Source organism: Triplophysa rosa, linkage group LG9, assembly GCF_024868665.1.
Source record: "Triplophysa rosa linkage group LG9, Trosa_1v2, whole genome shotgun sequence".
NCBI classification, from domain to species: Eukaryota; Metazoa; Chordata; class Actinopteri; order Cypriniformes; family Nemacheilidae; genus Triplophysa; species Triplophysa rosa.
Window position 1 is genome coordinate 18738643 of NC_079898.1, and position 282232 is coordinate 19020874.

At 38.9% G+C, this 282232-nt stretch overlaps 12 protein-coding genes and 2 long non-coding RNA genes across 23 annotated transcripts; 6 read left to right on the forward strand and 8 right to left on the reverse strand.

The window, feature by feature from the left end:
• Positions 1-2706: 2706 nt before the first annotated feature.
• Positions 2707-16355, forward strand: six6a (SIX homeobox 6a). Its single transcript, XM_057342196.1, has 4 exons — positions 2707-2876; positions 4178-4491; positions 14274-14946; positions 15747-16355. Exons 2-4 carry the CDS (start codon positions 4461-4463, stop codon positions 15910-15912), a joined length of 870 nt encoding a protein of 289 aa, XP_057198179.1. The 5' UTR covers positions 2707-2876; positions 4178-4460; the 3' UTR covers positions 15913-16355.
• A 6863-nt stretch (positions 16356-23218) lies between these two features.
• six1a (SIX homeobox 1a) lies at positions 23219-25552 on the reverse strand. The gene is made up of 2 exons (XM_057342669.1): positions 24641-25552; positions 23219-23858 (listed from the first exon to the last, which is right to left on the reverse strand). Exons 1-2 carry the CDS (start codon positions 25198-25200, stop codon positions 23567-23569), a joined length of 852 nt encoding a protein of 283 aa, XP_057198652.1. The 5' UTR covers positions 25201-25552; the 3' UTR covers positions 23219-23566.
• Positions 25553-30537: 4985 nt separating this feature from the next.
• On the reverse strand, positions 30538-37649 carry six4a (SIX homeobox 4a). The gene is made up of 3 exons (XM_057342668.1): positions 36423-37649; positions 33579-34216; positions 30538-33452 (listed from the first exon to the last, which is right to left on the reverse strand). Exons 1-3 carry the CDS (start codon positions 37193-37195, stop codon positions 32944-32946), a joined length of 1920 nt encoding a protein of 639 aa, XP_057198651.1. The 5' UTR covers positions 37196-37649; the 3' UTR covers positions 30538-32943.
• Positions 37650-37904: 255 nt separating this feature from the next.
• mnat1 (MNAT1 component of CDK activating kinase) lies at positions 37905-53997 on the forward strand. Its single transcript, XM_057342788.1, has 8 exons — positions 37905-38111; positions 39883-40035; positions 40125-40198; positions 40324-40427; positions 41340-41480; positions 41957-42088; positions 48066-48187; positions 53886-53997. Exons 1-8 carry the CDS (start codon positions 38023-38025, stop codon positions 53995-53997), a joined length of 927 nt encoding a protein of 308 aa, XP_057198771.1. The 5' UTR covers positions 37905-38022.
• A 359-nt stretch (positions 53998-54356) lies between these two features.
• trmt5 (tRNA methyltransferase 5) lies at positions 54357-56787 on the reverse strand. Of its 2 annotated transcripts, none has more exons than XM_057342787.1 (5): positions 56725-56787; positions 56086-56450; positions 55595-55719; positions 54859-55504; positions 54357-54470 (listed from the first exon to the last, which is right to left on the reverse strand). In XM_057342787.1, the coding sequence occupies exons 1-5, from the start codon at positions 56742-56744 to the stop codon at positions 54415-54417; spliced, it is 1212 nt and encodes a 403-aa protein (XP_057198770.1). In that variant the 5' UTR covers positions 56745-56787; the 3' UTR covers positions 54357-54414. The 2 variants fall into 2 exon arrangements, with proteins under 2 accessions (XP_057198770.1, XP_057198768.1); XM_057342785.1 differs by having other exon boundaries at positions 55810-56450.
• A 55-nt stretch (positions 56788-56842) lies between these two features.
• Positions 56843-64107, forward strand: slc38a6 (solute carrier family 38 member 6). Of its 3 annotated transcripts, none has more exons than XM_057342708.1 (16): positions 56843-57098; positions 57969-58099; positions 58413-58486; positions 58631-58683; positions 58838-58877; positions 59717-59795; positions 60742-60824; positions 60911-60969; positions 61038-61097; positions 61914-61964; positions 62113-62192; positions 62273-62373; positions 62727-62851; positions 62940-63084; positions 63160-63254; positions 63387-64107. In XM_057342708.1, exons 1-16 carry the CDS (start codon positions 57009-57011, stop codon positions 63468-63470), a joined length of 1350 nt encoding a protein of 449 aa, XP_057198691.1. In that variant the 5' UTR covers positions 56843-57008; the 3' UTR covers positions 63471-64107. The 3 variants fall into 3 exon arrangements, with proteins under 3 accessions (XP_057198691.1, XP_057198693.1, XP_057198692.1); XM_057342710.1 differs by having other exon boundaries at positions 62940-63080; XM_057342709.1 differs by having other exon boundaries at positions 57978-58099.
• A 3379-nt stretch (positions 64108-67486) lies between these two features.
• Positions 67487-90703, forward strand: prkcha (protein kinase C, eta, a). Its single transcript, XM_057342878.1, has 14 exons — positions 67487-68174; positions 79212-79275; positions 79907-80060; positions 80570-80604; positions 80728-80810; positions 83368-83497; positions 83589-83722; positions 83968-84102; positions 84384-84557; positions 86023-86177; positions 87468-87606; positions 87874-88062; positions 89313-89459; positions 89546-90703. Exons 1-14 carry the CDS (start codon positions 67824-67826, stop codon positions 89792-89794), a joined length of 2139 nt encoding a protein of 712 aa, XP_057198861.1. The 5' UTR covers positions 67487-67823; the 3' UTR covers positions 89795-90703.
• A 4012-nt stretch (positions 90704-94715) lies between these two features.
• On the forward strand, positions 94716-108248 carry hif1aa (hypoxia inducible factor 1 subunit alpha a). 2 transcript variants are annotated; one of them, XM_057342383.1, is made up of 13 exons: positions 94716-94941; positions 102275-102468; positions 102633-102778; positions 103512-103596; positions 103701-103813; positions 103934-104133; positions 104487-104593; positions 104699-104846; positions 104952-105220; positions 105340-105626; positions 106287-106510; positions 106635-106734; positions 106921-108248. In XM_057342383.1, exons 1-13 carry the CDS (start codon positions 94913-94915, stop codon positions 107077-107079), a joined length of 2061 nt encoding a protein of 686 aa, XP_057198366.1. In that variant the 5' UTR covers positions 94716-94912; the 3' UTR covers positions 107080-108248. The 2 variants fall into 2 exon arrangements, with proteins under 2 accessions (XP_057198366.1, XP_057198368.1); XM_057342385.1 differs by having other exon boundaries at positions 102278-102468.
• Positions 108249-111360: 3112 nt separating this feature from the next.
• On the reverse strand, positions 111361-112617 carry LOC130559766 (uncharacterized). Its single transcript, XR_008963614.1, has 3 exons — positions 112568-112617; positions 112381-112433; positions 111361-112043 (listed from the first exon to the last, which is right to left on the reverse strand). It is a non-coding gene; the product is annotated as an uncharacterized LOC130559766 (long non-coding RNA).
• Positions 112618-117234: 4617 nt separating this feature from the next.
• Positions 117235-119301, reverse strand: LOC130559493 (uncharacterized). Its single transcript, XR_008963583.1, has 3 exons — positions 119183-119301; positions 118810-118860; positions 117235-118692 (listed from the first exon to the last, which is right to left on the reverse strand). It is a non-coding gene; the product is annotated as an uncharacterized LOC130559493 (long non-coding RNA).
• A 350-nt stretch (positions 119302-119651) lies between these two features.
• On the reverse strand, positions 119652-134348 carry sertad4 (SERTA domain containing 4). Of its 4 annotated transcripts, none has more exons than XM_057342887.1 (4): positions 133650-134348; positions 123230-123399; positions 122978-123105; positions 119652-122587 (listed from the first exon to the last, which is right to left on the reverse strand). In XM_057342887.1, exons 2-4 carry the CDS (start codon positions 123381-123383, stop codon positions 121841-121843), a joined length of 1029 nt encoding a protein of 342 aa, XP_057198870.1. In that variant the 5' UTR covers positions 123384-123399; positions 133650-134348; the 3' UTR covers positions 119652-121840. The 4 variants fall into 4 exon arrangements, with proteins under 4 accessions (XP_057198870.1, XP_057198868.1, XP_057198867.1 ...); XM_057342885.1 differs by lacking the exon at positions 133650-134348 and adding an exon at positions 131397-131595; XM_057342884.1 differs by lacking the exon at positions 133650-134348 and adding an exon at positions 130957-131593.
• Positions 134349-136014: 1666 nt separating this feature from the next.
• On the reverse strand, positions 136015-172837 carry syt14a (synaptotagmin XIVa). 2 transcript variants are annotated; one of them, XM_057342464.1, is made up of 9 exons: positions 172783-172837; positions 161511-161558; positions 154547-154699; positions 148239-148463; positions 144747-145018; positions 143532-143981; positions 142981-143170; positions 141901-141957; positions 136015-140383 (listed from the first exon to the last, which is right to left on the reverse strand). In XM_057342464.1, exons 1-9 carry the CDS (start codon positions 172793-172795, stop codon positions 140070-140072), a joined length of 1722 nt encoding a protein of 573 aa, XP_057198447.1. In that variant the 5' UTR covers positions 172796-172837; the 3' UTR covers positions 136015-140069. The 2 variants fall into 2 exon arrangements, with proteins under 2 accessions (XP_057198447.1, XP_057198446.1); XM_057342463.1 differs by lacking the exon at positions 172783-172837 and adding an exon at positions 172638-172668.
• Positions 172838-177007: 4170 nt separating this feature from the next.
• Positions 177008-183577, reverse strand: utp25 (UTP25 small subunit processor component). The gene is made up of 13 exons (XM_057342940.1): positions 183427-183577; positions 183277-183316; positions 182823-182997; positions 182218-182478; positions 181724-181812; positions 181398-181596; positions 181082-181275; positions 180061-180277; positions 179729-179931; positions 179384-179566; positions 179081-179190; positions 178493-178738; positions 177008-178396 (listed from the first exon to the last, which is right to left on the reverse strand). Exons 1-13 carry the CDS (start codon positions 183525-183527, stop codon positions 178138-178140), a joined length of 2277 nt encoding a protein of 758 aa, XP_057198923.1. The 5' UTR covers positions 183528-183577; the 3' UTR covers positions 177008-178137.
• Positions 183578-268929: 85352 nt separating this feature from the next.
• osr1 (odd-skipped related transcription factor 1) lies at positions 268930-275258 on the forward strand. 2 transcript variants are annotated; one of them, XM_057343037.1, is made up of 3 exons: positions 268930-269182; positions 272858-273570; positions 274265-275258. In XM_057343037.1, exons 2-3 carry the CDS (start codon positions 272909-272911, stop codon positions 274395-274397), a joined length of 795 nt encoding a protein of 264 aa, XP_057199020.1. In that variant the 5' UTR covers positions 268930-269182; positions 272858-272908; the 3' UTR covers positions 274398-275258. The 2 variants fall into 2 exon arrangements, with proteins under 2 accessions (XP_057199020.1, XP_057199021.1); XM_057343038.1 differs by having other exon boundaries at positions 272861-273570.
• The last annotated feature ends 6974 nt before the right edge of the window (positions 275259-282232 follow it).

Consider the following 282232-nt stretch of genomic DNA (forward strand, 5'->3'; position numbering starts at 1 on the left):
ATACATTTTTGAACTGAATGGCTTGTCTTTAATGACTTTCTTTCATGTGTTAACAAGACTTATGTTTTAATATTTTTTATATTAAATTAAATTAAAAACAGGAGTCATGTAGTGGTGAGACTTCTTGTCTGCAAAAAACTGGGGTCTGTAGCTGACATTCTTTCAATCTGTTGACAACACTGAGAGAACACACAAACTATTCTTGTACTTTCCACAGTGTGTTTCAATGTCTTTTTTTTGCTCATTTAATAGTTTATTTTGTTAAATTGCCAGGTGGGGGCAGTGTTTCTTGGATTGAATGAACACAGTAAAAAAATCATTCTGTTTAGAACGGAGTAGACTTGTTAACATTTACAAAACATGTTTTTATTTAGTGTCAAGTATAAATTCAAAAAATTCTAAAAGACCATTGATGTAGACATCAAGAGTGAAAAATTAGAATTAAATAAATCGGAACCTGTACTAAAAACTTCAAGCTATTTAAGGTGGCTTTATTGTTTTTCTGTTTTTATTTTTTGCAGCTGCACAGACTAGCACAAAACATTTCAGCCAGCCAATAGCAGACAGATGGTATTGAGTGTACTATTACACTCATCTGTGCATTTCTCATATTATCTTTTCTCTTCGGTTATTCTCTTTTCAATTGCATGCAGTTGTGACTCTCACTGTTATTCTCAGTCATTGTAAAGCACTGCTGTCTGGAACAGTGTTGGTAAATGAGCGATTTTTCATTTATTGTTTTGAGCTTCCAGCAGTTTATTAACCCAACTGTGTTCCTCTATAGACATTTTTTGGGGTGACTGACCAAAAGATGCACGAGAGAGAACTTGTATATTTCTCTCTCAACCAATGTCCATGTGCTGCGATTGCTAAGTTTGTATTGCAACCCTTGGCATGCATCATTTTGCTCTTTTTAAAATGTTCTGAACTTCTTTTTGTCTACAGACACTTGTTTTGTTCTTTTCCTCCAGGATCCAGACATCCTTTTCTTCAGAGGTTTCAGCTAGATACTGCACAAGCCCCCTTCTCCTTTCCTCCTACTATCCTATTACTACTGTTCCCATGTGTTTTGACTTTGGATGCCTTTAGATTTGTTTTTTAGTATTTATATTAATGATAGGAGCTTTCTAAAATGAGCATCCTGTTAGTTAGCACATGCACATTTAGTTTTTAATGTAGTTTATAATATAAGCTTGCTTTAATCTCAATCACATCATGATAATATTCCATTTCTAAATATTAGACCCAGTATATCGACTCATTGTGAGTGGATATTTACGTTAGCATGAATCCATACTTTTCTCACTGAATGCTGTATATCTCTCGGCATGTACATTTTAAATAATTGTTCACAACCAGGAAATACTGAGTCCTCATGTAAAGCAAATTTGTTCAAACTTTCCTTATATTCTTTTTCTATATGAAGCGTGGAACAGCCATTTGATTGCATTTTGTGATGCAATAATCGTCCAAAATACAAGGGAACAAGACCATTGCTTTCTGTTGTGTGGTTGTGATAAGAGCATGAGACCACAGAGATGATGTGAAACCTGTGAAGGGACCAGTCAACAGTAAAAGTATCTTCCTGTAGAGTCAGTGGAAAGAGAGCTTTTCATCGGTGCTGATGGTACCGATTACCTTAGAAGGGATTCAGTTACCACATTGGCCTCAGATGGGTCCAGCTGTGTGATTTTGGTTCATGTCCTTTTTAAGCTCAATGGAGGAATTCACTAAGAATAACCTGCGTCAGTTGATGTCATTATTTCTAAAATAAGCATCCAATTCAGGTAATGGCACACACAAGGCCAAACTGTTTGCTGAATGGTGATTCTTAAGCTTCTGAGCTCTAGGATGATCAGGATGTAGCTGGCTTTACACTGTTTTACTTGGACTGTACGGCACCTGTCATCCAGACTCCCAAATTGGCTGTTTAAAATGACAAAAGGTCACCTGTCCACATCAAATGTCTTCCCAGCAAAGTGCTATTTCAATGCAGATAGTATTGATACAGATTTTTGCACTGGCGCAGCTGTTTAGTGAATTCGTCCAAAGTGCAGGATCGCCCTGTTCTAATTATCCAACGTAAATGACAAAAAGTCACATTCATTTTTATAGTTTATGTAAGAAAACTGTTTAAACATTTCATGTCAGCTGTTCGGACAGCTTTCCCTTCCCTGTATGGTGCTTAATATTAAATAAAAAGAATAAATAAACATTACTAAACTGCATTTTTATAGTATTTTCTTAAGATAAAATGTTCTTTACATTGGTCTCATTATAATAAATTGGTTCAATCAAAAATATTTAATAATAATCAAAACAGAATCATCCGTCTGACATTTGAAGAGTCTTAAAAAGGTTTTTCATGTTGAAAAATCTAACTCACGCCAAGTTGTGTTCTCAGTAAAGGTCACTATGGTGTGTTACTGACACCCTTAGGTGTGACTTTTCATTTCATGTCAGACACATATATCACTTCTCAGTTGCAGATCACGTTGACGTCTGATAGCTTTAGAGAAAAGTGTCTCGCTCGCATGTAAAAAATACAGGATTTGAAAAGCGAATTCTGTCAGACTGTGTGTTATTAAATAAGTTTTTATAGATTGTGTAAAACATATTGCTCTTGCTTTATTCATTATGCTGTACTTTCTGTGAGAAACTGTGTGTTTTTCTGCCTCTTTCTCTCTTTGTTGAACAGGTGCCACTTTGAGCCCTAACAATAGTGCTTTAAGTTTGTCGTTCAATTGCTCAGTGGGAAGTTTTCTGCTTCCGTTTGCCATTTGGAAGACAGGATGAGGACGAGGAAGAAGAGAGAGAGAGCCTATGTGGCACATCACCCTGGTTGCTTTGCTGTTAAAGAAGAGTTGGGCTTTTTGGTAAATATGTAAATGATGCACTGTGAAGACATCCTGCCTGTCACAATTCTTAAGGAACATAAAGACGTGATTCAGAAAATAACTGTCAAAGGAAATAAAAACAAGGAAAAGAAACATGTCGAGGTTAAGCAGGCATTGTATGTTGTGTAAAACTGTGGCTGCATGGAGCCAACATTTTCCTTCAGAATGTGGACAACATTAGCTACTGAAAATGACCACCAGAATTAATTATCATTTGCTTCATATCAAATTTGAAAACATATCACCCTTTTCCAAAAATAATTAGTTCTCTCACAACTTTAAATTAACCCTTTCACTTTACCAGAAGATTATTATTAATTAATCATTTAATTCAGCTCTTCCTTTTTCGAAAGTTGCATAGCAACCAACAGAAAACAAAGTTTGTCCTCTGTTCATCAGATATAACATTTAATTGTAGTGATATTAAAAATCCTAATCATTTTCAGTTCAAAACACAGATTTATTTAGTTAATATTGATATCAATTAGCAATATTGTATAGTTTGATTTGCCCTTTAATGTGTCTGCACAAAATGTGCTAATTGAAAAAGAAACCCATTATAAGTTAGTAAAGGCTTGCAAAATTAATGTATTCCTTAACCAGGGCCGTTAAAAAAATGTCTAGGTCTTTTTCTGTAGATGAAGGACATACATTCATTAAAGTCACGTTATTCTATTACTTGTATTGTTAATGTAGCCTACATACGTTGATAAATTTAATTTCAAAGTGTACTTTTAGCCCCCGAATATGCCGGATGCCTCTTTTGAAGCTATTTCTCATAGCTTTGTTATTTTTAATCGACAAGGAATGACTGTAAATCGACATTTTATAGCAATTATTAGGAGTCATGACATTTGTCAGGATGGAAAGACTAAGGACAGCCTATTTAAGAATACAACCAATTTAGTATTTTGGTTAATTTTCTTTGTTTAATTTTATTTACAGTGCCTCAGTTTGACAAAGATGTTTAATTCAACACAATTGTAGCCTACAATTGTTTCCCTTCATAAATTCGATCACGTACCTACGTCAATAAAATTACCTTTTAAAATCTATAATTATTAATTGTATACATTTAGAATACAGTTGTCGTCCTCTTTAAGCATAGCCTATGTGTTACAACGGCAACACGACTCTACCAAAAACATCAGTGTTTTAGGATTTTCACATGACAACATAAAACATATCTTATGTATTTCTTGCTAATTGTAGTCTATAAAACATGATGTAAGTAAGATGCGTTTTATGTTGGCATGTAAACATTGTCGACTTTTTTTCAGCGGCACACTGGCTCCATTCTGGAGTTTCCGTGCGCGGCTGGTTCGAGTGGCCCGCTATTGTCCCACATCGGGTCGGATGGAGTAAGCACTAGGCCTACTTTGGGTGGTCCGACAGGCCCCCTCAGTCCACAATAGCTTCGTGCCCAATTATGACGAGGACGTTTTTGTACTTGAAGGTTGTTGATTTACGGCTTGCAGTTCAACTGCCTCCAGTTATCATTCTGAGTGCATCCAAGGTGAAGGGCGCAGCCGTGCGCATGCAAATAGGCCTACATTCTGTAGGATGAAGAGTGCAAATCCGTTTTGTTGTTCAGGTAAGAAATTACTATTTTTTAAAATATAGCCTACATAAAAAATTAACTGTTATAATAAACTGTGGTTTCTTAGCAAAAGAAAACTTTCATTTCAAGAAGCCCGTCATGTCTGCGTTATGATAGCTATACAGTTAAAATGTTAATGGTGTGTCAACGTGAAATAAATGTTTCAAAACTGTAACAAGGCTGATTTAGACTTAATTCAAGTCATTGAAACCTGGCTATTTTCTATTATTTAAAATTCGTTAGTCTGTTAAGCTTGGATCATTGAATTTGTATAATAATATCACTATTATTATAGCTAGATTATAGATAAAATATATTACTTGTTCTTTTGAAATGTATATTTGCTCACATTTAAAATTCTCTGTGTTTGTTTGCAAAAGTTGTAGTTCTTGGCCCGTTTAGGCGGTAAGATTAAATATATATATATATATATATTTGCAAAATCCTAATTTCTATTTGTAGTTCAATTTTAGATTTTCTTTGTTGGCTGTAGCCATCCACATTTTACAACAGTTTGAAATAAAACAAAAACAGCATCTTTCAAACATTAGCAGAGATTTCGCTGGAAATGAATGTAGACTGTTTTTGTGATGAATTGTAATGATGCGTTTTCTGCCGTCATTAAACCATTTTTAATTCATTTGCGTTGCCTAAACATAATTGTTGTCAACTTTTCCACTAATACATTTACAATTTTTATTTGGATTATTAAAGTATGAAAATCGTAATAGTTTTACAGTACCTTGACGTTTAAAGGTATTTGTTAAAATTCATATCTGTCTGTTTAACCATGAAACATAGCCTAAGTCGTCTGCACCTTTCTCTTTAATTAAGGTTCTTATAAGAACATTTTCTTTCTTACTTTTTATAGTCTAAAGAACGTTTTGTGAACCAGAAAGGTTCTTTGGATGCTTTTGAATTCTTTCTCATTGTTTCAAAACAGATTATTTGTTTGTTTAAAATCTACAGCCAGAGTAATAGCAATATGTCTATAACAGTCATTGAGACACAGTTAAGACTCGCTCACCACACTGTCATTTAGCTTTGCTGCACTGGGTGGCCTTCACCTCTGAAATGTTCCTTTCATCACACTGTATGAGTTCCCTGTTTTGTAGTTCCCTGATATGTATCTGCGTGGGTCACTGCTCAAAATGACAGCAAATCTAAAATGAAAGCTTATTCTGAAGCAAACAGTTATCGATAGCAGCCACAAAGAAGACCTGTAAGTCAGAAAGGTTAGGGCTAACAGACAGTCAGTCATTATTGCAGAGATCTACTTTTTTCCATATGGATTTTTTTCAAATGTGTTCTGAGACAGTAAAGGCCACAGACATGCAACATTGACCCTGTTATCTGTAAAGAGAGAAAGCGTAGGATCTCTATATCCTCAGCCCTTTCAACACACTCAAAAAAATTATACTTTTAACCAACTTAATTCAATTATGGACAGTGGTTCCACATAACAGAAATATGTTATCTCTACTCAAATACGTAATGTATGAATAACTAAACTGAATTGAGTAAACTTAAGCAACCATGTCCAAATAATGTCCAAATAACTTGAATCAATTAAATTCATCCTACTAAAAGTATTTAAGTGATAACATGTTTCCATTATGTGGAACCACTGTCCATAATTGGATAAAGTTAGTTTAAGGTAAGATATTTTCTGATGTACAATATCTGTTATTTTTAACACACACTAAAAATGCTAAATATAGCTCTTATTGTTATGAGTTAGCCAGAAGTTGGTTTTGTTTCACTCATGGCATGCCCCAAGTACCTGTAGTTGCTTTTTTTTATTAAAGCAACTTAAAATCTGTTTGGCAGGTCCTCAACCCATGCACATGCTCTACACTTTACCACAATGGTAACCCCCCAAAAACATTAATTTACCAGAAACTTTTTTAAATACAAACATAAAAGAGAATTAAACATGAACAAATATCCCCGTTTCATCATTTTGATAAAAGATGCATAAAATAACATTTTGTTGCAACTTTTACTCTCCCTATTCAAGCCAAAACATAACTGTTTGAAGTCTGTTCAACAAAATGCAACTGTGTTTAAACATGTTAAAACAAAACGAATTGTTTAAATAAATATTTTTTGGAGTGCAGAACTAAACGGGACTCATTTTGAAGAGACTTTTTTTCTAAGTGCGGCTGTTACTGTAATATATGAATTGAAATGTGCTTAAAATACACTGCGCTGTCTCTTTTGTTCTGCGTCGTCAACTGAAAGCATTGACTGTTCTCTTTACCTGTCTACATGGGCACATTGTTCAAGTTATACATCTTGTGATCCCATCGCTATCCCATGTGGTCTGCTGAGTTTCAGATGTGAATGAGCAGCAACCTTCACGTGCATAGAAATATGTTTTAACTTTTCTTCCATCCGATATCAGGGTGTGCTTATATTTTGTCATTCTTCACAAAGTTGTCAAACACTTAAGCAAGAAAAGCATCGTGCGCACAAGGAAACTACCTCACAATGCTGTTCACCTCTGTGCACGGAGTGCAGGTGGGGGGTTAGGCTGAGAGAGACACGAAAGTGAAAGAGTCTGTGACCCTTAACAAGCTCCAAATAGAAAAAGAACATCATTTTCATTAGGCTGCCAAACAATAGGAGAGGCCCCTGTGTTTTTGGGGAGGTCTTCTCTGTTTGTGTGTGTGTTTTCTTAGGATATGCCTCGTCTGTGAGTGTGTGTATGTGTGTGATTGTGAGAGACTGTGTGTGACTGTCCTCTTTCCTGACTGCTTTGTCTGAGTTGGTATTGTGTATTTCTCACAGAAAGGACTTCCTGGTCAATAGGGAGTAGAGTACTGTGAACTCAACAGCCCCCCCAAGCATACACTCAGACACCCCTCTCAGCAAGCTGGGGAGCTGAGAGAGACACTGCAGGATGGACTTGTTGCTAGGTGACTGACAGGCAAGTGCTCAAGTCAGGGTCTGTTTTAAAAGCTAAAACCTCTCTTTCAAAAATGTTTGACTGAGAGGTCAGAAAATGTGCTTGGCTAAATCAATGTAAAGAACAATTAAAATATCTCTTAGAAAGCGGGCTGATATAAATATTTGTTACCATTCTTTCTTCTGAGGATTTCTGTATTGTTAAATATTACTGAATCCATTTGCCATATATTTTTGTTACTGTATATATTTTTAGACTGCATAATTGACCTTTTTCTCAAGCAAAAAACAGCTCTCATGTTACTTAGTGGTCTCTTTCTTCTCACAAGATAAAATCTGGGTTTCTGGGTTCTGATCACCCTGCCTATAGGTTTATTTTGCTGTCTCACGAAAATGTTATTTTACTAGTCACTCTCATTGACAGTATTAAGGGATAGTTCCGTCAAAAAAACTGTACTCGTTTGTGGTTGAAAATGCTGTATGTGACTCTTTCTTCTGGGGAACAGAAAAGAATATATTGGGGGGTTACCAGCATTTTTCAAATTATTGTTTTTGTATTCTGTAGAAGAAAGAAATTCATAGAGGTTTGGAATGACATGAGGGAGATTAAATGATGAAATCATTTTCTGAACTATCCCTTTAGGTTTGTCGTAGCAAGCTTGTAAAATCTGGATTTTTGGGTCATTTTTGATATTATGATACTGATATTGTAAGATATCATTGTTTGCCTTGGATTTGCAACCACATGTGAGTAACAAAGGTCTCTTTCTTTTGTTCTTTTATTCTTTCTTTCTTACTTTCTTTTTTTCTTGTAGTCTCTTTCTGTCTTTCGCTATTTTTTTATTTAGTCTGTTCCGCTAGTTTTGACTACTTTTTTCAATCCAAATATGTGACCCTGGACCACAAAACCAGTCACAAAGGTCAATTTGTAAAAATTGAGATTTATGCATCATCTGAAAGCTGAATAAATAAGCTTTCCATTGATGGATGCTTTGTTAGGACAATATTTGTTTAGGCCGTTTTTGTTCGCAATTTTGCTGCATCCACTCAGAAAAAAAGTGGTTTTGATAAAAAAAAGTTTTGATATATTTCCGGTAGGAAATTTGCAAAATATCTTCATGGAACATGATCTTTACTTAATATCGTAATGATTTTTTGCATAAAATAAAATTGATAATTTTGACCCATATAATGTTTTGTTGGCTACTGCAAATATACCCATGTGACTTATGACTGGTTTTGTGGTCCAGGGTCATGTGTGTGCGTGTGTGCAAGGAGTGTAATGGCAGTGACAAGTGATTGCTGAACTTTAAAAGAACCTTATAACAGATGGCTTTGTCTGCTAGCTGATTGGCTAAAAGGATTAACTTGTATATCTTTACGTGGATAAACTGTCTTGGACAAACCCACTCAACTACAGACCACCTCTTTCTCTATCTTTCTGTACACTAGAGATGCTGAGAGTGAACAGAGGGCCAGAGAAAAGCTAAACCCAGAACATTCCTCTATAGCTGAGGGCTTAAGGCTTGATCTCAGATTTATGAGTCGCTCACTGCAAGAGTATCACAGCACAGCGCATTCAGTCACATGACACATTTACTCATAATTGTGTGTGTGTGAAGTGAGATGAGTCTCCACTGTCACTGGTTGTCAGACTCAATGCTGAAGAAACCACACACACTGTTTTTTTTTAAAGATGACCTGTTTCTCGATGTCACTTTTCTTTGTCACTAGTGAGTGAATCAACTGCCTTAAGACATCCAATATGTGATTCCCTCAACACACATACAGTTTCTAGATTTTCTCATAAAAATGAAAAGTGTCAGATTGGCATTTGACATATGCCCTGAATACACAAATAACGGCCAGCCGCAAACATCTTACTGACACACACATTACTGACCTTGTCATCCATGCACACGCTCCTGCTCTCTTTCTGAAGCCGTAACTAAATTCATTCAGCAACTTTTATCCTCTATTAGGAGGCAGAGATTATTTCTCTGAAATGTGCAGCTCCAGCAGACATCCATATGTTATGCTGCCCTGTTTAAAGAAAATTGTGTAACCATCATACAATTACCTATCCACATGCAAGTTTTTTTTACGTTTTGTCTGTCTTGAATCTGATTTCCACTTTGGTTGCCTTTAGGATTTCCTATGGGTTTCAGTCAAAATTAAAAACTACCATTTTACAAACCTATTAGAATGTTTTGTAGAATATAGTAGTTATTCTGAACAAACATTTATTCTTGATATTGTAGCTAATGGCATGATGTAATTTAGATGAGATTGTAAGCTGCTTCTAGACAACGATTGCATTGACTTTAATGGGGTTTTACAAATTATAATCAATTAATGTTAATGTAAATAATAATCCTTGAAGGCAAAGCATAGTCAGTTATATGTGAGGAACACATAGGTCACCAGTAAGTCGTACCACAGTTTTGACTGATTTGTGGTGATCAGAACAGGGGTAAGTGGAGCTTCTCCGGTCCTGGTGTGTCTCGTTGCTAGGTAACAGTTAATGTAGACCAAAATGGCTCATTTGTGTCTGGGATAGACTAGATATTGCATTCTCAGGTTTAAAGCTAAGGGTTTTGTTTGTTGTTTGATTGTAATACGAATGAAAATGCTAATCAACATGATCATTGAAATTCTCCATCACATCTTTACCTCGTTCATGCAAAGAATTCATTCACAAACAACAGTTCATTGCATTGCAATTGTCTATCATTAAGAAATTTTACAGCATATTTAAATCCGTAAAATACTAAAACCTTTGAATGCACATTGTAACAGTCGAAATATAGTAGCGAACTTAAAAAAATTAAAGATAGGAAAGGGATGTTGCTTATTCATGTCCTGCTGTTGGATAACAGAGAGAGACAGAGAGCGAGAGATTGATAATCCAGAAGGGTCAGAGGATAAGAGGTCTTCTCTGTTACCACAAATCCCAGATTACATCTAAACGGGACAATGCCGTGGCTGGACACCGATCTGTCAGGACAGACCCACACGCACAGAGGTCTTTAACTCATCTGGTGTGTCCGCGTACTGAAGCAAATACAGATTTTATTTAACCGAATCTCTCATTCATTTGCTATTATCTGGGCCAGTGAAGTATTAGTAAGCCACTCCAGCTCTGACAGACATGATATCTTAATTAGAACGTAAATCCCGGGCCTATAGGATTGCTTCTGCTTTAACTGAGATCTTCTCAGATGAGAGGAGAACCAAGGACCCACTGTAGCTTTGCAGAGAAACTGATGTCATTTCTCAAATCATTGAGTATTGTGAGTTTGTGTGAGTGCACTTGTTTGACTAGTACTGCAGATACTTTTTTCAATCCTCTTTTATAGTGGAAATTGTCAGTTGTGATAGACTCTCACTGGTCTAAATCTAGCATACGGTTGAAAATGATGTATACGTATTTGCTGCCTACGATCTTCATACCAACACTTGTATTTGTGGCCTCTCCACTGAAATAACAATGAGAGTTTACACACCGGTGAAATTGTCTGATGTAGTTTGTTAAATAATTTGTCGTAAAAAGAATGTGCGGATCATCATGGCAGATTTGTTTGTGTTGTAACAGAGAGCAAGTAGAAAACAGAACTCTTTGTATGAGTGTCACTCCTTATTTTTCCTCTCTCGCTCTCTGTCATTCAGGGATAGCGGTGTCAGGCATTGCATTATGTGTGTAATCCTTATTATTCAGTTTGTGCACGCTCCATCTCTGACTTGCTCTTTGCCATATACATGGAGCAGGATGTCATTTTGTCAGTGAGGTTAAAGAACGCAAGCAACTGTGAGAAATGGAACAAATGATTCTTCACATTTTATTTGCCAGATTGCCGATTTGATTTGATAGCCTTAATTGCTTAATTTGGTTTAGAGCACATACTTTTGTTGTTGAGAACTATTTTGTTAAATAACAGAAGATATTTTTATAAGTAGCCTTATGGAATTGTTGGGCATAAATTAAAATCTTCAGATTGTTGCTGTATGGCAATATGGAATCACAATTTCTGGTCATATATTTCTGTTAATCCTAAATTTGTTAAATATGTCCATCAGGAAATGTGGAATCTGTTGTACAAGCACCCCACATACCCGGTACCTTCTAAAGTCATTATTTATTGACCATAGTCAAGTGATCTAGTGGAAGATATTCCATATGTTGAGATTAAGATGAATATAACTTTGAAATATTTAAGTACAGCTCTAAATAGTTCAAAGCTGCTTCTCACCCATTGGTGTGAACCATAATCAACCCAAGGCACCGTTGGCCTATATACAGTGAAGGAAATAATTATTTGATCCCCTGCTGATTTTGTAAGTTTGCCTGCTAACAAAGAAATGAAGGGTCTATCATTTTTATGGTGGGTTTATTTTAACTGATAGAGACGGAATATAAAAAAATCAGGGGAAAAATGTTATATAAATGTTATAAATTGATTTGCATTTCAGTCAGTGAAATAAGTATTTGATCCCTGAGAAAAAATAACTTTGTACTTGGTGGAGAAACCCTTGTTGGCAAGCACAGAGGTCAGACATTTCTGATAGTTGGTCACCAGGTTTGCACATTTGTCAGGATACATTTAGTCCACTCCTCTGTCAATCTTTAAGGTTTCTTGGCTGTCGCTCAGCAAATTGGAGTTTTAGCCTCCTACACAGATTTTCTATAGGACTAGGGTCTAGAGCAGTGGTTCTCAACTCTGGCCCGCGAGATCCATTTTCTTGCAGAGTTTAGCCCCAACTCTGATACAACACCTGAGGAGGCATTACAGTGACTTCAGGAACAGACGTGTTCAACTTAATGCTGGGCTGGCTAGGACATTTAATGTGCTTCTCCTTAAGCCACTCTTTGGTTGTCTTGGCAATATGTTTTGGGTCTTTGTCATGTTAAAGGCACATGCACGACCCATCTTCAGTGATCTAGTTAAAGGCACATGCACGACCCATCTTCAGTGATCTAGTTAAAGGGAGGAGGTTCTCGTCCAAGATTTTACGGTACCCTCAATGGCCCCTCAATGCGGTGAAGTCATCCTGTACCCGTAGCAGAGATTAAAAGCCCTAAAGCAGAATGTTTCCAACACTGGGCTTCTCTGTAGGGATGGCGTTCTTGGGGTCAATGTCAGCATTTCTCTCCCTCCAAAAACAGGAGTCAATTTTGGTCTCACAGCAGTGCCAGCACTTTCGCCAAAGCCTTTTCTGAATCATTTTGATGTTCGTTGTCAAACTTCAGACGAGCCAGGCGGGCCTTCTTGAGGAGGAGGACCTTGCGGGTGCTTCAGGATTTCAATCTATTGTGGCATAGCATGTTACCAATGGTTTGCTTGCTAACTGGGGTCCCAACTGTCTTGAAATCATTAACAGGCTTCTTCCGTGTAGTTCTGGGCTGATCTTTAACCTTTCTCATGATCATCTTTACCCCATTGGGGAAATCTTGCAGGGAGCTCCAGACCAAGGGCAATTGATAGTTATTTTGTATTTCTTCTATTTCCAAATAATCGCACCAACAGTTGTCTCCTTCTCACCAAGCTTCTGTCTGTAGCCTATTCAAGGTTTGTGCAGGTCTACAATCTTGTCCCTGACATCATTTGAAACCTATTTGGTCTGGACCATGGTGGTGGAGAGGTTGAAATGGAAGATACAGATTCTGTTGGCAGGCATCTTTTATATGAAGTGAAAGTGAAGTGATACATATACATGTTATATACATAACAAGCTGATTTAGGAGTACTTTCTTAATGTGACAGGACTAATCTGCGGTCCATATAGGCACATAACCAATATGTGTAGCCAGAATTCTTGCTATTTGGTAGGGGATCGAATACTTATTTCACTGACTGAAATTCAAATCAATTTATAACCTTTTTATAACATTTTCCCCCTGATTTTTTAATGTTCTGTCTCTATCAGTTAAAATAAACCATAAAAATGATAGACCCTTTATTTCTTTGTAAGCAGGCAAACTTACAAAATCAGCAGGGGATCAAATATTTCCCTCACTGTAAGTAAAAAGGACTTTCTTTGAGGGTTATTTTGAGTGCTGTAAAGCTATTGTTAGATTATTAGATTAATTGTACACTTTGTATGAACAATTGATTTATATTATTGTATGTATATTTAGATTTTGCATTGTGAAAATGCAGTTATTTTTTAATGTACACAATATTCTGCGTGTGACAAATCATGGCATCAAATAAATAAAGAAAAAGAAGTCCAAAGAGGCTTCCATTGTGATGCAAAAACTGGCAACTGGTGGTTTGTTTTTGTTGATTAAATGTGTCTGAAAATAATTTCAAGCTTTTCCGTCAGAAGGAATTTTACCTCTGTGGCAGACTTAATCTATACTTTCAACCATCTGCACATTTATCTGGAACCAAATAAAGTGTGTTTGATACTCAATGAGAGAGAGAGAGAGAGATTTTATAGACGACTCGGATGGAATTGCTTACATATTTCCACCAAATGACAACACTACGTTCAATGTGTCTGAGCAGAGCAAACGTAAAGGTCAGAATGACGCTTTCGCTGAAAGGCGCTGTTGCGCGCTGGGTGGTGCTGAAATCCAGTTCAGCTTCACGCGTGATTGGCAAACCTGACAGTGATTGACGTGTGTCCATGGCAACCACGCAGCCAATCTGACAAGTCCGATAGAATATCGACAGCAGGGGCTAAATGTTCTTTTATTTTTTCCCTCAGAAAACACTTTGGCGCCTGTTTTTATGCTCACACGCAAACAAAGAATAGATTTTGCCGTTCCGGCTTCACGAGCCTGCCGCATGGCATCGCTCCTAAGCTTATTTTTTCAAACAGCTGTTAACTTTTGGCATTTTCTGTTTGTCTGGATTCTGCAGAGACACTGAACAAAAATAAGGGCGAGACAGACGAGCAGCAACACCAAACGGCAGGAGCGAAGAAGAGCGAGATTAGAGTCCGGAAGGATAGACAAGTCTCCATGTTCCAGCTGCCTATTCTGAATTTCAGCCCCCAGCAGGTTGCGGGGGTCTGCGAGACGCTAGAGGAAAGCGGCGACGTAGAGAGGCTCGGGCGCTTCCTCTGGTCGCTCCCGGTGGCGCCGTCCGCCTGTGAAGTCCTCGGGAAGAACGAGTCCGTCCTGCGCGCGCGCGCTGTCGTGGCCTTTCACGCCGCCAACTTCCGTGACCTCTACCACATATTAGAAAACCACAAATTTACCAAAGACTCACACGCGAAGCTGCAAGCTCTCTGGCTCGAGGCGCATTACCAGGAAGCCGAGAAACTCCGCGGACGTCCGTTAGGACCCGTGGACAAGTATCGTGTCCGAAAGAAGTTTCCACTGCCTAGGACGATATGGGACGGCGAGCAGAAAACTCACTGTTTTAAGGAGAGGACACGGCATCTTTTGAGAGAGTGGTACCTGCAGGACCCTTACCCGAACCCCAACAAAAAGAGAGAGCTGGCGCAAGCGACTGGACTCACACCCACACAAGTGGGCAATTGGTTTAAAAATCGGAGGCAGAGAGACCGGGCGGCAGCGGCCAAGAACAGGTATATAGACCCTTTATCAACATGTGCAGTACGGTAAAAATGATCCGCAATTGCCCGTGTTTATGACGCTTTTTATCACCTGCCCCATTGGGTACATATGAACGGCTGAGAATAAATTAAAAGATTAGGAATAAATATCCTTGCGTAAATATTGAAAAAAGTATATTTTCTCTGGACCAGTACACTTCAAAACAAAAATCCTGGCGTCTCATAGCCTATCTGTCATTGTCATATCATTAGTCAAATGGTTAAATTGTGTAACTCGTGGTTTGCTTTTTTATACTGCAACTTGTTTGTCTAGAATATTTTTGGGGTTAAGTGTTGCCCTGTACAGTGTTTAGAAAAACCTAAATTTGTGTCTAAAATATTTGGTTTTATTGAAGTAAAAAAAATAATATGACCGCATCACTTTGATTAGGTTCCATAAACTAAACTTATTTTTAAGTGTTAGTATATCATTTTTCAAAGAGCAAAAATAATATTTAAAACTAGCCATATATATAAAAATACACACCTCACATATTCATTTGAGGCAATTCCTGCCCGAAAACCTTATACTACCAAAACATTTCGTATAGAAGATTCGTTTGTCTTTGAATGGTGTGAGGGGATGCCTACTAATAAATATCGTTTGACTTCAGTTGAATTGGATAAAAGCAATACTTTCTAACTGCTATTACAATTATTCTGCGTAACAAAAGGCACGGCATTTCTTTTTTATAATCTTGTTCAAGTTTTGTCTCCATGACTGTCGATACCAACGAAAATACATTTTACAACTGTTTTCTTCGTCCCTGAAGGCTACAGCAGCAGGTTCTGTCTGGTGTCTCGATCAGATCTCTGGGGGACGATGACACCACAGGAGACCGACTGGAACCCGCCTCAAGCCCAGAGGTCAGTCTTTCGAGCAAGGCCGCCCCCTCCGCCATCGCTATCACCTCCAGCGACAGTGAATGTGACATCTAACCTGACAAGCTTCAAAAGAGCAAACAGGAGAATTGTAAGACTGAGGCAATCTAAAAACAACAAACTCCAGTGCCTGTAACCGGCCCAAGGAGAGCACAGAGCCTAAAATGTGAAGGATTGAAGGGGAGCGCGGATATTGCATTCGTTGACGTGATCAGCAAAAAGGCGCATGCTTCTCACGACAACAGCCAAAGGGATCTTTTGGGGGGGGGGTATCGAAGGGCCGAACTTACTATTGTATTTGTGTGTACTTCATTATGAAAAAACTAAATACTGTTTTTATGTTCACTTGTCTTTTACAGTGTTTATTTACATATTTAAAATGTCATTGGTCCATTATTTGTGATTATCTTTTTTACTAGAATTTTTGTTGTGCGTCAGTACTGCGCGTTGTGAAAGTTCTTGAAAACAGTTAACCGTGATTAAAAAGAATAAAATCACTGTTGAGCTATAAGCAATGATTGCAAATTCATAACGGTAATTTATTTTCCTGTGAGTAAATTTGAGTTAACGTGTCTAGGATAATGGACAAATCGATCTGAGAAAAAATATGCAATTTGTTATTTCATGTGAACGATTAACGTGGCCCATTGTTTGCCCGAAAGTGAACGCATGAAAAGTGTGAACATAACATATTCCACAACAGATTTGGAACAGACGGGGATCAAATATGTTGGATGTTTTAATGCCTCCCTGCGAGCTCAATCTCTTACACACACGAGCGCAGTAATTGGCTTCTTGTTGTGTAATGCGCTTTGACAGCAGGGTCAGCGAAAGGCCGAGGCGCTTTCCCGGATGTCAGCACAAACTAAGCCGTTACGTGGTGTTTCTTTCAGATTTGTGGAGGTTTCCCTGCATGTATACACACTGAGCGGATAAAAAGATATAGCCTGTAATGGCCCAACCAAGTTTTCGTAAAGACGGCTTGGCAGTAGCTGAAAATATACGTGATTTTGTTGGTTAACTTTCTATTGCTTTATTGTTTATTATAATAGGGCATCAATTGAATATGTAAGCAATTTCATGTTATTGTCTTTTGGGGTGCAATTTAATTTAAACGTGGTAAGCCTTTATCCAAACTATCATTTCGATTTTTAATCGTTATTTAACAATGATATTAACAATGTGATTTAAAATAATGTGATGTATTTACCCGTTCTTATTACGCATAAGCGTTTTTATTCGTAATTTCACAACCATAGAAATAATTTCTGTCAAGGATAAAGCATAAAGACAGAATTAAATCATCATATATTTTATTGATCGTTTAAATGTTTTTCGCATTTAGAGTGAGAATGGATTTCCATAGATATTCTTAAAGTAAGTTCATACAGTTTGATTCATGTTCTTGGTGTTTAAACATACTCAAGGTGATTGTGTCGTAAATGATTGAATTAGCAAGCGCAAAAACACAGCGTCTGTTTCCCAACTGCCTGAAGAGTTCACGGTGTGCACCTGGGTTTAACCCACGCCTTTCATTGACGTTCCCTATAAAAAGCACAAGCTGTATTTTCAATCTTCTTTCAATCTAAACAACAGTGGGGCCAAACTAAGTGTTCCTAGCAAGAAAAAGGAGAAAAGGGGGAGCCTAAGTAAGGGAGGGGAGAGGAGTACAGCTTTATTTACACACTGGATACAGAATGGTGGAAAATTTCCGTTTCTTTTGAGCTCTGGGGAGTGCAGGGTGGGACGATGAAAAGTCTTTTTAGCAGTCAATAAGGTTGTCAAACTGGTCAACGGTAATCAGCGCTAATGACGAGCTGGAGAGCGCCGAGCTAACAAAGAAGCACCCGCCTTCTCCTCCTCAAAGCCTCAGCTTGAAAACTCTGTGCTGGGGTTGCCAGAGGTACAGAAATCTCAATTTCTTTTAATTAGTTTGTAACTTTCTTCGTCATTTATTTCAGCAGTTTGCTGTTTAAAAGTATGGTCATTATAAAAATGAAACAATATTAAAATGTGTAAATCAAAGTGCGTAATAGCGCAAGATTCTTTACAACAAAGGAAACGTTATTTAAGAAAAAACGACTTTTATTATACACTAAAAATAAAATAAAAAATCTGGGCTGTCTTCAAATTTAAAAGAGTGGTGTAATTATCAAGTAATTTTCAAGTTGTGGTTGAGTATGGTTTAATAATATGGTATGGTTAATAAGCCTTTACGTTAACTATGCCTCCCAGTTGGGCTACAGCAACAAATATTACCCAATGTTTACTTGAATCTGTTAGTTTGTTTACATATATGTATTAAGAAAGTAGCACGCTTTGTCAATTATGTATTTTGTTTTTTGTGGTCTAAAATGCCATTTCTACAAGCAAACACGGTATCTAAACTGTATACGAAACAATTTTAAATGTTTTTAATATACGTTTTGAATGAGTCTAGGATGCCTTTGCATTTTGCGCTTGTTTATTTATTTATTTATTTATTCATGGTTCCCACCGGATTATCGAATACTGTCCATGTTTCTTTGTTTGCGACCTCTGGTGGTCAAATATGGCGTGGCACGAACCACAGATCATAGTTTTACACTGAACAGATACTCCGCTCATCCTCTTTATGAAAAAACATACCACACAACGAAACATCATACGTCTGAGTACTACTTAATTGAAAATTTATATTTGTTTGATCCTCCCATGTTTGTTTCCGAACATCTGCAATTTATATTTAATAAGCACTTTTATTTAAAACAATTTACACATTGCAGATTTTGAGAAGTACAACAATGCGTTCACAAATACATTAAAACAAAAAAGTGTAAAGTTTCATAGTTCATTTTCAATGGTTTAAAAAGTGTGTGATTTGTGATTGTGTGAAGTGCAGAGGAGTTAGGTCTAAGCATTACTTTAAGTAGGACTCTGGAGTTTAACAGGTCTTTACACCATAAGGGTATACAAACAGACTAAATTGTAAGTAGAATTTTTCAATTTTATACAGTAGTCTGTACGACGTTGTTTGAAACATCGGGATGTAAATTTACATTCAGCCAATATTCAGCACCCTGGACAGCTACAGAACACAGCACAGTTAATTAATTTCCTTAATAATAGATAGCGAATCAATTCGCAGTTAATCAAAACCTTAAAGACAACTAAAGAGATTGTTATTTAATTGCAGAACACAATTTTGAGGTTCACAAATAAAAACTGGAGCCCTTACTGGCTGTGCTGCAGAAATGCACACTCTAAATAGGTTTGTGCAACATGCGCTTCATGTGGTAACATATTTTGCTTTTATCAGAGTCAAAAGTAATTCTTAATGTGCATTTGACAACATTAGGTAACAGCCGTGAAAGTCATTTTAAATGTCTGACCAGGTGCTTAAACAACTGAACATTTTCACTTAAACATTACACTGTAGAATAAATGTCTTGCTGTCTGTTTCCGCTTTGATCTTGCAGACGTTGGCACGATCATGTGCATAAAAATAACCTCAGCAAAGAAACTAATCTGTATTTAAATCCAGTGTCAATTGTCGAGACTCTGTTATTAAAAAAAACGACATTTGTTTTGACAAGTGGTTGTCGTCACTTGCAGTCAGAAAAATTACAGCAGTCGAGAGAGATCGAGAACTGGTAGGAGAGGAATTATTAAAGTTATTGAAAAGCGATAGGCAGCAAGCAATTGTGCGCGATTTGAAGCTTGACAGCTTCTCAATAATCTCCATCCATTACTCTTCATTTAAGCAAGTCTGGTACAATCCTTGTGAAGCAACATGGAGTAACGAGTCTTTCCTATTTAGGTAAAAGAACACAATAGTGGCAACTCTATAGCCCCTTCTGGGATTTGAACCTCCTTTGGATTACCAGTTTAACTCTTGACACGTTTCAGTTAAATTTGGGCATGTTGCCACACTCAGACAATCAGGTATTCTGCCTCATTTCAGATTTCAACTCAGTTCAGGACTCAATACGCAAATGAAACGGCTCCTGGTTGTATAACAGCTATTATGTCGAGATTTGTGGACGGTGTTTTTATTTCAAGCATTATTATGATGCAATCCCTCTCGCAGTCGCTAGAGGGAGACAATTACCTTGCAAATTTTTATCAATGAGTCACTTCCGGGTAAATTGTTTCACTCTCTTGTGTTCCTAATCTTTTGCGTGTTGTAAGTACAGCGTTAATACAGCGTTAAATGTTTTACACCACTTTTTGATACTCTTGTTTTTCTGAGTTGTTGTGTAAAAGTCTGATCATAGCTGATTCGCAGTAAGGATTTTGAATTCAGATTTGGATTCAGACACCGGTTGTAATTCCATCTTCTTACATGACAAATACATTTAGTTTAATTTGACCTGCCTGAAACCTGCTTTTGTAGTTTAATGAGTAAATCTACGCCCCATTTTTTCAATAATATTATTGGACATTATTGAATTATTGAAGAATATATTTTTAAACGTATAATTTAAATGTTTTATTCTTAACACACATTTAAATTAATGGAATTCTTAGATAGCTTTGTTTTGGCCATCCGCAGTTTTTAGAACGTCAGGCATTAGAATATCATTATTGTGATACCTCATATTACCACGAGAGGGAGGAATTTGCAAGGGTGTACTGCTGATCCTACCACCTAAATAATAATGAGATGATGGGTATCATGATTACAAAGAAAACAGTTGTTTTAAACCCACAACGATGTGTTATTTAAATGTTCATACTTTCCTTTACAAGGAGAACAACGCAGTCTTTAATTGTTGTTTAAGTGTAGATGCATTGTACTTGGTTACATGAACTTAGTTGGTCATTATTTACCACATATTATTGTTAGTGGTATAAAAAGGTAAAAGAGAGAAGAAAAATAAAAGAGGGTACAATGCCTGCTGGGATACCGTTTGTAAATCTGTAGTCTGTGTGGTTCTCCTGCTGATATCTAAAATTTACCACAATTCCATAGTCACTGTGAATCTAGAATGTTTTGATTTAGACAGAACTTCTTATTCAATGCCATGCAATAGATAAGACTATGAAATGAGGGTGTGTGTCTATTGTATAGAGTGTGTCCAATGTTTTAGGCTATATCACACTGACCTCATTGTCATAATTATACCCCACATGAGAATGACTCCCAAAGAAAAACAGAAAGCTATCCTATTTCTGTTTTCATTTCCTGAGTTTTTTCTTTAATGGAGCCATCTAGAGTTTTATCCTGTTTTCTCTTTCCTTCTCCAGGGGGGGAAATTTTGGCTTTATACTTCCATGCAATTTTACATTCAGAGCAATAATGCAGACATATGTTTCTACACATTAGCTCTTCCAATTTGCTTATTTCTTAGTTGTGTTCTTTATGGGGCGGATATCTGCTATAATTTCATAAAACTCATTTCGAAAGTAATCTATCACCCATATCCCTTTACCACAAACACATGTTAGTCTTTGTCGGGGGTGGACAGTTGAAGTATATTGTCAGGTCATGTTGTATTGGTAATAGAATCCCCCTCTTCTGGCTCTCATGATAGTTCCTTTAAAAGCTCTTTAAAAAAACTGAATGAGCAGCCCACGCTACTGTCACATACTGATTTGCCAAACCAGCAAAGTATTTCAGTATTTCAAAAAAGTACATTTTCTTTTTGAATAAAACACTGGGAGTGGGAGCAATAGCCATAACGATGGATTTTAAAGGTAGTTCACCCAAAAATATAAATTCTGTCATAATTTACTCACCTTCATGTAATTTCACACCTTTATAAATAACCTTGTTCTGATGAACACAAAGAAAGATATTTGGAACAATGTTAGTGATTTTCAGTTCTGGAACATCACTGACTATAATAGTAGGAACAATTAAATGATAGTCAAAGGTGCCCCAGAACTGTTTGTTTTCCAAAATTCTTCAAAATATCTAATTTTGTGTTCAACAGAACAAAACACATGCAATATTTTTTTCTACTATGGTAGTGACTGAATGATGTCACAGAACAGAACATTTCTAACATTCTTCCAAATATCTTTTTTTTTTCAAGCAGAACAAAGAAATTTGTACAGGTTTGAAACACATTGAGGGTGAGTAAATGATGACAGAATTTCATGATTTCTGAGTCGGGTTGTAAGTTTGCATGGAGATAAGGGTTACCCCACTTGACCCATATGTTGTGCACAATAAGGCGTTAGAATTTGCGCGTTAAGGACATTTTCGTTAATTGACTTTAGCGGCAGGACTAAGGTTTTCAAAAATCAGAAAAGTATCTCATTTAACACCCGTTTGAAATCCCGGGAACTGGTCAGACAAAGAACGTTTAAAAAAATAGGCCGTTTGGCGTTTTCCTGATAAACTTTTGTTAGGCTATTTGGATTTCTCGGTTTCTTTGCTTAAACGTTTAAATAAAGATTTTGTTGAATAAAGGTGTAACCTATGTTCTTTATTTTGGTCTATAGCCTATATTCCTTCATAAATATTTAATGAAATGCCAAACATTTTCATACAGACTGACTGAAAGGAAATTCCTGGTGTGCACCACCCTTAGGATGGATGTGGAAGGGTGTCCGCTTCATTCCTGCAATCAAGCCCTTCTACACCCGGAGAATGGTTCTCATTAGTGCCCGGAAACCTTCTGCGCTCTCTCTTCACAACCAGTTTCGGTGACAAGGCGATCGAGGTAAGTGAGACAGAACGAGTTGTGGTAGGGCGGAGAATATGGAAATTTGGATATATTTCCCTACGTGGTCGAATTTCATTTTGTTTAAATAATCTGGAAGTACAACCGTTCATCAAATCATCCGGTTTAGTTTCTTATGCTTGGTCTGTTTTAGTCTTCATTAAAAAAACATAACATTTAAAAAAAAGTTCACAATTGCTTGTGTTCAGCTGACACGAGTAAAAACAGTTTGGAAAAAGTATTTTGAATTGGGTTTGAGAGGACCGTCTGGGGCACATGTTTTAACTTGTGGTGGCCCAGAACTATACAATTTATTGACAGTCTTGGGATATACTGGAAGAGGTTTTTTATCAAAAAGCTACAAGAAGAGTGATTAAGTGTGTTTGTTGACTTTTTACATTGAACAAAAGATATACTTTTCTTGTAGTCTGGCGCCTCTTGGTCGTCTCTTTGGCGGCCAATTTTTCTTGTTGACGTTTTAAACGTTCTCATTTTTCACGCGCTCATGACATGCCCTCTTCTGACGTGTCACGCGGATTGACATATTTTTATCTTCCATTTTGCTTTATTTACTTTTACGAATTTTTTTTAATAGAATTTCAAGTCACAGAAATTTTCACTGTTTTAGTGTATTGTAACCTGATTTAAAAATACTTAGGCCTATCAACAATTTGTAACACTGAACAAAACAAAACTGATATTGGAAGCCATTTTTATTAAACCTCATTCTTGAGGTTCTCATTCGTGCTTTCCCAAACAGAAAAAAACATCTATAAATTAATCTTTGCGTAGCACAATATAAATTATTCATTTTTATCCAGTATCCAGCAATACTCTGAATATGTTTAAATGATGGCCTTGTTGGTTTCACACCTTTACTTGTCCAGTAAACTCTTTTTTTTCCCAAAAGAAGCTCTTTTAATTTTCCCCGCCGTGCTAAATTCGATTCAGCAAACGTCCTCTGCGTCATGAATATGATATGGAATAATGCAGTAAATATGGGTTATTTGTGTTTTTTACTTTTCCAGTCTTGTCGTTCAAAATGTGAATGAGACATCCTAGGATCCTAAATCCACAAGGCTGGATGTCAGAGATCCCAATAGCGAATCCTGGATCTGGTGCGGATGTCCTTGCATATTGTGTATCGGATGCTGTGCTCCGAGGCCGGGCATTGGGTATGGATTAGCCCCAGTATTGCTCATGTTCCCCTGCAGCACAAGCACGGGGTTATGCTCGGGGCTCTGCGGCGGAGAAAACTCATCCTCCGAGCTGGACATGAGCGACTTTACTCCGTCGAGCGGGGAACGCTGGTTCTTATTACCGCCAATGCCGTTGTTCTCACTGTTTTCTCTGTTGGGTGAATATAACATATTTTACAATTTCATATTCATACAGTTAGGCTATTTAAAATAGCAAAGTGATTAACTTTGTCATGATGTTATGATAGGCTAAGGCTATAATATAAAAAAACTTAAAATGATTTCATTAGCTGACAGAAAAAGTGACAGTGCGTACACCGTTAAAAATCTCACCCTCTAAAAATTTAGAGAGAATAAAAATAACAACCCGTGAACCTTCTTTTCTCTTTTCTGAGAAACCGTGTGCGTGGCAAGATAATGTTATAATATTTGTGTGGATTCTATTTTTTCCACTGTATCACACTCTCCTGTTTTGTAAGGACGAGTTTAATTTTTTTATGTATATGTCAATATGACGGAAAATAAAATCACACACTCAGAATCTGTTACTAAATGACACTAATGTAGGCCTAAATCCTAAAAATCGTGTCACTGTAACAATCTGTCCAAAATAATTGTTTTCAGTTTCGTTCGTTACTGCAAAAATAGAAATGCAAAATTACACTAACGATTAATTTATAATAAAATAAATAAATAAAATATATTAAGAAATAAAAATACACATTTGTAAATACCGTATAACATTAACGTTTATTAGATTCGTGCATTTAGCCAAACTATGAGGGGATATTTTTTTATCAAATCTTTAAATATTGCGAATATATTTTTTGTCTCTAAGACTGTCTTCTATAAAGAATTGGTTTTACTTTTAAGCACTTTAAAAAAACTGTCACAAATATAAGTTTGACAGCGAGATTTTTAACTGGATCTCACCTTTCTTTCGCCTCGGCTGCTCGGTCTCTCTGCCTCCTGTTTTTAAACCAGTTGCTGACTTGTGTGGTGGTCAATCCCGTTGCATCCGAAAGCTCCCTCTTCTCCCGTGGAGATGGATAGGGATTGTGAGTATACCATTCACGCAGCACGCCCCGAGACTTCTCTTTGAAGCAGTAACTGGTCTCCTCACCGTCCCAGATCGTACGCGGCAAAGGAAATTTCCTGCGCACACGGTATTTTCCCACAGCTCCGAGCGGGCGGCCTCGCAACTTTTCCGCCTCCACATAGTGCGCCTTAAGCCACAGCTGCTGAAGTTTAGGATGGTTATGTGCGGAGAACTGGTGGCTTTCGAGGATCTTGTAGAGATCACGGAAGTTTCCCCGGTGGAAGGCCACCACGGCCTTCGCTTTAAGTACGGATTCGTTCTTGTGGAGGTGGTCGCAGGCTGGCAGGGACCAGAGGAAACGTCCGAGCCTCTCCAGATTCCCACCCTGCTGCAGCACCTCGCAGACGCATGCGACCTGCTCCTGCGTAAAGCCAAAGGAGGGCAAGATTGACATGATGCCCCGATCCGATCCACCACGTAATTTCCCCTAATCCAAGGCTCAGTGCGCGTGCCCCAGCACAAAACGTCCCGTGTCACTTTCAAATCTCCCCTTTACCGGGATCAATATCCAGGATCTGTTAATGAAGTTCAAATATTGGTAACCGTCTGTTGTCTGGATTTTTAGCTCTACTGTCACTCTCCCAAGAGCTACACGTGAGCTTCGGTCGTGGATTGTCCGTGTAGATATATGACAGAGGAACCCAGCACAGCGTCATTCCGTGATTAACTAGCCCCGGTCTGTTCAGGAACCGGCCAGCAGAGCAGAACTGCATCTACAGATCCGTTCCGTTTCCTCCCCGGAGGGCGGACGTCAAGGCCTGAAACTGGAGACCCTGAAAACAGACACGCACGGGCGCGCGCGCACATACTCACACTGTTGCTGATAGGCCCCTAATAAATTATTAAATTACCACAGAAGCCTACACGTGCACCTCCGCAACCTTGCATGTGGAATCTAAATGGCCTCAAATATTTTCTAAACAGTTTTAACACGTCGTTTGATTTCAGTTGAATGACACTATATTTAATATAATATAGCTGTTCCATATTATTCCACAGTATTATATTTATATTTACATTTCAAAATGATTTTTTTAAATTGTATTGACTTTTTAATAACAAACAGTTTATCTTCTAAACTGCAAAATTTGAATATGATGAGATCTTTGAAGGACAACCTGTTTCGTCATACACACACACAGATAGATAGATAGATAGATAGATAGATAGATAGATAGATAGATAGATAGATAGATAGATAGATAGATAGATAGATAGACAGACAGATTTTTTTTAGATAAATAGTATATTTTATACCCATCTAGTTTTTAACTTCGTAAAAGGTTGATCTGTGTGAAACCTTGTGGTTTGTCTGAAACACTAAACCGATCCATTAGCGAATAACTTGAGCTCTCTCCCGGTCGCAGCTCTTTATCTCTCAAGATATCTGTAACACTACACCAGGACATCCAGCTGGACCTGCCTGAGGTTATTTTACTTTGTGGAAAAATATTCCCCTAATTTATTACTATAAAGTTCTAGGACAGTGTGGGGATTAAGGACTGAAAATATCAAAATGCTAATTATTATCAGTGTAATCTTTCATTGGTCCCTGAACACCTGTAAAAACAATCATCATGTTTAGTTAAACAGGGAGCGTTTGTGTGCCCCCTCCCTTTCTCTTAATGGTTTATTAATGTCATTGAACAGACATACTCAGCATTACATGCAAGCGTTACACAAATTTATTAGAATTTAAATATTCGAACAGAATGTTCTATCAGAATTAATATAATCTGAGGGCATTTCTATTGGCTGGTTTTATGTCAATGCTGTTTATTAGACAGGGTTAAAATAACTGTTTAAATATCAACATCGACATAAATGTAAAAAATGCGTTGCTTGTTTTACTCATATTTCACTCACCGATTTGATTTTGAAATGCTAACATTATATTTACAATAGCTTTTTTAGGCTACACTTAACGTAAGTGTAGGCTACGTTATTTCAGGTCTATTTCTAACCAATTAGTTCAGACTTTTATTGTAAAAAATCTCCAGCCCATATTTTGCGCATTTTGCAGAAGCCTTTCTCTTCTGTCCCGAGACGTCAACAGGGGCTGCTCAGGTTACGGTAGTATGTCAATGCACCCCTCCATCCTCCATCAGATCCTGTACCAGCCCCCCAGTCACAGCGACATGCCCGCTCTCAGATCATGATCATTTCAAGATGTCTCATGGAAGGAGAGAAGGGCGCGCATACTTGCCCCAACGTCACCAATAATCCCACTGTGATGAGAACACACAAACGTCATCATGGTTTATGTTCAGTAGCCCGTGTGCCACCACCGTGAAGGTGTAAACTGTTTTTTCGCCTTTGAATGTGTGTTTATGAGTTTTCGGTATGGTGTAAATTAAAGCCTGAGCAGAGGAGAATCCACCGCTAATTAGTCGTAGTTGCAGCCGTTGGTGAAATAACAACAAAAATACTCAAGCAGGCTATACTCAAATAGGCCTATGACAGTTTGCCATACATACATACATGATATTGGAGCTTTAAACCGAATTTTAATATCGTTCAATACATATATGAATTTAGGAAAGATACGCAGCATTCAAGATTGTAAAGAGAATTTGGTCGCTCTGATTGGGCCCTACCTTGTAAGAAGCTATTATTTTATGTTATACACCTATTATTGAGACATAAGAAACAGAAATGAAATATATTTGGCTATTGTTTAATAAAAAATACTTTTAAAAGTAGACCATGGGTTAGTCTTGGCCTAATGGTTAGAGACTCGGATTTGTGACCCAAACGTTGTCGGTTCGGACCTCAGTACCAGCAGGGATTGTAGTTAGTCACTGACTAGCAATAATTTAGGACCAATCAGTCTTACTTTTCAGATTTCAATTAGACCGATATACATTTTTATATAACTGACTTTAAGAAGTAATGACCAGTCTTGAATAAAAATAATTAGATGAGTAACTTGTAAGACTAGACTAAGTAGTTTATGCAACTGGCCCCAGGAAAAGGGCGCCAGTCCTCGAGATTGCCACAAATGTTATTTTTGCATGACACGCCCTTCTGACTTTTTTAATTTCTGTACTTTATTTTTGCATTTCACTCTTTTTCTGATGTAAGGCAATGCAAATGTGGGCTTTTTAAGGTTTCAACTCAGAAGCTGGCAACACTGATGCCCGGTTTCAAAAACAAGGCTTAAGTCTAGTCCCAGACTAAAGTGCAAGTGTGAGTTGTCTTAAAGGTACAGTGCGGGATGTTTTGTATGATCTATTAACAGAAATGCAATATAACATACAAAACTGTGTCTTTAGATGTGTATAAAAACCTTACGCAATGAAAAGTTATGTTTTTATTACCTTAGAATAAACCAGTTGTATCTACATATAGGGAGTGGGCCTATCTACATGGAATTTGTTATGTTGCGCAGCCATGTTTTGTACAGTAAGCTCTAACGGACAAACAGCTCTACAGAGCGCGTTTCGTATATGTTGGTCTTCGTGTGTGTTTTTAGACACAGCTTGCGTCATCACTGAGTTGGAGACGCACAAAGTAGTAAGTCGTAGTACGGAGAGGAGGAGGAGTAGTCGTCGTCTAGCTGAAGCAATTGATTGTTCTGTCTTAGAAGTTTTGATAAAATGGAGGACCATGCGTATTGTGCACAAGCGCCGACAGAGCGTGAATCTCCGTCGTCAAAGAAGCGCAAACGTGATGCTGCCAGACGAATTAGAGACAAACGGCGGCAGAAATCCAGGATAAACATCGGTGTATCTATTACCAGATGGAAGGCACTGTTGAAAGACAAATGTTTTCAAGGCGACGCCGAAGTTGCCTGTTTTCTGCTAGACTGGTAAGATAATTCAACATTTTCAATGTTTCCACTTTTTCAATGTTTACCAAACAACTGTTTTGTTGAAACGGTAACGTTAGCATTTTATACCAATGGCCATATAACCTCCGAATAATAATGTTTTTCCGTCCCTGCGGTACGTACTCCGGTTGTTCCTGACTTTACAAAGGGGGAGACAAACGTCTACTAACTTACACCTAACTGCCTATGTCGCTGTCAGATCAAACGCTTTGAACAGCGTTGCTATTTATGATTAGCTAACTTTAGTTACTTCACTACTCTCAGCGTGTACTAGATAGCACGCAAGAAATATATTGTATTGTAACAGTAACTTTCGCAATAGAATACATGTTAAATGATTAATTACGTTAATATATTGCCTTACCTGCTTGTATCACTGCTATCCGCTGTCTCTGTAGACGACATCTTTTTTTACTGTTGCGGCCTCCGTCGTAATTCGAAAGGGAGGGGTGGGCAAATGACTCGGAGATTCGTTGCAAAACTATAATACAAAGCTAGTGGCCGCTGATTTTCAAGAACTGCGCCTTTAACTAAAAATAACTTGCACTGACATATCTTAAAGGAATAGTTCAAAATGAAAAAGTGAAAATGTTGTCATTATTAACACACCCTCTTGTCATTTCAAACCTGTATAACTTTCTTTCTTCTGCAGAACATAAAAGAAGATATTTTGGAAAATGTTGAACAGAAAACCCCATTGACTTGCATTGGTATTGTGTACAATAAAAGTCAATGGGGACCAACGGCTTTTGGTTACCAACATTTTTTTTAAATGTCGTCCTTTGTGTTTTGCAGAAACAAGAAAATGACAAAGGTTTGAAATAACAATTTGGTGAGTAAATGATGACAGAATTTTCATTTTGAAGGTGAACTACTCTTTTAAAATATACCAGTGTCATTGCTTTGTCTCAAGATGCACACAGTAATGTTTTGACTAAGGCATTTTTATATCATCTGCTTATAGCCTACTAATTTAACTAAGGTTTAAACTAAGCCCTGTCTGTGAAACCGGGTCCAATTATAGAAGAGTAGAAAGAGAATGAGCCGTTAAATTAATAAAAAATAAAAAAAGGATAATATCTTACATTCTGAAAAAATGGAGTGTGTGTGTGGCCTGTTGAAAGTAACTAAAAGAACAGTTGCTGTAGGTCTTTCGTTCTCTGTGGTCCAATTTCATTAGGGGGCATGGATTACCCTGGGCCGTGTGTGGGTGTGTGCGTGTGTTTTTGCTTTATTGAAATTCTAAATGAGAACATACCATACACTACACGTTTATATTAAGCTATTTACAGACCAGTGTTTATTTTGTGTATTTCTTAAAAACATTTAAGACAAATCCACCTGCAACAAAACAAATAATAGTCTAAATTAGACAAAAGCGGTTTATTTCTGTTTACGTGCTTCAAGAAAAATACTTCTAACTTGTAACTGCTTCTGTACCTCTCTCTCGCTCTCTCTCTCTCTCAGCAGGCATACCGCAGAAATTGTGTAAGGCTGGAGAGGTCAAAGTGCAGTAAAGATAAATGACAGAATGACAGCCTCATATCCCAAAGGCAAAGTGAGTGTGATGTCAAAAAATCATAAGGAGGCTTATGATTCTACTTGAATCTCTGCTTTGTACTCTACAAAGTAAGCTATACTAGTATAGACCATTAAAGAAATATGATTCAAAATCCAGATACACAGGTATGTGCATTTTCCTGTCAGCACACATATCTGGCAATGTACATTTACACATGCACACTTACACAAAGCTGGTTATTTACCGTCAGTACCTCACCAGTAAATTTCTCTCTCACAGGTATGAAGCACAGCTGAGGAACCGAGGCACGGAGCTGCGTGTGCCCTTTCACCTCTCATTAGTGGGGGTGTGGGGTGGGGTTCAGGTTACAAATCCAGCTCTGTTTGCTATTCAGGGTTAAACCCCCCCTTCCTTTGAAAACCCTCAGAGGTGAGAGGTCATCGTTTTTAATAAGGCTCAGTTTGAGGGCTTCATATTTTTTTATTATAGGTTCTCTTTGCGTCCCAGTTCTTGCACAGTGTGAGGTATGTGTGACATTTAAGTGCGGTTTCAATCACAAACTTTTTCTTTGCATGTTGTAAAAAAAGTGATGTGGACAGGATTTTGCAGGCTCAGATCAACTCACAGAAAAACAGGAGGTACAAGCACGTCTCTCGCTTCATCATTCATCACCGGATTCATTGTTCGAGCTGGTTACCTGATACCTGGCCATCTCCCATGGCAACAGGGTCACCTGGGCTGTTTGGGAACAGGTGACAATGCTCCTGTTTCAATCACACAATCTGCTCCAATTATCTCTTTCTCTGTTCTTTTATAGTACATGCCTCTCTCCTTATAACTAAAATGCTGGAATATGCTCTACAGAGTCTTCTGTTCCTTCAATATGCCAAAAGCTCATGATGTTTAACAATCAGCTAGACAGTCTGGCATCAACAATTATGTGGCTGGCTAGGCAGTGGTTTTGTGGCATCAAACTGTTTTGATGTGTTTGAAAGACACGCAAGGCCTGTCTGTACACATTTACAAATCAGAAAGAATTTCTCTGCCTGTCTGTTTCTCTGCCTCTTTCTGGACCCCCTAACAGGAGACGACAGGGCCTCCAGAAATCGCCCTCCTGTTTATTTGAATTTAGGAGTCTGAGACAAGAGCAGCTTGCTAACAAGCTCCAGACCACCAGGCATGTGCAAACGATCACCATTGATTTTCCAGCACCCGGTCTGGCCTTTCTGTATCAGGTCTCCCCTCTCTTCCCCTCCCTGACTACTAAAATCTTTATATTTGCGTGTTTCCTGTCCACTGGAATATTTAACATCCCTTATAGACATAAGAGTAGAACACAAACAAAATAAAGTGAAAACCAAGCACACTTTTAAGAGTTTCTCACAGTCATGAATAAAGTGACTCAGGTGAGGCTACATGTATTAAATATAAATATTTAATCACACACTTTTGTGCTTTTTTTTTTAGAAAAATACATGTTTTTTTCAACTTTACACATTTTGTTCATGCTAAAATAATAGTCACACGAGGCCGTTTAGTGTTTTTGATCATGTACAACTCTACATTAGTTAATTTCACACATCCTTTTAATTTAAAGACATGTTTGCAGTTTATGATGCCAGACAGCATTGCTGTCTCTGTGGCTGCATAGATGTTGTCATGGAGTTAAATACTGCAAATATCACTCCAGCAAAAAAGAGTGCATTTAAGGTTGCACACATAACAACCTTAAAACTCACATATGCACACACAAACACTCTTGTATAAATATTTTCCCCCATTTACAACTGCCATATATATTTTGGGGTTTAAAATATAAACGAATAACTTGATTGTCTTTATTGCTACTATTGCTTTAAATTGACATTTCATTTGTTAGCAGTTTTTTGCTCGTGTGAATTGCTGGTTCACTGTAAAAACCAGATGGTGAGTTTATCACCACAGTTACTGTGGTGGAGCGATACATAACAGTCGGTTCTCTGGTTATATGTCAGCCCTACTGGAAATGTCTTTCGATCATATTTGAAAACCAGAACTAACTAAACTGTTGTATAATGCATGTCTCTGACCTGTGTACATCAAATAACCTAAAATTTTATTTAAAATAATGTAATTGTATTAGTACTGATTTGTGTATTGTGTTTCTGTAACGGCTTCCTATTGTGCATAATTAAATGTTACAGTCTGCGTAAAAAAATCTGTTTGTGCGTGAGTGTTTGTGTGAGAATGTGACCTTTAACGGTCAGATGACACTGCAGAGCTGTAGAACATGGATTTCACATGACCAGACGCCCACCTGTCTGCTAAACTCAACTCTTCTTGGCAGAAACTAGCAGGTGACACCCATAAAATACACATATGTCCACACTCCCCACAGTGAGAGCGAGAGAGAGAGGAAGAGACAGAAAGAAAATGACATCTCTCTGACTTTGATGCTACATTTAGTATCTGTAGTTCCAAAATTCACGTTAACACTTTAAAAAAAATCTAGAGCATGGAGAGATATGAAGAAATGCATATGGAGTATTGTACACAACTAGAGTAGATCTTAAAAGGCTACCTCTGTGTAGAGAGAAAAAGAAAAAGAAACACTTTGGAAAAATGTTTCCTCCAAATTTGACTTTGCATAGATCATCCAAACCAAACTGGTTAAATCTGGCGACTGGCTCACCAAAATAATTTAATACTTATATTAAAAACAAAACATTCATAGGCTGAAACCATCAAACTCGATCAACGTTCAAAAATTGTGTAAAAGAACATTTTACCTCCTAGTAACAAGTTCATAGGTCATTCATCTCTTCTTCTATATGAACTGTCTTTAATTTAGTCAGTTGTTTTTCCCCTTCTTCCTCCATTGCTCCTACCATCTCGCCTGTGACCTTCTCCCTCTCTGATCCCGCATACAGGAAGTCTCCATTTAGGCTCGAGGTCACATGACCTCTGAACTCACCGGTAATGTCTGTTTGGGCGAGTAAGGGTGTGCTCACTGTGAGAGTGGTGTACTCTTGCTGGGTCGTTGTCACGGTGGTGTTAAGTGAGGTGGGGGAACTGTGGGTGGGGTCAGAGGTGTTCGTGTATCCCAGGTGACCAGTCTGCTCCAGGTGAAGCACGGGATGATAAATGTACCCGTCAGCGCTCTCCAGCGGTTCCTTCTTTACAGCGGACAGTGTGTGTGCGGCAGCCAGGTCGTAGAGTGCTGGGCTGGGTTCGAGGGAGGTCAGTCGCAGCCTATGGTGCTCCTGGAGGTGGCACAGAGATGTTGAAGCAGAAGGGCTGAGAGTGCCATCACCTGATGACAAAAGAGAAAATAAAGCTCTTTAATTCTCATAACACACACACACAACAGACTGCGGCCCTCTGATTTAGCTCAAAGGAACGATGTCCTCCTTAACAGTGTCACATCAGGCTGACTCACCTTGTGTAATTGATGATGGTGATGATGGAAGTTGCAAAGGAGGAAGTACCAGCTTATCTGAAACCACCCCCATGCTGTAACCGTCGAGCTGCAAAGCTCCATCAGATGCCGCAGCACTAAACGCCAAGCTAATCGATGCATCCCTATCCCGGGCTGACACGTCCGGGCTCGCATTCTCCACTTTCACCTCTGCTTCCATCCCATTTATGCTGCAGTGAAATGAGGGGTATGCCGAAGCAGCATCTGTCTCCCCTGACGACAATGTTACTCCTTTATCCTGCTCTGCACTGTTCATCTCCACACCTGCAGCAGACCTGCAAGCCAGAGGCTGGAGTCCAACATTCATGCCACTGAAGAGCACATGTCCTGTGGAAGACAGGAAGGCTGGGGTGCCGTTGTGGTAAATGGAGGTGGGTGTGTTCACAGAGACTTCGTTAAAGATGACGGCAGGTGGGGAGATGGAGTTCCTGCTGTCTCCAACCTGCTGGATGATGACCCCGGCCTCCAGAGCTCCAGAGCAGAGAGGCACTGATGCATTACCCATGGTCCCATCGGCACAGGTCGACATCGGACACGGGGACAAAGACTCCTGACCTTTACTGCTCTCATCCTCTGTACTGTGATTTCCATCTGACTCACTAAGAGAGAGAGAGATGGATTATTATTAACTGATTCATTATAACATTATTTTTTTGTTCATCATAACGCATGAAATCTCATACTTACAATTTACTCAAAGGAATAGTTCACCCAAAATTCCCCTAATTTACTCACCCTCATGCCAACACAAAGGTTTTTAAATACTTTATATACATATATACTGTAGGTCCCAAAATGTTAGTAAAAGTGACTGCCAGCTTTTATAAAGGTCGTCTGAAACTAAATGAAAACATTAACATTTTAAATGTGTAGCCATATTTCAATTAAGCGCTTGAATATGTTTGTTTTGGTTTCAATTTCGACAAATATTATCAAAATATAGTTTTCTCACACAAACCTAATGTTTCAGAAAACATTTGTCACAAAAGTTGTTTGGATTACATCATCATTAATGATATTGTTTAAGGTGAAGCATCATCATATTAACTGATTTATTTTTAAGTTATGTTAAGTGACAAATGATTTTATACAGAAAAGAAAGTCATATCCAGGATGACATGAGAATATTATGAGAGAATTCTCATGTTTAGGTTAACTATTCCTTCCCTTTATTTCTTATTTCTTTTTCTTATTTTGCATCACTTCTTTTATTCTAGTATTATAGTAAATAATATTGTCTTAATAATTAATCATTGGAATTGTATGTTTTTTAAATAAACACATTGTTAAACGTTAATCCTCATCAAATCCATTCAGATTTACCAGTTACCAAAAATTAAATAAAAAACATAAATTTACATAAAATTAAAAGCATGTTTTCAAGCCTTTTTCTTCATCATTTGTTCCAAGGGGGTAATGCCCAATTTGTAATTATTCATAAAATGTGAAAAGTTTGGTTAACAAAGGACTCGTTAAAAAAACCTTTCATGTACGTGCGTTCAGGATGATGCAGCTGTATTAAGATAGAGACGGGTGTGCGCAGAGACAAATGGTGAGTGTCCACTAAACACCGCGGGACCCCCCAGATCACAGGCTTAATTTGTGTCAACAGTAATCCTGTCTTTACTACTGACTCTTTCCAGGCACGCACACACCATTTGGCGCAATAAGTCCTATGGAGACACAAACTCGCAATCACAGCGTGATTTAACAAATGGTCAGCTTTATTTCCGAAGTGTCCTCAGCCAAACGGGAACGGGTCACAAGTAACCTCATGAGGTTACATTTACCTGGTATTTTAGAGTCAGTACAGTCCGCATTCCATCCAGTGATGAGGATCAGCTGTGACGATATTTCACAGTAACTTCAGCTGTTCAAACATAAATTCGTGTAGTTGAGAGGGAGAAAAGAGCGCGCATCATGAATGACTGGAGCAGCTGCGCGACTCTGACAGGACTTTACAACTCCAGTGTGTCTAAACAATGTCATCTTAATAAAGACTCAGCAAAATGTTATCATTTAGTTGTTGTTTTTTGTGGAAAAGTGTCATTATGTGTGGGAGCTGACACGACACAACAACGTTGTGACATCAGCTTCAGAAAAAGCAATGTGTGACATCAGCTTTCTGTGAATGGAAAGTTGTATATGTATGTGTGTTTGAGGGAGGTCACCTCCGCCAGGTGTGCCTGAGCTTTGTTCGCAAAAGAGAAACGCATTAAAGTAAATCCTGTATGCCCAGTGTGTGTGTGTGTTTTTAAGTGTGTGTTAAAAGAGAGTGCTGAAGAGGAGGTTTTCCTATTCCCTCAAGCTAAAAGAAATGTAAATAGTTCAGAGTGATTTATATGGCGAGACAAACCTTACGCGTCAATGGAGCCCAAGCACTCACTCAAAATAATCACACACACAAATATATAGGAGGTAGTGACTCACGCGATACATCTATACACACATTTTATCCGTTGAAAGTTGGCTTTTAAAATAGATTTAAGAGTGTTTTTTGTATAATGTAAGGTCATTAGGCAAAAACAAATATGCAATGCATAATGATCGAAAGGGCACAATTTCTAAAAAAAAAAAAAAACGTTTAAAATGGTCATCAAATTTATTTAGAACCAATGTGCTAGCAGACAGACGAAGAAGCTGCCAGGTTGTAAATATCCGCGTCACGCAGCCAGTATGTGTCTACCTCAAAAGATCTGAGAGTAAAACATGATCTTAAAAGTTACACATTATTTCATTCTTAATGTATTCATTTATCTTCGTCAAACAAAATGAATGTTCTGTTAACTTGAAAACTTTGCTCACCTCTTGCACTGCGCCTCGGAGGGGTTTCTGTCTCTCTGCCTCCTGTTTTTGAACCAGTTGCTGACCTGTGTCAGGGAAAGTCCCGTGATCTTGGCCAGATTCCTCTTCTCGGCTGGGGACGGGTACCGGTTCTGCTTATACAGGTCCTTCAGCGCGTTCCTGGAGCGCTCTTTGAAGCAGTACACCGTCTCCTCTCCATCCCAGATGGTCCGGGGCAGGGGATACTTCCGTCGCAGGCGGTATTTATCCACTGCGCCCAGCGGTCTACCGCGGGCCTTCTCCGCCTCTGTGTACCGGGCTTTGTACCATAAATCCTGCAGGGCAGAGTGGCACGAAGGGTTGAAGCTGTGGCTCTCCAAGATGCTGTAAAGCTCCTGGTAGCGCGCCTGATGGAAAGCCACCAGCGCCTGGGCGCGGAGGATACTCTCGTTACCGCGCAGTAAGTCGCTCTGTGGCAGAGACCACAGAAACCGGGAGAGCCGATCCACGTTGCCTCCTTGCTGAAGCGCCTCACAAACACAAGCAACCTGCTCCGGTGAGAAAGCCAAAGAGGTAGGAGCTGCTGTGGGTGAACCGTGCGCGGTCAAAGAGTCCATACTGGGCATTTTGCGCTCCGATGGAGTGGGCTGCTGCTGCCCCAAAAGCATCACAGTGGAAGCCGGAGTGTCTAGAGTCAGGAGTTTGACTTGCTCCTGACCGAGAGGTTCCGTGCACTTCACATTTTCCTTTTTGATGTCGCCTGCCACTGTCACTTCACTAGAGGAAACAGACATTGTTTTTTTTCTTCACCCCAGATTCCTTTAGTCTATTACCCCGCCTCGCTTTTGCCAAAGCTGATCAGGTTACCCGTGCGCCATGCGAGTGATATCGGGTGTCTCTGTAAGTGGATAGCTTTCGCCTTTCGCTCCTCTGTGTGTGACTTCTTAGCCCGAGTTTGGGGGTGACACACGATTGGCTAAGCGAAGATTCAGAGGGGGCGGGGCGACCGCAGCTAAAATTCATCTGTCACTCAAGCGTGACGCTTTCCCGCGGCTCACCTGCGCTAGGTGAGCCCACATTCGAGTCTTTTGTGAGCTGCTGTATGTTTACTCTGAGCTCAACAGATTTAGACTGCTCATTGAGGTACTTCAAACGACACAAAAAATATTGAAAACGACAAGCCCTACCCTTCAGCTGTTCTTCTGCCCTGTAGCTGTAGCTGTGTAAAGACCTTACAAAATGTAGCGTATGTGCACTTTATGACGTAAATGTTAACATAAATTATGGCTGTTGCAGTACAGCATACTTAATATATAGGCCTATAATACATCTTTTTTTAAAATAATAATAATAATATGCATTCAAATGGATTTTTTAAATAAATAAATTCTATATAAAATTCATATAAATGATTAAATAAATCTTTATGATTCTTGTTTTTCAAAGAGCCCTGGCTGGCTCAAATTGGGATAGGAATAGGAACGATATTTTACACATATGTGTTTCCTTCAGGACACTTTTGAATGTAGCACCGCGGCGTACAAAGCATGCAAAAGTGTCAAAGCCGAACCCTGGGTTTGATTATTGTTTATTAAGACGAACTCTTACAATATTAATAATAATGGATGATCAAGGATGCCCGAGATGCAAGACGACCAAATACAGGAATCCATCTCTGAAGCTAATGGTTAATGTGTGTGGACACACGCTGTAAGTAAATTCGATCTCGTTTTTTAAAACTCCTCTTAATACTAAATTCACGTGTTTAAACCAGTGAGTAAGTTACAGAAAGCAGGTGTTTTTATGACATGTACATCAATCACTACAGTTAACCTCTTCGTATGTGATAAGTTTGTCACACAAGTTACAAAAAAACGTTACCATGGTAATTTAACTATATTTTCGCAGATGATCATAAAAGTCTTACCACAGTTATTGTCGCTACTATAAGACCAGAATAAAGCATTATGTGAACTCTTTCAAACGCTTTTTGTGTCATGTTACTGTATCATTAATACCATTGTTGTCATGGTTAATTTTGTAAGAACAAACACAGGCAGCCTCATGGGCCCATACTATAGCTTTTCATTTAGTGCACGTGAGCAGTCTGATCTGTCTTTTCAAAAGTTTAATAGACAGGTGTGTGTCTGGAAGATGTCTTATGTCATCCAGACGTAGAGAAATGCACAGAGAGATTGTACCATGTGGAGCTCATGGGTATAAAGTCATGTAACTCCTTGTTCTCTAGTCGCCCTTGACTTGCAGAGAATGTAAGGACACACACAGGGGCCTGCAGTGCTGACCTGGGACCATATGAATATATTACACACCGATGACACACAGCTGGAGAAAGTCCAACACACATCGCCCAGTCACTCTATTAGAGCTTACCTTTATGCAAAAAAAATTGATAGCGGCCTATGATTAAATACAGTTGATGGAATGGGAGGAAGACGTGTGTGAGAGAAAGAGAGAGACCTTTAAATCTTGATGCTGAGTGTGTCCCTGTGACCTGCGGAACTGAAGAGAGGACACAAGTAAGTGTGTGTGTAAGATAGTTGATGAGAAGAAAACAGGTAGCTATTTGTGTGCGTGTCTGAAATGCAGGGGTTTGCAGATTTGGTGTGTGTGTGTGTGTGTGTGAGATGGCGTAAGTTTTGCTGATTTAGAGGAGTGTAGTAACCTTTCAGCATGCTGACAAACACAGATCGGGGTTGGAGAGCAAGCTGGATGTGTCTAGCATCTGTTTACCTGAGAATCTGTGTGCCTGCATGTGAGGTTTTTATGTGTAATGTAATGTAACACACGTTGTGTTTGTTCAGGTCATGGGTCAGGGAGAACTGTTGTTTATCCTCTAAAGTTGAGATCTAAAAGTGTAAGAAATCATGATTAGGTATGTTATTTTTCAAATGTTTCAGAAAAAATGTATTTACAATTTTCATTAAACGTTAAAACACAAACTGTTTACAGGAAATAATTGATTCCATTTTTTAAAGGAAGAATTGAAAACAAACAGAAAGCTGCTCAGTGGAAAATGAAATGCTGTTTATTGTATTTTAGTTAGAAACATGCATAAACCCCACGCTAGACTGAATATTGCTCTCAGTGACGCACACCCACACACATGCACATAGTATTTTGTCAGCCCTTAATGTTCATGTCTGGTTTGCTTCAAACCTGAGCTCCCGTCATCACCCCACTATGATTGAATAAAACCACCACACACCCACACACACATCAGACCTCTGTTATATCCATTAGTCTAACTTATTTGCTCCGTTTGGAAAGTTTCTGGATCCAAATTTCACTCTCTGAAGCAGAGAGATGATTGAAATGTGAGTTTGCATGGAATGGCTTCTGAAGGTTTTTCCAGGAGATTTCACATTTCATTACTATTTATTTTGACTCGTACTCTTTACGCAGAACTTCTGCCAGTATGAATAGTCCAGCAGTAACACATGCGTGTGAATGTGTGTTTCAGGTGTGAGAGCTGTGTGGACATGCTGTTTGTTCGTGGCTCAGGTAACTGTGTGCAGTGTAACACCCCTCTCAGAAAGAGTAATTTCCGTGTGCAGCTTTTTGAAGATCCAGCCATCGATAAAGAGGTGGAGATCCGCAAGAAGGTTCTTAAAATGTATGTGAGTGTATTACCATGTGTGCATCCAAAGAAGTGCTCTATATAAATATGTTTTGAAACATGTTTTTGTCTTCTTCATTTATCAGTTATAATAAGAGGGAATTCGATTTTCCAGCTCTGAAAGAATATAATGACTACCTAGAGCAAGTGGAAGACATTGGTGAGATACTTTGATCAATTTATTTATTTATGACTATTTTTTTTAAAGATTTTTAAGAAGATTTTTTTCAGTTGCTAACAGAGTTTTTATCTTTGTCTATGTGTGTGTTATATGTGTGTATCCAGTGTACAACATGACTAATAACGTAGATGTTGAAAAGACAAAGCAGATGATGGAGCAGTACCAGCGAGTGAACCGGGATGTTATACAGAGAAACAAAGTCAAACTGGTGAGTGTGTGTGTGTGTGTTCCTGGTCTGTCTGGGCAGTTTTGATTGGGCAAATACCTGATTTGACATGTGATATCCTCGTTCAAGAGGAAATAGATTGTAGCACCAATCAGGTTGACATTTTGTAGGAGTCATGACTCGTGACCTGACGGTCAGTACATGTGCTTCAGACACGTTGAACCTACTGCATTGTGATTGTCTTCCCTTGGGTGATGTGGTGTAGTGGTTAAAGCTTACACCGGGTCTACACGAGACGTGGCGCGATGCGACAAAAGACAAAACGCACTCATCCGTTTTGCTATTTCTCCCGTGACTCCAGTAGCCTATTTCAGTTTCTCCAGTGAACGCAATTGCGAACGGACCGACGGAGACCGCGAACAGCCCTGGGAACCCCGAAACCCTGTGGGTCTCCTGGATTTTAAATGTTGAAGGAGGGTCTTCTTGCTTTTGGCACCTTGGCTAGAAAATCAGTGCATACTATCCTGTTATCAAGCTGTGTCAATGCCACACTCTCTCTTTATATTCTGTCTTTGTGATCCGCACTTTGTTTCTCATACAGTACTTTGTGCTGCGAGACGAAGTGGACTCAAAACACCTCTCAAAATGCTTGCTACGGATGCGAAAAACGCAGAAAATCGAGCCCGGTACGAATTCATTTATGACGGATTAAATTATTGGAGGCAGTGTGTCAATGTGATTGACACAACGTGAGGTCGTATTTATTTTTTAACATGCGCAAATTTTGGACGCAAATTTTGTGCAATTACCTTTAGGCCTCAGAATCCTGTCCTATTCTGTTCTACTCTACTCTATTCTCTATTCTAATCGTGTGTTACACCGAAGAAGCTTGTTTAATAGGCAGCATCTTCAAGAATGCAGGTGAATAATCATCATTCCATCTCTCTTTGTTAGACGCGTGAGCAGGAGGAGTTGGAGGAGTTGTTGTTGCTGGAGCAGCAGAATATAGAGCAGAGGAGACTGGAGACCCTTCAGGAGGAACAGAGACAACTACAGGCCAAGAGGAAAAACAAACAGGCCCTGCTGGATGAACTGGTAAACAAAAACATGAAAATATCAGAGTTTGGTTGACTGGTTGATATCCTACCCTGATAGCGCACACACATCTGGGAGACGTCTATTTGATGTCTGCATTTACATCAGCAAGACGTTTTTTTATTGTTCGCTCATCTGTAATTACAATGAGATGTCTCCTGTCAGATGTCATAAAGACACCTAGATGTCTGTAAGATGTTTATGATTTCGAATGTATGTAAAGCTGCTCTTTCCAAGACGTTTATCAGATGTTTTTACACAGCAGATGTTTTCCAGGTATCCAGATATTTAGCAGACATCTTACAGATGTACCTGAGCTATCTGAGTAGTTTGTTTGTTATTCCAACTGAATCTGACTGTACATAAATCTGTAGAGAAATTACAGTGTGAAAAAATCTGATCTTGTTGGTTGTGTGACCCCAAAACATCCTGTAGTCTTATATCCTGATCTGAATGTTGTGTGTGTGTGCGTACAGGAGAGCTCTCAGTTACCTGCGGCCTTGCTCTTGGCTCAACATAAAGATCGAGCCTCTCAACTGGAGACTCAGATAGAAAAACAGAAGCAGAATGTCAAACCGACAAACATCTTCTCTACTGGAATACTGATGGTGAGCGAACGTCACATGTACACACACACAGAATCATCTCATCTGTTTATGGACGTTGGAACCGTTTTATGTGATAATAATGTACTCAGTGCACACAGACGCTCATGTTTGTATTAGCCAGTGTTTGAATATGTGGTGGGAGTTTGTGCATGTCTGTGTTTATATAATTTTTTAGTGTGTGTGTGTGTGTTGCAAAACAGGCATAACTGGTTTGTTCTTAAAAAACCCTTCAGCGGTCACTTTAAAGGACACAGACCTGAATCAACATGTCGTGAATGTGCTGCAAAAGAGGAAGTGTGTGTGCGCCATTTGAGAGTAAAAACAGGGAAAGAAGCACATAACGTGTACACCTGTTTAAGGAATTGTGTGTGTGTTTGGCACAGTGAGGATAGCACTTGTTACAAGAAGTATTTGTTAGGTTGGATTCCTTAACTCTATTCCAATGTAAGAGTTATATTTAACACACACACAGCTAAGCAATGTGTGTGTCAGTGTGGCTTTTATAAAACTAGTAGAAGAGTATGTTGAGTCCTGAGTATGTTACAGGGCATTGAAAGGACACAGGCTCTCACACTTGTTACTTGAGATCACTCAGTGCCAGCTGGAGGGACCACAAAACCCACATTAATCCTGTATGTGTGTTCACTAGTGTTACACGGTAAATTCAGGTCCTGAATGAGTGGCTATAATTTGGTTGGTTCATTTAAGCGTATTTTGTTGTGGCTGGAAATATGAATGTGTGAGGGTTTTTGCTTTTGCTTGAATACAGGAGAAGGGTGTGTGTGTGTGTGATGATTTTAAAATGTGCTGATCTGAGGTGTGTGTGAAGGTCAGCCGAGGTGCTGATAGACAGTTTATATTTGTTGACCTTGGAGAGTCCTGAAGACCTGTATAGTCAGAGTCCCGACACTCTTTCCCGCGTGAACAATTTTGTCATTCTCTCACTATCTTGATTTAACAGAAAATGTCTTTTTCTGGGTTTTTGTTGGTTTGTCTAGGGAATGTTTAGCAATGCTTACCAACAAAATAATGTTAGCTGATGCCGTCTAAGGCCGTGTTCACACTTGACTTCTTTTTTGAAGCTGCTAGCGTCTGTTTTACATTATAATCCTATGGAGTAAACCGTGTTTTCAAAAAAAGTTCTAAGAGCCTTTTAAACGCCAGCACCAGCGTCTTTGTCTGCAGCTCAGAGCGTCTTTTGAGGTTGAAAAAAGTTCTACTTTTCTGAAAAAAAACGTCCTACGTCAAGCATGTTTTTCACAGCTAACCAATGACAGAGACCTGTCGTTTCCATAATAACATGCGAGGAACGTGATTGGTCGAGAAGGCTCAAGTTTTGTATAAATGTAAGTTTAATTTTCACTTTCAATAACTTTTCATTGCATTTCTAGCGAGAAATTAGTATTGTAGTTTTTAAATATGTGATTGGTTATTGCAAAGACGCTCTCTGTTTATAATTCAAATAGAATTCCGTTACGTTGCCTATAAAGCCTGTCTCTCTAAGCCTTCGTGCATAAATGCTATCTTTGAACATTGTCGGCTGCTATTTGTAACCACAACGCTGCGCAATTGTCAACTTTTTCTTGTCAAAAAAGAAGTCAAATGTGAACACGGCCTTATATCTTTCTTTATGTGTCCCTACTTAAAGGGGTCCTATTTTGCCTGTTTTTTGAAAGTCTTTATTATGTTTATGATGTGCTAAACAATAGGTGTTCATGTTTCGAATTTCAAAAAATTCTTTATATATTACATATTTCACCTGCGTTTTACACTGTCATCTCAATTTTCAAAAAACAGGCTGTTCAGATCCTGGTTCTATGAAGTCCCTCCTTCCAAAACGGTCTGATTGGTCAAGCTGAGCCAGTCTTTTGTGATTGGTCTGCCGCTTAGAGTTTGTGTTGCATGTCCCTTCCATTACCCTATCCTTGTTCCAGGGGACAGGGTCAATGTAAATTTTGGGATTCATGATGTCACTAACCCAGAAAAGCTTGTTGTAGTCCCTACGAGCCGTTCATTATAGTCTTCAACAAGGGATTTCTGTTGAAGAAAATATCTTTCTTTTCTGTGAACTTTGAGCGATGTGTCTTGGCAGATGTTGTTTATGCACAAACATCTATACTACTCACTAATTAAATTTAAAGAAGTGAAATTCCGTCAGACCTCCACTTTAAACTGAATATGAGAATATAGCCAGTTATAATTTATTTTTTACATATCACTGCAGTCCTTCTGAAACATTGTATCTCCATAATTCATAAGTCATTATTATTAGTGATCCTTTTGTTTGTCACTGGGTTTGCGTATATTTAACCAATGAAAAATATTAAAAAGTGCCCTTGTGAACTTCAATAACAAAGTATTAATCATTTAAAAAGTACAGTGTTTTTTTCCATTTCCTGAAAAACAGCAAATTAGGATATCCGAGGAAGAACGGCAATGATATAGAAGTCTTAAAGCTATAGTACTATATTAAGTATATATTATTTAAGTATCTTTACTCAAAAAAATGATTTAAAGTTTAATATTAACAAATCCATTTTTTAATATTAATAAATCCAGTATTTATTAAATGTAGTGGAGTAAAAACTATGATATACTGTATGTGTTATAATGTCCTAAAGTAAAGTAAAATTCTTCAAAATAAAAAACACTCTGATAATGTATAGATATTTGTACTTAAATATGTACTCCAGAGTAAAAATATTTAAGTACTGTCCACCTCTGATTCTTATTAGCTGGATGCTGGCAAGAAGTGAGATGAATACACCTTAGAAATTAAACTCGTTGTTTGACGGTTTGGTGAGAAAAAAATGATCGGTGTGGAAAAGGAACAAATACATGAGCCTTTGCATTGTAGAGAGCCATAACTTTTGTGCGCCAGGTGAAATGTAGTGTGGTTCCAAAGACAGCAGTTCTAAATACAGAACCAGGGGAGACGGTTTATTTTAAATATGTAAAATTTAAGTCCATGTCGTAAAAAGATGTTTACTATGTGTTAATGTTAAACATATGGAACGATTCGCTGGCCAGGCGGGGGTGAGGTTAAACTGGCGGACGTAATGATTGTCGAACCGCAGCAGATATGATTGATTTGAACACAAGGCCCGTTAAACAGTGTGTAACTGCTTGGAGTGTAACTCTGAACGCACAGAGAACCATAGGGGAGGGAGGGGGTTCAGCTTAGGGATTTCCTTCCTTCTCCACCCCCGCGCTGTAATGAAGATGGATCGAACTGGCAGCTCTGTTTCGGGGCGCTGGAGAGGGAGTATGTATCTATAGTTCTATAGTCAGTCAACATGCACAGAATCAGCAGCATTTCTCTGTACACTCACAACAACTTAAACTGATGTCAAGAGCAAGATGTTTGTATGCGAGTTGGTAAAGATGGAGCAGTGGTTTATGATCTAGTGTGTGTATTTGTATGTGCATAGGCTGCTGGTTTTCCACTGGTTTTAGGATGTTGACAGGATAATCTCTGGAATATATAAAGAATGTTGTGTGTGAGATAGTTTGGGGTTGTTCATCTTGAAAGAGAGAATTGAGGTACTTTAAATTATTTAAAACTTTCACGTGTACATAAACGGTTGCTTAAATTGAATTGGAAATTGTTTCTGTGCGTTTGTAGGATTATAAATCTGCATCCATACAGGTACTTGCAAATAAACAACAGTAAAAAATAGTTTGATCGTAATATTATTTGGGACTACAACATACTTTCCTTCAACGTTTATAAAAACAATATTTTGACCCCCACAGATGAGCTACATAAATGAAATATGTTTATCTTGAATGCAAGTTGCTTTGGAAAAAAGTGTCTGTCAAATGTATAAATGTAAATTAAATGAAAAGCGTGTACATACAAAATGCATTAAACTACAGTATATTTCAAGTTTTTGGGGACAGGTAAACTGTGACAGTTTCCGAAACTGTTGTTATGCTGTGAAAGACACAATGACCAGGACTCAAATGTGCAAACTGTCAAATAATTCAGTTTTCTGATACTAACAAAATATTGGTGATGTAAAATACAGTTTCATGGCCAGTAAATTTCCTATTCCTCCACCGTTGCAAAAATGTAATTTTGGACCCTAGTTTTATCAGATTGGGTTGTTCTATTGCCGTCAGTTAACAGATTATAAAACGTCTCTTTCAAACACGTCTATTTTTCATTCTGTCTGTTTTGTATCTTCTTAGTTTTCCACTTTTTATTGCAGTTTTGGACTTTATTCTTCTTTGCTGTTTTGTTGCCATTTAAATGCATACAGTACAGTACAGTAGGCCAAAGTAAAGACAATGTCTCCCATGGAAATTCCCACCACACACACACACACACACACACACACAACACACACACACACACACACACACACACACACNATATGTGAAGATGTTATTGATGTTTGTGTTTAATTCTCCTCTGGTGAAATCTTGACAGATTTATTGTGTTCATCTGTTATTTACATCTGTATCTTCAAACAGCCATTGCAGTAGTTTACTGTAAAACACCTACAGTAACTAGCTGGCAACACTGTTGCCAATGTATGACTGTAGAAATGGCAGGTGAGGGCTAACAGTGTATGTGAAATGAGGACATGACTGCAGCTGGCCATGAGGCCCAAACCAGCATGTCCAGTGCAAAAAGGATTTGACTTTTTAATTTTGCTTAACATTATTTTATTTATCCGTTATATTGAAGACACCTTTTTGAAGAATGTTGGCTTACTTATGAGCACTTGAGTTTAAATGAGACTTGGGTGTTTGTAATGACGTAGGTTATGGTGTCGACCATGATTTGTTGCAATTTTGAGGTGTTCAGTCTTATTATGATTTAAGAAAATAAATGCGATTGCTCTCCTCACAAATCGACTGTTTCTTGTTTTTCACTGACGTGTCTCTTAAGTGTTGAGGACTAGTGCTGCTTTGAGCCTATACATTCAGTATGAGTAAAATACTCAAGTACTGTTAAAATCAGATACTCTAAGACTTTTACTGAAGTCGTTTTGGAATTGGTGACTTGTAACTTGTAATGGAGTAATTTTCACTGCAAGGTATCTGTACTTTTACTTAAGTATGGTTTTCAGGTACTCTTTACACCTCTGGTGTGTGTTGCCTTTGTATGTGTGTTGGCAGCAAGCGGTGTTGTCATACGTCTTTAGATCCCCTGCTTGGATCTGGAGGGGTTTGTGTGTTGGCGCTCATGCATCTGTGTGTGTGACTTGATCTCAATGTCTGTGCGTGTTGTTTAAGGCCCAATCCCAATTCTATTCCTTACCCCTACACTTTCGCCTACCCCTCCGTTTGGCGCGTTCACGTGAAGGGGTAGGGATGTTGGAGGGGAAGGGCCAGATAGCCCCAAATGTAAGTAATTTGTGCCATTAATAAGGATTTTTATGACAATTTTTCATTTTATGTATGTTACATGCAATCTTGTGTTTAACGTTTGCAAAAAAAATCGCTAAAGTTTGCTAGCAGACAACACTGATTGCACGATATTAGAAAATATATTTTTATGTCATATACCCGGTGCATCGGCGCATGTCCTCTGACGTAATGTTGTAAGGTATGATGACGTATACCAGTGTAGTAGTGGTGTCCCATTTCTTAGTGGAAATTTGTAACCCTTCCCCAGTCCCCTTGCCACTTTTTTCAAGGGGCGAGGGGTAGGCGAAGGGGTAGAAAATAGAATTGGGATCGGGCCTAAATGAGGTCATCCGCATTAATTGTTCTGTTTAAACTCACAGTGAGTGTATGTTACATATGCCCACTTCATTTGTGCTCAATGACACAAAACTGACAGTTATTTACAAATATATCAGCAACATTATGAGAATTGCTTTTTTTATTTTCATCTATTGAGAAACACAGACAAATGCAGACAAACCGATGTATTCAATTGGGATAATAAACATGAGTGAAGTGATGGAGGTACAATGCAGATCTCTCACTGTCTCTCTGTCTTTCTTTCTCATTGTCTCAGGGTCAGACGGTGTCTTTGGCTCCTGTGACTCATGTGGAAGAGGTGTTGTACGTCTATCAGCCTATTCACATCGATACATACGGCCCCCCCATTCCAGAACTGGAACAGCTGGGCCGACTGGGGTAAGAAACACTAAAAACTTAAATTTAAAGCTATTGGATGACAAAACTATATTTTGCAAACAAAGCATAACATGGAATTTCAAATTTGATCCAGATAGAAATAGTCTAAAACTGTGAATATTCTATTAGAAGAAACCACATACATTACATGCGTGTGTTGTCCGTAGTTTTTAGAAAGGGAAGCATGGGAGTATCATCTCTTTACCCTCTGCCCTGATGGTGAGTGTGTGTTTGACAGAGATAAATGACCTTTTATTTAGACAAATAAACCACATCTCCCATGGTGCCCTGCTCCCAGGGTAAACAGGAAGTTTGCTGACACATGTGCTATGCTTGCAGTTTCATGCTTTACTCTTAAAGAAATAGTTCACCCCAAAATGAAAATTCTCATGCTCACTGTCTAGGATCACTAGACAGTGATCCTAGACAGCCCTAGTTGATCCAAACCTGTTTAAATGTCTTTATTTGGTTAAACACAGAGAATGATATTTGGATGAACCAAACCTAACAGTTCTTGGAACCCCATTCACTACCATAGTAGGAACAATTACAATTGTAGTCAAAAGTGTCCCAGAACATTCTTCAAAATATCTTCTTTTGTGTTCAACAGAACAATCATAGTCGATGAGGGTTCAAGAACTGTTTGGTTATAAGCATTCTTTCAAATACCTTTCCCTGTGTTCATCAGAACAAAGAAATTTATACAGATTTGAAACAACTCGAAGGTGACTAAATGATGACAGAATTTATATTTTTGGGTGAACTATCCCTTTAAACTTGAATTTCTCCGTAAGACACACAAACACACATGCACGGATCTTTGAAGATCTGAGAAGATTGAATCTTTATTAACAAAATATTGACATTAAATTAGAAGCATAACATGGTCTGGCCTTTTGAGGCTTATTTTTGCCAATTTGCGCTAGATTATAGCATTTCTGGCCTCTCAAGAATAAGACAAACCTGTACACATGCACAAAATTATAGATTTTTGTCAATAATTATAGATTTGAACTTGTACTACACACACTCAAACATACTTATGCATGTTTTTCAGTGTTTTTATATACAGCTAATTGTCATTGTGATAGACTCGAGTGTAAATATCACCCTAACTGAAAACATTGCATGTTTCAAATTATTTTCTATAGTTTTATTTTATTTAGCATGCTTTTGGAGATAGATGCCGCCAGATATGTACACACACACACGTACACTGAAATATTTAGCATTCTTATGATGTGGTTTGGGTTGAAAAGCAGAGTATAGGAGGAGAAAAGCAATTGGGTTATGAAAAGAAAGGACGGGGTGGATCTCTGTCTCTTTGTTTTTTCTCCTTCATTCTGGAATCTTTTTTCTCTTCTGTATTTTTCATCAAAGAGTTTGACCAGCTTCAGTCTTTTGAACTGGAGAGCTACAGTGTGCGGAAGAGTCTCTAAGTGTTTGTGTGTATTTGTGTATGTGAGGTTGACAGAGAGATTGATTGTTTTTTGCTATTTGTCTTAGTGTGTTTTGACAGTGAGTTAGTGGAGATTTATGTTGGAACAGTTTGTGTTTTTGGAGGGTCGTGTATATATTCACTTCCTTCTCGCCCTTGGGGCCAACCTCTCTCTCTCTCTCTCTCTCTCGCACGCACGCGCTCTCTCTCTGTCGCTCTCTCACACTGTTCTGTACCTGAATAAATACAGATTGGGTGGGGCATTTTATTAAAGACAGCTGTGTGTGTGTGTGTGTCTTGAAAGGAGGTGATTGGGTTGAAATGTTCTCTTTTCCACATAGAACCGTCTGTGTGTGCACAGTTGTGTGTGTTTGTGAGGGAGATATGTATGAATAGAGAACTTCTCTGTTTGTTTTCCCACTTTTTGGGAGATCAGTACATAAATGTCTCCCTATGCCCCCAACCCTCCCCCCGTTTACACTTTTCACTGTTGGACTGTACAAGTCCTTTGATGAATTACTCATCTTACCATCAAACATGTTCAAGAAACACATTTAGTCCGTGTTGAGTGATCTATGAGTTTAAAGACATGTTTTCGAAGTGTTGGGAAATTAAAGAAGCATTAGCTTTGGACAGGACACAGCTTGTGTGTGTCTGTGTTTATATTTTAACTTGATGCTTTGTTTTGAATAAAGTCAAATGCAGTGTATCGGAGAGTGAGAGAGATTTCCCACAACCTAAGCCTGATGATTTTAATTTGCTTTCAAAATGTTTTATCACCATAACATTTTGAGTGAAAATTGAAGAAGAATCTTATAGTCTTTGGTATTCACTGGCTATTTGGCTTAGTCTCTCGTTTTTGCTTTAATGGCATGAAATGCTTGTTAATGCATCTTATACTTTCTTTTTTGGGAATGTTTTAAAGAGCACTTTGCATATTTCAAAGGAATCAGAAACTCTTATTTTTTGTAAAAGGACAATAGCTCGTGTCACAGATTTGCTTACATTTGGTTCGAGATCTGACAAATGTGTTCTTCATTTCATGTTTGAACGTTTATCGTTTTTATTCATTTATTTTGTGTCTGGTGGCATGATCGCTCTTTATTAGCATTATAAACACTGAGGTCATTTATTGCATCATTGTAGGTTTAGTCTTTTCCTTTAGGTTTCTCTCATTCTTGTTTGGGGGCTGTTGCCGAGGGCTCATTTTTCATAACTGTGGCAATGTTTAGGCTACAATGTCTAGAAAAACACACTTTGCCATACAGGAAGTCATTCTGTGCCAGGCAGGAAGTAATCCATCAGCAGGTCAGTTGAGGGAGTGTGAGTGTGGAAAGGGTCAGTAGCTTTATTGTGTTTTTCACCATAAATCTGGTGGGTAATTATTTAAAACATACTTTATCAAAGCAATTCAAGTGATTTTTCTAGTTGCCTATAATATAATTGTTTTCAGTTATTAAGTGTAGAAATGACAAAGTCCATAATGTTAGCAAAGAGATTATTGTTTTTAAACAACATAGGCTGACTTTGAGATGGAGGGATAAAGGGATACACACACACCACAACGATGAGGATAAAAATGGATACACACACCCCACTAACGATGGAGGGATAAAGGGATACACACACACACACTAACATAATGCATCTAACTCTCTTTCTTCTCTCTCTCCTCTCTATCCCTTCTTCTCTCTCTCTCTCTCTCTCTCTCTCTCTCTCTCTCTCTCTCTCTCTCTCTCTTCTCTCTCTCTCTCCTCTCTCTCTCTCTCTCTCTCTCTCTCTCTCTCTCTCTCCTCTCTCTCTCTCTCTCTCTCTCTCTCGCTCTCTCTCTCTCTCTCTCTCGCTCTCTCTCGCTCTCTCTCTCGCTCTCTCTCTCTCAATGGTAATGGTGAATGTTTTTAAAACTGCATTTTGATTCGAAGGGTTAGGGTTAAATTTGCATATGCAAACAAGCTTAAAACAAAGTTTCTGGTCTGGGCATCATGAATACATTTGGCTTGCAAATAGTTCTGTTCACTGTTTCTGTGCGTAGAAGAGTTTTAAAACGTACCTTCGTGGTGCGTAATGGAAAATGAATGGACATACTAAACTTCACACACAGCCCCCGGTGAGTGTTTCGGTTTGCCTCATTCAGACTGCACGTGTCCGTGGTGTTGTCGTTTCCCTTGACAAAAGAAGTCACACAAGCGATGTGATAAACCTCAGCCTCTTCATACACTACAGACACACGCTGCCTCTATAAACAGCAGTATATCTGTGGACCAGTAGGTTTTAATGATGCATTATGTCCTGGTGGAACCCAGGTTGCCTCATGCATAGATGAGTTTGCTCCTTGACCTCTGATGAGAATATTTGTGTCATGGATGAGTTGTAGTTTGATATATATGTGTGTGACATAGCAATGCAGGCAACCAGATCTGCTTGTGGAATCTGTGTGTGTGTGTGCGCGTGCGTGCGTGCGTGTGTGAGAGAGAGAGAGAGAGAGAGAGACTGACAGTTAGCACTGACCCTGTTAAAATGACAGATTGTTCAACAGCTGCCCGTGTATCACTTGTGAGTCTCTTTAGCTTTCATCCTAAGGATTTTTAAATTAAAACCTTCAAATTTTAATATACAGCTGCGGAAAAAATTAAGAGACTATTTCAGAGACAGTTTTTTCAGATTTTAAAATGATCTATTTATAGGGGTGTATTTACGTAAAATTATCATTTTTGTTTCATTCTGTGAACTATTAACGATATTTGAACCGAATTTCAAATAAATTATTGTTTCTACTTGCAGAAAAACAGGTCAAAATAACAGTAAAGATGCACTGTATTTTTTCAGACCTGAAATACTGCAAAGAAAACAAGTTCATATTCACTTTTAAGCAACACTTTTAACAGTAATATTTGTACATATTTAGGAAAAGAAAAACCTGGATTTTCTCACAGTTTTAATGCGTCTTTCACATTGCTGTTGGATCACTCCTGATGTTTGATTTTGTTGAAATTCAACAGACACTGGACTGAATTGGCCACAATATATCTAGAAATGCTGATTTCAAATGAAAATTGTGAGTGATCTCATAATTTTTTCCGCAGCTGTATAGTATCAGACACTTACAGGCAGTATTTACATGCAATGTATGTACATGTTTAAGATTTGTAAATTTAGTTATTGATAATTAATGCTCTTTGACAGTGATTCATCTATGGAATTGCATATGTGTAAGTGTGTGGTTTATGGATTAATGATTCAGAAGTGAAGCAGCATACTCCGTGCATTAGCTCATGGTCCAGCGCTACGTCAATGTCTGTTTGTTCAGAAAGTGTGCGAAGCTGAGAGCAGTTTAATTGTTTCTGATTATACCTGATACCCTCTTTCCTCTCCTTCTCTTTCTCGCTCTCTCTCCGTTCCCCTCTTTTCACAGTAGCATCAGTTTACATGTAATTCTCAGATTTCTCTTGATGAATGGCTGCTGTGGACTCCGGCTGCTTAAGATTTTTTTTAAATGACACCTCTGGGTGCTGTGGGATCTCACAAGGATTAGGTTATTACAGTGACGGCTTTACATTACATTTTTATATATAAAGACAAAATAAATTATTACACACAGTTATTGACATTTTTGTTTAATAATGCAATGGATTTTTTTATTGAGTATAAATTGCGTAATATCGTGTGTATATGTATTTCCATATATACACTGTCGGTCAAAAGTTTTCGATCACTTTAAGTTCTAATTCATATTTTTTCAAAATTTGAGAAAAACAGTAAGCTCATCAAAACTGTGGAACAGCAGAAAGGAAACTATGAGGATTATGTTGTGACATAAAAAAAATCTAAATACTAAAATAAAAGTTATATATTAGCATCTTCAATGTAGTCATCTTTTGCCTAAAATTTGCAGAAATGTTCTCTTGGGATTGATTTTATCATGCCTCTTCTTGGGGTTTCACCTTAAGATGTTTTTAAACAATTTAAAGGAGTTCCCATCTATTCTGATCTTATTGGTTGCTCTTTTTTTCTTTAGTCAAAGTCATCCATTTCAAATAAATTTCTTATATAAAAAAAGTATATTAGTTTATAATGAAAAAAAATCATGCACACTTATATTTTTTGAGATTTTAAATCAAATCATTGTACATGCCATGGTAATACAGGACAGCTGAGTTGCTCCCTCTAGAGGATTAAACGCATCACACTTGCACACCAGTGATTTATTCCCAAGATTCTCAGTGGTCTGTTATTCTCTAACTGTCCTCTTTCTGCCTACAGGTATTTGAATCATGTGCGCACAGCTTCTCTACAGGATCAGGCTGGTGGTTATACATCAGGATTGGCCTGCCATCGTGCTGTCCAGGATGCATTCAGTGGCCTGTTTTTATGATATTGCTAAACTACAATCCCTTCTGGTCTGCTGTTCATCAGTCTCTGTTTATCTGAAGACACTTATTCAAGAGGAGAGAGACAGGTGGTGAATGGATGCACAAGGATTATGGGACTTTTGAATATGACTGAATTCAGAATACACTGGCTCCAGGGGTTTACGCTGAGGAGTAATGTGAACGAGCTTTAATAGTTGTAAATATATTTTTGTTGATAATTTGTCATATTTTTGTAATGCTGTTTCATTTAAATAAATGGAAAAAAAACATTTTCCTTGTGTCAGTGTTTGTTTTTGTCTCTTACAGAAATGAAATGCATCAATACATAGCATCACCCACAAGGCATGATAGTTTATTTAAAATTAAGAAATAAAAGAAAAAAACAAAACATTACAATGTTAGAGAAACAATTTGTTTCTTTAGTCTGTCTGTTCTTCACACTTCTGTTTCTTAGGACACGGTTCCTCTGAGCTGTCTAGAAAGGAAGAAAGACAAACATTTCAGATGTCTAGTACATCACATATACTATCGAGTTTCCCCCATTGTGACCTGACTGCCTGTCCATTGAATGTGTGGTGTCGGTAATTAATAGAGTTAATCCAAAATGGAAAATTGTCAACTACTCATCCTCATGTCGCCTAAAATGCGTTTTTTCCATGGAGAGGTATGGCAGAAGAAAATATTTTCAGTGATTAATGTCTTAATTTTGGCTTGTTCCTCACACAAAGCTGATGTATGACTTCAGTAGATGTGGAATATAGTAAATCTCTTCGTGTGAAGTCATATGAAATGTAATAAATAATAGAAGAGGTTTCATTTCAAAATGTATTACCAAATGACATGTCAAAATGTGGGTCTCTTACCTCTGTCTTCCGTATGCTGTCTGTACAGAACTTTTTTAGGTAGAGTGAAACTCGCACACATCATCTCCTTATTAGGTGACACGTTCCTCACCATGTGCACAGAACATTGGCCTTGAAGCGAAGTCTTCAAACTGGCTTCTGCCCGCACCACTATATCCCTCTGGGGGTCATCTTCTTTGGAGAACCCGTAGCAATGCACTTGAGGCAGGTTATCCTGGCAGGAAAGGCTTTGGTCTGGTTCCAACAGATCTCTGAAAGCATCCAGGAATTCCAGTGCCAGCGCAGGAAGATTCATCACCACATGAAGTTTTTGTGAGCCCTTCATTAGAGCAGGCAGGCGCTCCTTTACTGGTCCTCGGATGAAGTCTCGGCCATCCATATTAAAAGAAGTGATCTTCTTGTCAACCTTGTTGAGTTTACCATTGTGCTGGAGCCAGCGGAAAGATTCTGGGTTTAAGTCATTAGCGAGGATGTTGCAGCCTCGACGGGCAGCTGGGATCGCAAATGGACCGACCCCGGCAAAAACGTCAATTACGATATCGCCACGTTGAAGGAAAGACACTATGCGCTCATGTTCCGTGCCGAGTCGAGGGTTCCAGTAAACTCGAGAGAAATCAAACTCGTAAAACATGCCATTCTCGCGTACCTGAGAGAGATAAATCCAAATGTTAATAAAGATTATACATACACATTATTTTTGATAATTTTGTTGACTCTTTGTGTCAAGTGAGCTCACCTTTGCCACCATGTTATCCTCTCCTGCCAAAACCTCCATCTGGAAGTTCCTGTAGGTGGAGTCTATGGTGTTGGTCTTGTTGACCACGCAGGTAATGCCAGGGTTCTTATCCATGATTACCTGACCTGAAAGAAAACAATCCAAAGTTCATAAACAAACACAAAGGTTTATATTTTATTATTTACTCCCTTCTTATGTCCCTCTTTTACTATTACCAATCAGCTTTCTAAAGGGAATTTGATGGTCTCTCAGGTTCATGTGAGCGATGTGTCCCACTCTGCTAAATCCCGATGTCACATCCTGTCCCTCAGGAAGTACAGCTCGCAATATCTCATCACTCTTAAGATTCTCATAGGTGAGTTTCAGTTCATATCTCTGGATCTCCTGAGGAACCCCAAATGCTTTTAAAGCTGCTGCCTCCTCACTGCCAAATGAATCTGTTGATGTTATGCTGCTTGGATCTAACAGCACTAGCCGATGCTCACACTTACTGCTTCCATCTTTATTATTTTCTTCCAGAACACGTTTAATTCCAGGCCTCTGTAGCACCACTTTCTTCAGACTCTTCACTACTTTGTTGAGGACATTGGTTGGGACACGTAGGGCAGGAACGTTGACCGTCTGGGTAAAAGCAGCTTTGTCAAGTTCTGTCATGCCCCGGACTGCAGGTGGGTGGTTGTAGAGCCCCAGATCTGTTAATATCGGAGGTTGGTCTGTCATGACTCTGTGAAAACTGACAAGAGTTGACAAATGGAGGGAGTTTCTCACAATCTGGTTCAAATTCTCAGTATGGCAAATAACATGAGAAGAGATGCAACTTTGATGTTTCTGCCCCAGTAACAACAGTCTGTAGGTTCTGTGAAGGAGAATGTATGATGAAAAAAGAAGGCATACACAGAAAGGTGCATAAACTTTAATAGATACACACCAGTACACAATTCATTAACTTTACCACGAATTCAATTTAAATCAGAAGACTGTTAACTACATTTAAAAAACTGCAGGCAAATCTACGAGCCATTTAGCCGTACAACGTAAGAACGTATTATTCCTAAACGATTACCTAAAACATAAGCGCAAGTTTTACACGATAAGTAAAATATTTACAAATGAACACTGTCACAAATTACCTTCTCCAGAAAACTGCCATGCGTTACGCGTTTACTTCATTTCTATGCGACGAGCTCTGCGAGATGTGATTGGTTGGCGGTACCTGTGACGCTTCAATAAGGGGACAAGGGACGGATTTCTTTGATCACGTGAACGGGATGTTGTTGTTTGTGTAGAAACATTGAAGCCGGTGGAATGAGAGCGTATAATTCCGGGCACATATCCTGACGGCCCTGTTAATATATATGAGAGAGGGTCGAAGACTTTCTGCGAAGGGGAGTGAAAAGACAGTAAAAGTTGGAAAATGGGGAAAAACGGAGCAAACCGCAGCGTCCAGGCGGAGAGCGAGTATGAACCCATCGGTGGTGAAGAGAGCAGACCGCTGTTAGCGCAGGTAAAACTACACGTCAAAGACACACAAATGGACACATGCGATTACTCGCATTATAAAGTAAAATAAGTAAAAAAGTATGAATAAAAATTATAAAGCGCATTAGAGAAGTTAACGTTCTGTATGTGTTGTACCCGCATACATACTGCGGCAACACTAACGTTACAATCAAAGAACAAAAAAATAGAAAATCAGATTAAAGCAGTTCGGACAAATTTAATTGAAAAGTCGATTTCAAATATGATTATTAAAGCCAACATGAAAAAGTGTAATAGTTTATGACTGTATTTCCTGACTTTAGAAGCTAAACTGTTACACGTGACAGTTGACAGTATTCTAAATATAAAGCTGCACCCTAATACGTTAAATAGAAATGTGTGTACTTTCTGTATTTCACTTGACATAATGCTGCCTCAGGCGTTTGTAGTCACGTTGACATCATCACATGCTGATCTCATGCAATTTTATTGCTTCATAGAGGTTTTGCTTCCTTATGCCATTCATTTAGCACATTTTGTCTTTTCATTCTTTCAGTCTAGGATGCTGGTGCTGTTTTTGCCTTAACATTCTGAACCAGACTTCCCTTAATAATGAAGTCCAGCATTACAGATGATCACTTTTGATATTTACATTGCTCACGTGTAGGTTATACGTGTGGATAGTAAATATTTAAATTACATTTACGCATTTGGCAGACGCTTTTATCCAAAGCGACTTACATTGCATTATACTACACATTTGTTTCTAAGTATGTGCAATCCCTGGGATTGAACCCATGACCTTGGCTTTGCTAGAGCTATGCTCTAACCACTGAGCTACAGGAAAGCGAAAGTAACAGAAAATTATTCTGTGTGATATTTATCTGCTTTACAGGATGTTCAGGATGTTCAGGTTAGAGGTGCTTCCTTTGCATCATCTGCCTTTAATCTGATGAACGCCATCATGGGGAGTGGCATCCTGGGTCTCGCATATGTCATGGCCAATACGGGTATCGTTGGGTTCAGGTACACACTGACACGATGTTAAAGGGTTCAATAAACATGAAGACAGAACATTGACAGAGCTAGTGGCATATTGTTAATTACAGTAGAAAATACAAATGCATTCAAAAATCTGTGCCATAAATCTATTAATGATTTTTCAATAGAAATAAGTGGTCAGTTTCTTTTTAAAGCTTCATTTACAATGCATTTGGAAGTCGGTTTTATCCAAAGCATGGTTAACATCTTGTATTTAACCCAGAACATTCTTTTAGGCTTGTAGCGTTGAAATCACACAGATCATGTTTTCTCAACCCCGCATGACTGTTTTTCACAGTGTTCTTTTGCTGGTGGTGTCCAGTTTGGCTGCTTACTCGATCCATCTCCTGCTGCTCCTTTGTGACAAAACAGGTATGACCCCTTCATTACCCTACTCCTATTTACTTTGGATACTGTGTTACCATAAGTGCTAAATACTGTTTTAAAGAATGTGGAATTGTGGGTCATTTCTAACACTCATTTCTTATATTTGCAAAATATTTATGTTTGTGTTAGGCATCAACTCATATGAAGTTCTTGGAGAGAAAGCCTTTAACAGACCTGGCAAGGTCAGTTAATATCACAGATCTAATGCCCTGTATGTCCAAACAAGATTAATATGAACAGTTTATTTGATAATGAATACCTCTAGGAATTTGTCTTCATACTGTCACTCCTGTTAAACATGATTTTATATATTTTAGATATATTTTTCTTCCCCAGATCTTGGTGGCCTGTACTATTCTGATCCAGAATATTGGAGGTGAGATTTAGATTTTTTTGTGTTTAATTGTTATGTAGTAAAATTCACATTAGCTATAATGTTCATTTTATTAATTAATTTGTTATTGGTATTAATGCATATTTTCTATTATCTGGTAATAATGGCACATATACGTATAGTGTGCGTGCGTGTGTGTGTGTGTGCGTGAGTAGGAGAAAGGATGTGGAGTTAATAAAGTTGCACAAGTTATCACGATGCAGTTTCTGCCTGTCTCATGATCATCTCATCTGTCTGTCTCAGCTTGAGTCTTTCTTTGTTGGCAAATCCCATAAATCTTTGTTTCTATTGCTAAAGCATTTAGAGAAGCTGGTTCGCTGCAACAATACCTGTGGTATTAAATGAATAATCTCTCTTTTTCTCTTCTTTCTATCTGTCTTTCTCTCCACACTGCTGGCTGTATGAACTGTAGTGAGTATTATATATGTTGTGTGTTCAATAGCAGTAAAACAGGACCCGTCTCATTAATATACTTAAAAGTCAACTTTGTACAGGACTGCATATATAATAAGTACGCAGTTGTATGTGCTTTTTTGTATGAGAACAAGTGTTTTGGCTGCATCATGTCATCACCTATGTGTTAATTATATGTAAACTGATGTATGTGTGACTATGTCTCTTGTGGCTATAGGGCATATTGGTGTTAGTTCAGTGTGCATATGGTGACCTCAACACTATTCTCTTTGTTATATTGGCTGTATTGCCTGTTGGTTTTGTCAGAGTGGATTGATTTGTGTGATTGTGTCAGAATGTCTATTGTGTGGACACAGATTTTGCGTAACTTGCATGTGTAATGTTCTCTCTGTTTTTCTCGTTTTTAGCCATGTCCACCTACTTGTTCATCTTGAAGTCAGAAATGCCTGCCGCCATCACCAGCTTCATGAGCACAGAGCCTTCTGGGTAAATAATGCACGTTGACCTTACCGCATTGTAACATCTCATCATAACTATGTTATATATATACTGTATATATGTCCCTTTAAATGAGAGACTGTCATACAACATACACGATGGATGAATCTATGACCTATTTTGCTGGAAAAAAGGAGGAGGCGAGCTACAAAAACAGAAATAGGGAACATTCTCTTTTCTCTGCCTTTAAGAAACTTTCTGAACGAGAGAAAAGCGAAAGTATTCCAGGGTAAAGAATGTAACAGTCATTATTTTATTAGCCGCTGTGCTGAGTTGTGGTTCGCCTGTACCCTGTCCTCGCACAGCTGTTTTGCATTACAGGTCTGCTGGCGTAAACCTCACATACATGTTCCGCCCAATGAGAGTCATGCCTGCCCAGAATCCCCTTCACCAGCACAATTACTGCGACCAGACACACACACACAAACATCGCAACTGAGAGCAGAAAAAATCACAACCCCGCCGCAGTATAAACGCTAAAGTTTAGCCATTTACCGTAAACTAACATTTTTCTTTCAGTCAAGCCATTTATCTTCATTTCTGCAAGTGGATCAACTGGGCTGTCTAGTACCTCCCTGTTCCTGAGAGAAGAACCACAGGAGACCAGCTCTTGATCACACACAGACGCATGCACGCCAACCTGTTAAAGATTCAGATTATAAATGGAGGAAAAGCCACCGTGATTCAAACTGTTTGTGAAGAGCTAGAAAGAGAATCAGAGGATTCTCATTCAATGCATTTGGCATTGAATGTGGGGATTTCCAGCACGGTAGTGTTTAAGGGGTAGATAAGGGAACTATGTGACTGTGCACGAATGCGTACGTGGATTTAAACACCACATGAAATCTCTTGTCCAAAATGTCTGTTCAACTTTTCCCTTAAAAAACAGCCAAAACAGCATTTACTTTTCGTCTTATTTCTTCTTGCAATCTAGAAAGTGGTATGAGGATGGAGTTACACTGTTGATTTTAATCACCATTTTTGTGGTCTTGCCATTGGCTCTACTACCAAAGATTGGTGAGTGTAATGTTGTTTTTAGGTGTGTGTTATTCTCTGTGTGTCTCTGGTATATTTGTAAGCATTGGTGTCTTTTTCCTTCTCAGTTTTCCTGGGATACACTAGCAGTCTTGCATTCCTCTTTATGTTGTTTTTTACTGTAGTGGTAAGTCCCTCTCTCTGTTTCTCTCTCTTTCTGTCACTCTCATGTTCATGTTTTGTTATCTCTCACAGGTGGTGATAAAAAAATGGTCCATTCCCTGCCCGCTGCCAGTCAACTCCACTGTGAGCCTGGTAAAGACCATATACACCTTCACACAGCTGGGCGGCATGTCTAAACACAGATTTATATCCAAGACATCTAGAAATAGAGTAAAGCTCATCTGGAACTTTCACATAATGTGGTCATCTTGCATTTATGTACTGGCCCATGGATGTTATAATGTATTAATCTTTGACAATTCAGAGAGATACTCCATTTGATTGTGCAGATTGATTGGATCCAGCACTCCGGAAACAAGATGTAGATAAGTCTTAATAAGGGAAGTGACCCTGACCCCCTTTAGCCAGAGGTCAATGCTTTTTTTTAACCGAGATGTGCTGGTATTGAGGGATTTCCAGTTCCGGAGTGTTTAAGAACTTCATCCCATGATATAGTGAACATTACGTAAATGTGACCCTGCCTGTAAATGTCCAACTACAGTATTTTTTTGTGATTTATTGTTTTCTACATACATTTATTTAATACACATGCTGTGAAAATATATCATTGATATCTGTAGTATTGACTGAATAAGGACTGAAATCAATGTTTGGGAAGCCAACCTCCGTTTTTTTGTGTGTTCAAAATAAAAACATGTAATGTCAATAAAACAATTTATTTCAGTATTATAAATCTTATTTTAAATTTATCACATATATTAACAGCGCTAAGCCCATATTAGCGCTGTATAGTCTTATAGTCTGTATAGTACTTTAATGCTCTAAATCTTATAATAACATTGAGACTTTAGCCTGAATTTCACAATACAGGGTCACAAATATTCTATTCTGTCTAACTTTTATTCCTGATCCTGTTTTTGTGCCAATTAATTTTTTTTCTGTCCCTAGAGCTTAAATACCTCTGATTGCACCCCACAGCTGTTTGTGATCTCTAGTAAGGTAAGTATATTTCACTGAGAAAGGAGAGATGTTTTGATTGAAAGACCGCCCTACAGGACTATTAGAAACACAAATGTTAGTTGTAATATGATATGATAACCGTACACACAGCAGGAGGGTGAGAAATGATTGTGTCTGTGCGTTGCAGAGTGCTTATGCCATCCCTACAATGGCTTTCTCCTTCCTGTGCCATACTGCGGTTCTACCCATTTACTGCGAGTTACACAGGTCAGTTTATTCACTTTTTTTCCCTGTATATTAAACACAGTTTTCGTACTGTTTTCTTACTGTATGTATGTGGGTTTTAGGCCGACTAAACGGAGAATGCAGAATGTGGCAAATGTCAGCATCTTTCTTAGTTTCGTGCTTTACCTGATCTCTGCACTTTTTGGCTACCTCACTTTCTATGGTAGGAACGTTGCACATAAAAGCTACATTAAAAAGGCAAAGCATAAGTTTAAAAATGAATGAATCCAAAGACCTAGATTTTAAAAAAAGACATGCTAATAGGCGTATTATTTTTGTAAGAATGTAGTATTTATACTGTACGTACTAGGCATATTTTCTGTACACATAACATTTTTGGAAGACCTGAGTCTTTCGTTTGCCATAATGTTAAGTACACAACAGATATAATGTCCCAGAATGCAATGGGCTTGCCCTGCTCCTACATTTTTCTTGTCAAAATGTAACCACATGTAAGATGATCTCCAATGAAATCTGAAAATGGCCTAAATAAATGTCTTGATCTCTTATTCACAGCCCGTGTGAACTCAGAGTTGCTGCTAGGATACGATACCTACCTACCACGGGATGTTTTGGTGATGTCAGTGCGTCTTGCAATCCTATTGGCTGTTCTGCTCACTGTGCCTCTAATTCACTACCCAGTAAGTTTATCACAAGGCTTTAAAAAAACGTGGTTCTGAATTTTTCCAATGCTCAGCTCAACACAGGCTGTCTGTCTCTTTCTCATAGGCACGTAAGTCGGTGTTGATGTTATTCAGAGGAGAGAGAGAGTTCTCTTGGCTCTCTCACTGTCTTTCCTGTTTTTTCATCCTTACTCTTGTGCTGCTGCTCGCCATCTTCGTCCCTGACATCAGGAATGTCTTCGGTGTGGTGGGTGAGTGCGTGTCCATTCTTTGCATACTTCACTTTGAAATTCAGAACTTTAACAAGTGTGTCTGTGTGTTTTCAGGTTCAACGACCTCCACATGTTTGTTGTTTGTGTATCCAGGAATGTTTTATTTGAGAATCAGCTCTGAACCAATCAAATCTTTCAATTCAGCAGGGGTATGTAAATTCCTTTGCGCTGCTAATGCAAGATCTACCAGCTGAGCTACATGAACACCTGAATGTTCATTTCTTTACCTAAGCACCATTACCAAGATTCCACACCTTCTTTATCTCTCTCTCTTTTTCTAGGCTGTTTCTCTGTTGGTGATTGGCCTGGTTGTTGGTGTTCTGAGTCTGTGTGTCATCATCGTCTCCTGGGTTCAAGGTTCCTGACTTGTGACTTCATCATTGTGCGCCACATTTTATGAGCAATAGATTCAACACATCCTGGCTTGAAGAGGCATCTTATTTTATAGGTTGCACTCCAGTCGAGACTTTGTACAGTATCAAACTCTGCTTGAAGACGACTCAGCGAGGGAATCTTATTGAAATGAGATGACTATTAAAAGCACTTAAATACTTAATAGAGACAGAGACACAATTCAATGGTTTATGTGAAAATGTCCAGCAGAGCACTGAAATGCCTCATAATGGATGTGTTTGTGAGCCTAAAAAAAAAAAAAAAAACGATTAGACCAAAGAATTAAAGAATTGAATTGCTGCTGCTAACCTAATATGCAGAATATCCCATTTGCACAAATGTTCGTCTATGGATCTGAATATGTTGCATTGAAAAACATTTGAGAAGTTTGCCACTGCATTTACATCTTATAGAAGTATTCTTGTCCATTCCATTTTTTTTACAATTTCCGTGTAACATTCCAAAGACTTTCTGCGATATACATTTAGAAAGCATTTTTCTTGGATTGTTTTGATCAAGAACACTCATGTGATGTTTTTTTTAACATTGCTACACTAATTATCACAGTGGTGTATTTTTATATCAAATTAAATAAATAAAAGGATGAAACTATTAGATCTGGTTCTTCATTTGATTTTTTGGTCTTATTACATCATGTGTTGGGACATCTGGAAAAGAAGAGTGTGTGATGCATGTTTAGTCTAACAGATCCAGGTTTTTGTGTTTTTACGGTTTTATGTGCAAGTAAGAATGATAGGCGGGCTGATTTTTCTTCATTGATTTGGACAGAGGGCTCTCTGTATGTCAGATAATGGAAAACAAATGCTCTGTGTTATGAGTGTGTATATGTGTGAGTGTGTGTGCGTGTGTGTGTGTGTGTGCGTAGTCTTTGACCTTTGCTCTCTCCTGCTGTTTCTAATACGCTGCATTAGCTTGAGAGACCGCCCAAAGTAATGCAGTTCATAACACGTACACACATACACACTCTTAAATACTTGGTTAAATGTGGTAGTTGTTTTATCCCTGAACTGTGCAACTGAAACCGGCACCCATTCACTTCTATTGTATGGACACAAAACCAATGCAAACAAATGGGTGCCAGTTAACAACATTCTTCAAAATATCTTCTTTTGCGTTCTGCAGAAGAAATAAAGTCATACAGGTTTGAAATGACAAGACGGTGAGTAAATGATGACATCATTTTTGGGTCACTTTAAGGCTTCATTTTAAACCTAAAACTGGAATAACTTAATATTTGCAATGCACTTGAGATTTACCGATTTACTTCAAAATGTTTGTGGGTGAGTAAGGGGAAAAGTGAGAGATGAGAAAATATTTTAAAAGTCATGCTTGGGAATTCTGGGTGAACTTGGATGAGATTGCCCTGGGGAAAATGCCTTTAAAACAACATTTCACACCGAGTTTAAATGAGAGGAAAATTAGATACACTGCCTTTGGGCAACAGGTTTGAATTAATGATTCTGTCTCTTTCTGGCCTCATTTCAGTCCTGATTTCAGATTACTTTACCTTCTACAGTCCATTCACACACACTCTTTCCAGCAGAAACATCTGCTGACTGTTATCCGCCGCCTACAGGAGGTGTTTTTGCCGTATGCCTTTCTGATTTCTTTTCATTCTGATTGGTTCTTCCATGGTAACATCTGCTTTTCTCTCTTTCTTTCTTCCTGCACCTCTGTTCTTCTTTCTCCTCAATCGATTTTCATGCTCCATCAGTATCATGCTCGCTGTGTCACAGACGTTTAGTAAATCATTGTGAAGACTCAGTTAAGAGGAGTGAGGTCTGCATTAAACACACACAATCCAGGGTCTTCCTCAGAAGGAGAAAATCAGAAATATCATCCTGGGTCCTGTAAAGTGGGCCTCTAAAGTATAGCCGACATATCAGCCCCAGAGAAAGAGGGGCAGACCCCAAATATTTTATCCCAGGCCCCTTGGAATTAATAGTGACAGCCCTGACATAATCACACACACTCTCTTACCTCATTTTGCTCTTTCTTTATCTGCCTCCTAAAACGTGTAATTTTGTTCTTATGACTGATTTGAACTGAGTCCACATCACATCTGGAGTTCATTTGACCCACACACACACACACTCTCTCACCCTGCCCTGTGTCACACACTTTCGCCTTGGCTTTTAAACCCGTCTGTTCTGTCCTCTCTGCTGTCTCCCCCGTCACTCTTTTTTCAGTTCAGCTCCCTAAACACTCACTCCATCAATCACTCTCTCCTTTTACTCTAAATTTTGTTTTTCTTTTTTATGTTCTCTTACCGCAGCTGTTGCCATACCAGTCAGTACACACACACTTATGGCCTTTCACCCATAAATACCGCACCCCCATCTCAACAGGGCACACACCCTGTCATGGTGAAGCAACGGTTCTTTAAGCGTTATGGTGTGTTTGTGAAAATGGGAGATTTGGGAGCAGTTTCAAATTCCCTGCTATGTGCGAGATTACGAGAGCTGGATGAGATTCACTGGACGTTTTAGGATTTGCTGGGTTTGCACACATGCTTTTGTGTGAATTTGGGTGAATTTTTATGGTGATGTGACCGGGCACAAAAACACTAGAGAGCCATTATAAACATGAAATGCACATTTGTTCTGTGCTGACAACCAAAGACTGATATCAATAAAAACTCGCTAGAAATGGCTAGTTTTGCTCCCTATGAAAGACAACATGTTCTGCGTGCACAGTGGCCCAAATTTAAACTCACTTACAATGCTCTCTAGTGGAAAGGGCAGTTCTTTAAAGAAGACTCAATAGGGGGTTAAATTATGAACACTAATAAAGGTGATTTTTTTCTGAATATGCAGTTTGAATGCTGTTTTAAACTCTAGAGAGGTACATATGTGATGAGATATAAAGTTATGACAAAACTGCACTAAATGTTTGCATTTGTAAAATACAGAAGGCCTTAAGTAAAGTTAAAAAGTTAAACCTTTAGTAAAGTGAAGCATGACTGCCCCCTGCTGGAATTTCTTGGTGTTATCCATAAAAGTCAACACCACTGGAGAGGATCTACAAAGTCTTCATTACAACACTACCATAAACTCTTATCTCTGTTTCATCACTCACCCCTGTCCTGTCAGGACACTTACAGCAGACATGAGTGTTTGGAGAATTAATTTTGAATTCACACCAGCTGGGAAAGCAATAGAGAGAGGCCAGAGGTCACTTCTGACACCTTCTGAGCCTTTCATCCCTTGGCTTTATGGATCGTACAGAAATAGTACAGAAAGTGTTTGCAGTGTGAGATTAAACACACAGTATATAAATGCATGTATAGGCACAATTTCTATGTGTGTACAAAATGAATTCAAGCACTAGTTATTTCAAGATATTATGGCAAAAGATAATGGGAAATGAATCCCATGTAATTTATATCTATTTACTAAACCCCCTTACATAATACATAATAATACAAGTAATTTTTAGCTTTAATAACAATTTATTACATTATAATTTTGTTAATATTATTTGTGAATTTTAAAAATGGATCATTCTTGTCAACATGAATAAAAACATTCTGCCGACAGGTGGCGCTGTTGCTAACATATTCCCAATTCAAACCACCACGGGTTCAATTCAACGTGGTGCACATGTTTGTTTGTTTGTTTGTTTGCTTGACAAACTGCGGCTTCTGTAACGCTCTGGAAATCAGTTTGTGAGATTGAACTATCATAGATTTATATGCAGAGACCAATGTATGATCTTACATTATGTTCAAGTCCAAACTCCAAGACTTTTGAATGGATTGTGAAAACAGTATGAGAGTGCATCTAGAAGAAACACTCAAAGCCGATCTCTACTCCTTAACAGTTAAAACAGATGTAGTTTTCAGAGAACTAGAGACAATCTTTATATTTTAAGATCGTGCCCCTCGGGGTAAAAGCGCATTGAGGCGAAAACTCCTCCACTTCCCCATTCTGCGCACTCGCTTCACTTCTTCCGCAAAGCAGGTGTTTAAAAACATCGCCTTTTTTATTTCTGCACTACAAGGGCCTGTCCACCACGTCCGCCTATCGCCTCTGTTGGGTTAGTTTTAGTTTTTCACAAACAGAAGGGCCGGTCTCTTACGGGAGCATCTGCGTGTCATCCTGCCCTACAACACCTGCGGTGAAGCGCAGAACGAAAGCGACTGAACAAAGCGCGACTCTCGGCGTAATAATAATAATAATATTATACGGGTGATTTATACTGTACGTTCGTTTTATAGACACGGATATCTTTTGCATGTACGCTTTTAAACTTTCTCCATCGATACAATGTTAGATTGATAACGCACGACTTCAAAAGACACAATGAAGTTTAACGGGTATCTGAAGTTGCGCATCGGCGAGGCGGTGGACCTAAAACCCACGACCACCTCAATGCGCCATGCCGTGATGTTCAACAAGGCGAGCCAGACTCTGGACCCGTACATCGTGGTGAAAGTGGACGAGTATAAGATCGGACAGACGCACACCAAGCAGAAAACCAACATGCCCACTTATAACGAGGAGTTCTCCGTTAACGTGAACGACGGAAAGCACGTAGAGTTGGCCGTTTTTCATGACGCACCGATCGGGTATGATGACTTCGTGGCTAATTGCACCATCCAGTTTGATGATCTGATGAAGAACACAAACACAGAGGAGTCTTTTGAAGGATGGGTGAGGAAAGTTTGTTTGTGATGTATATGTATTTCCCATCTTTTTTCCCCCACGCTTACATTGGGTTATGACAAAAATGGCATCTTTACCCAAGCTTGTGAGAACTGCTTTCGGTTGGTGTAGATTTGACCCAATAGGCCTACCAAATATGATTTGCTCTGATATGTCAGATGGAAATGTTTGTTAATATGCATCTGGTTGCATGTGTGTTTGCAGAAGTCTTGCATGTTGAGATCAGACACATAATAGAAATGGTCTAACAGTGAGTAAGACAAACACTTTAGTGTTCATATTCAGCTGCATACCAAACACTTTAATTGTCTTGTTTCTTTCCTTTGCATTGCATTGCATTCTGTTGTTTTGCATTTCGTTTCATGGGGTTGAGCATTTCCTCCAAGTGTGACCAGAAGAACTGCAGTAAACGAATGTGTTATCATTTCAACTATGTGGCTTCACACTTACACCCACGACCGTGTCCAGCAGTGCATCGCTCACTGGTCGAGAATCAGGTCTTGACTCAAGACACACATGAAACACTAGATATAGTGAAGCTGATGCACAGAGTCAGTGTTATAGGCAGAGGAAGTTGGGGCTTTAGTGCAATGTCAGTCATTAGAGCCTGGACATAGAGTTTGAGTTTTAAAGTGATAGTCTGTCATCAAACCTGTATGACTTTCTTCCACAGAACACAAAAGAAGATGTTTTCACTTCTATTGTATGGACACAAACCGATGCAAGTGAATGGGTGCTGGCTCTATTCGGTTACCAACTTTCAATAAAATATATTTTGTGTTCTGTGGAAGAAAGTAAGTCAAACAGGTTTGAAATGTCAATCGGGTGAATGATGACACATTTTCATTTTAATTTCTCTCTTTATTTGGAGAGGGGTGGCAGCTCGGACCAGCTGGTGGCTTTAGTATCCTCTGTGGTCTGCAGAACGCAATTTCTCTGCCTACACCCTGGGTGTTCGAAATAAACTTATCAGTGAACAGGAAATAATTGACGTTTTGTTTTCTCTTTATGGAGGCGTATGCTTTTAAACCATGTAAAGTAGATGTGTCTCATCTGTTTGTCTCAAATTTTTTAATTAACTGATCTTAATTAAGAATTTATTTCTCTTTAGCCTTGAAATGTATCAACATCAAGCCGTTTTTTCTATATATATTGTGTATATACACAATTCTAGGCTTAGAAAAAATGAGGGGTAATTTTTCTTTATTTTTAATGTTATAGGGATATGTTTGGTTCTCTTTTGCTGTGAGTTCTCTGTAATCTGAGCCTACTTATCTATCTAAATGGGGACATTCCATAGACTTCTATTGTTTTTGTACACAGCAGGTAATAAACATTCTGAGAAATGATCTGCATTTTTCAGATAGAAAACTAGTTGTGTTTTTTATAAATAAGGATGTCCCCAAAAGGTGTTTTTCTCAGATTTGTCAGGTTTTCCTCATTTTTGGGTACAAACTAAAACACATTGCTGCATTGATCTGGATGGCTGTGCAGAACAGTAAAACTTGTGTTGTCATTAGGGTTGGGTATCGTTTTAATTTTAGCGTTTCCGATTCTGCTTATCGAATCCGGTTCTTATCGATTCTCTGTTCCGATTCCAATATTTTTTGGGGAGAGAAAAAAATAGCAAATACTTGAAGAAAAAAGTATTTACCTTTTATTCTTGCCATATTTAGGCTAAACTAACCAGTAGGCTAACTGTTAACTGTGACTATTCGTCAAATAATAAGAGACACTTCCATTAAGGAATAACCAGAAGCAATTACAAACCAAAACTATTTAACACAAAAATACAACATAAGAAGTGTTTAAATGAATTTTTAATTGAATCATTCATTCAAGAGTCGTTCAAAACGGTAGATCGTCCATTATCTGAACAATTATTTGTGAATAAAACTCTGAATTAATTCATTTTTAAAAAGTGATTGAATGAATAATTCAAATTAATATAATTTAAATAAACTAGAACATGTTGTCTTGTAGCTTCCCGAATGTATTTAGATGTGATCACTATTTAAAAAAATAAAGTAACTTAAACAAAACCAGGGTTTTGCCTGGCTCAAAATGAGGCGGAGGTGGTGCCAACCTGATCTTGTACACACACACATGCACACACGCACGCACACACACGCACACACACACACACACACACACACACACACACACACACACACACACACACGCACACGCACGCACGCACGCACGCACGCACGCACGTACGCACGCACGCACACACACACACACACACACACGTGTAGGCCTGCTGTACCTTGGCTTAACCAAACACTTTACATATTAAACGACAAACGTTCTAAAAATTAGATGAAAATGACAATTATGAAGTTATATAAAATATTACTGTACAGTAAAACGCTGATTCAACGAACCATCTGCACAGCTGATTGTCTTTTCATCTTTATCTGTATTTTGTACCTGAGTGTGAGACGCTGCTAATATTAGCTATTTCTGGGGTGTTGTAGTAGGAGGACTCAATGCTGGGAGACTTAAACACGGTGCATTCCTTCAGATTAATGCCGTGTTGAAGCAATATTTCGTCATATTAGAGGTACGTCCTCCCTTGCACGTAGGGATGGGTATCGTTAAGATTTTAACGGTATTACTACTCTTATCGATACTGCTTATCGGTCCGGTACTTTAACGGTTTTCTTATCGGAACTTTTGGATATTTTTTTTAAATAAAAATTAAGACCAAAAATAAAGAATTTATGAATAGAATAACACTGCTTTATTTTCTGCAATGTAAAATAAATTGTATTCAGTGCGGACCAGCAGTATTAAAAGATGTGGGTTGGTTCATCATAACCGCCCGCAACAAATTTCTTTTTGAAATATTTAAATGTGTATTTTAATTGACAGATTTTTATGTTTGTCCTATGTACTGTATGTAAGTAAAGCGACAAATTATTAGGCTCTCAATGTTATCAAATAGGCCTATTATTTGGGCTGATTTATTTATTATTATAAAAACGAGTAGAAAATGTGTTGTGTCACATCATTTAATCCAACAGAAATTATACACACACAAATATATATATATATAGTTTGCGCGCATGTCTCATCTGTTTTGGAAGACTGCGTATGGCGTTATTTTAATGACAAATGTCGCGAGCACATTATTACAAGGCGAGAGTGCATTCATGTAATACGAGCGCGAGAATCTCGCCGCTCTCACGCCGATTTCCTTTACTCATGCACAAAACTGGACGCGCGCTCCCAATTATACGCTGCTCTCTTATGAATGTTCTCTGCTGTCGCTCAGTGAGTGTGTGCGCACTCAAAATGCCTGCCGTGTGTTCGCACTCAAAATGCCTGCCGTGCGTTCGCGCATCCTTTGGTACTCTTGCTCTCGAGAGTTCCTCCTGTGTTTTCTGGGATTATAGGATGTCAAAAGTAGTCAACCAATCTGGTATAGGCTTCCACGGTGGGCCAATGAAAATGCGACCTCTCACATGACCTCTCACGGGCCGGGTCGTCGCCGCTACCTCGAGGAATGGGTGGGCCCACCAGCAGCTCGCTGGTGGCAGTGAGCCTCGACCCGAAGAGTCCATGAGCAATGTTTCTGTGAATCCTCAAGACATGCTCCGGCGTTCCGCACAGTGCGCTGTGCGCGCAATCGGGCTCACAGAAGGCAGCCTCAGCATGTAGGCAGCCTCAGCATTCGCTTTTAGACAGAATGCATCTTTTGTTTTGACACTTTCATTTTTGCAATTTTACGTGTTTAATACATGCATGGGCAATTTATAGCACACCAAAGACACAGAAAAACACGTATTCGCGCCATATGACCCCTTTAAATGGGATCGAACTACAGGACCCATTAAACATATGGCACGAATACGTGTTTTTCTGTGTCTTTGGTGTGTTAACTGGGGGTCAGTCGGGCACATGTCAGATGAAACGGTCTATATGAGGTAATTCAAACCATAGATATAAATAACTAGATGCCACATAGCATGTGTTTCTATGGGCCGCTATACGTAGGTCGTCCGCCATATTGGAACGGTGTGAGCCTGTCCGTTAACACTCAAAATCAATCTGACTGTGTATGATTATGAAAACATATTTATTGTTGTGTAAATTCAAACATTATGGCCCGGTTTCACAGACCAGGCTTAGTTTAAGCCAGCTATGCCTTAGTTAAATTAGGACATTTAAGTCGCTTTTATTAAAATGCCTTAGATAAAAACATTACTTGTGTGCATCTTGAGACAAAACAATGGCACTGACATATTTTAAGACATGTCAGGGCAATTTATTTTCAGTTAAGACAGCTCAAACTTTCAAGGGGACTAGCCTTAAGCCTTGTCTGTGTTACCGGGCATATATCTGCTACACTAACGCAACAAAAGGTGTCCCATTTTTGGGGATTTTAAATTCCCGTGGTTTTCACAGCCATGGCTGCGCAGCGCAGTGTTGGGGCATTCTAGTCAACTGTGAGTGATGTCAGTAGACCGTTCCAAGATGGCGGACACATCTACGTGCCTGGAGCGCTTTGATGTGGCATCATTCTAGTTATATATATCTATGATAAAAACAACATTATATTTAAACAATTATATATTTATGCATTATAAAAAATTATACAAAAGTAGAAAAATGTTAATATAGTTGCAGTCAACATCAAAATAGACCATATTTATTTTGTTAGCATACATTAATAGTTTTGTGTGAAATGTCCATTTCTGAATGAAACACCTTACTTTTAGATCCAATCAATTAGTGGTAAAACAAGCCACATCCTCTATTTTTTGTCTAATATTTAATTCACTTCTGGTTCATGCAGACATTAAAAGTTGTGTGGAGGGAAATGCTCTTGCCTCTTAAAATGTCATTTAATGTAAACTTCCCATCTGCTTCTAAAAATAAATTTTGAGGTTGTTGAAGTTGAATGGACTTTAAAAATAGTCCTTTTCATTGCGTTTGCAGTTGCAGGTCACACAAGTGCTAATTAATTATACGCCGCCCCCGTTTTGTCTGGGCTCTGGGTGTTTGTGCAAAGTTTCAGTCTCTTACGTGTAAAGCCTGAGGCTTTTGGGATTGATGGTATGTAGTGAAACTGAACTTTTGCATGTGTGTGTTTGTATAAGCTTGATTCCTATATGGGAACTGCCTCCAGGAATCCAGCAGTTTCTGTTCTGTTTTAGCTTCCATCAGTGAAGCTAACATCAAAAGTGTGCAAATGCGAGTAAAGGCAGTTTGGGTGTGTAGTGTGTTTAGACATTACAAAAAAACTGACCAGTTAAAAATGAAAGCTGGCTTAAAGAACAGCACCACCACGTGTTTGCTCGTGTGAGAAAAAAATAGAAGCATAAAATATTTAAGGAACCATTTAAATGCATATTCTAAAAATGGCTTCCCCTTTATTTCTGCATTACAGCTGAGATTCTTAACCTTGGTATCACCACTGATGCCGATAACGCTCAATAGAGTTATAGGGTCTAGATACCTGCACAGTAGATGCATTATAGACAATAGACATATGCTTGTATTTAATATTACTATATATTGCAATGCAGTACTGACCATTCTGTTCACATGGACATTTTTTAAATTCTTTGTGAATAATTATCTTATCTGAATTGTTTCGATTTTTTAGAAAGCGCCACTTTTCCGTCAACAGATTAGGCACTAAGTAAAAAAAATGTCATTATAAATAAAAACTGAGATACTAGAACATAATAAATACATGGAACTTTTTTCAATTATGCATAACTTCTGACACAAATTAAAAACTTACTGTGAATATGATATTTATAGTAAGACAAGTAAGCATGTTACATTAACATTAATCTGCACTAAAATATGCCAGCTCAAGATATATATTATTTCTAGATACTGTTTAAAAAATGTTAAGCTAAATGTTTATTAGTATTCTCTACCATTGTTTTTTTTACATTTGATTTGGTTTGAAACAGTTTGTAGTTCCATTTATTTAAAAAAGTTTAAAGTGAAAAACACGTATTCATTCAGTGATTCTGTGATTTGATTAATTGTACCCCGAGTTTGGGATAATTTGTGTGAATGGTTATTATCTTACACTATTTCATAAAGTTAATTTTGTAGTTATAACCATAAGAACGCTAAACCATAAATGATTTAAAGTGGCCAATGTAAAATATTGATGCTAATGTGGTTCTTAATTGACTGAACACTTATTTGATTAATATAACCCTTATACACACTTTTACCCCCTCCCATAGACGTCCATTTTAAGTAAGCAGCTTCGTGGCTTAATACCGAAACAACATCAATCAATCAATCAAATTATTTATGAAGCACAAATTAAAACAACTTACGTAGACCAAAGTGCTGTACAAAAGTCAAAAATTTAAAATGACATCAACATTAAAATAAACAGACAATAAGAAAAAAATGAATAAAGATCATCGTGGTGATCACGTAACACCAAACGCACGAGAGAAAAAGGTTTTTTAGCGGCTTTTAAACTGTGTCACTGTGGCGGAAGCTTTAACAGTTGCAGGTAAATTATTCCAAAGCTTTGGGCCGGTGACAGAGAAAGCTCTGGAACTTCGAATCTGAAGCAGGAGGGTCGCCTGAGATCTAAGTGATCTGGCAGGAGTGTGTACGATAATTAGGTCAGAGAGGTATTGCGGGGCAATATTATTAACTGCTTTGAAAACAAAAAGCAACATTTTCGGTAACCAATGCAGTGAATGGAATATAGGTGTGATATGTGAGCCCGTTTGCCCATTGTGCCTGTGAGCAAACGGGCAGTCGCGTTTTGGACCAGCTGAAATCGGTGTATAGCAGAAGCCGTTAACCCTAAGCAAAGTGAATTACAATGCACTCAATGCATGGAGTGCTGCCTACGTATTTCCGGTAAAATCTCAGGGGGCGGGAAAGCTTCCAGGTTGTATTCACCCATAGCAAATGTGCTTTACCAGCGCTCGTTTTGGGGGGAATTAACGTGTAATATAGATAAGTGAAATACATCGTATTGTTAAAATACTATATATTAAATACGTAACGGTGCTATAATACAAAACTTTAATTTAGTCATGACCTGCAGCGTTTAAATACACACGTGACTGTGGTTCCTTCAGGCATGGCTGTGTCCCGTTTTATGAAGCTTCACAGAGATTTAATAATGTTCCGAGCATGGATTTACTTTATTACACGTAAGGATTTAAACCTTAACTGGTACTACAATTTGTTGTCATCACGTTAAGAGTGCAGATGTGATTGAGCCACAGCACGTCAGCTACTGAAGATCAAATGGTCTATTGGTGAAACGCTAGCGTTAGCTAATGCTAAAGAATAAACGTAACACTGTGGATACATAAATTTGGTTTTATTGGTACAAATTGTAATGTAAATAAAAATAACGTAAATATATACGTAGACATTAATGTACTGTACATATTTGTTTCTGTACGTAACATGCATTATATGTGCTTGTGCAGTCATCCATATCTTAGTTCTTAGTGTGTACTTTTTTGTGTGTAACTATTTATTTATGTATTAATGTAAGCTTGTATATAATAACTGATACAGAGAAATTGTCTGGTAAAATGCAAATACAAAAACTATTAAATACGTCAAACAAATGCTTTTGATTTAAATAAGGTTTCATATTGGAATATTGTAAAGTAAAATATTTAAAATGATTAAAATGAATGGACTATATGAAATTCTCACAATACACAGTAAAAACGCTCACTACTATTTCAAAAGATGTCCCTGTTCTTCTTATGTTATCCCGGCTCTTAAGCATTTCTCATATTTCTTGTGGTTAACAGTACTACTGTGTCTGTGATCTTTGGAAAACTTCACAAAATTATTAAAACAATAAATTGAAGCTTTAGGTCACAGCTATCCTTTGGTGTGTCCTTCTCCTAAATTTTGTGTCTTCTCTGACTTCATCATAATTCTGAAACATGTGGTCCTCTCCCTGATTTCCTGTCATCTGATTCTGACTGGGAGCTGAGAAAATACATATAACGTTAGCCTAGTATTAATGATTTGAAAATCACACTCGTAACATAACAATGAGGTAAGTGAGAACGATATAATTTATTTTAAAAAATCAATGTCATCAACTTAAGTTGAATTGTGTATCGCAACAAATTAAAAACTGATTCAGTATTTAAACAATACCTTTTATGAGCCAAGCGATGTCTGTTTCTTTACAGCAAACCTGAATATTAGAGCCATATGACAGATGTGTCTTACCGGGAACTGTGTTATTGATATCTGGTCAGATTCATACAAATTTGTTGTTTAAAGGTAAAGGTATTTAAGGGCTAAAAATCTTTGATAAACTCCGTGTAAAGATGATGTCATTCAGTGTTATCCAGCCTTAACGTTATGTGTTACATGCTAATAGCAATAGCATCCAATCTGTCCATGTATTTTTAAACGTAGTTTGAAGTACTTCTCCATTTTAATTCACAGTCTCACAATGCTGACGAATATCGTTTATTGTAATCCGGCAAACTTTGTGCAAGCAGCGAGTACAAGTATTATTCTTCTCCTCTGTCATGTTCACAGCTCTAGGTAGAGATGAATGGCTTCCCTTGGGGCAGCGGATGTGTTTTCGCCCCCTGAGTGTAAACGCGGAAGTGGCCGTGCATTGAGTGTATAGTCTAGTCGTGACTAGATGAAGGCGTGAATTGCCTTCTCAAAGTTCTTCCTACTAAGAAAAGATTTGACTTTTGCAAGCCTTCTAAGATGGTAGAAACTAGAACTCACAGGGGCATTGATCTGTTGATTTAATTTTAAACCGCTGTCAAAGATAAATCCCAGATTCTTGGCGGAATAGACAGAGTATGGGGTAAAAGAACCCAAGTCAATAGAACTTAAGTCTGTTTTGTCATTTTGTCCAAAAATAACTATTTGTGTTTTGTCTTTGTTCAAGTGCAAAAAGTTATTTCTTAGCCAAGTTTTCAGTTCAAGAAAACAGGCAGTTAGTTGATTTACAGTGGAATTATGGTATATAAAGCTGAGTATCGTCGGCGTAGCAATGATATGAAATGCCAAATTGCCTAAAAATAGATCCGATAGGTAGCATACAGTATATAGAGAAAATAGTGTTGGTGCCAGGGGTTGATCCCTGGGGAACCCCACATGTAGCGTGTGCTACGGAGGAAGAGTGTTCGCCGACTCTGTGCTGTCTAGACTTTTAAAACCAGACTGAAATATCTTCTTGGATCATATCAATGGCAAAAAGCATCAGAGAAACTTGGGAATGTCCATGCGTGTAGAGTGCTCCTCTTTAGACCAAGTTAAAAAACGTTTTGAAGTGAACAAGAAGAAGCTGGAGGAGAAGCAGGAGTATGATTTTGAAGAACAAATCATTCATTTCCAACGATAGGGAAAATAACGTTTTCCCCCTACGCCGACTCCGGCCCAGGCTGTGCCCCCAGCTATGACACGACACCGACCAAGTCTATTGACTACCATAGTGGGATAAATTACAATGGTAGTCAAAAGTGCACCAGAACTGTTTGCTGTCCTACAGTCCTCAAAATATCTTCTTTTGTGTTTAACAGAACAAAACATTTCTAAAATAATTTTCCTACTATGGGAGTCAATGGGGTCCAAGAACTGTTTGGTTTATACGCATTCTTCCAAATATCTTTCTCTGTGTTCATCAGAACAAATAAATTTATACAGATTTAGAACAACTTGAGGTAAATGATGACAGAATTATAATTTTTGGGTGAACTATCCCTTTAATAGGACAACACAATGCCATCATAATACAATCTACCATGATACAACTTGTAGCAGTTATTACAATATGAAAATGTGATACCATTTTGCAATACACACACTCTACATAACACTAGCTATTTTGCACTAGAGATCCTTTTTGGTGAGTTCCTGACTAGATTCTGTAAATCTGACCGATTTTTTTCAACATCATCCCTTCAGATTAACCTAACTAATGTGGTTTGTATTTGCACAGCGAAATGTATATTAAAATTGCATATGCTTAGAGATAGAACATGCATGCAGGTCTACACACGCCCACAACATTGTCGTTCCACAAACTAAAGTTTACCACAGGTTCATAAACGAGCACAGCCCCCCCCCCACCCCTGGCTTTCCATTTCAGATTTTTTTGCTCTTTATCAAACCTCTATGAAGTCTAGCTATTATATTTAACTTCTGCCTGACCTTGTTTTAATTTTCAGCTGTAAGGAAGTGTTTAGCTTGGACCAGCAAGTTCTTGTATGATTGGTTGTCACAGATACGTTTTTTGATAAGTTAGTGAAAGTGCCAAGCATTCATACAGTAAGAACGCATTCAATACTCTTTAAAGTGGAAGTTCACCCAAAAATCAACTTTGTGTGATTTTTTTACTCACCCACATGACGTTAAACATGTTTAGAGAACTTCCGCCGTCTTCAGAGCACAAATAGACATATTTAGGTGACATCCGAGAGATTTCCAGGCCTCCTCATAGACATCATGGTGTCAGTTTTTGCCAAGGTCCAGAAAAGTACTAAAGACATCATTAAATTGGTCTATCCGCGCATAGTGGCTCAGTTGAATTTTTTTTGAAGCGACGAGAATGCTTTATGTGCGAAAAACAAAATAATATACCGAATTTAAAAGATATATTCTCCTCTGTCTTGTCAGTGTATGGTGCGCGTTCACGAGAGAACTTCTTCGTCTTCTGCATGTAAACACAGAGTTGCGCTTCCGTGTTGTGAGTCTGAGCGCCGGCATCCAATAGGGGCAAGCCCCATGCGGCGTTCGGCACACAAACCTGTCTACTTTTGAAGTGCTCTCGTCCAAGAAGAAGACGAAGAAGAAGTGCTCTCTTGATTTTTAAAAAGTCTCATGATTTTTAAGTGAAATTCCCCTTTAAGAAGCATGTTAGTGAAGTGTTGAATGAAGTGTTACTTTATAATCTGACAAGTATTTGTCAGATACCAAATATTATTCTAAGGGGAAAACAGCAATGATTTTAAATAATAAGACGACTCATTGTTGCATTCATCACTTAAAAAAGTTTTTTGATGTGTATTTCAGGTTGACCTTGAACCTGAGGGCAAAGTTTATATCCTGGTGACTCTCACAGGCACATTTACAAGTGGTAAGCACTCTTATTTTCTCTCAACCTCCCTTTCTCTCTGTATATCATCCTTAAAAGTTTGAGCAAAATTAAAAGCATTATTTAAACCATCTATTTGGCTATGGTCAGATATGAAGATAGTTCTGCAAAATGACAAAATGACAGTGTAAAAACTCTCTTGGTTTGTCTGCGCCAACGTGGTACAAAGCCACACTGCACTGTACATTGTGTTTGTGTGTGAAAAGAAGTTATGTATTGTTATTTATTTCCCCTCGCCATTGAGATGACTTCTTTGTGTTGGCACAATAACATTGAAGTGGCAGACTAACACACACAAGGTGAACTTTAGTCAGAAATGTTTGGACCTGTCGCAGTATTTATGTGTGACTGATGAGCTGTTTGCAGATGACACCTTTATTGCGGGGGTTGTAGTCAGCTTCCTTCAAAGGCTCGTGGTTACACCTGCAGAGAAAATACCAGACTTTATTAAACCAGCAAACAGGGGCTCACTCGTTCACATTTTCTCACACACAGACACAAAAGTTTGTCTATGCCCTAACCCTGACACAAACCTGTAGATATTAGTAGGTTGACTGAAAATGTTTACCAGTTTTTGCATTGATCAAACATTGTTATGTATCTTTATGCTCAGATGATGCTGAAGTGAAGACGCGCCCCTTTAAGGAATTTAATCGAAAGCGACAACAAGCAGTTCGACGGAAAATTCATCAAGTTAATGGACACAAGTTCATGTCAACTTTCCTAAAGCAGCCAACATTCTGTTTCCACTGCAAAGAGTTTATATGGTAGTGCATGTTTAACACATAACGTCTTTTACATTCCAGTTTAAAGTGATAGTTCACCCAAAAATCTGTCATCTGTCAAAAATCTGTCTGTCATCATTTACTCACCGTCTTGTCATGTCAAACCTGAATGAGTTCCTTTCTTCCGCAGAACACAAAAGAAGATATTTTGAAAAATGTTGTTGACTGAACAGCGATGGCAGCCATTCACTTGCATTGGTTTTGTGTCCATACAATAGAAGTCAATGGCTGCCACCGCTGTTCGGTTATCAGCATTCTTCAAAATATCTTCTTTTGTGTTCTGCAGAAGAAAGAAAGTCATACAAGATGGTGAGTAAATAATGACAGAATTTTCATTTTTGGGTGAACTATCCCTTTAACTTGTGTTCTTTTTTTTAATTGAATGAACACATTTCTTTGAACATGCAGTCGTGTGAAGATCTCACATATTTTTGTTGCATATTGCGTGTAAAAATGTATGTGATGTTTCTCTGTGCTTGTGTGTTTTATAGGGGTGTGTTTGGCAAGCAGGGCTACCAATGTCAGGGTAAGTAGACACTCTTTATCTGTATTATTAAATAGTATTTATATTTATACTTATTGATAAGATTAAGTAAGATTACAACATTTTAAGATTAAGTTAATATATTCCTTTGTGTGTCTGTTTTAGTTTGCACCTGTGTAGTACACAAGCGATGTCATCAGTTTGTGGTTACTGTCTGTCCACGCATGAAGAAACCTGCCAAAGAGCAGGTAACACACAAATGTCAATAACCCCAAAATGCAATTTGAGTACTGTAATTTATTCCTAATTCTGGGGATTTCCACAAGGTGGTTTAACCAGGTTTGGCTGTTTAGGGCCATCTGGAGACATTTTTAGAAATGTTGCCCCCGCAATTTCATGCAAACCCACGTGGGCACAGAATCATTTTCTCTTAAATGTTGAATGTTGTTTTCATTTGTCCCAGAAATGTTGTGAAATGACTTATTACTTTGTATTAAAGCGGACGTAACACACAATTCTGCCAATCTCATATTAAAGGGATATTTCACTGGCAAATCAAAATTTCCCTGTGTTTTACTCACCCTCAAGGCATCCTGACTGAATATGACTTTCTTCTTGAAGACTAATGCAGTCAAAGTTATAATACCACATATCATTTTACTTCCAAGCGGTAGAATGGCAGTGAATGGGCATCAACTTTTTGAAGCTCCAAAAAGTGCATCCATCGATCAAAGAACTGCTCGACACGCCTTTAAAGCAGATATGTATTGACAGAGATGAATAAACATTGTGTTTAAGCATAACTTTATATACTTGTCTTACCACATAAATTTAGCAGGTTGTCCGTTTTTAGAAACAATAATCAAAAGCTTCTTTAGTCACACTCACAAACATCAGGGTCCGTTCATTTAAACGTGCCAAATCGATCGAAAGTCACTAAAATTTGTGTTTACTCTCACGTCTGTAAGGTATAAAGTAAAGAAAGAATATTAATAAACTGCTAAAGTAATATCAGGCAGTGAGGTAAAAAGAAATGACTGTTAACGTTTAAATGATGCGAGCGGGCGAATGCGTGCACTAAATAAATAGAAACGCAGTTTAATTGTGGTATCGAATTAAATTCATGTTTAATAGCTGTCAGAAGTCGGATTTATAGCATTCGTTTTGACATAATAACAGATTTTACTCTGATCATAAATTTTCCATACAATAACATAATAAATAGAAATGACCAGATTCTTTAATCAAATGACCAGTGTCCAGGTTGTCTAAAGACCAGTACATCACGTCGCTACAACGTTCTCCATGGGATTAACTCATAACGTTATTTGAGGACGAGGCTAGGACGTTTCTGGAACATAAATAAAAATTCTACCAATGAAGATGAACTGGCGACGTCGTCAGAACGTACTGTGTTGGTTGGGTAATGACCTCTCGTTTAATGACCTCTCGTTGGTTGGGTAATGACCTCCCGGGTGCTGCAGTGATAGCTGCCCACTGCTCCGGGTGTACGTGTGTTCACGACTTGCTGTGCGTGTGTTCACTACTCTCTGGATGGGTTAAATGCAGAGGTCACATTTTGGGTATGGGTCACCATATCTGACTAATAGGTCACTTTCACTTTTTAATTGACACACAAATCAATGTTTTCATATCTTCTTTATCAATACAGCACTTTATAAAGTAATTAAGGTAAAAAAAATCCCTAGTTTACATTTCAATCTATTTTCAAATATGCAACTTCTCAATAGACACCTTCTTTTGAGTTTTCGGTGGGCGATTTCTTCCTGCAGCAGGAGGTGGGGACCAGTTTTATGACCAGTTTAATCTTTCTAATGGTAAAAAGGTAGTTTCTGAAACAAATGATAAGAATCATGAGGTGTAAAACAAAGAAAGAAAGAATGTTTCTTCAATGTTTATGTAACCGGCGGTTCCGGTGTTGTATCAAAATCCGACTCCCCGTGAAATTACGACTCCCCTGTTTTCCCCTACGAAGGTTAGGGGTAGGGTTAGGATTAGGTGTGGGGGCGGGAGTTAGAGATAGGGACCAATCACAAAGCAGCATCCTAAGTGAATGAACCAATCAGAAGTAGGGGAGTCGTAATCTCACGGGGAGTCGAATAAACGGTGGCTATATCCACCGATCAACATGCTTTAATTTGGTAAACTGGATCAATAGTTTCATTTTTATTGTTTTGATATGTTTTGACAGACCACACGTTCACGACAATGCAATTCAAACGAACGGGGCTTGTCTCTGAACGCACACTTGCTGCGGCTGCCACATTTAAAAGAACTTTGAAAAGCCTCACATTATGAAAAAGCCTACTGCAGAGACATTTCTTGATTTATGACAACATATCCCCAATGTACTGTATGTGAATGTAGCGCAATATGTATACGTGGATGTTTATAACTTAATCCTGGTTAACATCGGAGAAACGCAGCTGTGTTTGCTGTGGTATTTATTCTTTATGGGGATGTATGCTGATAATCCAACGATATTATAGAGCAAATTCGGTTTTAAAGGAAATAAAGCTAAATCATGTTAGAGTTTACAGGCGCTTTCCGAAACCTATACGAACGCTGGGGGAGTGTATCCCGCACAGAAATACTATGTCATACGTCCAACTCGTTTTTTGACAAGTTGATCATGTCAAGCAGGAGAAGCCAGCAACAGTGTAAAAGAAATCAGAATGCATGAAACATTGTGGCACCCCTCCTTTAATACACACAAATGCCACCTGCTGGTCAGAAAGAAAGAACTAACGTTTAAATGTTCATACATGTTTTATTTCTTTGCAGACTACAAATCAAGGGTTCAGTATAAACGTTCCACATAAATTCAACAATCACAATTATAAAGTTCCTACTTTCTGTGATCACTGTGGCTCTTTGCTGTGGGGCCTCGTACGACAAGGACTACACTGCAAAAGTACTTTTCTTTCTTTTGCTAATGAGTCATCCATTTATATTTCTACTGTCTTCTGTTGCTCATCTTGTGTGTTATGTTTGTATGCTTGCAGTTTGTAAGATGAATGTCCATATCCGGTGTAAGGGAAACGTTGCACCAAACTGTGGAGTCAACAATGTAGAACTGGCCAATAAATTGGCAGAGATGGGCCTTCAGCCAGGAGGACTGACCAAACGCAACTCACTGGTACATTGACAGTAGTATACACGGTTTAACTCTTTTTGTGTCTATTTAATGTGCATTACTGGTGAGGTATTATAAATAAACGTTCACATTTCTGAACATAAAGTATCAAAAGAAAATAAACTTAACAACCAAAAAGAAAAAGAAGTAAATGTAAATAATAATAGTACTCATAATAAGCAACAATAGTAATGTTGAATGAAAAATATTTAGGAAAACTCTAAAAGGAAAAAGCTTTTTCTTTTCAGGGTATTTCAGGTATGGACACTCGGGTGTTGAGTATGAAAGGAGATCGAAGGGAATCCAGGAAAGAGCCGAGTCGAAAGCTGGGAGTCTCAGACTTCTCACTTCTGCAGGTGCTGGGGAAAGGAAGCTTCGGCAAGGTCTGCATGAGAGAACGCAAAATATTCTTGCACAAAAATATCACAAATTTGGCATTATTTAGAAAATAACAGGAAGGGAAAACGAACCTAATTCACTTGCTTTAATGCAACACTTACTATTATTAAAAACTACTATAAAAACTTTTTTTTGGGTCACAAAAATGACCTACTTGCATGAATTTGGACTTGGTGTTACCAGGACAGTAATGTCTAAAAGAAGAAATGTTGCAGCATCAATAGTTGACAGTCCTTCTCACTGTTTGCATGATGTGTGTTTATAGGTAATGTTAGTCCGATTGAATGGTTCTGATCGGGTGTTTGCAGTAAAGGTCCTGAAAAAAGACATCATTCTCCAAGATGATGATGTGGAGTGCACCATGACAGAAAAACGAGTGTTATCCCTCGCTTCCTCTCATCCATACCTCACTCAGCTCTACTGCTGTTTCCAGACACCGGTGAGACACACATTTGAATTTGTATTGGATCAGATATAGAATTTCACATGTCAGGATATTTGTTCACAGGACGTACCGTAACCACAGCACAGATTTACATGAATTATGTAAAGCAGCAAACAGCACACCAGTGTGCACGTTTGTGTGACATGTAGTTTAAAAAACGATCAGTAGAGGGCGGTAGAGAATCAACATAAATTGCTGATGCTCAATCTGGGTTTAAAATGGTTTACGTTTAACATATGGATTTTCTGTGTGCCTGTGTGTATTTTAATCTGGGTTATGTTTTACATTTGGATTTTCTGTGTTTATATTTTCTCTCGTATTTTGTAAGAGGTCAGCCATAATCTTGTTTTTTTTCATTTTGTTTAGAATGGCTCAAATCAGAAGTCAGCACTGAATCCCATTAAATTAAATAGTGGAAAGATTTTTTTAATCATACAAGCCCCTTAACACTGTAGTGTACACTTATTTCAAAAGGACTGAACTGGAATGATGACATGTGGATTTATTACTGCAGAGGCTGGGCTATGACATATGTGCGGGAACGTCCTCAAGGTCTCGCTGTCTCGTGCGCATGTGTGCGTAATGAGAAAAAGAATTCATTAACCAGTTTTTCTCTGGTCCTTCACGGCTCTGACACACACAATCAATCTCTTAAATCATCCACACGTTAGCGAGATACAAAGCACCTTCATGACCCTCTGGGTCCAGGTTATATCAGATAAGATCACATTGTGCCCTGCTCTTGAAGATCAATGATCTTAGAGGTCTTGTGCTATGTGGGATTTTTGTGTTTGTATGTGTTCGTGTTTAATGGGTCTGGTCATTAGTGGATGTGCAGTTGGTTTTAATTGAAATAAATCTATGATTTTGTGCTGAGGCCTTTCTGTTTGACTTGCGGCATGAAGTCTGGTCCACGTTTCTGACCAACCACCACCCCCTTTATGCAGAATGAAACCAACTGATTGATGTGAAAAGCAACCAACCAGAGTTTGTTTTGTATTTGTGAGTTGTCTAGTGTGGGCAAATCTGAAATAGACACAGTAGACCACAGTAATAGATAAAAAATGTGTGGTACCACACAAAATTACTTGAAATATATATAGATTTTATGATCAGATATCCTGTAGCAAGTAACAAGTATTGATTATTTCATAGACAGAAAATGAAGTGGACTGTACGGTTTATAGTGCCACAAAAACAACAATTTTGTTTCCCATCGGACTGATAAGAAACGATGGACCCCGACTCCCAGATGTTGTTCGTTTCTACTCCCCTGTCTCTCTCATTAATCTTAATGGCTTTCACATAGATTTTTTGTTAGTTACTCTATATAAAGAGCTGAATTTCCTTATGTTGGAGGTGATCATCTTTATTATTGTTATCGTCTTAACACATTTTAGTTTTTTATTGTCTTTTACTGTTATTGAAAATCTGTCTCCCCTCTTTTTGTCTTTCACAGGAGCGTCTGTTTTTTGTGATGGAGTTTGTCAATGGAGGGGATTTGATGTTTCATATCCAGAAATCCAGAAAGTTTGATGAGAACAGAGCGAGGTTTTACACAGCGGAAATCACATCTGCTCTCATATTCCTCCACAGCAAGGGGATTATATATAGGTTAGACACACTCTCACATACGCATAAGCACACGCACACACACAAAGCAAAGAAATTAAATGAAGATAAAAACATGAACGTGACTGCAAAGGACCCTGTTCTTTATCCTTATTAATAGTTGTAAAAAGAGCAGATTAAACAAAATGCTGAATATCTCTTTTTGCGTTCCATGAAAGAGAGAGTGGTACAGGTTTAAAAATAAACTGTGAAAATTATGACAATGGTTTATTAACGCTACCTGACTCTACTCTACTTGAGCATATCTGATATGCATTCCATGCTTTTCTGGGATACTATTTGTTAAAGTTGCCTTTTATTTATTCTGCACATAGAGTTACTGTGAAAAAGATGCACATAAATTAAGATTTACAGTACATTAAGGTAATGTATCACAGTATAATGATGTATCATAATATTTTATACATTCCTTCGGATTCCTGTTTATCTGACCTTGCAAGGACAAAAAATTTAGTTGTGTTGTACATTCCAAGGTGCCATATTTTGGTGCCATATCTACTGTAGCCAACCCCCATATTCCTGTTAATATCCATTATAGCCAATATGCAATATTAAAGCACACTTATAATATACTAAATTAAAGAAATATCCTTCATTTACTAGGTAGCTTTCAAAATGAGATTTTTAAGGCATTGCACGGATTGGCAGTGTATTTGTGCTCTCCTCTACTCATAGTCTGCCTCCAGGTCACTTAGGTCATCAAATCAACTGGTCTTTTCTCTGCTCCACTCAGTTTTAGTCATAAGTCTCTCTGTTGCTGGCCTTAGGCTCTGAAATAGTCTCTCTCTTTTCTGAAAATAGTCGTCCTTTACACTGCTGCTTTTATCTAGTCTAAATGCCTACTTCTTTCTTTACTTATAATATGTATTTAAATATATAGAAACTCGAACAAAAGTTCATTTTAACATATATATTCTTCAAATGTGTTATGATTTTATTTGTCTTTATTTTTAATATTTTCCTTGATTATCGCCTTTCCTAAATCAATAATGCCTTAGCACTTTAGTTCAATTCGAATGTGCTTCATTAATGAAACCATTTCATTTAACTTGACTAAGCATTTTCACCTTTGTTAGGGGCAATTCAAATTTCACGTCTTTCGCACGCGCAAGTTCGTTATTTTAAATGTAGACACGCACATGCAAATAGGGAGCGAGATGGAAATAGTTCAACTTTTCAGAGTGCTCGCATTTTCTGCGGGGTTTTAGACGTGAAATGTGAATTGCCCCTTAGATGGCATGATGATGTAGATTATATGAATGTGTGTTTCAGGGATCTGAAGCTGGATAATGTTCTTCTGGATAAGGAAGGTCATTGCAAACTTGCGGACTTTGGCATGTGTAAGGAGGAGATGTTTGAGGGTCTTGTCACAGGAACTTTTTGTGGAACCCCAGATTACATTGCTCCAGAGGTGATTCAAACATTAAACTTATTCTGTGATATTCCTAAACACACAAAACATACATTACAGACTTCTAGAACAGTCATTCTATAACATTTTGGACACAAAAGAATTCTAAATCACATGGTACAATTTAGCAATCTAGAATGCACACTCATAACATTAATTTCCATTGTAACAGGAAATCATTTTTATTTCAGATTACTGCAAGTGATAAGAATATCTATTACATTTTGTGACGCGTGCGTAATTTTATATATTTATGTGTGTTTATAGATTCTCCAGGAGATGCTTTATGGGCCATCAGTTGATTGGTGGGCTCTCGGTGTGCTTCTGTATGAGATGCTATCTGGCCACGCCCCCTTTGAGGCAGAGAATGAAGATGACCTCTTTGAGGCTATACTGAACGAAGAGATAATCTATGCTTCCTGGCTCAGCTCCAGCGCCGTGGACATACTTAAAGGGGTGAGCTGCCCAGTGAATGTTCAAGAGGGTCTTGAAGGGCAATTATTGTTCACATCTACTGATAATTGGGAGACATATGGTGCGAATTAAAATGCAAGAAACAAAAAACAACAAACTGTAGAAACCTTCTGATCTCATTGTGTGTGTCTTTCTATTACATAACTATGTTTAGCCTTGGTCAACAATGCACCGCTCTCACATGACTGAAGCTAAAAATAAAGACCCATCACATCAGCTGTACACAAGCAGAAAACACTTGATCTTTCTCGCTTGTTATTGTCCTGACTGTGACGCACCGTGAGGGAACCTTTAATAGGGCTGGAGCTATTTTCCCCTCAGATTGACTCGCAATTACTGAAAGACCAATAAATTCCCAGTTGAATCAGAAAATTCTATAATAGAATGTCATGATCTGCCTGTGATGAAAAATACTCAACTTTGTGTCATCCAACATGACATTGACCATAGAGACCGAACACAGCAATCCAACAGATCAATAGAGTTGCTCAAACAGGCTTTTATTTTTAGAATGACAGACCTCAAACACTGTGGTGTAATCTGATGTATGCATAGCAGAAGTAGACATGAACTTTTTAGATCTGTTCAGGAACTGAAACGAGTGACCTGTGAGGGCCACTTAATTTTCCATTAGTGACCTTCAGTAGACCTTCAGTTTAGAAAACGTACTGTATGATACTGTGAAATGCAGCTGTAGATAACATATGTTTGTTATATAACACAATTTATTGCTTCGAATTAGATATATTAAATTATGCTATAGATTTGTTTTTTTACGTTTTGCTCAGTAAAACCGGATTATACCTTTAAACTGTTTGTTATTGTGTAGAGAGGATGAGGTATTGTACTCAGCTGCGCTTCCTAATGAATGTCCGGTTACAATGAGTGTGCTTGTGTTATTGGACAGTTGTAGGAGAAGGGCAGAATTGGATTAGATTTAATCTAATTTGGCTATACTTGAAACCACACTTTAATACATTTTGCATGCTATGTTGTGCACATCCTTATAGTCACAATATGATTACTGGTTTGATATAGGGTTTAATATTACCGTGGAGCTTATGATAGGAATTGCATGAGAGGAGGATTACATGTAGTATTCATATTTGATTTCCTTGAAATTCACTTTTGGAAACATGTGAAACTTGTGTATTCCCAAACAACAACATTAAAAAATCACATTTATGTTGAGATCAACATCTGACATATTTGTGATGCTTTCTTTTGCTCAGTTTTTGATTAAAAATCCATCTCGTCGTCTGGGTTGTGTGGCCGCGGAGGGCGGAGAGACCGCAGTAACCAGTCACCCATTTTTTACCGGTATTGACTGGGACAGACTTAACCGCCGTGAGCTTGAACCACCTTTCAAGCCCAGAATTGTGAGTACAATATTTTAATTTACTCTTCGGTTGACCTTAAATATACATTTAAATGCATCTAAAGGATGTGGTTGTTTGTCTCACAGAAAACTGCAGAAGATGTGAATAACTTTGATCCAGACTTTACCCAGGAGGATCCCACTCTCACACCCATTGATGAATCCCTCATCCCCGCCACAAGTCAGGATGAGTTCCGGAACTTCTCTTTCACCTCTTCTGAAATCATAAAAATGGTTTCTGAGATGCAGGGTAGAGGTGAAGAAATGTGTGATGTCATGAAGAAAGAACTGAGTGCAGGAGAATTTTGTGATGTCATTGAACCAAACGAATGGTGATGTCACATTGACGGTCATGTCTAAAAGAACTCGAGATATTGTTTTTGCTTCGCTTTTTGCTTTGCTCCCAAGCTAAGTGCCTTTACTACTGCATTAACATGATTTTGTGCCATTTGCATCATAAGTGATGCTGGGAAATCTCCATGAGAGATTTTATAGACACTTTACCTGCTAGACACCTCTTCAAGTGAAAGTTTTCCCAAAAATTCTGTCATCATTCAATCGCCCTCTTGTCATTTCAAACCTGTATGACTTTTTTCTTCCTCAGAAAACAAAAGAAAATATTTTTAAGTATATAGTTAACTGACACCTATTCACTTGCATTGGTTTTGTGGCCATACAATAGAAATGAATGGTTGCTGGCGCTGTTTGGTTACCAACTTTATTCAAAATATCATCTTTTGTGTTCTAAGGAAGAAGGAAAATCATACAGGTTTGAGGGTTAGTACATGATGACATTATTTTCATTTTTGGGAGAACTATGCCTTCAAGCTCACATTTCTCCACTTAAGCAGAAGTGCATGTCACAGCAACATGTGAGAGTTGATCTGTTCCAAGATCTCACCGATCTTGTTAGTTTGCTTCAGTATTCATTTCAATATGTTGTGATTACTGGATTTGATCACTCTGGATTTTCTCTGTCTAACATGACGACTTACAGCCAATCAGAAAGCAGCAACATAATTTCTTCTGTGAGCACTGTTTTGCTGCCAATGGAAAATTGATTTGAAAGTATTTTAAACGAAAGCTCTAGTTTTGTCTAATATAAATTCATTTTTGTGTTCTTATGTGCAGTTTGTTTTGTCTGTCTATTTGAGATATTTCTGGTCAAAGTTCGCCATAATGTAGCAGAAAATATCTGTTGATGTTTTGATTGTTGTTTGTAGATAAAGGTTACAGTATTGAATTTTCTGCATTAAGAACTTCTGTGGTCTTGACTCCATCTCTTCATTGGTGTCTCTTTGTTCTGAAAGGTTAGAAGGCTAACACTTTCAGCTGACATGCTGACTGGTTTAAATTCTTTAAATTAGGATCAGCGACCCTTCTTCCTCATCCTCATCATTCTTTAATGTTGCTTATTTGGACAGTCTCAGTCTAAGCAGAGCAAAATATCTGTTAATATGTTTCTGTGTCTGCACATACAAGTCTCTGGTTTTTCAGATTTTGTGCGGTAATTTCATGATGCAAGAGTCAGTATAAGATATAAAATAAGTTTATGGTAGTGACTACAGGGATTCTGTGGGGAAATGAAGTGTGACGTAGTTACTATGTTTAATCAAATACTCTGGGGAAATTTAGCCACAGACTGTTGCCATGCTACATTTTTGCATTATCATCCTAAAATAAGAAGAAAATCATATTTAACTATAGAAAGGAAAGCTTACAGTTCTCTCAATGGAGCATCAGAGAAATAATACTAATGAGAATTGCGGTATCTTTCTAGTTTAGAGTAGGCAGCAAGTAATAGTAAGTTTTGTCTTTTTTCTTTACATTTTCTGTGTATTTTTGGTATGTAACATGCTTCCCTTTGCTAGTGGTTGAGACAATGGAAATATTAGCAACAGGTCTCTGGTCCCGAGTGAGAAAAACACTGATGTCATGGGGGATCACATCAAGCAACTTGCCCATACAAGTCTGGCCCAACCCCAATTACACCAGAGGAGGGTTTCCTTGAGAATTGGTATCTGCACCCACCTTTCTGTTGGAGACTGCAACCCTGAAGACCAACATATGCTAAGAGCTCTTATATTTTAAGAGTCCTTAGCAACAGGTGAGAGTAAGCAAAGCAGGAATATGGTAATGGGTGTTCTCTTGTGGCCCTTGGATGACTTTGCTTTCTTCCCTACCAATTGTCAAGGATATTATATATTTTCGGGATCTTCTAATTCTTATAGGCCCATTGGATGCAGAATTTAATGGTTCTCATCTTGGAAAGCTAAATAAACTCATCATCTTAAACCGTTCATGCTGAGATATTATTCTGTTCCCTGGATGGCTTCAGATTTTCTCAATGGAATAATTTTTGTCACACAGCGTCTAGGGTTTTGAAAGGTTCTTTCTTGATTTCCTTTGCATAATGCCCCGGTTTGTTGTATTGCAAGTGACATTTTTTAAATGACAGATATGAGGTATACAAACATTTTAGCATTTCATATCATACTGCATTTCTTAATAATGGAAAACAAGATTACACGTCTTCACGTTTACTGCTAAAATGCATGGGTTTCCCTGGCGGATTCAATCTGAGCAAACATGCGTGTTGGTTTAGAATGAATGTCAATATAAATGCACAGTGGTCCTGATTTAATTGTCAGTTTGTGTGTTGGCGACAGACTTCTGTCCTCTTGGCTTGTGTCTAAACTCATTCCAGTTGTTATATAATTAGCCTTCAGTAATGCATCTCCTAAAGGCCTTGGTGACAGATCAGTTTGCAGCCATTCTCAGGCCCAATGGGCCATAATTACATTTTATTGATTTCTAGCCCATACGGATCTACTTTATTGGATGCCCCAAATCCATTTCACTCTTAGCAGCACTTCATGTCTAAACCCTTGTCGTTGACCGATTGTGTTTATTCTATTGATTTTTGTCCTGATGAATGAAAGTACGATTTTAACGATTAGAGCAGGAGTCCCTGTACGTAAAAAAAGACATCAGAAGACTCTCTGTATCTCTACATATATCATAGCCACACTTTTCTCCTTGTGTTTGAAGATATACCTCTAGGCTCAATTTTGAGTGTTCTCCAAACTTTCTATTTGTTGCCTAACGAGGCTTGACAGAGCAATAATTTTGTGTGTATTCGGCTCCATGCTTTGCGCCCAAAAGCTGCATGAAAGATCTTTACATCTTTCTCTGATCCCTGTGTTCAAAGTCCCTTTTGTGTCTATCCAGCCTCTGCAGAGAGCTGGGAGAGATCATCTCTAAATAGGAGGATACAGGAGATTTCTGCAGATTAGACTTGGCACGTGTCCATCTGCCTTCCTCATTCATATACGCCAGCGTTACAGTTCTTTACCGCAATCCAGCAGTGGCTCTGGTAATAAATTGAAAATGGAAAATGTAATTTTGCAAAGACCCTTTCATCCAAAACAAACGTAATAGGCCTGGCATGAACGGTCTCCGGGTCTGAAACTGCACGGAATTAAATGTTTCCTTCAAGGACATAGTGGAGATGGAGAATGGCCGTAAAGTCATTTAACCCTATTAATGTCCTCCCGTTAAAGTTCGCCCCCTTGATTCAAATCTGAAAAAACTGAGATAACGCGAAGCCTGAGGTTTCCTGTACAGATTCCGGAAGTGTCCTTATGCTTTATTTAACAGAACGTTTAGTTGTCTCTCAGAACATTATAGATGAGCCTTTATAAAGGGATGCATTTATTTTGGGGGAGACATTTAAAGTTACTGAAAGTGTTGACACTATAATCATTATTGGCAATTAAATTCACCCCAAGTGTTTGCATGAGGCTGGATGGTTTTAGGGAAATGTCCTTGGGATTTTCCATTTGCTTGTGTGGGAAAGGATGACATGGATGATGTATGCTTGTCTGCACGTTTCATGGTTGGAAAGCTGGGATTTGTGGAAAGAATAACCTTCCAGATTTCGTAGGGGCTGGAAAACGCTTGCTCAACATGGAAAAAGTTTTGTAACTGATAGGTTACACCAATAGCTATATGCCCCTAACATGGTAAGCATGGGGTCTGCTAAAATATTAATGAGAAATTACAAACATAAAAGCTTACTACATTGTTTGAATGAGACTTATGATACTGCAGCAACATAAACTGTAACGTATGTGACAGGGTAAAATATGGGTTACCATGGCATTGTAAGAGTATTTCAATGCCATGACACGTGAGCAGAATATTTCAGATTATAACCTGCAAATTGAAGGCTGCACTGTTACTCCAACAAATACAGTTAAAGACCTAGGTGTTATATTAGACAGCAACCTGTCATTTAAAAATCACATCTCAAATGTCACAAAAACAGCCTTCTTCCACCTTAGAAATGTTGCTAAATTATGAAATATTCTATGTGTTGCTGACGCAGAAAATCTTATTCATGCATTTGACCTCAAGACTTGACTACTGTAATGCACTACTTAGTGGTTGTCCTGCATCATCAATAAACAAACTACAGTTAGTTCAGAATGCAGCTGCCAGAGTTCTAACCAGGTCCAGAAAATACGATCACATAACCCCAATGTTATCATCCCTTCACTGGTTACCCATTAAGCATCGTATTGACTTTAAAGTTCTTTTAATTATGCCATAAATGTTTTAGTCCCTACCTAACAGAGCTTCTACCACACTACAACCCATCACGCTCTCTAAGATCTCAAAACTCCGGACTTTTGATAACACCTAGAATAACTAAATCCACCAAAGGGGGTGGAGCTTTCTCATACGTAGCACCTAAACTCTGGAATAGCCTTCCCGATACTATTCGAGGGTCAGACACACTCTCCCAATTTAAATCTAGATTAAAGACACATATTTTCAGCAAAGCATTCACTTAATGCAAAATATGCTAAATAAACCACCGGGAGACTGCATTTATCAGATATTATTTACTAGAATAATCTTGATTGTTCTATAAACACCATGCACTGTGCTGTGTTTGACCTTTTTTGTGTTTTTCAGTTTTTCAGTTTTTCTTATTTTCTCCTGTAAAGCTGCTTTGGAACAATGCACATTGTGAAAAGCGCTATATAAATAAAATTGAATTTAATTATTTCCCAGTCAGAACAGACAGTTGTACAGTAGGCTAGGTGGTCTTGGGGTAGGCTATTTGTTAAAAACTTCAAATGTACAGGGCAGCCTCAACGGGAGCATTATTCCTGTAATGGCTGTGAAGGTTCAGGTGCCAAAAATATCCGAGCTGGAGCACAGCGCGTTCACGACGACTCCGAGGCATGTGACTGCGCGCCCTCGAGAACCGTCAGGCAGATGCGGAGAAAGCGAGAGATGAAACGGCGAAGCATCGCTGGAACTTAATGTAACTTTAGCAGCCGAATACGGGAACTTTGCAGGACGTACTCCATTGCAGATTTAGGATCGTCTGCGCGTTAATGAACGTGAATTAACAGGCGTGTATTTTTAAAGGATTCGACCATGGATGCGGTCGCACCTGGGAAAAAGAGGTAAACGCGTCTTTTTTTGCGCAGATTCAAACGCGGCGACATGGTTTGATCAGTTTCCAACGTTTAGATATAAGCTTGTTTTGTCAAACAAATGTTTTGTTGTTGTTTTTGCCCTCTGCTGTCGTCTCGTCATTGCGCGCGCTCTATCAGCTCGCAATAACTTCAGCCTGATAACCTGTTGTCACATTCATAATTCATAACACTTTATGATTTGACAATAAAAACGCAACATGCTGTCTTATGTGAACGCTTTAACGATACAAACTAAAATAATCTGTTTTTTGTAAACGCAACATTGTGGAATAGAAAACTGACAACCTTTTAAAATTAGAAAAAGAGTTATCAATTCACTTTCAAGGATACACAAGTGTAAATGCGAACTGGACCCTCTCTCATTAGCTTTACAATTTGCTCCGTACCAATCTCTAGTCAAGAGATTTTATTGCGCATGCGCGATGCTTGGGATTTATGATGAACCCAGCTAACCATGTCAGTTCGTTTGATTGATGTCTCGGGGTCCTAGTAAATTAGTGTCGTAAAGAGACACTATAAAGATAATTGTATCTATTCAAGAGCCTGGGGTATTAAAGAAGTTCTATTAAAATAGCAATAAAAATAGCATTTCATTATTTTATATTTATATTTACATTTGCATTTATTAATTTGGCAGACGCTTTTATCCAAAGCGACTTACAAGTAGGAGAGCATATAACATTTTGTCAGCGATGAAAATAAATATTATAATATTAATATTTAATTAATATTAAAATATTTAATTATAGTAATAGTATTTAGTTATTGTAATCATAATTATTATATTGTTTAACATCAAGTAAATTATCAATTCCAAAAATCTATACATTTGTAATTCAGCATGTACTGTCAAAATGTGGAAACACTGCTGTCCTCTCTTGTCAGTGGTGTTTTGCACTGGATCAGTTAACACCTCTCCCATTGGCTCTATGGTAAAGGTCCCCTGTGTGCTATCAGCTTGTGGCCTGTCTATGCTGCCATTCTTGGGGGTGTAAAATGAAGCCGAGAAAGGTTAGACTGTTTCTGCTCTCATCAAACCAGACATTTGTCCCCGTAGAAATGGAATTCTTAAGCAGAAAGGACTTTATTTTCATATAGCTGAAGAAGGATGTTGACCTTTTGTTAATTAAAGCCTTTTGTCATGGGACCCAATTAGGACCCTTCAAACAGGTGATTTTTTGGTACAGATACCATTAACAAGTGGTTGCTGCACGGTAACGTTAGCGGTTTATTGGACACTTTGCTGATGTGTTTGAAATGCGAAATTATTACAAGGCGCTGAGAAGTTGCCGAAGTGGTGTGAACGCTTTAAAGGCTACAATAATTGCATTAACCTATATTCCATTGAAAAGCCGGTGTGATCTAATATCACGTCCTGGTAAACACACACACACTCACAGAGCAGGCCTCTCCTGATGTCAAGTGGTTCAGAGTGAGAGAATATCAAAACATCATGATACGCAGGAGCATAAGATCCATTATAAACCCATTGGTGCTGTTCATACTAATGGTCGTGCTTGTAAAGGCAGTGGAGACACATTAGAGATTTTTTTCCTGTCGCTCCTGCAAGGGTGTCCTTGTTGAAATATTTAGACCATAGTAAGTGTCTTACAGTGAGGGAAATAAGTATTTGATCCCCTGCTGATTTTAAGTTTGCCTACTTACAAACAAATGAAGGGTCTATAATTTTTATGGTGGGTTTATTTTAACTGATAGACACAGAATATTAAAAAAAATCAGGGGAAAAAAATGTTATATAAAGGTTATAAATTGATTTGCATTTCAGTCAGTGAAATAAGTATTTGATCCCCTACCAACTAGCAAGAATTCTGGCTCCACAGATTGGTTATGTGCCTATATGGACCACAGATGAGTCCTGTCACTTTAAGAAAGTACTCCTAAATCAGCTTGTTATGTATATAAAAGATGCCTGCCAACAGAATCTGTATCTTCCAGTTCAACCTCTCCAACACCATGGTCCAGACCAAATAGGTTTTAAAGGATGTCAGCGACAAGATTGGAGACCTGCACAAACCTTGAATAGGCTACAGACAGAAGCTTGGTGAGAAGGAGACAACTGTTGGTGTGATTATTTGGAAATAGAAGATATACAAAATAACTATCAAATGCCCTTGTTCTGGAGCTCCCTGCAATATTTCCCCAATGGGGTAAAGATGATCATGAGAAATGTTAAAGATCAGCCCAGAACTACACGGAAGAAGCCTGTTAATGATTTCAAGACAGTTGGGAACACAGTTAGCAAGCAAAACATTGGTAACACATTGGTAACACGCTATGCCACAGTAGACTGAAATCCTGAAGCACCCGCAAGGTCCTCCTGCCCAAGAAGGCCCGTCTGGCTCGTCTTAAGTTTGACAATGAACATAAAAATGATTCAGAAAAGGCTTTGGCGAAAGTGCTGGCACTGCTGTGAGACCAAAATGGACTCCTGTGTTTGGAGGGAGAGAAATGCTGACTATGAGCCCAAGAACATCATGTCTACAGAGAAGCACAGTGTTGGAAACATTCTGCTTTAGGGCTTTTTCTCTGCTACAGGTATACAGGATGACTTCACCGCATTGAGGGGCTGAGGGACGGGCCCATGTACCGTAAAATCTTGGACGAGAACCTCCTCCCCTTAACTAGGTCACTGAAGATGGGTCATGGATGAGCCTTTAACATGACAAAGACGCAAAACATATTGCCAAGACAACCAAATAGTGGCTTAAGGAGAAGCACATTAAATGTCCTAGCCAGTCTCTAGACCCCAGTCCTATAGAACCTCTGTGAAGGAGGCTAAAACTCCAATTTGCTGAGCGACAGCCAAGAAACCTTAAAGATTGACAGAGGAGTGGACTAAATGTATCCGGACACATGTGCAAACCTGGTGACCAACTATCAGAAATGTCTGACCTCTGTGCTTGCCAACAAGGGTTTCTCCACAAAGTACAAAGTTATGTTTTGCTTGGGGATCAAATACTTATTTCACTGACTGAAATGCAAATCAATTTATAACCTTTATATAACATTTTTTTCCCCTGATTTTTTTTAATATTCTGTGTCTATCAGTTAAAATAAACCCACCATAAAAATTATAGACCCTTCATTTGTTTGTAAGTAGGCAAACTTACAAAATCAGCAGGGGATCAAATACTTATTTCCCTCACTGTATGTGTGTGTTATGAATAATTAATCATATATTCCTCTGCAGGGAGCTGTTCATACTGGTCAAAAGGGGGAAACGGAGCAGGTGACTGACAGAAAGCTTATTGGCTTATTATTATTATCACTACATGCTGAGGTACAGCTTGACTCACAGAGGGGGCTGTGATCGTGCTAAAGGCTCCGTCTGTGTTCTCTACACTGGCTCAGCACATCTGAGATGTCGGGTCTAGATTATTACTTCAGCATCCATGCTGAATATATGTAAATTAGTGTCTTAGGAACGATTTTAGTTCAAATCAGCTCTTTAGCCGGGCTTAAAGCTTGGAATTGTTGTTTAAAAGCGCTCGGGAGCTCTGTGTTGTTGATTACGCTGCATGATGGCCTTAATGTTCTCTCAGCAGGTGTTTGTGGTTCGTTGACTGTTTCACGATGAGTATTATCACAAAACAGCATTTGCAACTACTAGTGGTGACCCTGACTAGTTGAAGATTCGATGCTCCGATAGGAGGAGCCTGATTCGACTACCAATCTCACAGAGGTGTTATGCAATGGGGATCATGCCATTTTGGTTATCAGGAGGACGGAGAAAGAGTGTGCAGGAAAAAAGGTGAAAGGGACTTTTTGGCTGTTTAAATGGTATGCTTTATTGCATTCCTCCTTTACATGCGGTAAACAAAGTAACTTTAGTTCATTGGCAATGAACGTGCTGTGTATTCCCATTTGTAAAAAATAATTCATTTTATCGAGTGGTTTTGAAAATAGTTTTGAGGCGAGATCTGGTCTATTAAGTGGCACAGCAATGTTATGTGATGTGATGTATAAGGAAAATGTCCATTAAAGGCGGGGTGTCCGATTTCTCTTAGCCGTTGTTGATGTTCAAATCACCAAAACAAACACACCCCTACCCCCATCTTATGCTTTTGTCAGTGCTCGGCTCAACTAATGTCCGTCCTGTACACTGTGCACCTTACTGCTGATTGGCTACTAGGTTGTTTTGGTACTCGGCCCGACTTTGTCTAAACAAGCGTAATTCGGAAATCGGAATTTTTTTAAATTTGACTATTTGTGGCTTTGGTTTTGAATATATCCTCCCCTGCATTTCATACATTTTGCCTAAACACATTTATTTTGCACATTGTGACTTGAATCTGGCTTATTTGGTTTTATATTTTTATTTATTATAAAGGCATATTCTGTTCTAAACAAATTCTGTAAATTAATGTTTGATTGTTTTTTGGTGCATCAATGTTGTGCTGTACTTTGCGCTGTACCCTTGTTACGCGCATGTCCACATGCACGCACACACACACACACACACGCACGCACGCACGCATGTACACACGCGTGCGATTTGACTATCAGTCAACTATAGGCAAGATGTGACAATTCTGATTCGACTATGTAAATCCTTAGTTGAGGATACCCCTTGCAACTACCAACAGGGCTGCGTGTTTCATATTGAGGACATACATTTTGTCTTTATTAACATCTGAAAGATGCTTTTATCCAGAACGTCTTAACATGCTTATACACTTTTTTGCTTATACAGAAACATTATTTTAGTTTAGGACTTAAGGCCTTAAGCCTTGTCTATGAAACTGGGCATTAGGGTTTAAGTGAAAGATGTCAACAGATCACCTTCTTTATTAAATATCAAACATTGAGCTATCAGTTAATTCAGATTCTTGATTCTACAAAGCTCCAGAATCTTGCAAAAGAAAAGATCTAGCACCAGTTAATGAGATAAAGAGATGTAAAAGGTCATCTTATCAAAGAGCCCTAATTCCAGCGAGGCAAAAAATGCCTTTTTTTGTGTAATTTTAATCAATATGTCAGATGGATGTGGCAGGAAGCGTGTGTATGCGTGGGTTTCTGTTGATACAGTATATAACAATGTCCTTTTCTTCCATTACTTGGTGCACTGTTGTATTGAGTGTCAAGAAGGATTCAGATGAAGCTCAGACAGGTGGGTTGATAGAGAAAAACAGGAAGAGGTTTGGGGCGGCTGGTGATTTGTGTAGCACTTTGCTATTAGTGTGATTGGCTGGCCTGGATCCAAACACTCCAAATGCACTATATCAGTAAATTGTGGAGACCTCTCAATGCACCTCCTAAGTGTTCAGGTGTGTGTGGCGTTTTTGGGTGTAAAGCGTTTTATCCTCTCTAGCGTAACCATATCATATCTAATGAGGCAGACAGAACATACACACAGGCACACATACATACAGTAGAGGTTGTTTTCTAAAACCAAATCTGCTGCATCACGTATAGATCCTGACTAATCCAACCCAGGAGGATCATTAGATGTAACACATTACCAGCAAGTGGGTATATATACCGTACATGTGTCAAATATATTATTTTGTAGTATTCAATTTGAATATTATATTTATAATATAAAATAGCATAAGATTTATTTATCTTCATTGTTATTTTTCCCCCAATTTTTGGCTGTCACACCATAGGACAGTGGTTCTCAACAGGGGGGTTGTGGCCCACAAGGGGACCCCAGCTGACTTGAAGGGGGTCTCGGGATGACAAATAATTTAAAATGAGACAAAATGAGTATTGAAATACATTGTTAAAATACTAAAAAACAATGTATTTCTTATTATTTGTCCATATTGAATAAGCACTTTTCCAGTTATTGTCAAGCTCTGAAAATATTTTATTGGGTAGACATTTTGAGTTTTTGTGAGCGAGAGGGGAGCCTTTGAGTATTGTTGAATACAGTGGGGGGCCTGGGAGTAGGTTGAGAACGCCTGCCATAGGACACATTTACACATTTATTTGGCAACTACCCCCAAGTACAGTCATACCTGCAAATATGTATTTACATAAAAAAATATTAACTTAACTATTATTCATGTCAAATGTTAAAGTGATACTTCATGCATTATGCAATGTACAGTAAATGCAGGTTAACCTTAATTCACATCATGAATGCTGAGGCAGAGTGAGAGAGGGAATATAAATCAACAAGAGTTCATTCTGTTGCCATCTCTGGCAGAGCTTTACCTAGTCGTGTCTACGGATGTTTTATGAGCACTGGGTTTTCCATCTTTGCCCGTGGACAGCTCACAGCAAACATAATGATGTCAGGAACTGTACAGTGGGATCTTTGTGTGTGAAAGTGGCTTTACCTTGTGTGTCTCCAGTGACTGTGTTAATAAGGTGACTGTCAAAATGAGCTTAGTGATTCAGCTGGAGCCAAAATGCCCCCTATGACCCCAGACAACAGACCATTACACAACCCTACACAATACAGCTCCACACAACACTAAATTATACACCACTATACATCACACTATAGCGTGGGCTGATCTGTGATCAGCGTTACTGAGTGCAATATTACACCCCATCTGCTCATATAGGCAAACGTGTTGCTATCGCCTAGTTTAATTCATTAGTCTTCACATCCCCTTGATCGGTGAGAAATAAACCAGTGCTGGTGGGAAAAAGATGATAATTAAGGCTCCATTCATCTGTCATTATGTTTGATTCATTATAGGGTCTGTCTGTGTTACTGCGTTACATAACTTCTCATATGGCACTGATTTTCTGTGTTGTTTGACAAATGAAACTGTCAAAACCGTCTAAGCGCACAGAGTGGTAATTCAAACAGATGTGTGGATGAATTATGGACTTTCTCATGCTCAGATTATGAGATCAGATATCACAATCTGATCTCACAGACAGATTAAATTCCTATCTTTTCTTTTGTCTTAAAATGAATGTTTGCAGGTTTTTATTATATGACATTGCAGCAAATCCATGCAGCTGTGTGTGTTACACACTGTGTTTAAATACACAATATTCATAGAACAGTGGGCAGAAAATAAGCAGATGACCTACTGCGTCCGCTGAGATTCTGAAGTACACATCCATTTGATACGTTAGTATCCCATGAGGCCACAGGATTGGCACGCAGGAATTCACAGAATGGAAAATGGGGGATGTAGCGTGTCTGGAATGTATTCACACAACCAACCTGAATACTGACCAGGATGTGCTGCATTACTGGTCAAACGTGTTGAATGCAGTATATACTGTTACAGAGATTTCAAATGCAGCACACGGGTGTGTGTTTTTTGAAGCCATTGACAGCATAGGCCTCTGATGTGTGTGTTGGTAGCAGGGTGAGTTCAGAGCGAAGGAAGGAGAAATCTCGGGATGCGGCGCGTTGTCGGAGAGGAAAGGAGTCCGAGGTGTTTTACGAGCTGGCCAAAGAACTGCCCCTCCCCCACAGTGTGACCTCCAACCTGGACAAAGCTTCAGTCATGAGACTCGCGCTCAGTTACCTGCGCCTGCGTAAACTACTGGGCACAGGTTGGCAAATCTAGCACAAATACCCGATGTGTGAAGAGAAATTATTAATTAATTTATTTGCCAAATGTGCTGTCTATTTGAGCTGTGTGTGTTTTTATGTATGTGAATTTCATTCAGAGCTGTATGTGTTTTTTTTGCCATCGTGTCTCTGTTTCTCTCTGTAGGTGTATTGGGTGTTGAAACTGAATTGGACTCTCAGTGGAACAGTTCGGTTCTGAAAGCTCTGGATGGGTTTCTCATGGTTCTGTCTGTTGATGGTGACATGGTCTACTTGTCAGAGAATGTGACCAAGTGTCTTGGCCTTCCTCATGTGAGTCAAGCTTGCAAAAACATGAATGAATAATTAAAGAGAGTCCTAAATAAATGGAAAATGCTGTTTTAAATGCATTTCAAGGTTGATCAAATGCTAAACATGCTAAAATATCAAAATAATTATATTTATGAACATGAAGAATATGTTGTTATGACACCATAATGTTCTTTATGACATCACAATGGCCTTTATTATAACAGCATTATGCTCTTTATGACATCACAATGGCCTTTATTATAACAGCATTATGCTCTTTATGACATCACAATGGCCTTTATTATAAGATCATAATGCTTTTTATGACATCACAATGGAAATCCAATATGACATCACTCTTTATGACATCATAATGGTCGTCTTTTTGGCATCATAATTCTCTCCCTGACATAATAATGGCATCCATTGTGTCATCTTAAAGAGCATTGTGATGTCATTCTTTGTGAATCATAATGTTTATTGTGATATCACAATGGTGATCTCTATGACATACTTACGATTGCAAATATTGATTTTTTGAAAAAATTTACAGTGTAGTGAAATATATAAAATAATCGTCAGGTTTACTCAAGCATCAAGTAAAAAACAAACTTGTAATACACTGGGTATCATAAAAGTCCATGCATTGGGTTTTTATTTTCAGATTCAGTGTTCTTGAATGTTTAGCTGCTGTATATGAACAATAACATCAATGTTGTGAGTGTTGAAATGAAACCACTTGTTTCTGGTGTAGGTTGACCTTAGTGGACACAGTGTGTTTGAGTTTACTCATCCATGTGATCATGAGGAGCTCAGAGAAATGCTAGCTCACAGGATAGGTAATCTCTCTCTCTCTCTCTCTCACTCACTCACTCACTCACTCACTCACTCACTCACTCACTCACACAAACACAATCACTCACACTAATCACTCTCTTTTCAGGTTTATCTAAGAAAGGGAAAGAGCACCAAACAGATAGAAATTTTCTACTGAGGATGAAATGTACACTGACTAGCAGAGGGCGTACCGTCAACGTCAAATCTGCCTCCTGGAAGGTACCACCCCTCATTCATGCAGTCACTGTGTCAAAAAAGACACCCAAAGTACATCACTCTAATAACAACTATTGTGAATCTGGATCCATATTTATCCCAATCAGCCTCTCTTCTCTCTAGGTTCTGCGCTGCTCGGGCCACATCCACATAGCTGACACACTTGAGAAGGTTGTGTGTGAGGAAATAAGTCTGTGTTCGACTTACCTGGTGGTGATCTGTGAGTCTATTCCTCACCCGGGCAACATTGAGGCACCACTGGATTCTAGAACATTCCTCAGCCGCCACACTTTGGATATGCGCTTCACCTACTGCGATGATAGGTAAAGGGCCTGCACGATATCACCTGCTAAGCACAGGTTCAATGACATTGTGCTGGTTGCTGCAAAATTTGACTCTCAATACTTAATCTACACCAAGGCGTATAATGCCTGAGGCCACTGCAGTTGTGAAATTGTATGAATGTCATGGGTTTGATTCTGGCAGGACATTTTTTCAGGACTTTCAGCGACCTTTAGTAAACAGATTCAGAATATTATAATCACTGGGACAAAACTGTATACCGAGTAGCGAGCCATTGGAGTCCTGGTCTAGTTTAATGGCTTGGGTTATTTCACCATCTAGGGGTGACATCTGAGAGCTGCAGGGTGACAGATCTGTGTGTTTGTGTTTGCAGGATCACAGATTTGTTGGGTTTTGATCCAGGGGATCTACTGGAGCATTCTGTGTACGAGTACTATCACGCCCTGGATTCCGATCACATGACCAAAACCCACCATAACCGTAAGATTGTATAAACACCCACACATAAGCATCTGGCTCCTCTTAAAGGATGATGTGAATTTAAATAAAGGTATGCATTTTGTAATAGTTTATGTCTCTTTGCAGTGTTTGTGAAGGGACAGGTATGTAGTGGGCAATACCGTCTGTTGGCTAAAGCGGGAGGCTTTGCCTGGGCAGAAACTCAGGCCACAGTGATATATAACAATAAAAACAACCAGCCACAGTGTGTGGTCTGTGTCAACTACATCTTCAGGTAAGACCTCATACGGGAGACGTCTTAATGTGTGTTTATATATTATATAGGCTTTTGTGCCCATAATAGCTTGTGTTCATCTGTTCATCCTTTCTTATTTTGCAGTGGTATTGAACAGCCCAAAGAAATTCTGTCCCTCCAACAGATCAACAGCACAAAAATAAAACAGGAAGAGGTGGAAGTCAATGCAGAAGTGACCCTGGTGGTACGGAAAATGGAGAGTAAAAAGGGCGACGAGGAAAAAAGGTGTTTGGACAATATTGATCTGCAGCCTGCAGTTCCACATGAGAACCTAAAGGGGGAGCCAGAGAGACTGACAGTTGTACACTCTGCAACAGCATGCGCTGCTCTCACGCTGGATATCAACAGCACGGGTCTGTACACCAGATAAACACATCCAAACCAGATCTTTCAAGCCTGTTACGCACGTGTATGCTTATACTTAAATATTGATCTCATTTTTAAAGATTATGTTTTATTATGATTCTTTCAGACTCAGCGACCTCTGTGCTGAAAGACATTCCGCTCTACAATGATGTCATGTTACCCTCATCCAGTGTCCTGCTGCCCCTCTCACCTCTGTCTTCGTCCACTGATGCACTGTGTTCCACACTAGATGATGCCGACTCCTCAACAGCCCATCTACAGCCTGACTGTTTCCCTGTCCCACAGTCATCTGATCTCCTCTTCGATTCAGAATTGAGCGACCAGCTAAAACCGGATCAAGTGGAGAGACTCTTTTCCATGGATTTGGATCCCAAGACAACCTTTAATATACAGGTAGAGCAGTGACCTTCAAAGGGCAGCCATTGCTATTGATTGGTTGTTGTTGAGGTGTTCAGAGATTGGCCTAAACACTTGTGACCCTGTCTATGAAAACCAGGCTAAAGTCTCAAAATCTCTTCTGTAGGATGCTTTTTATGTAGAAAATATTAAATCACTAATAAATGACTTAAGCTGGGTTTTCACAGACTTGGTCACATTAAGTATTAACACGGTTAAGATGAACATTTGTGCCTATGAAAACCATGCACTCTTCTCATGTTCTGTCTGTTTATGGTCTTTTTACATGAAGAATTAAATGTATACTTCATATTGAAGTATTATGTTTGTTGTGGAAATCAGATAATACATACAGACAATAATACATTTTTGCACATGTACACAGCTTTTAACAATGTTTTGATTAGGTCGAACCTCAGACCAAAACATTGCTAATGGAATGGATACCAGTCATATTTCTGAAAAGTGCATGGTTGCTTTGTGGTAAAACATTGGGGTAACTGTTTCAGTAACATCTGTGTATCATTGGGATCCCCAAACATAACAAAAGAACATGACGGTTTGGTTTGTTAACTTATTGTGTGCTGTACTTACGTTTTTTTTTTTTTGTCAAAGCAATGACCTGATGATACATTAAAACTAATGATGATTTTACAGCCAGTGGGTTTGGATCTGGATATGTTGGCACCATACATTCCCATGGATGATGACTTCCAGCTGCGGACTCCAAAGTCATTGTGTTCCAGCCCAAGTTTAGGATTCGAACTGCCCACCTCCAGCAGCATACAAACTTCCCCTTCTGTCCCAGAAGCCCTTGCAGAGCCAGTGTGCTCAGACACATCTCAGCAGAACACTGGAACCTCCGAGCAGGACAGCAGCAGGTGAGGGACTCGATCTGTGCTGCCAATCAATCCTTCTACAAATAAATGGTTGTTGACGAAAAAACATTTTTCTTTTCTCTTCCCTGTTCTCACTTCCTTCCTATCGCTTTCTCTATCTCCCTAGAGTTATTATTCAAGACAGTGATATTTCTTCTAAATGTCAAACCAGCCCAAAGCTTAAGAGGAATCTTGAGGCAATAACTCTCTCTGAAGCAATAAGACTGGTGTGTATGAGCGTTAGTGTATTGCGTAGGTTTATTGTTTGTGTGTTAGTGAACCTTTTTATTCCTTTTTTCCAGTTTTTGGAATCAAGATATTCTGACAGCACAGATAATAATATAGGTGTAAATGGTAATGGTCTGTACAGTTAGAAGAGTTTATGAGTGACTGCTGTGTGTGTTTTCTCTCAGGGGTCTGTGATGCAGGTTATGGCTGATATACCTGAGAAAAAGATCAAACTATCAGACGTCCCACCATCAGAAGGGCTCCATCACACCACGATACTGCTGCTGCCATCTGGTGTGTCACCATGGATACCACACTTCAACTTCAGCTTTTTGTCACTGTGAAGAATCCTTGTGAATGTTGTCAAGGCAGGGTTTGTTATACACAGAGTAATTGCTGTTTTTTCTCAGATGTTACTTTGTAGGATAATGAGCAGATCATCAGAGGGCGGGGCCATATATGTCATATATATCATATATATATATCACCCGTTATGACTGTGAGGTTAATGTACCTGTGAAGGCGACACCTGCTTACAGGGGGAGGAGCTATTGTGTGCCTTGGACCTAGTTATATGAATAGCCATACTTCTATACATTATATATTTTAAAGCAAGCTTAATCGCAAGTTTATGTTTCTCATAGACCAAACGTTTTCCCATTATGCGGGAGAGATCAGTGGCATTGAGGATTGTATCGGTTATCAAGACAGTGATGAGCAATCAAAAGCACTGGGATGATTCTGCTTCTGAGTAGATCGAAAAACATGCTGGACAACTATAAGATTTATCGTATTAATAATTAATAAATTAATAATTGAGGAAACAGGAAACATTTCTAAAGCAAATATGAGCTGCGCTCTTATAGGTTAGAGCTAAACGCACAAAGAGAATATATTGTATGCTGTATAAGGTATGTTGTATTGTCACACATGGTTGCGCACAAATGACATGGATTACCAGCAGCTTCTTCAGAAAATGTTATTTTATTAGCACTGCTGTTTTGATAATTCATTTCAGGAATGTCTAAATGTATTGTCTTGTTTCTTTGTCCAGAGCTCTATGTGTCCCTTATAATACACATGTATTAGTGTGTATATGTTGTGAATTGTCTAAAGTGGCATTTAGTCTAATTTGTTTTATTAAATATACAGAGTTTAAAAATGTGTGTGAAAGTAATCCGCATTTCACTAGAGTGATTCACCTGGGAATGCAATTTACATAATCATATGACAACTACCTTGATGTTGAAACAATTACTCATTATTATTATTGTTACTAGAGGTTCTATGAAGTTAAATCTATAAAAAATATCTAGGGCATTATATGTAATAAGTTCTTTTCCGTATACTCTCGGTTTTCAGTGTTTATAGTGGTTTTAGAGAAACAAGATATAGTGCAGCCTAGTGTCTGAGCTTTGTCACTGTTCTCGGGTTCTCGCATTTTTTTTCAGTGCAGTGTCACATTGTCTTCAGGAATTTGTTATGTCTATGGAAAATAAATGCAAATTCAAAATTAAAATGCAAATTTGGGTCTTTCCTACTGTGTGGTACATCTTCGCATTTTGATAGTTCTGTTCACTGTATCACCACTGTTTTAAAGCAAACCTGTAGGCCTACACTATATTTTACAGTTATAAACACAGAGCAATGCTTTAAAGGGATAGTTCACCCAAAAATACAACTTCTGGCCGGGTATACTTGACTTTCCGCGTCCGTCTCGCGCACAAACGCGTCCGCACAGCTTCTTGTCGCGGATAGACGAGTTCGTCACACGCGCAGTACGTCACCGAGTGAACTCGGCCGATTCAAAAAATCGCACATGCGCTGTTGTACGCGTTTCGTCCAGCCGGACTCGCCCCTAGTACACCCTGTGGAGTTGTTCCAAAGTACCATAGTAGGAAAAATTAATTTATCTTTTTTTAAGAATGTAGGACAGGGGCACTTTTGACTACCATAGTGTTTTTTTTTCAGTTTGTTAGTTACAAGCATTCTTTCAAATATCTTTCTCTGTGTTCAACCAAACAAAGGCATTCTTACAGATTTGGAACAACTAGAGGGTGAGTAATTCATGACAGAATTTTCATTTTTTGGTGAACTATCCCTTTAATCTTACTCCCTGAAGTCTTGAATCTTATGCTTTAGTCTTGCACTTAATTTAACATTTTAACTTATTTAATTCTCTTTATATAACTTAAATATTTTGATGATAAATATAGTAGGTCAAAACTCATATTCATACTGTATGTGTGTGTGTTCATCAGCCACACCACAGAACAAGCCCTGTATTCAATTACTGGTGGCTCTGCCAAAACAGTTACTTCATCGCTGAGGACCCTGAGCTCTTTATGTGCCGTGTGAGACACACACACATACAGAGAAAACCTCAGGAGGTCCTCTTCTCATTTCTGTGGGAAAATACTTACTCATGGCAAATGGCTTTGTCCATTGGTAACTTTATACACACTATTTTGTATCTTTGTCTGTCATCCATTGAGTGAATGGCCCTCATTGAATTAGTGGGAAAATCCCATGATTCTTGGTTTTGTTGCTATGGTGAGGGCTGTTCTCCGTCTCCATGCTCTGCTGCACCTCAATCAAACACAGACAAGTTTTCTGAAGGCAGACACTTTTGGAACTTGAAGAAGGTTTTGTTTTTAACCGTTGAACTGTTTGTTCTCATAAACCTGTCCGGCAATGCTGATCATTCAATAGCAAACTACTGTAGTTTAAGTTTACCTCTGTAATCGGGAGCATCAGTTTGCAGGTGTTTGGTGGTTGTTCAGGTGACCTGCACATGCGCTGGTGATGCTTATGAAATCTTTTATGTTGTATCAGTTTCAGAGTTGTAATGGTTTAGAGTAGATACTGTCTGTAGTAAGCTGTAATGTCTATTGTTTTTTGTATTCCGTTATTACTTTGGAACGGCAAAGCAAAAGCACTCTGGCATATGATAAACACACATACGCACCCACACAAATGCGTTTCCTGCAGTTGATGAGCGTGCACATGGTATATCGATCAAACGCTAAGCGAAAGCATGTGTAATGGACTGAATATGGCCGTGTATATACTTCACAGCTTTCACAGAACTCAAACACATAGCCAGCATGCCTGTTTTCACTTATGCCTGTTAAACACATTTACCCACACATCATTCTTTCTCCACGAGCGCATGCACGCACAAATATTCACACACTCGTTTGTCACATGCACACAACTATTTGTCCTCAGAGGACCTGGTAAGTTCACTTGGCATTTAAAAACTTCACAGTTTTCTGTGAGCTACATACACTGGACACACAACTCTTCTGTTTAGGAGATAAAACAGAAATATGAAAACTGATTTCCTTACTGATTTTTCATTGCTATCTGTCCTACAAGGAAAACAAAGAAAAAACATCAACACACACAGAATAACACTCTTTTAGAAGAACGTTGGTGACCAAACAACAAAACAATTCTCAAAATATCTACTTTTGTATTCCACAGAAGACAATGTATATATATTTTGAATAACATGACTGTGAATAAATTATGAAGTTATTTTTATTTTATGATAACTATCCTGTAAAGTATCATTGTTGGTGTGTGTGTGTGTGTGTGTGCGTGCCTGTATGTGTTTTCCTGTAAATAACATTTTTCTGGCTTTTGCAGTATTCCTCCAGAACAGCAGGGAGCGCCATATCACTGTAGTATCCTGTATAAGGATTAAAGAATAATTAAGAGGTGGGAATTTGGGATGGGAACAGAAGAGTAAGCTGTTTTCTTTTTTACTGTCTATGGTTTTTACAGGTAGGGCTATCACTGGACAGTGTGTAAAAGTAAAGTGTTGTTCTGTTAAGCAGACCTCACTGGCCACAATGTTGTCTAGGCAACAACAGCGACTTCCATTTCCTGTTAGTATGTCCCAGTGTGTGCAATCTCTTTTGCCATTCACTCAAAAGTACCTACTATTCCAACACAAAAACAGTAGCTACTATTAGGGCTAGTATAAGTAGGCGAATTGGAACCCAGGGTAAGCGTCTGTTCAAGGATAAACGTGCATTAAATCATAGCTTTAAAGTTTAAACGACCATCTTTAAGACATTTAAGACTATTCAAGACATCAGCATCTACCAAATGATTTTGGTTATTAATATGTATGTTTGTATTGTTTCTGACCAACAATATTAAAATGTATGAAAATACATCAAATAGTGTCTTTATTTTCTTTCTTTATTATTTTAGCATTATATATACTGTATATTATATATATTATCCTACAGCACCTTATATTTACTGAAGAACTGATTAGTGTGTCTGTGTTTAGTTTGGCTGCCTTTGCGTGCAACCATTTTACACCATCTAAAAAGAACCTCCTTAGGTTAAAATGAGTACATTTTCAAGAATTGAAACTATTTGATGTGTTTCTAATGACAAATGCTAGTGTAAGGCTATTACAACATATTAAGCCATACATCTCTACACACTGGGTTCTCTTTAAAGCCTAAATAGACAACAACAGATGACTTCTTACCTGATTCACGCAATAATGGATTCACAAAAGCAACTCTTTTCTTATTACTTAAATTTTTTTAATCATATAACCCCCACATTGTCATGTCCTTAATCTGCTTTGTTTGGACATTGTTATAGGCATCGGTGAAGATGAAATGCACGGTTTCATGTCTGTTTGGGTCTAAAATGATAAACTCCACCATCTATCCATCACCTTGAAGTATGATTCGGCTATCGGCACCCCAGTAGCCTTCAGAGGTCAGCAGCAGATTCTGAAACATGCAACAGGCTTTTCCCCATCTCTCCACCCTTCTTCATATGTGTCTTTGTCTCTTTTTCCCAGATAGACTCGGTGTGGCTGGATGTGGATGGTATGTAGGGGATGATTGGTACTGTATGTGAGATGCAACTCTCCACAGGAGATCTTAAGCTCCAGTTGTTCCAGAAATAAAGGGATTTTGTCAGACTTACTCACTGCTTCTTTGTCTTGTTTCATGCAGCTCTCAGTTTCATCATGACAATGATCCCCAGCAAAGTGGCTTTCTGACAGGCTGCCGGTTGTGAGTCGAGACTGTGGCCCGTTTGGTCCCATGTAGACTGTATAGGGATCCCTGTAGTGATTAACAATAGAAATTTGTCTCCATTCCATTAGACTTCATGATGCCGCCTGGGTGCAGGAAGAGCCGCAATGGCTTGGATAGAGAAGTCAAGATTGGCCTTTAGGTGTAAGTCCAGCAATCCTTGTTGACTTAATTTAGCTTTCACTGGCAGCAGACAGTTTGGGTCAAAAGATTCCACCTCAAAATGTTTGCTTTTAAGTAAACAAACAAACAAACATAAAATGTTAAGTTAAAATGTCATCAAAGTAAATTTTACGATGTCTTGAAGAATAAGATGTCCTATATTCTGTTAATTCAAGTTCAACTGTAAACAAATTGCCTTAATTCTGCACATACATATTGCTGTTAACCTCAGCCTACATTTTATAATACCCCTTGTGTCATTTCCCCGTTAAGAGATTACAATATTTCCAAAACTTTTTTTACAGAAATATAATTTTGATTAGACTAAAATGTCTGCAACCATTAGAGCATAAGCAGCCCCTGATAATATGCTGCATAACTTCATCATTTTCAGTTTGTACTTACCTTGAAGGGTCCATCGAGAAGGTTGAGATCTCTCACGATTTAACTATTTTCACCTGTGTAAATCACAGTGTCACTGGTAACAGCATTAATTTAGCCAATTGTGCCATACAGGTTTCATTAAAAATGAAAATAAATCTGGCATTTTTGCATTTTATGTTTTCATGCAATTTGGAAAAGACAGACATACCTTGATCTTTGTTCCGTGGTCAACTGAATGATAGAAGCAGTCTGATGAACTGTGACAAACTGTTTTCAAGGTTTTCAGGAAACGTTTCCTCATAGATATCAATAACTATGCCGCATGCAAGCGCTCCAGGCACGTAGACGTGTCCGCCATCTTAGAACGGTCCATTGTCAGTTTCATTTTTCACGAAACAAAGTGTGAGCGTGTGTGCGTCTAGTGCTAGTTATCTGCATAATGTTTATTTATTTTGTTTTAAAAAAAAATTTTGTTTTTGTTTTTGTAGTTTACCTTCTATTTTACTTGTTTAGGTTATGCACAACATCTTTTTAAAAATACAGTCATTAGTGTACTCTACTACTGTAGCCTATGTAGAAATACACACCACTAATGACTTTATTTTGGATTTTAGATTCAAGACAGAACGTAACAACACCCAGAATAAGGAGCTACAAAAGATAAAGAAAAGATTGAAGCTGTTTATTTACATACTGTATTATGTATAAACAGGTAGGCTATAATAGTAAAAAAAGTACAGAAAAATTTCTGAATAGTTTATGTCACCAACACAGATTAGTTGCTTTCCACATATTGAAATATAAAAGATAAAGCAGATTTATATAAACACAGGTACTGTAAAATCTAAATCAGCATTGGCTAATACAGTCTAACAACTTTTTAAAGTAATATAATTTACCAGAAACTGCTTCTTTAGCCTGCATAAAACAAGATTTGATCTCATCCTGGCAGGAGTGTCCAAAAATGATTTTCCATAATGATGAACTTATATATCTGTTTATATAGATATTAAGATACATGTAGATGTTGTGATGATTGTCTGAACTTACAGTCAGAACTGGTGATTTGTTGCCAGTTCGCACACACAAACTATTGCCTTTAACCCATGTTTAGGGTAGTCTCTTAGGAAACCCTCAACAAAATACAAGTTGGAGAGTAGGGTCCTGTCTGTACAGTTTTTCTCTTTAAGCTCATGCATCACATACATGATTCCTTCCATGTCAATACTAGAATCACTGTAAACTGTTAACAGTTTATTCTCATTTATATTGTTCAAAATCCTCTTACTTATCTTTATTTTCAGCATGTATTCTAGAGGTGGCCATTAAGAAGGATCAGGTTCCTTAATCTCACAGGTTAAAAATTTCCACCTGGAAAATCCACACTGTCATTAATAACAGCATTCATTTGCAATAACAGCAATTATATTCTAAATGTTTTATTATTAATTAATATTTACATTATAAAAGTGAAAAAATGTATACTGCAAGCTGTTTTTTAAGCCCAGAAAGTTCATTCAATAATCATCAAAATTTGATTACTAGCATTTAAGGTAACAAGCATCAAAGTTTGATTTCAGCCATTAATTACACTATGATTTTAATTTTTAACAATTTTGAATTCAAAATCAATATCAAAGATATTAAGTTGTTTACAGAATGTTCTTTACATAATGATACTACATCATGTAAGGAACATTTTGTGAAAACCACAGATAGTCTGTAACCACAGGTAGCCTGAACTGTGCTGAAGGCCAAAACTGCAAGAAAAATTATTAAACGAAAATGTATTAGTGTGGACAGGGCCTTAAGTTGAAGTTTAATTTATCTATAGATGAAGAATTATTTGTACAGGGACAATACACATTAATCGTATTAAAAACAAAGTAAAATGTACGGCGGCCGCTAGGTGTCACCGCGCTGCAACGGAAGAAAACACATGCAAACAGAAAAACCACCAGCAAATTCAGAAAGCATCTTCATTAGTTTGGCGCACATGCCAAATACTCGCACCACAAACAAATACAGAAATGCGCCTTTCGCAATAGAATACCTTTCAAGGCCTTCGGCCCTCACAGGCGGCGGCCTTGTTTCTCTAACAGCGAGAAGCCGCCCGGTACCGTAAGGCCACTGGGTCAGCGCTATTTCCTCAAATGGGGGATGCGCTACAGAGACCACTTCCTACCGTAGGGAGGAGTTTAGTGGAGATACCAACATTGTCTCGCCGTTAGGGGAGAACTCATGGGAGGAATGTGCGGACTGAAGGAGTTAACCGCAAGGTGGAGGTCCACCTAGGGAAGGTCATGGGTTACCAAGGTGGGAACCAATCATGAGGATACATCAGACGGAACCGCCCTGCTGGGGGGTTACAACGTTGGTAGCACTAGGTCCGGTTAGAGCTATGTTGTGGATAACTCAATTGGTACCCGGCCTAAGGGGCAGGGCTGCTCTGCCCAGCCCGCCCACAGGAGGTGCTTGCTTAGTGATGGATGGAATGCCTGTTCTTCACCCAGTGGGGGAAGAAGGGGGGAAAAAAATAGCACGCTGACCCACCTAGGAGGGGGGAAGGTGCTTTCGCAGGCGTACGCCCTACTGGCCGCCGGTCTTACCTGATGCCCTGCAAGACTCGAGCTGATACCGGTTTTACGCGGAGGCTGTAGAACCTCGCAAAGGTGTTGAGCGTAGCCCAACCCACAGCTCTGCAGATGTCTGCCAGAGAGGCGCCTTGAGCCAGTGCCCATGAGGAGGCTATACTCCGTGTGGAGTGAGCTCTCACTGCCAGTGGGCACGAGCGAACTTAGGACCGGTACGCCGTAGTGACGTGTTTGAGGGTTTGAGACAGCCCTCCCCTTCTGCTGATCTCCAAAACAGACAAAGAGCTGCTGGAAGCTCCTGCGGCTCTGTGTGCTGTCCAAGTAGAGGCGCAATGCGCGTACTAGACAAAATATGGATGGGGTTGAGTCTTCCTCCCCGGTGGGGAGCGCCTGTAAGTTCACCACCTGGTGTCTAGGGGGAGTGGTGGGAACTTTGGGCACGTAGACGGGCCGGGGTCTCAGGATAGCGTGAGAATCACCGGGCCCGAGTTCTAGGCAATCTGTAGACACGGAGAATGCTTGTAGGTCCGCTACCCTCTTGAGCTCCCTCAGGAGAGCCGTCTTCATCATGAGATGAAAAAGAGCGGCAAACCCGAGGTACCATGCATCCAGCACCGAGTGTTGGGAGAGGCAGTGCGGTGCACTGCAACCCAATGCCGGCGGCCCGGGAAAGCATGGCTGACATTTCGACATCCGCTTCTTCCTGGGCTCGACCCCCCGAGGGAGGGAGCTCCAAGGAATCGTTGGAGTCAGATGCCGGTAATTCACCCTCCGATGCTGCAACGGACATCTCATCATCACGCACCGTTTCCAAATACGTGGTTGAGGAACAAGACGGTGGGACCGTCTCATGGGGCACGGTCAGACGAGCGAGACGAGGTGCGAACGGTCCGCGAGCCGGTGGCTGATGGATTAGCGCTCACAGTACTCCTCATATCACCCTTGCTGCTCGCCGTAGCGGACGGCAGGGCCGTAGCCACTGCTGTCACGGAACAGGAAGCAGATGAGATGGTGGCTGAGTCCCGTGGGAACACAGCCACCCGTGACGCAACGTCTGAATCGTCAACCGCCCGCAGTGCAGGCAGGACGTATCCACAAGGGCTGCCCCACAAGGGCTGCAGACCTCGTGTCCGTCCCCCTCCTCGATGAGTGTATTGCACCCAGGAGAACAGCGGGACATGCCACGCTGGAGAAATTTGCTCTTTTAGAGAAAAAACTCAAACACTTCTGGAACTGCCGAGACGCCCAGGGGAAGTCGCTGCAGGAAGGGACAGTCCGCTGCACCACGTCGTAAGATTCCAGCAGTAATTCGGCGCAGAGTTTGAAGTCTCGAAGTCGATCAGTGTGAAGGCTCCGAAGAAAAAAAGGTGAATGAATGCAGCATGCCATCTCCCTTTTATACCCGGATATCCGGGGGCGGAGTCCGGCATGCAAATTTCATTCGCCAATTTCATTGGCCCTTTCTAAAGAAGTCGGAAGCGATAGGTTCTCAAGGACGAACCCCATCTGTCGGCACGACACAACGTCGAGAGACCAACAGAAAGGGAACTAATGTTTGTACATGTATACCATAACCCTGCTTTTTAAATGAGTTATCATGCTCTCAGTCTTTCATATTGCTGTTGGGTGACTTTCAACAAACACTGCAATATACAGTATGACTTCAATACATGCAGGATTTAAATGCTTTATGATGTTATAAATATATAAAACAGACATTCATTTCAGAAGACTGCAAGATTAAAGCAAAAATAATTATTGTTGATTATTCCCCATCACTGAACGATCACTGACTTCTGTTTAATTTCACAAAAAAACTCCCGTTTTAATGAATGAATCTAATTACACTGCACAGTGAACTTTACATCATATCTGCTGTTGTATATGAGGTCCGTGAGCGCGCAGTGCACCTAAACTAAACTCGTTTGCAGTGTTTTGCTACCATAAGAACTCCCGTTATAATAAATTAATCTGATTTTACTGCACAATTAATTTTACATGCGGTTTATAATAAACTCAAAGCAAGCGTGCAGTGTGCCTAAAATTCCTTTGCACATTAGTTTGCTTCCACCAAACTTAAGCCGCTCTGTGAGTGGAGAGTGACGTTTCTTTCAACCAATAGAAAATACTGCAATTTTTGGTGTTATTATTTTATTCTCATTGGGTGGGCAAGACAGACGTTGAGCCCACCCCTGCCCATGCCTGGAGCCAGCCCTGGTTTCATTTCTCAGGATTTGAAAGAGAATAGAGAGAGATGCAGGGGAACACATGGAGTGCTGTGCGTATTTTTGTAGGTTTTATTGTGTTCTTGATTACAGTAATGCTATTATACAGTACAGTAGCCTACATTGTATTTATACTTTGCCCCATCATTAACAATTAACAGTGAAATATAAATATAATGTTCAGTGGTGCAGAATGCTATTATTTTCTGTATATTTATACATTGCTTAAAATACATGAGAAAATATGAAACACTATAATTATTTTCGAAAACAGAACAGAATACTGTTTCTGATTATTATGGTTCTGTCCTCTCTGTGGGTGCGTTTTACACTTAGACATATAAGAAACAGTAACACCGCAAATGCCACAGAAAACACACAACAAATGAATAAGACTGATAATATTTTTTGCATTTATCCTTTTAGTGACCCGTTTTATCTTAATACTATTTTTAGGTAAGCAGAAAGGAGCAGAAAGCAGAAATACAGTAATGACACACATAATGCACAATGTAATTAATCTATAATTAGAATAACTTTGAGTTTAGTCTCATGACCACATTTGGTCAGATTTGTGGACAAGTTAATTATTTTTAAAACAAGCAATTTTGATGAATTTCAAATGTTTTTGTGTTGCTAAGATTAAACTGGTTTTATTTGTGTGTTGTGCTAAAAAAAAACACTCTTGGCAATACAATATAGTGCATAAGACTATTTACCATATTAGAAGATACAGTATTTACATTCGTGAGCTCTGTTATAGCTTCTACTGCCATGTTGGAGGAAACATTGAGACCCCTGCGTCATCATATAGCAATACATACTCTCGGTTTTGTAGATTGCCCAAAGAAACAATTCTGATTACTTCTTTGTCTGCGTGTAGAATGAATCTACATTCGGTCTTTGGAGCATCAGAAGTAGTGAGGTATAGCTTGATGAGATGATCTACACATGCTATCAAACCATGACTAGTGGCCTTCTCTTTCTGCAGCCAGATTTTCCTCTCCAGCAAACCTTCAACAGTGATGGTCTGAAGCTTAAACTGACACTTGGTTTCCAAAGTCTTATGTTGACTTATTTTGTTATTGGTATAAATAATTGTAAACCTGTTACATTTGATTGTTAGTCTATTCAAACCACTTTCAGGAACTGCTTCTCTAGCTTGGATAAAGCAGGATTGGATCTCATCCTGGCAAGAGTGGCCAAAAAAGTGACTTTCCACAATGGTCTCCCTGCATACTTTGTTATAGGAGTAGATATTGAGGTTGACATAGGTGTTGTGTTGACTGTCTGAACTCACCGTGAAAACTATGGATTGGCTGTTGCCAATTTCAACACATAAACCATTGCCCTTAACCAATAACATTGAAAATCTATGTAGAGGATGTTCTCTCAGGAAACATTCAGCAAAGTCCAGGTTGGAAAGAAGGGTGCTGTCCGTACATTTCTTCTCTTTTAGCTCATGCATCACGTACATAATTTCTGCTGTGTCAGGAACTAAATCTTTGTAACATCTAGAAATAAGTTTTAGTTATAAGAAGAAAGTTTCAGCTAAAAGAAAAAACTGTTTCAATGCATTTGTTATTCAAGGAAACTTCTATACATCAGTGTAATTTTTAGCATGTACTTACGTTGAGGTATCCATTGAGAAGTTGTTTCTCACAGGTTTAATATATTTCCACCTGTATGAGCGACATGGTCATTAGTAACATTCTGTCTTTTTCTTTTTAACTGAAAGGATGATTTATTTTGATGTGAGAGAGTTACACAGAATATATTATCTTCATTTTGACATTTCAATTAATAGTAAATTAATGAAAGTTTAACACATGTACAGTGAATAAAGACAATCTAAAAATTTTTAAATCAGTATTTAATTTAGTGGATCCTGATGTTATGAGAGAAAAAAAGCAATAGTTTGACATTAAAAATGATATACGAATTCTGTCAATTTAATGTCATTTTAGCTCATGCATTTTGTTTTACAAGTAGGAAAAGTCATACCTTGATCCTTGTTCAGTGGTAAGGTAGTAGACCTAGTAGAATAGTCCGACAAAAAAGTGACAAACTTCTATAAGGTTTTTAGAAAATGCTACACTGCATGGTTCATTGATGCTTCAGTTCTGAGGCTGTATGGATGAATGCAGCAGATCTTTCCAGTTAAGTTTCACTTACAAGTCAGTTTCATTTTCCAGGAAACAGAAGAATGACGGAGGCACAAAGACTTCCGTGTGTCTGTAAAAGAGTAGGGCGCCTGTTTTTGTTTGGTACAATATGTGTTACATACTGTAAGTAATATTGGTACCCTCAAATGTAACAATTCTCAGACTCACTGTGTCCCCAACACCAATATTTTTAAGGCCTCATAAAAGATTAATCACCTGGAATTTTGTTATAAAGATAGTAATTTTGTTACATCATGATTTTTTGATAGTTTTACAGCACACCATGAGTGAATATTAGTATTGTTTATTGTTTGCTTTTGATATCCAAGCATTAGGACTTAAGACGTGACATCAACAGCAGAATAGGAACAACAGTGCTACATGTTGTAAGATACATAAACACACATTTATGGGTAAATATACATTGTTCTGGGCATCAGTGTGGATGAAATGTTTGGTTCAACATCTCCCCATTTTTGAACAAATATTTGGGTGTTTCCCACTAAACTGACTGAATTCTTCAAAGTGGTTCTCAGTGGTTCTTATTATTTAGTAATTGATTAAAGGTTTACAAATAGATGACAAAGAAACAGAAGAAAGGGAGAAGAAGAAGGAATGAAAGGTAGTGTTGAATGCCTTTTGATCTAAAACCTCTGAGTGGTGAAGGGCAGTTGCCATGGTAACGACGAGCTGCCAAAGTTATAGGTTGATGGATGACAGTGAGCCAGTGGCATTAGACAGATTCCATGGTTGGAAGAACAGAGAGAGAGAGAGGCATCATGCTTCTCTGCATGTCTATTAGAGCTGACAATGACATGATGCTTGTCATACAGTACATCACAACACACCCACACACATTTCCTCCAAAATGCTACCATGCCCCAGGAAAGGTGAGATGAACAATGAGACGGACTGTTATGGTTTAAATGAAACCCATATGACAGTAGTGCATTAGGCTGAATAAATATTTTTTTTGTCTTCTGGTTTATTTAACTGCGTGAATGCTGCAGTCAGACAATGCTAAAGATATCCAAAAATAACCACATGCCATATGTCCGCATTGCTCCCCAATTCAGGGAACATCTTCTCTCAAATGATTCACCTTAAGTAAGACCTGTCATGACAGAGATTTGAAAACGACAAAACATCTCAGAAAGGTCTCAAACTGATTTCAGTGTGTACTTACACATTTTGCATCAAATTTCGCCCCAAACCAAATGATCTGAAATATGCTATTAACATAAATTTTTAATGTCATATTATTTGTTATTGTCTACATAAAGATTAAGACAACAAAGACACAAATTACTAATATTTTATGACAACTCCAATAAACAGTGACATGCCATACCACAGATTTCCATCTCCACATTTACTACAACTATAAATGGAACCGTGTGCTTCATCTAAAAGCATCTCCTCGCAAAGCATGCATTCACAATAACCAAATGATGTATGTGTGTTTAATCGTGTGGCATGTGTGTTTGTCATGAACCTCTTTTTGCCTCAGGGGATTCCAGACGGTTCTTCCAGTAAACATTGTTTCCATAGTGACGCGAAAAGGTGACAGCAGGAGTAATAAGAGAAAGAGAATAAGTGTGATGGAGGTGGGGGTGTAGAAAAAGAAATAATCTGTGTGCCAGCTATAATCACATCACAAGGAGGAAAGAGGAACATTGTGAGCTCAGGATCATTCTTTTATTCTCAACACATTTCACGAACACACACACACACACACACACACACAGAACAGTTAAGATTGTGAAGCAACCCGTCTCGGTTTTATTTCTATTCCAACACTGTTTTATTTGTATGCTCCACTCTTGTCTGAGAGTCTCATAACTTGTTTTGAAAAAAAATAGAGAAAATACATAAACACTCTAAAAGTGCATGAAAACACAGATTTTATATTAAAAACCTCAGATTCATATCATGCCAAAAATTACTTGCATCAGAAAGGACCTCTATACAACAGACTAAAGCCTGTCTGTAGTTTGAAATATTTGTATGGAGTTGATGTTTGGATGTTTTGTTTCCTGAATGTTTAAATGCTCAGAGGTTCAGTCTAGTGAAAGTACAGTTATTGTTTTAAACATTATGGCCTTCGTGCATTTTGGGACAATGTATGACAATCGTCAAGGACAGGAAACCATGTCATGCTTTTTGTGTGTGTGTTAGCAATTCACTTTCAAACCGTTTTTTGTTTGAAAGTGTTTAGACTTGGTACCATCTCTGTGGATAAAACAGCTTCATGTACAAATATCCACAAACACAGCAAACATATTAAACAAGAAAACATTTAAGGCACAATATGGTGGTTTTCTCAAGAGGCAATATATAAACTTGCTGTCCCTTGTTATTTGTTGAGTAATCCAGAAATACAAAAGTACCTAAACATTGAAAACATCATATTACACTGATGTTCAGTTTTTAAAAACAGATCTAAAAAGCTGTTGGAAAGCTGTTTTTCCTTGTTTCCACAGCAGAAGTCCTGTTGTTATTTCCCTCTCAAGTGAGCTCTCGTCAGGCCCTCCTGATGTCCGGTACCCACTGTATCTGAAAGCCATCTCTGTGAAACGCCTACTCTAAGCTCCCCTCCTCTAACCCTCTCTCTGCCTCTTTCTTTTCCTTTCTCTCGCTCTTTCTCCAGATTCCTGTGGCTCTGTTCCCTGAGACCCTCACACATTCTGTTCTGCTCCCTGGTTTCATCTTGACACAGACCCAACACGGGACAGACAGAGTCCAGCTCCTCTTCCTCATCGCTGTCCTCTTCCTCCTCTAACAGCTGTGGAAATCGAACTACTGATGATGATGATGATGATGTGGATGAAGTTGATGACAGATGAGAGTTGGAGTATACATCCCGTTCATACACAGACAGGGGGAGCTGGAGGTAACGCCCGGCTGCATACAAGCAGTAGCATGCGGGGACGCATTCAGGACTATTCCTCCTCAGCAGCCGCAGCCGTTTGCGGTACGGCCCGGCCGGTGCCACGCAGGGCTGCAGGGTGGGAGTGGGAAGAGGTGTGTTGGGGGCTGGGTTTTGCAGGGGGCAGGCTGTGGCCGCAGGGCCTGATGGGAAACACCAGTCGCTCTGAAGGAGAATTTCATTTCGGAGACGTCGGAGGAGGTTGTTGATGAGCACAGAACGCCGCAAGAAGGACTCAGGGTCATCCATGTAACGCAGCTTCTCAAGAGAGAGACGGAGAACGTGAGCATGTTCCTCTAGCACTGGTGACACCTGCTGGACCAGAGGAAAAAATCACAAGTCATTAAATACTTATGTTGGTTGTTATTACATGTGAATAAAATGTTGTTGAAATGGCATACACAAGCTTTTATCCAGAGTAAATTACAGTGCATTCAACATATATTTTCTATATCGTCGCTGTTCTTTTGAAACCTCGTTTGTCCAAATTCGCTTTTTTCAGGAACTATATAATGATTAATTTTTATACTGTGTTACCAAAGTTGACATGCATTTTTTAATACTTTTTATTGGTTAGATATTTGCAAAACCCACTAACAAAAAATAATTATTATTTATGGCAAAAAAATAATAAATATGGAGATACAAGATTTTAGAAGGACAGCAACGATATATGAAACACCAGAGATTTGTAAGTAGACTCACAGTGTGACAGTAACCTCTGAAGTTCACTACAGGTTCTTCATCTTCCACAAACTTCCTTTTAAAATAAGAGATCCGTGACACGGCCACATGATCCATCACATGATCCGGGTTTCGTCTACGAAGGTGCTCTGGGAAAACATATTTATTTATTAGGCAGCATCTTTTAGAACAAAGACTTTCAAAAATAGATTTTGAAAAATGTACTTCTGAGCATATTTTAAACATTAGCCAACACTGAGATTATAGTCAAACCTTCTATGAGCCCTTGGGTGTCGTCTCCTGGTGGTGAGGGGGTGGAGACGCAGCTTTTGCTGCAACGCTCAGACTCCCAGATCGGCTGGTAGATTGATGGTGGGGCTTCGGTGTCAGGTTCACAAAAAGGGCTCATAGAGAGGACCAAAGCCATTGTTTACCTCACAGTTCTAAAGAGAAAAAAAACACACAAATATAACATTCATCACAGATTTACAAAGGAGTAACGGATGGTAGTCATTAAGGGGGGTAATATCTTATATTTTTATAATATGGTGCTTTAAACTGTCATGATCCTGCCTCACCTTGTCATGATTTTCTAGTCTTGCGGCAGGGTCATGACAGCCCCACTTGTTTTGTGTGGAAACGCATGATCAATTGTTTGTTTACGATGGTCATGCGTTCTCCAGTCTCGTCTTTGACCCCGCCCCCCTTGTTTCCTCGTTTAGCTTCCCATCAGTGTTTCATTCCCCACACCTGCCCATTGTTAATTATCCTTTGTTAGTCTCCCTATTTAATGCCCTTGTGTTTGCTGTCCTGTGCTTGTTTGTTTTGCTATGTTGCCTAGTTGTATGCTTATTCCCTCGTCTTGTTTGGATTACCTAGCAGTTGGATTGCCTTGCCCCATGTCTTGATGACGTTTGTATTATTTAGTCTTGTCTCTGTTGTTTTAGTAGTAAGTTAGTTATCCTGTTTTCTTATTTTGCCCCCTTGTGGGAAGTTTTTTCTTTCAAGTTCGTGTTTTTGTTATAGTTTTCCCCATTGTGGGTCATTTGTTTTTAATTATTAAAGTTTCATGTTTTGCATCGCTGCCTGCGCTTGGGTTCTTCTGCCATACCGTGACATTAAACACTATAACCTGCTATTTAAAAATATTTTTATTGCACTCTAAGTTACAGCATGTTTTAAAACAAACTTTTATGTGATAAAAGATCAAAACCTACAGCTACAGCCGCTGAAAAAATTAAGACAAATCTTTTTTGTTTCATTCTGTGAACTACTAACAATATTTCTTGCAAATTTCAAATATTTTTTTTCTATTTCCATTTATTTGCAGAAAATGAAAACTGGAGAAACATGTCAAAATAACAGAAAAAAATGCTCTATTTTTTCAGACCTCAAATACTGCAAAGAAAACAAGTTCATATCCACTTTAAAGCAATAATACAGTAATATTTGTACACAAATTTAGGAATCCAAAATATTTTTTGATGTGATAATCTTCATTTTTATCACAGTTTTCATGTGTCTTGCCATGCTGTCAGTCTTTCACATTGCTGTTGGATGACTTTGTCACTCCTGAGGTTTGATTTTGTTGAAATTCATCAGACACTGGATTTAAGTGGCCACAATACTTTTAGAAATGCCGATTAAATGAAAATTTGGAATGGACTCTAATTTTTTCCCGCAGCTGTATATTTATATGACATCTTTAAAGATATTAAAATCACAACAACCCTGTGCTACTCAATAGCAAAATTCTGTCGTAGAATTATTTCTTGTTGCTGTGAAGTGTACACAAGATATTTGTATCGAACCCATTTAAAACAGCTAATAGAGCACACATACAGTAGTCAGATAAAAGATACACGCATAATGCTATCCAACAGAAGCTACCAAGAAAGGGAGCATATCTGTTTGTGTGATTGCTCTTAAATCATTTCGTTCTCTGTTCTGCCACACACACGGTGACAGGAGAGAAAGAAGTTCTGGATGATTGCCTCTACAAAGGTCATTAATCTTCACTGACAATTGTGCACACCATCGCTCTGATGTCGTGTTCGCCAAGCACATATTGAACCGCTGTTATCCCTGCCTGTCCTGAATCAAGTCTCACATTATATTGTTTATAAGGAACTATAAATAAGGCAGCGAAAATAATCACGCAGAACTGTAAAAACATCCCAGATGCACATTCGCACACAGAGACACAAATAATGCGAGCGTAATAATCTGCCCTCTTTACAGTCTGTGTCCGCAGGGTTTGGATCACACTGAGCTCATGTGAGCGAGACATGTTTAATCAGAGCAGATCCCGCTCTCCTCCTTTTCCTTGTACTGTCATTACCTGTTTATTATTCCGCCCACAACTCTGCTTTGAATTTACGCTTTAGAAGACAGAGCTGACACAGACACACACGCACGCACACACATGTTGGGTTTCCATGTTTTATGGGGACATTCCATAGACGCAATGTTTTTATACTGTACAAACTGTATATCATATTCCCTACCCCTAACCCACCCCCTAAACCTAACAATCACAAAAAACTTCCTGCTCTTTTAGATTTTCAAAAAAGTTAATTCTGTATGATTTATAAGCTTGTTTCCTCATGGGGACAAAAAAATGTCCCCACAAGGACAAGGGTTTTGGATATTGCCATCTTTGTGGGGACATTTTGTCCCCATACCGTAGGGTTTACCCTTCCCACACATACACACACACACACACGCACGCACGCACGCACGCACACTATCTGCTACACACAAAGCTATCTGTCTTTGTCTCTTTGCTCATTTCGTGCTTTTATGCACTCTCTCTCTGCATCTCTCGACTCTTCGTGTGAAGAAAACATAAAAAGGTGCTGGATCCGTTGGATTTGCACCTCATCAGTCACACGCACATACACAAACATCACAGGGCGCACACGGCAGCCCCGCAGATGCAAAAACTACAAATTACAAAACACAGATGATGCTAAAACCAGAGTGAGAGAAAGACACGAATCATGTTAGGGATAAGGTTTCATTTGTGCAGTTGTGGTTTTTCCTATGCGAAAACCACAATTGCAGGTTTCCATTGAGGTAATGTAGGTTTTGGCTTAGCTTACTGCAATCAAAACATCCAAAGCTCCTGGTGCTCCTCACTGGATCATAAAAGATGGTAAAACAAGCTCACACACATCTCATTTGAGTCTTATTAAAAATGATTATCGCTTAGATGGCCAGGAAATTGTTTTTTGAACCATCTCCAAAATTATTTGCTCTAAGAATAAAAAAGTAAACAATAGTATTAAAATTTTCATTTACTTCCCGTCATGTCTGTTGAAACCCATACAACTTTTGCGTAAAGAAGTTATTTGCAGCAGCTGCTCTTTTCCATACAATAAAAGTGAATGGGGACAACTGCAGATGACATGAGGATGAGTTCATGAATTTGTGTAACTCTCCTTTTAAAGAACAATACGGCATTTTTAGGAGGATCTATTGACAGAAATGCAATATAATATACAAAACTATTTCTTCAGAGGTGTATAAAGACCTTACGTACTGAACCATTAAGTTTGTAATACCTTAGAATAAGCTATTTATATCTACATACAGAGCGGGCCTACATACATTGAATTCGCCGCCATGTTTTGTACAGCAACCCTAAACGGACAATCAACTCTACAACTCGTGTTTTCTCTTCCTCTCCGCTGCAGTATCGTGGTGAAACGGATCACGGGAAGATCCGTGATCCGTATGGATCGTGCTCTCCAGTTCGGAACGCATGTGACCCGCGGTTTAACTGAAAGTTTATTCATCATTGAGTAAAAGAATAAAACGCACTCTCGCTCTCCCTCCAGTTTCAGCTCCAACGCGCTCTCTCTCTCTCAAGCATCTGGACGAGTACAATATTAAAGCAGTTCCAGATAAACAATGACACAGCTAATATTACAACAACAACAACTTATTGGTATGTTAGTATGTTACTCACATACTGATCCGAATCAAAGCAACCTCGTCGGACGATCTTTCTCCACCGTCTCTCTCTGCTGGAAAGTATCTCCATAGATATCTGTGAGTACATATCTGCTAAAAGCCTTAGTCCTAACGTGTCTCTGCTGTAAAGTCTTTATAATATTAACACAGGTCCTAGCTCCTGCCTGCCAGCGATTAGTGGCAAATCTATAATACAACGCTAGTGGCCGCTGTTAATTAAGAACTGCGCCTTTAAAGGAACGTCTTCATTTGGTTGTTCTAAATCTGTGTAAATTTCTTTGTTATGATAAACACAGAGAAAGATATTGGGAAGAAAGACTGTAACCAAACAGTTCTTTGCCATCACTGACTATCATAGTAGGAATTAGGAAAAATTACAATGGTAGTAAAAAGTGTTTGCTGTCCTACATTCTTCAAAATAGCTTCTTTTGTGTTCAGCAGAACAAAGACGTTTATAGTCAATGGTGGCCAAGAACTGTTTGGTTACAAGCATTCTTCCAAATATCTTTCTCTGTGTTCATCAGAACAAAGAAATTGATATAGATTATGAACAACTTTAGGGTGAGTATAAAGAGAGAATTTTTATTTTTGGGTAAACTGTTCCTTTAAGGCAGAAAAAAGAGACAATCAGAAACAGGGCAGAAAATAAAAAATGCAGACAAACCGCACAATTAGTCTGGTTACAAGAAGAGCTTTGGGCATCAGCTCCAAATGAAACGCCATTCCAAAATTTCAGCATAAGATTTGTAAAACCACAGATTTGTTTTTAGTTTGAGTGGCAGAAGCACACTGGCACATGCACAGAGCTAAAGAATCATCATTAATGCCACAGTCTGCCCACACGCCCTGACCCAGAAACAGCTCTATGCACCCAGAACAGGGCATTTTTGAGTAACATAAGAAACTGATATAAACGACGACTTCAATGTTATTGTTTAATGAAAATAGGTATGTGCAGTGCACATTGTTCACAGTGGAGCAACAATACCAGATGACAACCTTCTATTAACCAACCAAAAAAATACAATAAGTATAATCACATATGATGTGAGGCGTCTTAAAAAACCTTTTACATTTCTCAAAAAAAATGTATTAGTAGTATTTTTTGTTTCATTCATGGAAGAAAGTAAGTCATATGGGTTTTGAAGTACACAAGGGAGAGTAAATAATAACAGATTTCAAAACACACACACACACGCACGCACGCACACACACACACACACACACACACATGCGCACACACACACACAAGCACGCACACGCACACACGCACACACACACACACACACACACACGCACGCACGCACGCACACACAGACAGAACCCACACAGACTACAAAGAGTGCTAACATAGCAACATGTGTGAAACACACGCCGCTGCAGCATAAGGTAAAAAGAGCACAACAGACTTTGTAGAAAGCGTGAGGCTATTACACACACGCTTACACACTTCACATATCATCCATCTGCTCAAAGGGCTGTTTCTGCCTGGGTGCTGGAAGCATTTAAACCATGTGTGTCCTCAGGGTGCGGGACGTCCGTACAACCGTTTCCATGACCTGAATCTATCAGCGAGACAGAGGAGGTTTATTTAAGAATCTAAATGTTGCACTGGGGATCTGAACACATCCTGCAGACAGAATCTAGGTCATTAGGTAGTCTCTTTTATTTTCTCTCTCTCTTTCTGTAACACACACACATGTAGGCAACACCCAGTCAAGGAGGTAAAACATTTATCCAAACATGTCCAACACACACACAAAGGAATAAAAACTAAAGGAAAAAAATAAATAAATAAAAGGAACACCCTTTCCCGCCTGCCAAAGACTTTGCGGCTGCTCGGCTTGTTTAGGTTCAGAGGAGGGGAAAAATAAAATACAGGAAAAAAATAAGCTGCACAGTGTCTACGAAGAAATCACACACAGTTCAACAAATACACAATGTGTGTGCGAGAGAGGTTCGAGCCGTAATGCGATCGTGTTGACACAACGCCACATCAGTGCTGAAGGAATGTTCTGGCTACCCATGCATCCCTGCTGTTAGGAGTCAGAGCCCGAGGCGCTGTGTGTGCGTGTGTTTGAGACAGAGGGAGTGCAGCACGTGCTCTGTGTACTTTATACTCAAAGGGGAAGTGTAATCGCATCATTCGTGCTATTGTTCAGATGACTGTGATTTTTACACCACGGGCTCCCAAGCAATACAGCTGTGATGAATTACCCGCGTTCAGATGGCAAGTGAACGTTCACTAAAAATGTGTTCGATGATGTACAGATTGTGTAGTGTGTATTTGCACAAAGTTTGATTACAATACAACATACACAGTATAGCTTAATGAGGACTACAGTTTATGGTATGGCCGACTGCATGAGGCGAGACGGAGAGTTTAAAATGAATCAGTCCTAAATGTGATTGAAAGGAGATGACGAAGATCTGACTTCAAAATATTAGATAAACCTACAACATCATAAATATATTTCTATAACACACCTAATTAATAGATTAACCTATTTGTTTAGAGCCAATCTTGTGATTTGTTGTATATTGACATGCATTTATTTAAAACAAAAGCTTTAAAAATGTATGGGCAGGAAATTTGTGTGAATGACACCCACAGTGGAAGACAGATTTCGCTACATTGATGTTTTACTCATCTAAAAAATATTGTCTATTTGTCCCAAGAACTGTCAAACTCATGCTTCTTGCTTGAGACTTACAAATGAATATCTGGGGGTCCCTAACAAGAACAAGATTGAGAAACATGTCCATCACTCCCAAACCGCAGTTTTATAAAACAGCCCTGACTGTAGATCAGAGTGGGTTACATTTCCAGACTTTTACATTTCCAGAAAAATTATGAGCACTGCCTCACTGCCCGCAGACTCTCTAATCTATTGAAGTTAACCCTCACCGTGCCCAGACGTAACTCATTGGAACAGACTGATGAGAACCATAGGCAGTAAATGACTGTGTGGGCTTTCCTTTGTGCCCGCTGTAGATCGAGGGATCAATGTGTGGCGGAATGCCAGACACTCTTGAACTAGCACAGTGATCTCAGGGGAATACCCACATACCCACAAACACACACACTTTTGCCCCGCGGCACCAGGAAAAGATGCCACAGCCACAGCAGTGAACCCCTTGCTGATAATGAAGCAAGAAATAATCTCTCACTCTCTCACATGCACATCATCTCAGCTATGCACAATAGCGTCTCTCTGTTAAAAAACAATAACTACAGTCTTACACAAATAAAAAATACTGGCGTGTGAGATTGCCTACAGTTTTCCTTGTGAACAGACATTGCACATTCATGAACACAAATACACACACACATACAGCATTCATCTATAAAATGATTATGCTTTCATATAGAACACTTCTTTTCCTTGTAAGGAAATCAAGCAGTAACAGAATTCTGGAGCCCTGCCCTTAAAACACACACACAGAGCTGAGGTCTTTTAATGTGTGAAAGGAACATTGTTTGTGTTTGTGTGTGTGTGACCTCACTGTGTCATTAGCTTTTTTAAGATTCAAAGCACAAGAAATATTTTACCAACCACAACAAAAAAACAAACCCCTCTTGTTTCAAATATATTAAGACTGAAAACCATATGCATGCATTTGATTATCCAAAATATTACATTATAAAAACAAACAAGACAAAATTTGATCAGGGTTTATGTAGTTGTTTTCTCTCTCTCTCTCTCTCTCTCTCTCTCTCTCTCTCTCTCTCTCATGACTGAAAATTAAAAATACAAATTCAATAAATCAGATAAATACAAAAGTAGCTGCAGAACTACTTGACGTTTTGACAGGTAATTAGATAAACATTTGCTTTGTAAATAAATAACTGATTACTAGTCACACAGTAGTCTGTGTGAGTTTAAACCAAATTAGTTGTAACAAACTTCAAAGATTTTTAGTAGTTCCTCTGTCTTGGCACTGTGCCATACCCCACTCTGGAGTCTGTCTGCCTCTGATAACCGTGCAGTCAATTACATAAATACATCACTATTTCTTACCTTACACTATAGTGATGACTAGACTTGACGTATTGTTTTAAATATAAAGCGTTCTCAGATCTGTCGTCATGAACCCGCTCTCGTTTTCTCTGCTGTGATCCCGTTGAGTTCGTCAATAACAACTTATCCTCGATCCATCCGTGCAAGTCCCCCGATAAACGTTGTTAGTACCTGCGCGTATCGACTTCATATAATCGATCAGGTTTAACGATAATAATATCATCCAACTCAGGGCAGCGCGCCTTCACATCAATCACCGCGCGAACAAAGCCGCTGTAATGTCACGGAATCTGCGCCGCGCGTCCGCGCAGGTAGCTTCGCTTTGTGCCACAGTGACCTCACCGGCAGACGGTGCGACGTTGCGGCGTTTGCTTTTAACTTGTGTCAACGTCTGCAGACACGACCAGAATCGCCCCATTCCTCGGAATAAACAGCAATACCTTTCAGCTCAGGGTCGGTCTCGTCCCGTCCCAGCAGCAGTGTTTCCCCTGTGGTTTGTGTGTGGGAGTGAGTGTGTCTGTTTTTGGTCAGAGGAGCTGCGTTTAACTTGCGCCGGGAGCGAGCGGCAGAAGTGGAGCGGGGCGGGCACGCTGCCAATCATCTGTTAGACATTTCCCTTTTCAGGGGCGGCGGGTTGCATTTTCCAGCAGCGCTCCTGAGCGCTTTTCTTCGGCGTTTCCAAGATGACGTATAGAGTTAACGCCGAGCCTGGTGATTTTTACAGTTTGCCTGTGATCGCAGGTTCTGTCATTTTTTCCCTTCCACACACGCTTACTATACTTGAGAAGCCTTAAACAAATTAATGATTTCAACCGTCCATAGTACAAGTGCATGCATAACTATTTGACATGTTTTTATTTTGACGTTTTAGAGAGTCGGAGTCGTGACCAGAAGGTTGCCGGTTCGATTCCCAGGGCCGGCTGGTAACGACTGAGGTGCCCTTGAGCAAGGCACCTTACCCCTACTTGCTGCTGTGATAGCTGCCCACTGCTCTGGGTGTACCTGTGTTCACTACTCTCTGGATGGGTTAAATGCAGAGGTCACGTTTCGGGTATGGGTCACCATACCTGACAAGTAGGTCACTTTCACTTAAGGACAATCCCCACAAGACAAGCCTGTTTTGAAAAGGATTTATAAATGTGTCCCTCAAGTAGGCCTAACGAAACGCACGCACACAGGCTTTTTTCTTGCTGTTTCCTTCTCTAACTGACTCCAGGTTCCAAAAAACACACCCTGCCTCTAGTTAAAAGCAGACACTCACTTCTGTGCCAGAGTCCGTAATTTTTTTGTGTGTGAAAAGCAACCCTGTGCCGAAGTACTTTTCCAGGTGACTTGGGCTTTGGACTTAAAAGCCAGGGGCGTAGCTACATGGTGGCCATGGGTGGCAACGGCTACCCCTGAATGATGGATGGCCACCTATCTGGCCACCTCTGTTGTGCGAAGCAGTTTTAAGATGCGTGTCGGAGTTTACGGAGTGCTGCGCAGCAGGGGCGTAGCCAGAACTTTTATTTAGAGGTGGCCAGGTAAGACCCAGTGATTTTATTAGGGTGACCAAAAAATCCTTACAGACAGAAATTCTTTAACTTATACTGTAATTAACACCAACTCTTCATTACACATAGTTTGCTGGTCAAAAACATACACAAAGAACGTAAAGTAAACAATTTATTTGCAATGCTTTCATATTCTAACATTATTTTAAAATAATTTGCAGTAAGTTAGCATTTTTTAGAGAAAATAAACATTGCAGTACCCCAATTTAAACTTTCGCGAAAATATAATGAATGAATGAAATCCAGTTAAACAAGACTGATTTTACTGACTTGGGGCCGGCTGCACCAGCTGTGATAAGTTACAACTTAGCCTAGTGTAGTTTTGACTTAAACGGGCACTAAGTTACAACTTACGCACTACAAAATATTTTTGAGTTGCACCATTCAACTTAGTTGAAGCGTAATGTTATGTATAAACTAAATATTTATGGAAGCCTCCTATCAGGAATAACTGTAGGAATAAAATTGCATACTCTCTGAACTAACGGAATAAGCTCTTGTTTCACTCGACATTCTTCAATGATTTGCACACATGATAATGCTGACATTTACAGTCACTTACCTTTTAAAATAGAGAACATTATGTGATGACATTTAATTTTTGACTGCTCTAGCACGAACCGTCCTTGCGCGCCTCCGTGTGTGTATATCTGCCTGTGTTGTGCATGTCAAAATGAAATAATCTTCTTTTCATTTAATTGGCGGTTGGCAGTAAAATGAAATCACCCATATTGCATGTAATTTATTATTGCATTAAGTAGGCTGTATTGTTTTAAACTAAATTTAATAAACAAATGCTCTTTTAAATATGTTATTCATGAAAGGTAGTATTCTATATACCGATTTTACCATTATTATGTGAGGTAAAATAAGTTTAAATCAAGAATGTTTTGAAATTCACAACATTTCAACACAACTTTTTCTCACGAATTTAAAGGCTGCTATTGCACTGTTGAAGGTAAATGTCATATTATGTGACTACGCATTACTTTACGGAGAGCTTATGATAGCTACGTTCTGCCTTAAGACCAAATGGTGCAACCGAATAACATACAGATTACACATTTAGTTACAAACTAGCCAGTAGTAGTTACTAAGCCATAGTGTGGACTTTACGTTCACGTTTAAGAAAGAATTTACGAATTGTCACGAACGTGGTGAGGCTGAAGAACCCAGATGCAGGCAGCGGCAGTGAAGGGGTTAACAGATTTTATTAAACAAAGAAACACAAAACAAAAGACCCACAATGGGGTAACGACGACAGAACTAAATATAAAAAAACAGAAACAAAAATACTTCCCACGAGGGGGAAAAAAACAGCAGGACAAAAATAACAAAATATAAACACGACAAAACGTCTTACTAAATACAGACGGGTGGTAACGGCAGGGCAGGGTAAATCCACAGACAAAGTGACAAGGATCAGGAACACGAGCAACATGCAGCTTTCACGACCAGGTAACAAGAACATCAACATGAACATACGCAGTACACAGACCAAACGTAATACACGAGCAACAAGACAATGAAACAAGAGGGCATTTTAAAGGAGAGACAAACGAGGGATAATACACAGGGCAGGTGGGAAACATTAGACACGGCAGGGAAGCAATACATGAAACGAGAGGGGCAGGGCCAATGACAAGACACGAGAAAACACATGAGATGTCAAAAACATAAACATCTCATGGCTTTCTCACATAAAACCTAAGGGCTCCGTCCCGATCCTGCCACACGACTAGAAATACAGAACCAGGAAGGCAGGACCATGACACGAATGGCTGATGCAACCCTACCCTGATCCTTCTGCTCGCGACGCGATGAACTTCCATGGTACACAGACAGTACACTGTCACGAAGCGAAGAGGTTAGCAGCTGTTCAGATAATAGCGCTCCGACTGTTTGCGTCAGTGCATCAGCGTATGACATCATATTAACGCGATGATCTGCGCAGCACTCCGTAAATTCCGACACGCATCTTAAAACTGCTTCGCATAACAGAGGTGGCCAGATAGGTGGCCATCCATCATTCAGGGGTAGGCGTTGCCACCCATGGCCACCATAGCTACGCCCCTGCTGCGCAGATCATTTAGCGTATGCACTGAAAGTAACGCGAGAACATTACTCTCGCGTTAATATGATGTCATACGCTGACGCACTGACGCAAACAGTCGGAGCACTATTTTCTGAACAGCTGCTAACTTCTACGCTTCCTGACAGTGTACTGTCTGTGTACCATGGAAGTTCATCGCGTCGCGAGCAGAAGGATCAGGGTAGGGTTGCACCAGCAAACTATGTGTAATGAAGACTTGATGTAAATTACAGTAGAAGTTAAAGAATTTCTGTTTGTAAGGATTTTTTGGTCACCCTAATAAAATCACTGGGTCTTACCTGGCCACCTCTAAAAAAAGTTCTGGCTACGCCCCTGTTAAAAGCCAAAGAATTACTTAAATAAATGGGAACCATTGTGGTTGCATGATAAAACTCTTGCCTATAACCCTTGGAGAAAAGAATTTCGAACGAAAAATCACTTTGACATCTTATCACATGTTTGTACATGTTTTAGAGAATACTAAACAGTTGTTCAATTAATTCAGTATTAATAGCGTGAACCATTCTGCATGTGGTCATTTACTGCTGCTGTAAAATCCGTTGTGCATTCAACAAATCAAACATTAAACTTCAAATTTTGTGGAGAAACTACATGCATGTTAATTGACCATTAACAATGACCATAAACAATTGCGCCATCTATTGACCAGAAGAAAGTATATCGTGTGTTCGGCAGTAGAGGAAACATTTTGCAAAGATCTTTGCAATGGTAGCAGGGTTGCAGAGTACAATCCTATACCTAACTTAATTTCTTCCAGAAATCAGTAGGAAAAAATGACTTTGGTGGTGCTGTCTGTGTCTAGCACTTTGAAGAGACTTTATTCCCTCGGGATAAAACTGAAAGTTTAATGAGCCTTCTGGTACAAACTGTTTATACCTCTCTCACACACTCAAATACAGACACACACTTACTGTAGGTGGGCTGAATGAAAGTAGAATTTAGGTATTGATAAGAAACCAAATTGTATGAGAGATGTGCGCATTAGAGTGCTATGCTTCAGTATGCGTCAAGAACTGTATGTGTGAGATAGAGATACACAAGTTTCCCCATGAAAACTGCTCTGCTCAAAACTCACATTTCAAAAGCTCACAGACAGGTGTACAGTCAATTTCTAGTGAACAGTTACAGTATTGCATGTTTTACTCATGCATTTCGTTTGTCCCGTTTTTCCTTCAATGCAGTAGCTGATTTTTTTACTGAAGTTTGTTCGCGAGACAGCAGAATATCAAAATGAAATCTTTCACAATAAAAATAAAATGTTTGAATGTTGAATTATGATGACCATTCACTACCATCATAATTCATTAGACATTCTAATTCAAGAGCCAAACTGAAATCCTGACGTACACGTTCATCAAATGTCAAGAAAGACAAAGGCAATTTTAGAATAGCAGAAGTGTTTCTTTTCAAAACAGAATCACATACAAATGCATCTTTGTGTAAGACTTCATTTACAAATCAAACTACAGCGATTGTACAGAAATATGAATACACAAGGTGACAACATCGCTGTAGGAACATTGCAACAACATTTCAAAAACGCCATAAAAACGCTCTCCAGAGAAAAGTAAGGCACCGACTGAATCGGTGGGTATAGGCAAGAAATTTTAAGCATTTTCAGAATCAAATTAAAGAGCAATAATAACTGACAATATAACCACACACATTGTTTCAGAACATGTATAAAAGGTTTAAAACTGGTTTAAGTTGGAACACACCTTGTGAAAGTTGAAGGTTCAATGGCATGCTAGACCTGAATCATGATGAGACACAGAGAGAGAACAGGGTGTGCTATGCTTCCTGTGCAAAAAATCCTACATGCTGGTGTTTATTTGTAAACGGAACAGAATCTCTATCACCCATCAGTTCAGAATATGACAGGTTGACCATCACTGGTCCACTGTCAAAATATTCACATCTTCACCTAAACAAAGCAGTAGAAAAACCTTATGTGAGAAGATTTTGAGAGCTCTGAGGGGTTATTTTCAGGCACTGGTTCTTTGGGGATCATTCACACACACAAAATGCATTTTCATCTGTTAATCTACATTTGCATGGCATATTGGGAACAAACATATGTGATTTGTGCCTATTTGCTAAGAGCTCTAGAACATTCAGTGGGTTTAAAGAATAGTTTCATCAAAATGAAGTTACTCACCTTCATGTCATTCTAACTCTGTATTTTTCTTGGAACCGTGAAGCACAAAATTAGATATTAGGCAGAATGTTCAAAAATATCTCTACTAACCAACAAAAGCTGGTGATTTACATTGCCGATTCCAGAGAAAAAAGCACCATAGTAAAAGTTAGATCAACTTTGTATGCCAAGAAGCTGTTATTCACCGCAGTTCCCCTGTCAATTTCATCTTGCTTTTCACAAGAAAAGAAATACAGAGTCACAACCAAATGCTGGTGAATATAGATGATTTTCATTTTCGTGTGAACTATCAGAGCATCAAAACCCTTATCACATACGGATGGATGGTCAAATGTGCTAGGCTTTGGGGATTATAGACTAGCGGGGTAATATAACCAGCCTATTTAACCGAGTTAGCTATAGTCAGATTCTCATTTATAGTGGGACAATAATTTGGAAGCCATATCGGTACGAGTCAACAGTACACCAAGCCTCTCATAAAACTGTCAGACGTGAGACATAACAGCCCTTCGATATCATTTTGTGACACAGCTGTTTTCTAGTCATAATGCATTTAACATCCTAGATTTCAAGATTGTGCTGTATTATGTCACTGTTATTATGACAGCTGTGGCAATATTTAATGCCTGAATGCTGACAGGATGGTAAAATAAGATTTCTGGACTGTTTAACTGTGTTTGCCAAGATGAAACCGAGAACATCTTCCAACATAACTCAACCCAGCGAGGAGTTTTGTGGGAGAAGAGTGATTGTGATTCTGTCTTTTTCGGGGAGATATTGTCCAGTGGCAACTTTCTGAATACAATCAAAGCCTGAGACTCTTTCACAAGATGTGTTTCATAATTCTATTATGTGCCCTAAAATGTGCTTCATTTCGTTCTCACAGAACAAACCACCTTAAACATTTCAGCTACCTGCAATTTTCTTTCTTTTTAACTAACAGAGTAAACAGAACAACACACATCATCACCTGAAATTATGACATCAGCAGAGCCAAGAATACAGATATCATTATGTAACAATACACCCCCTTCACTTACAACCTTTTCTTTTTTTACCTCAGGGAAGCGAACATGGGGGTTTTAACATTTATACTTTGAAACAACACACTGACTGAGAGACATTCACAAAAACATTTTTTTCTAACAAAAAAGAAAAAAAATCATTGACGGAACTGTGAAAGTAGAACAAAGTCTACAACTCCATACTGCTCACAGAGCTTCATACATTTACCAAGAAAGTGTTTTTGAGTCCAGTTTCTCAGATATAGATACAAAAATAGATCAGCAGAATCTATGTGCTGTTTACAGTACATAACAATCACTGAGTGAGTTCAACCATCGCTCAAGAAAGAAAAGAAACTATCGGACAGATTTCACAGGTTGACCGCACAGAGATCAAAGACACTTTGAAGACAGAGCAAAAGCATTGAAAAGCCTCATTGGCATCATGTACTCAAAACATCCTCACAGTTTGTCAGAATCTACATCGCTAGCCCTCCACCGGACATTCAGACATAACACTGGCGTGAATCTCCAGTGTGACAGCAATGAGTGGTGGGTCCCAGCTACTAAACTTGAGCATTCAGGATCAAAGAATGCAATATGTAAGAAAAGCCTTATACAAACAGTCAGCTGTTATATAATGATGGCTAATACACACCTTACAAACTAGTGACTCAACAATGTAGCATCACTTCACCGATTAACAGAAATGTTAAAGAAGGGTTTATATAAACGTCATTATTTAGAACAGTCGCATGATTCCACGAGTTCAAGGATGAGCTGATGACACATGTGCTCAATGTTTTTCATGACTTGATGTGAAAGTCATACCTCATAGTCAGGATTGGGATGGAAACATTGTTCTAGACACACCAAAGTGGGGCATTTGAAATAGTATTTGAAGAGAGACCGTGGTATAGTAGGCTATTTGAAGCGAGACCATGGTGACAACGGTCAATGTGGTCATGTTCTACTGTATAGTTCTATTTTTATAATTCTGTCTAACTCATGAAATCATCAAGTTAGTTCTATTCACACTCTATGGAATTAACAGCAATATCCTGTTCTGTCTTCCAGATGTCCTCTACGGCAGTGGTTCTCAAACTGGGGGCCATGGCCCCCTGGGGGGCCCCAAGATGGATTCAGGGGGCCACAGATTTTGTGGTATTTTATGCAATATAGAAATTCATCATAGATTTTATGCAATCAAACATCAGAAAATGACACCACCAACCAAAAGAATTGAGGTTCCAGCATTGTATAACTGAATGTTTTTGGTTTAATTAAAATTCTAAGTTTAAGATTATACGTCTTTATATGGGGGGCCGCAAAGCGATGCACTTAACACAAAGGGGGCCTTACAACGAAAAAGTTTGAGAACCACTGCTCTATGGTATATACATTAAAGGTATTATATTATTATTATTATTTTATTAATACAACGATATACATCGGATATAATAAATGCATAAAAGTCATGAAATATCCATTAAAACATTACAGTACATTTTATATTACTGTATACTGTATGTAGTTTTTTATTAGGGGTTTCTTCTATAGTAAGTATAGTTAAAATATGAAAAGGTCTATCCTCATTGGCCAATATCGGCAATAGACATAACATTTTTCATACATTTTCCTATTTGCATTCTCTCCAAAATATTACTGAATGAACCCTAGAAAGATTCCATATAATCTGATCATATGTTGAGGCCACTTATTAATGCCATATACTGTAGACGCATCTGTCAAACTTTCCTTTAGCCTTCACAAGTTATTCTTAGACATTTTAATGACAGTTAATCCCTGTCCTGTCCCAGAGTAAAATGTAATCTTTGAACATGAGTTATAATCTGAGCAAAGACATTTTAACTTGTCTAATCTTGTCTCTAGAGATCATGTATGCCTAAACTTCTGGCCTGCTTACTGATCCACACATACATTATGTCTTTCTCTCTCATTCTAAAAATACCATTACCCATTATAAACCATCTCAAAGAAAACCAAAAGTTTAAGTCAAAAAAATATACAAATAAAATTTCTCATTAATGTTTCTTCCATTAACAGTTTAACATTTCTAACCCGGTTCTCGCTATATGACCTCTAACCCTTTCCCCAGAATGCACATGGAGGGACATTAAATTCCAAGAACTAGTCACATATCCCATAATTCACTGCAGTGGGGGCCAGCTCTGTCGTTTTGGGGCCATTTGAGGGCTTGACATGCTCTCCATCCCCACCCCATCTTCATATTACACACATCATCCCTGTTGCCTAATAACGTTCTAGGACTCCAAAAGACTGTGCCATCGACACACCTGTTGTCCCTTTGATTCCTTCATCTGAGTCCAGTGCGTTAGCTCCTCCTCCCCAGAGCTGTTCAGCCCTAGTGAGATCCAGCCAATCATCTCCTTCCGTTTCATGCTGCGTTTGTTGTAGACCGACAGGATGAGCGTGACGTCAGATAGCTGGAACAAGGCTACCTGGAATACAAATGTCTCCTTGTAGGTGGGGTTGGGTTGGCCGCGTCTTATGGACGTCTTACATTTGGACATCTCTTGACCCATTGAGTTTAGCAGAGTGAGCTTGACATATGTGTCTGAAACAGAATGAAGCATTTAGTTAGAGCATGCAAATAATGCATATTAACTAAAGACTAAATCTCCATTTAGCTAACGATACAAAAAAGCTTATAGGTGCAATATGTGAGCTGTTATCAAGTTAACTGCGGAAGTTGTTAAATTAAATGACAGAATATTGTTCTTGAGCAGTTCCTCTGCCATCACAGAGGTTTTCAACTCTACGTTTCCCGCCTTGTAACACTTCAAATCTCTTCATTTCACTGAAAAGCAATTGATCATTTCATTCATTAAGATGAAATTCATTGGCTGAAAATGGGCCATTCAGTACCCTGTCGGCTCAGCACGAATCAATGCACACTGATTAATAACCCAGTTCCGCATCACTCCTCTGTTTCTTCCTTTCTGGATCTTTTGAGCTGCGATTCTACAGATGCATTGAGAGCAGACTCAGCAGCGGCTCTTTCAACAGATTTAATTCAGAGCGCAGTTGTAAATCTTCAAGCGTGCTTTCTTCTGCCCTGCCCGCCAGCTTACGCTAGAATACAACAGACGTTAGTATTCTCTCTGTGTCTTTGTGCCAGCGCCACGCTTGTGTTCCTCGAGCCATTGAGTGCGGGCTTCCTGCGGCGTCTTCCCGCTGCGTTTCGTAGAAAATGTTCTATTTTTCAGAGTGATAGGACAGGCCCAAGCTAAAGGAGTGCTGATTTCAGATATGGAAATACAGTGGCGTACCTGCCGCTGCGGAAATCATCTCCAGCTACTCAAGCTGAATGTGAAAGGATTTCAATAGCAGTCAAGAGTGCTGATTGGCTGATTGTGATGCAGGAAATCAAAACACTTCCTGCTGCAGCTACAGAAATCAACCTCCAGTATTTTTGGTCAGCTGCATTGCTGGTTTTAATTTTTGCACTTGTTTAGTGTGTGACTGCCTTACGTTTAAACCATGTTGGGGTTCCAAGACAGCATTTTACGGACTTGCCAAAGCCACTTGCTGAGTGTTTATTTTGGACCCAGTGAGCAACACATCAGTCTTGAGGAGGTTCATTGTATAATGCTTTTCCTTCCAGCTGAGTAAATGAGTTTTCCACAAACACTTCTGCAATCATAAATGAAACACTCACATGGCTACTAGTCTACAGACCTTTACGTATCATGAGACATTCTTTGCACAAGACAGCCAACTTGGTCTAAAACATAACAGGAAGGAGTCACATGATCCAAGCAAATGATCTAATGTATGTGTATCAAAGAAAACCCATAATATAACAAATAAAGGGTTATGAGGTGCATGCAAACATCACTACAAATGCAACGTAATGTGAACCTTCTCCATGGATGAACAACAAATAAGTAGCCTGTAGGATTTTTCAATATTCTTTCTCTATTGATTGAGCAAACATTCAGCATCCATGTAGAAATGTTCTCCAGTCTAATCACCAACATTCAGTGATGGAAGTATGAAGAAGGACGTGTAAAAAAGGAAAACTGGATGAACAGCATCCATCGCTGATAAGGGCATCCACAGAAAACTCACCTCGAATAATGTACACCTGCCCACCTATCAAGTGCTTTAGACAACAGAACAAACCGTCTGTAAACGGGAGAGGATTGACAGCAAGAGCAGAGGGGATCATCGGGCATCGGGGTGAAATAGATATACAAACAGCAGCAGGAGAAAAAAGAGCAGGTCAACAGGTTGAAGGTTCAGAGACATCATGTTAAAGCACAACGCAGCACTTCAGGTTAAGGGCCAATGAATAAGAGTGACATACAGCCTTCATCACCATTTCAAAACATTATCTGAAGTTGAAAACAGGCTAAATATTGTTTAAAACCTTCACAAATTAATTTTAATTCATTGACAAATTAATATTTTTATTACTTGTATTACAACTGACAGTATCTATATCTAACTGACAGTTCTAACAGTTGACAAAGTTAAGAATTACACTTTCACTTCTGGGAAAATCAACCAACAATAATGATGACTCATCATGCACTACACAGAATTATGTCCAATCAAATATTGTCTATACTGATAATGCCTCCGACTTCATACGACTTGCAACTTTCTATGTTGACCTTGATGTATCTAAAGCTCTTTAAGCTCTTTAATGTATGATCTTTAGTTTTAGGTTTTTAATAGGGTACTCAATAAAAAAACCTGTACTTGTCAAGCACAAGCACATTTTGACATAAATTAATTTTCAGTGATACTGGAAGCTGGAAGTGTTTTCTGAAGGCTTATAAGGCTCTTACATTGTGCTCTTTGACTAAAGTGTGACAAAAGCTCTGGGAACGTAAAGGAGTAAAGGCTATGTGTTAGAAGGGTGAGAGAGAGAGAGAGAGAGAGAGAGAGAGAGAGACAGAGCGAGCGCGAGAGCGAGAGAGAGAGAGAGAGAGAGAGAGAGAGAGAGAGAGAGAGAGAGGAAGCACAATGTTGACAGCACCTTTGGGGTCAAAGGTGAGAGGGCACATTTGTTAAGATATGATTTATAAAAATAAGATGATACAGGACTGATCAGATGAAGTGCTCTGCAAAACCTAAAAACTCTGAGAGTGGTTGTGTGGGCTCATGTTGTGTTCCTTTAAAGAATGTAAAATAATCACTCACTAGGAGGTTTATTTGCAGTCAGGTTTTTAAAGTTACTTCCTTTGATGACCTCTACAGAGAGCCGTCCTGTAGTGGCATTGTACACAAGCCCAAGCAGGATCTCCGGAGCTGACCCCTGAACTGCAGATGGGAACGACGAGGCCGTCTCACTGCACGACATGTCTGACACGCTGGCTTGTGAGTCACTGCCCTGAGACACAACAACTGTGATATTAATAACAGAGATTATTGATATTGTGTTAATACTACACACATGATAATATCGCAAATAACCAAGCAACATTTAAAATTTTGCCTTAAGAGTCACAATGGTTACACACTCTCCCTCTGCCTCCATACACACGTATTTTAAGTGTAATTTATGGCTACAAAATATATAAAATCAAATATGAATTTGACTGATACCATTTTATATACAAAAAGAATAAACAGATCTTGCAATAATATTGTTACCATGAACTCTTTAGGCCCTGATAATCGTTTTGTGAAAATACATAATTATAGTGCATTCAAAATTTACATCAAGTTGCATTCATGAATTTAAACCTCACAGGTATGTTGCAGCTGGGGTCCAGAATGATGGGGACAGACATCTTGCCTTGCAGGTTGAGTTTGGTGAGGTAGAACACCTTCTCTCCAAGAGCCTTCTCCTTCTTCATCCTGCGCACGCTGTACAAACGGAACCGGATGGCATAGTTCCCGATCATCTCTGACTCGATATGGCTAAAGTGAAAAGTCTCTGTAAATATGGGGCAGGGGCCTCGCTGAATAATGGTTTTGGCCCTTTGTTTCTTGGTGGGCAGCAGCACCAGATGCACCTGCCAGGAGATGTTACCCGTGCGTTTGAGAGGGGGAACGTCCGTCAGTGCTGTTATCGTGACGGACAGCCGCTGGGCGGATGAATCGTAGTCAAAGATGACATCGAGAGTTCCATACTGAGCGAGGGGCTCGGGGTCGTAACCTTTGGGAAGCTGAGCCGCTGAACCACGAGCAGAAAGATCCTACAGAGATCGATAGAGACGGCCAGAGATTTAGAGAAGGTCAGAGAATATCAGTTATAACTTTGGACTAACTCTGTACCTGTGCAGATAATAGTTTTTATACATAATTTTAAACGATTCATAAAACAGTGTTTTATAACTTAAAGGAACAGTTCACCCAAACATAAAAATTCGGTCGTCATTTACTCACCCTTGAGTTCTGGTGAACACAGAGAAAGATATTTGGAAGAATGCTTTAACCAAACAGTTCTTGGTCACCATTGACTATAGTAGGAAAAAATACAATGGTATAGTCAAAAGTGCCACAGAACTGCTTGCTTTCCTACATTCTTCCAAATATCTTCTATAATAAATATAATGTAATTTTTCCTAATATGGTTGTCAATGGTGGCCAAGAACTGTTTGGTTAAAACCATTCCTCCAAATATCTTTCTCTGTGTTCATCAGAACAAATATTTATTCAGATTTACTCGAGGGTGAGTAAATGACGACAGAAGTTTTATGTTTGGGTGAACTGTTTCTTTAAGATGAATGAAGATAATTCAATTATTGATGGATAAACCAAAGTTTTAGGTACACTATGACCCATTACTGTTTACACTGCAGCACATGCATGATGAATAATGAATGCCTTTGTGCCTGCATTCCCATTGTATGCATGTGACAGCAGTGCTCTGAAAACAGAAAACAGTTAAAAAGGTACCAATCAAAGATTTTATCTAGACAATTTCTTCATTGCATGCATTTCTGATGCATGCAACACACCTCTGGGCTGAGTACAGCAGTGCTATCGCTGGGTACATCTTCTTCATAGCCTTTATTGAGGAAGCTTTCTGTTTCCTGCGTTCCGCTGAGCTCACTCGGACATTTCCCATAACTGTGTCTGGGGCTCTCGCTCCCGTGGGAAAGGTCACATTTGGCATCACCCAGGTCGGAGGGCGTGCAGGACATACGTGGCGACCCATCCTCATCCTGATAGGGTGGAGGCTGCAGCTCATCCAATGGCGGCGTTCGTCTCATCCGCTGAATACAGTTCACTGAAGTGGGGCAAAATGGAAGAGGTGCCTTTAGTTCTTTTTATTCCACAGTTCTGAAGCAACTGTGGAATATTTCAGGAAAAATCATGTAAAATTTAGTAGGCTGCCATTTAGATGACATCCTACAGTAAGTGGCTTTCAGGGTCCATTAATAGGAGTTAAGTTTCTCACTCAAGAGCAAAATAGAGCAGGATTGTGAGCTCAGTGACTTTAAGTTGTGTATCATCCTTACATGAAAATGAAGAATACATGTTACGTTTATTTTTTATGCATTTGGCAGACACTTTTATACAATGCAAGATACGTACACTACATTATATAAGTTTGCTGTTCCATGGGAATCAAATCTATCATCTTGAAACTGCTAGCCAAGACAATAAATACTGAGACAGGTTATAACTCTCATATTAGATCAAGAGAAAAACTCGAGAAGTCCTCCAAAACGCATTTTTATGTTTGCGCTTTGACTTCCAGAAGCTGCGGCAGGCAACATCGAGTCTGCTTACGCCGTTTACATAAATCATCAAGACACTATCTAAGCTTTTACACACAGTGTACTAAGGCATATCCCTTACACCAACATCTTCATAAATCCTTCAGTTGTCCTTCAACATATTCCAGAGCTAAAAATCAATTAAAGATCAGGAGAGAGTGTGTGTCTGATGAGAAATTAAATCAGAATATCAGAGGTGGAGATCTGAGGAAACAATGACACTCATAGCTGCTCTGAGGAACTGAATAAATCAAAGTATCATGAGGACATTAAATTGACATGAATGACAAGAAAATGGCCATATTTACCTGATTTCAACCTATAAATGAAAGTAAACGGCGCTGTAAAGAGAATTTACCTAGTGGCTGTTGCCATGGAAACATAGTGCTGTCAGGACAGGAAGATTTAGTGAACTCATAAATACAACATTTACTTGTGTTCAAACACACACACATCTGCTTTTGGACATGGAAAGATAGCAAGCAACTTACGCATGCTGATGTTGTGAATGGTGTTAATAAACTCTTTGACTTTTTATTAACATAATTGTTAAATTATTTTCTCTACAAGACATTTTAATACCAATGTACCAAATCAACACATCATTATTCCAAATTCTTAATTGAACACATTAAAAAATCTGATTTTTGTTGGTGTTTGTTCCTCACAGGCAGTAATTTCTCTGTCATTACAGGTCATCAGAAACAGATCATATTTTATTCTAATCCATGTTGTAACTATACAAAATGTAGAATAATTGAAAACATTGAGAACAGGAGGAAGGAATGGCAATACAGAACATTTCCTTCAAGCATCAAAGTTCGCTGTCAGTGAAGGTGAAGTAAATATACGCTGTTGTGATGAATAAAGAGCACCTCTTTCTGCTCAATGCTGAATGACGTCTTTGATCATAAACACACCATTTTTACCCCGGGCTATAAACACAAGCTGAAGAAAATGTGTGTGTGTTTGCACATTTTTATGTGACTGCAGTAATGATTCCACAATGGAGAATAATAAGACATCGAAATGAGTATTTCATGTCCAAAACACGAAGCTAAACCCTGCTGTGTACAACAGCCGGTTCTAACCCAAGAAAAAAATCTGCACTGTTTGGTCTCATTGTGTCTTCATGAAGTATTGAAGTGCGTTATAAAACATTCATGCATTTGTGCCATACCTGCAGCTCTCTCACACACACGCAGAGAGCATCTTTCAGACAGACCTGTCACTAACTGTTATGTTCGTGTTTAAGTGTGTTTGTGAGTACCCAAGCAATATAATGTGTGTATATGTAAATGTGTGTGTGCCTGTGTGTGTTTTTGCTCTACATGTATTATAAAAATGGCCTGAGGCTACTGTCTCTAATGCCTCTAGGAAAACAGCTCATGAGAAAAGCATCTCACTCTCTCTCTTTCTCATGGCAGTAATTCCGAGGGGGAAATCAAAGCGATATATCTAACAGCTTCCTTCATTTTTATTCTCTCTGTGGTCTGTAATCTTCCTGATCTGTTCTCTGAGCATCTGCAATGACTCCTGCAGTGATTTCAACACATATTACATGTCCTTTTCTCGGAAATGGAAAAACAAACAGAAAAGAACACCCTAATCTGTACTGTCAAATACTGATGATTATTTATGATCATGCAGTCATGCGCTCCTCTGTGTAAAACAGAGAAAAACACAACCATCTGCTTTTCCGTGAAGAGATGCGAAAAATTCTACACCATGCAGGAGCAAAGCCAAGAACTCTCTCACCTTCCTTCACAGCTGTGTGTCAGTGTTGTGAGTGTGAACATTCCAAGTGTTTTTTTCTGTGAGAATGAAAAAGTGAGTTCTTGATTTTTATGCAAAAATGTATCGTTCTGATTTACTGTCGATATCTGATACAGTAGGGTCCAAATATATGAGAGAAGGTTGAAAAATTGGGAGAATCCACACAGCAAAATCGGCAGTGTTAAAAAAGGTCAAATTAGTGCCGACAGTGTGGATTATACAGTATATACACTTTGAGTGTTAATTTGTCTTTTTTTAACACAATGCTGTGCATCTTATATTAACAAATGAATAAAAAAGTAATAAGACTAGAACATTTTTTAAAAGAAAGAAACATTATGATGTACAATGCATAAAATATTGCTTTTTTTAAGTCACTAAGCAAATTTGTGACATTTGTGACAAGTCTCCTTTGTACACAAGTTAAAAGCTATTCTCTCGTGCCAGTGAAAAAGCAATTCCCAGCCAGTTTTATTGAAAACAGGTTTCATTCAGATTTCTCTGCTGTGTCTGTTACTGGCTGTTCTTTAACAATTATAAAAAACCTTTCAGGTCAGAGTCTTGCCAAAATTCCAATGAAAACATATAAACATCCCTTAGCTGGAAGAGAATCCGTAGTTGTATATCGCCATCTAGTGTTAAATTACAAGAATATCATTGCTTTGCCCTGCTTTTGGTCATTTGGGAAATAGGAGATAAAAGACACATTGTTAGTTATTGCGGCATAAAACAGCACTGACAGCCCATTTTACAATAATGTGACTTTTATATGAAAAAAGATACTCATTAATAGATTTGATCTATTAAGAACTGTGCCAGGTGGTTGGAATGAAATGCATCATGTCAAACAAAAAACAATGTTTTGATGTTAGAAGCACTTTTTTTATTTAATGTGCACCACATATGACAAACCCTGTTAATCAGATATAAACTGTGTCTGGCATGACTTACCATCATCTGCTGAGGCCTCACTACTGTAGCCGTCATACTCAGCCGCCAGGGGGCAGTATTTCTGTCTCGTGTCCCAGCCATAGGCCTTCTGGTGGCTCGACTTAGTCCCTGCTGAGCACCCCCGGAGACCCTGTGATCGAGACACTGCCTCCTTGTACTGTCCGATCACCTCATCATCACTGTCTGACGACGAGCAGTGATAGTCTGTATTAACATAATTCTTATCTGAGAGAAAGAGAGAGAAAAAAAAGAAAATTAAAGAAAATCCGTAGCACAACCAGCAGAGGGCGATATAGTTTAACAACAAAACATTCTCTCACGCACAGAGAGGAGATTTTAATCAATATGAATTAACACTTGCAGAAATTCAGAGAGAGGACCAGAATGACAGTGACGTGCATTATTATTTTATGCCGAAGAAGAATCACCAAAATCGTATACACAGAGTGAAAATATAGAAACATTTAAACCCAATATATATATAATTTTCATGGCATGAAGATGTTAAGACAGATCAAATCGGTTTCACACAGCCCCTGTGCATTTAAATAAAAGAGAAGACAATGAAACATAGCAGAAAGGATCAGCTCATTGAGGTTCAGTAAAAGTGGGTAAAGATGGAGCCATCAACCTCATTTTCTCACCAACAGTTTGTTTTCTCTCCCTATGTCAGGGGTTTGTGAGAGGTCACTTTCAGTAGAAAAGGTCTCAGTGGACAGGAATGAACCAGTATCATTGCCTGTAATCTGATGCTCAGGGCTCAGCCTGGGTCTGGATCTCAGTGTTTTACCCAGAAAAGGATCTCTCTCCTGGGCCTGCCGTGCAGCTTCCTCCTCTGCAGCCTCTTTCTTACGAATCCTCTTTAGCTCCTCTGCCTGGACTTCCTAAATGATGGTGTTGACCTGCTTGACAAGCTCGCCGCTCACCACGTAAGTGACGTCGCTCACTGCATAAGCCAAATCATCACTTTTCTCTGTCACTGAATCCAACAAGGCAGACATGGAGGGGAGACTTTGTCACAAGCTCTTTGAAAATGCCATATTGCCAGAAACAATGAGCAGGAGATTTGATTGGTCAGTTTATTCTCCAAAATGTTCCAGTGTTCAGTCTATTGAAAATTAATTCAGTTATGTTTTCTTCCTAAAATCCTCACGCATGGGTTTGAATTTCTATACAATACGCTGCCTTGGAATTATAAAAATGAAAACATTTATAATTATAAGATTATAGGAGCACCTAAAAAAAAGAAACCAAATAACCTTAAAAATATACAGCTTCTATTCTTGTAAATCCATAAAGCATCTAAATCACAGTACACAGAAGACTGCCGGGAGTTGAACAACTGCTACACAGGTGAAGCAAGTCAAAGGTCAAATCTAACCATGACAGTAATTTATGCATTTGCAAAACCCTCTACACACAGTCTAAACCAAGAATGATCAGAATGAGGAATTTACCTGGCCACAATCAGATGTGTGTAACCATGTTTCATTTTAATGAAGTGTAATGATTATTCTAGTTCATCAATCTAGGGGTCAAACACCAGGATCAGAATTTTATGTACCAAGCATACTTAACAGATCAGCGTCTGGTCATTTTTGTAAGAAAATATAATAATCATATTTTTTGCATTATGTAAGGTTACATCTTTTTAACATGAAAAGCTTAAAGGTGATAGGTCTAATGATAATTGTCTGTCCCGTGTACAATTATATTATTTTCTTATTTAGCATTGTTGTGTTCTCCTCTTCATGACCATATCAGAAACCTAAAAGCTGAACCACTGCACAATTTAACATATAAAATATTACTAAGTCAATAGTTATTATAATTTCTTGTTTATTACAAAGTCACATTTACTGCGCAGTGTCACCTCACCACATCAGATCATTAAGGTGCAAACTCATCCAGTAAATGTCATTTCAATGATTGCACTGATTTTGATAATCTGCAGAGTTATGTAAAGCACTGTGTGTGGGCAACCCACTGATGCCTGGATCCAGCACCTGTCAGGATGTGTGTGTGGGCATAAAGTGCCCCTGTCAACAGCACTGTGTAGGTGTGATTGAGTGCTTCATGGTTTAGACAAAAGTTAGCCATGTGTACAAATGTGTATGGTTCAATAAGCCCATTCAAGCCAGTTTTATAGTAGTCTGTGTTTATTGACACCATGGATGTTTGAGTCTGATTGATGTGTAACATGACTCTTACATGATCCCCTTTATTTTTTTGGATGCACCACTACCCCAAATAAACTATTGATCTGATCTGATTGACCAATAGCATCTGTCTCATAACTAGTTGTGAGGATCAGATGCCAATCATTTCGGCATGTCACTGACAGACTAAACGACAAATAGGAAAGGGGCGTGGCCCATTCTTTTTGTCCCTTGGAAATGATGACTTCTTAATCTTTGCAAGGTCATGTTTTTTTAAATTCTGTATACAGTGTGTTGCGCATTTAAATACATTCATAAAACGTGTTCCCATGATGCCTACATACAATAAATAACTAGAACCGACCTAGTACTCTCTAGAAGAGGCTATCGCTAACAAACAACCTCTTTAAAGGGCTAGTTCACTCAAAAAACACAATTCTGTCATCATTTACTCACCCTCAGGTTGTTTCAAACCTATATAAATTTCTTTGTTCTGTTAAACATAAAGAAAGATATTTGTAAGAATGTTAGCCATTTTCAGTTCTGTGACATCATCCACTACCATAGTAGGAAAAAATTTTTTTTTTTTTTTTTTTGTTGAACACAAAGTGAGATATTTTGAAGAATTTACAAAAACAAACAGTTCTGGGCAGAGGTGGACAGTAACGAAGTAAATTTACCTGAGTACTGTACTTAAGTAAAGTATAGATACTCAAAAAGTGTACTTGAGTATTATTTTTTCTGAGTATACTTGTACTTTAACTTTCCTACATTTGAAAGACAAATATCATACTTTTTACTCCACTACATTTATAAAAAGGTCCAAAAGTAGAAAGTGGTTTCTATGCAGTGGGTTTTCCTGTGTGCGCAATTTATCTGGCTTGCGATCTGCCAGGACCTTTTACTGCTGCCAAGTATTTCAGTTTTTATAAGCTCGCGGTTTTCCTTCAAGCTTTGAATGGCCATTTGGCAGATTTTTTTACGCAAATCTGGCAACTCTGGGATCTCCCCCGCTAAACTAATGTAAACGTAGGCGTTGCTACACCGTTGATAGCGCTCTAAAAAGGCAAATAGAACAATAAAAGACGAAAAAGGCACATGTTAAAGTGTGGTGTAATCATCTGTGAGTTACGATCAGTCAAAGGTCGTAGAAACATTGTCATGAAAATGATCGACACAACGGCTAAACGGTAAATTATGAGGTTCCATTTGTGCCAAAAATGTGTTGACTGCTTTATGCCTTGTATTATACATTTGTCTTTGTCTACGGTCATTGCCTACTTGTTCAGGTAAATCAGTATATGTTGACGTGTATGTTGTGTGTTGACGTCGTCTTAATTTGTCATCCTGCTGTCCTTTTCTCTGTCTTCTTTACTGTTGTCCTTATTGTCGTTTTGTTCTGTCATCTTTACTGTTGTCCTTACTGTCGTCTGTATATGTTGTCCTCCATGTCGTCTGTATATGTCGTCCTCCTTGTGGTCTGTATATGCCGTCCTCCCTGTCGTCTGTACATGTCGTCCTCCTTGTCGTCTGTATATGTCAACCTCCATGTGGTCTGTATATGCCGTCCTCCCTGTCGTCTGTATATGCCGTCCTCCCTGTCGTCTGTATATGCCGTCCTCCCTGTCGTCTGTATATGTTTTCGCATCGAGAACGCGTTGTTTGCGCGTAGAATACGTGTTGTTTGCGCGTAGAATACGTTTTGTTTGCGCGTCAAATACACGTATTCTACGTGCAAACAACACGTATTCTACGCGCAAACAACGCGTTCTCGATGCGTTGTTGACGTGTTAAAATTCGTGCGTTTTTGACCCTCTTGGCTTTCCATAGACGACAATGAGGACGACACAAACAGACGACAGTGAGGACAACATATACAGATGACAGGGAGGACGACATAAACAGACGACATACGTACATGCATACCAAAAACAAATAAAACACAGGCAATAACAGTAGACATAGACAATTGTATTGTACAACTCAATCAACACATTTTTGACACATATGGAACCCCATAGTAAATAAGCATCACATACACCCTGAGCTACAGCGTGCGTGTTAACTTCTGATCTGCTGCTATATCATTAAAGCGATTTGGAAAATGAATGATGTTTCTACTGAAGTAACGGTAACACTTTAAAATAATGGTCTGTTGTTAACAAGTAACTATGCAGAAAGTAATAGGTAGTACTACATTAACACTTACCATAATACTATTAACTAATATAGAAGCAAGATTAACTAAGCAATACGTAATAGCTAATTTAGGACAAAGGTAGTTTCTTATTTGGTATTTGATAATTACTAAAGAAAAATGCCATCATTGAGAACTACTTGCGAAATATGACCAATTAATAAAGAAAAAACAATTAATTACTAATCTCAACATTAACGTACACAAAGTGAAAAAATAGGTTGTTTGTGGAAACAAATTTATGAATAAATACAAATACCAAAAGCCTAATACCAAAACATGAATGGATATATTCTACATATATAGCCTATCCATAGAAGTGTTAATGTAGTACTACCTATTACTTTCTGCATAGTTACTTCTTAACAACGGACCATTATTTTAAAGTGTTACCGAAGTAACTATAGTTGAAGTATTTCTGTTGAAATAAAAACAATAGAACCCTGCTCAAAATACAACAGAAAATGTAATGGATTTAATGGTTATAATGGGAATTGTACTATGGATACTTGTTGTCTACTTGTATGTGATGGATTCTATTGGTGGGATGGTAATTCCTATTGGAATAAAACCCAAAACACACTACAAAGAGGAATTTAATTTAAAAATATCATTCTAATTCAAAAAATGCATTGTTTTTTTTTTCAGCAGGGATGGTATTTGCACCACAGTATCCACAAATTTACCATTTTCTATATATAGGAACCATACTCCAATTAATAATCTTTAGTAAAACCACAGCAACTAAACATACCATAGTTTCATTATACTAGCTATAGTTTATGTTTGTAGTTAAATTATGGTAATACAAATGGTAATAAATCCAACAAACACATGGCTTCTACACTTTATTATTTACAAGAACCTTACTACTTACTGGTAAATTGCTGCTAAAATAGGTAAAGGGATGGGAATATACAAAATAAAAAAACACTGCTCATAAATACATATAGACCTAGGGAGCTAATGAGGATAATTAGGCTAAATGATCATACAGGATTATATCTAAACTAAACATATATGTGCTAAACATATAAAGCTCTTAAAGGAGTTGCTCACTGCAAAATTTGCCCCCATTGACTTTCCATAGTAGGAATAAAAATTACTATGGAAAGTCAATGGGCAATGGCAAATTTTGAAGTGAACAACTCCTTTAATACAACTGATACTGTGAGCTACTCAGTGTACTCAGTAGGTTGCTTCAGAGGCATAAGGTATACGACAATAAAACAATGCACAACTGACATAAAGGAAATTTACTTTTAATACTTGAGTACTTTTCAAAGCATGTACTTCTGTACTTTTACTTAAGTAAGAATCTGTCTTTACAACTTTTACTTGTAGTGGAGTAATATTTGACCAGTAGTATCTGTACTTTTAAGGAAGTTGTGTACTTCGTCCACCTCTGGTTCTGGGGCACCTTTGACTACCATTATATTTTTCCTACTATGGCAGTCAAGATGTCACAGAATTGAAAATATTTGAACATTCTTCCAAATATCTTTCTGTGTGTAATTTATACAGGTATGAAATGACATGAGGCTGAGTGAATGACGACAGAATTTTCATTTTTGGGTGAACTATCACTTTAAGGCCTAAGCGCTGCTAATTAAACTCTGTTAGTAATTCTCACAGACTCTGATGTTAGCAGATAATTAGTCAGGTGTTAGTCAGGGTTTGGGATTTTGGGCTCATGTTATCCTCAGCCCCTCAGCTTCGTAAAACACTGCAATTTGCTCTAATTTATTACAGAACGTTATTAAGTTATTTTGTCTAAATTAAACCATAACCCCCCCATAACCCCCCCCCCCCCGACAACAGCAATGTAATAACTCTTTACCTATACTCTAGGAAATAATCAATATGTTGTCTAGAACCAATACAAAACACAATACAAAAGAACCAATACAAAAAAGCTAAAACTTTTGTAACCAATGTAAACAAACACAAACCTGTTGGCTCTGTGCTCTTTCTGAACTGGTCAAGGCTGGGCAGTTGGTTGGCACTCTCAAGAGATAATTTGTTATTGAGGTAAAGAAAGAGTACAATCACAAGAAAGATGAAGACACCAATGCCAGACAAGAACCCCAGAGCCTCAGGAGACACTGTGGAAGAGAAGAGACAGGTTTATCTATTAAACAATTTAAAGAAAAACGAATCCTTACAAAATAGACTAAATCACAGTCTAGAACTTGCAGTCAAAAGCATTTTTCACCAGACAGCACTGAGATAGAGAAAGAGAGAGGCAGAGCAAATATCAAGCATTTTACATAACCCTCTTTAGTTCTTTACTTTGGGTGGTCAAAAACACTACTCAAGAAGGAAAAATAATGCAACTGCAATATTATTGTACATCTGCTCGTGTTTTCCTCTGTGTGTCCAAAATGATCAAAATGACAGAGGAAAATTACTTGAATCCAGATGGTTGGTCTGTCATACAGAGCAGGGCCGTAGCCAGCCTTGTGGAAGGGGTGGTTCTTTTTCTCAAAAAGCAGACCTTTTTTGTCGTTTCCCCCCACATTTATTATTTAATTTTGAGGTTCAAATACTTGTATGCTCTAACTCTAACACTGTTTATGCCCCACTCTCCATAAACGGTAAATTGTGTAATCGGAGGACCACTACGAATCCAGCTGCTCATTACAAATACTTAGAAGAACTCCTTGTTCTTTATTAAGGGTCCATTTGGCAAGTTTTACTTTGAGGTGTTAATTAATACATTAACTAACAAACATGCACTAACATATAGCTAACCTGGGCAGTTTTTACACATGAATCCTCATGACGCCAGTATTACCTAAGGTTAGCCCTTTCATGGCTGTAGCCAAGGTTTGAAAATTGTGGTGGGGTGTCAATAATTATCCCTAATATTACCAATAAATGCTATAAATCATTCAACTTTAATAAATATAATGAATAATAAAGTTAACAATTGATAAACTTATTATTATTATGTTATTAACAGGGCTTGATACTGTGGCTAGTGGTTTTCTAAAATGACTAATTGCTCCAAGCGGGTCTCGGACCAGCATCTGTATGGTATGGGAGACGAGCGCTCTAAGGAGGCTAAGTGTCTGTCGATGAAACAATCTTTGAAGTCGGGGAGTCAGGTTTACTTGCACAGCTCTCTATCACTGGTCTCTGTTACACTAGCCACCCAGCATTTTCACTGTCAACAATTTTGTTTCTGGGAAATGATTTTATATGACTAAATTTGACAATGGCATGCTGTGAGATCATGCGTCGAAAAACATGCCCAAAATAAAAACGAAAATGTTGTTGAGAAATAAATGTCTGTACGATATGATATGTGATGTGAAAATGCAAAAGTTTGTTTGGCGAAAGGTGGATTCGAACCTGATTGATGGCGTCAAAACTAATATTACTTGTCATACGTCTTACTTACTGCACCACTGATTAACTAATTATTATTGGCAGTTATTTAAAAAGGACACATTTTCATTACAAAAATTCACAAAAAAACTAACTTAAATTCTGGACCTTTGACAGTGAGGGGTGGGTCGTTCGAACCACCCGAACCCCCCCCGGCTATGGGCCTGAGAGAGTAAATAAATACACCATTGCTGATTTCTGCAGGGCACTAAACAGCTACTTTACAGACAAGCCCCGTGTGAGTGTGAATGTGGATATGGCTCGAAGCTTCCATATAGCCATTTTACTAGACTACTGTAAGTGTGAATTATTCACAGAATGTTTGCACAGTGATCCTGATCATCTGAGCAGCCCCTCTGCTCCAGGATGGCCGTTTAGGTGCTGCTGGCAAGGATGCACAGGGATAAATATAAAAAAAGAGACATCATCCCTTTTGGCCATTTTCATTTGCATGTTTTAAACTCTCATAAACCACTCAACAATTCAACTACACTTATGCTGTTTTATTAGTTATCTCATACTTATTGCATTAAGTTCAGAGTTTTGAGCTCAAGGTGACATGTTTAATCATTTAATGTAAAACACCTCCTTAATGTAACTACTGTATAAGTGATCTGAACTGTGCAAACTCCTCAGAGTTTTCGCACTATCCCACAGTGAGAAAATCTCTGATTAAGTCTAAAAAGGACTGCGAGTATGTCTGAGACACCGTCACCGCTGCTCTATATAACAAAGAAATTACTGTCTGAGAGCATTGAAATAAAACGGAGCCATTTACAAATAAAGACCAGCTGTATTATTTTTCTAAATCAGATCCATGCACATCCTCTGTCTTACTCTAACCCCACAACGCAGGTACCTGTAGAATGTAAATTTATTAAAAATGCATTTACATAGAATGATGAATAAATAATTGCTCTTTTCCATTGTAATATTAACCATGCTGGAATATCAACAAACCAATACATTTTATTATTGAAATATCGACAGGGGTCATGATTTCCTTATTTAATTTTGTAAACAGTAGTAAGAAGGTAAGAAGAGGTCAAAAGTCATTTAATGACACTGTTATGCCAGAGTTCACAGAATCCATAACGTTCCATTACAGAGGGTGGAAAAAAAGAACGTTTGATACAATGATCTTATTACATAACAAATGCTCCTGTACATGACCGTCAGTGATCCTGTTAGCTGCTAACTGTGTGATCGCTCTCTGACACCAGCGTTCTATTGCTGTTTTTAGCACTCAGACTATAACAGGCTAGACACGAGCACATGGGAGGAATTCACAACACAGGACAAAGCAATCGGCCAATCAAATAATGACCCCAAGAGGTTTTTCCTGAGGATTCTACAATTGTGGTTGAGTTAGGCTGGATATGATTTACTTTTATTTAGCTCCATAAAAAAACCTTTAACCAAACAGTTTAAAACAAATCAAACGATAAGATTGTAATGATTTTCAAACCCAATTTCCCTCAATGTTTCCTGAAGTGCTTGTGTGACAATAATCACCGTACCATTAGTGGTATTTTTATCAAAGACATTTGCATCCCTATTGTTGCCAAGTTACAGCAGCCTAATTAGAAAAGAATTGATGACATAGAGCACAAAATGCTGTTCATTCATTGAGAACATATCACTGATGGGGCTTTGCTGGGAAACCCCTCATGGAACTATGAGCAAACGATTATTTTTGCCATTATAGAAGTGCATTCCATAAATATGAGAAATTATGCTCTGTACGTATCATTTCACAACTGTTCTTTAGCATGACAGATCATTCTCATTCCATTTTCTAATTTTACACAAATTGTAGTGTTGACAGCATCTCAACTATTGTTGAATCTAACACGATTATGCAAAGTTTTGTAAGAAAAAAGATAAACACAAAAGAAGATATTTTGAGAAATGTGTACTATTCCTGTGGTGAACTGTCCCTTTATTGTTGCCAGACTTGCGTTATGACCATCGTCACACACACTTATGAACAGCCCTCCCACCATCTGCTATTTTTAGTGTCACTAATTGATTTATGTCCTTTGTATTTCCTGATCAATGTTATGAAAACATTATTCTCCTCTCCCTCCCTCGTTCTATTTCCTCTTCCCATTCTGTTATTTTCCATTATTTCTTGTTTCTCTCCTGTCATGTTCTATTTGAAATCTATTTAGCCATTGTTAGCTGTACATTAGCCATACAGGAGAAGAAAATAAAAATTTATCACAGACAAGACATTCTCTAATTCTACAGCCAGATGCCAATTTAGTCAAACAGGCCCGGTGTTCTAGCTGTCCACCAGACAAAAGAATCTACAATTGACAATTGTTACCGCAAAAACAACAGCTTTTATCAGACTTTCCAAACAGCACATTTTTAGAGTATAGAGTATAGCTCAGCTAAAGTTTCTTAAGATTCTTAAGGATGATTATGCAACCATGCAATCATCTGCAATCATACTCTCTGGTAAGCCAGAGAGATGAAAGTGAATGAAACATCCTACAAAACTTTTAGGAAAGAAAAAGAACAGACAGCAAGGAAAAGAAAAGAAAAAAGGCAAAGATGAAGATGAATGGACACAAATGGGATGCTTTTTTTGCAGTCCATGATGTGATTAGAAGAGATGTTGTTGCAGATTGCAGAACTGCATCTCTGATGTAAATCCAGGTTCTGAGATGACACAGAAACCATCTCATATAAATGGGCCACCGAGGAGCAGTCAGAGAACAGCTGGACAGACCAGGTGCATCTGAAGTAAAAATACTGCTGAGATACTCAAACAGCAGAAAGAAGGCCAAGGGGAAGACAGAATACACAAACTTATTCTTAAACCATAAAAACCTGTTTTGACCAACTCTGTCCTAAACAAACCACACTAAAACAAGTCTACACCAACCAAATCCAACACAAAACGAATCTACACTAATCAAATCTATTTAAAACAAGCTCATCTCAAACAAACCCAATTTTCCAGAATTCCAAGGCAAACATGCTAAAGCTAGTTCCCAGAATGTAGCAAGTGAGAAACTGACAGTTCTCCAATACCGAGTAAACTTGCACATGGACACATTTAAGTACTTAATGTCAGATTAACCTAAATTTAGCATCTGATACCACCTTTAGTTTCTGTACGACAGTGCATCTCAATATCTGCACAAAAATCTCTCAACCGTAAAAAGTTATGCATACAAAAATGCCCCCTGTGGTAGCTTCTATGAGGTGATAAAAATAATCATCTCTTTTATGGTAAACCGTTATCACGCTATTAATCACTGAAATTGCCTTTTGGCTCCTTGGAAACTGTTGGTTGGTTCTGTTGTCATAGAAACAGGTAAAAAGCATGTCAGGATGCTCAGCCACCTCTGAATTACAAAATACTACAGACACAAACACGCTCACAAAACACACTGCATGCCGTTGTAAACTCCCACATAACAGATCAGAAGTCCTCTCATGGGCCCACGCACACGCCCTCAGTCATAATGCTCTCACACATAAATGCTAAAATATTATCTTAAGACACAAACATACAGTATAGCACTGAGACTTTTCCCGGTGGGCTGGTCAACTACTAGGCTAGCTGATAAAACCAATACAAGTATTCCAAGCTAATTTACAATATGTGACCCTGGATCACAAAACCAGTCTTAAGTAGCACGGGAACATTTTTAGTAAAAGACAAAATACATTGTGTGGGTCAAAATGATCTATTTTTCTTTTATGCCAAAAATCATTAGGATATTAAGTAAAGATCATGTTCCATGAAGATATTTTGTAAATTTCCTACCTTAAATATATAAAACTTTATTTTTGTGAGTGGATGGTCTGCCACAGTGCCCCTGATTAACAACTTCAAAGGCAATTTTCTCAATTTTTAGATTTTTTTGCGCTCTCAGATTCCTGAGATTGAAACGGTTGTATCTCAGCCAGATATTGTCCTATTCTAACAACTCTTATATCTATAGAACGTTTATTTATTCAGCTTTCAGATTATGTAAAAATCTCAATTTCGAAAAATTGACCCATAAAACTGGTTTTGTTGTCCAGGGTCACATATAAAGATTTAAAGGGGGATAGATTTCGACATGCTCATGGGTGCTGGCATAGGTAACAGTTTTGAAAGGGCAGCACTGGCAGCCTCTCTAAACAAAACTCTCGGACACACAGCAACTAATGGTGACTTTAAAGACGTAGTCATATACTTCTATGTACAATACAATACATTACTTGTTGCGAACCTGACTTGTTGTATAGCTTGAACCATGGTTTAACAATAGTAACTCCAGTATTTCTATTTGTAGTAAAACCACAGTAGCCATTGTTTTACAACAACACAGTTTAACTATGATATATAAAACTATGATAAAATGGTAATCAATCTATGAAAGATACATGGTTAATACACTTTGAAAGGTCTAGTGTATGAAATTTAGCGGCATCTAGGGGTGAGGTTGCAAATAGCAACCAACGGTTCACTCCACCCTCCCTTTCGAAGCACTATGGTGGCTGACACAGAACTAAGTTGTCGTCACGTTTTTGCTTCTTTGCCAAAGGAGATAACGTATGTAAGAGATGCGCTCTGTAGAGCAGTTTGTCCGTTTAGGGCTACTGTAGAAACAACATGACCCGCAGCGTAAGTAGATAGAAGTAGCTCATTCTAAGGTAATAAAAACATAATGCTTCATTATGTAAGGTCTTAATACACCTCTAAAGACATAGTTGGCCTATGTATATTATGTTGCATTTCTGTCAATAGATCCTTCAAAAAATGACACACTGGACCTTTAAATAATGTTTAAACAGTGTGATTGTCTGATTTCATCTCATGCCTTTATCTCTGTTCTGTTTTGAGACAGTGCAGCTGTATTCTGTCACAGACATGAGCTATAGCAAGAAACGTTCTGTCAGCAAATGTGTATGAGTTTGACGGTGCCTGAAGAAAGTGAAATAAAGTGTACACACACGCACACAGGCAGTGGCTAGCTCAGAGAGACTGTTGAGCTTCACTTACTGAACAATCTTACTTGAATCACTTCACTCAAATATTCACTTACTCGACAAACACACAAGCTACTGTATATAGCTACTATTCCCAGAGCTTGTCACAGTGCGTTATGGAATACGTTATATACTCTTTCAGGCCTTTGAAACGGCTAGTTAAACAACTTACTAAGTTTTGTCTTTTTGAAATGACATATCCCACACACAATTTCAGCTTTTTTCACAAAAAGAGACTGTGAGAGTTACACTGTCATACAAACATAACAAATACATTTAGACACTAAAAGAACATATGGCAAAATGATGAGTGAAAGTTAAACTAACAGATAAGAACAAACAAGACGACACACAAACACACTAAACAGAAGACTAATAGACATGAACAATCATAAACATGCTGAACAACGATCAAAATAGTATCTTTCAGAATGGAAGGCAAAAAAGGCCAAAATGTCTTGTCTGGCCTCAAAGCATCAGTGCCAGACAGGTGGCAGCCATTTTACGTTTAAACTGGCCGCTTACCTTTTCTGATGCAGATAAGCTCATGTACTCCACAATTCCGCTCTCCACCTGCAGAAACAAAGCAACCTTTAATGACAAACAATACAGTAGTCACACAAAACAAGCCATTAAACACAGAGACGCAAATGCACTGATGCACATGACATGGACACATCAGTTGGAGACTTCATCACAACGACAACAACAGGATTTTATATATCAAGCAAATGATTTAAAAGAAGAATGATGTAACATTGAAACAGCATTGTAGAGATGTATTAGAGATGTTGTATTATTGTGTGATGTGCGATATTTCGGGCCACAGCGTTTTATATAAACATACCTTGCACAAATAAAAAATATACTTGGCTACCCAAAGAAAAGAGAAACAACAGATATGAATGCTTAAATATGTTTGTTTTCGCCAATGCCTCCTGCATAGCTGTGCCACCACTTGAGACTAAAATATACATAATTAAAATGCATTGAAATGAAGAATTTACAGTATAATGTTAACGATTTAATGTAGCACTTGAAATACTTTCACTCTGCACAAATCAAACACAGCTGCACCTGTAATTGTTTCAGACTCTAGCATTGTCTTTCCTTAATCAAACCTTCAATGTCTACTCCAGTATCTGATTTACATAACCCAACTGGAAATCTACCAGCTTCCTTCTCCTGTGCTCTGCTAAATCACATTTCAAAGGTTAATCTGAACTCAACACAGTCGCAACTCAGAGATCGCCTCAACGCAACAGCTAACTTTATACTTCACAGCTGATGTGAAGTGCTCAGGTGTGTGCTAGAGTCATTCAGGTTAGAAATATCGTCAAAACTGAAACACACACTCATGCATTAGAAGCAGCAAAAGAAGTTTCCATTATGTACAGTGTAAGACTAACCCATAATGTTCGATGTAGAGGATTTCACTGGTTAGATTCAAACCTTGGACTGACTCAAATTAAACCAGTGCATTAAGCTTAAACATTACATATTTATAGGGATTCACCGTGAGCTGGTTGAAAATCGATTACAATATCTGACGATTCAAGTTGGTTGAGACGTTAAATGAATCGCAACACGTTTTGAACATCAGGGGCCGCTGTGTTTGAGGTCAGTCTGCAATTGCCGGGGTCCCCCTTGCGCCCTTGAAAGTGCATGGGCCCTAACTGTCCTAACCTTAACCCCCTAACTGTCCTAACCCCCTGGTTACATCCCTAAATATTTAATAAAAAAGATTTACATAAAAAGTACATATATATACATAAAATATAACAACATCAATACATTATTTATTGTGTTATTTTTCTATTACTAATATTTGATAAGCACAGGGCCCATGGAAAAGATGTTTTTAATTGTGTCTGCATTTATATTACCTTTGTTTTACATTATTATTCATTATTTATCAACTATCACAAACTATGCATCATTTGAAAACTAAAACACTCAACATTTATGTTCTGAACTTGTTTTTTGCAATCAATAAAATGCTCAAAATAGGGGTGCGTTATAAGAGGTTAATATTATTAATACTGTTGGAAGATATTGTCCGTGACCGGTTAAGAGTTTTGGACCTCCTCAGACTAAATTGCCCCATTCGACCCCATTATAACTCAGGTGCTTTTCAAACAAACAAACATACAGCAGATTACGAGGTCCTTCAGTTCAAGAGTCTTGACTGAACATCATGGCACTTATCAGCCAACATGTTTTTGCAAAGCAAATACTGTAAAACAAAGCATTTTAATGTGTATGGTGGGTATGCATCATGCATCCCGTGGTAAAAATAAAGTAATAATAATGAATAAAGATAATAACATGCTTTAAATCTGATTAGAGTGGAAAATGTGAATCTTTGATTAATCAAACACCTTTGACCTTTAGCCTGTGTGGGGGTTTCTATGGCTGTCTCATTTCTTAAGGCTGCGTCCTCCAGAGGTCTCATTCGAAGGCTGCTACGTCATCGAGGCTGTCTCGTTTCATAAAATCAGGTACTCTCCGGAGGCACCCTTCAAACGCGACCTTCTTTGACAGGAATTCGGAGGATACATGAGCTGTACCCTTCGTTGCTAGAGATAACCCACAATTCTTTGCGTCGGCCAATGTCTGTTATTTGAATAAACGGCAACAGCTGCACATTCAATCAAATATGTGGTGTTTAAATGTTAACAGTTTACAGTTTCTGTCACGTTTTTTTAATCTTAGCAGGCAGTAAATAGGTTTACAAGTGTTTAGTGATTTTTAAACGTTTTGAAACAGTAAGGCAAAAATTGTATAAAATCATTTAAATTAATTTGACAGGTGTGCGAGTGCAACGTGTTGTCATAGCAACGTGGTACTTCCTGTTTCCTTTTCTGCCAGTATGTCCTAGGGACGTCTCGTTTAATTCTAAGTTGAGAATCCTCCGTATACTGCATCCTTTAGAGGATGATACCTCTGGAGGACACAAGGACGCAGCCTTACGAGGCTGAGGTTGTTTGGGAAGAAGATGAATAAAAGTCATTCTGAAGGAGAGAGACAGGAGCAGCCAAGAATGTCAGTTTATGCATTCTTAATGTGTGCTGTCAACCTGTAACCCCAGAGAAACCCTAGCCATCGGTGATGTGGAGACTTATCATGGTCAAATTACATCTTGGACCAAATTTCAGAATGTGGATCTCTCTACGGTAATGAAAAAGCATGTTTACAGTAATCCATTAAAAGGATTCTAACAGTAATTAGCATCTAGATTACTGCTCACTGCATAGCTGAGAACTTCCGAGGTCAGAAAGAGTGCCCATAACTGATTTCAATCACAGTAAGTTACAGTAAAACATTCATCCTGTTCAACCACTACCCTTGATGATAAAGTAATTCAATATTCTAGACACTAACTAGACACAAGAATGATAAAATTACCAGCCTGTTGATATTTAAATAAACGTCTTTAAACTTTAAACCAAGAAGCAGCCTACAGAGAATGAGTCAGAGAGTTATAGTTGAAGCAGCATTGTGTATAAAGCAGAATGAAATGACATTAAGATCTAACAGCTCCTTAAGTCTCTCCCACACACAATTTAAGATATCATAGAAAAAATATGTTCATACTGCGTTTTGCACAAAGGATAGCAAGAGAGGCTTAAAAATCACAAGTTCAATCTGACATGATTAACTTCAACGCAGCTTTTAGGTATTAATTCCAGAACATGTTTACATTCTAAAGTGCATTTGTCGATGTCTGTATTTGTTAGACAACCTACAGTACCTTAAGTTTTGCTCCAGCGGTTTTTTCTGATTCAGTCATGAGGGACCTATGTGACTGATGGGAAGTCTGTAAATAAAGTAAGTAAACTAAGTCAAGGTGAGGATTTAGGGCCAAAGCCCTTTGTTTATCCTTCCTTCCCTGTCTTTCGTTCACTCAGCACCCCTTCCAAGGCTGATTTGTATATATTAAGATGTCCTAGTTTTATAAAGGAATTTTCTCAGGAATTTATAAAGCTCATTTCTAATTTAGGAGATGATTTCAGGCATCTGTTATTAACAGATATAACTAAAATAGACAAGCCAGTCATTAGAATAGACTACACGACTTTCAAAATCTGAACAGATTTTTTAAAAACTAGACATCACACACTTGCAGACTTTTTGAAAGTTTGCAGAGAAAAACAGGGCATCACACACTACACGATAAAATCTGCAGACTAGCGCAAACTTTCTGCAACAAGTCCAGACTGAAAATCTGAGCAAAAGTCTTGCAGTGTATTCCAGCCATTACAAACACGTGCTAACCTCATTTAAAGGTCTGAGGCTGATTATCACATGTAAGTATAGGAGTGTGTGTGTGTGCGCGTGTTAGTAAAAGACAATATCTATTATCTCTGGGAATGTGATGCAGAGTTCAATAGATGCTAGACTCCACTCAACACATTATTTTTAGGGTTTACAAAGTGTTGCATGTGTGGCGAACATGCTGAGCCATTATTACCCACAGAATACTGTGTGACATAACTGTAACACCTCGAGACTGAAAAGAACCAGCAACAATTTATATTACAGTCATTAAAGATTCATTTTAGGGCATGTAAATGCTACTAATCATTACTAAACAAACCTTTAATGTAAATGCTTTGTAAAATACTAAACACACATATGCATTGGAAATACAATGGCTGAGGGTTTGGTATAGTGTAATTTAATATGAACTCCATCAGCCAACAGTTAAAATCTAAGCCAACTCCATTAAAGAATCATTAGGGCTGATTCATAACGGCAATTACCATTCTTCCAGACCCCATTTTTCAGAGTGATCACAGCTTTCAGAGTATTAGAAACTTGCATAGATGTACATGGGTCAAGTGTTGTTATTGTTCTGCAGCCATAATGACATCTAAAGGGGAAGTTTGATTATTATCGATGTCTGTATTTGTTAGACAACCTACAGTATCTTAAGTTTTTGTCACGGTCCTGCCTTCTTGGTTCTGTATTTCTAGTCGTGTGGCAGGATCGGGACGGAGCCCTTAGGTTTTATGTGAGAAAGCCATGAGTTATTTACGTTTTACATCTCATGTGCTTTCTTGTGCCTTGTCATTGGCCCCATCCCTCTCGTTTCATGTATTGCTTCCCTGCCGTGTCTAATGTTTCCCACCTGCCCTGTGTCATTATCCCTCGTTTGTCTCTCCTATAAATGCCCTCGTGTTTCTTTGTCCTGTGCTCGTGGATTGTGTGTATGTACTTGCGTTCAGTGTTCCCGGTCCCGTCCCTAGCCTTGTCCGTAGTCTTTGAGTTTCTTGTGTTTTTACCCTGCCGTGTTTTTGTTTAAGACGTTGTGTCGCGCTATTTGGTTTGTTAGTTTATTTTTGCCCCCCCCGTGGGAAGTCTTTGGTTTCTAGTTTTGTATTTTAGTTCGTTCCTGTTTTTTGACACCCCCTCGTGGGTTTTTACTTGTTTGTTTATTGAAGAAATAAAAGATTTCTGTTAACCCCTTCACCACCACTCCTCTTCCTGCCTGCATTTGGGTTCTCTCCCTTGCCATACCCTGACAAGTTTTGGTCCAGTGGTTCATTCTGATTCAGTCATGAGGGACCTGTGTGACTGACGGGGAGTCTGTAAAGAAAGTAAGTAAAATAAGTCAAGGTGAGTATTCAGGGTCAAAGCCCTTTGTTTTTCCTTCCTTCCTTCCCTGTCTTTCTTTCACTCAAGACCCCCCTCAGGCTGGTTTTTATTTATTAAGCTGTCCTTGTTTTATAAAGGAATTATGCAATACCTGAGCAACTACAGAAATGTGAAGCCAAAACTGGCAATTGTTTCTGGAAAGGGGACATGTCTACCACCAAAATGATTTAATACAAAAAGAAACAAGGAGAAGGTCAAAGATGACAAAATACAATGCTGAAAAAGGTAAAATGTAAGAAAAACAGTTGAAACTGCATCTCTAAATCGTGAATAACACTTAAGAACGCTACACGACTTTTAAAATCTGAACAGATTAAAAAAAAAATAGACATCACACACTTGTAGACTTTTTGAAAGGTTGCAGAGAAAAACAGGGCATCACACACTACACGATAAAATCTGCAGACTAGCGCAGACTTTTTGCAACAGGTCCAGACTGAAAATCTGGGCAAAATCTGAGCAAAAGTCTTGTAGTTCAATAGATGCTAGACACCACTCAACACGTCATTTTTAGGGTTTGCAAAGAGTTACATGTGTGTCGAACAAGCTGAGCCATTATTACCCACAGAATACTGTGTGACATAACTGTAACACCTCGAGACAGAAAAGAACCTGCAACAATTTATTTTACAGCCATTAAAGATTCATTTTAGGGCATTTAAATGCTACTAATCATTACTAAACAAGCCTTTAATGTAAATGCTTCATAAAATACTAAACACACATATGCATTGGAAAGACAATGGCTGAGGGTTTGGCATAGTGTAATTTAATATGAACTCCATCAGCCAACAGTTAAAATCTAAGACAACTCCATTAAAGAATCATTAGGGCTGATCCATAAGGGCAATTACCATTCTTCCAGACCCACTTTTTCTGAGTGATCACAGCTTTCAGAGTATTAGAAACTTGCATAGATGTACATGCGTCAAGTTTTTCAATTGTTCTGCAGCCTTAATGACATCTAAAGGGGAAGTTTGATTATTATTTATTTCTTGATGGAATAAATTGAACAATTAGGCTTTTGCAGAACATCTTTCAGCACACTTAAAACAAAAGCAACCATGTAAATCCATACATTAAACACCTTTTGATTGGCTGAGATTGTGCCCAGACCCAAGATTTTTAACCATTTGGCCACACCACTCCACAAGATTTTGGTTCTTCTCTGGGTGTTGAGCTTAGGGTTCTAGAGCAAGTTCTGCGACCAGTCTGGTTTGTATCAGTTACATGTAACTGTCTTGACTAACTGTGACCCAGACTGATACCAGACCGAGAGGAGACAACTTTACCCAAGAGAGATTTGTTCTCTCCCGCACACACATTACCAGTCTGACACACAACTCTGCAATTAACAGTTTGGCCCTCTAAGGGGGATCCTGTTCACTACAATCTACATTTCTCTCTTTTACTCTGCCAACTCACTCACTCACTAGGGACGGGTGGGGGGAGAGTGAAAGAAGCAATTTAAGTCAAGGCACATAAAAGCTAATGGGCATTTGCAAACAAGTTTCAAAATCTGCACTAGATCACAAGTCCCAAAGCAATTACAGAGAAGATTCTGATTGCTGGCATATGCTTCCTTTCAACGGCTCCTCCAGGCTGCTAACGTTCTTAAGGAGACTTTTAAATCAGATGTCAAACACAGCTAGTTTGAATAACACGGATTGAAATCCACTTGTTTTCACAGATTTTGAAATCAGAATTTAGCCAATCTGGATAGAGCAAAAGAATAAAGCAGTAATACTGTTAAAATTCCTTGTGTTTGTTTTCTTCATAACAAACTGTGTATAGAGCTAACTCTACCAGCTCCCAGAAGATCAACATGCTACGCACAGCAATTATGACCCTGTACCTCTACTCTCTGGAGTCGTCCACAGCCTTTGGGAGAGAGTGGGCTCTGTGGGTGTGTTTTGGTGACTGGACTCTGTTGGGACTTTGTCTACTCTGTATTCAGGCGATTGGGGTAGCTGTTGCTGTTTTTTGCAGTCTAAACTGAGTCATGAAAACTAAACTGATCTGAGTCATGAATACATTCTGCATAACTGCATGTAAATGTTTGTCTACAGTCAAAAGTTGAAGATGAACAACGCAGCAGGCCATGGCGAGTCATTTTCTTTTTAGCGGTTTCTCAGTTGTCATTTCTTTGAGGTACTTCCAATTCGAAAATAGATCTCTCTTTGTGACATCATATCCTGTAAATGCTGGGGGTTAAGTATGTTGTATGCTGCAAAGTGCTGCTAATGCTATTACCATCACATGCAATGCTGATCCACTCATCCATCCTCATTACTTTTATTCAAAGGGTATTGACACCGTGCTCTTTGGTGAGCAATCGGTGCAATGACTAATTTAACAGACCTTTGATCTAAAGACATCATTCCTTCTCCTGACTGGATCTACTGACTTTAAAGTTCAGAGATCAACCATCCAGTGAATCAGCTCCCCTGTGAGAAGCCAGTAACCCAGGATGTAAATCGAAAGAAGTGAATGGAAGTAACTCTATTATTGATGCTTCGGTTACTTATGGGACCTGAAAAAAATCTGCCCAGCATCACTGTACATTCAAAAGCAGATAAAACAGCAACATAAGAGAAAACATCTGCAGAAGTGAAGATACCAGAAAATCTTGGGAAGATTTAAACACGCATCTTTTAATAAATAAATCGCGTTGGGGTTGACGTACTTACTCTGGTGTTAGGAAAGGAAATGGCAGCCGTTTAATGTGATTATCCATTGAGCTAAAGAGTCTCAGCTGTTGTCAGTGCTCTAAAACAACATCTCTTGTAAACATGCTTGTTTTTTCATTTACAGGTCAAATAAGGCAACACACAAAATGGCGAGCCAAATACTTGGAAACAACAGATGCCACTCCTCCCATTTTTTTCTACGCTGTCCTTTTTCTAGATACAAAATATGCATAAAAAGATAACAAATAAGTACCATGTGACGTTAAAAGTCCATTACCAAAATCCAGATTTGAAATTCACCTGACAGCATTGATAAAGCATCTTGCATGGGTTTCTGTGGCCGATTTATTCTTCAGTGATCATTTTAAACTCATTCTTTATTTCAGACACATGGCCCCAGGTGGTGTTTTAACATAATACACCATGCTTTCAAAATCCATTACCCTGTCCACCAAGTTCTCTTCCTTATACAACGTTTATTCAGTAAATTACTTGACAAGCACTTACTCAGCACATACAGCGCCACAGTCTAAACACTAAACACCTCGACTGAACACCAGATGTTTGCCACATAAGAGTAAAAAACCATACAGCTCGGTTATTCTTTAAAGAGTTTCACAGGAACCAAACAGAAAAGGTGAGACATTTTAGGACAAATACACTACATTGAAGTGACAGCTGGTGAAAAAACAAAAACAGCCTCTTTTTCATCATTTTATCTTATCCGCAATTCACATCCTATTTGATGTGCCACTCTTTTGTGTTAGAACACTTATTCTTTGTCATGACAAAATAATTTCAGGTTTCATTCTTTGCAAAACAGTAGTAAAGTGCTTTAAACAGTAGATGTGGACATATTGTGCCCAAAGCTGAAAGGGGGAGAGGAGGGGAGATAAGGACTGTCTGTGTCAGTAGACCGATAAATACAAACTAAACAGTACATTTCAAAATAAAATTCTGTGATCAATGTGACACATTTGTACAGTTTTTCTAATAAATACGACCACAGAGTCTGTGTAGGTTGCTAAATGCATTTATAAAATAAACAGACTTTTCACTTGAAAATGTTCTCAACCGGTTCCTAAACACTGGCAACAGATACACACCCTGGAAAGATGGAGTTCTCTTCGTCGATTTATCGACTGCGGTTATTTGTTATTGAGACCTGTCAAACATAATTGTTTTATATTTTATATTGAAGATGCTTTGCCATGTTGGTTGTTATCACAGTTTAAATACTTAGATGGATTTGTGACAGGTTTACAAACATACAAGCTAACCTCATTATTTTATAAAAACAAAATCTCCTCTCTCCTAAGCTGTACATTGCAAAAGAACTAAACTAAGATACTGTCAGTTTTTAATTCTAGTTTTTTTTTTTTGCATGGAGGCTGTGTGTGTGTGGGTGGCTGTGTTGGAGCTGGCCTACAGTGATGGTTTAAAAAAACATAACTGTTCTCCAGATCGGTGATAATATAAAACACAACAAAAAACAACAGTCTTACACAACAAAATACAAAAAATACCTTTACCAACTATATCACACATAGATATACTCTTCACATCTTTGAAAGGAAAAGAATAGTCTTTTATTTCTCATGAAGGAAAAGGCAAATTAACCAATGGAAAGGAAGAACAATTAATATAAATACAGACAGACAAGCACAATCGACTACTGCTTATAGTAGCAAGAATTAGAGAGAAATAGTCTTCCAAGAAGAGGTGAGGATATCTTTGCTAAATATAACGCGAGCGGTAGGGGAGACAATTGTAACGGGGGCAATTGTAACACACTCAATTCCTCCAATCAGAAACAAGTTACAGTGATGACACTCTGCCTGTGGAAAGGAGCGAGATCTTTATACCTCAGCAGAAGTTTTCACCAAAACACTGATCTTCATGTATGAAAGTTAATTTTTGATTGTAAAATATTTTTCTTCTGCTGTCTAAAGTTTAGATGACTGCAAAAATGAAATAACATGTTTTTTATCTCTAGGTTATTGATAAAAAATGATTATGAACAATCATTGGTGAAATAGGTGTGGCAAGCTAGCATACAAAATTTTATCATGGCTGCAACATCGGGGGCGATTGTAACATTGTGTTACAATGGCCCCCGAGCCACATGGTCCAATGTAAGCACCTTGTTTGTCTGTGTCGACACACTTAGAAATAGACATCTAAAAGACATCTAAAAGAAGTTCTGTCATGACAACTCTCAGAGGGTTTAGCACAGTAGTGTACATGACACATAAATGTATTTGGTCCTGTTTGGAATAGATCTGCTATGCTGCTGCTACAATTGCCCGCCGACCCGCCCCCCCCCCCCCCAAAAGGGGGCAATTGTAACACGCTGACTTCTTGCATTTGGTTTAATATTATAGTCTTGTCCTTATTAGTGAAAATATATGGTAACACTTTACAATAAGGTGCTATTTGTTAACAATTATTTAAGGCATTAGCTAACATGAACTAACAACGAACAATACTTCTACAGCATTTATTAATTAGCAATTATTAACCCTACTACATGTTAATTTCAGCATTTATAAATACATTATTAAAATCAAACGTTGTCACTGTTAACATTAGTTAATGCACCATGAACTAACACGAATAGCTGTATTGACATGAACTAACATTAACAAGGATTAATAAATGTTGAAAAACGAAATTGTTCATTGTTAGCTAATGTTAGCTAATGCATTTACTAATGTTAACTAATAGCACCTTATTGTAAAGTGTTACCAAATATATAAATTGTTTTATTAATTAATGCACCTATATTCAATTAGTGTATTTCAAGTAGTCTGTGAGTTATGAAGGAAAATGTAAAAAAAATTACTATTGTACTACTCCCCTAAGCACCTGTATGAGTAGGCTATCCCAAAATAACACACCAGGAACAAACATTTGATTTAGAATTGTTTCTTTTTCTTCATTAGAGTAACCGGTGGAACAGTCTAATGGAAAAGTCAAGCTACCGGATTTCCTCAATGAAGCGACGGGAACCTGCTGCTCGCTCGTGTAAAGTACTCCGTGAACCCTAAATATACATCCCAAACCTCCTCACCATGCCACAGCCCAAACGCAGTTCACTATAAACATAACAAATGCAACAGATGCAGTGATTTACTGAGAGAAGAATTTCACTCTAACTGGATATGCTTAGCATTCAGTTCCTGTGATTGACACGCAAGTTGAAGTAATTCTGAAATCAGTTATTAGGCAAACGTCAGTACGGGAGCTGTTCTTTCAGCACCACAATCACTCCACTCCATACAAACCACACAAACTTTACCTCCACTGTGTGTCATCATCACAAAAACACTCCACGCCACAGACAGCGAAACAACACTCACATTTAAGCAAGTACAGCTAAGCGATTGGGCTCTGAAAAGAGAAGTGAGTTTGCGAAAGCAGGAGAGCGTCATTGGCCTACTCACCATCTATCGCCATGATGTTCTGGTCTGGACTGAACCATGCCGAGCGCTTAAGACGGGGTGGGCTCGACCGTTCCGGCGCGCAGGGGGATGAGAGGGGCCGGCCATCAGATGGTACGATCCAGCATTCAAGAAAACTCTGCGGCGGATTCCTGCTGTTTGCTTAGCAGGATGCTGATCAACTTTTATCAAATAATAACGAGGGCTGCGGGTTAAATATAAGACAGCTGTCAAAGGAGCATTATAACTAGTGCAAATTACCAAGTCAATATAATTAATATGGTACCCTGCACAATAATGTTGTAATTGTTAACAATTAGTTAATACATTTGCTAACATGAACTAAAAGCGAAGAATACTTCCGCATCATTTATCAATCCCTGTTCGTGTTAATTTCATCATTTACTAATACATGATTATTAAAATATAACGTTAACATTAGTTAATGGACCATGAACTAACATGAAGAACTGTATTGACATTAAGAAGGATTAATAAATGCTCAAAACTACTGCTTATTGTTAGTTCTCGTTAGTTAATGCATTTACTAATGTTAACAAATGCAATCTTATTGTAAAGTGTTACCATCTACAGTGTACAAAACCATCTACAAGAACTACAATACAATTTTGCTTTGGGCATGGATCAAATAGCTATAATTTGGAATAACTATCAGCAGTATCAATAGTTAAAATAATTTTACTAACAGATCTACCATGGCTATTTAAAAATTGATAACTAAACAGCAGGTATCACAGCTAATGAGAGTAACCTTTAGTGAGCCCACATTCAAAAGGAATTCAATAATAGTGGCTCACATATACTGAACAAGCTTTCTGGAGTTCTGAAATTTGTAGATTCGAATTCATCACATGCGCCTCAGAGACAATATTGAGCTTAGTTTTGATATATTATCCTATTATCACCCGATGCAATTTCAACACTGATAATTACACAATTTGCAATACTCAGCCTCCCACTATTCTGTGTGAATTGCCTCTGTGCTTCCTGTCAATTGGGATTTGTCATTAGGTCATGAGTAAGTACCGGAAGCCATATAGTGCACAGGCGAGAGACAGAGAGAGCGTGAAACATTTGGGAAATCATGTGGCCTTTCAGTGTCAAACATAAAAAGTATGTTTGAAACACAAACAAGTACATTGTCAGACATTATGGAAGCTATATGTGACCGTTATTAGCACTGTTGCATTATCTTGTAACGCTATGGTTACAGCAGTTGCCATGCATCAATTGAGCTGGATAGAAACACATGCAATTACAGTATACTACAAATAACAGTTCCTATATCAATCTCTCTCTCCATCTATGGATATTTAATTTCCTGGTCTGTCTGCTAAATGGAGCCCTAATCCTTTCTATGGCATTTAACACCAGCCTAAAAAGAGAAAAATATATATGTTATTACGTAAACTACACAGGCCCAGAAGCACTTCCTGTTTCACTTTTTCTTTCACACTTAAAGTGTTGAATGTTTCCATAACATTGTGATCGAGTACTAAATGTGATGTTGGTTGTATTTTATTGTAATGTTTGTGTAGTGTTAAAGTGCTTCTGCCAAGGGACAGTATAGTTGCTAAAAAGAAAAAAATACAATTTTTAGTTTAAAAATATTTAATGATTTTGTCTTTGCTCCTTAAGAAAAGATTACTGTTTAGATCTATTTTAGTCAGAATCTAGCACTTCAGTGAGAGGTTATCTGACTATGCCATCTTAGATGTCTGTGCAGAGTTCACTCCATCAATAATTGACCTCTTCTCATCTCTTCGGGTTTATCTTGTGTGCGGTTATTTATGGATTCTGATTTGAGAAGCTCTTCCAAACTGTTGTGCTCATCAGTCTTATCCGTGTTGTCATAGAAACACTCAGACATCAATTAACCCTTTCGATTCTACTGTGTCTGGAGGAAGAGATGAAGAGGAAAACTGTTAGGATTTCAGACACTGTTTTTCAAGCTATACAGATAATGAGATTAGGTAAACATTTAAACATCTCATACTAAAAAATCTTGAATGTTTGTGCACAACCATATACTGTATTCACTTTTGAATACAGGAAAAATCTAGTCTTTACTTTCTGGACAAAAAACACAAGACTTGTTAGATGAATGTGTGAAATAGAGAACATCTGATCTGACATGTTGAAACACCAAGACATGACAAATATATTTTCCTTTTCAGTTTATCTACTGTTTGGCCTGAAAATGTAGACATGCTTGCCAAAAATCACTTCAGTCAAAATAAAGCTAAAAACAAAAGGTGCTCTAGATACCTATACCATCTGACGAGCAGAGTTATAAAATCAGTTCAGAGCTCTCACACTCTTCTCTTCCTCTCCAGACACACAATGGAGTCATGATGAGAGCACAGAGGGGTTTCCAAGGCAACAGACTACCCACACTCCAATAAACACAAGTGTTGGACACACAGAGTAGGATGTGAGAGAAAGCGAGCAAGAGGTCACCTTTACTGGTCCGATCATTGCATTTGCATATATGGCCTTTAGTAACAGATCATCTATTTACTCTCATAAACAGTCTATAATTGAAATAACATGCAAAAATATTAAAAGTGATCACAATGGAATGGATTAGAAATCATGACTGATGTCAAATGTGACAAGGAACACAAAAACATAAGACCGCCTTTTTCTGCTACAATGATGTGGCGTTGTTGCATTTCATGATATAACTGTAATACGGATCACAACACAAACAGAAACCTAAATGCTCTAAAATCCAGACCGGAACAAATGGTCCTAGGGGGCTCAGATGCTGAGAGGGAGGTGCTTACATATAAATCAAACTAACACAAGGATATGCAGACTTCTCTTGCACGTCACACACCCGGCAACACAGCCTCTGCTAAAACAACTAAGCACACGCTCAAAACCATTTCATATTTCATAACATACAACTACACTACAGCTACACAAAGCACTCCGAGTTGCCATTAAGCCCCTGCCCAAATATATACAGTATATACACTCACCTAAAGGATTATTAGGAACACCATACTAATACGGTGTTTGACCCCCTTTCGCCTTCAGAACTGCCTTAATTCTACGTGGCATTGATTCAACAAGGTGCTGAAAGCATTCTTTAGAAATGTTGGCCCATATTGATAGGATAGCATCTTGCAGTTGATGGAGATTTGTGGGATGCACATCCAGGGCACGAAGCTCCCGTTCCACCACATCCCAAAGATGTTCTATCGGGTTGAGATCTGGTGACTGTGGGGGCCATTCTAGTACAGTGAACTCATTGTCATGTTCAAGAAACCAATTTGAAATGATTCGAGCTTTGTGACATGGTGCATTATCCTGCTGGAAGTAGCCATTAGAGGATGGGTACATGGTGGTCATAAAGGGATGGACATGGTCAGAAACAATGCTCAGGTAGGCCGTGGCATTTAAACGATGCCCAATTGGCACTAAGGGGCCTAAAGTGTGCCAAGAAAACATCCCCCACACCATTACACCACCACCACCAGCCTGCACAGTGGTAACAAGGCATGATGGATCCATGTTCTCATTCTGTTTACGCCAAATTCTGACTCTACCATTTGAATGTCTCAACAGAAATCGAGACTCATCAGACCAGGCAACATTTTTCCAGTCTTCAACTGTCCAATTTTGGTGAGCTCGTGCAAATTGTAGCCTCTTTTTCCTATTTGTAGTGGAGATGAGTGGTACCCGGTGGGGTCTTCTGCTGTTGTAGCCCATCTGCCTCAAGGTTGTGCGTGTTGTGGCTTCACAAATGCTTTGCTGCATACCTCGGTTGTAACGAGTGGTTATTTCAGTCAAAGTTGCTCTTCTATCAGCTTGAATCAGTCGGCCCATTCTCCTCTGACCTCTAGCATCAACAAGGCATTTTCGCCCACAGGACTGCCGCATACTGGATGTTTTTCCCTTTTCACACCATTCTTTGTAAACCCTAGAAATGGTTGTGCGTGAAAATCCCAGTAACTGAGCAGATTGTGAAATACTCAGACCGGCCCGTCTGGCACCAACAACCATGCCACGCTCAAAATTGCTTAAATCACCTTTCTTTCCCATTCTGACATTCAGTTTGGAGTTCAGGAGATTGTCTTGACCAGGACCACACCCCTAAATGCATTGAAGCAACTGCCATGTGATTGGTTGATTAGATAATTGCATTAATGAGAAATTGAACAGGTGTTCCTAATAATCCTTTAGGTGAGTGTATATATATATGTAACAAAAATAAAAGATATACTCAGGTCAGTAGTTTTAGACAAACTGACCAGGTGGATATTAGCACGCAATGGTAACAGGGTTATTGCTTTGTGATATTGCCATTATAGAGGTCAGCAGACAAAAGAACTTTCACAAAGATTCAGATATCACATATCTGGGAATACACAGAAGAGATCTATCAGATTAAGGGTTTTGATAAAGTCAGATGATCTTGGTCTAACCAAACAGTTCATTTCTTTCATTATGACATGTGAATGCAGTGTGTGTTAAAGACAGAGAGACAGTGCACATCTGTGTGTGCAGTGTGTGTGTCAGACAGCTGCTCCATTTTCCTGCTGACAGAAAAACAGAGGGGGAAAGCTAAGAACGAGATCTCTACTCATAACTTGGGACATACAAGATATATTTTAAAAATGCTTTACATAAAATTTTCAGCCTGTGTTTTCCTGATAAGATGCAGTGGTATCATTAGAAGGGATCTAATACGCACTTATTAAAACAAGCCGTAATGAACCAAGTGATTATTGAAGTATTAAATCAAATGAATCCAATTCTTATACAGCACTTCATTAGCAGTGCAAAGGTTGTGGGTTCTATTTCCAGGGAACAGACAAACTGATTACATGTCTAGATTCGAAAATCATATATATATATATATAACTTATGTAAACATTAGGCAGCAGGATTGAAATTGTCTTCTGTAAAATGGCATTTATCATAAATTAACCAAAGGAAAAAAATACATACTGTCAAAACAAAATTTGAGACAAATGTTAAAGGAGTTCACCCAAAAAGGTGGTTAAGATTGTATAGAGAAATATTATCACTGAACCCAGACTTAATCTTTGACCTGTTCATTACATAAAGCTCTAGTATGTCTTCAGAAAACAAGTAATATGGCTTATAAATGTGCAAAAATCTGGTTGTTTTTTCATGTTATCAGCATATGAGTTTGGAACAACACACAGGAGGGTGAGCTGATAATATAAAAAATAATTGTAAAAAACAAGTTTTCCCATTCAGCCACACTGCATTTTAATTGAATGTCAAAAGATTTCCTGTCCAATAAAAGATTGAATTCAGAGAGGTAAAGTGTCACACTTCATCAGATTTTAGGCATTTTTAGGTGTTGTTCTCCTCGCCTGTGATGAAAAGGTGGACTGGCTTCTTGGAGTGCTGCATCTGAGCAGCACGATCAGCTCCTGTGATGGCAGCCAGCCGATGTGTGTCGTATCGAGAGTACAGGGCCGTGCAGGTGAAGCTGGGCGAACTGCCACTCTCTCTAACACCAGCCTGAAGCATATTACACACCTCACTGTAGAAATTAGGGTATGTAGGCAACCCATAGAAGATCAGGTTATAGATTCCCTTAATAGTGTACCTGAGGAAATTAGATTAAAAATGCACAAATGTAAATTAAACCAATTTGTTTTGCCATTTCAAGAACACAATTGCAAACACATTTGTAAAAACATACCTTTTGTAGAAATGGAACCTTTCTGAGAAAAGCAGAAACTGTTTTTCTCCTTTCTGAAAGTAATGGCGTGCACGATTGACCTCTGATCTCTGCGAGTACTCGCTGATACTCCCAAAACTGACATCCTTTTTCTTCAGATAGTTCCGCAGACGGACAAAGTCGAAGTATGATGGTACATAGATGAGAGTGTGGGACATTACAGAGTCTTTGTACTGTGGCAGAATCTTATCCACAAAGAACTGGAACCTATAGGATCATGGATAGTTTAAATGCATCTTCAATATTTTGGATAGGCTTTACACAATGATCTAAGCTATACTCTTTGATAATGCTGGATATGTACTAAATTTCGTATGTGCAGTAGTGGAAAGGGTCCCCGTCGGAACATATTTTATATTTTTAAATCACACTACATTTAAGTATGAAATTGACTGTACATGGCATTTGGTGGCTCTGTAATGTGTGAATAAAAAAAGAGAAATTCTCTACATTGTTGAACTGGAACTCCACCAGCCACTGGTTGAAATTTACTGTGACTGATGACTGTTGCCCTCTAGTGTCACAACATGAAAAAAGCAGAAGTCTGACCTGGCATCCTGATCCATGAAGCTGTCAGAGTGGAACATCTGGAACACATGTGGTAACTGCACCAGTACCTGACAGATTGAGCCCACCTTTGGAATGGTCTTACAATGCACCTGAGAAAAATAAGAATATTAGAACACATCCACTACATGTATAAATATGATGTCCATCTGTTTATACAAGTCATTCTACAATGTAAAAAAATGAGAAACCTCATCAATCCTACAGTGAATTTCCAGTAAATTAAAAAAATGCTTGATCTAAACAAAATGGGCAACATTGGAGTTAAGTCAATCTGCTGTGTACCTGACCCCTGTAGTTGTGGCAGTGTTTGGTAAGGATGTTGGTGATCTGGGGTTCTTGTATGGCACTGAACACCAGTGTCTGTCTGTAGTGTGCTGCCCAGTTGTTTAGGTTCCACATGCGCACACGGGAAAAATCGACTCCATGCGAGTCCAGCGGCTGCAGATTCACATGGTTCAACACATGCTGCCACAAACATAATATAGAAAAAGATAATGGGAAACTAAGCAAATGATTTGACCTCATATTATTGTAAAATGTCAGTGTAAAATATCAAATCATTACTATGGCTTTAACTTTGGCCATTTGTTTCTACGACTAACAGAAATTGGTTTGAGAGAGACTCACCAGCACATGTTCCCAGTTCTGCATAAGGAACACATCCGCCTGATCCACAATAAGCAGCTCGATGGAGGAAAGAAAGTCGAAATCTCTCTTGCTCTCACCATCGGCACCCAGAATGGTTCGAAGACCCAGTGGAGATGCAATGATGATGTCAGAGGAGTAGAATGGAGAATAGAGACACATGCTGCGTTTCATAACAGACACACCTGACGACACAAAGAGAGAAAAAAAATACAATGCTACATGTCAAACCAAAAGTAGTGTTTTGATAGCACCATTTGGCCAAAGTTCAGCCAAAAATTCTAGCAGAATGGAAAGCGCTGGTTTCATCGTACCTATCCTAAAGTGGTCGTCCACATTTCCAGAGAAGACGGCATGATAATCATCAGGTCTCTGCAGGTTGGATGGTGTGTTGTCTGGCTCTTCCCCAAACTCTTCCTTGAATCTCTTCTTGTTACTGACGTCCATTTTCTTCCCTTTGGGTTCCATTAGAGTTATGAAGGTCTGGACCACACGCAATGCTCCATCTCTGATTGGCACTAGAATCAACACCTTGAGGAGGATGGGTAAATATAAATTATGAAGACAATTCAATCCCAGGTGTATGTGGCTATTCCTTAAAAACAAGTTCATTGTTGTCCATTTCCAAAGTAAACATAATAGTGATTTACATATAATTTGATTCGATAACATCTTCACGTTACAGTCATCAACATCAAGGCCAAGACAAACAAGGATTAACCCATTCAGCATTTAAAATCAATACATCCAACATTATACACTGGGTATTAAAGAGTACATAACATGAGATTGAGATCATGAAAATGACATTTCACGCAGTGTGTAATATTGCCGTGTTTGAAAGTAAGCAGTCTGCCAAGTTGTAAATCCGAAGGTGAATGAATAGTTATTGGCTTGGAAAAAAGGGAGTCGACTCTGAATCACAGAAACGAGTCGTCCCTAGTATGATTCGCGAACTGCCACGGATTTACGTCACTACATATAGTCCCCGCCTACGTTTTGCTTGGACTGCCTGCGAAAACTTCTCTCTTCTACCCCAAACACTGTAGCTTGTGAGCCTCATTCGCGGTAGACCAATCACAGCAGACTAGACCATCTGACAAATCACATCAGACTAGGCTAGTGGTAAGGAGGGGATTAGACAGATGAATCGTGGAACTGCCTACTATTACGAAACAATAGTGTTTTTACACCTTCTATGTACATAAACTTGATGTTGGACACTCCATAAACCAAAGTAGGATCTTAAAAATCCCTAGTTATGTACTCTTTAAAGTCAGGTTTCATTTATGGATTCTTTTTTATAAAAAAAATCACAATTAAAGCCACTTGTACCTTTGGTCTGGTAATGCCCTGGTCACGAAAATCTTCTTCAGCATGTTTATTTTCCTTCAAGTTGGCATTATTTCTGAGCACACGAGAGTTGGCCTTTAATACATGGTTCAGGACATGAAGACAGTAGGCACTCCGCACTTCCTTAGTCTCCCTCAAGGGGGAGCTATTTGCAAAATACACATCCCTGTATGTACCTGCAAAAACAAATTATGCAAAAGCATGAAACACACTATCACAGACAAAACACACAAAAACAACAGCTAAATGTCCTTTTAAATAATCTAGGCTCACATGACATTTAAGTTTATTGACATACCCATGAGCCCAAGCAGTTCCTTCTGTAACTCTGTGACATCCGGCACAGCCCCACTTCCAGATTGGGAGGACTGGTTAAGCCAGCACCAATTGGCCTGGATGGTTTTGTGAATAGGTGAGACAGGAGCAGAGGAGGGCTGTCCCAAAGCAGGGAAACGTTCCAGCGGACGCACACACTGCAGAGTGCCCAGTTTTGGCCACTGGAGAAAACAGAAATTAAGAGTTTGTCTCTCCTTATATTTGAAATACTATGTATGATTTTAACAAATATATGTAATAACTGCCAAAATCAAATGAAAACAATGTGTCTTGAATTTGACAACATACCTTAACCTGAGTCTTGAACTTTGACCCCCCTGAGATTTGACTCACTTCTACTTCACTGAGTTCTATCTCCTGGTGCTCCACAAACATGTCTGCAAGAACGAATGAGTTCGAAAGCAGAAAAAAACATTTATTATACATCCGTTGAGTCTATTAACAGTCTCAGACTTGCTCCCAAATTGCGCACGTTAAGGGATAGTTCACCCAAAAATGAAAATTCTGTCATCATTCACTCACCTTCGAGTTTTCCCATAGTAGGAAAAATTACTTTATCATTCTTTATCAAATCAGTCTGATTTGCTGATTTATAAAATGTGTAACGCTTTGTGCCTGCCACACTTGACACTGATGTATACCGTAATAATGAACAGTGGCTTGTACATATTAGTGATGGGTTTGAAATAAGTAAGAGAACACCATTTAAATAGACAGTACACATTCATTTATAATTTCAGGTAAGAATTCAAGCTTACACTATAACATAAATCATGTCTCACCCTCTTTCAACTCTTCTGAGTTCTCTCCCTCTGCAGGCAAGTTTTTCTCTAAACAGAATGCAGCTTCATTCTTCTTATCTGTAAACTCTCCCTCTGTAATTTTCTCTGTGTCTTCTTCATTTTTTTTTTCAGGTTGTTCTTTATTTTCTGGGTCATCGGGTAAGTCTTTATTCTCTTCTCCCAAATCTTCTTCATCATCCTCTTCCTCTAAATCTTCTTCCTCATCTTCTTCGTTCTCGTTTTCTTCCCCCTCTCCTTCAGCTAGAACCAAACAGAGGCATTTAAAATCAGCACAGTAACTCTGCAAGTACTTACAACATCAAACACCATTTTGTAACTTCACTTTTTATAAACTACCATTCAAAAATTGGACTGGATTGCTAAAGGAAAAGAATTCAACCAGTTCCCAGCACACTTGGAAAATCCTTGGCTGGATTTGCTCACGAGTGTTATTCCAAACCTTTCCTACATAGAAAAATCTTATTTTGTATCCAGCTGAAGAAAATAAAATCAGGTTTGGAATAACAAACAGGGATGAGTAAATAATAATAGAATTTTCATTTTGGGGATTCTCATTTTTGTTAGAAATGAGACTGTAGACTTACGTTCAACAGCTTCTAGAACTTCCTCCTCTTCCTCATCCACTTCACTTTCTTCATCTTCACTGTTGTCATCAGCACCCTGGATCATCGTGGACAGCAGTTTCTGATATGCAGACTGCTGTTCTTCATCACTGCCTTCCTCATACTCGGGTTCCGGGCGTTGTGGATGACTGTTGGGCTGGTAAAGAAAATTATGAACACATTGAGGCTTCCTAAAGATGGCAAAACTAAAAACAAGCTATTCAAATTAATGCATGGGCATCTTTGCTGGAGACTCCACAAAGTAACAGCTCTACATACATCAGCAGTCAAATCAAGCTCATTCACACCGGATTCGTGCCTATCCAGTAAAAACCGTACAGAAGGAGATTGCTGGAGCCGCTTTGTGACCTGCACCTCACTTCTACATAACTTATGTCACGACTAAAAAACATACTGGTCTACTGTTACTACTTACCAAGCGCAAAATCTGAGTTTCCTCGGGCCTGTCCACAACACTATGAACGACAGAAAAATATTAACTTAACGTTAGCTGTTATGTTGGAAGCTCACATGTAAGGCTAACTTCTACTCTTTGATGTTCTAAACAACGGTTCGACATACTCACTTATCATGAAAAGGATGCTGTTCTCCATACTCCTTTAGATGTTTCTTCTGTTTCTTATTTAAATTGCTAACCTCTTGGTTTCCTCTCTTTCTTCTGCCCATGTTTGTACACACGTGTGTGTACTCCACACTAATCTTTTCTTCGTGGATAATAATCCACGCCGGCTAACACTCTTGCGCCACCTATCGACCTGGAGTAAGTGTACTGTAGTAGAGACACGGAGGGTTTTGTAAGGTTAGGTTTAGGGTTGGGGGAGGTGTAGTCGTTAGCTAATGTAATTTATTGTAATTATATGGCGAGATTTTGCACCACTTCCGGCCGTAGCTGTATCTCTTCTAGCAACAACCGGGAAACAGTGCCAGGGACAGCAATTGTATTCGTAAAAACGGTCAGAATCTATTTTAACAGTTGAAAGTTAAACTACTTATGTAAACAAAGATTAACATTTGTAACACATATACACTACCGTTCAAAATAATCTTGATCTGTTTTTTTTTGCATATATAATATTAAAAATGTTATGTAGATGACTTGGACCAAATAGAAAAGAAAAGGCCACCATGAAAGGATGGGAGAAATGAGCCCAGAATAGCTTCTTTAATACTCCTAAAAAAAAGCAGGTTCCCACAGTTACATATTTTTTCTTAGTTTTGAGATATTCTATAAATTATGGTGTGTAAATTTAGGAAAATACTGGCAAATATATACACTGAGTGCACCTCGGATATGATGTTTCAGCACCTGTCAAAGCAAAAAGAGTCATGTCATCAGTTTACCTTTCAATGGACCTCATTTAGAGGTGTTCATAGTGTTCCATTAGTAGATTCCCTGCCATAGTATATAGGGCCTTTGACATGCTCTATCATTCCCCTGTGAGTCAAAGAGTCAGCTTTAAGTAATTACATACACCGCAGGCGTGTAGGAATGGATCTCACCGGCCCTTCAGGTGCAGCGGACGTATCGGGTGTTCATCAAAATCACAGAAGAACCAATGTTTGATGTGCACTTACTCGACTGTAGTCGAAAATATCTTGGCTGGAGCGCAGTGTAAGAATGTATGTAATTGATTTGATCATTGAAAATTGTTCCATAACGTTCAATGAAAACAGATGTGGGGTTACCAAATACGGAGACAGTTTTTAAAAGTTATTTATATATTTATTTATTTAATTCTCCCAGAGAGCACCCCCCTCCACCCCAGCCTCTGAGAACATGTGGTCTATGATTATAAAGCATATTCCCCACTGGTGATTAGGGTGCCTATGAATAACAGCAGGGCTGGAGGCCAGAAAAAACAAGGGGAGCTGAAACAAATGAACCACACACATCTCAGCTCAGGGGTGAGTCATAAACACACCAAAGGTTAGAAAAACACGGTTGGGTGCCAGCGTGAAGACAAGGTAAGTGTCCCTGAACGCCACTGAACGCCATCCCAAGGAGTCGAAGTGGAGATGACGGATTGAACGCCGCCTGTGGTCTGTTGCCCACTTATTGTGATAAAGCATTCTCTGTGTGTGTGTAAATAAGAGGCAAATTCATCCACTTGACAGAGTTTATGTCCTTTTCTTATTTCCCTCTGTTGTGTTTCGCTGGCATTGTATCCTAAACTGGACGGTTTGATCTTCCCACCTCTGCTGGAGAGATTTTTTTTTTAAGTACAATATGCCATTGTTGCCGTAAATGCATCTCATGTTCTGTATTTTGAAAAGTGGTTTGTTTCACCATTGCCGTATCTATTAGTGCAAAAAATCCACCTATTTCAACTTGAAAACTTTAGTTTAAATGCTGCCTCAATTTTTTTCAAACTGGCTTGCTCTATTTTTTTTAATACTGTTTTTTAATACTAAGATGCCTTTAAAAAAACAAGTTGCATTTCATATTCTGTAGCTTATAAAATGATGTTGAAATTGGTTAAAATGGTTAAAAGTAATGGAAAATGTGTCAACATAATGAGCAAGTCATTTTTTACCATGTATGCGAGACTGTTTAAAGAGTTCCTCTCCGTAACACTAGAGGGCACACTGTTTCTCTTACTGTCAATCAGATGTGCATCTTTTTAACCTCTTAATAAAAAAACACACATCAACTTAATGGTTTTGATGGCGGGACAGGAGAATAAACCACCATTAATTTTCATTAAGAGCAGTGTTCTGAATATTCTCTGCCTGTTTCAAAATTGGCATCAAATAAAGTGAGTAATTATTGGAACCTTCTCAAATGATGATAATTATGCACCTATCAATTGCATTTACTGAACCAAATTGCATTTAATTGACCAAATATTTATCCAATTTTCAACTCAACGGAGTTGCTTTACTGGGGCACCCATGTTTGAAACAGAAAAATCTTTATTCTGTTTAGTAAGAGATCCAACATGCTCAAATCCTGTTGTTGATCATTTGTGTTGACCTGTTGCAGCTGGTTTGCATGTGTTGGAGTCTGATGCCTCTTGAAGTGTTTTCCAGCTTGTTAAAGAAATGAGAGACAAAACTACAGCACTCTGAAAGAAAAATGCAGACGTTTATGGGACTCTTGTTAAATTACCCACATCAAAATGAAACAGCCTCTCGCCAATAATTGGCAGCAGAGTTAGTCTTACAGAAACATTTAGCCTGAGGCTTACAGTGGGGTATGTATAGCAAAGGGGCAGATAGTAATTTATAAGTATGATTTTAGGTAGATTTGCGCCAGGCAGACACAAACAGGCACTAGATTGAAACATAAGCACAGAGTGATATATAAAATATTTAAATGTTATTGTTGGACGTTGGTGCTTGTGCAAAAGTGGGCCTATAGGCCTACATATGCTCAAGAAAGTCATGTTTGGGACTGTGCCTATATGTCCAGTAGATTGAGTTCTCACACCTGGGGTTTCAGTAAACAGTGACTGAATCCATGAACCCTGGGCCAAAGCTAATCCACGAATTCAGTCAATCAAGATCTATGAATCCTTAAAACCCTTTATACATCCCTTCCCTGAAGTGTGAGAGAGAGAGTGTGTGTATTTGATTAAAACACTTCACCTGGTAGTATTTGTTTAGATAGGCTGTTAAACCACAGATGGAACGTAATCTGTCTAAAAGAGTGAAGGTTCACACTCATTGCCCACAGCAACTCGGAACATTCCAACGCTGCCGATGACAACTTTATGATTAGAACTAATTCACTCCTTTGTGTTGTGGCTTCATAGAAATGCTTTAAAGACTTTAAATTAAATGATTCTCAAAGGCATGAGAATGGTCTTTAGAGAGTTCATCTGAGTCTTTGGAGTCCAAAAAGATAAACTGAACTAATGCTTGCTTTTACAGAGGCATACTGAGAATTAAAACCATGTCGTTTCGTTGTCTGAACAAAATCTCATACAAGAACGCAGGTATTAAGAACATAAACAGAAATAGCTTTCCAACAGAAAATAATCCTTTGTATAATGTTTCATTTGAACAGTGCCAAGTGTTGTGATAACAGACAGATAACTGAATGAGAGAAGGTGCCAATGGGATCGAAAAAATTACCTGCAGAGGCGTGCCCGCCTGTCAGCAAATATGTGCACATACAACATACACACATTGTTTGTTGATGAAAAGAGTATTGTCTGGTTTTTGGAACACAGTGGTGTCTGATGGTGTTTGTTTCCAGCACTCTGTGGAATTTGGCTTGTAGCTTCCTGATACACCACACCTAATTACACAAATGCTTATCTGTAACGTCACCTTAATACACCTGTTTAAAAGACAAGCAAAACAAAGTTGAGGTGAAACGTTAATACAGAAAAGGTATTTCTTAATGTTAGTGTTGAAACTCTCTTAAGACTGAACTTACATTATTTAACACAGTTGATGTGAAGAAAGCTAACACTGATTAAAGGTCAAGTGTATAAAATTAAGCGGCATCTAGCGGTAAGATTTCAAATTGCAACCAACGGCTCACTCCACCGTTCTCCCCTCCCTTTCGAAGCACTACGGAGGCTGACACAGAACTAAGATGTCGTCACATTTTCGCTTCTTTGCCAAAGGAGGTAACGTATTTACGAAACACGCTTTAGAGCAGTTTGTCCGTTTATGGCTACCGTAGAAGCAACATGGCGAATTCCATGTACGGGGACCTGTGGTGTATGTAAATAGCTCATTCTAAGGTAATAAAAACATAACACTTCATTATGTAAGGTCTTTATACACCTTTGAAAACTATGTAGGCCTATCACTCTAAGAAACGTTGGGTTATTTTTTGTAACCCAATAGTTGGGTTAGAGATATTGGGTCATTTTGTTGGGTTATTTCTGACGTTCATTGGGTCATTTCTGTAACAACCCAGCCAGTTGGGTTAAAATTTAGCTGTGTGAGCGGTTATTTAAAATTTCAACGGACCACTGGCGTGGCGCCAGTCGTCCGTTGAAATTTTAAATAACCGCTCACACAGTTGACAGGTAAGTTAATATTAATAATACTTATTAAATGTGCGTGTGTATGTGTGTGTATATACAAAATATATATATATACAGGTGCTGGTCATATAATTAGAATATCATCAAAAAGTTGATTCATTTCACTAATTCCATTCAAAAAGTGAAACTTGTATATTATATTCATTCATTACACACAGACTGATATATTTCAAATGTTTATTTCTTTTAATTTGATGATTATAACTGACAACTAATGAAAATCCCAAATTCAGTATCTCAGAAAATTAGAATATTACTTAAAACCAATAAAAAGAAAGGATTTTTAGAAATCTTGGCCAACTGAAAAGCATGAACATGAAAAGTATGAGCATGTACAGCACTCAATACTTAGTTGGGGCTCCTTTTGCCTGAATTACTGCAGCAATGCGGCGTGGCATGGAGTCGATCAGTCTGTGGCACTGCTCGGGTATTATGAGAGCCCAGGTTGCTCTGATAGTGGCCTTCAGCTCTTCTGCATTGTTGGTTCTGGCATATCGCATCTTCCTCTTCACAATACCCCATAGATTTTCTATAAGGGTTAAGGTCAGGCGAGTTTGCTGGCCAATTAAGAACAGGGATACCATGGTCCTTAAACCAGGTACTGGTAGCTTTGGCACTGTGTGCAGGTGCCAAGTCCTGTTGGAAAATGAAATCTGCATCTCCATAAAGTTGGTCAGCAGCAGTATATATACATACATATATGTATTTTAAGCGACGACAATACTTTATGTGCGAAAAACAAACCAAAATAATGACTTTAATCGATATATTCTCCTCTGGCTTATGAGTCTATTGTGTGTGTTCACGAGAGCACTTTGATTATTATCAATTATTATCTTATATAAATGATAATTATAAATGATTATCTATGTTGTGCATTATTTGTTTACACTGCAATACAATAATAATAAATAGGATGGCCAAAATAATAAATAACAAATTAAGAGTTTGGTTCCAAAATTAGATAAAATCATGTTTTTCTATTGTGCATTCCAATTAATATTAATCAAACTGCAGTTGGTTTATTTTGATTTAAGCCACAATAACAAAAAAATACAGCTAACTAACACAATAAAACACATTAAAAACATGATAACATAATAAAAAACATGATTTTTGAAAAATTGAATTGTTATCTCATTTTGGAAACAAACTCTTCAAATATAACAATAATAATAAAATAATAAATAACATGTTGGCAAAAATAACCCAACAAATTAGTTATTTCATAACCCAACAGTTTGGTTAAACTTGTAACCCAATATATTGGGTTAAAATAAACAAATAATGGGTTGGTGCTATAGTAATCCAGAAGTGCACATATTTCTCACAAATGTTTTTAGTGAGTATATTATATTGTATTACACACTGGCCTTTAAAGGTCTCATGAACTGGGCTTGTTTATTGTTTTATACTGTTGTATGAGGTCTACTTATGACGTTCGCGTGGTTTTTACATTCAAAAACATCAAAATCAATAAGTAATAGGCTATTTTCTACCCGGGTTTTGAGGCCAGCTCTACAAACGCTCGGTTTTAATGGGCGTGCCGCATTGAAGACTTGGAAGTAAACGCCCACTGCTTTGATTGGATAGCAGTTTGCATAGTAAACTTAGTTGGAGCCTTCTGTGAATTTGGTTAGAGACGTAACATTAGGTTACACATTAGTACCAGTCGCATGAGATTAGCATTATCTGGGGACCTCGTGTGATTTATAAATTACCTCCCCACATCAGTATTTCTGTCTGGACCACTGTCGTCAATTATTTAACGATAGCATATATTTAGTTTGGCGGAATGAAACTGTTCTGGGCAAACTCTCTGCAGCCTTGCATGGACATAGGAGGAGCGCAACAATACATGTCCCCCCACTTGGGGAACCAGAACAGTTCCTGATGCATAACAGGATTAAATGAAAAGATCCGAAGATACAGGCAGATAAGGAGGAGATGGGATGGAGGTTGGTTTTATGTGCAACACGATTAAGTAGCTGATAAGGAGCAAAGAACATGCAACTTAAATAGGACGCAGTCTAGTGTGTGTAGTATGACTATTGGTTAACGTTGATTACTGCACCTGATGTGATCAGCTGATGCAAGCTGAATTTACGTGACCTGCCATAACTAATGCTACTCTTGATTTCTGTCAGGACCACTGTCGCCAATTATTTAATTAGTTTGGCAGAATTAAACTGTTCTGGGCAAACTCTCTGCCCGTCCATACAGCCTTGCATGGACATAGCAGGAACGCAGCAATACATGTCCCCCAAAACAAAATGATTGCCACCAAAACAAAATCATTCCCCAAAAACAAATAAGCATGCAGACACTGGGTTAAACTAGCAGTACGGCTGGCAAGGGAAGCAAGCACCCTGCAACAATTTGCACGAGTTGTGTGAGCAAGTTGTTAGGTGCCGAATGGGTTAAATTAGCTGTAAGTTGTTAGGGGAAGCATACACCCTGCAAAATAGCACTAGAGTTGCATGAGCGATTGTTGACGAGACGAATGGGTTAAACTAGCAGTTAGGCTGGCGGGGAAGCATACACCCTGGAACAAATAGCACCGGAGTTATAGGAGCAGTTGTTAGCAAAACCAAACGAGTTAAACGAGCAGTAAAGCTGGCGGGAGAAACATACACCCTGCAACGAATAGCACAGGAGTTATAGGAGCAAGTTGTTAGCAAACTGAACAGGTTAAACAAGCAGTAAGCTGGCAGGGGAAGCCTACACTCTGCAACGAATTTCACAAGTGTTACATGAGCAAGTTGTTAACGAGCTGAATGGGTTAATCTAGCAGTAAAGCTGCAAGGGAAGCGTACACCCTGTAACAAATTGCACCAGTGTTACATGAGCAAGTTGTTAACAGTTAAACTAGCAGTAGCTGACAGGGGAAGCATTCGCCCTGTAACGAATAGCACCGGAGTTTACGTGAGCAAGTTACCAAACCGAACGGGTTGTGCGAGCAGTTAGGCTGGTAGCGGAAGCATACACCCTGCAACATAGCACCGGAGTTATAGGAGCAAGTTGTTAGCAAACCGAAAGGGTTAAATGAGCATTAAAGCTGGTGGGGGAAGCATACACCCTGCAACAAATAGCACCAGCGTTATAGGAGCAGTTGTTAGCAAAACGACACGGGTTAAACGAGCAGTAAAGCTGGCAAAACGCAGGCAATTTCGTTGGCGGAGCGGATGCAAGTGGTGCTCGTGCATTCAAAATCCTCCACTTCGACGGGCACGGCTCTTTGCGGCAGGCGCAGCTGAAGATAAAATATTTTATCTTTCTGTGAGCACCGCAGTAGTCACATCTGAAGGCGGCTGCCGCACGGTGATTCCACCGCTCAGGTGAATACGCAAAACACTGTTGTGACTTATTCTGCAAGCGTCTATGTGCCAATTACAATAACATCCAGGGTGTAAACTTACTTCTGGCTCGTGATGCCTGATACACGTGTTCACGTTGTGCAGACAAGAGAAGAAGATCTTGCACTTAATCACTGATCAGGTACGTCCCGCTCTTACATAGACTCTAACGGCTGCGTAAGCAGACGTAAGCGGAACAACATGCAATGTATATCTAAATGCATAAGACTGTTCACTCTTGGAAATACCGTCATATTTACATTCTCCGGTGAGCTTAGTACGGTCAGCTCACTGCCGCCGTGCTGGCAAGCGAGATCAACACTCGCGCACAGTAGTAGCGATGGTGGAGGTAAGCAAAGATTATGATTGCAATAGGGCATTGCATATCTGAATAACTAGTGAGCATATAGAGTGAAGTAGTTCGTAAACGAGGGCTAAAAACCCTTGCTGCTTACATACACCTGGATGAGCATATATATCAAAATGATGTTTTATTAACTAAGTTCGGGAGGAGAAGGAGCAGATAATTAACTGGGCTATCAGTTCAAGAGAGAGAGAGCCTCTATAAATAGTCAAGACGTCTTACCTTCACTCTCTCTTCAGTCTCAAGCATTTGTATATCCAAATTGCAGCGATGTCAGAGAACGAAATAATCCCTATTGACAACTCCGTCGATGATCAGGGTCCTTCGGCATCCTCAAGTGACGGCCAGCACAGCAGCGCCCGCCAGGATACCTCAGATAAACCCGCAGCTGCTCCAAGGGGCCGTTGGCCCCCCCGCGCCTCTTCTACTACCCCAAGACGCAGTGGCGCGCAGTCACCACCGCCTTCCAGGCAGCCGTCGCGGTCTCCAGCTTCCTCCTATGCGTCCATCCTCCCCTCCGTCCCGCCTATCGAAATGTGGACTGTCCTAGGATTACGGCAAGCGCTAATCAACGCAGACGTCCACTTTTCTCGACGGATGAACAAGGCCGAACTGTACGGTTTGTACTCCTCCCTGCAACCGGATTCCATCTCCGGGCACCATCCAAGCCCACCACACCTTGAGCCGCCCCAGCAGCGCGAGCATGGCTCCACAAGCGGCCTCGGCTCACCCACACATCCTCCTGATCTCCTCCTCCAATCCCCTTCCAGGTCAATGGCCCGCTGCCCCGCCGTCGAACTCCAGTGCGAGACTGCCTCCACTGGCGACGCGGGGTCAGGCTCACGACTTCCCCGCTTTCCCTCTAGTCCCCGGCCCAGACAACGGTAATAGCATGAGATTGGCCCCGCAAACAGCCCCAGCGGCCACTATTCCCTCTCTCATGTCTCTCCCTCAGGCACGTCCCTCCTTCTCACTGTGATCGACAGCAGCAATGCCGGTCCCGCCCAACGCCCCGGCCCTGGAGCCGCCTCCCATCTCAGCGAGCATCAGGTAGCAGATACTGGCAGGTGCGGACGTAGACCTCTACTCTCTTTTATCCCCACTCTCACCTCCGTCAGCAGATCGCCAAATCACCTATGGCGATCTCTCACTCACCCTAAAAAACACAACACATAGCAGTTCACGCACCTTAACATTTCCAGAATTTACCGTAGCTTTTTCACGCTACCTCGAAGTAATCTGCACGGCATTCCCTCACAGGAGGCGCGAGCTCAGCGACTACCTCGCCATAGTCGCGGAGCTCGCGCTTTCTTACGGGGGAACCCATTTCTACACGTATCATCATTTATTTTCCAAATGCGCCATCCACGTAGCTCAGTGGTACCAGTGTCCTTACTGGGGGGTACTGGACACTGAGCTTCACAACCGAGTTTTCCTCGGTTGCAAGAACATTTCATGCGCAGTCTGCAGATCCGTCGCCCACAGCACCACTTCTTGCCCTTTAGTTCACTCATCCACCCCCCCGCCTGGACTCACCTCACACCAAATCCCCAGGCTACGTCCCACGCTTCCCAACATATCCCACCAACCCACCTCTGCCCGATTCTGATCGCCGGCAGGCATCAAGCTTCGAACCTTGCAGGAAGTTCACGACAGCGGTGCCGCTTCCTGCACGTTTGCAGCTTCTGCGGTGACGCGCACGCCCACATTGTGTGTCCAGATTCTAAATCTGGAAATAAAAATCGTAAACAGTATTTATCGACTCCTGTGAATGTTTTAAGTATGTCTGCTGAATTGTCTCTTCACCCCGACACTCGCTTTACTGATTACGTTCTGTCCGGTCTCTCAAACGGCTTCAACCCCGGTATCGAGAGTTTACCTTCCATCAGCCTAGTCTGCCCCAACCTTCAGTCCGCGCTTGCCGAACCCGAAACGGTTGATCTTCTAATTAAAAGCGAAATCGAACCAAACTTCATGATCGGCCCCTTCGCCGCTCCCCCCTTTAAAACCTTCCACATCAGCCCCATCGGCGTAGCAAAAAACGCCTCATATTCGACCTGTCGTCCCCCCATAATTCTCCGTTTCCGAGCATTAACAGCCTCATTCCGCTCGAGGAGTTTTCCCTTCTCTACCACGACATCGACCAAGCCATTAAACTCATTAAAACCGCTGGACGCGGCGCCTGGCTCGCTAAAGTTGACATCACCTCTGCATTTAAAGTAATGCCCATTCACCCAGACTTTTGGCATTTGTTCGGCATTCGCTGGCGCAATCAATTCTATTTTTCCGTCCGCCTCACTTTCGGCTGCAGAAGCAGCCCGAAAATTTTCGACATGTTGTCAGAGGCAATCTGTTGGATTCTCTCTAACAACTACTCCATTCCGTACCTCATTCACCTTCTAGACAATTTTTTTGTTATCTTGCCCCCCGACTCAATCCCAGCCGCGCATCTCTCTATAGTCCAAAAAGTCTTCGCCAAGCTCGGCATTCCACTCGCCCAAGATAAAACCTCGGGTCCGAGCACGTCAATCGAATTCTTGGGCATCAATTTGGATTCGCTGAACTTTCAGGCACCCTTGCCCAAGGAAAAAATTGATAGATCAATTTTGATCGCTTCCACTCTCCTAAACAACCCCCGTTGTTCCAAACGCGAATTATTATCCGTTCTTGGCCACCTCAATTTCGCGATGTGTATCATTCCCCAAGGCCACCCATTCGTTTCGCAGCTCCTCTCCCTCGCTTCCTCAGCACACGCCTTAGAGGACTTAATAACCCTAACCAGCTCATGCCGCGACGAGCTCAGTTTGTGGATAAAATTCCTCAATCAATGGAACGGTTTGTCTTTCTTTTACAATGACATGCGCTCTCTCCCCGTCGACATTCAATTGTTTACCGACGCTGCCCCCTCCGTCGGTTTCGGCGGATATTACCAAGGACGCTGGTTCGCCTCCACGTGGCCCCCCCAGCTCCTAGAATTACCACAGCCACTCTCGTCCTCAGCCTTATTCGAGCTGTACCCTCTGCTAGTTGCGGCTTTTTTGTGGGGGAAGGAGTGGTCCGCCTCCAGCATTACCGTTCATTGCGACAACGAAGTGACAGTGCACTGCATCAAAAAAGGCCGTTCACATTCTCCCGCACTGATGCCTTTCCTTAGATGCCTCACCTGGATTTCGGCTTGTGATCAATTAATTTTTACTGCTAAACATGTTCCTGGTTCTGCAAACCAAATAGCCGATACTCTTTCCCATTTTGCCTTCCAGAAATTCAGGCAGCTGGCACCAGATGCGGACCCCCTACCAAAACCAGTACCTCCTTATTCGGAACTGATATTCCCGTAAATCACCCAAGAACTCTCCTAGACTCTTCCCTCAATTCTATCATCCAAGCCATCTCCCGCAGGACCCTTCAGTCTTACCTAACCGTGTGGAGTTTTAAGTCATTCCACCGAACATACAACATGCCTTTTCCCGAGTTCTCTCTGCTTACCATCACCTCATTCATATCCTTCCTGAATATCAACAAAAACCTTCAAGCCAGCTCAATTAAAGGGTACCTAAGCGGAATCCAATTTTCCACAAACTAATTTTCAACTCAACCTGCCCAGCTATAGCCAGTTCTCAAGCCTCCATGCTCATCAAAGGAATCCAAAGAGCTCAACCCGCCCGCCCGGACACAAGACAACCTATAACTTTGGATATATTGACCAAAGGCATTTCTACCCAACGCAAAGGCTACCACTCCATGCACACCACCCATACGCTTGACGCCATGTTCACGTTGGCCTTTTTTGGATTTCTCAGATGCTCTGAAATGACCACTACATCCAGCTTTAACCCTTCAGTCCACCCCACCATCTCTGACTTAGCAGTGCTTGACGCAGAAACAATCTCCTTCCACATCAAGCAAGTAAGACAGATCAATTCAAAAGAGGCCATTTCATCTACATATTCAACCTTCAATCACCCATCCAGCCTTACCAAACCCTTCTTGCCTACCTACATTTCAGAAGATCACAGGCAAAATCCCCATCCGACTCTCTCTTCATAGACGACTCTAGTCGTCCAGCCTCACGTTTTTGGTTCCAAAATCATCTCAAAACCGCCTTCGGAGAAATAAAACGATCAAACGCTCGATGTTTTTCCCACGTGAGATGGAACGTCTTTAAAAATAAAGGAAGCCGAAGGAAGGTTATGCAACGACTGTGTTCTTCCACAACCAGGGATGGCACAATATTTAGCTATCTTTAACTGCATGTTTGTTTATAGAGGGTATGCATTGACGTCACTTTCCCACGTGAACACGCTGGGACATGCTCCCTTGAGTGGTAAAACTAAGGCAAAATGGTTGCATTCAATAGGAGGAATAAAAACCGGGACTAAAACACGCAATTATTTGCTGAAACTACAAGCAGCTGGACTCGACGGTGATCTTTACGACTGCCTTATGACTTACAAAGGAATCAGGTGTTCTTGGACACTCAAATGTCGTGTGGAATTGCGTTTCCTTATATTGTAACCATTAATTTTGCCAAGTGTTTTACCACTCAAGCAGGTGCGTTCCGATGTGTTCACGTGGGAAAGTGACGACAAGTGCATACCCTCTATTGCTTGCTCGCTCTATCTGGTTCCGCGCCACTTGTGTTACTTCAGTTCTGTCATGCGCGAACCAGTGGGCGGGGCTAGAGAAGTAGTCCTTGATATTCTTTCTGTGGAGGCAGTGTCCAACCTATCAATGACATCATAGAAAGGTGCATTCCAGAACTTGCCATTCGCTGGGCCTGGTGTCAATAACAGTTGTAATCTCAGTAACAAGGGCGTTTTCAGTTCTGACACTTATGTTGACATGATGTTCGCGTGAATGCGATTCCCTCTTATATAACAAAAGCTCGGGTTAAAATTATGGTTTTAAGTCATGGTTTTTTAAAACTTTAAACAGTTTACCCCTTTTTATAGTAGGAGCCACTTCAGAAGTCACAAGTTGTTTTTTTGACATGTTTTACTATTATGAAGAATTTCAGCCCTCACTAGTATAACCAAACCTGTACACACATACACACAGTATCATTTCACTACATCAATATGAGCTCTGCTTCTGGTCTCTCCCTCCTTTTCTTTCTTCATCCCCTCTTTATTTCTATATCAATGTTTCTCTCTTGTTGAGTAAAAAGTCAACACTCTACCTAAATTCTTCATTTATTTTCTCTGCAGGAGCTCTGTCATCCAATCTCTCACTCGCTTTTCTTTCTTTCACCATTTTTTCTCTTGGGTGGAACCGGTGTGTCCTCGTTGGGTCTCTTCCATTCCACTTTCTAGCTCTTGCTGTGTCTCTGAGGTGGTAGAACAGTAGACTGTGTAGCAGCACAGTAGGAACAGTTTGCGTTGAGCCCTTCGGCTGTAGTTCTTTTATTCATATGTTTTTTTTACTTCAATATATATTTTCATTCCCTTTATCCCTTGATCGTTTTTCTCTGGGAAAGCTGGCCTGAGGGAACAGATGTAAGGACATGCTAATGAAAAATCTTTCATTCTTTTTGAGGATGCAAAGTACCAAAGCACATCTGATGTCTCTATTGAGTGTACGAATAATGTATTTTTAATACAACACCTTCAAGCAGGTATTTAGAAAACAAAGTCTGCATCAGATTCTAAAGACTGAAAGATAATTCTTGTGGTTGCTTGCTGTAGGTCAAAGAAAATGTGGATTAAAAAGTAAAATGCCAAAATGGAGGATGTAGCATGAAGAATATATTCACAGCACATTCCTATTTCATTTCTTCTTCATTAAATTCAGTACACGCTCTGAAAACCAACATAATCAATTTTCATTCCCAGCTAAATTCCTAGCAGCATTTGGCACAACCCCTGAAGTAAAACTCAAAATGGAAAAAAAACAGACATCAAATCTGTTTAAACGTATAGATTGTTTAAAGTGTTTACTACACGCTACAAACACAGACCTTACCGGTATAATGTTAATTTTCTCTGTAACATCATACCACATTCTGGAAAGTTTGACTGCTATTCTTGTAGCATTCAGGCACGAGTGTGCAAATGTCCACATGCATGTCCAAAGCGTTCATATGTTTCCAATCGCACATACATGATTATGTGTCTGACATATCTCTGCTGCTGTCTGTGTTTCATTCCCACCTATTTATCAAATATCAGGCCCTGGTAACCTGGTATCCATGACCACCCGATTGTCATGGCGATTGCATCTGTCCAATTAGTTTTGGTTCGTTACCAGAGGATCTCAGCCACAGAACTGAAACAGAACTGATTAGAGCTGAGAAAGAAGGGCCAGCACTTTTCTTTACAGGGGGAGATAAGTAGGGTCTCTAGAAGCAGAGAGACACACTCCGTCAGGGCCCAGGTGGTAAGGAGAGGTCAGCAGGAAGCTCCCGCCTTGCATGGGCTGTCATCTCCACTGAATGTCACTGGTGTAATCAGTGAGAGCAGCATCGAACTATCCTCACAGTATATAGGGAAAAGCCAGAGAGGCAGGACAGCCATTTTGTAAATGAATACCCAGAAGGCCGACCTTAATTTTAGCCTTTTAACCCTGAACGTGGGTGCATGGGCAAGTTTCAGTGCACATCATCGACAGTGATGATCTCTAATTATGAAGCTCAAGACAGGCTAACCGCAGTCGACTCCTTGCTCTACACACACACACAGATGGTCCAAAAGCTGTAAAATGTTTGCACGATGTCTATAGAGTACAGCTACATCTTAATCCCTTAACATTCTTTTTACTAAGATGATTGGTTGATTTTCATGGCAGTGTAGATGGATCCTTTTCTGCCTATGATGTCGCACAATCTTGTGTGTGTGGTTTGACACTTAGTGGGAAAAAACTAAATGACAATTTTAGGTAAGACTGGAAAGAGTTAAAGGGATAGTTCACCCAAAAATGAAATTTCTGTCATGAATTACTCACTCTCTAGTTGTTCCAAACCTGTATAAATTTCTTTGTTTGGTTGAACAAAGAGAAAGATATTTGGACGAATGCTTGAAACCAAACAGTTCTTGGACCCCATTGACTACAGAAGGAACAATTACAATGGTAGTTTGCTGTCCTACATTATTCAAAATATGTTCTTTTATGTTCAACAGAACAAAGAAAGTTATAAAGCAAATTTTCCTACTATGGTAGTCAATGGGGTCCAAGAACTGTTTGGTTAGAAGCATTCTTCCAAATTTCTTTCTCTGTGTTCATCAGAACAAAGAAACGTATACAGATTTGGAACAACTCGAAGGTGAGTAAATGATAACACAAATTTTATTCTTGGGTGACCTATCTCTTTAAATAATAAATGTAATAATGAGTGACATGCAGACAGTTTCAGGCCTGAGCCGGTTTCTAAGTTTGTGGAGTTCCTAATATACTGTATAATTTCTTATGAGGAACACTGATTTCTTATTATTCTAACCCCTTGAATCTTTCAATTGAAAAAAAATGATTTTTTTCCCCAGTCTGTTGTCATTGATTTTGATCAAATCACTGTAAAGTTTGTAATACCCTCCAACCACACACACACAGTAATTGTTGAAAATCCAGGATCTACATTAATTGGAATTGACACAGAAAAAAACAATGTGCGTGTTATTGGCATTGAATGTGAACTCTTAGCTGTGAACTCTGAGATGTGCATGTACTGTACAAACACAGAATGAGATGGAATCCACCATCACGTTTTTGACAAACTCTTGACAAATCAATGTCTGCTTTGCAAAAGCAATATTGACAGTTCTCACATTTACACTCATCGCCACTGCGCTGTGTGTGTGTGATCACTGGGTGCGTTTCAGCTCCCTGTGGTAGAGCTTCAGTAAAAACAATAATAAGATATGAAACAAAGGCTCTACTGTACCGTAGTGAAACCTGCTCCTCTGCCACGCTGTACATTACATCTTGAGCTGATCTGAACATACTCACTGTTTCTCTGGCCTGAATAATGGCAAAAATATCAACAGCTTTAAATAATTATTGATTATTTTGTTAAGCAACCAATCCAAATTTACAGTACAAAAAGACCACATTTTAAAAAATGGGATTCAAAATTGAATTTATAATGAACCTGGGAATATGACAGAATAAACAATCTTGTGTGAAATCAGGAATATTTATATTGTTTTATTTAAAAAAAAAATGCAAGCATTGTCATTAGTGGTAGTGGTCATATATAAATCAAATGTATTGTAAATTACTTGCTTATTCCACCAGATGTCCTCGTATCCATACTAACTTTAGAAGAGTGAACGTGATGACAAGCATACCTACAACATTACATCTTTTCAGTAGGTCATATTTTTCCTTTTAAACTTCTCTTTCCCTATCTCTCCCTTTAGCCTTGTTTTCTATTTTCTTCCATGCCACTCGCCCTCTTGGCCCGTTCTTTCTTTATGTCTGTCTTTCCATCTTTCTTTTGTTTGCTTCTCCTGCCAGATTGGGATTACTGTGCAATTTGATCTGAGTACTTGGGGCCTGTTCAGTTGTAATCTGGTTCTTTGTAGGAAGGTATAAAGCAGAAATGTTTTCCCATAAATCAAAAATAGCATCCATATGGATCTTTCTCTCTCTCTGGCTTTCCCTTCCACATAACGCGCACAGAACATATCGCATTTTTTTGTGGATAAAATCTCAAAACAAAAATCAAAACAAATCAAAACAAATCTCAATTTAATTAGTATTGCACAGCAGGCTAAGCTTGAGATGACTCCGAGGCTTCTGATTAGAGCTCCATCTGAAACTACATGTTCACATTTTCCATGATCCTATCAACAGAAACAACTTATGCCTCATGATGTCTGCATCTCTTGTGACCAGAGATGAGATTGCTCAATCACCTACACCCTTCAGCTATGCCAAAACTGCGGAAGACATCAAAAGTTCAGCGCAAGATTTCCAGAAGTTGAGGGCGCCCAGGGAACAGGAAGTCAAAGGCTTCCACTGTGATGTCAGCGATAGAGAGATAGATAGAGAAAAAGATGGAGAAAGAGGAGCAGAGGTCGCAAGCTTCCTCCCTGTTGTCTGAGAGAAAACAATGAGAGAGTTTGGATTCGGCTGAAGTCAGTCATTTGTTTCTCCGAGGGATTCCGCTAATCTCACAAATGAGTCTGATTAATATGGCAATCTGAATGTTTAAATCCTCAGAAAATCATATTTCCCAGCCTCTCAGGAAAACAAGCCATGACTGAACTTTCTCTTGTGGCACAGAATAGTCAGCGGAGATCACGATAATGAGAAGAGGAAAAATGTAACAAGATTACAACGTCATTAAAGGTTCAGCTGTGACACTGAAAGCGGGATCGGTAACATGTTCGGTTTCTTCTCATCACGAGAGGACGCCAAGTAGATGGAGGTCTCCGGTTCATCTGTGAATGCCAATCTGTTTAAATTCAAGTCAGAGCTTTTTGATCAAAATCATTGTCTTCGACAGTTTCGCAGGGTTCGAAGCCTAAAAACCCAAAGATCAGGCCAAATACGACAGCAAGGAAAAACTCCCTCGGTGAAAGAAATCTTGGTAAACAGTATCTAGACAGCGTAGTAACAGTAACTGTTTTACTGTTTGTTCTCATAGATTCTTAGGTTTCATCTTAACAACATAAACAAACGTTACTGCGCATGCGCACTTTTGTGACCCCAACTGAACTTCCGGTACACATTCACAAACAATAGAGTGCCTGTAGATTATTTCTGATAACGATCAAAAGAAACGGTTTCTTGGCTAATCTGGTCTCTCCAATATTTTGAATTTAGACTGTGATACCAAGCTCAGCCGCTAGATGTCAATGTACCATACGGTTTCTTTAAATGCGTCGAAACTGCAGGACCCATTCAACAAATGATTTATTTAATAAAATGAACATGCAACAAAATTCAACAAATCGTTTATTTAATACAATTATTAGAGAGTAAAATAAGTGTTTATGTCAATGTTAACATAAATTAAATAAAATATAAATAGTTATATTATTAGACACTAGCCAAACACAAACCGGAAGTTAACTGGGGGTCAGGTGCGTGCGCGTCCGATGAAATGGTCTATACAGCAGTCCATAAACTTTGAACTAACAGTCTGAAAAAATAGCTCTGTCTATAAAAAGGGTTATTACAACTAGACATGATAAAGTGCTCTTATCAACTTTTTAAGGCATGCGTGTATAAATGAGTATACGTTTCTCTGTATCTACTAGACTTTTTCATTGTGCGCTGTTTAATTTTTCTACTGATAACCATATGAAGATAAGTGATGAGCTTTCCCACACTGCAGCACATTATCCCAAACCTCAGCCAACTGGGTCTTCGCTCTTCTGTGTTTGTGGGTGGGTGGGTGTGAGTCTCTGGCCAAACGAGACCTCATTTCTCTCTCTGTTGCCTGTCATTTTTCTTTTTCTCTCACTAGGGATCGTCTGCGTTGCCAAACCATCCCGCTGAGAAAACATCTCTAGCCCGTCTACATAAATACAAACAGAAAATAGTTTACTTTATGATTTAGAAAGGTAACAAGATACAAGAACTTATCTTTCTGAAACGTCGCTGCGCTGATAGCAGTTGGCGTGCACGTATCTCTTTGTCCATTGTAGGGTAATCAAGAAAATGTTTAGATACTCGTGCTGCTTAAGTTAACATATTTCAAAGCGGCAGCTAAAATGATCCAGGGCGAGAGAGAGAGAGAGAGCGAGAGAGAGAGAGCGAGAGAGAGAGAGAGAGAGAGAGAGAGAGAGAGAGAGAGAGCATAGTCTAAGATAACGAAAGGCAGAAAGTAAGAAAGAAGAAAGTTAGAAATGTGGTGACGGCACTCTCGTTGATCTGTCCAATTAGATGGCTAAATTGTTCCCACATTGAGACTGAAATGCAAATGGTTTGCCTTTCAGGGACAGAGCTAATGAGCTTCGCTGGGTTAACCACAGTGTTACAACCGAGGCGGCAGCTATTACTGTACAGCTCTCCTCTAATCTGACCCATTAACTCTGTGTACACACAGATCAGCGGGCCCATTCCTGTGAGCTGTGGACTGTTATGATCCACAGAGTGTGTGCTTGTGCGATGTGGCCGCCGTCACTGATTTGACCTAGGCTTGGTGAGCAACTCCGTACACCTCGAAAACTCTTCCAAACAAACAACTGCAAAATTCGCCTTAACTTTATTGACTGCAGAAATGCTACGAAAAACCACAGTAAAACTTGACAATAGGGTAAGAGATGACTTGTAGAGAACTTTCTTTAAAGGAGTGATCCTGTAGCAAGAGTGTTATCCTCAGCAAACACACACTGATGTGTACATAGATCATGCAAAGATAAATAAGGTAAAAAACAATACATTAAAGGGAAATTTTGCCCAAAATTGAAAGTTCTGTCATCGTTTACTCACATCCTTGTCATTTCAAACCTGGATGACTTTCTTCTGCAGAACACAAAGAAGATATTTTGAAGAACGTTGGTAACCGAACAACAGCGGTACCCATTGACTTGCATTGGTTTTGTGTCCATACAATAGAAGTGAATGGTACCGTCGTTGTTCGGTTGCCAACATTCTTCTTAATACCCTCTTTGGTCTTTTGCAAAAGAAAGTAAATCATACAGGTTTCAAAAGGCAAGAGAGTGAGTAAATTATGAAATAATGTATAAGGTTTCCAATTAAAAGATGGAAACCAACTACATGAGCTATTACCTTACTTGGTAAAGTATACACCATTCTATCATACGTGTTAGATTTAGCTATTTTAAAGGCAGTTCTGCTGTTTTGGTAAATGACATGTTGCCTCAGAAATGCAGAAGGCCCCCACCACGTGTGGAGGGAAAAATCTGATTAGTCCAATCAGAGAGTGATTGGAACGTTTGGCACTGATTTGTTTTACACTTAACACGGCCACCTAAACTCAGTCACCCGTCCTCTTGAACAAGGACCCTATGCGTTTACCTGATGAGAATTCCTCTCTCACCCGTCACTGGGTAGCTTGTAGCTCTTGGTTACGCTCCAAAGAGGCGAGGAGTGATAACGCCGTCGCAACAAGCCTCTGTTTATTTCCTGTAAAAACAGAGTGAAGTGGGGGGTCAGTGGAATGCGGACCAGTGTCCGAGCTCGCACCAGTAAAGCAAACATGCTCCAGATTTGACCGCCAGCATACTTGAGACCGGGGCTGGTGTTTTTCTTTGCCCCTTAACCAAGCAGCAAATCAATCCAGAGCTACTGCTAGCAGCTGCAATCTGCGGTCTTTTATCAGCCAGAATGATCAGGCCGTCTGGAGCTCTGAGGTGCACACTTACACAAAGTTTACGCCAGTCTTGGTGCTTGTGGCTCCTCCCCCGACTGACCTCATGTGACCATTTGCTAATTGCACGTTATTGGCTAGCATGTTTCTTATCTCATGTCTAAACAGTCAGTCAATTATCAAGGCATACAGTAATTTGATACATTGTGTGTTTGTTGCATAGCTTGTCAATGAATTAAACCAAGATTTTGACGTAATTTAACATTCAATTTAAAAGGCACATATCTTATTGCCACAAATTCTGATGTCACTCTTTTAAAATGTCTTATAGTTAAGTCAACTGTGTTTCTTTGTTTTGCCAAACAAATCACGAAGGCCTGTAAATTTGACATGTATTCTTTGTAACTCTTACATAGTGGCTACAGGACATTTGGGACCTCATATCCTGAAGTGAAATACAGTAACATTAACATACATGTTAACACAGTTTACAAGGCAATAACCTCCCTCAGGGGAACCAGTGACCCTATGCCCACATACTAAATCTATTAAAGCTCAGGAACAAACTGCTTTGGAGCACGTCACACACACATAAAATAGACCACAGACCATTTTTTTGCTAATGAAATCAGGTTTTGACATTGTCATTTTTACCTCAATTATCCAAATTGTGTTTGAAAACCTTCATTTCAACCTTTATTTCTTCTTACTCTATAGATTGCCTTCAAAATTAAAAATACAGAGATGCCATAGAAGAACCTTTTTTTGTACAAATGGTTCCATAAAGAACATTTAACATCCAAAGAACTATTCTGTTTCACAAAAGGTTCTCTGTGGCGAAAAAAAGTTCTTTAGATTATAAAAAGGCATAAAGAGATGGTTCTTTAAAGCAGTGGTTCTCAAACAGGGGGTCGTGGCCCCTTTGGGGGCCCGAAAATGGGTCCAGAGGGGCCACAGATTTTGTGGCATTTTATGAAATATAGAACTTTATTATAGACTTACTAGATAAATAAGACCACCAACCAACTAAAAGAATTGATGTTCCAGCATTGTATCATGAAATGTGATACAAAGTTTAAGATTATAAGTCTTTACTTGGGGGATCACAAAGCAATGCACTCTACACAAAGGGGGCCTTAGAACGAAAGAGTTTAAGAACCACTGCTTTAAAGTACCTTAGATTGAATGGTCTTTAGTGGAACCAAGAATGGTTCTTCTTTGGCATCGGTGTGAAGAACCTTTTAAGCATCTTAATTTTTTTAAATGTAACCTAAAAAAATATTTGTGAGAGCATCAAATATCATGTGTCTATCTCAAATATGACTCAATTTCCTTTGGACGTGTGTTTATCTGGGGTGAAGGAGCAGAGAACGAGGGATATACTGTTCACACATGTAGCAACGAAACTGAAATGGGAGTCGTGGGGAAATTTGGTCACAGGTACAAAACTTCACAAAATCAAAATCTGCAAATATTACCATTTGTGAGAATGCAAAAAGATAGCCACAAACAGCTAAAAAGAAAAAAATCACAAGTGGCAGAAAGCAGCTGGTTCAGAGCTTTGATAATTCAGGCCTTATGTTGGATGTGGAGATGATTATCCACAAAGGAAATTACAAGCGTAGGAAGATTCTGGCTTTGTCTTCCTTCCCCGTGTGGCCTGGACAACACAGCTAGGTAACCAAATAAAACAACACGGCATTCGGGATCAGCATTATGTCATACGAAAAGCCAGCGACCCTCCTATAGCAAGCCCTTAACTGAAATGAAATCTTTCATTAGTGGTGCCTGGGTGCCAAAACCTGTCTCAGACTTACACGGGAGGGCAGATCCTGTGGTCACACAGGGAAATGCCTTTCCAATGTCTCAAATCCCCCACATGCCATGAGCCAAACCCAAACCACAGCAGTGAGGGTAGAAATGCTGTCTGGCGAAATCAAGAGCCTTTCCTTGCTAAAAGCTGCCATTACGCTCAGCTACCGTCGGCAAAGGCGAGACCTCGTCAAGACGGCGTGGGTGGAAGGTAAAGTACATTCAAAATCACATGAGGTTCAGTACATGGCCTATGTCTCCACATACACACCAGCGCCTGTGTAATGTCGGGCCAAATTTAGGTTTTGGACTTACTGTACAGTGCAAGTAGAGTTCTGTAAAGGCACTTAACATCTCCATAGCCTCTAATCCCAAATCCAACGGGAGGGAGGGGGAAACAATTTTGCTTACGTTAAGCCAAAATCATCATATTAGTGCAGTCAGAGTCACAGGAGAACCGTTATCCTAAAGGCCGAAGGTGACTTGGTGATGTCAAGTCTAATTTGTAGTCGTACATTTGTCGTGTTTTCAGCTATAGCGTCACCTCCTCTAACCTCAAGTCAAGAGTCTAAGAATCAGGCAGTACAAGCACTGTAGGCTACTTTCATCTGCAATCATTTGCGGTGGTGTTGAGCTACTCTACTTATATGCTAGGAACCGCACTGCAGATCCAAACATGGAGATTTAGTACATCTGTTTGGCACGCTCGTCTATGTAAAAAAGTAACGGACAGAAAGAACATTTACTGCCCAACATCAGCTTTCTTGTCTTGAGGCAGGGAATTTTATGTCTTCTGACTGGGTCAATAATGTTGGAATTTATTAATGTGGTCTACAGAGAGTGGACTTTACACAGTCGAGCTGCTCATATCAGCGTCAACACTTGTCTAAGGCCGGGTCCAGAATAAGCGTTCCTTGAGAAACCAGCATGTGATACTCAACACCTGACCATAAAAATTACACGGGAAGCATCAAAACTCTGGAAACACATCTCTTCAAAGCCTCAAAGATGTAAAATAATAATAATTACCAAAACATATCTTTCATACCCACAAGGTGAAAATTCATTACCTGTTCTAGGAACACCTGTTCTCCAGTCCTTCTCTTCTATTTTTTGCTCTCTTCTCCCTCCTCCTGCAACAGGTCCTTGTAAACAAAGTGCTGAAATCTCTCGGGGGGTTGAGTATTTTTACGAGCCAGCACATTGTGATGAATATATCAAAGCCCTACTGGAGGCTGCTCAGGCTTTTATGGGCTAATAAATTAGACTGGGCCCTGCTGGAGAACACACTGCTGCCCAGGGCCTAACCACAGAGGAGGCCTGGCACAATAAGATAAGCTAAGGGGAAACAGAATAGTGGGGAGTATTGGCCAGGTGGGATAATGTTTGGGCTGCACAGGTAGGCCAAGGGCTGCTAAGAGCTATTTGGAGGTGCTTTTGTTTGACATTAAAACTTTACATGGTTCAAACTACAGGTGAACCCCACAGTTTTTGAGAAACATCACCGAGATGTCTGTTTCCAAGACTTCTATTCAGTGTTAGGGGTTGCGCAATGCACATTATGTAAACAGATTGATGGCTCTGCGTAATGTTACATATTTTATAGCTTTTTTATTGGAAAATTGCACATTTTACTGTTGCCTTTTTGTACCTCTACAAGTATACAAAACATAAAATATTGTACCTTTTGTGTACATTATTGTATCTATGTTAGGAGTACAAAACATTTAACTAAACTTTTGGTAACACTTCAGTATAGGGGGCAATTCTCACTATTAACTAGTTGTCATTAGCATGCCTATGGCATATTGGCTGTTTATTAGTACTCATGAAGCACATATTCTGCACGACCATACTCTACATCCCCAATCCTACCCAATCCCTAAACCTAACAATTACCTTACTAACTATTAATAAGTTTAATATTTCCCTAACCACAAATTAAGAGTTAATTGGGGAAAAAGTCATAGTTAATGGTTTGTTAATAGCGAGAATTGCCCCCTGTACTGAAGTGTGACCAAACTTTTAAATGTACACAATAGTTCTTAGGGTACAGGTACCAAATGCTATGTACCACCCCAGGATGGTAAAAGTAAAATTTTTACTTTTTTTCGGACAATGCTTTATTTAAAGGTTCAGTGTGTGAAATTTAGCTTCATCTAGCAGTGAGGTTGCGAATTGCAACCAACGGCTCACTCCACCCCCCCTTTCGAAGCACCACGGTGGCTGACACAGAACTAAGATGTTGTCACATTTTCACTTCTTTGCCAAAGGAGATAATGTATTAACTAAGTGCATTCTGTAGACCAGTTTGTCCATTTAGGGCTACTGTAGAAATAACATGGTGAATTCCATGCAAGGGGACCCGTGGTGTATGTAGATAAAAATAATATTATAATATTATATAAGGTTTTTATATACCTCTGAACACATCACACCTAATCTGATCATTTTCTTCGAGCAGCTCTGCATTTGCTATGAATAAAGCAACCACTGCTCAAAGGAAATGCAGATGTTGCGTAACACAAAATCATTATGCGCAACTTTCAAGTTACATTCCCTAACACTGCATTGCTCTATCAACATATGGGCAGTAAATCTTATTCACGCTGATAATAAGCTGTGTTTTAGGCAAATGTACATGTGTACCCAAGCAGTTGTTGTGTAGTATCTCATTTAAAGTGAGCACACAGAACAGAGCATACTCTACTGATGAAACACCAGCTCATTTGGCCGACAGATGTTTGTTAGTTTCTCACATAAACGAACGCAAACAAAGCCGAACAATTAAACACGATGTACTTTCTGTTGGTCAGAAAGTGGGTCAGCACATAATCTCCTTTTAAAATGTGGCATGTGTGTTCTGCATCAGAGGGAATGTAACAGCTTTGCCTTAATTAATGTCTTTTGACATCAACCAACTGTCGTACACCACTTTTTGTTTGCATTCCCCAGATGTTGTTTTTTTATAGATAAACATAGCCATTTATACACTTATGGAAACTAAGGATATATAAAAGGGCATCCATTAGGGTATACAGTTGACAAATGATATATCTTTACTGTCTTGTTTGTGTCTCCTAGACAGCAATGAGATTAAATCGAGAGCAGCACGTTTGCTTGAGTCACCTGTTTATCCTGAAATCTCAAACTGTGCTCAAATTTGCCAAGACAGAAAAGTCAGCAACTGGTTTTGTATTAATATTACGATAATGAACACTATTGAAACATAATGAACAATTCCTCAATTTATCCAAAATCAATGATCTAAACTATCATATCCAAATGCATTTTATAACCGTATTCTCTTTGCTGTTAATGCATTTAAATAGTTGACAACCAAACTTCACGAAGTGTTTTGAATTCGAGAGAGCAATTTGAAAAGCAAAATGCATTTATATTTGGGATTATACAGAGCTAAAGAGAATCCGCTTTAACAATACACCAGATTGTTTTAACTACAGGGGTTTACCCCATGGATTCTCTGGACGCTAAAACGGGGTCCGAAACCACTTTTTTTCTTGATACTCATCATAAACAAACAGAGACATATTAGAAGATGACTCACTGTGAATCACCAGACAGAAGGATTTTTTTTTTCCAAAAAATCTGGATGAGTTCCATTCTTAGAAAAGTAGGTGTGTTTTAAATTGTCATGTTAGACAGCTAAAACATATTTCTATTCGTTAGATGTTAAAACAAACGTACGGATCAAGCAACTAAAAACATTCAATTCCTCATCTCAGCTGTAAGCCATCTGTCGTCCTTGTAAATGATTGGAAAATCAAGTCATTCACTTATAGACTGGTACCCTGTGTAGACCGGCTGCTGGCTTAGCAGGCAGTGATTTAGATCCCTACATAAAAAATACACAATGGAAAATGTTATGTTTACCTTTCAGCCAGCAGGTGCAGGGGTACAAAATCCCTCCTGTTAAACAACGGCAGTGAGACTTAAGTTTCCATCGTAACTGACTGTTATTAACTGCAAATCTCTCCTTATTGCACACGCACACTATCACACACACCTCTACCTAATGGAATCCACCTTTAATCAATCGCAGATGCAAATCATATTAAATTCCACACAACATGATGTGACTCATAAGCTGTTTAGTGCTGCCTGGCTCCCAATCGCACGCCCAGTACGGGCCCCATTGGCACTGGTGCCAGCCCACCTCCTGCTCGGAGAACAGATCAACACACGGACAGATGCACCTGGTTTTCTTGAAGACCTACAGAAGGTGTTAAAGCCACGGGAGTCTCTGTCTCAAGAGAAAAAAGAGTGGAGTGGAAGAATTATTTAAAAAGGAAAGATAACAACGTTAATGAACAGGTGCACGTGAAAATTAAAGTAAGGTGTGCAGTTGCCCTTGTGAAATGTTTTTATAGTTGATCGTCTGCTGAATATGGCCCAGCTTCAGATACACAGGGGAAAAAATAAATATTTTTGGGTAAATAAATACAGCAATGTGTTTTGGACTTCCTACATTAGTTCAAGCATGACTTAAAATGTCTAATTCTACATTTACACTCAATTCAAACATGTGAAATGAAACTAATCTAATAGTATAAAGTGTGATGTTTGACTAAATTACATATAAATCGATGTATGAAATTGTCTGCATAAAACAGTAGACATATGTGATATAGACAATATGCTTTTAGTCTACCACATGGTCAGTGGTTTATCATTTTAAAGTTGGAGATGTCTTAGGCCTCATCTGTCACGGTCTTCTTCTGCAGTCTATTCAGGAATGTAAGACAAATGTTAATGAATTAAACAGGAAAAAATCAGTATGTCCAGTTGAAACACTGCATTTGCTTTCCGTTGCACTGTAAAAGTCCTCAGAGAAGCTGAAGGTGTTTTTACAGGGTCATACACTTCAACTTAAACACATGGTCTTAACAAATATTTCAACATGCAACACTATACTCAGTCAATCAACAATAATACTAAATCCTGTCCTTAAAGAATTCAATCTCCGTTTACAATTGATTTTTACAAAAAAGGTCTGTTACGAATTTGAAATTTCAATAACCCCAACAGATGGTTCTGTAGAAGCAACAGGAAAATGCTTTTGCTAGAAATACAATAAGAAGTGAAGCCGTTTTCTGTGAAACGATGACAAGGGCTTTACCTGTGTCACCACCCGCTGAGAGCTGAGGAAGCCAGGACCCTCAACCCGACTCTCTCTCTCCCTGCAGCTCTGCTTGTGGAAAATGGACCATTCGTCATGCTCATTGCTGCATTTGGAAATAATGGGGCATTTTCCCTCTTGTTGCTACTGTTGGATGAAATCTCTTGGACATGTTGAACATTGGCTGCACCCCGTGGGTGTATGGATTTCTTCATGCCTTCCTTAAATTCTGGAGATTGACTGATTTTTAGAGACTGGAAAATGTGAAAGCAGAAAATGTGCAGGGATGGGGGAAAACATCTAAAAAGAAATTGATTTCTTCCAAATGCGAATTATTAAAGAAATATAAAAAAATAAACATTGAAAAACTTAATTCAAACCATTTTTATTACTTGTACACAAAGACAATAACATAATTGTTTACCATGTAAATTTTGCGACATGCTGCAGTGTTGTAAGTGTAGTGTGTTGTAGTCCACATAACCCTAAAGTCAGAATAAAACAATAATTAAAAGACATTGCAGAAGTCAATGAAGGATTTTTCATTGGTTCTATAGGATCCAACAAATAAATGTTTATTGCTAAAATATAAATGATTTGAAACACTTTTTGCTCCGAAATATAAGTTAGTTTATATACCTTTCTTTTTTATCTAACATTTGTATAAAATTAATATCACATTTTCAAGTGTGCTCATATTCATGAAAACAGCTCGATTGCTGTTGTCATATTGTTTAATTATATCAGATGTTAACAAGATCTTATACAAATACTTATGCGGGCATTTGTATTGACTTTGAAATCAAATTAGGAATAAATTATTAATTAAAGTTTTACATAAAAGTTATGATGTTAGCAAATAAATCAGATAACGCACCAGCACAAAAAAGTGATATTCCCATCAGTGACATCAGTTGAGACCTTAACCAGTCTTGACATGAAAGTCCTCTTAATCTGAGACCAAACCTCTTAGACAGAGACAACACTGAGACCTTTGTAAAATGGTTCAAGATCTTTCATTTACAACACTGGAACATTTACAGAACAGTCCAAAACATAACAGTAAAAAAACACCCATATTAAATAACTATTCTGTTAAGCCACTGACACACAAGCAGAGCTCTGGCAAGACTACAAATCAGCTGTCATTAAATCCGAGCCATTCGGAATTCTGATCGAATCCCTCAAGTATGTTTTGGAAAAGATGAAGTTCTGTCACACAATATCAGATAAATTAAAGACTGAGTCATTTGACTAACTCCGAGCAGATACTAACTGACCAGCTGGCATGAGTGATTTACCACAGGATCTTTATCTGATTTGGACACGTGTATTGAATCAAGTCATTTAATACCTCAAACTAATATCGATCACTGGGCAATTTAAGCAAGAACACCTGGCCCGCTCCTCTCTCCTGATTCAATATTGTACGAAACTATAATGTGTATGTATTGCCAGGTTGAGATGAGATGGCGAGGCAAAAAAGGAGATGTGCCAGAGATGTTCTTCACCCGTGCCAATCAACATTCAGGACTTCCATAAAACACTCCAAGCTGTGTCAACATGTGCCCAGAATCCAAGTAGACGTTCCAACACACATATATGTCACAGCTCAAAATGTAATCCTGATTTAATCCTACTGGATTAAAAAAATAATTCGAGCCACTGGGGGGCGCTATGATATTACAGAGGCCTCAGAACATCTGTATGCCCATCACTACATACAACACATCCATTTTCACAAACCCTTCTGCTGTAGACTGAGGGAGCGCAGCAGACTGAGGGAGTGAGCAAGATGTCTTAGAAAGCCATAAACGCAATGCTGCGTGCTAAAATGCAAAACACCTGCGAGCAACATGCTTAGCGCTGCGAACTGCCAGGATGTGATCAAACATGGCAGAGCACTATGAGCTAACTGTAAGATATAAGAGGGCGAGCAAATCCACCCCAAACCTCCTCTCTCTCTTTTTACAAGAGCAGCAATGAGGGGTGTCCAAGAACATTAAACCAGCAGAAATACTTTCGCAGCGAGCAGGTTATTTATATGTCTGTTGTGATGTCATGAATGAGCATCACTCTCCCTCTTTCTTTCAGTTTATACTGTAATCCGTTTCCCCTGGGATGGGAGTTACGTGCCAGAATTGTTTAAAAGTAGCTCCAGCTGAAGGATAGTAATAATAATCACATGCTATTTGGAAGTAACAAGCATAAATAAATGTGATCCCTTCCAAAAGGTTCTGAAGGATGTTGAATTCATATTTCTTCTGTCTCACCTCAAGAAACCCTCCCATTGTTAGTGACTTCAATGCAAGAAAGAGAAAGAGAGAAAGCTCGTAACTCACAGAGAGAGACGACGAGATTATTCTAACATGTGTCTTTCCTTCATCTCTCCATTCCTCGGAATACTGCTGTTTCCCATCCAAGCACAGCTGCACATATTTACAGTTCTAGAGAGTGAGAAAAGAGGAGAGATGGGGAAGTACCACACTCGTTCGGCGATCCGCTCGTTCTGCTGTGCCGTCTCGGGTGAGCGACTTCCCAAAAGGATTTTAAAGAGAGTGGACACATGACGGCCGACAGTTTCGAGCAAAACATCTAGCTTGCTTTTGATTTTCGCATGTTTGTAAAATGATCGTTCACACATGCTAAGCACATACGATGGCATTTGATCTGTGTAAGCAAGTGTGTGTGACACTAAGCTTTTTTTGTCTATGTGCATCTGCAGCCAATATGCAGCGCTCACAGAGACTCGTTTCATATAAAAAATTTTGTTCTTTTGAAAGAATAATTTACTCAAAAATCACAATTCTGTCGTTGTTTACTCTATTATGATGGACGCAGAACTTTAATATAGAATGACTATAAGGGCTGTTCCAAATAATACAATAAAAAGCATACTGAAAGTCCTTACAATTTGTGTTATATTCTACTGTTTATTCAAATACTTCCAAAACCAGATAATCCTCCACTGAAGCTCACAACTTTTATATTGTATTGCCTATTCTTCACATAACGTTACCATATGGCTGTACAAGACTAAATATACCTGATAAGTAGTTTGGACTTTACTCTTATGCTGCTTTTTATGCCGTTGTACTTTCTGTCAACCCTTGGTAACTGTGAACTGTCATCGTATGGCTAGAATGGAAAAAAAAACAGGATTAAAGTTCTGAAAGGGGTTAATGCATAATGACAGAATTTTCATTTTGGGTTTACTATTCCTTCAAGTGCATGATTTTTATCTCTATCATTTGCTTACCATAACAACCCAATAACACGAGCTTCACCTCGTCTCATATCGGTCTTTAACTGGAGGTGAGATCATGGCAGCGTGCGGCTCAGGGTCTCTGTTGTGGGTGATAACACACTGACTCATCACTGTCCCCTGCAGTTCCCCTGCAGTGATTTCTGTCTCCGTGACAGCACTGTGCTGCTCTCCACTCGACTACAGAGGAGAATGAGATCATGTTTGTTTTATGAAGGTGTCACAGTGTGTGTGTGTAATACAGCAGGCTATAAAAACCTTTTAAAAGTTTCCGGTTGGTATGACAAAACCAACTCAGTGGGCTGACATTAAAATATGTACCTTTGCTGCTCTTATTAAATCCATATTTCTGATATAGTTTATATCATTTCAAATTGATAAAAAGGGCTTGAAATTACTTCATGCACATTAATCATAATTCACAAGAAAATCACAGACATTTCAGTTATGAGAGCCAGCACTAGACAATTTATAAAAAGTATAAACATGAAGGGGTGGTCTGAGAAAGTTTAATTTGATAAGACGGTCTTAAAAGAATATCTGGAAATATCAGCACAGGCTAATTAATATTCATGGGCTCAGACTTCTCCATATAGTAACATGACAAACTGTTTATTTACACCTGTCAGCATGTGTGAAACTACTCCAGCAGTCTTTGTGTGTGTATGTGTGTGATTACGACTCGTCTCAAAACTACTTTTTCGAGTCCCTGCTACATGTGTCTTGTGGAAACTATTGTTAGAGTTTATATGCCGACCAAAAGCTTTGAATCTCTAATGCACAACAGATACTTCAGCTGCACGCATGCAGTCGTTGTTTGGGGCTATGAGTTTTACTACGTTTTGCTTACATGTTTACTGCACGTTTGAATGTGCGATAGTCTGTCAAAACATCGGGTAAAGAAGCTAAATGTTATCTGTATGGGCCAGTTCTCAGAGTTTATGAAACTTCTAATAATGTACTCTGCGAGCGCTGGTGCTTTTTAGACGATCTATTGACAGAAATGCAATATAATAATATAATATCCATAACAACGAAGACGTTGTTTTTATGAACTTAAAATGAGCTATTTCTATCTACATACACCGCGGGTCGCCTTACATGGAATTCGTCATGTTGTTTCTACAGTAGGCCTAAATGGACAAACTGCTCTACAGAGCACGTTTCGTAAATACGTTATCTCCTTCGGGAAAGAAGCGTAAACGTGATGACATCATAGTCCTGTGTCAGCCTCCGTAGTGCTTTGAAAGGGAGGGGTAGAGTGAGCCGTTGGTTGCAATTTGCAACCTCACCACTAGATGCCCCTAAGTTTCATACTGGACCTTTAAAATGATCTTTTCATTATTTCTTTTTCTTTCACTTTCTTCAGAATACTAAATCTGAAGTTTAAAATGGTTTTAAATAGTCCATCCGGTACAGTTCTAGAGAAAAATGCTCATGTGTGTTGGGTAACTTGGTCAGGTTAATGTCAGACATACCTATAGTCTTTGTACTGATACACTTGTAAGACTGCTTCAGTACTGATGAAGCACCAATGGACCCCGTTCGTTCAGACAGCTGCACTTAAAGGATCAGCTCTAATCTCGGTATAAACTCTTTTCTCTCCTATACGCAGCCTGACACAACACAAACGTCAGTCCATATTAGCACTGAAGAGCCAAGCCTGGTTTTACAAGGTGAGCAAAAAGATTATCTGAATTTTCCTACAGCTTAGAACAACTCTACTGAGGCATTTCACAGCCTATTTACCCCAATTCCTGGTTCAGGATCCGGGTATCCGCAAATTTGGTCGCTCCCTGGAGATTTGTGGGCGATTCCAAACTGTTATTTCATTCACTCCACAAACAGCGGAGAACACAGGGCGGCCATAACCACTTGGGCTCTGGTCGGAGGCCTGGGTGGGATAGAGATGTCAGGACAGGAGATGCAGAGCAGTCCAGGGACCTGCTTGTTCCTGCGGTTTCGGGAAGTGAAGTGAACTGCCTGGCTCTACTGCTTGTGGATTTGGCGAATTGATTGTTGAAATATTTTGAACGGCAAAGCGTCACATATGATGTTATCGTTTTACATGAGAAGTTTAGCAGAAGGTTAGAACCTTGCATGACCGAGTGTGGCTTTTTGGAACTATTTGTTTTCTGTTGAAAAAAGTGGGTGACATTAAATAACTGTGAATTAAATATATCATAAATAACCAACATCTACTGTCAGTCGGTAGCGTTTGTGTGTGTGATAGAGAGTTTGTGAATGACACACTCTTGTATGATGCCTCTTGTTTTGACCATTAGTTGTTGTTTAAAGGCTACAAATTCTTCCAAAACACAGTAATCATAGACACACAAACACTTCAACACACACACAAAAACCCACAGCAGTTGTAAACTTTAAAGATGTCTCACTATTCTAATACACAGTAAAAACAGATGACCGTTGAGCCTAAGGGTTTATGACAACAGCGCGTAATGATGTCATGTTAAAGATTTCCTGCCTTCTTAGAATTAATGATTAGGCTAATTTTTCTAAGCTTGAATCACACTAATAATCATTATTCTACATGGTTTACATTACTTTCTTGACATATTTAATCTCTCTCTCTCTCTCTCTCTCTCTCTCTCTCTCTCTCTCTCTCTCTCTCAGAAGTTAAATTGCTCTGAGAAGCCACATTCACACTGATACAAAACAACAACAGCGGTCTTATGTTAGACCCCAGAGGCCCGTGCCAGAGACTCTCGTAAACGTGAACGCTTCTTTGAGGCTCTGCCCGAATAATTCCACCAAAATGAATGCAGAAATCTACTGCACCTCAAGCCTTCTCATTACACTGCAATTTAGACACTTAATACCACAATCATTATACCGGGTGGAGGAGTGAGACGGATTTAAACAAGAGGAAAGGAAACATTACAGAGGGGCTGCTAAGCCTGAGTCAAGTGCATCAGTTCTAAAACATTGCGCCGCATTTTATAGGCATGAGTGATGCACATTTAAGCATCAACCCCCGCGTTTCACTTCTACGCATCTGCCTGGGGTCTTACGAGGCCCTAAACGCTCACAGCAAGCGAATATATCACAGAGTACAATCGCACATTGCAGTTTTGATCTCACAAAGGCAATCCATTTCGCCTCCATGCAAACGAACTGACGCTTTTAATGTGGGAATGCTCAGCTTAGCCGCTGTCATTTCATACTTTTGTGCTCTTGGCAGGGCTGCGTTTTTCCCCTCAGGTCAGAGCTGGAGCTCTCTCAGTTCTCCGCCCATTCACAGTTCACTTTGCCCTGACGTCTCCTTGCAGGATTTCTAATTTGAAATGAAAACACTTAAGAGTAGCTTATGGCTCACCCAGGGCCCTCTGTTGTGTCACATGAAAACAATTGCCTGGTGTCCCAGCAGAATTTTCTATTACATGTTTTTTGCAGTTTCTGGAAAATAACGGCAAAACAAAAACATAAAAGAGATGGCAGCTATTAAAAGAGCACAATGTAAAAGTTTATGTGCATCAGAGCTGCTGTGATGACATTAATATAGGCAGAAGAAAAGAGGAGAAAAAAATCAAGAAGAGAGAATTCTTCTGTTGGGTCTGTGTTAAATGTCAGACTGTGAAATAAAATGTAAAATAAAAAAAATCTGGAAAAATACTTGAGTTGTAATGAATGAGCCTCTAGCTGATTTTGAATGGTTCTTTACTGTAGCTGTAAATTGGACCCGAACCCGAAGAGACCCGTGATTGTGCTACACAGACCCGACCCGGACCCGTCCAATATTTTGAAAGTTGGACCCGAACCTGTTAAGACCCGAGAAATGCCATAAATTTACTACCCGGACCCGACTATTATTTGAAAGTTAGACCCGAACCCGGCCGGAAAGACACAGACCCTGGACCCGATCAGCACAAATTCCACAGCAAAATGCTGTTAAATCTATAAAGTAGTTTTTGTATTACCTACTACTCCCTCGTACCGGATTGTGATGCAATCCTCATTGCTAATGTGGTATCCATGTTATTCCTTTCTTGCCGATTGAACGAACGTGCTCAACTCTTTCCACGCCATTGAAAAGTTATCTAGTCATTTAAAATGCAACGGTTCCCTGCCAAAGACGAGTTATTACGGCAATCGGTGTTTGTAATGGCTAACCAATATAGACCCGAACCCGTACGGGTCCCGGGTCGGGTCTCGGGTCCTCCGTGAAGACCTCCAAGCTGTATCTGTAATGGACATCTGGTAATCACAATTTTATTTTTGTCAGGGGCATTTTGAATGAGAATACCTACATTTTCAATCAAATTACAGGCTAAAATTCATTCGATAAAAAATAATTTTATTAAATAAATATTCCAATTAAATTATTTAATGACTGTGGTAATTGAACTTGAAATATGTTTAGTCAGTTGACAAAAATATACAAAAACAGGAATAATAAAACATAAACTTGTGTGACAAATGTCTTGATAATTGTCTTAATAAATTCAAATAATTGTCGGAGCCGACATATATCGCGGTTGCGCTTCGGGTGACCCGGGTTCAGTTCCCGTCTCATGGTCCTTTCCTGATCCCACCCCCTTCTCACTCCCACTTCGCTTCCTCTCACTGCTCTGTACAAATAAAGGCAAAAATGCCAAAAAGAAATCTTTAAAAACAAATAAATTCAGATAATTGCTCATCTTGTCATCACAGTTCCACATCCTGTGGGCTATAGCCAATGAAATTTTAATTCTCTCATAAATTACACAGAACGCCACTCAAACTTCAAAATTGTGATCTGTGCTGTTCTCAACCAGATGAAGTCACAAATATATTTTGTGATAACAGAGTTCATCCATCAGCAGATGTCACTGATGCCTTTAAATGTCCACGCATACGTTTTACCATGCGCACATACAGACCAGTGGCCCATGTGTTCTGCACTTCTGATGTGTATCACTGCGGTGACACTCCAAGATGACATCATCAAGAGTGATGGGTTTAAATACATCTTGTCATCACACTCCACCCTACTATATCTGTCCCCATGGTGACTGCAAGTTCAGTTAAGGCAGATTAGGAACACTCATCTCTGGCTAAGACAGTGTGTACATACTTGTGTGATTACTGAACATTACAGAGATTTAAACCAGGGTTCAAAACCAAACTTTAGGAACTCCCCCAAAGGGTGAAAGAATAACACCTCTCACACACACACACACACGCACACACACACGCACACACACACGCACACACGCATGCACGCACGCACGCACACACGCACACACCTTCTGTGTGTGAGCACTAAGGAATAACAGCTCAAGGTTTCTTCACTCAAAATTCCCAGCAGAGGATCAGAGTTCATCACCATGGTTACACACATACACACAGAAGGACAACCCTCCAGAGTGCTGTTATGAGGTTTTAACCACAACCAGGCATCTGGCACTGATATCAGATCAGATGAAACCAGAGTGTTACAGTGGTGATAAGAATTGATCCTGTGTAATGCAATACAGTTATCCAGAGAGACACGCAGCATGCCACTGATGCATACACACAAACAGTGTATTTATACTCAGAGATGATTATTTGGTCATTGAGAGAGAAACGCTGCAGGGTCTCAGGTGGATATATGTAAATACACATGAAGAAATATACCATACCAACATGTGTTCTTGAGTTATGACGGATTCATTCCCCCCCCAAGAATGTATCACTTCCATTTACAATTAAATACTTCATTGGTCTGTCAATCGATCATGCAAAACATCTAACTCCGCAACCACTATCATCACTGATCAAAGATGTGAAAGAGAGTGAGTTGGCCGAATACAAATTGTTGCATCACAATCTACTCAATTGTTTGCGAAAGCATTATGATTCTTTGTGCTTTTAAGAACCTGGTTAGTTTCAGGCACAGTTTCTCTGTCAGCACGAGTTGGCGGTAAGTCCTAGACCCTAAACGCTGTCTTTGCCAGCACATGTGAATCTTTAGTGCAGTTGGAGCGGTAGTCTCAGGCCCCACACCACTTCAGTCAGAAATAATCAAGCCATTTTAATAGCATTCATATCTAATGAATTAATCACATCCCCTCGCTCCACTTCCTGCCTTCGGCTTTCCTTGAATGCAAATCAGTTTCGAACGACTCCACACTTTGCCCTACAGATGTAGTGAAAAGGCGTGGGGAACTCTGTTTGGTCAAAACATTGTGCAGGATGTTATCAGGAGGTTGCATTGCTCAGCTCTGGTTCACTGCAGAGTGATTGTGGTGTAACAAAAGTTTGATTGGGACTTTAATCATGTTTCCGCAGGCTGAGAGCGATTTTGGGGTGTATTAGGAGTTGCTGTGGTGAGAAAGCATCTCCTGAGCATGTAAATGTATTGTAAAAGTAAACAAATGTCACACAGGTTGGTTTGGTTTGGCTGTGCAATTAACGTTTTTTAAAGCACTGCTAAATTTTGTAGTGACCAGTTACATCAGATTTTTTTTAATCGGCACCGACTGCTTAAAATGCTTAAATCAAAATGCTGGAACAATCAATTGAGAATATTTATTTATTTGAGATTATATATTTTCATTATAAGGGTCATTACACTGTATTCTCAAAAAAAGAAAAACTCTCAAACATTTTGTAAAACTTAGATTTTCATATTCATTTATACAATGCTGGAACATCAATTCCTTTGCTTAGTGGTCTCATTTTTCTGATCTTTGATAGCATAAAATCTATGAAAAATGAATATATTTCATAAAATGCCACAAAATCTGTGGCCTTCCTGGATCCATCTTGCCCCCCCCATTTTGTAGAAATTTATTGACAAATTGATCCAGAACTTTCAGAATGATCTTAGCTACAATCTACATTCTTACCTATAAAATATTTTGAAAATGACCTCATTAAAAATTTTTATTTCTCCAAGCAAGTTTAGGAGAAACACCTTAAGTTGATAAATGAAACACAGGTTACAATTAAATCTAATGAATTCAATGAAAGTCCCTTTAAGCACCTCATACTCTGCGTCTCCCTGCGACCATTCGACCTGGGTGTTCTTGCTTATCGCCAGATAAACAAATGTGTCTTTTGAGAGAAGAACATTTCAACGCATTTCTAATTTAAGCACCGTACTGTAAATTACAGCTTCTAAGGAGAGTGAATCAGGGTGAAAAACTACAGCCTTATCTTTCAGACTTTTTGAAATACTATCAGAAGCAGGTCCAGAGTATTGTTCTCATGGTAGGTGAATCCCTCAGAGGGATGCAGCTCCACGCCTGCAGAGCCAGCGCGGTGCACAGATTGTTCAAGATCCCTGAATAAAAACAGATGTGCGTGGCCTGACGGGCAATCCAAATAATTCTCCGTAATCTGTACGTCCAACATCCTTCACGCGGGCCTTGACATCTGGCTTGGCAGCAGAGCAACGGACTCCATTCAAATGCACGGACACACAGCTTTCCAGCGCAGATTAGCTTTACGTCGAAAGCATAAACTTTTATTCGTCTATTTGTCTTTCGGGATATCCCCGATGTGTCATTACTTTAGTTGTAAAGTTCCGCTTGACATGTTCTTCTTTTCCAGATAGAAATGGGGAAAACCGTTCTTGAATGGGACTTATTAAAATGAGCCTTCTAGCGCATTTGGGCGCAGACTCGAGATGCTTGTTTGCCCTCTGAAAGCAAACTCCCTGCCGTACGCACGGCCCGGCATGAGAGAAGAGCGGGGGAAAGGAAAGTACATAGCATACGTTTCTCCCGTTCCCCCGGGGATAATTATCCAACAGCAGTGGTGTTACCAGTATGATTGGCTTGTGATTTGTGCAGAAACAGCCACCATGGGTGGATTGGGTCAGCCAGGAGACAAATGTCTTGGATTAACTCTTGCTATGCACGACAAAATGAGGCCACAAGTTCATCAAATTGTGAAATTGTGTTCCTTGTTCATAATGAGACTTGTGGCAAGTGTTGTTCGGTTAGGCCCAGATATGGTGCTCTTGGAATGTCACTTAAAGGGATAGTTCACCCAAAAATGAAATTCGGTGATCATTTATTCACCCTCTTGTCATTTTGAACCTGTATAACTTTCTTTCTTCTGCAGAACACAAAAGTACTAACATCCTCTAAAATATTTGTTATAAAGTGATACAGGTTTGAAATGACAAGAGGGTGAGTAAATCATGACATCATTTTTATTTTTGGGTGAACTATCACTAAGTTCACAAAAAAGAATGATCAATGATCATACTAAATACCAAGCCTAAATTAACAACACCGGACACGACATGACGCGTCGCATCCAGTGTGGACAAAATTTAAAATGATAATGGGTTCTAATGTATTTCTAATGTCTTTTGTCGTGTCGCGTCCGGTGTAGACACGGTGAAAGAGATCAAAACAATCAAATCAGAAATGGATCGTGTCAATGCATGTATTAAATCTTTCCATCTATAGAACTGGACACTTTCCGGTAGCCATCGCCTCAGGCTGTACACAAAGAAAAGGTTTATTGCTCAAAAGTTGCTCTTTTAAGTTCTCCGTCGTGTTTCACTGAAGTATCATTTTTGTCTCAGATGTTTCTCCTAAGATTGCCAGTACAAACAGCTAAAAATTTGACAAATGTTAAAATACTGTATATAGACAATACAAGAGAATGGAGCATACATTTTCTAGCTAAAATAATCCGCTCTAGGATAAAAATTGAGTTTTGATTGCTGAGTTGGCATAAGTGAGCTCAGATTGTGACATTTTTGAGATCTTTTCTGAAACTACAGGGAAGATGCAAAACTTCTTGTCTCTCTTTTTTTTTTAGAAACATTTGAGATGCAGGACACATAAGCAAAAGTTCCTGTTTGTTCTATTTGGAGATGTAATACAGATATCACGAGATCTCATTTGTCATTTTTTCTCTCTCATGAGCATCGTCAGTGTTTTGTCTCTGAACAGCAGGTTATGAGCAATAACAAGTAATAATTTTTTCATTATGCCTAAATCCTAAAAAAAAATGATGCATTTACCGCAAAGCAGCGGCGTCATTTGTTGGTCAAAGTGAGTCATCAAGCGACCTGAAGTCAGCGGTGTAGGTTTGGAGCGGACAGGCCGAGCGCGGGGAGCGCGTGTGAGAGGTCCATTCCACCCTTGGCAGGCCACGGTGCGCCACCACAGAGCTGGCTATAACTCCAGCTCATTTCCTCATAACTGAAATACATTAATACACATTTCAACACCTTCCCTCTGCCTGTCATGGCTGATGAATTACTAACGCTAGCTTATCAGATAACATGAAAAAGGAAAAACAGTCACATTAACCGTGTTTTCTTTGAGATTTAAAATTTTTCGCAGACCCTGAAAAGTTACGCTGTAATGAGCCATTATGAACGATTTCCCCACAGGAGAAAAGCAATACCGTATTGGGATCCAGCTATAGTGAATAATGGAAGTCAAAAGAGCTACGTGAAAAAAGGCACAATATCAATAAAAAACAACGTCATTGTGTTGAAGCTACAATATATAGAGTTTGTTTTTGTGATAAAATTTGACATGTATTTTCTGTTCTGCATGATCTACAGTAAAACACGCACCTCGAGTTGACCCCCGTGTAGCATTTTAGGGCAACACTTGGCTGCTGTACGAATCAGGTGGATGGTTAACCGTCGGGCTGACTGATTGGATGAGACAGGTTGCATCTGCTACAAATTTTCCCAGCTTGAAAATGCACATGCAAAGCTAGCCTGGAAGTGTAGACTCTGACAGAATGGGCTGTGTGTTTTGAACGTGGGCCAAAGAAACAAAAACTGCATTCTGGCTTTGGGGTTAAAACTGTACTTGGTATAATTTGCCCCACAGCTGAGCACAAGTCAAAGTTTGTATAAAAACGTCCATATCCTGATCATTAAAGAGCCAAGTCACATTCTGGCTAATACACAAACTTGTGTATTTCTGAAATTGCACTGCAAATTGCATCTAAAATGCGGTTAGGAAGCACTAAAGGCTATTTGTCTGAAACAAAACATTGCAGAAGTGTGCTTGTTTTACAGAAAAAAATTTGAAATGTTCAGAAATCAGAAAGCTATTTTTTAAACGCCTGCAGGTGTCTCATTTTAACCAGCCACACCTGACCTAAACCGGACCCTGAATGTCTGCCAGAAGCCACCTGATTTACAATTCATGGCCGCAGAGCGCTCACTGAAGTCAAACAGCGGAGAGTTTCCATGGAAATGTGGGAGTTTAACAACTCTCTGTGAGAAATCCAGGTGGCTGGTCTCTATATGTCCACACAGTGCCTACTGTATATTGGGGAAGCAGTACATGGAACAGGGGCCACAGGAAACACAGCGACATGGCTGAGGGACACACTGAACTGCGTGTGTATCCAATCTAACTGACACAGTTCACTATGTCATTGTGTGCAGTCCAGAAAAATATATTTTATAGGGCAATGCAATTTTTCTGTTTTATGTGTTACACTGTAAATTCCTTCCTGCTTTGGCTGCATTCAGCATCCTTATTCTACCATTTAGAATGTACACTTACTAAAAGGCATAGTTCACCCAAAGTTAAAATTCTGTCATCATTTATTCACCCTTATGTCATTCAAAACTGGTAAATTACTCTTTCTTCTGTGGCACAGGAAAGAAGATATTTTGAGAAATGTCCAAATACCGGAAGTCAATGTGGCACATTTTTCAAAATATTTTCTTTTGTGTTCTGTGGAGGAAAGAAATTTGGAATGACATGAGGGTGAATAAATGATGACAGAATTTTAATTTCTGGGTGAACTATCTCTTTACTGCATCCAATATTTAACTAGACAATCCATACAGTACAATCTTTACTTACAGTTTTTCAAATGATAGTTCAATTAAAATATGCTGTCATCATTTACTCACCCTCTTTTCATTTTAAACCTGTATGACTTTCTTTCTCCTGCAGAACACAAAAGAAGAAATTTTGAAGAATGTTGTAAATCGAACAGCGGCGGGACCCATTCACTTGCATTGGTTTTGTGTCCATACAATAGAAGTGAATGGATGCCGGAGCTGTTTGGTTACCAACTTCAAAATATCTTCTTTTGTGTTCTGCGGAAGAAAGAAAGTCTTACAGGTTCAAAATGACAAGAGGGTAAATGATGACATAATTTTCATTTTTTGGTGAACTTTCCCTTTAATGCAAATTCCACCCGTTATAAAACCATTCACTTCATACAGCGCAATAAAACAACTCTTTTTAAAAAGTCCACTATCCTTACAAACAAATACACAAATGTTTTTATAATCCATCCAGCAAATGCACATTGAGAAACAAGGGATTTGCTGTATATTGCAAAAGACAACAGGAAATCACCTGCAAGGTAAGGTCACGCTGCATGACAGTAGTGTGTGTGCATTCCTCCCTGTGAAATTGAGCATAACTGCACACTGTTCTCTTTAGTAAAAATGTTCCCTGGACTCGACTAATTTCATAATTGGTGGAAATGATGCATGTCACAAGATGTATTTTTTCTGCCTTTTACATAAAGCCTTAAACATAAATTGTTGATGAACTGCCCTTGATTTTTTGTAATGCGGAGTTCATGTGATCTCAGTTGTCGGCGCTTTGCAAAAGAAAAGAAAACTTTTTCATTTTCAGCTGCACTCAGTTAATCGAATCATCATTTTTATATGCATACGCTTTATCTAATAGCAAAAGCATGCTTTTAGAATAAATGGTGCATTGAGTATGGTATGACGCCATACATTAAATATAGATAAAAATCATTGAAGAGTGTCTGAAATTTGGCCACATTCAGATCACAAAAACTCTTAAAAAGCTTTTTTCATCTTTAACATATACTGTAAACTGTGTGTCGATCTGTTAACAATTGACTAGAAAATCCAAGATATAAGTTCATGGCAGTCTGTATCTACCCAGAAGTCCTGAGAGTCATGCACATTTAAAAACTAAAAATACCTATCATGGTAAATTAACCATCCAAAAACCCCCTCTCCTCATCCCCCTTCATAACTTGATCACTTCAAACATCCATTCACGAATGGGCTGAGGTGCAGGGTCTGATTGGGGGCGGTATACTGTGTTTGGAAATGGTGTGGATTCACCTACGCTCAATTACCTGGGCTTCTTCCCCTCTCGTACTGATTCAGTCAGCCGAATCTGCAATCAATTTCAGTCCGGCGTGATTGGCATGCGCATAGAGTAGCTGGAATTAGGCCCCAGTTTAAATGATTAATGTTTTTCTAAGGCCCTGTGTGTATCTGTGCGTACGTATTTGTGCATATGCGTGTGTAACACAGCCAGGCAAAGTGGGAGGCATCTGCTCCGATATTGGGAATGTCCACATTACACAAAGACGCCCAGAGAGTCTCAATGAACTCTAATAATGTCTCGGGAGAGACTCATTATTACCTGCATTCACCCTGAACTGCTCCGCACCAGAGAATGAGAAGAGTCAGTTACAGCGGAACGACTGACCCCACACACACACACACACACACACATGCAAATACACTTTAAATTTACCTCTCACAAGTGGGATGTACGTCATTATATGCCTGGGAGCATTTTAACATTGTGATTTAGGAGGTGTGGTTCCTTACTGGGTTTGTCTAAATACATGCGCTCCTAGCTCTGATTGTTTGCTATTTGTGCAGAACTGTACACAAAAAAGACAGATGTGAACAAAGATGTATGAGGCATTATATAAGTGATGGCAGCATGTGACATTTTCTTCCACGTGTGAACATTAATCTCATCAGCTCCTGCCCACAGGTGCAACCGGACAGTTTCCTGGCCTGGGAAGGAATAAGGTAATGTCCCCGCGGAGAATGTTAAGATGACAACGGCAAGCAGTAAAACATTTACGCTCGGTTAGCTTTTCTAACTGGAAACCCGATACAACAGTTTCCTTTTCTCTGGAGCTGCTTGTTTACAAAAACATTTATGCGAATCCGAGCTCCCAAATGTACAGTTATTCAAATGAAGCCCCTTTCCAGCACGACTGTCGCTCGACTCACATACACACATTATCTGCCTGAAGGCTTGTCTGTAGATGTGTGCCATCTATAACACTTCCACATCTCCCCCTCAACTTTCAGCTCTCTTGTTGGGAAATAGCTATATTTTTTTAAATGTAGCCGGCCATCCCAGGTAAAAAGTGCATTACGTACACTTTCATAGTGTCAAGTGCTTTCAAGTGCTCTATTGTCACACATTAATTTTCTACTCTAATATACTAAAAATATTGCCTTTTTTTCTCTCAGAATAACACCGTTGAGTACACTTAGATCTTCTTGCATGTAAGTTTATCTTAAGAAGTAATAAAACCCTTTTTACATTAAGTACAAAATTAGTGCGAAAATAGATAACTTTAAAGGGATAGTTCACCCAAAACTTAAAATTCTGTCATCATTTACTTGCTTGCCATTTCAATCCTCTGTGACTTTCTACTGCAGAACACAAAAGAAGATATTTTGAAGAATATTGGTAACCAAACAATGGCGGTACCCATTCACTTGCATTGGTTTTGTGTCCATACAACAAAGGTGAGTGGTTACCGCCGTTGTTTGGTTACCGACATTCTTCAAAATATCTTCTTATGTGTCCTGAAGAAGAAAGTCATACAGGTTTGAAATGACAAGATGGTGAGTAAATGATGAAAGAACGTTCATTTTAGGTTGAATTATCACTCTTAAGTATATTTAAGTGTATTATAGTTCACTTTTTTTCTACCTTGGATTAAAAATGAAAACCGTAAAATGGAACAGATGCCTCTGCACCAGGTCACCTAGAAAGTAATGTCAAACCTGAACGACAATACAGTGTGGTTAGAAACTTATGACAGGTTGCCAAACACAATACATTGTCCATTACCTATATACTCAATGCATACTATAAACTGAACATTCACAATAAATTGTCTGTGCACTGCACATCAAACATCGCCTCTGTACTGTGCAGGTTAACAGATGTCTGCAAAGGAAAGACATGCCGTTTTTTCATGGTTAATCCATGTTTGTCTAAGCAAGAAACCATCAGTGTTGATTCCTGCTATTTGAGGCCAGAGCTGGCATGCTTTAATGGGAAATGAGGTCACACTTAGGTCATGTGGTGGGACAGAGATTCAGTCTCTCTCTCCTTCTGTTTCGTTGTTGGTTACTTTGTGCAATACAGAAGCCTATGGCTTCAAAGTGGGCACTTTATAAGCCTAATAAAGTTTTATACTGTATGTATTTACAGACCACAACCTATTTAAAAAAAAACAGCTTACCAACGAACAAATCAGTAATCAGCAGGCTTCTCTGAGCTGCAGGCCATGAAGGACATTGTCCCTGTGAGGTTCATTTATCATGAACGTTTGTTGCTCAGATCTAACGGAGGCCTGAAATCAATTACAGAGCGCTCCACAACATTGACTTTTAAAGCTCGTATCACTGTTCCCGACTGTATTTCATATCTTAAATTGCTGCCATGATATATAAGGCCGAGAGCAGGCCAGCAGTTATTTTATTAACATCATTATTTGCGAAACTGAAATTCGTCCCAGTTTCTGATCTTATTTTACTATGCTGATTGTGTTTCAGCCCCTGCAGACATAATGCCCTTCATTCCTTTAATCCAACCAAGTTAAAAATACACCCTGGTATATTTCGGTAATTTGCATGGTTCAAAGGACAAAAACTACAGGACAAAAAAGGTTTTTGACAGTTTACTTTGGGAGAAATTTCGACACTTACAGTGAGCCTGCTAAAGTCGTCTGCTGGAGGAGGAAATAAGGAACTGTACTATTGTAACTATATGTTTGCATGTCTGAATGAATAAAAAGCGTTCTATGATCATACATTGATGTTTACATATAATATGCTTTGACGGTTTGATTGGACGCACATGCCTGACCCGAAGTTAAAAGAACAGTTCACGCAAAAATAAAAATCCTGTCATCATTTACTCACCCTCAAGTTATTCCAAATCTGTGTAAATTTCTTTGTTCTGATGAACACAGAGAAAGATATTTGGACGAATACTTGTAACTAAACAGTTCTTGGACCCCATTGACTACCATAGTAGGAAAAATTACAATGGTAGTCTAAAGTGCCACAAACACATTTTATGTTAATATGAATTAATATTATTTTTTATTTAAAATTAAAACTACTCAACAGTTATTGATTCTGCAGAGGACTACCGGAAGTTAAGTTTGGGCCACATAACGTTTGTTTATGATGTTGCAGCTAAAACCATCTATACATTTGCTTGTTGACATCAAGTTTAAATACCATCTGCCATCAGAGGCAAGCAGTGTAAAAACCTTACTTGACACATTCACCTATAGTATGTGGACCCCTCTAGATGGTGATGCTGGCATGAAACGGTATCACTATGGCCAGTCACAGCTGTTTACCACACAAGGGAATTCTGGGAAGAGCAATGAAAAATGTAGTTTGAGAAATTTGGAAAATGTGCAAGACTCAACAAATGGACAAAATAAAAGCATCAACTTAAATCTTATTTTAAACCTGAACAAATGTAACTATTGGAGTTATATTCTTGTCTCTCAATTTGCAGCAGGCAAAACAATCCAACTGGAGACAGACCATGTTGATATTATGATAACTAGGCTGTTAATTATATGACCTCACCGGTTCATGAATTCGGGAGGGGTTTTTCAAGCAAGGCCCTCCATTTTTCTGTTATCATAGTCTTAGATTGCACTGAAACAGGATAGGATCTTATCGGGAATACATTACCAAACCGGTACGTGGTCTCCCAGGTCAAATGAGATGTGTCTGTAGCCCAGGAGTGCATGTGGTTTGATTTGGGTCCACTGGTCAGTGCATCTGGTTGTAATCCCCCACTCGGATATACGTTGCACTCTTCACAGGTTACAGTGAAAGCTGTGTTTCACCTCATAAAATGTTATGGTGTTTCAAACACAAAATACCATTCGGCTCATAAAAGCCCACAGGGTCTCGCAAGGACACCTTTCTGCCCAGCGCTCATTTTTCAATCCCTGCCTCCCCCTCTCTATGCCCATCTCGTCTTTCGAAGAGCAAGACCTGCGGATCAGAGAGCTAGGGAAAGGGTACTGAAAGAGCAAGCGAGAACGGCTATCAATCAGGGGTTTGGAAATCAGGAAATAAGGTTGGTTCTTTTATGAGAGAAACACAAACCACATGTGGCAGCAGAAGCCATGCAGCTGAATTAATGCTGCTGGTGAAAATGAGATCAGATCACTCACACAAAGCTTCTGGTTCAATGAGGAACATCTCTCCAGTATGAACATGGAGCCGGTATGCCCTCAGCCCAACACACAAACAACAAATTTATATTAACACAATGTCAAAGGTGTTCCCGCACACACATGCACGCTAACCAAAGATCAGTCACTGTCTCTCACACGGACACGCACTTAAACACGCGCACTTAATGTTCCGAGTGACCTCCTGGTCCAGTTGTCCTTCTTCGCAATATTTATTAGGTGCTTGCGCTTGAATGTACGTGTAGAGCTGATAAAAGAATCTGGACTCATATTGGGGTTAAGACCCGTGGGAGTGAAGTGGGTGTTTTCACCCGGACTGCTCCGTATTGTTCTTCTAGCGTCTTTGCAAGCACGCTGCAGCTCCCCACCCAACCGCACTTTGACCGGCCAAACTACTGTCTTTTGAAATGTGTAGCATACTTGGTGAGCTTACGTAAACCATAGGAGAGATACTTTTTGGAAATAACAAGCAATTTACTGCAGGTGAAAAAAAGGACCAAGAATGTTAGAATTCCAGATTTGATCTGCCAAGCTCCAGGGAATGCAGTCATTTGGAAAGCAAGATCAGCTTCCAGCTCACACACCATTCTGATGAACTGACAAACACGACACCGGGAGCTTTGTGTGAAGACATAGACCGCGCCGCTGTGAATGTCTCTAACAGGATTGAAACGCTCTTAGTGCTCATTGACAGCCTGGAGCACAGTGGCAAAATTCAGCGTTATCTCCTCACGAAACAACGGTCCTGTTTGTTTTACATGCATCTGTGTTTGTTTAGCGAGTTTGCGTTTTAAGTGTGGACAGAGGGACAGTTAGCTGAGAGCAAGTTTTATGCCAGATTGCTCTCTCTCTCCCTCTATCGCTATTCTCTGTTCTTCTCTTTCTCACATGAAACCAGGAGCCAAGATTATTAAACAACTGGGTTAGAAAAACTCAGAAACTGAGCTGCAGCATCAATGGCTCTTTAACTGGAAAGAGACTCTCTCTGTTCGCTACTTAGGATCACAATTTAATTTTTGTAAAAAAAAAAGAATCTTAATTGCATTTACTATGTTAAGACAAATCGACTGGTTTGGCCTCAAATTACATTGTTGGTTTTGTTTAATGTATGTGCCACTTTTTTACATTAATTTCTTGATGTGTCTCTTACAGAGACAGGTCACCCCAAAGCAAAACTGTGTGAACACCATAGGAGAATTTTAGCATTATTAAAATTAATGTATGCACTCTATATTCCAAACCCATGAAGTCTTAAGTTTTGTGGGATGATAGAAACCTCTCCATTTACTTTCATTGTATGAAAACAATAATCTGGCTACTACAGAAAAAAATTAAGTCATAAGCATTTGGACCGGCATAAGGAGGAGAAACTGCACTTTGTCTAATAAATGTAAGTATACATTCTACTGCCTATATTTCATTCAAATAGTAAGAACACTATAACATTTTATTAATGCCCATACATACAGTACATACATACATACAGTAATTTAACCTGATGTGTCTACTTAGGCATTGCAAAAAGCAATTGTGGTAATTCAATTATGGTGTTAAACAAAATGAGTGGTTCTCTAATGCAATTACATAAAAATAACCATCATAACTATTTGTTCTATCAGAGAGAGCTCCCTCGCATTCCTATACAGTTCAAGTTCACCTAAAATAACTAAAATGATTTGTTACATCATGTAAGCTACAGTGTTTGTGTAGCTCAACTGGTACCGCACTGTGTTATCATTGCAAAGGCCATAGGTTCAAACTCCAGGAAACACAAACTAATGTATAGATTAAAAGCACATAAGAACCGCTTTGGATAAAGGCGTCTGTGAAATGTAAAGTCAGAAGAAAAACTGACTTTAGGAGCTGAGAGTTATACTTTTAAAAGACAAAGTCAACACACTGTGGTTTTGAAATCTGTATTCACAATTGAACTAAGGATATTTGTGGATGAATATATTCCAAACAACAGGGGATTTATTTTGGCTCTGTAGATTGTGATTGACAGCTACACAGTCAGACTGATTCTGCTTGTCAACATGAGCATCTGTCTGAAATTAAACACTATGAGATAACGTTATGAATGCTTCTTTTTCCACATTATTTATTTACTAATTCAGTCTGTCACTACAATTTGAATGATTAAATTTGTTTTTCTCTAAGGGCATGAAAACTGACAATGAAAGCCATTTAATTTGGCAGCCTCAAAGCCAAGAAACTCGCCAAAAACAACACAACTTGTCTTGGAGTCCTTAATACCAATACCTATGCAACTGTGTTTCCTAAGCATTTTCTTTCTTCTTTGCCAGAATGCACTGCATTTCCCAGCATTCCTCCGAGGGGTGTTCATCCTGTTCCACAGCCCAGTTGTGTTATTGGGTGAAAATGGCTCTCTGGAGAAATTTAGCGTCTGATTGCAAAATCACGGCCTTTACATTTGATCTTAAAGCAATATATGTGCATATGGTTTGACTTAAGAGGCAAGGGTGGTCCGACAGATATATTTTTATTCTAATTTACTGTAAGTGATTGTAAATTAAAGCGTTGCTTGGTGTCTATTCGCTCCAGGTGGCTGTCGAGGAATATAGCTCAGAATATAATAATAAGCTTATTTAATCATATAAGCTTTCAGCGCCTGCAATTCGCAAAACCGTAGTGAGAGATTTAAGTAATGACATTTAATATTTTTATAGAATAGTTTCTAATGCCCATTGCAATAAAGCCTGATTGCATTTCAATTTGAACCACCTGCAAATCACAAATTGGGTTTTGGATACCGTCAGGAGCTGCCGCAAAAAAAATGCTATTTTGTATCAGCTTTGCAATTTCCAACCAGTTGTTGAGTCCATACTGGCATGGAACAAAAGCACAGAGGAAGGTTTCTGCTGGTCTGACGTAACAAACACTTCACTGCATACGATTACAGATGACAGGCGACTTTGTGAAATCACCTGCTATTTGGAAGCCTGCATGCTCTTTATGCGATTAAATTGTGGGAGCTGCTATCCAAGAGAGTTTGGCACTAAATTCTATATGGACATGCTAATGAAAGTGATGGTGTAACAAATGAATTTTCTATTGAAAGGACTCAAAGGTACATTAGCAGTCATACACAATGAGTTCAAAAACTCAAATCTAGTTGTAGCCTTCAAATGGTTTTCACATTAAACTCAACCATACATCTGATTACTGTTTTGTGCAGAAAAATAGCAATATGCATACCTGTAACAGTTCTCTGTCAATATTCCATCTGCTAGATGTGCATAGATTTCCATCTGATAGATTTGTTTTGCTGGCTCTGCTGAGGTGACGATATTTCTACACTAGTTTCATTTACGGCCAAATTACAGCTGTCAGTCAAGCACTGGATGTGCACTGTAATGAAATTCTGACATGGAACACATCAACTGTTTTGTCTATGCCAGAAATGATTCCTATATTAGATGATTTGCTTGAATACATGTTTGTTGTGTAACAGAGTTTAAGATGATGTCATTGCGTTCCGTGATTGGCAGGAGGAGACATTCCGATATGGAACACATTAAATCATTGGCGTCTTTCGCTCGGCAAACTCCCGGATGTTTTAGCGTTTCATTTTGCTCTTTTTTTCCTCCTACTCCTTTTTAGTCTTTGTAGTAGTTGTGTTTCTCAAGGACAGGAGCGTAACTCTTGGAAAAATATATTTTTGGCAGATTTGGAATAGTCAGAACAGGAGGAAAACAGGAGTAAAATGTGACGCGCTGCATTTGTGATCTCGGCCAAATATCGTTACAAATGAGTCTTGTTGCGTCTTCAAAAGTTGGGGTCACATACAGTATACAGCATATGAATGTCACCTGATATGTTATCACTGGGATTATCAATGTGTCTCTCACCGTAGAGCATCTGTGGAATCCCAACAAATGGACCCTCATACAGGAAATGATGTAACCGGCGGTCAGAAGGTTTAAGAAAACATGAGCTTGTCCTTCACTGGCAGCTGCAAGTAACTTCAGAGACCACAGGATATTAAATCAAGATAATTAAGTGTCAGGAGTTTTAATAATCATGTTTTGGGTTATAACGTGACAGGCAGAGGATATACAGATACAAACCCTACAAGATCTGCACATGTGGTGTGGTTATCAGACCAGACAAACCACGCCTTTCTACTGAGCAACCTGAAAATAACCGTAATCCCGCAATCGAACTTCTCATTGATTTAACATCCCAGGAGTGGGAAATATGTGTCAGTATGATCAACAGGAGCATGATTGATCGCCCCAACTGCTCCATCCAAACTGCTCCGCTTCAACTCATAGAAAAGCAATTGATGGCTGTCCATTTCTGCAGAGTCCTCTTAGATCCCTTGCATTTCCCCCCTGCAGCATATTGGGTTTTAATACTAAGGCGTCAGCCCCTGAATAAAAGAGAGATTTATAACCTTGCGCCTCGCTGCGTGGACTGCTTATCGTGCATTATCCTCCTGCCGTTTCGCTCTAAGTGGTAATAGCTTTTCCTCCATGCTGATGTGTTCAATGGGGAGAGCAGAAACCTGCGGGAAAGTTCAAAGAAGCACAGTGTTCGGTCTGGACAATACATTATAGCCGCGTGGTTTGAAGGTCCCTCCGTAGCTCTCGTTGATGGATGCGCTAGACGAGCGTTATTTGTTAAGCGCAGATGCTGTAAGATGAAAAGTCATGCTCGGATGCCAACATACTGGAGGGACCAATCAAAACAAATGCAAGGGCGTCCAAATGTAATCACTAACCGTGATTTGTTAAAATTCAAGACGCTTAGTGACATCTGACTCGGAATAACTGCAGGTCGTTTTAATGATATAGTGTCTTTAAAAACAGTGATTCGTAAGACACATGCAGCTGCATGGAAATATTGCACGGACTTAAACATTTGCGAGTCAGAGAACACAGGTTATGGTGCGTGTTACAGGGGTGCGTGTCAGTGGAGCTTTGGGTAAGTGTGTTTACGTAAGGGGTCTCTCAAGGTTCCTGAAAGCAAAGTCACATGTGTACAGACAAGTTTTATGAATATTTACATATTCTCAGACGCACGCAGAGTTTAGAGCATTCCTGTTGTGCTGGGGTCTGACAGACCTGTGATTTACATTAAAGTCAATCACTCACTCCGAACGGCTTCTGCTCACCGCTTCCCGCTGATGTTCAACAGTGGCAGTATTACATTCTTTATGACAGAGGCCCCCACTTTCTCATCTGTCTCTTCCTCAGTCCAGGCCAGCCTCCTCTTCTCTGTTTGAAATGCAAGAGATGGAGGGATGGAAACGATTATGGAAGAGAAGTGAAAAAAGACTGGCAGATGGAGATTCCAGCGATCTCTTTGGAATAGATAAATAGATTTTGAAATCATTCACAAATGATGTGCAAAATGTGCTCGCCATCTGCTCCTACCAGCTCTGAGAAAACCTACATTTTTTCTCTCTCCTCGCACTTCCTCCCCCACTTCGTACCGTTTCGCATTCGATCGTTTTACAGCCATCAGGCTGCGTCACTGGTGTCGCTTCTGGTAACTGTTCCAGAATGATCCAATGAGTTTCGGTTGCTCTAGATGTGCAGAAAGAAGGGTGGATTAGCGCCTTTAAAACATGCACAAGTGATACAACCACCAAAAGAGAAAAAGGGATGTGTACCACATAAATCTCCCAGCCTGTTCACTCCATGAAATGAGCATCCTGATTGCGTGGGTGTCCCACAAACCGCATTTCCCAGGGCGCACGGGGGGAGGCAAATGAAACACCTGATGGTTGTAGGAGTGCTGAGAATGAGATGTACTGCATGTGGCATGGCAAGACTGGCGTGACAAATAACAGTCCGTTTAAATAAATCCCTGCTTGTCTACATTCCATTCTATACTGAAATGTGTGACAGCGGAGCTGAGGGAAAGACCGCAGATATCTGCGCCTGTAGCCATATGGCAAGTAGAGATAGCCCAATGTTCTGATTTGTGAGATCTACAGAGAGAGGCGTATCTAAACAGTGTGTTTGTGGAGAACTTTTATAATGGCTCGAATACACTACAAGACTTTTAAAATCTGAACAGATTTTTTTAAACATCATTCACTTGCAGACTTTTTGAAAGTATCAGATAGAAACACACTAACTGATCAAATCTGAAGACTGCACAGACTTTCTGCAACAAGTCCAAACTGAAAATCTGGGCAAAATCTGAGCAAAAGTCTTGTAGTGTATTTTAGCCTTAAGTCGACAAAGTGGAGTTCACTCACCCTCTTGTCATTTCAAACCTGCATGCCTTTACTTCTTCTGCAGAACACAAAGGAAGATATTTAGAAGAATATTGTGTCACGGGAGGTGGTGAAGAACCCAAGCGCAGGCAGGCAACGGCGATGAAGGGGTTAACAGATATATTTATTACAAATAACAAGACAAAAGAAAAACCCACGAGGGGGTGTCAAACCAAGAACGAACTAAAATACAAAACTAGAACAAAAACTTCCTACGAGGGGGCCAAAAATCAGCAGGACGAAATAACAAAACTAAACACGACCAAACGTCAAAGTAAAATACAAGGAAGTTAAATAATAATCCAAAAGACAAGCAAGACAAGGCAGGACAAGACGAGAGACTCACAGAGTTGCAGTCTTGGGAGACGTAGCGCTAACACACCAAACACATACACACCACACGAGCACAGGACAAAGAAACATGAGGGTAAATATAGGAACACAAACGAGGGATAACGACATGGGGCAGGTGTGGTACATTAAACACTTAGGGAAGGATAACGAGGAAACGAGATGGCGGGAACAGAGACGAGACACTGGAAAAACACATGAGAGGTAAAAACAAACATCTCATGGCCTTCCCACATAAAACCCAAGGACTCTGCCCCGATCCCACCACACGACTAGAATATCATAAACAAGACGGTGGGACCGTGACATATTGGTAATGGAACAATGGTGGTACCCATTCATTTCTATTACATAGACACAAAACTAATGCAAGTCAATGGGTTCCGCTGTAGTTCGGTTACAAACATTCTCCGAAATATCTTATTTTGTGTTCTGCGTAAGAAAGTCATGCAGGTTTGCAATTACAAGAGGGTGAGTAAATGATGACAATTTTTTTATTTTTGGGTGAACTATCCCTTTAACATTGGAAACATCATGATGGATAGAGACAGCCTATAACTATTTTTTCCCCATCTATCTTGTGTGTTTTTAATGAAAAGTAATTACGTGAAGAAGAACTTGAACAAGGTGATTTTATGTAATGTAGTATGTAATGCCCCTGCTACACACGGCCTACCACTCACTTTGACTCTGCCCACAATATATGAGCCTTTACATGAGCCCCATTACTCCGATAAAATCGATACCTTGAGCCATTTAATAACCTTTTCCTGGTCTGCTTGCTCCCACTGATGGTTGGACATTACGGGCGGAAAAGGAAGCTGGCATCATCCTATCAAAACTGAGGAGAAAACTGAGAGGAAAGGAAGAAGAAAAGAAAAACAAAAGTGGTCAGGATCTGATTAGTAACACTTACATGGCTAAATGAATCCCAGTAACATATCTGCCTCAAACACACATGCTTTCCATAACCTGCAGAAACACGCTGAGAAAGAAACAGAGGGGAGATAAAAATAAGTTGTTATCTTTTTCTAAAAATAACATCACCCTCAGAATCACATGGAGACACTGGAAGTTACTCCACCGGTGCTTTGTTTTGAATGGTTGCCGTACGTTTATTTATACACATTTATAAAGTTACTCCGTCTTATGTCTGCTAATAAAATAGCTGTTCTATCAACCTTGTTGAAATAAAACATCTTGAACTAGTCTAAACTGGTTTGCTGGCCGTAGTTGAGACTAGACCTTGACCTGGTCTTGTTTGCTGCTTTTGAAGGATTTCAGATGGTCCTAAGAGCAACCTAAACCAGCTAAGACCACCAAACCAGCTTAGACTGATTAAAGCATTTTTTTTCAGCAGGAAAGACATCTTTCCTCCAGATTTTCCTTCCAGAGTCAAAGGTGTGACTTCATATAGAAATAAAATAAGACATGTAATTGCTTCAGCCGTGTTCTAAAGCAAAACCACAAGCTAGCAAATCTTTTTCTTACACCAACATCACCTTGAAATAAAAACAGGACACATCTGCCACATGTCTGAGTGTGAACTCAGAACACTCTCAGAACTCTGGTACTTGTGTGATTGACATTTTTAACCCTAACAATAACAGATGACTGTAACTTGAAAAATGGCAATTAGAAGAAAATGTAGAACAGATGATGTGGAAAAGAAAGAGAGAGAAATATACGTACATATTTACGTAGAGAGAACAAGACAAAAAAGAGAATTCCGCCTTTGAATCTAGAGTCTGAGATGAATGTGAAGGACGCAGATTATCCTGCGCTATTGTTCCAGAAAATAACTTAATCATGCTGTTGAAGCCGTGCGATACCCAGCCAAATACGGAGAAGAGCTGTCACCAGTCTGTGTCTGAAACTGAAAGAACAAAGAGCCTAAACCCTTTTATACCCAGACAAGGCCTTGTTATTTTATGTAAAAAATGTGTGTGGTCATATTGTAGCTGTGATTCACAAAATGACAATCAAGGCCGTTTTAACTAAACAAACCCAAATCAAAGAGTAAAACCACTGCTGTTCGGGCACACCTGTCCAACACAATCCAACAGTCACAGCTTTAGGGATGAGCGACGAAATCATTTCCACCGTTTATGACCACACATTATATTGTTTACTCTTTGGACGAGTACGCCCGCTCACACCTGCGGCCTTCTGTGGTTAGTACATCTCCCTTCTGCAGACTACAGTAATGCGTATCAGATGTTACATGGACACTTTTGAAATGAACTGGACTTAACATACCATGAACGCCTCCAAAAGACGTCTAGCAGTGCACCTCGTTACAACTTCAAACCAAAAGAGAATAACTTCCTTTTATTTCCTTCCCTAAAATAAAACATTGGCTCCCGCTCTCAGATCTACGGCGTGTCTAAGTCTAAAATACCTTTCCGGTGAGATCTGTCGACATATCGAGTGGAATCAGAACTGTGGCCAGAGGAGGGTTGTGTGAATGTTTCTGGGAGTGTTTGAAATGAGTGTGTACAGAATGTCTAACAAACTGATTTTGTATGTTTGTGTTTGTGTAGCCCGAAGCCACACGCTAACTCAGAACAGAATTTTCTGCATGCTCGTTACTGTTAAAAATGTCCATGTAGGTGTGTGTTGTGTGTGAGTTTTTCAACACTATAATGCTGATTGGTGTTGAAAGCATCCCAGCAGAATCAGTTCAGTAAAACGCTTCCATTTGGAGCAGCAGTGTGTAACACAAGCTCCTTCCATCTCTATAAGCTCTCGCCCCTCTGCTTTCCTCTCAGTCCCAATTCCTGTTTTCCTTAATATGTAAATATAATCCCTCAACAGCTGCTGCTTGTACATTTAAAACGGGGGAAACTACTTTTCTTTAGTGCTGATCAAAGCGTCAGGCTAACTGCATGTGACCCCCAGGTAGGCAGAATAGATTTTGACTTTCTTTCTTGGCAAAATCCCAGTCTCCTTGTCAGGGAGCCATGTTTCTACCTCACTCTCTCTCTGTTCTTGTTTTGAAAAGCCATTGCTACTGGCACAATGGGGGAGAAATGTTTCCATCTTTATTTCATGGAGTTAAAATTATATGAAAGTCATCTTTTTCCCGCCCCTGGAAATGTGCGGTGCGGACCCGCATATAATTTATGACTTCATTATGTCGGTGTCGTACCGCTTTGAACAGAAAAGAATTATAATATTTGGTAGCCTATTCCATTAAACAAAACCAATCGGAATAATGATGAAACGTTCACCGCCTCACCGCACACACACTTGGAGCAGTGGAATCTGGATCCTTTTCCCATGAAAAGAGCCCGGGACAAGCTGTTTCTCATAAAGCGAGGCTTCACGCAGGAAAACATACGGGAATTGTCATTGGTACTACCAAGCTAGACTTTGCAGGGTCGACCTGCCCTGGGTGGCAAGTGTCACCAAATGTCAATCAAAGGGACTTTTTCCAAAACCAAGTGAGCTGCCTAATGTGTACATTCCAATCATCATAAAACTTCAAAAGTGACAGATTGTCAATGATGTACTAGGGAATAATCCAGCTTTTCAAGATCCTTCCAACACAACTTGATTTCTATAGGTTTTAATATTAGCATGTAACAGAGCTAGCAGGCACAAATGTTGGGTAAAATAATGCATTTTTTAACACAGCAGATTTTCCAGTATTAAAGGTGCTGTGTGTAATTTCTTGGAGGATCTGTTGACAGAAATGCAATATAATATACATAAATGCATGTTCAGAGGTGTATAAAGACTTTACATAATAAGCGTTATGTTTTTATTACCTTAGAATGAGCTATTACTGTCTACATACACCGCGGGTCCCCTTGCATGGAATTTGCCATGTTGTTTCTACAGTAGCCCTAACGTACAAACTGCTCTACAGAGCGCGTTTTGTAAATACATTAAAAAAGTGTAAATGTGACAACATCGTAGTGCTGTGTCAGTCACCGTAGTGCTTCAAAAGTTAGGGGTAGAGTGAGCCATTGGTTGCAATTCGCAACCTTTAAATAAAATGTTTATCGTAAGCGCCATTTGTCTTGCCTTGTTCACATTCTTAGATATTTTTCATGGAGCTTGATGCAATGCATTCTGGGATTGCCATCTCTGCCAAAACTGGTTATTTTATAAGGCAGCGTTAAAATGGCTACCGCTTCTGTTGGCAGGTCGCTAGATTTTGGAACACTGCACCTGCGCCTCGGTGGTCACCCGCTTCACAAGTGTATTTAAAGAGAAATGACTCTTGAGTTCTGAATATGATTCATTCATTCAAGTTTCTTCACAGTCAGTTTCATATTCCTGGGTCTTTTACAAGTTTGACATTGAACATAACACAAGTAACAAGTAAATGTTAAAGTTAGAGCTCCCCTTTCCATTCAGAATATTTGTTTCCCTCACGTCAAAAGCACTTGCACATTCAAATGTGAACAATGCTACATTATATGACTTTAAAACATATTTTATCAAAGTTACAGCAAACACTTTAGCCTTCGTTTCAGTCAAGAAAATAAAGAATTGTTATAATTTAGCATGTAATTGGCCCTAGTGTACAGCCACTTTCAATGTCCATTCCTGAGCACAGAAACGCAGGAAGTGAAACGTGCAGCATGAGAGGTTCCATTTCAATCTGACATGGAGATAAGCAGTGCTGCTAATCATAAAGATGAGCGGATTCCAGTCCAAAAACACACTGCATGAGTAATTCTCTCCTAAATTAGAAATTACCAGCTCCCCCATGTGAAAGCACGGTTAATAATGTCCCATGTGACCCACATGGAATAACACATACGGCTATGCTTTTTCTGTGAACAGAAAGAATAATGACCAAAAAAAGAAGGGAGTTGGTAATGAAATCGAAAGGAACAGAAAAGACAGTAAAAAGGGGGGCAAGAAAGAAACGAAAAGAAAAAACAAAGGGAAAGCAAAGAAACTTGGCACCTCAGCCACACACTGTCATGTAGGCAGGCTGACATCATCATTGTAAAATTGGAAGGCCGGTTTCGTCTTTCCTGCAGATGTGGAGGCTTGATCGCATTCCGTGGGCCTGTGCCACTTTTCATCAACGTGCCACTTTTCATCAACATCCCCCTGTCACCCCTCCCTCAGAAACCCCTGTGAAGAGACACCGAAAGAGAGCTGTGGGTACATGCGTGTGTGTTTGGAGGACAAGTTGTTGAAAGAAGTGTGTGTGAGTCCATCAAGGATGTGTTGAGGTTAATACATGATGTTGAGTTGAGGTTAGTACTAAATGTAATGACATGACTGCATCTTCACAAAGGTCTTCCTTACCTCTGGGTTCCGCCCTCTGCACTTTCTCCCGAACGGGGTCTGTAATCTCTTCTGGTGTCCAGCACGGAGCTTGTATTCCCCTGGCCCGGCCCCAGAGCTGCCCCTTGGGCCTCCACCTGGGCCTGATTGGATCCTGCTGCTGAAGAAAGCCTTGATTTACGAGAGCAGAGCGCCAAGCCTCAGACATGCAGCTGCGTGTCAGGAGGAAAGGGAAGTTGTGCATCACACAGTGTGTGTTTTACGGGGGAGAGTCACGCCCTGATGAACCGGAGAGCACAGATTCGGACTCGTGATTGACAGGTGTCAGGGCGGAGTCTAATCGGAGCGGAGGTGAGAAGCGGGACACAGCGTTTGGCAGTCGAAGGCCTCCAGAGTGGAATTTTCTGTCTAGAAAACAAAGAAATGATTAAGCAGTTCAATGTTTGAAAGTGGTTATATCACGAGGAATCAAACTTTCCTTGATCTTATGAGATAAAAGAGGTCATTGTACTATGAAAACATATGGTAGCTTTCAGAATTCAAAACTTCCTTCAAAGTCCAAAAAGATCATTTATTAAAAAAGAAAGCTGTAAAAACAGCTCATTCTGTACTTCTGCAACCTATTTTAATCAGGCGGATGAATACTTCTCAAGATATCACCGCCCACATTTACATGTCAAAATCGCCAGTACGCTTCTCCAAATTTTCAGTCACAAAGAAGTAATAAGGAAAAACAGGACAGATAGTGTATCCTTATTCATGAATAGCAGAACATTCAGACCTAAAAGATTTCACCTGTATCTTTACAAAGACCTTATTAAAGATCGAGGCAGTGTCGGTTATATTAAATCTAACCGCAAACCTAGTTTAATCCAGAAAGAGGGTGAAAAATGGTCAAGAAAAACAAAATAACGACTTTCTGGCACAAAAACAGCTTCACAAGTGGAACTGTAATAAAAATAATTAAAAAATGCATAATATAATAAATCATGTTGAAATGTTATGGTCTGACAGACATGCACATGTAAAAACAATTTAACAAACCGAATTTGAAACAATTATGCTCTCAATCCGCAAGGCACCTGCTTGAGTTAAGCAATGTACTCTAACAACTGACTCATTTATATAAATAGACCTGTGCATTTTCTTGACACTAAAACAGCCACAGACATATCTGAGATATGCATGACACTGCGGGTTCGAGCCACGAGTCTGATTGGTCAGGGCCTTACAAATTCATTTCCTACCCACATCCCAGAGTTTTAACACTGTCCGTCTGGGCCTAGGGCTTCTTTAACACACCTAAACCTGAATGGATCATCATCCTCATACTACACACTGAATTATGAGCCATGCTAACACACTGCTTTGTGTTTTATGGTATGCAAATATAGAATTCAATCAATCTGAATAGTATTTCTTTGACTGATAAAGAACGCTTCTGAGAATGACCACGGACGTGTCACTTCCAGTAAAACTGTGTTCACCTAAAGACCAGCTTATGCAATAAACATATGCACGTGGGCAGTTTTTCTCTCTTTCCTGCAATAAAATCAATTAGCCATACCTAATAAATCTAAAGATTGACATACAATGCAGAAATAAACTTTCCATGCACAGGGACCCCTAAAGCTTGCACTCATGACACATGTTTCAGTACTTCTCTATCTGAGTGTCAGTTAGCGTGTTCGTCTGGAATTCTTTTCGGATGACTTATGAGTCCGGCAGTTTCCTTTTCTCCATCAGAGTTGTTGGCAGAGTATGCCCCATGTTGCTAATCTGAAGCCAGTTTGTCACTTTGGTGGGGACGTTTGATCCACGCCAGCGTTTGGGAACAATGGGTCATCAAAGTTTTCTCCCTGGGTCTCTCTTCTGTAGTATTTATGAACTTAGATGTGAAGTAATTGGAAAGGTGGAAGAAATATGGTGTGACTCTCCAACAAGCGCTGTTGGAAAAATTCAAGGTTCTGTCATTTAGCCCATTATGATAATGTGTCTCATCGTCCACATTTTGATCCATACATCCTTCATGTCGTAAACCAAGGAAACCCCCTGGTGATCCCCCTGAAGAAAAAGGCTAGAATAAGTCTTAAGGGGAGATGAGTCTAGTGGACATGAACCGTTCTCTGGAGTCGAATTGAAGAATATCATACTGCAATAAGTTCTGGCTCTACGCTTATTTGACTAATTCATAAAACCGCTGGATTCTCAGTAGAGCAGTGCTGGGTTGTGAAGAAGGGCCTGTGTCTTGGGGGTTTCAGTTAAAATTTGGCCTCTGCGTGCAGGATAACTGTTGGACAAGCCCATCAGCAGCAGAAAGGAACAGAATCTACTCTGTCCTACCCTGGGAGACGGAAAATAAGTTCAAGTCGTGAGCAGCATTCGACACTCTTCACTGCTTTTGTCGTTCAGGTCGTTTCTCAGCAAGCTCTATCCAGATGGAGCTGGAAAATCACTCTGTATCTCTCTATGTTGTTCTCAGTATAAATACGGTGGATGTATGGCTAGCACAAACCTTGACAGGATACCCGTCTTAATGTCTCGATCCGCACATGCAATAAAGGACTACTTAGAACTGTCTACAAAAACTCATTTTTTAGATTATTTTGCATTTATCTACTTTTAATGACACTTTTACAAAGGTCAATTGAATTTTATTTTTTGCAAAGCCGCTTCACAGAAAATACATCTACAGAAGAGAAAATAAAAACTGCATTGGTATCCATACGTTTCCTACGCCCCATGACGCTTTGCGAGAAATGTAATGTAAACAAAACAAAACGCATTTCTGCCGTATTTCAAGGTATTTGTTTATAGCAGAATGTGAACTTACACACTGACAGCACTTATAAACTAGATCAGCATTCTGTCCACTGCTTTATTGTCATGGCTCTGCTTCCTTAGTCATGTTTTTCTTGGTCCTGTAGCAGAGTCATGGCAAAGCCTTAGGTTATTTGTGAGAAAGCCATGAGATGTTTGTTTTGTGACATCTCATGTGTTTTCTCAGGTCTTGTCATTGGCCCCGCCCCTCTCGTTTCCTGTATTGTCTCCCTCTTGTGTCTTATGTTCTACACCTGCCCCTGCTCGTTATCCCTCGTTTGTCTTTCCCTATTTATACCCTCTTGTTTCTTTGTCCTGTGCTTGTGGATTATACCAAGTCTGTACTACGTCTGTTCGGTGTATGATTGCTTCGTGTTCCTGCCCGTGTCATTTGATCAGTTAAGTTTAGCCAGTGTAAGTGTTTGTCTAGTGTTGTTCTAGTAGTTCATGTGCCTGTGTAGTCTGAGTTGTTATCCCTTTGTCTTTGTTATTTTACCCCCTCGTGGGTTTTTGTTTTGTCTTGTTATTTGTATTAAAAGTATTTTGTTTAACCCCTTCACTGCTTGCCTGCATCTGGGTTCTTTCCACGCACCGGTGTGACATTTATATATTTATAGAATTATTGTTACAGTAAACCAATGAGCAATTTGAAAATTCGGGAGGGTTTTCAATTTCGTTACATGATGTCGATTGTGTGCTATTTAAAGTCAGATGTGGTAAATTATTATTACTATTTTTTTGTATTTAAAAGCGAGCTGCAAGCGTAAATGGGCCGCATGCACATATTATAAAGATGCTGTATCGTCAGATGGCCATTAATCTGATAAATATTATACTAGAGATCATGTGCAAAAGCTGCCTTTTTACATTTTTAAACATTCTCTCTACGTTTTGTTTATAAGACGATAAGTGAAAGAAATACCTACTTTACATCAAGCATATCAGATGAGAAATGTAGTCCACATGATGTGATATATTCCAACAGATTTTTGACAACATGTCGGTAAAATACAGTAAAGAATCCTTGTAAATCCAGTTTACTGTCTCGCATTTTATTGAAGACCTTACAGTGTATTGATGATTACATGAATCTATTTAACTCCATTTTAAAGCTGGGAACTCTTTTAAACTATGAGCACATTCGGTCTGTGATGTTTAATGTTCGTTATCTATTTGCTTGAGATAAGTGGTCCACATTTTGAAGTTCGTCTTTTAAAAACGGCACAGTCCCTCACAGGAGCAGTGCATCTTAACTTTAGATCTATGTGTGAAGCGCTCTTTTTCTATGACATGAAATAAGCTTCGCCTGGTTGTAAGTGCAGCCACAAACAGCAGGTGTTGCTAAAATGATTTTTTAATAGATTACCACATGCAACCAATAGTATTTACAAGTCTCATTTTCTGTCATCAGAATAAGTTATTCAAGGTGCAATACACTACTTCCGCCGCTTCACCGAAAGTTGTACCAACGTTCATTTTTAAAGTAGCGCCCTCCGGAAACTTGTGGATTAGAAAAAAATATGAAAGGTCAGTTCTTAAAAGAATAAAATGAATATTCTGTCATCATTTACTCACCCTCTTGTCATTTCAAACGTGTATGACTTTCTCCTGTAGAACAGATATTTTGAAGAATATTGGTAACAAAACAATGGCTGTACCCATTGACTTGCATTGGTTTTGTGTATGTACAATAGAAGTGAATGGGTACCGCCGTTTCTTAGTTACCATCATTCTTCAAAATAAAGTATGAGTAAATGATGATACAACTTTCAGTTTTGGGTGAACTATCCCTTTAATTCCAAAAAGAAAATATTGTAACAGAGAAGAGTTCAGGAGATGACATACAATGATACAGCCTTAGAAAGAAAAAACTAATTTAAAAAAAGAAACGCAACACAAAACAAGGCACAACACTCCATCCACAAACTTGACGTCATTGCCATCAACTGCGATGGAGACCAAAGCAGCAGACAGCTGGTGCAGTGGGGCTGGCTACATTCTCCACCAGATTATTTTCACACGCATGCTTCAGCCTTTTTGTTAACCGAGTCCAGCATCTCAGAGCCATGCCAAGAGGGGCCGCCTACCACCTGCAGAGGCTAACCAACCACAGGCACGTCCAGCTCGGCAAGATGCTAATCAACACAAAACAAATGCAGTTTCTCTGAAACAAGTTTTCCATGGAACGTCTAGGGCTATTCTGCGTATACACCGGTTGGTGATGTAATTGCTATCTGTCCTGTCTCGTTCATCACATTTGGAAATGAGTTTTGGAATATTTGCCCGCAGAACCTTTTTGCCTTATGTAATACCTTTCAAATCCTCAAACATTGCTGCGCAGGAGCTTCTAGGGTTTCTAGGAGCAACATGGATAAATCAAGTCAAACAAGCTCAGGAAAAATACACTAAACATTGTGTAATTCGGGACTTTTTGAAATATAAACCAGGTACCTTACTCAGTCAACAACATTTCAATAATTAATATATTGTACATAATAATAAATGTGGCTGAACTTGACAGCTATAATATGTATATAGATCTATACATTCGAGTTACAGTTTACATATTTTACATATACATACATAAAAAGGTTAAAAAGTTTATCAAACATACTATTTAAGCAAGTTTAGAAAAGGTGTTCGCCTGTAGTCTGAAGATCTGGCCAGGCCTGCTACACCGACAGCATTTTCTCGCATCTGAACTCTCTCGTGCTTCCTGGGATCTTTAGTTTTACTCATTTCCATGCGGCTGCCTGCAGCTGTCCTTTCACACAACATGCAGCCTCACTAATTTTCCTACAGGGTGTTAGATTGATTGAGAGAAGAAGTATGTCCGGCAAACACAGCTCACTGTCTGTGAGAGCCCCGAGCACGCCTTGGGGTGAGGAAGCTTCTGTTTTGGCCAGACAAGTCGTGTTTGTCTCTCGCTAAAGCATCTGGCCCAAAGCCAGACCAAGACACCCTACACAGCACAGCTTGCTGTGTCTAATGAATGCATTTATCTCATGTATGAGACAGGAGAGCAAGCCATTAGCTCCAGCAGATTCCTCTGACCACAGCTGGGCCCGAGTCTTTGAGATCTCCACCCTCAACACTTCACTCACAGTCTCTCTTTTTCTCACTTTAGGTGTCAAGTAGCAGTTAAACAGTTTCTAGTTTCTCTCTCCTTTATCCAGCAGGTATGGTCTCAATCAACTTGTAAAACTTTGCATAGCACTTCAGATTTTATAGGCAGCTTAGGACGATTCACTTTATTGTTTTATTGTAAATCATTTTCTGAAAAATGTCTGTTTAAATGCAAAAAAGTTTTGAGATCATAAATTAACATACATATAATAAAAATATTTTATCTAAATATTTGGATACATATAAATGCATATACATTTTTTGTTCAAGTTATATTACACATATTATACTGTATATACAGTGCCCTCCACTACTATTGCCACCCTTGGTAAATATGAGCAAAAATGTATTTGATATAAAACATGATGCCATGTATCTGAACAAGATCTCCAGGACCTCTGGTATAAAAGTAGGTCCACAACAATAAAGATATGGTGGAAGATCTGGTGGCCATTTTATATTTTGTGTATAGCTCAACAGAATTATATTGCACAACAAAACTATATTCTTTTGTTTTATTCATTGTGATAAATGATTAAAGGGGTTTGGGCTTTGTGTTACTAATATTTATTCTCCTGTGCAACAAGAGGTCATGACTGGACAACATCATGTTTCTAGTCACCTTGGTGTGCTACGAAAATATAAATATCAATGGGAATATACTTGGGAGATATTTTACTCATAAGAATTTCTAAGGGTGCCAATAACTGTGACCAGGGTGTATTCATAATGTTATTCCCCCCACTTCAAATAGTTTTACTTTAAATAAATGTTGGAACACTGTAGATTATTTTACTAAAAGATCAAAAGGAGAAACAATGCAGATTTATTTTTACAGCCTTCTTTGCTCATATTTACTAAGGGTGCCAATAATACTGGAGGGCACTGTATATATACTGTATATGTGTGTGTGTGTGTGTGTGTGTGTAATTGACAAATAAACCATAAATGTGTTTATTGTTGAAATATAAATAATAATAAATAATAAACATATAAATAAATAATAGCTCTTATGCTATTTTAAATTATAAATAAAAAATAATTAACCGTTTGTAGAAAGAGAGAGAGAGAGAGAGACTTTTTAGGTGGCAGTAAAACACCTAAAAATAACCTTTTTTAAATTCACTTTCTTGTGGTCTTGTATAAATACAAATAAAACATAACATAACATCAAATTTATATGAATGTCTTTGCATTATCAAACTTAACAAATGTCAAACTAGGTGCAATTTTATTTTGAAGAAAGATTACACAAGCACACTATGAGCAAAAGACTGTATCCATCAAACATTAAACATTTTTCATTCAGCAGACGCTTTTATCCAAATCTACAGTACTTATAAATGAAAGGGCATTTGACCTTTTTGTCAAAAATGTAAACACACAGTTATCCGTCAAATCGGCCAAAACTCCAGCGACATAAAATGTTCAGACTTATGGAACATATCCATAGTTACAAACTACACTTGCGGTGACTCTGCAGGGCACCTGCGTAAACTAGAGAAGAACTGACTTCATACATTAAAAATGACCCTGACTCCAGATGGTCAGAAGTAAGAGCAAAAACAGTTCAGAAACGTTCTGCGATCTACTGATGTTAGCTATAATATACTCATGGTGTTCTTGAATATAAATTCAGCTCTGTTTGGAATTATTGAGCGGATCTTCACTCAGAGGAGAAGCACAGCGGCGTTTCACATGTTTCTTCAGAATGACATAAATCAGCAGGCACTTCGTTATGAAACAGCCATAATGAAAACTGGAGGAACAGCTTGAATTCAACCAGTGAATCTTCAGCGAGGGCTCCAGTCAAGCTGAGGCCGCATGGGAAAGAAAGACCACCGACTCTACTCATGATGATCTTAAGTTCAAAGACTGATCTCAGGTATACACAACCACCCGAGATTGTTTGCTTTACCGCCTACATGAACAGTTTTACTGAGTGTTAACAAACGTTCATCAAAAGCCCATTAGGTGAGTTTGGATGTGGGTTTGACAGATTGTACGAATGACTGTTAAACTGTCATACTAATATTTCCTTCTTTGTTTTGATTAAACCTCAGAGGGAATTTTTTTTTATACACGTTGATATTTGTTCTTCCATACCTCCTCACACGTGAAGTAATCCTGGCACACGTTCATCTGCCCATCTGTGGAGGAGAGCTGAGTGAGAGATTATATTTAAAGTGTTGGTTTCACACTAACCACCACCAGCTCTGGAATTCTGGATTGTCAGATTATTTTATATACTGTGGATGAGCCCTGTGCAGCCACAGACCCCAGTAATTCCTGTGGTAAAATCACATCAAACAGAATCCCCAGTTCACAGGAACACTGAGGCAGAGCGCAGCTGCTAGCGCCTAGAACATTTACAGGGAAGCACGACTGTTTTAATGCTTATTTCAACAGATTATACAAACAGGAATGTAAACGCAAACTAGCCTAATTATCAACGAGCAGAAATGAATACTGTAATTTTGCACAAGTGTGTTTGTAGAACTGCGGTGTGATTTTACCTTCGTCCAGGAGTGCGAAAAAATCCAATCAGTCATCCTGGCTTCTGTTAGTGAAATGTCAACTGGAGATCTGTGAAGAAAATGAGCAGTAAAGAATGTTATAAATGCACAAACCACATCCACATCGATTTAAATATGTTATATATGAAGACTAGGGTCTCCTTGGATACATTTTTAAACATTATTAAATGAGTCCTTTATGCTCATATCTTATTGGCTGCTTTTTCTTCAATATTTGGTGCCATCATTTATTTCAAAAACATCCATTTACAAAATTTTTGTTTTTCAGTTAAATAAAGCACGGTTATACAGCAACGGAAAAAATTAAGAGACCATTTCAGAGACCCCTTTTCTGATTTTAAAATGTACTATTTATAAGTATGTGTTAGGTAAAATGATTTAGGTAAAATGATTTTTTTTATTCTGTGAACTACTAACAATATTTCTCCCAACTTAAAAAAAAAAAAATTGTTTCTATTTGCATTTATTTGCAGAAAAGGTCAAAATTACAGAAAGATGCTCTGTTTTTTTCAGACCTCAAATACTACAAAGAAAACAAGTTCATTAAGCAATACAACAGTAATTCTTGTACATGAGGTTTGATTTTGTTTAAATTCAACAGACACTGGACTAGAATGGCCACAATACTTCTAGAAATCCTGATCTGAAATAAAAAGTTGGAACGGTCTTTTAAAATTTTCCGTGGCCGTATTTCTCTACCCACCAGTAGCCAAAGCTAAATCTGGAAAACCTGAGGATGCTAAAGGCAGCATGAACTCAGCCCATAAGCTCCCTCTCCATCTGTCTCATGTTACCACAATTTCTTTAATTGGCCCAATTGAAGCGCAGTCATTGATTGGAGCTATTTGCAGATAGGGCAAACATCTCAACCTCCTCAATTATCTCATTGATTGCAATAATGCGGAAAATTGCCCACTGTGAGCTGGACAGTAAGTTAAACACCTGGCTAGAGCGTCAAACTCCACCGATGCAGAAGTGTGGAGATGAATTGAGAGGAGCTGTCAAAAACGATGTCAAACTGAATGTGACTGTAACAGCAGAAGAAAATGAGCAATTCATCACTTCTATTCAAGGATCAGATGAGCTCACTCTTGAAATCCCAGAAAACATCATCTGTTTGTTTCAGTTTGGCAGTTGAGTTTCCATAAAGCATTCTGTGCTTGTGTATTCAAATATTTAAGGAAAGAATGCTGCTTTGTTTCCATTACAAACAGCTTTGTTTGGAACATGTACCATCTTGACTTTTTTTTCAGTTAGGACAGATGCTTTTTTAGAGGGCGACAGAAAAACGACCCATGTGGCGGTCAACATATTCCCGGTGCCGATCTTGCAGATTACCGTTTCATCTGCAGCCTCGCTGTGACCAGAGATGAACTGCGACATCATCCAGATCGGATGGAGGAATTCAGGCATTGTTTACATTAGCTGTGCCCTCGTAATCCCCATTACCAAAGAGGAATTCACAAGATGGCTTCCAAACGCAACTCAAAACACATGGATTGAGCAGGAGGCCCTCATAAATTAAGCAATGACTTCATTTTTGTGTTCTTAATTCTCAGAGATGCTAAATTTGGAATAGAGATGAGGGTTGTGCGCATGGACATTGTCATTTCAATATTTTGTTTTCAAAATGACACATGAGGGATGCATTGCTGTCTGGTCTTGTTCAAAATGAAAGAGAACGGAAGAATGTGACCCTTTGCTTTCTTGTGAAATCTGGTCTAAAGGATCACTTGAACAAAACCAATGTATTCTTGTCATGATTTCCAAAAGAAGTTTAAGCTATCTCATAGGCTACGTCGACACTAAATTTATTCAAGATGTCTGTCAGTTCTCAACAGACCGCATTTGCTCATATTCATAGAAAAGAAAAATCACAAATCAGCTTTCAATTGTTTCTCCTCGACAGCAATGAGACTCGGAGAAGTCAGAGATTTCTTAAGTCAGAGAACTTTTCTCATGCAGTTCTTCCAGAATTTGATTTTTTTCGCTATGCCATCCACATTATTTTATTGCTGTATATGCTTGATTTCAATTGTCAACATTTATAATTAAAGGGAGAATAAAACAAAATATAACTGAGAACTCCATTAATTCCCTTTTGATATGAAAGAGGAAACCTCTGAGCAATACATTTTTCCTCTATATTTGTGTGGATTTTACTAATTATTTTTTCTAATGACTACATACAGTATAGGCAGCACCATGAAACACGTTTGGTTGTGACTCACACTAATCAGAGGGTGCGTTATTGGTCAGACAGTAGCAAAAGTATTCACATCTGTTAAAGATTTCAAAAATGCTGGCTGTGTGTATGTTTATAAAAGAGTAGATTCTCATTAATGATCATTAGTCATATGCACAGTAGTTTGGAAGATTTAATGTGTTTGAATGTCCATTTATTTGTGTCAGCACACACACAGTCTTTACAAGCAGGCATTTGAGTTATGTATGCTAACTTCAATTTCTGAGTCTGGTAAAGATTTTAAAGAATCAGGCCCTTGTTTTGTTTCAGTAGATCATTTATTTTATAATTTGTCACATAAAGTGCTTTAAGCGATTTTTGAAGCTGCTGGTTTTTCCATTAGCACAGCAAAAGACAAAAAAGCCTGTAAATCTTTAAATTTGTTTATATGACTGTCACTTACTGTACATCTATTGCAAGGAACAGGTTATTCAATTGCATAAGACTGAAGATGCTATAAAGATTCAATCGTTGCACAACATACAGTACACCACCAGCATGACAACGGCTTACTACACATACTAATCTTTTCTGTAAAAAAAAACACAGTTTAAAGACTGACAATTTTAAGACACAGCGCACATATTTTAGGCCGATTTTTAGGAAACAATGTCCACAACTTATAAAGCTCTCTCAGAGAAGCATGCATTCTTGATGTTTGCTTTCACTCCTCACCACAATGTGTGTGTGTGTTCACTCATAATGCTTCAATGTGTTTAGAAACACCTGCACTTATCTCTCCCCACACAATATGAGCTCACTGCATCTCTCTTAGGATTGTCCTACATGATGCAAAGCTTCAGAGACCACACACACTTTTCAGACTGACAGACTGTTCCTCAGACAGGAAAAGCAGACAGTTTTATGATATTTGTAATGTCAGTCTGACCCCAAACTTCAACTGCTACTGCCTGGGAACAAGCAGAGTTCACTACAGGTCACAACAACAGGGCTGACTTTCTTTAACCAGCAATAACAAACCACGGTAAAACAGCAATTAGTTGTGGCCACTAAATGAGAGATAAATTATCTCATGAAGAGTTATTAGAAACCAGTTTAAACATAAATGTTCATGTTCAAGTGTTTAGTGTTTTTACAATATTTGTAATGTTGTGTAATGTTCCTTTGAGGGATAGAAACTATTTGCTATCAGAAAAGAACAGAACAGAAAATCGTATCTTATAAAACATGACGAGGAAATGATTCAAGTACTCAACTTATCTGAAATGATAATAATTTAACGATTTTTTCACGAAAAACGTAATCACACTATTTCCAAAAAACCTCTAGAAAACTTTGCTATTGCTATTGGCAATGTTCACTGGCCATTTAACTAAGTACTCTGTAAAATCCCTTTTTACTTTTAAATTTGGACGAGATAATTCACTGAAACTTTGCACTAATCTAATAAAACAGTTTATTATATGGGCAAAATATAGCGATGCCCCAATGTATGTACATTTATACATATGACAATTCGCACCTCTTAATGCTAACTGCATTTCATTGGCTCTATACTCTGCACAATGACAGCAAGGTTGAATCTAATCTAATTTAAAACAAAACAGTCCAGCATTCCTTTTACTGTATTATTCAAGTTTATAGTTTAAAGCAGCTCCTTATGGGAGCCTCAAATGCGACTCTATCCTATTAGAATTTATTTGTAAAATCTCTCACAAGGAGTTTCTGAAATGTTAGAGAATCAAAAGTTCATTTGAAATACCTCACGCCTCCACAGGGAGATTATCCTTAAACCAAATTATCTTTCAAGTGTTGAGGGTCTCTTGTAAACATCTTTGCTGACATTCTTGTTGCTGTGATGGAGTTTGCAAAAGGCACAGGGGGGATTTGGGTGGAGAGATTTTCTGTCTTGGTAAAAACCTTAAAAATATAAATCAGTAAAGAAAAGTTAGATTGGATAACATGTCGATAATGTAAACACAGATTCTGGATTGACAGTCGAGCGCTGCAGTCCGTGAAGGCTGAATCAGAGCCACATGCACGGCAATAACTTTTTGTTTATAAACATATGAGCAAATTCGCCACAGAACAATATGGGAATGTTTTTGTTACCTGGAGGCAAGAGAAGACACACAAGCACCTATTATGATGATTATAAATTGAACATTTGAATATCACTCCAGGCCAAACATGAGTTAGGACAGATTTCAGATAATATTACAAGCAAGTCCCCAAGATAATTCTGGAGCAAATGGCTTCATTAGACCTTCAAAATGAGCTCAGCGTTGTGTGTTTTAGAATGCGTTTGTGTCTGTCACAGTTTAGGTTATGGGTTATAGATATTTCCTCACGAACCTCACAGTTGGATGCAATTCTACCCTCTCTCCTTCTAAACCTCTGGCTCATCTTCACCCCCCGTGCGTGTTTGTGTGTGTAGGCATGGATGTTGTAAGCTCTCTGTTGGTTGGATGCATGCTGTTCTGTCTCTGAAGCGAGACAACAGCACAGGATTTACACAATTTCCTCTTGCTATTAATTAGTGAGCTCATTTATTTTGGAGATGGGAGGAATAACAAGCCTTCCACTTCGGGCTAGATTTACTGCACTCGCTTGCTATGCGACACTAAAGAAATCTGAATGAAATCCAGGTCCAGCTTTCAGGACCTGTTGTAGCAGAGAAGGAATTACGGCAAAAATGTGATCTGTTAGTCTTGGCAAAATCAAGAGATCCTAAATCAAAGAATGTGTCTTTTTTATTCAGCCCAGGTGTAAAAGTCCAGAACATGAAGATTCTTCCTGTTCAACCTTACATACCAGATTGGACCCATATTACAGTAATTGCTGAGCTAGATAACTCACAAAGCATATAAATTAAACTGCAAATGCAACATCTGTATTGTTCTCTTTGGAAAATATTCATGCATTATTTGCATTACCTGATTTAAGTGGACTTAAACAAAAGTTTGATGAAGCACAAGGGTATAGCCAGATAAAAATGTAATTTCTCAGAGGGAGTTCTTCCTTTAAAATAGGATATAAATTTGTCTCACATGACCCCTCTAAACAACTTTTAGAGAATTAAAAACGACACGATTTTTTTATTATTTTTGTAAAAATAATGTTTCAGCAGCAAAAAAAAAAAAAACGTTATGTGGCCCAAACTTAATATTCCAGTAGAACTCCAAAAAGACTTAATAACTGCTGAGTAGTTTTAATTTAATTTAATATAATAATAATAATACAATAAAACATTTATTATTTAATTAATAGTAATATAAATTAAATGTTAAATAAATTGTTATATTACTAGCCACAAGCCAGACCGATAACGTCCGGTGAAATCATCTACAATTTGTGACACAGAAAATATAAAATGAACGTGGATAAGAGCACAATTTGAGAGTTTTGATCATGGAAAGAATTAGAGACATAAAAAAGATTAACAACATTGCTATCTATGAGAAACTGAGATATAAAATTGTTATACAACTCCTTACATCACACCTGTATCAATTCTTCAGGCATAAACGCACAAAAATGACACCAACCCTATTTCTTCTCGTCTCCTTTATGTTTTAAATGTATAATATTTGTTAACTAAGTAGTCCATTCAAATCTCATGTCAAGTGCTTAAGCCCTCCATTGTGAACAGCAAGCCAAACGTGTTTTACTTCTGACTATTTAAAAACTTGACTTCATGAAATGGTTTCTGAAGCCTAGATCTAGTTTGGCAGAATTTCATTTAGGTGTGTATATGTGATTTGAGACAACCGGCGTTTGTTACAACATCCTTAATGAGATGGAGAGTTCGCGATGTTCTTTCCCCTAACTCATCCGTGTTCTCTCGCGCTGTTCCCTTTGGAAGATAATGGCGCTCATTATAACTGTAATATTGTCTTGCCTCACTCTCTGCCATCACTTGCACGTTCCTCTTTTGCGCTTTTGGTTGTTCCTTTAATGATGTTTCTATTTAATTCTCTTACAAATGTGAAAGTTCTGGACAGATCCCCACCGCTAGACATCACGTACGAAGCAAATTCTTCATACTTTGGTTGTGTGCGATGCAGATGTTTCCAGAAGCCCTTTCTCCCTGCTGAGATGGTACACTTGTAGAGTAACAAATGCCAGCACCAAACCGAAGGATAGACAATAGAAACAAATAGAAACAAAACAAGAAAAAGGAGGAGAAGAAAAGAAGTTTCATGGGGAGAGAGAGAGCGAGACAGGGAGGAGGGCTGTTTTTGGATACATTTGTTTTATGTGTGGATGCGACACAGCATTGGAATGCACTGGACCAGAATACAGTTCTCTAGGGTTCGGCCGTAACACAGGAATGTTTCGGAGCATAGCTGCAGTCATCCGTCAGCACTGTAGCCCCCCGAACCCCTCCGCCTCCCCCATCTACATTAGCTGCTACTTATTGCACTGGCATTTGCAAAGAACGGGAGAACACAGCTAATAAATTACTTTGCTTTCAATTATTTTCCCTCCCATATTTCAGCCCTAGGCATGTAAAGTAAACACCACGAGAGAGAGAGAGAGAGAGAGAGAGAGAGAGGGGCAGAGAAGGGGGTTTTCTTAAATCGACCCCGGTAGCTGAGAGCCTTAGTACAGTTGAGCTTGTAAGAGTTTATATGGCCGTACTGCACACTGTCACTTTTATGAGTGTCTGTAGTCCATGAATTCTGCTCTAATGTAAACCCATAAACTCCCAGAACTCATGCAGAAGTGAACAGGGAAAGTAGCGCAGACAGAAAGAGTCTGTTCAGGAAATACGCGCTTATTGAGTTCCTTAAAATTGTTTGTGCTTTTTGAGTTTTACATCTGAGGAGAAAAACCACAACAACAAAAAATAAATGATGTTTTGAAAGACGTTTTATATCATCTGCTGCTTCTGATATTTAATTGTAAAAAGAGGAAACGTAGGGAAAGTAATCTGATCCCAGGTCAGGGCTCTTGGGCAGCAGCCCCAAGTTACTGTGGACATTCCCACCGTAAAGCTGTTCAAACTTCCACTCAATTGCACAATAATCATCCCTCAAATATTCACTAATCTTTCTTAGATTAACCACAAAGCGGTTCTTCTTTCTTTCCTTCCCGTGTCCCTCTTTCTAGTCACACCAGAAGGAATGTCTGAAACCCGTCTATGGCTTAATAAATTCACTCCTCACACATTTGGACATGAAACTTAAAACCAGTACAGTCGCCTTCAGGAAAGGACGTCTTACGCGATTCAATGGCTCTACAATTATAGAGTGAAGAAAAAAGGCTTTATGTGAAAGAATATCCACGGACAGTAAAATTCCCGGCTGTTTAAGTCTAAAGTCCTAGTGATCATGAAAGCAAGCAAACAGATTAGAAAATGGAAGAAGTATTCACATATGTAATCATGGTGAGTTTATTTTAAGATTTTTAAGTCTTTTTTAATAGAAGATTTCTATTTAATGCAATTTACTAAAACTACATTTAAAATGGCCTTGGGAACAGTTTGTGATGAGGGAGGCGGGACGAGAGCGGTGAGAGAAAGAAGCGAGGCCGGTGGCGCGAGTGTCAGCTGTGCATTACACCGGTCTCGCTTTGTTCTCTCACCGCTCTCGTCCCGCCTCCCTCGTCACACAGTTGATTAAAAGTTGATTATTGCATTAAAAAGTGGCTTAAAGGGACAGTTCACCCAAAAATTCTGTCATCACTTACTCACCTTCGAGCAGTTTGGTTACAAGCATTCTTCCAAATATCTTTCTCTTTGTTCATCAGAACAGAATTTGCATTTTTGGGTGGACTGTTCCTTTAAGTGTTTGAATACTTTTATGGCAACTTTATATGTGTGTCTATATGCTGTTACTTTAGAACATCAGTAGGCAAATTATATTAGGATCAAATGGTAAACAGGTTTGTAAAACTAACTAGAACTAAAGAAACGAAAAAAAAGTCCTATGATGTAATAAACTGAAATAAAAGATCACAGCTACATCTGAAGGTGCTTTATACATACTGACAAGTTACCCCACACCCCCTGCCCACATTCTCTCTAATTCCAAACATATTCAACTCCACTGTGTCATTACTCACTGTTTCTGAGTTTAAAGTTAAATGCCACTTCCTTCAGATAACTGATACTGATCTCTTAGTGCACATGGGACCTGTTTACACTGGCACAGCTGATGGATCCTGTTCAACCCATGCACCTGCACACACACTCAAAGAAAAAACTCTCATGCACAACACTAAAGCTTTGTTGCACATTGAGAGAAAGCGTGTCTGTGTGTGTGTGCACTGCCTGACATCAATCTGGCTACTGACTGAGCCCTTACAGATGGGACTGATTACTACACACACTCTCCACAGGTAGAACACACGCTACATCAAACACAGCAGACTGTACAGGCATACATATGTACTGTACGCACTACATCACACTGAAGGACACACATATTATATGCTCTTCATCAGACTTTAAAGCATACCAGCACACACATGGTGATTTTCATTGTACTTTCTCTTTTAAAAAAGCAAAACGCAGTTTTCTTTTAGATGTAGAGTTTGACTTTGAGTTAGGGTTTTATTGTATCTATAATCAGGTTTATTTGAAAATTATATTTATGATACGCGAATGTGTATACTTATTTGTGTCTGTCAGTGGCTGAGTTATCATTTAGCGTTTCTAATGCATAACCATACCACACCAAGCTCCTTGTTTCTCATCTGGTAACTGGGCACATAAGAGCATCCAAACGTGATTTACAAGCATTGCTATTGCCAGCAGTGTAATCATTTTTAATTTTATACATGGATGCCAAGTTCTGCGGACACACACGCACACACACACCATCAGACCTTTGATGATCTGAGTTTACATACTCTTTGGAGGGTGGTGTAGCCTAGTGGTTAAGAATCTATACTGGTAACTCACAAGCTAATTTACGTCATTTAAGAGGGATAGTCACTGCAGGGCGGAAGTGCATTTTCAGATTTTAACGGAAGATTATGAAGGCACATGAATTTTAAAAAGAGAAGGAACCACATTCGTAAGCTATTTACAATAAAACGCTGCAATATTTCAAGAAAAAAATAGTAATTATTTTTTATTTCACTGGGACTTTAATCTAAGGTAAAAATATGTGCAATTTGTCCAAAAGAAGGTATTTGCTTACACTTGTAAACAGGTTTCATGTCAGAAGCATAGCGGTTCTCTTGGAACACTGTCTCCGTAACATGTTTTAGAACAGAGGAAATGTTAGGACAGCTCTGACCTGGTATCTGACTTCATTCCACTGTGATGAATTCCAAAGCATGCAGGTGCTGCTCGAACGGGTTCTGCAAGAGTGATGTATATGCAGGATTTAAATTCCAAACCTAAGTTATCCACTCAAGCATTACACCCATATCCAAATATATTACCAAGAACTGAACATCTACATGACATAATACAAAAGATATACTTAAAGTCGTAAAAATATATTCAAGAGCTCCTTCTCACTGTTTTTTCAAAATATTATCCCTCATGATTTTTGTGTTTATTGCTAAACTGTCCAGTTTAAAAGAACGGTTACACTTTATTTTACAGTGCCCGTGTTACAGTGTAATTATACATTTAAGTACTGAGTAATAAAAAGTAACTTCATGTACTTACTATAGGATTAGGGTTTGGTTCAGGGTTAGTTACATGTAATTATGCATAATTTATAGTAAATACTATAGTAAATACTTGTAACATGTGTAACAAGGGCACTGTAAAATAAAGTGTTACCAAAAGAACTAAAGAAAACGGAAAGAACGAACGATTGAAAGGGGAAAATGGAAAGTGTGCCGTGAGAACTCTGCGTTCCTGTCATGTATTAAGAGTGAGATTGTTTGGGGCTTGGTCTTATTCCGTATGAACCACCTATTAAGACCCATTTTTACACACCTAATAGTTGCTGCCTGACGTCTGTTGAAAGTAAAATGATTTATGAGGTCATGTCTGTCTTAAAAAATACAAAACTTTTGATAGACGAAGACCTTATTTTGAATAAACGATTACTCCATGTTTTGTCTTTTTCTTAAATTTTTCTTAATGACACTTTCTTTACTTGCTCTGCTTTCCCAAACCTCTATGCATATGTAATGCATTTTACAATATATAGTCTGTTTATATAGAAAATGGCCTAATTAGATGTACTGAGTAGCTGATTTGAATAGAATAGAAGGCCCTTTCAGAAACCTTTCTCTGTAATGTTTTTCTTAACATAGTGTTTCTGATTTACTGATAGCTAAATTAAATCCTATTTGCTTTGAATCCCCCCACCAACACGCAAATGTGTGTTTCTAATGAGGCCTCATGATATCATGCAATTTCCCATTGTAGCTGCACTCTAGAGAAACGCTTTTCGTCATTTCACAAGTAAGGACCTCGGAACAACTGATGCAAAACACCAATTTAATAAAACATCATTTAAAACGATGGATCTCAGGTTACTTTGAAACCATGCCAAGGTGACAAAGTAGGAAAGGAAGGAAAAGAGAAATGTTGGAAATGTCTCAATAAAACGTATGTTCTGCGTTTAAAAGTCCCCTGTGCTTGTAGGTCATTTTGCTAAATAAAAGCAAAGAGGAAGAGAGAATTTTCAATAGTGCATAAGAGAATTCTCACATTTCGTGAGCTCACAGACATGCTATTCTGAGCGGTGCAAGTCAAACAAATCTGTGACAAATCTATTCAGTGGGCTCTGAACATGTATTCCACATGTCTGTTAATCCCACCAGCCTACAACACGACATGTGAATGAACAAGCGAGAGGGCAGTTGTCAAACTCACCGCAACAAATTTATTTAGCACTTGCTCTCTAACATTATCAACAAGGTTTCACAATAAGATTGCGCAAGACCGTTCTTAAGAACTTGTGAAAATGAGGATGGGTAAAACAGAACTTGATAAATGACTGAAAAATGAATTCTACTCACTACTAGTAATTTAATTCAGACAGACGCTTTAAATAATAGCGAAAAATACCCATTTAACAGCCCATTTATTGTAGACCTCATCTAAAATCACCATGCTGGATTATGAAATCTTCATCCAGAAAAAAAATTACATGTTTACAGTTTATAGGTTTTACCGTCAAATTTTGTATACGCCTGTCGCAATTCGCCACCTAGTGTCAGTAAAAAACATCACATTCGTGAAGCCTTTGATGTTTCTGTTTCCGGTAAAAACTGACAAGTGCGATGATTTACCACTGTGTGGCCAACTAATAATTCAACGAATAATTAAAAACACGCATCACTCCATTGAAAATACGCTAGGGCAGGAAGGATGTTTGCACTTAAAAATATTATATATTGATCTGCATATTTAAAACTATGTCTCATCAGTATTTACACATTTCCCAAAAATAACAAGATGACAAGTGGACGCGCGTGGTTTACCCAAGTACACCTGCTGCCTAGACGCCGCATTGACTTCTGAATCGTACGTCAACTTTGCCGCCATTATGGACTGGGAAGCCCGTTTGCTGGTGGTGACGTTTGCTTCCGACTGCGCAGGATGGATGTAGCATTTAGAAGCGAGTTTTATCTTCAGAGCTTGTATCTTTTGACGCGCCAGTAAACATAAGATAGTTTGGGAAAGTTTAATCCATTTGCACGAGCACACAGAGTAGCTTAATTCGAAGACTTTAGCAATTTCGTGCAAACTGGCTAGTGCAATGTTGTTATTTAACTTATCCATTTCGTTTCCTGAGCAAAACAACTGGGTTTAAAGCAACTTCTTATACTATAATCAGAATGATTCAGATCAAAGAGTAGCCCTTTGTTGAAATATGTTTTTAAGCAGAAATAAAATAGGAAATATGTTTAGAGCGTCTTGTTAAAATTTCGATATTTGGCGCAGCGTATCGATTCTCGTATCGCACGGAGAACAATACATCGCCATATCAATATATTGTCACACCCCTATACCGTATTTGAAATACTGCAATGTACAGCATCTGCTAAATTTAACTATTTTTCAGTTTCCCATTTCTCTCTGCTCAAGTCTCCCCAACCGGAAACTGACGATGGTTCTTCACGTGAAACGCGGAAGTTACGCGTGCAAATAGGCCATTAACCCCTTAAATGTTGTTACAACTAACCCTAGATAATGGAACATGAATCAATTTGTTAACTGTTGTTTGTGTGCCGTAAATATGTCGAAACAACTTTGTGTTGGTAATAAGACATGAAACAGCTATCACTGGTCTCACCCAGAGGAGGGATTTTAGAGCCAATATCATGATATCAGAGCAAAAATAATATTTGGTGGAGAAACAAATCTGTTGAAATGCAACAGCCAAACCTCATAGTTATATCAAATGTGCTGAGAGACTACTTGGTCTCTTCAGATCTTGCTCTGTGTTTACAGTGCTATGAGGCACCATAGTTAACAATGCATGCCGAAATGTACTGTAAAAAATGGCCCTGAGAGGTTTCAAATGGACATTTATAACGTCCAAGTCCAAACAGTATATTTTGTACAGACTTTAAAATATGTAGTCATACAGGTGAGTTTTGAAATGTTTCACTTTTGGCTAAAGATAATGTTAGCGCTTTGTAGTTGTAACATCTGGAAAACATCAAGTCCTCAAATTGTTCTTTTACAATGTATGTAGGACTAATTTTAATAATGAAAATTTGATTAACCTTACCTCTTATTGTCGTTCATTTTTAGAAAGAAGTTGTTCAATTTTCAACTGCAGCCGTCAGCCTCACATTATTTCTGTGAACTTTGCCGACAGACGGTCCGTCGGCAGGTCTTCAATAATCATCTGCAGATAAAAAGGAACCGATCGCCACCTATAAACCCAAACTCAACTGGATTTGGAGACTGGGGTAGGTGCACTGGATTTGTTAAATTTTCCCAAGCACAGCTGAAATGCTCATCATCTCCCTAATGGTCTTAAGTAAAATGTGTACACATACAACAGGCTTTCTAAAGTGGAAGGTAGATACATTAACACAGACAGATTGCCAGTTTCAGATAAATAGGGATAGAGTTTCAAAATTGACAAATCAGAGATCACAATTCTCTTGAGGCTCTGAGGGTGGGCAGAACAGAAATGGTCAAATGTTTCTTACCTTTAAACACAGACATAGCCCTAACATCCTAAACTTGATTTATTAACCCATATTTATGAGTGTGTGTGAACTGTTTTGATAATCCTAACTCTTTCATCTGGCATTTACGTACTCTGGATTAGAAAACAAACAGACTACAGTGTGAATAGAGAGACTACTGGAGTCTGGTTGACAGTTATCATCTCTGAACTCATTCCCAAACTGCACAACCCAGAGGAGATTTTTATAGCTCAGAGGTAGCTCGGGAGATTAGATGGATTTCCCAGATTTGTTTATTTAGGTATCAACTTGGTCTCAAATGTTTTCTCTAAAATTTCTTAGGAGAAATAGAAATAGATACACAATGGTTATATAAATACATTAACAGTATTAAGTTATACAAATAAAGAACTATCGTTTGAGTTCATCTTCAATAATATTGATTTGGCAAACCTATTTTTGAGTTTAGAGGTCTCTTCTGAAACTCTAGGAGACATATGTGAGATTTCTGTATGCTTGTATCAGGAGAAACATCTGAGACAAAGGCTCATGCAGATGTTTACATTTGCTTTCAATTTATTTTACTGCTGAGATAAAAAAGACATCTTTCATGAGAAATGTGATGTAAAATGTTATACTGAGCATTTTATGATCATTTGCATAAATCTGGAACTAGGGGTGTTTTGTTAAAAGCATCAGCTGTTTAATTTATGAAAATGTTGCTTCATTCATTCCCTCGCGTTTGCTTAAAATCTGATAACACTGTTATTTTACAGCTTTATTGAAATGTTCTGCATTCAGCCAATCTCTGGCACAGAACATTCCCTCAGCTCGCACAGAGACTGACCCGTGCTGACATTTCTGCTCGGCCGTGATAAAAACATTTATCACTGACCCTACAGAGGTCAGATGAGTGACTGAGGGTGTTGCATATCTATCTTTCGAGCTCTCTCCCTCAGTTTCTCTCTTGTTCTTCCTCGCTTTACCTCTCACTCTCTCTCTCCTTTCAGGCTGGACAGGAGAGAAAATGACCTCAGCCCAAGAGAGTTTGTTTTCATGAAGTCCTGCGGATATTTTTGTAAAAGGTCAGATGCTTCAACTGATGTTTTTTCTGTTCTTTACATAGTCAGTAAAGATGAAGCATAGAGCAAGAGGGAGAGAGCGAGATACTGGAGCAAACATGAAACAACTTTGTTATTGAACTGCTGGCCGGCAGAAAAGCTTTTGGCTTTACTGTGTGCATTTCGGTCATGACATTTTGACAAATATCTAAATCTAGAAATAACAGAAGGCCACTATGTTAAGCCATTTATTTAGTAGACTACAACTTGTTTATCCAATATATGACAAATGAAGGTGAAAATGTTCAAAATCTAGGGTTCATTGCATGTATCTGACACATAGGCGATTGCTACCGATTTGTGTTATCAAAACACAAAACTATACAGACGAACTGTGTTTGCCAGCGATTTTAGACCTGATTATTCAGTTTAGTGGTTTAAATGCCAAATTATCAAACATAAACTTAAAGTGGTGCAAATGTGGTTTTATAATCATTATTTCTTGTGTATTGTATATACATGTACTGAATATGCATTACATAATGACATATAGCTATTTATAATAAAAATAAAATGTTATGTATTATGTTTTTGCACATTTTGCCACAAGTGGAGACTTATAGATTCCCTATAATGTGAGGGTATATCACAAAAAAATATATTTAACACGTTCTGAGGAATTTAGATTTGTAAAACAAGTCTCTCTGGAAAGAAGACTATATAACATAATCAATTTAAAATAGTCCATGACTTTATTCATGCTTAATCGATGTTCTAATGTTGGCTTTGACTCAGGGGTAGGAAACTCAATAGGGCAGGATTAGGATAAGAGCTCAGGGCTCATAAATTGAACACAGACTGTATGTTTGTAATTATTCAACAAAAACTTTGCAAATGCAGATTGAGTTGAAACAGGCGAAATGTAAAGCCTTCAGTTCACACCCTTTTCAGGAAACTTGTCTGATGCATTCTCAAAGAATCTTAACTTCACACAATGCCTAGAAAACACAAACATTACCCGAGATCTGAACGCTGATGCAAAATGACTGACATGCACGTTTATCGCGTTCATGAGCATGACAGGCTAAATCTGATTCTGTGCGTCTTTCTGTAAAATACATAATCATTTCCTCCATAAATGCCATGCGGCATGTGTCACCATTGAGAGGGCTGTCAAAAGATGATCCTTCCTAAGTCTAAATACAGCCTTTTGCCCGTAAAGCATTAGAAGAGCCTCTGAGCTTTTTCAATTATCTCAATCACCTACAAAGCCATCTGAGCTAAAAACACAGCGGTTTCACGTAACCATGAGCGGTCGAGAGAAGCTACACCTCTGTTCTTCATTAGCTATTAAAAGCCTGTTGTTTTTGTAGAAGGAATAAGTGACCTAAAGGGGCTTCGTTATGGCTTTGCGGTTTCAGTTTGAACGTAAAGCCGTGCTGGATTACCTCCCGGAGAAGCACCAAGCCCCATTCCATCCATCTGACTCACAACCCAGCCCTATACATCTCTTTCATTCTCTTATATATGAACAGCTGTGATTGCATTTATCATAGGGGAAATATACATTATAATGCATTGCATGCCAGTGATAGCAGAAAATGTGTTTCTTATGAATATAAACAGGAAATGACTAAGAATTGATGTTTATATATTACTAAAATAATTGTGAAGAGATTATTTTGACTGTCACGGAGAGCATGTGGTCTTAGAGACAGTGTATTATGTAATTAAATGAAATTGTATATTAAGTCTATTGTAACTCTCTCTGTACTAGTCGGTATAAGTTTTACAATCTCTTTTATAATGCGAGCATGCATCAGGAGACCACAGAATGTGATAGACACAGGCAGGGCCTGTATTTAGACAGCCGTCAGTAGTTCAGACCTTGAGAGCAGCTCTCTCACTTCACTGACTTTGAAATGTTAAACTTTCAGTGGCTGAAGTGTTTAGATTAGCAAAAGTGATGTAAATAACCTTGATGAAATATGTAAGTGAGCTGTAAACAGTTCTTTTTATCTTTAGTCAGCCATGTGTGCGGGTGTGTTTGTGTGCGCACGTTAACACCAAGTGAATTGTGTGTTAGAGCCGTGCTTCAAACATGCACACCCTGCGCTCGCACCGAGTCTATTCTTTACAGTTTGTTTTCTTTTTCCCTCCAAAAATGTAAATGATGTCTCACTGCTGTTTTTTATTATATGCAGTGGAAGAGTGGGCGCACGGCTTCTGTGGCAGGGTTTGCTGATTAATTTCCTGAGGTCAGGGCTATTGCGCCGCACTCAGTGATGCAACATGGACTCACAGACAGCCAGAATTTTCTCATAAAGTCAACAGAGCAAATTCAGCCGGGATAAACTGCATTGGCCTTTTCACTCAACACTTCACGTATCTCTGTGCAACTCTTCCTGAGCCAAGGGACAAAAGTTGATTTCAGTTGTTTACATGCTAGTTTTATTGATAGTTTTTTACTTGTATGTAGTTAGGCTTTTCATACACATCATAAACAGTATGAGTCAATCATCACAGGTGCTCAGTCAGCTCTTATAGGCTACTTTGTTCTACTTAGAGTTCGGCTTAGTCTTGGTCTTGGTCTAACTCTGATCAGATTTTAATCACCTAAAGTGTTGGATTTACATCTGAATTATTAAGAACAAAGTAACAAAAGTTTTCAAAATAGTTTTTTTTCCTAGCGCCTCCACCGTAGTTGGATTGTAAATGTACGCAGTCTCGCCACCAGGTGGCGCGTATTGAGCGCTTAACGGATGCGCAAAGCGTCCTTCAGATCAGGGAACGCGTCTCTCTGCTGCTCGCACAAAGGACCTGCTACCAGCATCTCGGAGGAATAAATGCTGAGTGACAACAACAAACATTCTCACAGTCAACAAATCAGTATATAAATGTCTGGAAGTTTATTTATTTAGTAAAATACAGTCTTCTTTTCTGTTAATGTTTTAGATAAATCCACTAACACAAAAACAATAAAAAAACATACTGAAAATGTCACATGCTTTGAACAACAATTAAATTTTTTTTGCACAATTAGAAGATCGTCTAGGTTTTTTCACTTTCACAGTTTACTCTAACGAAGGTGTGTTTGACCCCAGGAGGAAAAGTTTATACCAAGAATTTCCATGCACTTCACTCGTATCGAAGAGAAGTCTCACATTTACCTTTTCTATGTAACGAAAATGAAGCTCGTGCACTTAATCTGTCTTCACTGGGTGGGGGTGACAAACTGACTAATGGTTTTGGGACGTTTAAAATCAGTCTCTCATTTCTTTCTCGCAGAGTGCCGAAGTTAAAAGTGACAGCTGTATATTTACCTTAATTAATACAAAGAGACGCTTGATTTGTTGCTGGCCCCTACCTTGAACAGAAGCTTTTTTTAAACAAGAATTTCTTGACTCTCTATTTTATGATTTCATGTTAGCGTTCATTTTCTGTTTTGTTTCTTGTGCAAAAAAAGTTAAGCACTTGTTTGTGTTTTTTTATTAATGTTATTTTAAGTGTTATTATTAGTAGGCTATAGTACAATTTTGTGCTGTTCAGTTTATGAATATTACATTACATTTACCAAACATTACTTTTAATTTGCCTTCGTTTTTTTTCTTTCATTCTTTTAAATAGCCTATTGAACCTTGTAATTGGTCGGACTTGTAAACTTTATTGCCAGGATAAAAGATACAGCGAACTTGGTCCTTCTATTTATATATTTTAGTGCTGGTTTGGTCCTCTGGAGTTGAGCGCTGCTGTACAGGAGGAAACTTCACTTCTTCTTTTTTTATACCTGGGAAGAAAAATTTGTCTCGATCACTACTAGGACCCAACAACAGATATAAGGTCCAATAATAGTAGGTGCCGAAGTAATCTAGCACTACCATTTGAACATCCAGTCAGACATACAACTGCCTGCAGATACAGTGCTGAGGAAACTTCACTTCAGTGTATTGGGGGTTTGGCTGTGTGACGTCGCGGGTTGGGTTACAATAAAGAGGCGGTTTGACTTTGGGACCACAAGACAGAGCAAGAGTAAGAAAGAGAGAGTTTGTACCCCGAGTAACCAAATCCTCACAGCGCACAACCGCTGGAGCACAGCTGTGCGAACTTCGAGGGTTTCCCCGTGTCTCTGCTGCGAGAACATGCTGAGGAAGACGAACATTTCTCCGATGCGTCTGAAACTTTTGCACTGACTTAAAACTTTTTGCTGCTGCCGCTGTGAGGAGACTTAAGTGACTCTAAATCATTCTGTGGATCGTCCTGTTTCACCAAGAACTGGTAAATACATTCTCATACACTCTCATAGTAAAACCAAGCATTTACTCTTGTTAGTTTGCAAGAAATAGTCTGTGTATTGACAATGATTTCCCGCAGTAGGCGTAAAGAAGAAATGTGGTGTTCAACTACACTTTCAAAGAATTTGCGCGAGAAATTTCTTGTAAAGTGTACTACAACTTGAGAATGCTTAAATTGTTGAAAGCTTATTTTTATCAGTTATCAACATAATTGTCATGCAATGATTTAAGTAATTTGTTGCGTAAAAGAAGTAACTGCAGTGTAAGAAATGTTAAGCTTCAATGGGGGTCTGTTTGGTCGGTGATCAACAGGTGGGATGCTTCAAGACGAGCGCGCCTTCAAAACTTTTGTTGATAATATTTAGTTTTAAACGAATTTCAAATATTCGTTTGCAGAAATAAATTGTTTTCCCTGCGTAGAGGTTCCTCATAATATTCACAGATTCATATGACTGAGAAATCCAGATTCTTGAGGGAAACCCTTAACATCTCTGTAAAGATCAATGTTGGTCTATCCATATAAAGTTTATTGTTATAAAATGTGTTCAAATACGCATTCGTTAACTACAGACGTTCGATTTTATCACAAGCCTGTAACTCTAAAACACGAGTGACCTTGTGTGGTCGGTGGTCTCAAGTCGTGTATGCCTTGAATTAACGCACACATGCAGTGATGCTCGGAGAGTAGAAATCGGCAGTTATTCGTTTGTTAGTTTTTAGTGTACCCGCTCTTCTTAGAAATAATGTAGTCAGCAGAACGTCTAATAATAAAAATAACATATTTTGCTTTATTTTAATTATTTGGAAAAAAATGTATCTTTACCCATTTAACTATTTAACACCAAGAAAGCGAAATATGTTTTTTTCGTAACGTACGTATTTTTTTCTAATATTATGAAAATATATTTCAAGAATTTATAAATTATTGTGTTTATTTTGGGCTGCATGATTTAATTTCACATCGAACATGCCACAGTATTTCTAGCGTTATTCTAAATACCCAATGCTTTTAATTAGTCATGATATGAATAAATAAATGTTAATGTGTTACAAAAGTTTAAGTGTAGCCTAGTTACTTTACTTGTTTTGTCAACAAAAAAAAATAATTACCACGTAACCTATTGGATGCCCCCAGCCGATGTGATACAAAAAGGCTTCTGCTCAGAAAACATTACGCACAATTTGGCAGTTTTGTTATATTTCTAGATAGAAAACGAATTTCGATATTACACTGAACATGGTTTTAAGATAAGGAAATTAAAATAATATAAGTATATTCATATTTGGGCTTACATATTTCAGTTTTACCAGCTTAATATCTTGATCTGTCAAGATGCATCTGGTGCTATATATTGTGGCTATTGTTTACAATATAATATACAATATTCTAAAAAAAAGATTGTGTTTATTGTGCTGTTAGTAGGCCTTTACATCACACATCTACAGCCGGTAGGCCTTAGCCAGAATACTTAAATATATTTGTATATTTAGTAAACAGTTTGTCCACGGTGTTTAATGAATGGTTTGTTTCCTTCTCTCCAGGGTTAAGTGATCACATCCTTTCGGGGGGCTGTGCGGATAAAAAGAAAACATACACTTACTTGATAATCGTTGCACAATTGACCAAAGGCCCGTCGTTAACGCATAGATCCCGAGACCATGATTAATTCCTGTAATACACGTCGAGATTTCTCTGTGATCTCCATAAGCGCGATAGGCGCACATTCACACCTACCGAGAGCGCGTCTAAAAGATAAAACACTGATAACCTCTGTGCTGAATGAGCTACTGATGAAAGCTTTTAGAGCAATCGCGGTTATTGATAAGGAAGTTATTGATAGAAGATCCTTTAACAGAGACCACAATCAATATGTATGCAAAATAAGTGCGCCATAAAAAAAATACAGGCCTCTTATTTTTAGGACGGTTGGTGGCAGACGCATGTGTGTATTTTTACACGGGGTGCAAAGAAGTTTTTTTTTAACAAACATTCACAAAAATTGACTGAATATTCACAAATATATGTTACTGATTTTGAGGCGGTTATTTCTCTTCTAAAATCATCCCTGCACTCAAAAAAGGTACAGAAGTTGTGACTGGGTGGGTGGGGGTGGAACAGAACTCAGCAAATTGTGGTGTGATTTTTGAGACCCTTTCATCACCTTGTCTGAGATAGACGTCTCTGGCCCCACAACGCTGATTCTTCCTGGCGTGGGGGACAAAATCTGGTGTGATTTATCCTACTTATCCAGACATGGGGGGCAAATCCGTCTAATTAGGTAAGAGTGTCCCGAAAAAATGTCCAAGCATTTGTGGAATCCCACGATACTGCAAAAGGGTTTTGTCAGGTATACCAAAATGCGCTTCGTTTAGTAACATCTATTTTTTACCAACGAAAGTATTTTTTCACCGGCTAGACATAACGTTTCACTTCACATAGTGTATGAACGGCTAAGTTTTCTAGATGATGATGGTGTCTGATGGATACCCCACTGGCGTTAGATTTAACGGTTAAGCGGATAGTTCAGGTGACACATTTCCCCTCTGTCGCTCATTTTAAAGGTATGTGGACTTCAAAGGGTTAAGAGTTAGAGTCTGTTCTCGGCAGCGAGTCCTGATCTCCTCTAATGACCCCCGTAAGTAAAAGTCAATTACTTCTGCGCCATGATCAGAGCGTCCAAATCCCCGGGGAGCTTTGAGCTTCACAAAGACTAATTAGAGCTATTTCACTCTTTATTTACCGCATCCTGAGTATTCAAGACCGAAATACACACATTAATCGTCACCAGTTCTACACGTTTCTTTAACTAAAAAGCTTTCTTTCTTTCTTTGTTTCTTTCGAAACACTATCCATTCCACTGTTTAAATTTCGTACAAATCGTGCAGCTCCTGCCTGACCCCTCCATCATGACCTGAAATCCTTATGGTAGCGCTTTGTTTTCACAGTAATCTAACACACAACACAGCCTTGCGTTTCACGTGGTACTTATAAAACTGGAAGAAAAAAATCTTCCAGATGAAATGAGTAACACTGTAAACACACCAAGCCTGTTTGAGTGTATGTGTGCGAGCGCGCGCGTATAGTTCATGATGAGACAAAGAGCAGTTATTGTGCTTTGTGTCTGTTCTCATCCAACCTGATTAAACAGTCGAGGCAGGTATGTCACCTGCTGTCTTTCTCTCGTCTTCCTGGCCATGGGCATATTTTCGGCATGCAGAAGACGCCTACGCCAAAAGCGTACATGAGCACACGCAGACACACGCATAATCACACTCACTCACCTGGCAGCTTGCGTTCATTTTCGTCAAGCCTCGCTTGACGAGTACAATTTATGGCTTGACGTGTGTGGGTGTGGGTGTGGGTGTTTCTTTTTCTCTTTTGGGGGGGGTGTTACTCTAGTATGCAAGGCCCTTGAAATATTTGTATTTTTAAGTAAAAAATTATAGTGTCGATACGATGGAACTTCATTCATGTAGCATGTGCAACTGCAGGTGTAGCATTTTAGAGACCCTGACACTTTGTGTTTATTGTGAAATAGTCTCAGGGTTCAGATGGAAGCAATAAACTTGAAGCAGTTTGGATTGAACCCGTGAAGCCGTCATGACAGTATTAGCTGATGTTTCCTCTCCGCTCATTTCTCTGTTTCTTTCTCTCCAGTAGAAACTTCCTGCCATTCCTGGAATTCTCCACATCCTCAATCCGTCAGTCATGGGCAGTAAGACACTTCCAGCACCAGTGCCCCTTCATCCCTCTCTGCAGCTGGCAAACTATTCCTTCCTTCAAACCTCGAACGGGCTGCATCTGCCTGCTGACCACATGCCCAGCATCTACAGTTTCAGCGCCCTCCACGCTGTCCACCTGCACCAGTGGACTCTGGGCTACCCGCCTTTCACTCTGCCACGCTGTACCATCTCTAAGCTGCCTGGCCTGGTGGACGCCCGCTTTCCGCTACCCTCGATTCCTCTGTTCCCCCACCTCGTGCAGCCCACCAAGCAGGATTCCCCCGGGCCAGGCACCGGAGCATCTGCAAAGAACAAACCCCGTTTTGACTTTGCCAACCTGGCAGCGGCTGCCACGCAGGATGACGCCCTGAAGGCAGAAGATCTGAGCACTAACGGCGGCCACATGCGTTCACCCTCGTTAGGGTGCCTGCTGGATGTGGCCAAGCTCTCCTCGCCAGAAAGAAAGCCCAGCCGAGGACGACTGCCGTCCAAGACGAAAAAGGAGTTTGTGTGCAAGTTCTGCGGCCGCCACTTCACCAAGTCCTATAACTTGTTGATCCACGAGCGCACGCACACAGATGAGCGGCCCTACACTTGTGACATCTGTCATAAGGCCTTCAGGAGGCAAGACCACCTAAGAGACCACAGGTAAAGACGCTGATCTGAGACCAGTCATTAAATTACACGCCTATTCATTCAAGGTTGCAGTAAATCATACTTATAGTAACAGAAACTCTGCCTCACCCACAAAAATCCTCACTGCCTGTGCGATCATGACCTCACTATTCATTACGCATCCGGTAATGCCCTCCCTTTGTTCCAGGTAGAGAAAAATAGGGAGTAAAAAATATACTTCGTGCATTTGTTATTGAAATAACAACTTTAACGTAAAGTCAAGGAATGAGGTTTGCCGTACAAAGCCTGAAGCACAAAAGATGTGCAGACAAACAAATCAGTTTTTATTTTCATAAACCACACCTGCTTTGGTGATTTATGGAATTTGATATTCCAGTGCTATAAGAATGATTGAAAGCAGTTGAGACATGCTATAAAATCATCGCACAATTCTTTAGTAATGATACAATCTTGGCTCTTTTTCGGAATAATAATTATCACAAGTTATACATCATGTTTGCGTTTTAATGTGTATTGCCCAAAGATTTGTTATGACAATGCAGCTAATTATCGCACTTGCTAGTTCACAGCACATTTTTGGCAGCGATACCGAAGCTCAGCATATTTAATCACAAAGAAAATCTGTTAAGTACGTTGTAAAAAATGTTCATGTCCGTTAAAAAAACCACACCCATTTACACTCCTTTTCTCTCTTTTTTATCCAAAGGTACATCCATTCCAAAGAGAAGCCGTTTAAATGCCAAGAGTGCGGAAAGGGTTTCTGTCAGTCCAGAACACTTGCTGTCCACAAAACATTACACATGCAGGTCAAAGAGCTTAAACCAGCCAAGATAAAGTGAGAGCAGCTGCCTCCATCGATGGGGACATTAAAACTAAACCTAGTAGTGACACCAGCCAAAGACATTGTCATTCCAAAGCCACAGAGACTTGATGACTGAGGCTCTTTCTGCACATGGCATAACACCAAAGATGGATTAGACCTGACAAAAGATCATCTTGAAGAGCAATAACTCTACAGCCTACAGCCATGATGCCTTAATGTTTGACTGATACAACAGAATGGAGATCCCGGATGAGAAGTCATGGACACAGCAGCAGCTAGAACATGGATTTAAGCATGTCAGATCGATTTATGTTTAGCAAAGAACCCAGGTGAAATCCTGAAGAAACAACACCAAAGAGTACAGCTACAGTGAGATGTGATCTTAATCTGCTCTGCTCCGTTCTTAATGAACTATTTTTGTAAACAGTGATTGTTTTTACAGATATTGTTGATGTTGTGTTAATGAAGGCAAACTCTTCAGAACCTATGCAGTTAACGGGAGCCCGGAGCGGCACCACATTTAAAAATCCAAAGACGTCTTTAAACTATGTAATTCCTCCTTTTGTACAGATTCCCTTTTGTATTGTAACTAATATTTGGCACTTTAATCTGATTATTGATTATTTACATATATCACTGGATTCCTTAAACTTATTTTTGAAAATAAATAGTCGTTTCCTTATCAAAAGCTTGTTTTTGGTAGTGAATGCAGACTCTAACCTAAATAAAGAATGCTCTCGTAACACAACCCCCCCCCCAAATTACACAGATTAAATCTTATTGAGGAATAGAGCCTAAACTATAATTTAATATGAAACAATAAGCATGGATAAACACTCTGCTTCACACTTGACTGAAATGATCAATAAATAATAATTTGAAGACAGGGATTGACTCATATTTGCCTCAGGAACTGACATCTGCCACTGTCTTCATTAGCATGCTGACGAACGACCCAATTGCCTCATCCAAGTTTTAAATCACTTTAAATGTGTGTATTCAGTGTCATCAGAGGGTACAAAAGTACACATATTAATAGAGATGAGTGTAAACAACCACACCTGCAAACACAATTCACAAGTTAAAGTGTTTAAAGAGATAAAAAGGATTTCTAAAGAGATCCTGTGGCTTAACACAGCACACATGCTATCTAAACAAGGTAGCATGTTTAAGCTCCAGAATTATCACTTGAAAACAACAGGCAGGCTTTGAGGAGCATTGCTATAAAAAGTTCATCACAGGCTGTTTCTTATAGGTCCAAATGAATTGGTTCATTTCCGAAATAAAGTTTCTCAAGACTTGAACCCACACACACGAGGAGAGTGCCAAACGCTTCCACAACATCTGTGTCGCAGCTCTTATTCTACAACCAGAGCATGTCTCCTGGGTTTGTTTGCAGGAATTCTAAAGTGTGTGTTTGTGTGTATGGCATGTGTGTGGGTTTGTGTATGATGTGAGTTTCCGTGCACTGTCATGATTACTTTAGTTCTGACATCATTTGCCTTGGCTGAAGTAGGCAGAAGTTTAAGAATTTCTCCCGGAGTCGTTTTACTGTATCTTGAGATGTAATACGGTGTTAAGAAATGATTCTCAGATAGAAATAACAACAATTCCATTTACATATATATCACTTGATTTAATTATTATTTTTAAATAAAATATGAATAATTACTAATAAAGTAAAGGGTAAGGAAAGATACATTAATACAAACAGTATACAATACATAAGATCTGTTATAACTGTTAATTTCTCACAAGTATCATAACAAAGTTTTGCCTATATGTGAAGGAAAACTGTCTGTGTATTATTGGTAAATGTTTCATTATGCATAAACACATCCTGCCCCGATGTTCAACCTTTCCATCACCAGGATAAAGCGAGACACAAATAGAAAGAGACAGTACGCCTCGTATAAATATTGTAATATGAAATACAGCCCACTAGAGCAGAGAAAAAACTAACCTGGGGGAACAAAAACTCTCCAAAAGCAAAAGTCAATATGTTTTTCTTTATAATTACATACTTCCCAAGTTGACTGCAAGCTCAAAACCGCCGTAACAGTCAACCTTCTCAAAACCTCAAAAGGTCTGAGGATGATCAGGGTTTAATATGGGATGGTTTAACTGGCTACGACATTTCACGACCTATCAGGACTCATTCTTAAATGTTTTTGGTATCATACGCATTGGAAAGTCAGGACTGGTTGTTCATAAAAACTCATTAGTGTTTAAAAAGGAATCAGACTGGAGCATAAAATCGGTTCTGACAGAAGTATACGCCTGTTCTGACATTTATCATATACTTTAAACAAACAATCCCTATGATGCTTCAGATATGGTATGAATTACAGCTGCCGAGCATCGCTGCTTGGTTCTGACTCACAATCATGACCTTATTGCTAAAGTTATATTCTGCGAGTTTTTCGAGCAAGTTAACTGAGGGTTAAGGAGAGCCACAAGAGAGAGGGAAAGAGGGAGGATACAGGATGGAGATGTGCCCTGTCCTTCATTCCCCTGGCTGCCCGGAACCCATCAGTCCATCAGCATCACTAACTGACCCTCCACCGAAAGAGAGCCAGGGACACACAACCACACACAGATGCACACATTCAAACCTGTTGTATTGCTTTGACAACTAAACATTTTACACCCCATGTGTGAGGGCTGACACAACTAAATTAAACAATGTCAACATATTCCTATAAATCTGCATATTTAGTTCATACACACACCTTGCAATACTGAATTCATGGACACACCCACACGCACACACACACACACACGCACGCACGCACATGCACGCACAGCACGCACACACACACACACACACACACACACACACACACACACACACACACGCACACACACAAGTGTGTCAATTGTCATTGCCGGCATATGATTTAATGAGATGTCCGTGGAGGTCACCTGGAGGGGCAGACAGTGGCTCTACGATGACACATTTACTACACAGGAGCAGGTGACATCACACACCGGACTGAGTAAGAGGAACAGTTCGCAGAAACACACATGTACATGTACAGGATGGGGTGAAGTGCAGGGCAGCAGGATGGAGAAAGGACACATTGACAGACAGACGGACACACACAGGCCTCCTGAGCAGATGGCTTCCTCAGACTGGAGGAAGAGGAAGTCAAACAAGCAAAATGTGGCCATTAAAATACACAAATGTAAAGACACTCACATATAGAGGTAAATGACTCATTTTATCTATTATGTTTGGAAAAGATGCAATTGATACAGACAGCGACTTTAATAAAGCTCTTCTATAACGTTTTCAATTGCTATTCTAGGCCGTAACGTAAAAACTATCTAGAACAATTTTGACAAGACTGTAAGTTTGAGACACACCCTAAGTATGTCCAACTACTTTTAATGAGAACATGAGAGCTTTTGTCTTGATACAACCGTAGCTTTTTAAATCGTTCTTACACCTTTGGAATAACCAAAATAACCACACACACACATTCTCACGTTCAACAGGTTTTAAAAACTTACAGTATAAATAAGTCATACATCATAACATAACAACCCTAATGAAAAAATCACCCCTCCAAGACTCGCAAGTGCCAGCGGCTCAAAACGCACCTCAACTCGGTCAAATATTTCTCTTAAATTTGATGTGACTTTTATTTTTATGCAGAGGCGCAAGTGAAAGCAAAGCTCTCATTAGAGCTGATCAGACTGGGAAACGTTCAGACCCGTAATAGCCCAATGATTTCAGAACAAACCTCAATGTCTTTGTTTTCGGTTATAGACTCAATTTAAGTTGGCACGGATCGAGGGTCATATCTGAGGTAAAAATTTAAACGGCGGTATTTCAATCTGGTATCATTTTCACTTCTGAGTTGATTTCATTCGGGCAGTGTCTTCACCGAGCAGTACATTTATTGGAGAAGCAATAGACTAAACTAAGACAAATTACTCTGCGCTAAAGTAGGGTTTGCGGCTCTGAGATGCACGCAAACTGCTTAATACCCTTTATGGTTATTTCGTAAGTATACAGTAAGTAAATGTAGACTGAATCTGAAGCTTTTATTGACCAGGAATTTCGTCTCTTAAAGAGCGGGCAGAAGCGGTGAGTGTAATTGCAGAACAGTGGTCTGATAATGATACACACAAAGTGCCCGGCTTCTGTTGGGCCAACCACATGATCAGGACCATATTCCAAACCGCTGAAGTACCTTCACACCACTGCGGTAAAAAGCGCAAAACGTTTCACCTGCAGAAGGTTTAACTCTGTCCTTTCATTACTGAGCTATCCATAGAGACTGCAATTACGAATGAGCCAAACTGGGTTTAAAGTACAGCATGTGCATTTTGTACATAGAGCTTTAAAGGTAAATTAACAATAATGATCAGGAAAATCCTTATGGGGCCCATCTGAGAGGCACATGGGAAAGCAACGGGCAGAGTACAGAGAGGACAAATTCCTTGTGTAGAGAAATGTATAAAAGAAACAAATCTGGCAGACTAAAACACTGCGAGGGCCTCAAAAGAGCGATTCTGATCAACCAATAAACCCCCATAAAGTGTGGATCAAATATACAGTTAGTGAACGTGAGCGATGTTTGTCCAACACAGCACATTACCTCAGACTCCTCTGATCCAGAGACAGAAGTGTTCCCATGCCCGAGATTGGGTTTTATTTGATGAAATACAAATTTATTGCAATAAAACCAGTTTATGATATAATTTCACAAAACAAGCCGGAATATAATTGAAGTATGATTTGACTGGGTGCGGGCCTTGAGAAAGATTCAAGCATGCCAAAGAGAAGGAAAGCAATTACCCCTGGAGCAAAATCTGAGGCATTATTGGTCAAACACTGCAGGGTAAAATGGCCCTGTTTGCAGTTTGATTGGTAATTTCAGCTCGTTTAAAGACGTTTGCACTGGGCCTTTAATTTATCAAGCCTCCATATCAAAGCTGAAGGGCAGATATTGTACACTTGGACAACGAGAGACTATTTGGTTCCAGTTTTAAACCACCTAATGGAACTTACCCCTATTTAACCAGGGACCTCTCATTGCACTATGTAAAAATACAGACGATGTGAATACGTTTTTTTTTCTAAGGCACTCTGTTTTGGCTGGGTTAAAACTATGTTTACAATTAACCATTGCTGTTTGATTAAATTTAACCATTGATATGATCAAATGCAAAACTTGTGTGCAGTTTGTTTTGATTAAGCATAAATTTCCTCGGTGTCCTGTAGGTATAAAGTTTCATATAGTTTGATTCAACGTGACCTTTTGATCCCCATTCAGTTTGTTTCTGTTAAAAAGCACAAGCAGCCCGATTCTAATCTTTTTTTGTCGTAGTCCTCCTCATATCACATGCTGGAACACAATTTACGATCATTTCTTAGCCCTGTACAATTGTCCTTATCAAATGACTCTTTCTGCATTAAATAAATAAAATTACCATGCATACATTGCAGAAGGAATTTTATAAAACTAATTCAGATTAAAATCCCTTGTTTTCAGAAACCGTGTCATTTTTAATAAACACTCACCACAGATTCACATATTAGCTGTTTTGTATTGTGCGGTATTATTTAACCAGCGTTTTCAGAATTAATGGAAGAAAAGACCAATAGCATTTACATCAGCACACTGAGTCCTCTCGTAAAGCTCTCAAAGTTTTTCCACCGGGACAACAGTGCTGAACAAGACTTACGCTAGTTCAGTCTGATATTTAAAGCACTACCGCACCAGTTTCACAGACCTCTGGAAGGACCCTACACTGTGTACGCAGCCTCAAACAAGTTATTACACCCCCATACTCTCTGGCTCAACACATTACTGTTTGGCAGGTTAGCTGAAATAAGGCAAACTATTAAATAAATGGCTTAATTGGTCATTAGGGACACACCAACATGAACTCTGGCTCACCGGTGTCATATGTTGAAACTCCACCTGTAAATTTGCCCCGCAAACAAGAGAAACATTACTTTTTATTGCCTCTCAAGTGGCTGGATTCATGCTTAAAATAATGATTACTTGTGTGTGAGAAGCAAACGGCAAATATCTTCACCTTGAGCAATACGGAGGGACCACAATCCAGCGGAGTGGGTCATGGGAACTGGATGAAGGGCTGGATTGATCAAAAGAAGCAGAGCAGTATTTCATCTAGTTTTTTCCAAGAACATCAATCCAGTAAGAAACAAGACTGAAATGAGATCTTAATAAAGATTAGATGTTTATGGATCCAGTTTGCTATTTATGCATCTGTCACGTGATATTAAAAGCCTTATTTAGCAGCAGTCACTGATCTCATATAAAAAGCGATTAAGAAAACAAAATATAATATTTTGTCATTCATCTCCATTTTAGTTTTACTTCATGAAACAGGTTACAGAGCTGGATGCTGATTGGTCAAGAGGTTTCATAATATAATAAAAACATTGAAATCAAGATATAAATGCTGGGTTAATTTCAACCCAGTGTTGGATCAAATAAGGTGGGTTAAACGAACCCAGCAAATGTTTATATTTGACCCAACCATGGGTTAAAACAACCCAGCATTTTTTAGAGTAGTACACAATTCCCTCATGTTTTCTTCTCCGAATATGAAATAAAGCAGCACTTGTAAGTCTAATAAAAAAAGAGATTTCAACATTTAAAAGTGTTTAATAAAAATACAATAAACACAAAGAAATATTATTAATAGTATTGGGGCCTATCAATGCAGTCAAGTCTCTCCTCATTGTAACCACCTGCTATATGCACATGAAACAATACAAATTTTTAAAAAATCTATACAAAAGGAACGAAAATAAAACAATTGTAGAAAGAGAAACAGATACAGAGGCAAATAAAAATCAAAGGTTTGTCATAACAGTGCATGTCTGTCATCAAACTGACAAGCATGTTACAAGTCAATTTGACTTAAGAAATAAGAGAGGTATAAACAATTTTGCCAGCTTTATGCTCTGCAGTAATGGAGTCATTAGGAAAAAATACATATCCCTGAGCTCAGGTCTCAGTGAGAATCACAAGGCTCTGCCGGCCTCTTGTTGAGCAGTTTGGTCGATTTGTCACAGTGGATTTGGTTACATGGTAGAGATGGTGTGTGCTGTATTAAAAAGATGAACTAACAGTACTGCGGTCTGTTCATTAAACCTGAACACAGTCACTCTCAGCAGACTAATCAGCGACCTGACCAACCGCAAACTTCTCTGTGCGCATATGAGACAGCTGAAGGTGATCAACAGTGATTTCTCGGGAGGGTTACACTCTTTTAAATGTAGGAATAATTACAATACGTCTCATCTCTAATTGAGGAACACATTCTCCAAATATTCTCTGTTTTACAAATCTCATCCATACAGTTTTATTAAATAAAGCAAAATGTAGGGATTTCACATTGAATTCTATATTTCATGTGCTTCAAACTCGGGATACCCGCAAGAGTCAGAATAGTTCTATTGGACGCAACCTGCTGTCTTCATAGGAAGGAATAAATTCAAACGCTTGAAGTTTCTTGTTCCGCGTCAGCCCTTCCTATAAATAGCCCCTATCAATGTTGATAGCGTTTTACCTTGTTGTTTGGACTTTCTGGGTCTGCCAAATGTTTAGCACATTGCTAAAGAATTCAAACTCCGGCTTGGCTGCCACTGATGGTTCATATTTTGGCCCTCTAATGCAGAGAGGAAGTACATATGGAGTCATAAAAATAAAAGCCAAAATAAATCAGAGCGGTTGCACAATAATGTAGGCGTTCATGCGTTTTACAAGACAGCAAAGAGGCCAGAGATTTTCTTGCTCTTTTTTTCCTTCTCTTTGTATCAACATTTTTTGGCATGCGTTTGCCCTAATGCACACAGAT

Excerpts from the sequence above, each read along its gene's own strand:
- slc38a6 (XM_057342708.1), top strand. The coding sequence starts at position 57,009 with ATGGGGAAAAACGGAGCAAACCGCAGCGTCCAGGCGGAGAGCGAGTAT. Across the intron at positions 58,100-58,412 it reads ACGGGTATCGTTGGGTTCAG|TGTTCTTTTGCTGGTGGTGT; the intron begins GTACACACTGAC and ends TGTTTTTCACAG. Across the intron at positions 59,796-60,741 it reads ATGAGCACAGAGCCTTCTGG|AAAGTGGTATGAGGATGGAG; the intron begins GTAAATAATGCA and ends CTTGCAATCTAG.
- six1a (XM_057342669.1), bottom strand. The coding sequence starts at position 25,200 with ATGTCAATCTTGCCCTCCTTTGGCTTTACGCAGGAGCAGGTCGCATGC. Across the intron at positions 23,859-24,640 it reads GCAGCCGAGGCGAAAGAAAG|AGAAAACAGTGAGAACAACG; the intron begins GTGAGATCCAGT and ends TTCACCCAACAG.
- six6a (XM_057342196.1), top strand. The coding sequence starts at position 4,461 with ATGAAGAGTGCAAATCCGTTTTGTTGTTCAG. Across the intron at positions 4,492-14,273 it reads AAATCCGTTTTGTTGTTCAG|AGACACTGAACAAAAATAAG; the intron begins GTAAGAAATTAC and ends TGGATTCTGCAG. Across the intron at positions 14,947-15,746 it reads GCGGCAGCGGCCAAGAACAG|GCTACAGCAGCAGGTTCTGT; the intron begins GTATATAGACCC and ends TCGTCCCTGAAG.
- six4a (XM_057342668.1), bottom strand. The coding sequence starts at position 37,195 with ATGTCTGTTTCCTCTAGTGAAGTGACAGTGGCAGGCGACATCAAAAAG. Across the intron at positions 34,217-36,422 it reads TCCGAGGCGCAGTGCAAGAG|TGAGTCAGATGGAAATCACA; the intron begins GTGAGCAAAGTT and ends TCTCTCTCTTAG. Across the intron at positions 33,453-33,578 it reads ACCATCATCAATTACACAAG|GTGATGGCACTCTCAGCCCT; the intron begins GTGAGTCAGCCT and ends TTTTGTCATCAG.
- syt14a (XM_057342463.1), bottom strand. Across the intron at positions 148,464-154,546 it reads AAAGAGCACAGAGCCAACAG|ATAAGAATTATGTTAATACA; the intron begins GTTTGTGTTTGT and ends TCTTTCTCTCAG. Across the intron at positions 143,171-143,531 it reads ACCCCAGCTGCAACATACCT|GGCAGTGACTCACAAGCCAG; the intron begins GTGAGGTTTAAA and ends GTTGTGTCTCAG.
- prkcha (XM_057342878.1), top strand. The coding sequence starts at position 67,824 with ATGAAGTTTAACGGGTATCTGAAGTTGCGCATCGGCGAGGCGGTGGAC. Across the intron at positions 79,276-79,906 it reads CACAGGCACATTTACAAGTG|ATGATGCTGAAGTGAAGACG; the intron begins GTAAGCACTCTT and ends CTTTATGCTCAG. Across the intron at positions 80,605-80,727 it reads GCAGGGCTACCAATGTCAGG|TTTGCACCTGTGTAGTACAC; the intron begins GTAAGTAGACAC and ends TGTCTGTTTTAG.
- trmt5 (XM_057342785.1), bottom strand. The coding sequence starts at position 56,744 with ATGGCAGTTTTCTGGAGAAG. Across the intron at positions 55,505-55,594 it reads AGGATAACATGGTGGCAAAG|GTACGCGAGAATGGCATGTT; the intron begins GTGAGCTCACTT and ends TATCTCTCTCAG. Across the intron at positions 54,471-54,858 it reads ACAGCATACGGAAGACAGAG|ACAGCTCAGAGGAACCGTGT; the intron begins GTAAGAGACCCA and ends CTTCCTTTCTAG.
- hif1aa (XM_057342383.1), top strand. The coding sequence starts at position 94,913 with ATGGATGCGGTCGCACCTGGGAAAAAGAG. Across the intron at positions 105,627-106,286 it reads AGACAACCTTTAATATACAG|CCAGTGGGTTTGGATCTGGA; the intron begins GTAGAGCAGTGA and ends ATGATTTTACAG. Across the intron at positions 106,511-106,634 it reads TCCGAGCAGGACAGCAGCAG|AGTTATTATTCAAGACAGTG; the intron begins GTGAGGGACTCG and ends CTATCTCCCTAG.
- utp25 (XM_057342940.1), bottom strand. The coding sequence starts at position 183,527 with ATGGGCAGAAGAAAGAGAGGAAACCAAGAGGTTAGCAATTTAAATAAG. Across the intron at positions 179,567-179,728 it reads AGAACTGGGAACATGTGCTG|CATGTGTTGAACCATGTGAA; the intron begins GTGAGTCTCTCT and ends TGTTTGTGGCAG. Across the intron at positions 179,191-179,383 it reads GCCACAACTACAGGGGTCAG|GTGCATTGTAAGACCATTCC; the intron begins GTACACAGCAGA and ends TATTTTTCTCAG.
- osr1 (XM_057343037.1), top strand. The coding sequence starts at position 272,909 with ATGGGCAGTAAGACACTTCCAGCACCAGTGCCCCTTCATCCCTCTCTG. Across the intron at positions 273,571-274,264 it reads GACCACCTAAGAGACCACAG|GTACATCCATTCCAAAGAGA; the intron begins GTAAAGACGCTG and ends TTTTATCCAAAG.
- mnat1 (XM_057342788.1), top strand. The coding sequence starts at position 38,023 with ATGGATGATCAAGGATGCCCGAGATGCAAGACGACCAAATACAGGAAT. Across the intron at positions 40,199-40,323 it reads AGAGCAAGTGGAAGACATTG|TGTACAACATGACTAATAAC; the intron begins GTGAGATACTTT and ends GTGTGTATCCAG. Across the intron at positions 42,089-48,065 it reads TCTCTACTGGAATACTGATG|GGTCAGACGGTGTCTTTGGC; the intron begins GTGAGCGAACGT and ends TCATTGTCTCAG.
- sertad4 (XM_057342887.1), bottom strand. The coding sequence starts at position 123,383 with ATGGCTTTGGTCCTCTCTATGAGCCCTTTTTGTGAACCTGACACCGAA. Across the intron at positions 123,106-123,229 it reads CACCCAAGGGCTCATAGAAG|AGCACCTTCGTAGACGAAAC; the intron begins GTTTGACTATAA and ends ATGTTTTCCCAG. Across the intron at positions 122,588-122,977 it reads TCAGAGGTTACTGTCACACT|CAGGTGTCACCAGTGCTAGA; the intron begins GTGAGTCTACTT and ends CCTCTGGTCCAG.